Here is a 259,203-nt window from a genome sequence, read left to right as displayed (position 1 = left end):
GCCTGCTAATACGGAGGATCTCACTTCTACATTAATTTTTTCCAGATAAAGGCTTTGAGGCTGCCAAGGGGGTTACATAGCTATTCAAAGTTTCTTCTCAGTAGAAAGGCTAGTCAGGAGGCACCATTATAAATCACAGTAGCCTTCATAATGTGTAAACATACCAGCAATGAACAGACAGCAATGCTAAATGTATTTGTACAAGCAGATGCTACATGTAAACATACTGAAAGACAAAAAATGTTCTTTTTTAAATAAAACAAACATATTTTTGGAAACAGTAGTATGACCACGACAGCAGCTTAAAGGATTAAAATGATGAGCATAGTTCATGTGTGGTAAATACATTCTGACCACCATCAAAGCTTTTATTTCCAAGAGAAAATATATCTGAACCAATGGTTTTTTACTTTAATAGCTGACCACAACAGTGGTATGGATTACGTCTTCCACGTTACACACTTGCCTCGGTGATAAAAGGTCTAGAAGTTTAGCCAAAAATGGACCACAGGCCACAAGTACCAGAACACTGCTGATATAAACTGTGGATTAAGGTGTAGCATCTTTACATTTGTGGTACCACTACGTTATTTATAGCCAGGGTGTCTGAATGCGTGAGTAATACAGTAAATTGAAAGTGAAAGTAAGAACCCACACATTGTACTTTTTCTACACTTAACTGTGTTGTGGATTTGATTTTGAATGGATATGAATGGATATGGAATGAAGTAAGGCCTGACCTAATTCACGGCTGTGAAAATCACGTCATATGTAATTTTGCTGCAATTTGTTGTGAAATTCAAAATTTAAGGTTTGTGTTTAGCAATTTAAAATTTTTCATTCGTATTGCGTTCAAGTGCCTCACGTTTACTGGTTAATTTGCACTATGAGGCTGTCCTAACAATCCTACAGCAATTCAGTTTGCAATCGGTTAGTCAAAATCTCCAAGATGTCCAAGTGTAAAGCAGCTAAAAACACTATTCGGATAACTGAGTTTGGAAAAAAAAAACACTATTCGGATAACTGAGTTTGGAAAACTCCCAGTCAATACTGTGGACACAGAGGGGGCCGTGTTAAAACATGGACAAGCATTTTCGTCTTTGAGATAGAACATGGAGCCTAGCACTGTTGCTGGATGTTCTAGGTTTACATTATCATTAAGGTAGGCTGTGCTTTGTATTGTAGCTTCTATTTATTCTATTATTCAATTTATGAGTGTTATTTAATGACCAGTGAAATGTGGCACTTTTCTTTAAAAATCTATAAAATCTGTGATTTTTGAGAAACGAGGTACATGAAATGAAGCGTATTGTCCCATGAATTTTGTAGCACCCTAGATGTAAGTGATATTTTTTCCATTAATCTACACTTAAATACCTGGAATGACAAAGTAAAAAATGTTTTAAGAGTTTTAAGATAACTAATTTAAAAAACAAAGGTATTCAGACCCTTTGTTGTGGCTAGGACTGGCTCTGATCCGATACTCTGTATTGGTCCAATATTGGCCCAAATCACTGGATTGGATATCAGAAGGAAAAAAACGTGTAATCAGATCCAATACTGTTGCTTAATGTTAATAACACTTAATGTAAATAAGGCCATTGTTTGTATGTAAAGCAAATAACACATGAAGATACGTTCCAACAGAGTGCCGTTTATTGCCAGCTCACTCGGAAACTGCCATAACAAGGTGCTTTTTGATGACATCATTAACATGCGCCACTGATCTACAACTCATCTGCAACAGCCATTCAGAAATTAAAACACACTGATCTACTTAAGCTTTTAGCATTTAAAAAAATCATCTACTACTGCCACATCTAAAAACACTGTTTAAACACAATAAAAACCGCTTTATGAATGATAAATTGCTCACCTGATATAAAGAAAACTTGTCCCAGCTTGGAGATCTCTCACATCCTCAACGATTAATCCATTAGTGTTATGACAAAAAAACAAACTAGACCGTTTCCTATTGAGACATGTATTATTACTGCTTAGTTGATTGAGAGGAGAAATGATAATATCAGATAGGTATCGGCAGATACTCAATTTGCAGTATCGGTATCGGACATAAAAAAGTGGTACCGAGCCAGCTCTAGTTGTGGCTTTGACTATCCTTAACAAGTGTCAAAAAAAACAACTGGAGTCAAAGTTTGACAAGGCACACACCTGGTATATAAGGGCCCACAATTTACCATCTTAAACCTCATCAATATTCTATGAAGAGACCTGAATTCTGTAGTTCACAGGCATTAACCATCCAATACTATAAGCTTGGGAGGATATGCAATGAAGAATAGAATAAAATGCCCAAATCCAGGTGTGTAATGCTTGTAGAGACATATCCAAGAGCACTTGCAGCTGTTATAGAAGTTTCTACAAAGTATTAAATTGAGGGTCTGAATAGTTTCATTAGCGGTATGGATACAAAGATTGGTGGGTAAAATAGCAGTTATATCCATAACATATTTATATATAAAAAATAAACACTATATAACCATAAGCATGTGGATATCTGCTAGTAGGACATCCTACTAAAAAAAATTCAACATTTTGACAGTTTTAAAGTGTCTATGTGACCATATTTATTAATTCAGTCAAAAAAAGCATTAGGGACCACTGGCACCGATGTCAGACTAGACAACCTGGCTCAGAATTGACATAAGGTGGGGGTACATGCAGGTCACTGGAGTTCCTCCACATGTGTTATTCACTTTGTGATTGTGCAAAAAAAAAAAAAAATGTTATTGACATGAATGACTATACCAATTAAAAGATAGGAAAAAAGCTTAAGATGATAAACTATGGATGATAAGATGGTGTATAAGTGTGTCGGTGCTCAATATATGTACTTGGCTTAGTTCAATGATGAGCATGCAAGACCTGTGATTGTGTCTGAGTTTATTAGGTGGGGGATGGGGGGAGATGATCTCCTTGTCTGAAGGATTAGGTTCATTGGGGTTAGCAGGTCTATCTGTGCCAGCTATAATCAGACACACCAAAGCAGGAGACAGGAATTGAGGTTGAGAGAAAGCCCGAGAGATACAGAAAGAAATGTTTATTTCAATTTGATAGAAGACACATGACCTTTTCACATCAGCCCTATTTCTGTGCATTTGAACTCTTTTACCTTCAAGCTGGGCCAAACCATATCGGAACTGACACTATTTCTTAACATTTTCCCCTCAGGATAGTCATTTAGGCCTTCAAGCCCTTGTATATTTTCTTCTAAGGCATATTTTGTTTACATGATTATCAAGGGCTGTAAAATGTCATTATGTGACTCATGGGGTGGAGACGTGGATCTGAATAAGATATGGTTTGGCAAGACCTAAACCATGATCTTTGCTTTAATCCAAAAACAATCCCTACAATCAGATGCGACTTGTAGCACAGTTAGTTTCAAAGATTTAAAGAAATAGTTCATTTAGAACCTGGATTACAGCATGCAAAAATTGACCCTTGCCTGTACTAAGAAAACATCAGAAAACTTGTTTCAAGAGACAGTTTATGAGTTTGAGTTCGAATTTTAGCCCTGCCATTGGTCTGGTTGGGTGCTCAAAAGATACAACTGGCTTATTTAAGAGAGAGGAACATATAAGGATTCACCTCCTTGTTACAATAGTTAAATGTGTCAATGAAATTAAGGTGTCATTAAGCTGTATTGATTTAATGTTAGAAATTTGGATTAAAATATGTAAAAAGTTTGGTAAAGCATTATTGCATTTCATTTTAAGACTTAACTGTGAGAGGGTTTAAATGTTACAGTTATTAGTTCAAATGTTTATACACACCTGCAAAGAAGACATATTATTTGGCCAGAAGAATACTTAGTTTCTTCCAGTGTGTTTCAGCCAGATCACATACTAACATGTATTTCAAAACAATTACATCACATCAATTAAATGCTTTTAACTTTAAGTTTGAGATGGGTTGTTTGCTGTTCCACTATAACAGTGCCCCTGTGCACAAATCCATAAAAACATGGTTTAATGAGTATGGTGTGATGAACCAATAGTGGCCTGCACTAAGCCCTGAAGTCACACTTTTTGTGAAACGCCTTTCAAGTCAGTAGAGTGTACTGCAGCAGTGTTGTTGGGTTTTTAAACACCTCACTGTCAATGCTGGGAGAGGAACACTGCTTCAACTTCAGCGTCCACTGATAAAAGACCAGAGGAAGATTAACTAACAGGTTTATATACACTGATCAGCCATAACATTAAAACTGCCTCCTTGTTTCTACACACACTGTCCATTTTATCAGCTCCACTTACCATATAGAATCACTTTGTAGTTCTACAATTACTAACTATAGTCCATCTGTTTCTCTGCATGCTTTGTTAGCCCCCTTTCATGCTGGTCAGGACCACCACAGAGCAGGTATTATTTGGGTGGTGGATCATTCTCAGCACTGCAGTGACACTGACATGGTGGTGGTGTGTTAGTGTGTGTTGTGCTGGTATGAGTGGATAAGACACAGCAATGCTGATGGAGTTTTTAAACACCTCACAGTCACTGCTGGACTAAGAATAGTCCACCAACCAAAAAAATATCCAGCCAACAGTGCCCCGTGGGCAGTGTCCTATGACCACTGATGAAGGTCTAGAAGATGACCAACTCAAACAGCAGCAATATATGAGCAATCGTCTCTGACTTTACATCTACAAGGTGGACCAACTAGGTAGGAGTGTCTAATAGAGTGGACAGTAAGTGGACACGGTATTTAAAAACTGCAGCAATGCTGCTGTGTCTGATCCACTCATACCAGCACAACACACACTAACACACCACCACCATGTCATTGTCACTGCAGTGCTGAGAATCATTCGCCACCTAAATAATACCTGCTCTGTGGGGGTCCTGACCATTGAAGAACAGGGTGAAAGCAGGCTAAATGTATGTAGAGAAACAGATGGACTACAGTCAGTAATTGTAAAACTACAAAGTGCTTCTATATAATAAGTGGAGCTGATAAAATGGACAGTGAGTGTAGAAACAAGGAGGTGGTTTTAATGTTATGGCTGATCGGTGTACATTCCATACAGAGGCCAGTAAGTTTAAACAGCATGTAAAGACCTTGGTACAGTCATTGCAGTGCTGAGAATGGCCATTCAGAATGGACATAGTGAACAAATGGGCTACTGTCAGTGACTGTATTACCACAAAGTTTATCTGTATGGAGGGTGTAGCTTATTAAATAATAAATGAATGTATGTAACAGATAGGTGTTCTTAATAAAGTTAATATTGCCATTGATATTTAAGCAGTTTAAGTCCAGTGAGTAACCTGAAAACATGAAAAGCTAAAAACTGGCAGAGATAAAAAATAAAAAATAAAGATTACATTGCCAGAAACTGAAAATTTGTCAAAATAATGTCAGTTTAGAGTTACAACAAAAAGGATTTATCAGGAAACAAGTCATTAATTAACAACCTACAGCTGTTCTGCAGCAATAAAAGTAGCTTTAAATGTTGATTCCAAATATTGCTGAATAACCCCGTCTGTTTAAAATCATTGTTAGAACAGACTGTGTTGCTACACCCTTTAGGCTAGTACAGTACAGAGTAAACAGGACTGAGTACAGAGGACAAAAATGACTCTCCACTGCCTGGGAGAGCCACCAACTCATTTGAATGACAATGACAACAAAAGCAGAATGACATCAAGTGACCTACAAAAATGCCACATATCAGCTGGGGTAAAGGGCATGTTGTGTTCTTTAGAAATGAATATAAACTTGTTTTCTTAGCGTTATTTGTGGTCACTGCATCATTTTGTATTTGGACCAATTGTTATTTTCTGCAAACACATGATGTATATATAGGTGACAAGAGGTCAAATTCTCTTTTATTCTTCAACACAGGACAACAAGAGAACACAATTTGAATAATGGAAATGTGGGTTTACATTCATAAGTCAGTGATATTAAACAATATACACTGATCAGCCATAACATTAAAACCATTTTATCAGCTCCGCTTACAACTCCACCATATAGAAGCACTTTGTAGTTCTACAATTACTGATTGTAGTCCATCTGTTTCTCTGCATGCTTTGTTAGCCCCCTTTTATGTTGTTCTTCAATGGTCAGGACTCTCCCAGGACCACTACAGAGCAGGTATTATTTGGATGGTGGGTCATTCTCGGCACTGCAGTGACACTGACATGGTGGTGGTGTGTTAGTGTGTGTTGTGCTGGAGTTTTTAAACACCTCCCTGTCACTGCTGGACTGAGAATAGTCCACCAACCAACTATATCCAGCCAACAGCGCCCCATGGGCAGCGTCCTGTGACCACTGATGAAGGTCCAGAAGATGACCAACTCAAACAGCAGCAATAGATGAGCGATCGTCTCTGACTTTACATCTACAAGGTGGACCATCTAGGTAGGAGTGTCTAATAGAGTGGACAGTGAGTGGACACGGTATTTAAAAACATGCAGGATGCTGTGTCTGATCCACTCATACCAGCACAACACACACTAACACACCACCACCATGTCATTGTCACTGCAGTGCTGAGAATCATCCACCACCTAAATAATACCTGCTCTGTGGGGGTCCTGTGGGGGTCCTGACCATTGAAGAACGGCATGAAAGGGGGCTAACAAAGCATGCAGAGAAACAGATGGACTACCGTCAGTAATTATAAAACTTCAAAGTGCTTCTATATGGTAAGTGGAGCTGATAAAATGGACAGTGAGTGTAGAAACAAGGAGGTGGTTTTAATGTTATGGCTGATCGGTGTATATACTTGCCTATAAATACAAATATATACAGGGCAACGATTAAAATGTTTCAAATCAACTGGAATTGTGACAAAGTTGACTTGATGATGATCCAAATTTATTTTGCTCACACACACACATTGTGGAGGACAGTGAGAAAGAAACAATCTCAAGAAATCACTGTTAGGTGATTACAAATTATAGATAGGTCTCCAAAATCACCATTAAACATCACTGCCATGCCAAAAGATTATTTGGCCTTATGTGGAAGAAGAATTTGTTGGTCATTACATGGACTTTGACTGAGACCATATTCTATGGTCAAATTGTTCTATACCATTGTTTCTATTGTTGTTTGTTTTTCTTTTTTTCAGTGTAAGAATAAGCTAATTCAATAAAGGGGGAAATTCTTTGAAAGTGTACAGGAGTCAGCATGGGCACTTTATTTTTATTGGCTGTGTCAATCTAGGAATGTGATCTATTGTACGTACATACAAATTGCATTGGGTAAAGACAAGTGTTCAGGAATTCAGATGTTTTCTTCTCTAAAATACAGTATGCCTGAGAGATTTTATGGAACCTTTAATTCACAGTATCTCACTGCAATTTTTCTTTTTTTACTGTCCACAGACATAAAGGTAACAATCTCTTGTGGCAAAAACTGGTTGAAAATCCAGACAGCTGGAAACTGAGGTGCACCATAAGACACACAATGCTGACTCACTAATTAAACATAGGAGTTGGTCTGTAGATATGCTGTACATTGCTATTACAAGTGAATACGTGCAAAGAAGAAGAGGGAAAAAAAGAAACAAGAAGAAAATAAAAAGGAAGAGAAAATTTGCAGTTTTCATAAGTACATAGACCTAGGCAATAATATAGGTATTTCTCACTGGCTGAGGAAGACCAAGGTACTCTTTAGAGATAAAGGATGTACAGTACTTGACCAAAAGTATGTGGACAGCCCATGTAATTAATGGTTTTGGATATTTTAAGAATACAACCTTGCAATCTCCAAAGCAGTCACTGGCATTATAATGGTTGTAGAAAAGCAGCGACTTTCCCAGAGGCAGTCATGAAATTATAACTTTTAAACAAGTTGGTTCATCACAGTTCCATCAGGCTAGAGCTGGTAAGTCCTATTACTGATAGGTAAAACACCTTAACCAGAAAGTAGTTGACTACACAGTCACAATTATAAAATTTTATTTATGCAGAATGTGTCTGCTGCAGGCACTGCCAATTATGCCCGCTAGATGGCACCCAGCCAACCTGTGGCAACGCCGAATTTCAAACCGAGGAGTTCAGAATCTTAGCGCTGGTGCTAGCGGAATGTCCTGCTGTGCCACCTAGGCGCTAAATTTCACCTTTTTAATAACTTAGTCCATCATATTTTTACCAGCGTAAGCTTGTTTTAATGGAAGACCCATTGTTGTAAAATAGAAATATCTAGAGCTAAATAACTGTGTTTAAACTGCCTTTTATTGTTTGCAATTCCTACTTCTGCATTTCAAATTACCCAGAAAAAAATCTCAGTACACAACATTCATTGTTGTGACCTTCATAGTTTGGGTAACTATGGCTGAGCAACTGCATACAAGATAACCATGCACAATAAACAGTGTCAGCTAAAATGTTGTCAAGCATACTATCACTGTACTCTGAAGCAGTAGACACTTGTTATCTAAAGTGATGAATCATACTTCATCCGACAGGCTAACAAACAAATCTGGATTCAGTGGATGCCAGGATAACTACATGTACCTACCCAAATGCAAAGTGTCACCTGCAAAGGAAAATAATGGTCTGGAGACTTTGAGGGTGTCTTAACTAGTTCAAATTGTTATGAACAAGTAGTTGGCTTATCTCATGCTTACTACTACAGCCAAGGCCCTTGAACATCAGGGCCTAAAGAATCAAACCTGTAGCTTAGATAAGAGATAGCATACACTGATCAGCCATAATATTAAAACCACCTCCTTGTTTCTACACTCACTGTCCATTTTATCAGCTCCACTTACCATATAGACTTACCAAAGACTTTGTAGTTCTACAATTACTGACTGTAGTCCATCTGTTTCTCTACATACTTTTTTTTAGGCTGCTTTCACTCTGTTCTTCAATGGTCAGAACCCCCACAGAGTAGGTATTATTTAGGTGGTGGATCATTCTCAGCACTGCATTGACAATGACATGGTGGTGGTGTGTTAGTGTGTGTTGTGCTGGTATGAGTGGATCAGACACAGCAGCGCTGCTGGAGTTTTTAAGTACTGTGTCCACTCACTGTCCACTCTATTAGACACTCCTACCTAGTTGGTCCACCTTGTAGATGTTTATTGCTGCTGTTTGAGTTGGTCATCTTCTAGACCTTGATCAGATTCAGTGGTCACAGGATGCTGCCCACAGGACGCTGTTGGCTGGATATATTTGGTTGGTGGACTATTCTCAGTCCAGCAGTGACAGTGTGGTATTTAAAAACTCCATCGGCGCTGCTGTGTATGATCCACTCATACCAGCACAACACACACTAACACACCACCACCATGTCAGTGTCACTGCAGTGCTGAGAATGATCCACCTCCCAAACAATACCTGCTCTGTAGTGGTCCTGTGGGGGTCCTGACCATTGAAGAACAGCATAAAAGGGGGCTAACAAAGCATGCAGAGAAACAGGTGGACTACAGTCAGTAATTGTAGAACTACAAAGTGCTTCTATATGGTAAGTGGAGCTGATAACATTATCATGTTTTGCTGATCGCTGTACATAATACAGCAAAATGGAGCTTTTATCTAAAGTATCTAAAAAAAAAAAAATTACACAACCTTTGGATACACATTTTTACAACATTCTCATAATTCATTCTAAGTGGTCCAATGTTTCTCCCACTCGCCCTCCCTCTTTAAGTGTGGGTTAATTTATCAACCCACTTACATGTCCATTGTCCAGTTGTACTTACAATGCTCACAAATACTACTAACAGAATCTGCACTCATACTGAAATATGTGTTTACTCATGTATTTCTTTATATGTACAGTTACATCTATACTTTTATACTTTCTCAGACATTCTTTACCTTCCTCCCCCTCCCCCGCACATTTGTCTGTTGGAACATTGCTGTCTTTGATTTTTTCCAATAGTGTCTTCAAAAGATGAAAATAAAGGGGTTTCTCCTTTGTTCCCAGATCTTTAAAAGCAACATTTATGAGACAGAGGAAGGCACCCGCCCATCATCTTCCTAGTTAAGTCAGGTGGAAAGGGCGAGGTTATTCTGTATCTCAACTTGTTTACTGTCACTATTAGCACACACGCATTCATGTAGGAACACTTGCATATTCTTGGGTTACCAAGTCTCCAAAACTACCATTAAACATCACTGCCATGCCAAAACATTACTTGGCCTTATCTGGAAGAAGAATTTGTTAGTCGCTATTGGGATTTTGACTGATACCACATTCTATGGTCAAATTGTTCTATACCATTGTTTCTATTGTTGTTTGTTTTTCTATTTTTCAGTGTAAGAATTAGCTAATTCAATAAAGGAGGAAATTCTTTAATGAAAGTGTACAGGAGTTAGCTATCTACATACAAATTGCATTGGGCAAAGACAGATGTTCAGGAATTCAGATGTTTTCTTCTTTAAAATAAAGTACACCTGAGAGATTTTATGGAACCTTTAATTCACAGTGACTCACTGCAAATGTTCTTCTTTGACTAGTTAAGTCAGGTGGGAAGGGCGAGGTTATTTTGTATGTGCTGTCACTATTAGCACAGACATTAATGTAGGAACACTTACTTGCATATTAATGCTGTTGCTTGGACATCTGTTTACAAGTCTATATCAGATAAGGGTGTAGAGGTGACCATATCTGAAAAATGTATTTTTTTGGCTTCTGAACGATTAAGTCACTCTTTTCATAGCCAAAACATTTTATCCGCCCAGTTATCTTATTGTGAGGGTTCTGTTAGGGAAAAGCAATTTTCTTTACTTGTAGCTAGTAAGACTCTCGGGAGTTTTAAATCATTTGGTTCTAGCTCAGAGTTCATGTTGCCTAGAAAGAGAAACTCAAAGTTACTAGGAATATTAGTTTGTAGTATTTTGCTCAAGGTTTGGATTCTGATGCCATTCTGTTGTGGATTGAAACACATTTCCAGCTAAATTCTCTACAGTTTCAAGAATGTGCAATTCTGAGAGTACAATGCTAATTTTTCTCCCATTTTTTCTGTCTTGGGATTATTATTATTTTGGTTTCCAGATTATTAGCTAGCTGGATAACCTTAAGGACATTGGTGTCTTACTTTTTATTTTTGCTTCCTTAAAAGTTTGGTTTAAATAAGCCACACTTACAGGTTCCATACAGTTCCTGTTTTCCTGTTTGTACATACAACAATGCACAGAAGAACAATACATCACCACTCCTGGATAAACTGCTAAATCTTTCTCTGATGTCATGAGGATGTCTTTATTTGCATTTCTGGTCAGTATACGAGCCATTCTATACAAGTCTTCTAGATCTTCCTGATCTTGCCTTGTCTTTAACAGTTCCCCTTGTATCCAGAATCTTCCTTCTAAGATTATATCTTATCTTAGAAGACATCCTCTCCTCTATCATATCAGAGGACCACACAGGATTTATAAAAGGAAGGCAATTATTTTCCAATATTCATAAACTTATTAATGTATTAAACACTTTGGATAGCTCACAAGCTCCAAAAGCAGTTATTTCATCAGATGCTGAGGAGGCTTTTGATCGTATTGTATCTATTCTTAGTTCTTAAAATGATAATTTATTCTAATATTAAAATAATAATATTTCAAATATCAAATTATAATAATTCTCTTTTAAATTTCCTTTTAGAATAATGTAGTAGTTGTGTAACTGTAGTGTCAAACAAAAAAAGGTTTGACAGACGTCACACACACTAAAGTAAAGCTTTACAGTTCTTTGTTCTTAATACTTAAGCATGGCTGGGATGGGCTCATTGTTGTGAAGTGTTCCATGCCCTTTTTAACAGGTTGTTCTCCTCGTTAACCAACAATCCATTGTAATAGCATTTAGTAATCAGCTTTGTGTTCTCTAGGAGTGTCTGGAGTTGATCTGATTTTAGCCATGCCTTTGTGTACTTGACAATGAATGATTCAATCATCTACAAACCACAGTAACCACAAACCACAATTTTAAAATGACTTTGGCTTATTTAGATTTCAGATTGTAAAGGTGGCAAGTAGATAAAGTAGATACGTCATAAAGTCACCTTTTTGTCATTACCTCCAGATAGTAGCAACATCTGTCCTACTTTATTAGGTTGTGGGCCATTATAGCATAGTTGTTTTATTGATGTTATTAGGAGAAATGAGGTACTAAGGTTTAAGCTGTCATCATTAAAATGGAACATAAACTATATAGCTAAAAGTTTTCCTACCTACTTCACCATCTACATTTTTTAAAACATGAACAGTTTTTCCCCCCAGTTATTCTAAAGTGCTTTTTACAATAGTCATTGTCTTAAAGCAACTTTGCAGAGGCCAAGAGCAACAGTAGCAAAGCAAACCCTCCCAAATATTAGGAAGAAACCTTGAGAGGAACAAGAATCAACTGGGACCCATCCTCCTTGGGTGACCTAGAGGATGATTTAAATGAATAAGAATTTGATTAAACAAACCTTATATATAAAATAAAACAATTATTATACAAAGTTATAAACAAAGTTATAAAAGTAAGAAGCATAAGGAAATTAAGTTTATCATCTTTTTGTTCAGGTCTGTTGGTGAGTTCTAGTCTGTTGGTGAGTTCTAGACATTCTGAGTGCAGACATGGCAGATTACCATCAGGATTATCCAGCAAGAGAGACATTGTTGGCATGCCAGCCTTAAACTTGCAGGCTTCAGTCTCAGGTGATTAAAAAAGTTTAGGTCCGAAACCAGAAAATGTAGTTAAATATAATAATAACAAAATAATTAATAGTAAGATGGAAGAATTAGAAGGTACCACAGGCATGAGGGCTCACACAGGACATCAGCGCCCACCAACAGCAAAGCAGAAATACAGCAACCCAACATCCCTGATCACCACAAATCTCTATGACTTTAAACCCCAAGCTCTGCGTCTTTGTCTATATAGTCAGGGTGGACAACCCCAGTCCCACGGGGCTGAACCAAGTGCAGCCAGATGCCCAGCATATCATAACCGGACAGCAATTCTGACAAAGCATGAGAGCACCAGACTGTCCAGATGCCAGACCCCCAGGACCGGACCCATGCATAGCAGGTTTGGAATGGCTAGTCAAAAGCCTGAGTAAATAAGTATGTTTTTAATCTGGACTTGAACATTGAGACTGTGTCTAAATCCCAAACAAAGCTGTGGGGCTATGTAAGAGATGCCCTTCCCCATGCTGTGATTCTTTAATCTAGGAACTTCAAAATCTACAATACACTGTATTGTTGTGTCTAGTTAGGTTTCAACCTAGGAATTTAACCAGGCTGCATAATTAAAGTGATGTTATTAAGTCTGGAACAAAGTGTGTTTCTCCACCTTTAAAAATACATTCCAGACAGGTTTGTGGTGCTTTATAGTTGACAAACTAGATTTAATCTACAGTAATTTAGTTGCTCAAACAGACATGGCAACAAAGTTAGTATAAAATTTTTTGCTCTTTCTCTTATGTTTTTTAGCAGTTAAGTCAAATAGGTAAAATGCCATGCCATAGTCCATTTTATTCCAGAGATTGTAAGATTTTTTGTTTCCATTTTTTATAAAATGTACAGAAAATAAAAAAAGTACAGCTGATGCTTTTGAATAAGTAAATATAAATATAGCTATTAAGTGTGTATTTATTGTAGATGCATTGATTGTAGATAGACAATTAAAACCTTATTACTTTTTGGGGCAGAATGGCAGTCAGTGTTTGACTGGGGCACAGATACAGTCATATTCTCAATATTATTACAACAGCAATCTGTATTATTTTTCTTGGTTGCATGTTTTTGTGTGCATGAGTGTGTAGGTGAGTTTTTTTTGTGTGCACACAAGTATCAGTGTGTGCCCACAAGTATAGTTGTGTGGGGGGCGTTGCAGCAGGAAAAAGGCAGGAGTGCTTAGTATCCGTCTTATCCTAACACATACAGCTGATAAGCAAAAAGTGCTGTTTTTATATTTCTGTTTGAGTTTGGTTTTCAATGGCGTTTCTGGCACAGAAAGCCTGGTGGGGTACAATAAACAGATGTAGATGTATGAGCACTGTCTTATTGGGCAGTATCCGACTCGTCAGTGAAACTACACACAAACCTACAGTACAGCACCATATCAATGAAGTCACAAAGGCAAACATTAACACTAAGATGGAGTTAGCAGTTAGGACCGGAATATGAGTGGTATATTACCTTTCTATAGAGAATCACATTACAAATTATACGTTTTCAAGTTGTCAAGTTGTGGTTTGCAACTGTAATGTCACATCCAAAGCAACATTTCATTGCAGGGAAACCTAAAGGTTTCCTTAACCTGCCTTAACCTACAGCAAAAATAACACGCCTGTACTAATGCAAAACAAACTCACCAGTGACGTTCATTGCTTGACAAGAAAACACGCACAACAATCTTTCATCTGGCCAAACTTGTTGATAACTTTTCAGTCGAAGTCCACTATTCATGAATGAGTTCATTTTTAACTTTCAATCTTTTTTAATTAAAATGGAGTTTTTAAGTACTGTGTCCACTCACTGTCCACTCTATTAGACACTCCTACCTAGTTGGTCCACCTTGTAGATGTTTATTGCTGCTGTTTGAGTCATCTTCTAGACCTTGATCAGATTCAGTGGTCACAGGATGCTGCCCACAGGACGCTGTTGGCTGGATATATTTGGTTGGTGGACTATTCTCAGTCCAGCAGTGACAGTGTGGTATTTAAAAACTCCATCGGTGCTGCTGTGTCTGATCCACTCATACCAGCACAACACACACTAACACACCACCACAATGTCAGTGTCACTGCAGTGCTGAGAATGATCCACCTCCCAAACAATACCTGCTCTGTAGTGGTCCTGTGGGGGTCCTGACCATTGAAGAACAGGGTGAAAGCAGGCTAAAAAGGTATGTAGAGAAACAGATGGACTACAGTCAGTAATTGTAGAACTACAAAGTACTTGAGCTGATAAAATGGACAGTGAGTGTAGAAACAAGAAGGTGGTTTTAATGTTATGGCTGATCGGTGTATATATAAACACAATCAACAATTCCACTGTATTGTTTTAATGTAACAGCCCAGGGTTTTTACATTATAAAACTAGAGAGCATTTCAAGTATGTTAGTATATCCTGTACCATGTACTGTATATACTAATGAGAGGACGTTGTAAATGTGAGTGCAGTTTTAAGTCTTAAGGAAGAGAGAGTGGCCAAAGGTTGAGTGCAGACCTCCTTATTAATGCTTCTGTAGTAATTGGCTCTGGCTTCCCCTTCCTGAAAAAGGAAGGCAGGCTAATGAGGATTAGAGGCAAGAGACACTGACCCAATACTTTAGGCTTAGCATCCTGAGAAGAACCCAGAGTGCCATCAACTGGTCAGCACCAACACAGAATCTTAATTTTGATCTATTTGCAATACTATGCAAGAACCTTGCAGCTTTCTAATCCATCACTGTTTTACAGATAACGTACAAATCTACAAAATGCTTAAAATATTAACAAGCCCTGAACATCATCATTTACGAGTACAACAACTCTGAAGTCACATTTATTTGTCATAGTTATTTTTTTAATCCTTATAATCTCTCAGTATAACAACTCAATTTACAAACAAACCTGTTATGGGTGTTGGAGGGTGAGGACTAGTACAATCCTTCTATTATATACACACCTCATCCTTTCAATTAATACAAATACAGCTATTCACACATTGTACAGCTGAGATTTACACACTATTTAATCATGTGTACTGTACATATACGAGTAAAATTAAGCTTGACTTGACAAAAAGTGACAATCAAATGTTCCAGCACAGATTATCCACCGTCAGGGACCGGAACAGGTGGCACAGGAGAGTTGCTAAATGTCTGTAAATTAAGGCCACAAAGACAACAGGTTTGAGTGAGCATTATATTTCCCAGTCTGGACCCAGGACATTGAAAATATGTAATATGTTCTGATGAGTAAATTTTTATCTGGACAGGCTGAAGTATAGAGGATGATGTTGCAATACACACGTCCAAAACAAAATTATTCATTCATCCCTGAAGTAGGGTGGCACGATGGCTAAGTGGGTAGCACTGTCGCCTCACAGCAAGAAAGTCCTGGGTTCGATCCCCAGGTGGAGTGGTCCAGGACCTTTCTGTGTCGAGTTTGCATGTTCTCCATGTGTCTGCGTGGATTTCCTTCGGGTGCTCCGGTTTCCTCCCACAGTCCAAAGACATGCAAGTGAGATGAATTGGAGATACAAAATTGTCTATGACTGTGTTCGATATAACCTTGTGAATTGATGAATCTTGTGTAAGCTGTGTATAAATATATACTGTATATTTTATATTTGTTTTATTCAGTGTGAGGAACCTGGCTCTCTTAAACATAAATGGAATGGAACCCTAATTAATGTCATTGCTAACACTTGTAATTGTCCTATTATTTTATGTCTGACTGCTGTCAAAAATGTCTATTACACCAGGTTTGTGCAAGATATGCTTGATCATTGCATATACTTGTGGTATGTGTTTTTTTCATTAAAAGCTTGCTAATAGTAGAAGACTTTTAATCAGATCTTTCAATTCAAAATGCTCAAAGAGCAATTCAAAGATCACATAATTTGACAGACATAATTTTGCATCAGCAAGACCAAGCTTAAGGTGAAATCAGCAAACAAACTGGATACTTAAGATGTGGTATTCAATCTTTTATTAAGAAATTTGGAGAATCAGGAGAGATCTAGAACAAAAAATGACTGAAGGGCCAAGAAAACATTCCAAATCTGATGAGAAGTTTCTCAGAGCTGGCTCAGCATCTGGCAGCTTCACTGAGACGCCAAGTTGACCCCTCTACAGTCCGAAGACGCTAGATCAGGAATGGTCTTTTTGGAGAAGGCAGCCAAGAAACCACTTTTACAAAAGAGGAACAGGGTGAAAAAGCTAAGATTTGCTGACGCTCTCAAATGTTGGAATGAAGATTGGTGGAAAAGCGTATTATGGAGTGACTAATCCAAATTTAAAATTTTGGGGTCCAATTGTTGACAATACAGGAGAAGGAGAAATCTTCAGTATGTCCTGGTTTGGGGCTGCATTTCTGCCATTGGTGTTGGCGATATTGTCTGAATTGATGGGATCATGAATGCTGAAGTTAATTTGTTAGTTTGTGAATGTTTATATTTTTCAGCATGATAACGATCCCAAACACAATGCTAATGCAGTGAAATCATACTGGATAGAAGAACAGCTGATAAAACACTGATAGCCATGGACTGGTCTCCACAGAGTTCAGACCTGACTTTTATAAAGGCAGTGTGGAATCATGTGGACACAGAAAGAAATAAAAGACAGCCTAAATCTAAAAAAGAATTCTGGAAAAAGCTGAAAGAAGCCTGATAAAATACCAAAAGATTACTTACAATACAGTCTTCCCAAAAGAGTTGAAGATGTGCTTAGTGCCAAGAGAGGTCTCTTTTTGTTTAAAAATTAGGTTTTTTTTATTATTATTTCTGTACATAGTCCCTGTATTTTTGTTTGTATTTAAATAAAGAGACCAAAAAAGAAATATGAATGGCCATTAAAACAAACATTAAACCTAACATCAACATCTACATCTACATTTAAGATGTTAAAAGCATGAAAGGCCATATTTTATATACAAGCTGAATGTGTAGAGTAATATGTTTCTTAGTACAGTTAAACCACATATGCCTGGCTGTCTGTTGGGATCTGCTGTGGTTGATTGTGGTTATTGGAGGACTGCTGGGCTAACTAAAACCAGATGCTGTAGCTGATAAAAGTGTAGGTCATTTCAAATGAGACCATTAACTTGCAGCTCCTTTCATTAGCTGCTGCCACAAGGTACCCTGCTTACTTTTTAAAGAGCTTTTAACTTTGGTTTCATCAGCAAAACAGCAGCTACTAACATTTCTAACATGCAATTCGAACTATGTAGCTACTGTACTCAGGCTAACACATAGCAGTTATTGCTTAGTTCAGATACCTTAAACACTGCACTGCAGGATCTCAATCCATTACGGCGAAGTGTGTTACTAATGGTTTTCTTAGTGACTGTGCTCCCAGCTCCCTTGAGATCATTGACAAGCTCCTCCCGTGTAATTCTGGACTGACCTCACCTTTCTCAGAATCATTCTTACCCCACCAGGTGAGATCTTGCATGGAGCTCCAGAGTGAGGGCGATTGACTGTGATCTTGTATTTCTTCCATTTTCGAATTATCGCACCAACAGTGGTCTCTTTCTCACCAAGCTTCTTGCTGATGGTCTTGTAGCCCATTCCAGCCTTGTGCAGGTCTACAATCTTGTCCCTGACGTCCTTTGATAGCTCTTTGGTCTTGCCCATGGTGGTTGAGAGATTTGAACGGAAGAAACTGATTCTGTGACAGGTGTCTTTTATACAGGGACAGGACTAATTTGTGTGCCTTTTGTGCACATAACCGGTCTGTGGGGGTCAGAATTCTTGCTGGTTGGTAGGGGATCAAATACTTATTTCCCTTAATTAAATACAAATTAATTTATAACTTTTATTTAATGTTGTTTTTCTGGATTTTTTGTTGATATTCTGTCTCTCTCTGTTAAAATAAACCTTCCATAAAAATTATAGACTGTTCAAGTCTTTGTAAGGGGGTAAACTTACAAAATCAGCAGGGGATCAAATACTTATTTTCCCCACTGTATATACTGTATATATATATATATATATATACAGTATAAACATCAACATAATAGTGAATACAATCACAAATAACTTATACCATTCATCCATGAATCAACCAACTTATGCTGATACAGTGTTTGATAAATGTGCAGAACTATTAGTCTGTTCAGCCCTCCGGGGCACTGAATGTCTCCTACATGTTTTTTATCACCCAGTTTAGGAGCAGCTGCACATGGGCAGCTGTAAAACAGCATGAAAGCAGCCAGGCTCTGTTCACACCGCAGGACAGCACAGATGGGGACGACCATAGATGGTTTGTGTGTGCAGTTAAAAGATTAAGAAGTATACAAAAAAGGTAATCAGGATTAATGATGATAAATAATGCAAATACTTTAATTTAACAAATAAAGGTGAGCAAATTTGCTTGTATGTTCAAGTCAAAAAACACTCAAAAAATGAGAGATTTACTTATCGAAACCCAGCATGACCTGAAGTAATTTGGTGGACTAGAGTTCACCAAAAACAGTATAGTTTACAAAAGGGCAGAGCAATACTTTCTCAAAGTGTAGAAAACTAGAAAATTCATATTTTTTTGGGTTTTTTTTAAATGGTCAACTGACAAATATATCTCTAAATTCTTCATAAATCTTATTTATAGTTTATTATTTATAATTTATAACAAATTAGTGTTTTCATTTCTAACACACACAAGTTTCCATGACCTATATGCTATATTCTGTCACCAAAATATAAAGGAAATATGTCATTAGCAGAGTTGATTCAGATTTGACATCCTTTTTATTCAGATTCACTGACATGAGTATGCCTATTTAGGGTACTTCAATTCAGAGTACACGAATGGGGGTTCCTGTCCAAGTAAATGTACTTCTATTCTTTTATATTTTACAGCTTTTTCTTATAATATTCAATGCTGCTCCATTGGCTGGGCAGTAAAGTATATCTTCATGTTATTAGTTATGTTAAACCCTGTGTATTTAACTATAAATTGATAGATAAATAAAAATGCATTTAGAGATTTATGATGAGAATATAGTTTTGAATAACAGGTTTCATATATTAAACATTAAACGGAAGTGACAGACCATCTCTGTAACACAAACTGCTGACTGGATTTTTCATAAGATACTATCTTAATACTAGTTACCTTCTTTCACTTGAGTATTTTCTTAATGTCACTGTAATTTAACTTTAACTAAACAAAAAATGTTTTGCTACTCCCCACTTTCCATTACACCTAAGACACTGCAGATAACCTGCTGTGCTAAAAGATAACTCAGTATTACATCAATTTCAGATATTGGCTAATACTTAATATTCTAATGTGAGAATACTACCAAAAACCACATGTTTTAAATATACAGCTTAGTATTGGACACTTAGGTGGAGCAAGAATTTAATGCTGAGATCTCAAGCTCTCAGATTTTAATCTCAATAGTGCTATTGACCTGGCCGGGCATCCAACAGTCTAGACAGATGGTGGAATTGGTTTATCATTGCTGCTGCAATTGCGGTCTCAGCTTTCTGGTCAAAGGCGCCTGTATGATAGAGCACTGGCATATGAAGCAGCATAGCATGTCTCCCCGAACAAGGTACAGCTCTCTGTGAGACTTCTGCAGCTCTCCTCGTACAAAGCAGGGGTGTGCAGTGGTGAAGAAAGTTAGAATCAGGGAATCTGAAACAACTACATAAGATATGATTAATTGAAACCCTTCTGAGATAATTCACTGGGCTTCCCTTGTACAACCTACTTTTGGAAAACTGTGTGATTTACATTTTTAGCATTTAGCAGATACCTTTATCCAAAGCGAATTACATTTACATTTGCATTTTCGGCATTTAGCAGACGCTTTTATCAAAAGCGACTTACAATTATGACTGAACACAATTTTTGAGCAATTGAGGGTGAAGGGCCTTGCTCAGGGGCCCAACAGTGGCAACTTGGCGGTGGTGGAGCTTGAACCGGCAACCTTCTGATTCCTAGTCCAGTACCTTAACCACTGAATTACAATTGATATTATACATTGCAAGCAATTGAGGATTAATGATCAATCAAAGTATCGCTGGCCAATTTTAGGCATTTGTGAGCTTATTTGTAAGGAACAGAGCTGCTAAAACATCCCTTTAAGTGCTGCTTTCTTCTGCCCAGAGAGGTTGCATGAGTCGCAGTAAAAAAGAAGTGTCATGGCCGTAGCGGGTGGCGCAGCGGTAAAATACACTAGCATACCAGAGCTGGGATCCCAAATACATCGTATCAATTCTCAGCTTTACCGGCAGGGCTGGGAGGCTACATGAACAACGATTGGCTGTTGTTCACAGGGTGGGATGAGCCGGACCAGGGTTCCTCATTACTGGTGCAATTACGACCTCTGCTGGCTGATTGATGGTGCCTGTGCAGAGTTGAGGAATAATGCTGATCAGGATGTGGCTCTCCATGCACAAGGCCGATCCACATATGAACTCGCCTCGTGCAGGTGAAAATATGTGGTTGGTACTGCACACGTGTCAGAGGAGGTGTGTGTCAGTTGCGAAGCTCCTTAGTCAGCAGTGAAGGGTTGTATCGGTACAAGTGAAGCAGGGTATTTGGATACGACTAGATTAGGGGAGAAATTTGGGGGGGGAAATCGTAGAAAAAGAGAGAGAGAAAAAAGAAGTGTCGTTGGCTACACATGTCTCCAAGGAAAGCACATGTGAGCCCTCACCTTCTAGTGATGGCAGTTATTGTATAAACAGGAAGATGAAGATTGATGGTTAGAAAATGGTAATTATTAAATAATGATGAGGCAAAGTTTATATAACAATTGACTGGATTGGAGTATCTATAATAGAAACATGCTTAGGAACACAATAAGCAGAGTCTAAAACGTGTACATGACCCCTCACATCAGTGCTACAAACTATTTAATGAATTCTGAAGTTTACAAAAATGTTAAAACAGAAATTCATTATATAAATAAAAAAAAATAGTCCCAAGTACAGTGGGGGAAATCAAAAAGTATTTGATCCCCTGCTTATTTTGTAAGTTTACCCCCTTACAAAGACTTGAACAGTCTATAATTTTTATGGAAGGTTTATTTTAACAGAGAGAGACAGAATATCAACAAAAAATCCAGAAAAACAACATTAAATAAAAGTTATAAATTAATTTGTATTTAATTAAGGGAAATAAGTATTTGATCCCCTACCAACCAGCAAGAATTCTGACCCCCACAGACCGGTTATGTGCACAAAAGGCACACAAATTAGTCCTGTCCCTGTATAAAAGACACCTGTCACAGAATCAGTTTCTTCCGTTCAAATCTCTCGACCACCATGGGCAAGACCAAAGAGCTATCAAAGGACGTCAGGGACAAGATTGTAGACCTGCACAAGGCTGGAATGGGCTACAAGACCATCAGCAAGAAGCTTGGTGAGAAAGAGACCACTGTTGGTGCGATAATTCGAAAATGGAAGAAATACAAGATCACAGTCAATCACCCTCACTCTGGAGCTCCATGCAAGATCTCACCTGGTGGGGTAAGAATGATTCTGAGAAAGGTGAGGTCAGCCCAGAATTACACGGGAGGAGCTTGTCAATGATCTCAAGGGAGCTGGGAGCACAGTCACCAAGAAAACCATTAGTAACACACTTCGCCGTAATGGATTGAGATCCTGCAGTGCCCGCAAAGTCCCTTTGCTCAAGAAGGCTCATGTACAGGCCCGTCTGAAGTTTGCCAATGAACACCTGAATGATTCAGAGAAAGCTTGGGAGAATGTGATATGGTCAGATGAGACCAAAATTGAGCTCTTTGGCATCAACTCCACTCGCCGTGTTTGGAGGCAAAGAAATGCCCAGTGGGGATGGTGTTCTTGGGGTCATATCCAGCATTTCTCTGCTCCCAGCTCCCTTGAGATCATTGACAAGCTCCTCCCGTGTAATTCTGGACTGACCTCACCTTTCTCAGAATCATTCTTACCCCACCAGGTGAGATCTTGCATGGAGCTCCAGAGTGAGGGCGATTGACTGTGATCTTGTATTTCTTCCATTTTCGAATTATCGCACCAACAGTGGTCTCTTTCTCACCAAGCTTCTTGCTGATGGTCTTGTAGCCCATTCCAGCCTTGTGCAGGTCTACAATCTTGTCCCTGACGTCCTTTGATAGCTCTTTGGTCTTGCCCATGGTGGTAGAGAGATTTGAACGGAAGAAACTGATTCTGTGACAGGAGTCTTTTATACAGGGACAGGACTAATTTGTGTGCCTCATGGTCACATAACCGGTCTGTGGGGGTCAGAATTCTTGCTGGTTGGTAGGGGATCAAATCTTAATTAAATACAAATTCATTTATAACTTTTATTTAATGGTTTTTTTTCTGGATTTTTTGTTGATATTCTGTCTCTCTCTGTTAAAATAAACCTTCCATAAAAATTATAGACTGTTCAAGTCTTTGTAAGGGGGTAAACTTACAAAATCAGCAGGTGATCAAATACTTATTTCCCCCACTGTAAACATCTGACTTAAAGTAAAGGCTTTACATCATCCGAGCAAAATACCACTTTCTGATTTATAGTGCTATGTATTTATAAAGGATTGACTAAACATTAAAAATTTTTATTCAGTAGCCTGTCTTCCAGCAGCATGCCTATCAGTAGGGGTATATGTGTAAACTGGCTTTTTTTTTTTTTTTTTTTTTATGTGATTGCTCCCTGGTATGTGCCATACAGTACTTCACTAGCTGACAGCTGTTTTCTTTTGTCTCACCCTCCCGCACAGTCAGACAAGTATGTAATTCCTCCCATGGGAACAGCTGGACTGGTTTACAAATAAAAACACCAACGCCAAAGAGACAGTTTTTTCAAAATCTAGTGCATCTGGTTTTGTATAGGACTTGTACACCATTAATATTTACAATGCCGTTCTGAGCTGTTTTATGGTGCATATACAGTACAGTGGGAGCCAAATATTTAAGACATCTAAAAATGATTTTTTTTTTTTTTTTTTTTTTGCATTAAGCACTACTGACGAGCAAGAAAGCAAATCAGAAACAGTAGGGACAGCATGGAAATGCAAAAAAAGACTGTTTCTTACATGTATTTGACTTTTATTTCATTGCAGACAGTATGAACCCAAAATATTTGATGTTTGTCTGGTCAACTTCATTTCATTTGTTAATACACATCTATTCCTGCATTTCAGGCCTGCAACACCTTCCAAAAATTTGGGATTGGGGCAATCTAAGGTTAGTAATAAGGTACAAAAAATTAAATATTAAATTAATTTCAAACAGGTGATGTCTAGAGGGGATTTTAATTATGATTTGGTACAAAAGCAGCATCCACAAGAGACTTTTTTTTAAAAAGACTGGAAGGTATTTGCAGATTTTACCCTCTACAATGCATAATATCATTACATTTCAGTGCATGGTCTCAGCACTGCATCAAAAACCGTCATTCAACAATAGCTGATATAACCACATTTGCAAGGGATTACTTTGGCAAACCTTTGTCAAGCACTACAATACAGAGTTACATGCACAAATGCCACTTACAACTTTACTGTGCAAAAAAGAAGTCTTATGTTAACCATGTTCAGAAGCAGCGTCAACTTCTCTGGACTCGGAGGCATCTAGGATGGACCATCACACAGTGGAAACGTGTATTGTGGTCAGATGAATCAGCATTCCAGGTCTTTTTTGGAAAAAATGGACGCCGTGTGCTCCGAACCAAAGACGAAAAGGGCCATCCAGACTGTTATCAGCAACAAGTCTAAAAGCCAGGGTGTGTCATGGTATGGGGCTGTGTCATTGCCCTTGGCAAAGGTAATTTACACTTCTGTGATGGCAGCATTAATGCAGAAAGTACATTGAGATCTTAGAGATCTTAGAGTGTAAATTAATAATTTCCTTCGGGATTAATAAAGTACCTACCTACCTACCTACCTACCTACCTACCTACTGTGCTGATATTCATGATAACAGCACGGTCTTTTCACACCACAATGGTATTGTGCTTGCCAGTAACAACAAGCTTCATGCACACAAACGCGCATGCAGGCGACACAGCCTTTTTTTCCCGATCACGTTTTAAATCCGTTATCTGATATACAATCTAGCGCACTGTGTAGGGAACATAAATCAATTGTCTAATTAACTATCTAGTGCACTATGTAGTGAACATGAATGCGTTATCTGATATACAGTCTAGCGCACTGTGTAGGGAACATAAATCAATTGTCTGATATATTGTCTAGTGCACTATGTAGTGAACATGAATGCGTTATCCGATACACAATCTAGTGCACTATGTAGGGAACATGAATGTGTTTGTAACGCGAACAGTTAGCTTAATAGCCCATTTAGCAGCTCCTAAGAGTTCTGTTCTCACCTATATCCTTTGGTGTGTGCAAGATCTTTTTTTTCTCTTCGTAGGTTCTTGACTTTTTCTTCTTGTTGTTCTTACCTCCCTGAAATGAGTTTTTGCACCTTGGGATGTCTGCTTTGTAGTGTTAAACTTTATATTCGTTGTGGAACTACTTTTTGGCGGAAGGTATTGTCAATATTAAAGCATATTTATTATGAAATTCAGGGCTTCTTTGATTTATTTTCTTTCTTTATTTTGTAAAAACTGTTGTATAAAAGCAATAGAACACTTGAGGTTGTGTGTTATCGCAAATAACATCACGGCTGTGATTCGGTCACAGGCACGAGCCGAAGGCGAGTGCCGTAGATCATCACAGCCGTGATGTTATTCGCGATAACACACAACCTCAAGTGTTCTATTGCTTAAATCTATCTATCTATCCTGCCTTCAAGGCGTCATCTTTTCCAGGGACGTCCATGCATTTTTCAACAAGACAATGCAAAACCACATGCTACACACATTACAGAGGCATGGCTGCAATCCTGACCTGTCCCCAACTGAGAATGTGTAAACACCTTAAGACGTGTTTGTAGGAAGTATGGGACAAAACAGCACCTAAACACTTAATTGCTTGGTATTTTGGTGTCAATTGTCTTTTAAGTGTGGTGAGAAGGAATGGCAACATAACAATGTGGTAAATGCTTTACCTTGCCAACTTTGGAATGTATTGCAGATATGAAATGCAGGAATAGATGTACAGTACATTAAAAATAAAATGAAGTTTGTGGGTTTATTCTGCAATAAAGCCAATCTAAGTAAATCTAAGTAACACTGCATTTTTGTAAAGTGGATTTTCTACACTGTACCAACTTCTTCTGATTTGGGGTTGTACTTATATATTCCATGTGAGCAACTTTAAACACTTTCCACCAAAAATATAAAGTTAGTGGAAAAGAAACTGTTATTTTTCCTTAAAACACACAGCTGCAGTATAATAACAATGTATGTGTGCACATGCTCCACATACTACATGTACACACACGGCCATAGATCACAGCCTATAGTTACGCTTAAGCCCCGGATCTCCTTGTGGTTCAGGGCAAGAGTTCTATTGGCCTAATGGCCAATTTTGTGAATCATTTCCTTTGTTGGATGACCAAAAAGCATGACATGTTGCTGGCATCACTGCTTGGCAAAGAAAGAAGTGTCAGGATATATGATCCTGTGCAAAATGCTCCCAAATGAGCGATCATGGTCTGAATGGGATTTTACACAAATGCTGTAATAAAAACTGAGTTCAGCCTGGATTACCATCTTACTGTGACCTCACTTCCATCATTCTGTATGTTCTGCAGAGGAAGAAAGCTCTTGGATAACTTGCGGCCACTATTTGTAAAGCATGCCTGAAGGTTAGGAATAAAAGATATTATGAGCCAGTATTATTGCAAGACACACTGACTAATCACGCTACAAAATCAGAATATGTGACAGAATAAAAAGCAAGCCTGTAATACACATACATATGTAAAATATTTGGACTGATAAGATCCATTTCAACATTCCAAAAATAAATGACAGCAAAAAGAGAATAAATTAGACATAAAAAGTGCAAATGTAATGCTTTCAAAGAGCTTGACCTGTTTTTACATTGCCAAGTGGCACTTGATATGGCTATTATAATATTTTACTGGCACTAAGCACAATCTTCAACATGCCTCTCTCTACGTGAGTGCTCATTTTGGTTTTAATTACACTGGCTAGAGGCTTATGAAGCCTCATTGACGGCTTTTGGGGTGAAAGCACAACTTGCAGCCTTCATTACAACCTTCCAGCATGTGCTTTTTTTCCAACCTCAGCCTGTTGGATTGCAACCAGGACCACACAGCCACAGCTATACTTAACTCAGAAGTGATAATAATAATTATCGTCGTATCATTATCATAAGCATGCAGATGGAATTCGGAGAGACACACACCTGCGGACAGGTAAGTATAACTCATTCGATGACAGATGCCTCCATAAAAATAATGGGCAGTTAAGGATACCTTTTGAGGAAAATCATTTATTTTTTACACCACTTGACGGATTGTTGCCTGAAAGATATGCAGTGAGGCAATCATTATTTCATTACATACACATCATTGGAAAAACAGCTTTTACATAAAGTGGTAAAATAATTGTGTCTTTAAGTCTTTAAAACCTATGTAATAATAACTTTATGTTAAGTAAAAGGTATGTAAATAATGTTGGCGAATACCAATGAGGGTAGCAGCTAGTGGATAGTTAGCAAAGCAGGTTTAGCAGATATTATTACCAAGTAAAACTGTCCACATGAAAGTTGATTTAAATAATTAAGTTCTCAGTTATTCATTCATTGGTTGCCAACCACTGCCAAAATATACAGTCAAGCCGGAAAGTCTGCACATTACAGATTCATTCTATAATAGATCGAGTTCATTTTTTGTCACAAAATTCTACACAAAATAGCCCACAATGACAAAGTGAAAGCAGGTTTTTAGGCATTTGTGGTAATTTATTCAAAATCAAAATGTAAAATATCATATGTACACAAGTGTGCACACCCTTTGATATGACACCTAACAGTGAGTTGAGGTGCATTTTGTTTTTACTGATACTGCTTGAGATGTTTCTGCAATTTAACTGGAGTTCACCTGTGGTAAATTCAATTGATTGGACATGATTGGGGATTGCCAACACCTGTCTATATAAGGTCCCACAGTTGACAGTGCATATCAGAGCAAACTCCAAGCCATGAGGTCAAAGAAATTATCTGCAGGCCTCAGAAACAGGATTGTGTCAAGGCATAGATCTGGAGAAGTGTAAAGAAAAGTTGCTGCAGCTTTACAGGTCCCAAAGAGCACAGCGGCCCCCATCAATCATAAATGTAAGTAGTTTGGAACCACCAAAAATCTTCCTAGACCTGGCCGCCCGGCCAAACTGAGTCATCAGGGAAGACGGGCCTTGGCCAGGGAGGTGAGCAGGAACCTGAGGGTCATTCTGACAGAGCTCCAGCATATCCTTGTGGAGATGGGAGAACCTATCAGAAGATCAACCATCCAGGCAGCACTACACAAATTACGCCTTTATGGTAGAGTGGCCAGACGGAAGCCACTCCTTAGTAAAAGGCACATGAAAGCCCGCTTGGAGTTTGCCAAAAGGCACCTAGAGGACTCTCAAACCATGAGAAACAAGATTCTCTGGTCTTATGAAACCAAAATTGAACTTTTTGGCCTGAACACCAAGTGTCACGTTGGAGGAAACCAGACACCGCTCATCACCTGGCTAATGCCATCCCTACAGTGAAGGGAAAGATGAATGCAGGTAAGTACACCGAGAACCTTGAAAAAAACCCAGACCTAAATCCAATCAAACATTTGTGGAAGGAGCTGAAAATGGCCCTAGCTCTTCCGCCATCCCCTTTCCTTTGCCCTACCATTTTTGTTCATTATAAAAACCTTCTAATAATCACCATATAAAACAAAAAAGGTTAAACCAGCTAGAAGTGAGACTCAGTGTCCATATAAGTGAGTACTGTTTCTATTCTGCTTTTCAGCTAAACAGTCAAAAACATTGGTTCTGATGCTTTTTATTACTAAATAAACTTTGATTACCCTAAACTATGAATCCTGCTTAGAACTGTCAATTTGAATAAGTTTAAATACACACAACTCATGCAGGATAAATCCACTATTTTTTTGTTAAAGAAAAACAAAGATGTCTGGAATATATTTTTCTCTGATTTGTTGGTAAATCTTAAGCAGAATAAGCAGCACAAGGGAGTCTGAGAAATGTAGCCAGTAAAACATTTTATACAACAGGTAGTTTCAACTACGCAATCATATAAACAAAACATTCCATGCAAGCTGTCATTTCTGACATCCAACAGTTAACCTGACCCGGACAATACACTGATAGGCACAAAGCCAAAAAGCCCTGCCCTGTTTAAACACAACACTCGTCTAACAGCATCTATAGCTTATATTAATAAAAAGATTAGAGAGAGGAAGAAACAATTAAAAGAAAAGGAGTCTGTTAATCCACCACTATAAATGCTTTTGCATTATTTCCTTGTAGCAACAAGCAACTTGTGAAACTAAAGTTAGTCTTCTGGCCAACGAAATTGTTTATATTAATTTCTGGTATTTTAAACAACATTGTGAGGTATTTGTTCATACTTTTCTTTGCCAAAATATTGTAAACTTAAGGTTATGCATTATCACAGCTGTAATGACCAACTTTACTTGCACTTAATATCCCAGCTACAATTTAATTGCAGTAACAACCATCTTCTCATAATGGCATTTAATAAAATCAGAGCAGAATGTCTACCACAAACTGTTGTGTTTGTTTATTGAACTTTATCTTATGGCCTCCTTATTCCTCATTATGATTTACTATAACTGGTGACCAATTTAACCCCATAAAGACAGGGCTAGTCTGACTCCACCTATTACACATTACAGTACCAGTGGTCCCTTACCAAGGTTGGATAGAAAACCCAAACTGTTACCTTAGGCAGGAAATGTACTCTGGTCTGTGTTTGATTCACATCATGATACAGACAATGCCTAAACTAACAACCAAGCAATTTTACTATTTGTCTTTACTTAATACATTAATTAATCAACCAAACATACACCAATCAGCCATAACATTAAAACCACCTCCTTGTTTCTACACTCACTGTCCATTTTATCAGCTCCACTTACCACCTCACTGTCACTGCTGGACTGAGAATAGTCCACCAACCAAAAACATCCAGCCAACAGCTGTGACCACTGATGATCTAGAAGATGACCAACTCAAACAGCAGCAATAGATGAGCGATCGTCTCTGACTTTATATCTACAAGGTGAACCAACTAGGTAGGAGTGTCTAATAGAGTGGACAGTGAGTGGACACAGTATTAAAAACTCCAGCGGTGCTGCTGGGTACTCATACCAGCACAACACACACTAACACACCACCACCATGTCATTGTCACTGTAGTGCTGAGAATGATCCACCATCTAAATAATACCTGCTCTGTGGTTGTCCTGTGGGGGTCCTGACCACTGAAGAACAGAGTGAAAGCAGACTAAAAAAGCATGCAGAGAAACAGATGGACTACAGTCAGTAATTGTAGAACTACAAAGTGCTTCTATATGGTAAGTGGAGCCGATAAAATTGACAGTCTGTGCCACCACGACTTTGCTATTGGTCTGTGAATAGATAAGACAGAAGTTTAAATTAGTGGTAGAAATGCATAATATGTTTGAAGGAAAAAACACATAGCAACAGGAAAATACAAACGTAGGCCGCTCAGGTGGTGCAGTGGTAAAATACTCTAGCACACCAGAGCTGGGATTTCGAATACATTGTTTTGAATCTTAGCTCTGCCATCTGGCTGAAAAAAACAAACGTATGTTTAGAAGGTTTACAGGGGAACCTGTACAAGTGGAAATGTCTTATCATGTTTTTGAACTGTGAGTAAAATCCAAGTAATCAGTGGCTATTATATTCTTTCTGCATTATTATTGTTACATGTTATATACATTTATATATAAACCAATAAGCAAGGGAGTGAATTGAGATTATAGAGAAATGAGAGAGAGAGAGAGAGAGAGAGAGAGAGAGAGAGAGAGAGAGTGAAAGAGGATAGAAAGTTAAATGTTGAGAAGACCTTAGCACTCTGCAAGGTCATTTCAAAAAGCATCAAGAGAACAGATGATGTTTGTTGCTATGTGTTCCATGTAATCATGGAGGCCGTAAGGATCATCAACGTGGTAACAATCTCACAGCTGAGACAATAAGGAAGCACCATGCTGACACTGGACCTGCTTCGTCCTTTCCCTGCCCATTTTCCTTTCTTATTTTGCCTCTATGTGTTTGGGTTTATAACAAGTGAAGTAACTAATTCTGTTTCTTTAAGCATTACTGGCTAGTCCTGCTTCTGATCTCAGCTATACGATTAAACCAAGCCAAAGCAGGACCTGTGGTCAGCCAAATTATCCATCTGCTCACCAGCCAGATAACATCTGGATACCAGGCAGATGAATGACCAACAATTTAAAATAAAATTTAATGGAGAATAGACTGTTATATGTAATGCTATTTGGCTCTTGGGAATTGGCCCAGTCTCAGTTACCCAAATGGATACAAACGTTTGTTATTGTGTTCTGATCTATTGTCCAGGTTACAATAATCTTTACTTAATGTTTTCCACTGTTAGATGGTATGCTGTATTACCCTGTGTTCAAACAAGATTTGCCCTCTGCGGGGTGTAGAGACTGGTACTGTTTTCACCTGTGGATAGCACTATCACCTCAAGAAGAAAGAAGGTTCTGGGTTCGACTTCCAGGTGGAGTGGTCCGGGTCCTTTCTGTGTGGAGTTTGCATGTTCTCCCAGTGTCTGTGTGGGTTTCCTCCGGTTTCCTCCCACAGTCCAAAGACATACAAGTGAGGTGAATTGGATATACAAAATTGTCCATGACTGTGTTTGACATTGAACTTGTGTTTGACTGAATTGATGAACCTTGAGTAACGAGTAACTACCCGTCATGAATGTAACCAAAGAGTGTAAAACATGACGTTAAAATCCTAATAAATAATAATAATAATAATAATAAACTGTTGTCAATATAAGTGTATATGATGTATACATATTATTGCATGTGACATGTTACATTTTATAATTCAGGTATTTAAATTACAGTCACTATAAAAAGATCCATAATTGGTACCAATGGTTATACAAACACAACAGACAAATATTGGCCGCAGATAACACTGTGTCAGAATGCCAATGCCAACCAAGTCAGTTTATTACATTTCTACCCTGCTTGAGCGTCTCAGTTTGTAAAGTAACATTTCTAGAAGGAACAACAGCTCAGTTGTTAAACATCACATTTCTACAAAGGGAAGGTTTGCTTCACTGACGGGAAAATCTAATGCCATAGCATACAATGACATTCCAGAGAAAAGCATGCTTTCAGAGACCCCGTGCACAAAGACAGGTTCATAAATAAATAGTCTGTCAAGTTTGGTGTGTTAGAACTTTGGCCTGCCTAAAGCCTAAAACATCTTCGTGAGTAACCGGGCAGCTGACCACAAGGCATTACTGTCCAACATCAGTTCGTGAGCTTGTTCTTGTGGAAACAATCTTTATATTAATGTTTTAAAATCAAGAGGTAAGATTTTCCAAACTGAGGCAGCGCTTATGAAAATGGAGTGGGTCCCTGCTTTGCTATAATAACAATGATTATAAATGAAATGTTTGGATATCAGATGTTTCCGTGTGATTGTATTGGTCTTGATGCACAGGAAACACTTCTGTTTTGTGGGCTGTGAGATTGTAAGTGAATTACAAGTTAATGTGTTGATTTGCAATAAAAAGGTAAATCCATGATCGTTTCTTTTGTTTTTGTTGTTAAAAACGTGAATAGGAACTGAAAAACTGTAACAAAAGAATGCAGCTGTGGACAATCTGTGTCATAGTTTTGATTAAAGGAATCAGCTGAAATCGTTTTTGGTTTCAGCATCTGATTTCTGCTTGCGGCTCTGCCTCATGAAGCTGAAACTGACGCCGTATTAGACACACATGCATTGTAAAATGATAGCTTATTGCTTGGTGGCATGCTAGTGTGAATGCTGTGTAACTTACTGCACATACACTCAGCACAGACTGCACACAGAACAAACCTAGTCATAAACCATAAACATGAAATTTATTTCAGCCCTGATCTAGGTCAGGGATATTGAATACACATATTAATAGTCTGGAAACACAAAAAGGCAGTTTGAACTCATAAAAATAGATAAATGCTAGTAAAACTGATAGGTATGTGGGTGGTTTGAGCTTTTGTGTGTAAAATCCATTTCCTTTTATTAAAATGCTGCTAAAGAAATGTAGCTGATGACAATTCACAATGAAAGCTTTCCATATACACCATTCAGCCTTTAGGGCTTAAAGCATACCTTCAACAGGATTAAAAGCTTTTGCCAGAATAAAGAATAATGAGCCATGTTGAAGGAACATTGTTATAAGTGTAAAGTTATCATATAAAATCTAGGTTAAAGTAAGGCATAGAAAATTACCCCCAAAAGAATTACAGAAAGAAATGAATTGCGCCTTTTCTTTGTAAGCAACACAGAGCTACAGCTGGACCTTCATGTGGGATGACTTTTATTTACTCTAGTTCTTGTCTCTAGTCAACATTTGCTTTGGCAGCCTGTAGTGTGTGAGTGTGATGAAGCACACATGTACATGTCCCATAATAGGCAACTTCTTTCCCTTTATTATTCCAAGAGATTGAGAGCATTTAAGTGTTACCATTACCAGTAGTAACTTCAAAAACAGTAACAACAAAGATTGTTTAAAGTAAAGTTAGCAAGATATGTAGCACTGAAGCTGGCAGAAATGTAAAAACATGTCGACCAATAAGTGGTGGTCACCCCCTCACAATATGCAGCTACAGCATCTGCCACTTTTTGACGGAAGGCTTTCTTTTGTGAGACTTTCTCTGTAAAATATTATCCCATTCATTCAAAAGAGCGTATGTGAGCGCCCAGGTGGCGCAGTGGGATATTCCGCTAGCACACCAGTGCAGAGATTCTGAACTCCTCAGTTCGAAACTCGGCATTGCCACCAGTCGGCTGGGCGCCATCTAGCAGGCATAATTGGCAGTGCCTGCAGCAGATGGCAGGTGGGGTCTTCAAACGTTGTGTAAGGACCCTGATTGGCAGATAGAGAGGCGCCTTGGCAGAGTGAGTAGGTGAAAAAGGGTTTCGCTAAGGGCTGCGCGTGGGTCGGAGGAGGCGTGATCAACAATATACCAACCTTGACTGCAATCGGGAATCCCCCAGCAGCAAAAGACACATTGACTATGCTAAACTGGGAGAAAATGTAAGAAAATGCATAAATAAAATATTTTAAAAAAGAGTGAATGTGAGGTCAGGCACTAAGGTCGAAGGTTGAATGAGAAGGCCTGGCTTGCAATCAGTATTGAAAATCATTCCTAAGGTTTTGAATCAGGTTAAGGTCAGGGCTTTGTGCAGGTCACTGAAGCTCCTCCATACCCGGCTCATCGAACCATGGCTTTATGGGCCTCACTTCGTACACAGGAACAGTTGGAAGTTTGTGTTTTTATTGAAATAATTCATAAGTACTTTTTTCAAGTGCTATGAATGTGCACATGTATAATACAGTACCATCTAATCATTGTCTCCTGTGGGCAGCTGCTCAAACTTCTTTTTTTCCATGCTGGCTTCATCTTTCCATAGCATGTGTGTGTTTTAGATCTTACATCTGCATGCATCAGCATGCCTTTTGACATTTACATAGCTTGAGCAATTACATCAATGTTATTGAACACTGTAAATTAAAGTGCATGCTTGCTGGCTGTCAGCAGCTTCAGGAAGGGTGTGTCCAAAGGTGAAAAAGCCACTGCTTACACCAAGTTGCATGCAGCCTGAGGTTATCAATTCCAGCTGCATTTCTGTTTTCTGCTTTCTCACGCTTTTTGTTCCTAGGAATTGAGGTGTGCACCATGTGAAGGTAGAATCCAGCTTGGGAGGGTAAAACCAGGTTAACATTTCAGGATCATATACTCTAGCTAAACACAACAGAACAGTGGTCGGTTCTCATAGAGGTGTGTGCATATTGTATTTTTTAATCTAAATAAAGAGTATTTTTTTATTATGCATTTAGTAAGGGTAGGAATGTAATCCTGGATCCATCCAGAACCCTAAAACCACTGGAATCTAAACATAACTGGACTGCCATGTAAATTTAATGGAGAAATGAATTTTATAGATAACTGAAAATGTTTTAAAGATTTACTATGAAATAACTTTCCTGACTGGAACATCTTTTTTCCTTATCCTGGTGAGAGAGAGAAAGAGAGAGAGAGAGAGAGAGAGAGAGAGAGAGAGTTTGCAATTACTTACTTTATGCTGGGAGAAACTTTAGAAGAACTGCACTCTGAGATCTGAGGAAATACATTTAGAAAACAATAAATTGTCTTGCATTAGGAGTGACAGAGAAAAGCAGCTTTGAAGGGTTTCATAAGGAAGAAATTACTTTTGTCAGATAATAGAAGGACCACATAACTCAAATGACACATGTGAAGTTGATTATTGTTATTATTCCTCTACCTGTATAATGATATGTACTAGGCAGGAATTGGTGCATTTTTTTTACTTATACGGGGGATGTTTCACACAGCCGTTTAAATACATCTACCAGTTAAACTCTAATACAATCGATACTTATAGAAGTATATAAAATAATGATTATAATTAATGAATCTACTCATTAATTCTTTTTAGTAATCACTCTGGAAAACACTGGTGAACCCAAAACACCCCAGACAGGGCGTCAATTCAACAAGTCATTACATACTAACCCATGTATGCACAATTTAAGGACAATTTATAGTAGTCAAAGTACATTTACATTTTCAGCATTTAGCAGACGAGTTTTATCCAAAGCGACTTACAGCACTGTGACAGTATAAGCAATTGAGGGTTAAGGACCTTGCTCAAGGGCCCAACAGTGGCAACCTGGCAGTGTTGGGGCTTGAACCAGCGACCTTTTGATTACTAGTACAGTACTTTAACCACTGGGATACAACTGCCCTATACAGTGTATCACAAAAGTGAGTACACCCCTAACATTTCTGCAGATATTCAAGTATATCTTTTCATGGGACAACACTGACAAAATGACACTTTGACACAATGAAAAGTAGTCTGTGTGCAGCTTATATAACAGTGTAAATTAATTCTTCCCTCAAAATAACTCAATATACAGCCATTAATGTCTAAACCACCAGCAACAAAAGTGAGTACACCCCTTAGTGAAAGTTCCTGAAGTGTCAATATTTTGTGTGGCCACCATTATTTCCCAGAACTGCCTTAACTCTCCTGGGCATGGAGTTTACCAGAGCTTCACAGGTTGCCACTGGAATGCTTTTCCACTCCTCCATGACGACATCACGGAGCTGGCGGATATTCAAGACTTTGCGCTCCTCCACCTTCCGCTTGAGGATGCCCCAAAGATGTTCTATTGGGTTTAGGTCTGGAGACATGCTTGGCCAGTCCATCACCTTTACCCTCAGCCTCTTCAATAAAGCAGTGGTCGTCTTAGAGGTGTGTTTGGGGTCATTATCATGCTGGAACACTGCCCTGCGACCCAGTTTCCGGAGGGAGGGGATCATGCTCTGCTTCAGTATTTCACAGTACATATTGGAGTTCATGTGTCCCTCAATGAAATGTAACTCCCCAACACCTGCTGCACTCATGCAGCCCCAGACCATGGCATTCCCACCACCATGCTTGACTGTAGGCATGACACACTTATCTTTGTACTCCTCACCTGATTGCCGCCACACATGCTTGAGACCATCTGAACCAATCAAATTAATCTTGGTCTCATCAGACCATAGGACATGGTTCCAGTAATCCATGTCCTTTGTTGACATGTCTTCAGCAAACTGTTTGCGGGCTTTCTTGTGTAGAGACTTCAGAAGAGGCTTCCTTCTGGGGTGACAGCCATGCAGACCAATTTGATGTAGTGTGCGGCATATGGTCTGAGCACTGACAGGCTGACCCCCCACCTTTTCAATCTCTGCAGCAATGCTGACAGCACTCCTGCGCCTATCTTTCAAAGACAGCAGTTGAATGTGACGCTGAGCACGTGCACTCGGCTTCTTTGGACGACCAACGCGAGGTCTGTTCTGAGTGGACCCTGCTCTTTTAAAACGCTGGATGATCTTGGCCACTGTGCTGCAGCTCAGTTTCAGGGTGTTGGCAATCTTCTTGTAGCCTTGGCCATCTTCATGTAGCGCAACAATTCGTCTTTTAAGATCCTCAGAGAGTTCTTTGCCATGAGGTGCCATGTTGGAACTTTCAGTAACCAGTATGAGAGAGTGTGAGAGCTGTACTACTAAATTGAACACACCTGCTCCCTATGCACACCCGAGACCTAGTGACACTAGCGAGTCACATGACATTTTGGAGGGAAAATGACAAGCAGTGCTCAATTTGGACATTTAGGGGTGTAGTCTCTTAGGGGTGTACTCACTTTTGTTGCCGGTGGTTTAGACATTAATGGCTGTATATTGAGTTATTTTGAGGGAAGAATACATTTACACTGTTATATAAGCTGCACACAGACTACTTTTCATTGTGTCAAAGTGTCATTTTTTCAGTGTTGTCCCATGAAAAGATATACTTAAATATCTGCAGAAATGTGAGGGGTGTACTCACTTTTGTGATACACTGTATGCCCTATAAGTACCTTCTATTATATGTTTGTATGGTGGGAATAAACCTAGAGAAACCCCAATACAGACATGGGGAAAAATACATACAATATCTAGAATTAGGGATCAAACCCCAGGACACTGGAGCTGTGCAAAGACTTTTTTGCAACCACAAATTGCTTATCATTAGCATTAATTAACAGCCACCAGTTTCCTGCAACAAATTACCATGTAATGAGTATGTTAATCAATTAACTGCAAATTCTTTTCTGTTGGAACAAGTGAACATCCTGATTTTCTAAGTGACTGACAGATGGTGTTACCAGACTGGTTAAAGTACATGATCCCCAAATGGGGATTATGGCAGTTAATGGGTTAATATTTCATCAGCAGATGTTAACTAATTTTATAAAATAAATTTTTAAGATGTTAAAATTTAAAAAGACCAAAGCATAAAACTGAAAGTCATTTTTAATGTGTAAAAATTTAAAAAGGAGTGTGAAACTGGCGCCCAGGTGGCGCAGCAAGATATTCCGCTAGTACACCAGCGCCAAGATTCTGAACTCCTTGGTTCGAAACTTGGCGTTGCCATTGGTCCGCTGGATGCCATCTAGCAGGCATATTTGGCAGTGCCTGCAGCAGACACGGTTCTGCTAGGGCGGGATGACTAGACTATGTGGCTGGGGTCTTCAAACGCTGTGTAAGGACCCTGATTGGCAGATAGAGAGGTGTCTGTGCCGAGTGCATAGGTGAAAAAGGGTTCCACTAAGGGCTGCACGCTGTGTCAGAGGAGGCGTGAGCAGCAATATACCCACCTCGACTGCAATCAGGGATCCCCCAGCAGTGGAAGACAAATTGACTACACTAAATTGGGAGAAAATGGGAGAAAATGCATAAATAAAATAGATGTTAGTTTGCAATCAACCGATATCATTTCACTTTACACTGCAATGAATTGCAGCCTTACATACTGCACACTAACATACTACTAACCCTATGCTTAAAATCTTTCTCAAACAACAGTTACAACATTACAAAATGTTTTTAGTTCCAGTTTACAAAGTTCTCCCAAAAACAAAATAAAAACAACCCTGCTTGATAAACTGCTAGCCCAATCTCATATTTAGGGTTATTGGTAATTTTCTTGTGATAAATTAACTCCAAAGACTTTGCAAGCTGCTGGTATGCAAAAACTGTGTAGCGCAATAATTCACAGTCAAACAGTGTCCTCTCTGGTTCATTTGACATGCAAATAAAATCAATTAAGTCACATTTATTTGTATTGTGCTTTTACAATAACCATGGAATGCAGCAGGTTTATACACCCCTTATGGGTGTAGTAGCAACAAAAAACTTTCAAAATATTATACAGAAGACAATGTTCAACAGAATATGCCATAATAATGGATTGTTGTAATAATAATGCAGTGTTTTCTACTGTCAACACACAAGAGCAGGGAGAAATATTACAGAGCACCTGTTTACACTGCACTTTATCACAAAGGCCTGCCAGATGCAATTGATCTATATCATTTGTGTGTTCAAAATTTATTTACTGAAGTGGATGTGTAGCTGGCTATTTTACTATTGATTTAACTTAACTTGATATTCATGGGGTGTCACATGACCCCTCCAGATACATTTTGGCTGCAAATATAAACAGTGTTTGTGAGAAACTGACTTTTTATGTATCCAAAATGTGTTTTAAATACCAGTCTGGTCTATTAAATGTTACTAAATACATTTCAGGATTAAGACATGAACATAGTAGATCATAATAAAAAACTAGGAAGGTACCCATCTGTGACCAAATAAGTAAAGCACAAACATGGACAGATGCAAATGCATTGTGCTGCGTCAACAGGCACCAAATTTAGAGAGGGTCATTCTATCTCTATAACGTGGGGCCAAAGGACTGTTAAGAAATGGGCTGGCACTGGTGGGTGTCACTAGTTAAGACCACGGACTGCCCAAGGCCTGAGGCAGGGTCAGAAATGGTGTCCAGAACTAAATATAAATGCATAAAATAAGGGAAAGTAAAGAGTATACAAGTATACTTGTACAGCCAACGCTGAAAAGAGAAGATTTAGGGACAGAAACAGTGAGAATAGGAAGCTGTGGTCAAGAAATAACATTTAAAAACATACCAGACAGGGTCACTGGGGCAAAATTCAGAGTGGATGTGACAACAGCAAAGTGGAAATTCTCACTATCTTTAGGCTCATCTTACATATAAGTGTGAAGAATTCCATCACATCCTCCTCATCAGACAAATCTGTGCTCTTGTAAGACACAGAAGTAGCTCTGTCTTACAATCAGTTTACCATGTTGGTATGGTGGTTCATAAACAGGTTACTGTTCCACTTTTTAAAAGCATGTCAGTAGATGCTTTTTTTGCACCAGATTGTTGCAAGATGTTAGCTAACCAGCAAAACAAGTAAATAAAAAACAAGTGATGAAATATAGCTATAGTGACCCCAACTAGAATACAGCAGTTACTTAAATGAAGTAAATGAATAGTCTTTTATGCTAGCCTGCTTGGCACTCAGCCAGTAAATATCTATAGAAGAAAAGATTCACATAAATAACTGACAACTGACTTGTTCTGACTGGCCACTGTAATATAAAGATGTATCTTTAGGCAAAAATATAAAATAACATGTGTGTATGCTGAATTCTCAAAAGTGAGATTCTTGAAAGTGATTAAGAACACAAAAAAAAGTTTTAAAAAGGGGAAATGATTATTACAATGCCTAGGGTAAAAAGTGTAAAGATATGTGTCAAGAAAATTAAAGACACACACACACACACAGGTTCAATCCCAATATAGTGCTATTTTGAGGGTAAGCACTACAACAGTGATTTTAATATACAAGCCACCAACTTAATTGGTAAATTAATTTAGCTAATTTAACACATTTACTTCTGATTTATCCAGCCCTATGGAATATAAATCCCACTTATTTTAAACCTACCATTGCTCCTAAATAAATTTACATCATCTAAGAGACATCATCTGGGAAGTCACATATAGATCCAGAATTTTTTTTATTAATTGTTTACATCTCTAGCCTCAGCTACTGTCAATATTTATCACAATACAAAGAAAAGAAAATATAAAACGAAAGTGGGGTGCATGGGTGGAACAGCTGTTAAATATGCTAGCCCTCCAGTGCTGACATTTCTAACTCCTGAGTTTGAATCTCATCTCTGCTATCGGCCAGCCTGATGCCTATACAGACAATAATTGACTTGTCTAAGGGAGGGATGGGCCTCTGCTGGTTGGTTGATGGCATTTGCACAAAAATGGGGGATAACAGAGATCGGTGCGTGACTGTGCGTAATGCACATTTCCATATGAACCCATCTGGTGCAGATGAAAAAAAGGGGTCAACTACCGTACATGTTGGAGGGTGCAAGCATTAGTCACGGCCCTCCTCAGGAATGGAGGTCAGCAGCAGTAGAGGTGAAAAAACGTTCGTGTAATTGGATATGACTAGATTAGGAGAAAAAGGGGGGGGGGGGGGGGGGGGGGGGGGGGACGGTAGCTCAGTGGATAGCTCTGTTGCCTCACAGCAAGAGGGTCCTGGCTTGGTTCAATTCCCAGGTGGAGTGGTCCGGGTCCTTTCTGTGTGCAGATTGCATGTTCTCCCCATGTCTGTGTGGGTTTGCTCCTTGGGGGTTTCTTCCCACAGTCTAAAAGACATATAAGTAATGCCAAGTTCACACTACATGACTTTCAAGTTGTTCAGATCACTGTACAGTTCACACTACACAACTGGATCGCTTGCAGTCGGGAGTCTTTTAAGTCAACTGATCAGCGATAGGGGGTCACGTCACGAAAACACACGCAAGAAATGACGAGGGGTTTAATGATACCACGTTCAAAAATGCATGTCAACAATAAGTGAGCGATCAAAGTTGTTTGTGTGCTGATGTGCAGCGTAAAATCAAGTAGAAAAAAATTCATGAATCCGTGTGGATTGGGCTGCGCGACCAGAAGGGATTGTCTGCTCTGTAGAGAGAGTTGGAGGTAAATAAATTTTTTTTGCAATGCATTGTTGGTATTATGGTTTGGCGTGGACGATAAGTGTGTGCCGATGTATTTTTTTTTCTTTATGCATTTTCTCCCCTTTTTCTCCCTTTTAGCGCATCCAATTGCCCCATTGCATCATGCTTCCTCTCCACCAATGCCAATCTCAGCTCTGATTGAGGAGAACAAAGCTAACCCACACCCCCTCTGACATGTGGGCAGCATGCTGTATGCATCTTATCACCTACACTTTTGACGAGTGCAGTGAGGCTTAGCTGTGTGTTAAGTGGGACACACTCTAAGAGCACTCTTTTCTCATCTCTGTGCAGGCGCAATCAATCAGCCAGCAGAGGTCGTAATTGATGTATTCGAGACCCCAGCTCTGGTTTCAGAGTGTGTTTTTACCGCTGTGCCACCTGAGCGGCGTGACAATGTATTCTGAGAAAAAGCATATCATGCCCCTGTCCCAAGGACTTTTACATCTTCTTCCCTGGGTTTCCCCTCACCTCGTATCCTGCATTCTCATTGGCTGTAGCTCCACATAGCACTCACTGCCACTTTTAACCTGCCCGCAATGCCCTTCATACAACACGATTTTGAGTCGTCAACTGGTTCAGATACTTAACATGCTAGATATTTTTCATGAGTCGCTGCAAAAATCGTGTAGTGTGAACTAGGCATAAGGTGTATTGGAGATTAATTAATCCAAGGTGTATTGGATGATAAATCATATATAACCTGTAACTACCTGTCATGTCATAGTTAAACCAAAGTGTAAAACATGACATGAAAATCCTAATAAAAATACAAAATTGTGACACTGAATTATTTTAGTTTATTAAACAAAACAAGCAATACAAACCTGAGAGCAATTTAAATAAAAAAACAAGGAATTTTGTTGAACTAAATATGTATCTTTTTTTTGCCAAAAACTTATCCCACACACTTTTCTGAAAAAGTTCCCCACTAGTTACTTAAATCAGTTACCCCAAATGAAATGGTAATTTTGCTCATTAAACAAATTTAGAATTTTATCCAGTCGTATACGAATACATTTATCTAATCTTGAACTTTACCATCAAAGTCAAGCAGTCTAAAGAAAATCTCAGAAGGCAAATATAGGCGGTTGTAGCCTAGTGGCTAAGGTACTGGACTAGTAATCCAAAGGTCACTGGTTCAAGCCCCACCACTGCCAGGTTGCCAATGTTGGGCCCTTGAGCAAGGAATTAACCCTCAATTGCTTAGACAGTACACTGTCACAATAATGTAAGTCGCTTTGGATAAAACGCGTCTGATAAATGCCAAAAAATGTCAATGTCAAATTAAATATATCAGTCTAAACAGGGCTGTTTCTTACGCTCTAGGACTGCATCAAACCCCAATGAGGGCCACATTATCTCCAAATAGAGAAAATGCAAATGTTTGTAGCCTCAGCTAGGATCAAATAACTGAACAATACATAAGAGAACACAAAAATGACAAGGATTTCATGTATGTCTTATAAAAAGAATAAAAAAAACATAGAAAGAACATCATACTATCTGATGTTTTATTGTTATGCATATTTTACACCAGTCTTAGAACGGAATTCTCTTTTCAAGAAATTCAAAACCCCATTCCTAAAAGTAAGCTTCAGTGACAGGATCATGACCTTTTAAGCGAACACTGGTACCACAGACTTAAAGAAAATCAATATACCCCAAGGTAGCATATGTGAGGCAAGATCAGCAATGAAATCTTTAACAGATTCTGGCTTGTTTGAAGTCAGGGGAAAGACTAAAGTTTAACACATGCTCATGAAGGGGTTAGGGAGGAAGACAGCTGCTCCTGAACCAACCAAATATTTATGTGTTGCTGAAATGCTACCAGCACTCAGAGCAGTCTGCTCTTGCTGGAAAACATTGGTTCCTCTCTCACACCAGTACAGCATTCCTGCAACTCATGGCTGTGTCACATCATGCATGATGAACTCTGAGACATTTCACACCATGATAAACAAAGATTTGACGTCAGCAGCTAAATCAGAGCCTCCTGCTGCTAAGGAGCACTCACCGTTCCTTTATTATACCATTGGGTTTTGCCTTAATAAGACCCACTGCGACACTCTAATAGTGCTGCACAATAATGGCTAAAAAATCATCACAATTATTATTATCTAATGGCTGCTCCAGAGGTGTCATACAATGGCTGTCCCTGCGCTCTGACCCAGCTTCCACACAAGCTGAGATATGAGGGAAAAGAATTGTACTCTACACGTATATATACTGATCAGCTATAACATAAAAAACACCTCCTTGTTTCTACACTCACTGTCCATTTTATCTGCTCCACTTACCATATAGAAGCACTTTGTAGTTCTACAATTACTGACTGTAGTCCATCTGTTTCTCTACATACTTTTAGCCTGCTTTCACCCTGTTCTTCAATGGTCAGGACCCCCACAGGACCACCACAGAGTAGGTATTATTTGGGTGGTGGATCATTCTCAGCACTGCAGTGACACTGACATGGTGGTGGTGTGTTAGTGTGTGTTGTGCTGGTATAAGTGGATCAGACACAGCAGCGCTGCTGGAGTTTTTAAATACCGTGTCCACTCACTGTCCACTCTATTAGACACTCCTACCTAGTTGGTCCACCTTGTAGATGTAAAGTCAGAGAAGATTGCTCATCTATTGCTGCTGTTTGAGTTGGTCATCTTCTAGACCTTCATCATTGGTCACAGGACGCTACCCACGGGGTGCTGTTGGCTGGATATTTTTGGTTGGTGAACTATTCTCAGTCCAGCAGTGACAGTGAGGTGTTTAAAAACTCCAGCAGTGCTGCTGTGTCTGATCCACTCATACCAGCACAACACACACTAACACACCACCACCATGTCAGTGTTACTGCAGTGCTGAGAATGATCCACCACCTAAACAATACCTACTCTGTGGTGGTCCTGTGGGGGTCCTGACCACTGAAGAACAGCATGCTTCTGTATGGTAAGTGGAGCTGATAAAATGGACAGTAAGTGTAGAAACAAGCAGGTGGTTTTAATATTATGGCTGATAAGTGTATAACCAATAAGGCATTCTACTTTTTTACAGTAGACAGGGGAATCCATTGCAGGGCAACACAAGAACAATTTAAAGTAATCAGACCAGTTTCTACATGTGTTTGGAAAATTGGAAGAAACTGAAGTATCAAGAGGTAAGGTTTGAACTGATTATAAATTTGTTTTTAGTATTAATAAACCTCATATCTAGTCCTTTACTCTTATTCATTTCCATCCTGGTCAAAACCTAGCCATTGGGGGTGCATGTATCAGTGCATTTTTAGTGCTGGTCCCAAGCCCAGGTAAATAAAGAGGGTTGCATCAGGAAGGGATTCTGGAGTAAAATTTGTGCCAAAGCAAATCAAAAGTCATATTTACATATGACTCCAGAGTAGTTGATCAGCAGGGTACTAGTGGAAACTATGCTACTGTTGGACCAAAGAGAAGAAGGAGGAGGAAAGAAGAAAAAGAATGTTCTTCAGCAGGAGGTGGAGGTGGGGGGTTGGGTTAAGATGAAGGCTCTGGGCAGTGACAATACAAATTTTGAATCTTAAATGATGGAGAGGAGAAGGTTGACATATTATGTGTGCAAGAGACCAAGTGAAAGAGGAGTAAGGCTGAAACTTTGAAGGTGGGTTTAAACTGTTCAACCTTGGTGTAGATGGGAGGAGAAATCCGCAGAGGTAATCTTGAAAGAAGAGTGTAGTGGAGACGTCTGACAGTGATTAGTGTAAAGCTGATGTCCCACAAGTGGGTTGTGAGATGGAGGAGAAAAAAGATTTCAGGAGTGAGTTAGATGAAGTGGTGAAGTGGCTACACAATAAAGAGAGAGATGTGATTAGAGCTGACTTCTCTGACCATGTTGGTGAAAGGAATAGAGGTGAAAAGGAGGTGCTGGGTAGATCTGGTCTTAAGGACTGAAAGGTCAGATGGTGGTATATTTTGCAAACACACATTTTAAGAAGAAGGAGGAACACAGGGTGACATCTAACAGTTGGGGAAGGTGCACCAAGGTGGACTTTATCCTATGCAGGAGACTTAAACTGAAAAAGATTAAGGACTGTGAGGTGGTGGCAGGGGAGAGTGTAGTTAGCTGGCATCGGATGATGGTCTGTAGGATGTCTTTGGGGGTAAAGAAGAGAAATAGAGTAAGGTCGGAACCAAGAACTAGATGGTGGAGGTTAAAGGAAGAAGACGTGTGGTGTGGAATTTAGAGAAGAGGTGGGCCAGGTGCTGGATGCAGGTGAAGAGGAGCAAGACAACTATGCAACAACTGGAAAAGTGGTGAGGGAATCAGCTAGGAAGGTACTTGGTGTGACATCTGAACAGAGGAACGGAAAAAGACTTGAAAAGATGAAAAGGACTTTTTGATAGGTACTGAAAAGGTACCGATTGGCCAGAAAGAAGAACAGAGGTGGGAAGAGTATATAGCAGATTAGAATGATGCAGAATGTCCAGACAAATAAAGACATTGTAATAAGAAGGTGGAACAAGTATCAAGTATTTTCAGAAGCTAATGAATGAAGCAAAATTGAAGAGGAGGTTGGATGACATAGAGGTAGTGAGCCAGGACATGCCTCGGATTAGTAAGGAGGAAGTGAAGGCAGCAATGAAGAGAATGAAGAGTGGAAAGGCAGCTGGCCCAGACGACATACCAGTGGAGGCTTGGAAATGTTTAGGAGAGATGGCACTGGATTTTTCAACCTGAATATTTTACACAATTCTTGGAATGCGAGAGGATTCTTAAGGAGTGGAACAGTACTTAAGTTTTAAGCATAACAGTACCGATCTTTAAGAAAAAGATTGATGTCAATGTACAATCACTGACTGTAGTCCATCTGTTTTTCTACATACCTTATTAACCTGCTTTTAGCCTGTTCTTCAATGGTCAGGTCCCGAACAGGACCACCACAGAGCAGGTATTATTTAGGTGGTGGATCATTCTCAGCACTACAGTGACAATGACATGGTGGTGGTGTGTTAGTGTGTGTTGTGCTGGTATGTGTGGATCAGACACAGCAGTGCTGCTGGAGTTTTTAAATACCGCGTCCACTCACTGTCCACTCTATTAGACACTCCTACCTAGTTGGTCCACCTTGTAGATGTAAAGTCAGAGAAGATCGCTCATCTATTGCTGCTGTTTGAGTTGGTCATCTTCTAGACCGTCATCAGTGGTCACAGGACACTGCCCACAGGGCGCCATTGGCTGGATATTTTTGGTTGGTGGACTATTCTCAGTCCAGCAGTGACAGTGAGGTGTTTAAAAACTCTATCAGCATTGCTGTGTCTTATCCACTCATACCAGCACAACACACACTAACACACCACCACCATGTCATTGTCACTGCAGTGCTGAGAATGATCCATCACCCAAATAATACCTGCTCTGTGGTGGTCCTGTGGGGGTCCTGAACACTGAAGAACAGCATAAAAGGGGGTGAAAAACAGGGTGAAAGTAGACTAAAAAGTATGTAGAGAAACAGATGGACTACAGTCATTAATTGTAGAACTACAAAGTGCTTCTATATGGTAAGTGGAGCTGATAAAATGAACAGTGAGTGTAGAATCAAGGAGGTGGTTTTAATGTTGTGGCTGATCAGTGTATGACAAATAAAGGCATTCTATTCTATTCTTTGTGCAGAGGATGAAGGAGGTTACACTGGGAGAAGGGTGCTGAGAATGGAGCCGCCAGGCAGGAGGAGGAGAGGAAAGCCAAAGAGGAGGTTTATGGATGCAGTAAGGGAGAACATGCAGGTGGTTGGGGTGACAGAGGAAAATGCTCAGGAAAGGGCAAGATGGAGACAAATGATCCACTGTGGCGACCCCTAACGGTAAAAGCTGAAAGAAAACGCTTTTCATCCTGGAGCACCCACGTGTCCACCAAATACTGGAAGAAATATTACTTAATGAAGTGGACAATGTCGGCCATGTTGTGTTGTGTAAGTCTGTAAATCAGATGCTGTTCTGTGTCATGTAAAATCTTTCATGATTATGGTGAACTGTCAGTTTCTGACATCATTTATTGTTCTGCCTGAAAAATAATCAACAGATGAGACTTATTTTCCTGACATACTTCACGTATAAGGGTGGTAAGGGAAAAAATGTTGTATGGGGAAAATCTATTGTCAAGCACATTAAATGCCAGACATTTTAGCATGTACATGTTGTCTTAATGTATCCAATCAATTGTCAAGCACATTTGTAAGTTCACAGCTTTCAAAGCTTTCAATGTTGTTGGACATATGCCCACTTATGTGGAGCACGTTACTTTTGTGCATTTGGACAATCTGGACATCTGTGTTGTTGCACTGGCCAGTGCCTGTGTTATGACAGTGTGTGGTGGCATTTTTCTTTCTTTGTTTTTTCATTGGACATGGTGCAAAACTCCATCAGAGCTGCTGTGTCTTATTCACTCATACCAGCACAACACACACTAACACACCACCACCATGTCATTGTCACTGCAGTGCCGAGAATGATCCACCACCCAAATAATACCTGCTCTGTGGCGGTCCTGTGAGGGTCCTGACCATTGAAGAACAGCATAAAAGGGGGCTAACAAAGCATGCAGAGAAACAGATGGACTACAGTCAGTAATTGTAGAACTACAAAGTGCTTCTGTATGGTAAGTGGAGCTGATAAAATGAAAGTGTAGAAACAAGGAGGTGGTTTTAATGTTATGGCTGATCAGTGTATAAAGATGAGTCGCTGTTGCAGTGGTAAGGAGGTGAGTTGCTTTTGCAGCGGCAAGGAGGCGATTTCCTATCCAGCCTTCTCTTATATGACACTGCCACTTGTGTCTGAATAGTGCCCAATCAGCCCAATGGCAGCACTGGAATTCAAACTCAGTTCTCTTTAGTGGGCTAAATTATATAAATCAGGCATCAGGAAGTAAAACAAGAACAAGCACCATCTTTTGCTTTTCACAAAATATTTGAATTCAGTGTAATTGTGTCATATGTTTTTTTGTGCTGATAATGCCAGGAAAGCAAAGCTACTCGGATTCAGTAAGGATTTAGTAAGGAAAGGCCTATTTGTTTAAGTAACATTTTGTTTCTTTAAAGCGTATAGCATTTTATGTCAAATTCATTGTTTTTATCCTTTCATTTAGGTCCACCTGATACTTTGCTATCTAACGTCATGTGATCAATGAGATGCTTTGTAAAATCAGACCTTTTTAAAGACTTTCATAGGCATATAAGAAGTGGCCCACTCTTTGCAGCTATAATAGCCTCGATTAGACAACGATTAGCTGTTGTTCATATAGGGTGGGAGCCAAATAGGGATTCCTCATAACTGAGGCAATTATTACCTGTGCTGGCTGATTGATGGCGTTGATCAGGGTGTGGCTCTATGTACACAAAGCTGATCCGCATATGAGCTCGCCTCGTGCAGGTGAAAAGATGCAGTCGGCGCTGCACACGTGTTGGAGGGCGCGTGTGTCAGTCTCACTCTCCTCAATCAGGGCAGGGATAGGTATCAGTAGAGAGAAAGCATAATGCAATTGGGTAATTGGATGCACTAAAAGTCGGGAGGAAAAAAGGGAGAAAATGCATAAACAAAAAAAGGTGTCCACATACTTTTGGCAATAACTTGTAAGTTCAATTTATTAATTTGTCCTAATAACTGGTGTGCATGAGTAAGTAAAGAGCATGGTGCCATGTGACGCATTACATTCCAATAACAATGAATTAAATGATAAATTAATTGTCAAATGTGATTCAATATGAAAATTGCATTTTAGGCCAGTATTGGTATCAGTACCCATACTCATTTCATTAAAACATCTCTTTTAACAGTCATATAATAAAGCAAGAGTTAGTGAAAAAAGGTAAAATAATACTTCGAAGGCAAAACATTATCTGTTATTTCTTCAACTAATCTAAAAGCTTTTTATGGTTAAATGAGCCACTCATTTAGATCACAACTGTACTTCTCTTGGTAAAAAAAAAAACATGGAAGTTTGTCAAGACTTTGGTCATTTTGTATATCTCTCTTGCATCTTGTTTTCCATCTGTTTTCTGTTTTGTGGTGAGGCAGGCCTTCGTTCTTGTGTTGCGATAAGGGTCCATTTGAGTTTCTCTTACAAAATTGTCCATAAATTACGAGGCTGTAAAGGCTGTCTTAAGTTAAAAGATGAAAAGTCTGTGCAACATCTGTACACTCTAAGCTTTAGATCATTTACAAAACTTGATGAGTGATTGACAAACAGTCCGTTTGAAACACCTTAATTGAAACTTTGAATGAATCTAAGCACTGCTGCAAGCAATTTTTGGCTTCTCATTTTCATCTAAGGTTTACTGTTTATACATAAATCAGCTTGGCTAATACTGTTTAGAACATACACAAACCCTTAAAAGTTACCAAAATGTGTGTCTTCTGTTAATAATAAGAAACAGACATGTTTTTAAACTCCAGGACCACCTGCCAATATGTCCTCAGTATTGTGACTGAATGACAGATCTTCAGTGGTAAACCAAAACCGGGTCAACTGCACAGATGTCCAGCTCAGCATCTGCATGGCATCAGTGTTCTCTAACCTATCATGCTTTGTCTATATTCCACTATACCCAGATAAACACAGTTATAGAAAGTGATTGTGTTGTCTTTAGCTTTATTGGAAGTTAGTCTGAAGCAGTAATAAGCAGGTAATGAGGTGTAACTCTTGAAATGAACGAGGAGCATTTAAATAGCTTAGTGTTATTATAATCTGGCATTGACAGGACCACCTTGCTATTCAATTTAAGGTCTGTTTTGAATAAGTAAAACTGTTGAACTTTTTGCAATGCAATACAGATGTTCTGGGAAAAATCATTAAGTTATGGTACATAAACAGTTCTGGTTAGAAAACCTATAAAAAGCCCAAACATTTGCAAAATGGTTGTTAGAATAAAAACTTACTTGTTCTGTCTTATGACATTCTGAGATGTCACTGTAATCCTGCCACTGAGACTGTAAACCGAGACTGCAATACAGTGGTCAACCACTGGAGACACATGGCTAATTCAGACAGACCATCTTTTCTTTTCATTTCCTTTATGGCAGATGAAGTGCTCTGTGGGGTACTTTTAAACCACATCAAGCCACAGACACAGAAGGGAAAAGGATGCCATCCCACATGACTACACTCTGGCCTTTTATGGCACCACTCAACTATTTTAGTTTAAGCTAAAAACATAAATACAACAAACGATTATAACAATTTATAGTCCCTTTCCCTATTCAAGCTTAAAAGAGTAATTCAACAGAGTAATCAGTTAGAAACACACTATTATAGTTGTAATATGCACAAAGGTCATTCACCGCTTTTTGAAAGTGGAGCCTGTTATTTTTGTTCTTTATTTATCACTTCATGCATAATTATAATACAAATATAAAACAATTTAAACACAATTATCAGTCTACTACTAATTAAATTCTATCACCTCTATTTTGGTAATAAATATACAGTGTAAGTACAGTAAATAGAGTAAATAAAATAGAGTAGAATAAAAAAAATTAAAAAAAGATATATAAAAAATATTAACTATGAAATACAATGACTATTGTACAGCAGTGTGACAGTTACAACTGTATAATAAAACACTATATATTCTATATGTAATATATATACATATCAGTGGCGGCTTACATCATAAAATTTGTCAATTTATTTATACCTAAATTCTGTCCTCCGTTCCTTTTCAAGAAAATGGCCTGAAATGGGTTGCAGTTTGTCTTTCAACTTCACTCGCAAAATCCGCGATGGGACTGAAGCTCCCAGTGATTAAGTGATGGTGTAGAGATCAAAATAGCTGTCAATCAAAACGGGATTCAGCCTTTCGACTGATCCTCCAATCTTCTTGCAGAAGCTCAGCGTCCAGACCCGCCCACAGCTCCATTCACCCCCAGAGACGCTCAGCGTCCGGGGGCGGGACAAAATCGTGGCATTTATCCAATGACCGACGAGTTTCGAAGCAATGAAAAAAATTCTTCCATGCAGTCCCATTGAAGTGAATAGACACTCAGCTTCTGCGGGCAAATGCATTGACGCTAAGGGAATGTATGAGAAGTTCAAGTCAGTCGATTTGTGATAAGTAGCTGATTCTGAACGAACTCGTCTTCGAGATGAACGTGTTCTAACGCATTTGTAGTCAATGAAATGTTAACACAACTGTACATATTTGACCATTTAATTTTTGACATTTTAGGGGAAGCTGAGCTTCCCTTGCAGTCTTAGAGAAATCGCCACTGATACATATGTGTGTAGAATGAAATGTACACTACATTGAAATGAGTCCAGTGCTGGAAAAAGGGTGGGGGGGTTGAGTTATTGTATGGGGGGCTGGCTTGTCAATAGCCTTTATATAGAAAAAAGCCTTTATATAGAAAAAAAAGCCTTTATACATCGATCAGCCATAACATTAAAACCACCTCCTTGTTTCTACACTCACTGTCTATTTTATCAGCTCCACTTACCATATAGAAGCACTTTGTAGTTCTACAATTACTGACTGTAGTCCATCTGTTTCTCTACATACCTTTTTAGCCTGCTTTCACCCCGTTCTTCAATGGTCAGGTCCCAAACAGGACCACCACAGAGCAGGTATTATTTAGGTGGTGGATCATTCACAGCACTGCAGTGATACTGACATGGTGGTGGTGTGTTAGTGTGTGTTGTGCTGGTATGAGTGGATCAGACACAGCAGCGCTGCTGGAGTTTTTAAATACCGTGTCCACTTACTGTCCACTCTATTAGACACTCCTACCTAGATGGTCCACCTTGTAGATGTAAAGTCAAAGACGGTCGCTCATCTATTGCTGCTGTTTGAGAGTTGGTCATCTTCTAGACCTTCATCAGTGGTCACAGGACGCTGCCCACAGGGCACTGTTGACTGGAAATTTTTGGTTGGTGTACTAATCTCAGTCCAGCAGTGAGGTGTTTAAAAACTCCATCAGCATTGCTGTGTCTAATCCACTCATACCAGGACAACACACACTAACACACCACCACCATGTTAGCGTCACTGCAGTGCTGAGAATGACCAACAGTCAGTATTTGTAGAACTACAAAGTGCTTCTATATGGTAAGTGGAGCTGATAAAATAGACAGTGAGTGTAAAAACAAGAAGGTGGTCATAATGTTGTGCCTAATCATTGTATAGGAAAAAGCAATGTTGATTGTCAGACATGTTAGCGGCTGACTTTTACTGATACCAAGCTGTGATTAATTATACTAAAAACACTAGTCTTTTAGGGGCTACTGTCAAAACATCTGTATCTAAAGAACAGCCTTATTTAAGTTCTTATTTTTGGGCTCAGTGGTGATTATTTTGCAAGTGGATTCCCCATGACTCTGTTGACAAAGTGCAACACAGTGTACTAAATTGTTGTGTCTGAGTTGTACACACATTATATTTTGAATCTAGCCTATGATCACTGTTTGGCAGGACATCTTAGCATACATATAAGTGCATATTTCAGTATTTCTTTTGGCCCTGAAAGAAAATCTGATGTGGTTAGGTTCTGTCAGATTTGTATTATGCATCAGTTTATGGAAAAGTCAAACCAGATTATACCTTCTGGGCCTCTACAACCAATACCAGTGATGAAGGAACTGAGTGAAAAAAAATCTTAATATATCAGAAAATCCATTCTTACTAGCCATTAAGTTCTGCCATTCAACTCCATGAAGCTATTTCAGTTAATGATCAGAAGGCTTAAAGTCATCATCAAGTTATTGATAATTATCGAGTTTTGTTTTAGTTTGTGTTATGTAGGAAAGACGTTGCACAAAATATTCATTGAGATCCTAAGCAGCTTTACAGTCTCGAGTAGTTTGTGGGGTATGCTGGAACATGCTTCAAGGCAAAAATCTTCTAGTTTGTTGAGGGATTAGAAAGATCCAAACTTCCAGAAAAGGTTCACTGATAATGTAAGGTGACGGAAGGTGTCTGTGGTAATGTAATTATTTTAGATAAGACTTTAATGATTCCCTTAAGGAAATTATTAATTCATTCATTTTCTTATCCGCTTATCCAATTAGGGTCGCTGGGGGGTGCTGGAGCCTATCCCAGCTTTACAATGGGTGCAAGGCACACAGTAACACCCTGGATGGGATGCCAGTCCATTGCAGGGCAGACACACATACACACACCCATTCACTTATAGGGCAATTCAGTGTCTCCAATTAACCTGACTACATGTTTTTGGACCGTGGGAGGAAACCGGAGCTCCCGGAGGAAACCCACGCAGACACGGGAAGAACATACAAACTCCGCACAGACAGGACCCGGACCGTCCCACCTGGGGATCGAACCCAGGACCTTCTTGCTGTGAGTCATTATGTGAGGCAACAGTGCTACCCACTAAGCCTAAATTTTATTAAGTATGAAAGCATTATGCTGTAATATAGGAACATTATCAAAAAAAGTGATAGCATTATAGGGTTCATTTGTTTCTTTCAAATTCATACACAGTTGTTATCATTCTTTTTTTACTTGTAATCTAAAGGCTTTAGGCCTGCTGAACTTATGTTAGGTCAAGCCGTGAATGGGAGACATTTAAATATGTAGATGACCAAAGAGTCCAAGCCAAAAATGCATTTTCTTAACTACTTCAGTCGGTTCAAACAACATCCACATATTTGTGCAGTGGTTAAATTATTATCATCGACTTTGAGTCAAGTATATATACAGTACAATCCACTTTTTTTTTACCACATTTAATTTCTACTTAGGCATCAGTAGACTTTATTTATGTTGCCATGCTTGCACTGTATTAACTGAAAATGTATTTATTTATTAGGAATTTAATTTTATGTTTTACACACTTTGCTTACATTCGTGACAGAACAGGTAGTTACTCGTTACACAATATTCATCAGTTCACAAGTTCAAGACAAACACAGTCTTGGGCAATTTTGTATCTCCAATTCACCTCACTTGCATGTCTTTGGACTGTGAGAGGAAACCGGGGCTCCCTGAGAAAACCCACACAGAAAACATGCAAACTACACACAGAAAGGACCCAGACCGCCCTACCTGGGGATCGAACCCAGGACCTTCTAGCTGTGAGGCAACAGTGCTACCCATCGAGCCTGTATTAACTAAAAATACTACCCACCTCAAGTGCCTGAAGTTTACACCATGATTTCACTTTTAAGACTGGTGGAACCAACTGTTAAACTAATTCAGACAAAGAAAAGGTTCACCTGTTACAGGGATTGTCAACCCTCTCCATATTATGGAAAACCTATTTAACTACAATACACAAAAGCATTGTCTTGGTGGGGGATTTACAAATAACTTCATTCTTCTTTTGCTTCATAATATTTACAATTGTATTAGACCTTGTTTTGAGTTTTAGAACTTCGTTTGGTAGTGAAACTATATATGAAGAGGAAAAGTCTGGAGAGGTTTACCTTGGAGAAGACATACATTTTCTCAATACAGCATTATTGTTTTATGTGCTGTCACCACCACAGTATACTCACTCCACTGGTGTGACGTGCTATGCTTTATAATTTTACACTGCCATGTCAAGTATAATAACAGATTAGCCTGTTGGCCTGTATCTGACATCTGTGGCTTGAGGATGTAACTAAAATGCTACTCTAAAATGCAAGAAATAACCCTTTTCCAACATCTACATTGCACTTACAGAAATGTACAGTATAGTATTTGTTTTGATGAGCTGTGGTGATGAGCTCATTTAAACCAACAACTAAAGAGTTGTACCTTAGCATTGCTTTGAAAAAATTCATGGAAAATGAGTAATTGCAGATTGTAGCCGCATCTGAATATGTACATTTACAATAATATTTTTAGCATTTATTGGACGCTTTTATCCAAAGCAACTTACAGACCTGTGACAGTGTACAATCTAAGCAACTGAGTCTTAAGGGCCCAACAGTGGCAACCTGGCAGTGAAACCAGCAAACTTCCGATTACTATTCCAGTACCTTAACCGCTAGGCTACAACCGCCTCATTTATTTACACAGGTCATGAAAACCAACTTTCCATGTAACCTGCACAAGTTTTGTACTTTTTTTTACCCCAGTCTTATCCTTGAATTTATGTTTAAGTTGATTCCCTGCTTCTCCCTAAGCGGAGTTTAGGTTATAGATGTGGCCTTCAGCCATTCAGATGTGATAGAGGACAAGGATATAGGGGAGAGAAGAGACAGCTTGTGACATACTGTGTTCAGACCTGTTCTCAACTACACCTAATACCAAGTTGTAGTCAGCGGAAATTACTGAATGTACCTTGCATCATGTCATCCTGTCCCAGCCTTGAACAAATCCTAACTGTGAGAAAAAAATGCCAAAAAAATGTAACAATATCCAGGAAAAAAATCCTTCTACAACATGCTCAAGGTCACATACATGTGCAATGCACTCAGAATGTTCAAGGTTGACATTTTCATTTGTGTGTTAACAGCTAATAACCAAGGCTACTCCAACAGCACCTGCTAAAGGTGACAAAAAGGAGGCTTGTTTTTGCCTGAATGATATTAATAAAGAAAGAAAGCAAACCAATGAAGGCAACATGTTGTGAGCAATATATCCAGAATCCTTTATTAAAGTATGTCATTTTAAAACCCCATTTTATGTCAGGATATTTTGTAAAATGCACACAAATCTGTGACCGGTTCATTCTCTTAAACAATTATTTGAATGACAAAAGTACAAAGAAAAGATTTTGACTCGTATGCATCCATTGACATTTTCATGTAGACTAAGGCAGTTTTAAATTTTTTGCATATTTACTTGATTTGGTGGTTAGAAAAATTCTATAATAAATGTTGCTAGTGTATACCCACTACTGTTTTATTTTAATGTTGTACAAATAGTGTTAAATAAGTTTTCTTTCTTGTGTCTGCATTAACACTGGTTGAAAGAAAAACTGTATTTAATTTTTTTCTTTTCTGTTCGTCAAATCTCATCTCAAGCGTAAGGATTTGAGTGAGTTTGACAAGGGCCAGATTGCAATGGCTAGACGACTGGGTCAGAGCAACTCCAAAACTGCAGCTGTTGTGGGGTGTTTCTGGTCTGCAGTGGTCAGTATCTATCAAAAGTTGTCCATGGGCAGCCAAGGCTCATTGATGCACGTGGGGAGCGAAGGCTGTCCTACTGAAGCTACGAGCTACTGTAGCTCAAATTGCTGAAAAAGTTAATGCTGGTTCTAATAGAAAGGTGTCAGAATACACAGTGCATCACAGTTTGTTGTGTATGGGGCAGCAAAAGGGGGACAAACACAATATTAGAAAGGTGGTCATAATGTTATGCTTAATCGGTGTACATTACAATTGTAATAGAATTGAGATGTTTGTAATATACTTTCAATGTTTTAATCAGCTTGCTGAACATATAAGTAATAAATAATGTAAATTGACAGCATTTTACGGTGGCTGAGAAGTGCAAAACAAATTTACATTTCAGAAAACAAAATTACAAAAAAACAAAAACAAATTTACAACGAAAGCAAAAACAAATTTACAAGTGCTTGGGTACCCAGTGTTTGTAAATTTGTTTTGGCATATGTAAAAGTGTTTCAGCACTTGTAAATTTGTTTTCGGCATATGTAATTTTGTTTTCTAAAATGTAAATTTGTTTTGCACTTCTCGGCCGCACATTTCTGACGGAAAGAGTAGGTACAATAAACCGGAAGTGCGTGTTGCTTACCTGCTGTCAATCAAACTGTTTCTCAGCGGTAAAGTGAACGGAGTTTGTGATGGTAACGATAAACAAGGTTTTGTCTAGTTTGTGGAAATCATTTTATCCAGTTGACCCGCTATTGTTTTTCTTGTGGAAAGGTATTAGATAGTTTGTGCAGATGTTTAGACGTGGTGTGTGCATCTCTATCTACCGTCCGCTCTTCTAAACATCTAAGGAATTCCACAAGAACAACAAAAGCAAAATAATGAAAATAATTAACAAAAAATGGACAAAACATTGTTCATTAGAGACGGAACATTTGATACCGAGGCTTTGAAGCTTGTTTCACTTTTGTAACACTGGACTCAAGTGTATCGGAGCTTATATTAAAGCAGCATGTGCGGGACTGATGAAGCTTTGGCGCTGTGTTTTATCTCACTCACTATATAAGAGACAATCAAACCAGGGTTACCCACCGTCCTGTAACATACACAATCCTTCTTTATTTGGAAACTAAACGCCGCGTTCAGTATTGAACTGATACAGGACGCGCTTTGTTCCGTATTTTTATCAATGGGAGACAGTGTGATGTGTATAAAACAGAAGGAAACTGCGGCTACTGTGGGAATTAAGTAGTGTTCACTTTTATTCTTAGTAACGCGGTGTGTGTGTGTGTAATACACCGCTGTATGAGTAGCGCAGTGGGCAGAGTGCGTTGTTTTGCCTAAAATATGGTTCTGACTTATTATTATAAAGAATGAAAATAATAAATGTTAAACACCATAAATAAAACCTTTGTTCTCATGACTGTTCACAAAAGTGAAACAAGCTTCAAAGCCTCGGTATCAAATGTTCCGTCTCTAATGAACAATGTTTTGTCCATTTTTTGTTAATTATTTTCATTATTTCGCTTTTGTTGTTCTTGTGGAATTCCTTAGATGTTTAGAAGAGCGGACGGTAGATAGAGATGCACACACCACGTCTAAACATCTGCACAAACTATCTAATACCTTTCCACAAGAAAAACAATAGTGGGTCAACTGGATAAAATGATTTCCACAAACTAGACAAAACCTTGTTTATCATTACCATCACAAACTCCGTTCACTTTACCGCTGAGAAACAGTTTGATTGACAGCAGGTAAGCAACACGCACTTCCGGTTTATTGTACCTACTCTTTCCGTCAGAAATGTGCGGCCGAGAAGTGCAAAACAAATTTACATTTTAGAAAACAAAATTACATATGCCAAAACAAATTTACAAACACTGGGTACCCAAGCACTTGTAAATTTGTTTTTGCTTTCGTTGTAAATTTGTTTTTGTTTTTTTGTAATTTTGTTTTCTGAAATGTAAATTTGTTTTGCACTTCTCGGCCACCGTAGCATTTAGCAGAGGCTCTTGTCCAAAACATTTTACAGAAGCATTTTGTGTTTTCCAAATAGACAGCAGTTTAAGAACACAAATCTGCTACAACACTGTTAAAAGAGAAGAACATGAGAAAAGAGCATCTTTGTTGTTACTGCCAAATGACAGTGACATCCAAGTCACGCTTATGGGCTGGCTTTTTCCAATACTGAAACAAACATGCACTGCTGCCAAGTGCCCAGCTAAGTGCATGAATTCAAGATGTGTCTGACTAAAAGCATATTGGGTTTAGGCAAGCAAAGTCATATGTTAGTGCTTGCCTTTGAAGACCAGCTGAGAAACAGCTTCTGGCAAACAGAGGTGAGGTTTGTTCACTCACGTCAAGGCCAGTGATATGATAAAAGCAAAAGATATAGTGTCAGACAAGATGATGCCAGGAGCAATGTATGGTTGATAAAAAGGTTTATTTACAGTAAAGTTCATCTGCAATTTTACAGTAACACAAGATTGTGTAATGAATTTGAAATAAAATAACGACTGTGGGTAAAGTGTAGACTGTCTACTATTAGTATAGGGTATATATAGCTCTACCTATTTTAGGAGAAACTACACCGATCAGCCATAACATTAAAACCACCTCCTTGTTTCTACACTCACTGTCCATTTTATCAGCTCTACTTACCATATAGAAGTACATTGTAGTTCCAAGATTACTGACTGTAGTCCATCTGTTTCTCTGCATGCTTAGTTAGCCACCTTTCACCCTGTCCTTTAATGGTCAGGACTCTCCCAGGACCACTACAGAGTAGATATTATTTGGGTGGTAGATCATTCTCAGCACTGCAGTGACACTGACATGGTGGTGGTGTGTTAGTGTGTGTTGTGCTGGTATAAGTGGATCAGACACAGCAATGCTGATAAAGTTTTAAAACACCTCACTGTCACTGCTGAGACTGAGAATAGTTCACCAAACAAAAACATCCAGCCAACAGCGCCCCGTGGGCAGCGTCCTACGACCAACTTAAACAGCAGCAATAGATGAGCAATCGTCTCTGACTTTACATCTGCAAGGTGGTGGACCAACTAGGTAGGAGTGTCTAATAGAGTGGACACGGTATTTAAAAACTCCAGCAGCGCTGCTGTGTCTGATCCACTCATACCAGCACAACACACACTAACACACCACCACCATGTCATTGTCACTGCAGTGCTGAGAATGACCCACCACCCAAATAATACCTGCACTGTGGTGGTCCTGTGGGGTCCTGACCATTGAAGAACAGGGTGAAAACAGGCTAAAAAGATATGTAGAGAAACAGATGGACTACAGTCAGTAATTGTAGAACTTCAAAGTGCTTCTATATGGTAAGTGGAGCTGATAAAATGGACAGTGAGTGTAGAAACAAGGAGGTGGTTTTAATGTTGTGGCTGATCGGTGTATATTAGGATATTATTGTAACATCCAATGTGATTAGTTAAAATTGTGAAAAGTAGATAGTAAAAAGTCACTCTGCAAAAAGATTACAAATCTGGAAAATGTCTTATCACAAGTTGGCAATGAACAGCTATGTCAACTAGAAATGCTGTCACCACATAACAGCTAAACCAGCGTCTGTTCATAATGAGTTTAATCTTTAACATGATACAATTTTCAAGGGTGGACAGGAGTTAGCATGGGCACTTTTTATTGTATTGTAAAGTGTCCTTGGGTTATACATTATACATTATTACATTATTATCATTATTATTATTATTATTATTATTAAAACAACCCCCTAAAACAAGCTTTTTACATAAATGATCTGCTGTTACCCATGACATACACTATATGGCCAAAAGTATTTGGACACCTTTCTGCCAAACCAAAGAGTGTGAGTGTGTGTGTGTGTGTGTGTGTGTGTGTGCTCTGTATCTTTCACCCAATGAATCGAACCCACCACAACCATGACCAGGATAAAGCAGTGGTAAAACAGTCAATTAATAAATACATGAATAAATGATGTCTTGATAATATTTATTTTCCTTGAGTGTAAAGTGTTCTCCGCACTAGCTACACACAAGTTCACAAGTTTGCTTTTCTGATGTATGGTAAGTTTATTAGCCAGACAAGATTACATCCATAATTAATAAAAGATGGTCGATGTTTAAACAGCCCTCAACTGATTCTCTGATCTCAAACCACAATCTACGCGGTGTGTAACAATATCGTTGGTAGTGTACTAATTCAATTTTACAGACTGTCTAGTGTAATTTAATTCAAGTTTGTTCCAACTCTAATAAGACTTCATTTCGTCTACCTTCAGGGCCAAATTCTCTCATGTTTTCCCCCGACGTTTCTCAAGAAATCATGTATGGGCCCGAGAGACCAGAATAAAAGAAGAATACTAAACCAGCATAACATGCTCCTTATTGCTTGTAGCAAACTACTTGCAAGTCTCAAGAACAAAAATATGAAGTTACATTTTGTAAAACATATCTGTAGCATTTTAGGACAAAAACATGTGAACGATTAACCTGCAATTATGTAACAGACTGAGAAAAGTAAAGCGTGGAGAATCTGACTATTTTCCAAATCCTGATATGTCAAAAAAGTGGCTTAATCGCAAAAGCACACAAAGCCAAAACATACAACAGAGCAAATTTTTAAGGCAACAAAGTCAATCTTATCTAAACCTACCTCAACACCATTGAGAATTGTACTTTCTTAAATGTTTATTTGTTTATTAGGATTTTAATGTCATGTTTTACACTTTGGTTACATTCATGACAGGAACGGTAGTTACTCATTACACAAGGTTCATCAGTTCACACGAGGTTATATCGAACACAGTCTTGGACAATTTAGTGTCTCCAATTCACCTCACTTGCATGTCTTTGGACTGTAGGAGGAAGCCAGCGCACCCGGAGAAAACCCCCGCAGACACGGGGAGAACATGCAAACTCCACACAGAAAGGACCCGGGCCGCCCCACCTGGGAATCGAACCCAGGACCTTCTTGCTGTGAGGTAACAGTGCTACCCACTGAGCCACTGTACCACCCATTTTCTTAAATGAAGACAAAAAAATTAAGACCCAAGTGTGTGCTTTATGAGCATGGCAAAGCAAAACATAACCAGTTATTTAAGAATTGTATTCAAATGATAAAAACTTCAGTGGTTTTATGTGCATATGACTAACTAATGATCTAACTAGCAAACACAGTCAGGGAAGACCTGACCTGTTAATGCAAAAACAGCCTTTTCATCAGATTCTTTCATCCCCTCACTTTAGTCAAACAAGTACTTACAGCAGTGATGAAGGTCTCTAATGAGAGAAATATGCCAGCAATCTGAGCAGCAGGGTAGGGCTTGTCTCAGCTGCCTGTTTCATATGAACATGTCAGCCAGCTTGTATATCCTTTAGTTAAGTAAATGAATGTTTTTGTCTCTTTGTAAATCACCCGGACCTAAGCACACTTAAAATTTTCATATTTTGGAATGCTGTCTTTCATTCATCCATTTATTCTCATGTTTAACCACCGCTATAACCTTTATCCATTTTACCTGGAATCAATGAGCACAATGCAGTAACTCACCCCGAGCAGGACACCAATTCTTGACGCTTCTCCTCCCCCCTACGACATAGTAGACACTGATTAGCCATAACATTAAAACTACCTCCTTGTTTCTACACTCACTGTCCATTTTATCAGCTCCACTTACCATATAGAAGCACTTTGTAGTTCTACAATTACTGACTGTAGTCCATCTGTTTCTCTACATACTTTTAGCCTGCTTTCACCCGGTTCTTTAATGGTCAGGACCCCCACAGGACCACCACAGAGCAGGTATTATTTGGGTGGTGGATGATGGTGGTGGTGTGTTAGTGTGTGTTGTGCTGGTATGAGTGGATCAGACACAGCAGTGCTGCTGGAGTTTTTAAATACCATGTCCACTCACTGTCCACTCTATTAGGCACTTCTACCAAGTTGGTCCACCTTGCAGATGTAAAGTTAGAGATGATCACTCATCTATTGCTGCTGTTTGAGTTGGTCATCTTCTAGACCTTCATCAGTGGTCACAGGACGCTGCCCACGGGGCTCTGTTGGCTGGATATTTTTGGTTGGTGGACTATTTTCAGTCCAGCAGTGACAACTCCATCAGCATTGCTGTGTCTTATCCACTCATGATCCGTATACAAATGTTTTAGCATGACTGTGTCATGGTGAACAAAATAAAATCCAAAGAGACATCATCTGACACGTTTGATGTGGTGTATAAGTAGTATAAATAGTTTTCCAAATTTCCTTCATACTTCATTAGTAATGGGTAATAATGGGTTCATTAGTAATGTATTAATAACCAGTAACAATTGACTATACTTAGTAATAGGTGAGATTTACTACTTTTCTGTTAGCTATTGTGTGCAGTTCTGTACCATGCTGCACAAAGCACCACAAAATAATTTCACTTAAGTTACACTTATTTCAGAGTAACCAACATAGTGCTAGGACTATAGATACAGCTTATTTTCACTAGAACAGACTTTAAACATCCAAAATTACAACAATGCAACAATATGGTTCATGTCTCTCCAGAACATACTGTTTGGGTCTTCAGGCTTATTAATAGCTCATTAATTATTTCTCTACTCATATCTATCTATCTTCTTCTTCTTAAAATGTGTCCAAAATAAGTGAGATTTAGTTTGGTATTCTGGGTGTCAAATGAGAGGTTAGGTTTGATTTGGCTAAGGATCAGTTTGTTTGTATTCTTTGCCAGCCAAGCTAATTGGCATTGATGTTCATCCTGACCCACTTTTTTATTGTCCAGCTTTCACATCAATAAAAGACCACAGAGATGATCTTAATCTGGACAAGTCTCATCTTTGTTTGGAGAAACAAATCGTTACATCTGAAAATATTTTCCAGTTCCTTCATTCTTGCTCTGCCAAGTGTAAGTCTGTATCGTATTTCCTGACTGCTGGATCGTTTGCTGTTAAAAAAGTATCTTGGGTTCATAATGTCTGCAATGCAATAAAAGTCAAAATAAATGTAAGAAACAATGCTGGACTTTTAGTTGTATTTTCTATACTGTCCCAACTTTTTCTGGGTTATAATCAAAAGCTGTCCACCACTTCGACATCTTCAGGTTCTGCTTCTCTCAACTCTATACAGTATGTTCATTGAAAATTCAGCCTTGACTAACTCATTCCCCAATGTAGAACCATTTTCTTTCATGACTGTGGCTTGTTGATCAGTGTACAGTTTCCACATTAGAAGGATGAGATGCTATTCTCATTTTGGTGAGGACATTTAATTATTCTTTGTGGTCAACACAGGTCTAATTAGTATACTAGTCATTTCTATTTCAACCACAATGAGACACATTTGATTTGAGATGCACCCTCAAATACAGTATCTGGGAACACAAATGGCACCAAGAGTTAAAGGAAGAGCAAGTATAATAAAACTAGGCAAAGTGCAGGGCAATCAATGGCGATTCACACAAACAGCATTGAAACAAAATCAGCTCAGCACACAGAGCTAATTGGTAGCCATTCATATTAAGCAAAATGATAAAGTGCTCAGTTATTATTATGTAATTTTAAAAATTGTAATTTATTCTTATAATGGTAGTCATAGTAAGTATATTTGAAAATATGCTACAGTACTTAATAGTATGCCTAATCAGTACATACATTTTTAGGACACTAACTATTTAGTGTATGGCATACAAACTGGGATTTGTACTAGGATTTTGGGACTTTGTATTGTGATTTGTGTTGGGAAGAGGCTGCAGAACTTATTTGAGAAGACATTAATTGGGGAATGTTCTGCCCTCTTTCAGTGTGCACTTTTTTCATAACTAGACCTGAAATAATAGGCCCTAGGGGAGAAAAGAGCCAACTTCCACACCCCAGTGAAGAGTTTTATAGATAGATGCTGCAGAAGGCCAAGTCACATTTGCTGTGGGCTAATTTATGCCTGCTTAGACAGCAAACATTTTATGATGACGTTCTGAAGCAGGTCTGAGCTTATTGAACTTTAATTACACAGTGTCTGAAATCCAATAAGGGCATAGGGCACCAAATCAGGCATCTTTATAAGGTGTGGATTAAATGAAGAGCCAGGTGGCAAAACCATGCTTATTCATCTACATTCTAGAAACTGTGGAAAAGTTCCTTGAAAGATTTAAAACACTGCATTTGAGCTGCACACTGCACATTTGAGCTGGAAACTGCACATTTGAGCATGGTGTGTTTTAAATTGTACTTCTAAATACAAGCAATATATTTTATAAGTATAATATGATTTTTTACATAAAAACATTGATATTTTAAATTTATATTAAATAGATAAAAGGACACCACAAGTCAGTGATACTTTTTTAAACTGACTTAAATTCTCCAATGTTACCAGGGTCCTTCTGATGAACTAATAATTTTGTAAAGTGTCCATAAATAGGGGATTTCTCCAGTCCTGCAAGTACCTTTACTTTATTTTTAAATATTTGTTTTCTTAAGAAATTTTGGCTTGAAGTTTGGACTTTATATATGTCTTTTTAGATGACGACGTGTAATACTGTGTAATGTATTGTTTGCATAAAATCAACCTTGTGACCTTACTGTAGGTATGGCATAAGAGAATCATATGTGCAACTTTTTCTTTTACTAAAATACAAAGCTGGATTATTGCTGAAGAGTTCAATTTTTTTAGCTGACTATTGTTTTGATTTATGAAGTGTTTGTGTTCAAATTTCAGATGTGCATCTATGTGCTTTTTTTTAGCAGATGAGTGAGGTGGGGTTAAGGCAAGGCCAGATTTTCTTTAATAGATTCCTAATACAAAGACATACACATTTTTATCTGCTATGCCACATAAATCCTCTTTGCATGATGTTTATTGTAACTGATGTTTTAAACATCACCAATCACCACAACTGTTCAACTATTCTGCTCAACACTTACTTCAAATTATTGCACATATGGAAAGTAGCCTACAAGCCTAGAGGAAGTAAAAAAGTGAGGATGAACTTTTGGCTTGAAAAGAGCATCAAAGAGTTCTTGTTTTTTCAAAATGAAATATTTGCCCCTTAACTGTATTATTGTTCACACGCAGCAAAAGAGAGCTACTGTATCCTAAATATGACACCATTAACTCAACCTTGTGCTAACAGATTTCTTTATCTGTGGTAAGAATTCCATTTCGAGCACACTGTAGAGTCGTAGATTAAGGCGCAGCCATCCAGCTGTATTTGCGCAACTTGTTGATACAAGTTTTAAATATATTACCTAAATTATTCATTTCAAATATGTTTTAATGAATACTTTTGCACTTTTACGGTTATTATATTTGATTTTTTTCTGCTACTCAAAACATCTTCTTGCTCACTCGGGCAACAGTGACTGAGATTAGAATTGTCAACAATGCCTCAGGCCTGTTTTGCACTGCCCAATATCTGGCCCTTGGCGTATAAACTCTTTTCCAGTGTATGCTGGCTCCTCTCTTATATTACTTATCATTAGTCTGGGGTTCTGAAATTCTTTTATGGCACATCTGTCTGGAGACTATGTGTGGTTCTGTAAACTGTCCTCTTGTGATTAATCTTAAATTGTACTGGAAGGAATATTTTTGATGTTTGATAGTGCTATATGGTTGACCATTAGGTAGCTCCTACACTTTTTCTTGGTTGCTACTTACTGTGTTAAATTATCTTAACCAGTAGCAACAACTTTTATAAAACCAGTTACAATTAGCATTTATTTTTAGCATTTTAGATTGATGTTACCTTCACCTATATCTGAGGTTTTACAGACAAAGTTAGGAACACGGGGCCGCTCAGGTGGCACATCGGTAAAAACACACGCTAGTGTGCCAGAGCTGGGATTTCAAATACATCGTATCGAATCTCAGCTCTGCCATCGGAGTATTAAGCCGGATAGGGACTCCTCATAACTGATGCACCTCGACCTCTGCTGATTGATGCCGCCTGCACAAAGGCGGGAAAAGAGTGCGTTGATCAGGGTGTGTCTCTCTGTACACAAGGCTGATTCGCATATATGCCCTCGCCTAGTGTGGGTGACAAAATGTATACGGCTGCTGCCCGCATGTCGGAGGGGGCGTGGGTTAGCTTCGTTCTCCTTAAATCAGAGCGGGGGTCGGCATTAGTGGAGAGGAAGTGATGCAATCGGGCAATTGGACGCACTAAAAAGTCGGGAGAAAAAGGGGAGAAAATGCATAAACAAAATATAAAAAAAGAAATTGAGATGGTTTGGGCATGTGCAGAGGAGAAATGAGAGTTCTATCAGGAGAAGGATGCTGAGGATGAAGCTGTCAGGTAGGAGGAGGAGAAGAAGAAGGCCAAATAAAGGGTTTATGGATGCAACGAGCGTGACATAGAAAGGTGTTCAGGACTAGGCAAAATGGAGACATGTGATCCACTGCGGCAACCCCTAACGAATGTAGTCGAAAGAAAAAGACCTTCACCAATATAAAGGTTTGATTTAATATAAATACTTTTTACGCCAATTTAAACCAATTGAGTTTTTTAAAACTAAGATGTGTTTTGTATAGACTTATAAAGACATACTTTTGTGTTTATATTTGTAAGTGCAAAATCAAAAGTCAATTTCTATGCCAAGTCACTAATGTTCTGTAAATGCAATGGCATGTTGTCTTTTTGAGGTGCAAGGTCAATTTGTGTCAATTGAATTCCAATTACCACAGTACTGAAAGATTATGTATGATTTTTATGTTCTCTTGAAGACTTATGGCGGCAATTTTATTTTGCCCTGTGGGATTTTAAAGTATGTAACATCTGTTGTGCAATCCAATACATTCTGATTTATTCCACTCTGGTTTGCTGAAGGAGAATTTGGTGGCAGTGCTGGCTTAGCAGTTACCGTACTGGACTAATGACTAGAGGTTGCTGGTTCAAGTCCCATCATTGCCAAGTTGGCACCGCTGGGCCCCATGAGCAAGGCCTCTAACCCTCAATTGCTTCGGATAAATGCCGTAAATATAAGAAGTAAAAGACTTTGTCACTGGGCCAACACTGTGTAAACACTAAAAATGCATTTCAGCCAAATAATCAATGGACAAATTTACATGCCAAAAGCTGTAAAAATATATAAAACATTACAGAGAGGTTTGCAAAACTCAGAAAACACAGAAATAAGACCAAAGTTGAGGTTTGAACCTCAGCATGTCTGTGAGATATCTCAAAGTGGGTATTAGCTCATCACCTAAAAGTTAATCCCAGCAAGACAGAGCTGTTACTTATTCCTGGAGATCAATCTCCAACCCAGGACCTAGTTATCTCTCTTGATGACTCCCAGATCAGACCATCTGATAATGTAAGAAACCTTGGTGTTGTCCTGGATAACCAGCTGACCTTCTCTTCTCATGTAGCCAACATGACAAGATCGTGCCGGTTTATCCGCTACAACTTCAGGAAGATTTAGCCATTTCTTCCCATGGAAGCCACACAGATTCTTGTGCAGTCACTTGTAATCTCATGGTTGGACTACTGCAACTCCCTCCTGGCAGGTGTTCCTATGTCCACTATTAAACCCTTGCAACTCACCCCACTGCTTCGTTCTCTTCACTGGCTTCCTGTAGCTTCCGGCATTCAGTTTAAAACACTGATTCTCACCTACAAAGCCAAAAATGGGCCAGTCCCAAGTTACTATCGAGGTCTAATAAAACCCCGCTCCGTACCACCCAACCTCTGAGCCACTAGTCTCGCTCGACTTGATCCTCCACCCAGAACTCAAGGAAGACAAGCATCAAGGCTCTTCTCTGTACTTGCACCCAAGTGGTGGAACGAGCTTCCCTTGCTGTCTTCAAAAGACAATTGAAAACCGTAATCCCCTTTTTACTAAGCACTTAAGCTGACATGTACTTGCTTACTAACACTCTTATTCATTTCTTGCAAAAAAATTGTTTTAACATTGTTTCAGCAGCACCATTGTCTACTTAAACTAGAGTAAGGTGATGTCTACTGTGGAAGCACTTCTGTAAGTTGCTCTGGATAAGAGCGTCTGCTAAATGCCAAAAATGTAAATGTAAATAAACCCTGAAGCTGTGTCACAGCAATATTTCCCACTGTGCCATATCATCCTCATGGTAATTTAAAGCCTATTATATACATACTGGTCACAAATTAAAGTAAAAATTGGGTGTTTTACTAAGATGTTGAGCCACCAAATGCTTACTTTTAATTTGCTAGCTTAAATTCACAGTGACAGTTCTCTAGAAGATCTCTAGAACTGTACTAGAGGAATGTAGGCTTATATGGACAATATTCATACAGTGAGTGTTTTAGTTTCGCACACATAGTTTTGCCTGTGAATGGAGACATTGTTATTATTAAAGTGACTACTTCCATCAGAATAAAAATGTTATATTGCTCAGCTCAGTCAGAAAGAAAACAAGTTCTCTTGTTGTACCCCTCACATTCACTTACCTAATCTTGACAATATGACGAAGGATTTTTTTCTTTTCTTTTTTTTTAAAGCTTTTACTTGGTTTTACACGCCTAATCTTTTAAACGGGCTTTCATCTTTGTAATGAGGGGTTTATGCACAGCAATCCTGGTATATCTCTATCTATGTAGTTGTTGACAGACTGAATCTCTAAGCAGTCTTGGTGACTGAAGCTCCTGCAATTTATGCTCTGAATGCGAACCCTCTTTTAAAGTCACTTTTGCCATCATCTTCCAAATCTTGGTTAAATGGGCCTGTTGAGCATTTTCCCCATATAATACTCAACAGTACAGAGCATTTTTACATTTACATTTTCATTTACATTTTCGGCATTTAGCAAACACCTTTATCCAAAGCGACTTAAAGGATAGTGACAGTATACAGTCAATTGAAGGTTAAGAGCCTTGCTCAAGGGCCTAACAGCAGCAAACTGGCAGTGGTGGGGCTTTAACCAGTGACCTTCTGATTGCTAGTCCAGTACCTTAAACACTAGGCTACAACTGCCTATAAACCATGAGTTGGCAGCAGTGGGATTTTGTCTTTTCCATCTCATTGTATGCGTATTCATTATTGTTCATCAATCACTAGTTCATTTTGATCAGGGTAGCAGTGAGTCCAGAGCCTACCCCAGAAACACTGAAGGCAAAACCTGAACAGGACATCAGCCATTTACACTCATACAATGTGCAATTAAAATTAGCCAGTCCACCTACTGGCAATTTTTTGAGGGATTGGGGAGGGAGAATCATACAGACTCAGTAATTATACTCACAGATCAAACCCAGCTGGCCAGGACCATACTGTCCAATTTTATTTAATTTACACAAAAACATAAAAGCAATTCTTTATACCTCTAGATATAATCACGTCTACCATTGCTTCAAATACTAGAAAAATCTAACTGCTTATTATATAAGAACAAGAGAATAAATAAAAAAATAATAAAAGAGAAACATTCCATGGTATTTCATCACAGAATGCAAAATGTTCTGTACTGTATCAATACCTTCAGTATTATATTAGTTTTGACAGTACTAATTTGTGCCAATAACAAAATTTGTGCCATAGCAATCATTATCTAGGTGCTTATTTTACTCTGTGAGGTTTTCTGTGTATGTCTGTGGATGGAGAGAGAAACAGCAAAGATGAAAAAGAGCGAGTGAGAAAGAGAGAGAGAGAGAGAGAGAGAGAGGGAGCGGTGAGAATCCAAGAGACATGGATAGTGATACTTTTTCATTACGTGGATGGCATATACAATAATCAGCAGTGGAATGTTTGGCATGCTGAAAGATTGTAATTATCCAGACCACAGTCCTGAGAGCTGCCGACTGCCGTCCCTTTAATGCTACTCTTCACCTAATCTTTACTTTAGCTACACTCAGCACTCAGACCATCCAGCAGTTTTACATCTGCAGCATAAAACTAAAGACTAAAGAGAAGACAGTGCAACTTCAAGGATGCCAAAAATATCGTAGGTAGAAACCATAAACGTTAACTACACATTACATAAAAGAACACATCAAAGCACAGAGGTATAAATATCAGTATCAGTCTTATTGCAGGGCATGTCTTCTATGTCTGTGCAGAATTATTCACATGAGCTTGCCATGTGTTTTCAGTCCACTCCATAGAAATTTTGTCTTTTCCATTGTGTCAATAAGAAGGCATTCATACATTTTTTAGAAACAATATCTTGATCCAACACCAAATAGTCCTTAAATGCCATAATATAATGCTAATTTAATCCACCGACATGTTTCCTGATCTAAATGCATGGGATTTTTATCACACGACACAGATCATCTATATGAAAGTAGAAACCCAGATGTCTTTAAAAAAATAACATATTTATGTTTACCTTCTGATGTTAAAAAGCAAGTCAGCTTTTTTTTTATAGAAAAGATATTTTGCATTTGGATTGGATGATCCCCAGATATTCATACCTGAAAATATATATTTTAGGGTCAAATTACATAATCAGAATTTGATGGTAGATGGGGAAAAATGAGCTCCAGACATTCAAATTTTTAGTGACAAATCTCATCCAACATAGATGACGATTATTTGTAACATACATAAAAACATATTTAGAATACAGTGGTACCTTGTAACTTAACGTCCCCTAAACTCAAAATCTTTGAAACTCAACGCCCTTCGTCGAGAAATTTGTACCCTTATACATTTTCCTTAAACGCAACGTGTTCAGTTTGTTTTTGAAAAATGTATTTATTTAATTTAAAATGAACAATGAACAGTCGCTTTGTTCAGCGCTCAGCTTGAGCAGTGCATAAATACGTCATCTAAGTGTGCATATGGGACAAAACTGCATTTGTTTGGAATAACCATAAAATTCACTCTGAAAGCTCCACATGTATCTGTGTTTATCTAGATTTTCCTCACTGTTTCACTTTTAAACTTGTGTTACAGCTCGGAATGCAGAAAAAAATTGTACAAATCAGCTTTTTATTTCAGTGTTCTTTATATTATGTTTGTGTTTTTTTCAGTGTTTAACTGTCAAAAACAACCCCATCATTGTACATTAGTCTAAAATATATGCAGTTTCACCGGACCATGGGACGCATTAACAGGTTTCCCATATATCCTTATGGGAAAAAATACCTTGAAACTCAACGCCTTTTAAACTCAACGCCAGTCCCAGAACCAATTGATGTTGAGTTTCAGGGAACCACTGTATTGAACTAGTTGTACTTATTGTGTTTACATTAATGTCTGTTCTACATTACTGCCATACTTGATAAATTATATAAAGCATAAATACTTCATATGAAACTCAATGATTTGTTTAATATTTTGCTGGGACGCTATATGGTTGGTGCAACTGCAATTGAGCACCACAACTTTTGTATTTTCCAAAGCCACTGCTGACAATTACAGGTTGGTTGTATTTTGGCCCTTTCTTTTGGCAAACAATTACAAAAATCAATCTAATAAATAAAAAAATGTATGGAGAATTTTGAGATTAATTAGGAAAGCACATTCTTAAAAAAAAAGAAACTCGAGTTATTCTGGCAGTACATATAGGGGGTACACTGTCTGGTTTACAGACGAAACCAGTCTTATTTAAATATGCTGTTTTATTTAAGTGTATGTCACTTTAAGAAGTCAAATTTAAGTTTCACATTGTCTGTAAGAAACTGTTACTTGCACTCATGATCAGTGGTATTGTTGCATGTTCTAAAAGTGCGTATGAAATCCTATCAAATGCTTTACACTTGTTTAATCAGGCTTGCTTTTACAGTTTGCTTTTCTTACCTTATAATTTGTTCTTTTTTTTCTTTGTTGCTTTAGAGAGTTGCTATTTATCCTTTACAGCCATTAACATATACAATTCATTAAAAGCTTTAAAAAATAATGTCAATACCTATTTTTTTATATGGGGTTCTGAAATCAATATATGCTGTAAATCAAATATAGTTTCACAGGTACAGAAAAACCAGTTAATTTTTAAAATGCAAAGAACAAATAGAATAGAAAATTTGTTTTTTAAGTTTTTATCACTGCTTTATGCTGAACAGGGTCACGGTGGGTCCGGTTTTCCCGGAATCACTGGGCACAATGCAATAACACACCCAGACGCCAGTCCTAATATTTAAAACATACCTAATATTCGTCATTAGAAAATTCAGGGGATAATCTCATGTTCATGACCCCCAACCTTGAATATTTTTTTGTAATCTGGCCTCCATACTTAACTAACTGAACAGCCTGGCCTATTAACAACTGAGACTCCTTGTGACTTCCACTACCACTGTGACTCTTGTTATTTAGCTGTAGCTCAACACCCCTGATGTATTATGTGACACGTCTTCCATAACCAGAACAAGATTTGCTCTTATTTCTGCATGTCTTGTTAAAAAAAGCTAAGCAGGATCCTACTGTGTGCATTTAACCACTATGTATACAACCATGCATCTCGAACCTTTACTAAATAGCTAAACCCTTCCACTCCAAAGTTAATCATTAGATGTGGTTAAATATACAAATAGTTTTACTGAACTGTGTGCCAGTCAGTCACAAATACTTTAAAGCTAGATTACCTACAAACCCCATGCTCAGCAGTCTGTGGTTGCCTGATTCTCCTCCTCATGATGCACCATACATTTTCAACAGAAAACAGATATGGACTGTAGGCAGGCCAGTCAAGCACTTGCCTCCTGTGTCTATAAAGCCATGCAGTTGTTCTCATGCAGGATAAGGCCTGATATTGTCTTGCTGGAATAACCATGGAATTTCCTGGAAAATAATTTGCCTTGATGACAGTATGTGTCTCTCTAAAATTCCAATATACGCCTCCACGTTGGTACCTCAACACATATGCAATTCACCCATACTGCCAGAATGCATAGCACCAATTGTAAAGATTGATGGAGGAGGGATAATAGTCTGGTTCTTTTAATGGATTCTGACTTTGTGCTGACAGCTTAAGCATTTTTGCCATTACAGTGATCATATGCACAAAGCAAAGTCATTTATTCATAGCTTTTACACATCTTGGCATGCTATCTGCTAGCCTTTCACAGTGCTGCTGGGTGACTTTTTGTCTGATGGCTTGTGCCCATCCATTTGCTGCTTGATCACATTCCAGAGGATCTTATTTCAGGTCAGGTCTGGCAATTTGGCTGGCCATGACAGGATTGTGATCTGGTGATCCTCAACACACACCTTGATTGACCTGACTGGGTGGCATGGAACATTGTCCTGTTTAAAAAACATTTTTGATGTCATCATACAATTGTGCCATTTGAATTGGTGGTCGTCCTGGTTAGCAGAGTTGTTTTGTCCACTAATAATTGTGTAACTATGTTGTCCCCAATGTCTGATGCGTGACCTTGTACTTTTGAACTGCAGTCTTTGAAATTTTAAAGGATGGAAGCAACCTGACACTTACTATGTCTCTCTGCCAGTAAAGTCAGAATTGAACCATTTTTTCCACTCTTTTGGCATGGTCAGTGGTTATGTTCACCCATACTGGTTGGATGTGATGTTGAATCACAAGATGAAAAAGATAAAAAGATCTTTATTACTTCGTTACTTTACTTTGTTATTTTGTACTTTGTTAAATGTGTGACTCATTTTAAATCTCATTAACAGTTTCTCACCCAAGCCCCAAAAAGATGTATGTTTTACAGAATATTAGTTATAACATGGAAAAACTGAGAAAACCTGTTAGTCATCTTCACCATACGTCTCTGCTTGCTGAGCTGGCTAAAATGAATAAAGAACAAAAAATGGTAAACAACAGAATAATTACCATATGATCCGAGGCTTTGTCTGGCTGTATGACCAAGTTATTTACAGAGGTGATTGAACACAGTCTGTTGTCGACATAGAGTCAGTTTAGCAGAACGAGCATGCTTTAGATCTCTCCAAAAATATTTTTTAAGACCACAGGAAATGTGAAGATGATTTGGCATTTAAATGTCTGGTACTGGTCCACTCACAGCAGACTTTCATGGGGTCAGCAAGCAGTTCTCACAATGAGTTCATTTTAATACTACCAATACATACTAATACTACTACACACACAAAACACTACACATATGCAATACTTGTATGCTCCACCAAAGTGATAAATAAACACCCTAAACCTTTTGAAATTATGTTCTGTGGACTGTTAAAAGTGGAACCTTTTAGGAAACATATGTCTTTTAACATCTAGCATTATGTCATTTTGCCAGAAGTTTCACAAAAGGGTTATGTAATGAAACTGATTTAAAGCACAATAGCAGGTCATCTAAAAAAGGATTTGCTAGGGCCTAGTCAAAATCCGCTTGAATCCCATTAAGATGCTTTGAAGACTATTAAAACCATAGGACTCTGATCAAATGTTTTTAGAAAGCCATTTCCTTTTTCTTCATTCAGCTGCTCCATATTTGACAGGTCGCCATAGTGGATCTGGTCCACATACTTGGCAGAGTTTTAATGCCGGATGCCGATCTTGATGCAGGCCTTGGGACCGGCAATAAGTGTGCACTGAAAAGTGCACCTCCCAATGGCTAGGCTCTCCTCAGACTTAAGAAAATCTAACACATTTAGTATTTTAGCATAGCTTTACAATTTAATCATAAATTCAACTTTTTGCAGCCTTGACTATTAAGAACATCATGTAAAATATCTCCTAAAATATAGTGTTTAGTAAAACTGCTTGGATTTACACTGATCAGCCATAACATTAAAACCACCTCCTTGTTTCTACACACATTGTCCATTTTAATAGCTCCACTTACCATATAGAAACACTTTGAAGTGCTACAATTACTGACTGTAGTCCATCTGTTTCTCTGCATGCTTTTCATGCTGTTCTTCAATACTCAGGACCTCACAGGACCACTACAGAGTAGGTATTATTTGGGTGGTGGATCATTCTCAGCACTGCAGTGACACCGACATGGTGGTGGCCTGTGGGCAGCGTCCTGTGACCGCTGATGAAGGTCTAGAAGATGACCAACTCAAACAGCAGCAACAGATGAGCGATCGTCTCTGGCTTTACATCTACAAGGTGGATTAACTAAGTAGGAGTGTCTAATGGAGTGGACAGTAAGTGGACACGGTATTTAAAAACTCCAGCAGCGCTACTGTGTCTTATCCACTCATACCAGCACAACATACATTAAACATTTAAACACAGAGTACAGAGTAAATAGATTTTAATACAGCAACTCACAGTGTTATACCTTTGTAAACTGAATATCATATAAAGTAATTTTGTTTATATTGCACAGCAGATCTCTTCACTTTATCACTTGTCAATAATTGCTGAGTAAAATTAGATAGAAATATAAGAATATAAGAACTATTAAAAAAACAAATACAGCAATATAGAAAGCTTTGTTGCTGGAAGCTGGGCATAACAGCATACATTTTCTGTTACTAATGAAAGGGAAGCTAAAAACTTTCCTTCCCTCTGGCCATTGATTTTTGGTATATTAATTTTTATAAAAGCTATGTCCATTAGAGAAAACAGTAACTGACTGCTGTTATGCAACAACAGCTAGAACACCAGAGCTGCAATTTGAAGCCCACTTTACGACCAAATCCATTTGAACATTTTTTACTGGCTCAGGTGATTCAGCCACACCCATGACTAACAGATGTGTAACATGAATTACAAACCCCATTGCCAGAAAAGTTGGGAGAGTTTGTAAAATGATAAAATTATGAATATGTGATTTGTTTACTCTTTTAAACCTTTATTATTTTTTTTTTAATGCATTTTCTCCCCATTTTCCTCCCGATTTAGCACACTCAATCTTTGTCTTCCGCTGCTGAGAGAAACCAGATTGCATCCGAGGAGAGCACGTCGCTGTGCACGCCTCTTCCGACACGTGCACAGCCCTCCTCTTCTCGCCCATGCACTCTGCACAGGCGTCTCTTCCGCCAATCAGAGTCCTTACATAGCGTATGAAGACCCACCCACCAACACATAGTCCGGTCCCTGCCCTGCAGATATGGTGGCCAGTTAGTATCTGCTGCAGGCACTGACAATTATGCCCACCAGATGGCGCCCAGTCGACCGGTGGCAACACCTATTTTTGAACCGAGGAGTTCAAAAACTCTGTGCTGGTGTGCAAGCGGAATTTCACGCTGCACCACCTGGGCGCCCTTAAACCCTTATTTAACTGTCAGAAGTACAAACAAAAGATTTTTTATGTTTTGGCTGACCAAAGTGATTGTATATTATAAATATAAACAAATGTAAAATCTGATGTCTGCAACACACACAAAGTAAGTTGTAACTGAAGCATAAAAGTAAAAGGGTGCCCAGGTGGGGCAGCAGGATATTCTGCTAGCATAACAGAGCTGAACAAACTGAAGTTTGAAGCTCAACTCTGATACCGATCGGCTGGACACGATCTAGCAGGCACATTTGGCAAAGTCTGTAGTAGACAAAATTGGCTACTAGTTTGCTGGGTTGGAAAAGACCAGACTAAACAGGAGTTGGGGTCTTTGACGCTGTAAGGTAAGTAGCTGGTTAAGAGATCAGTAGGTGACTCTCCGTTTGAGGAAGGCACAAAGAAAGTCCATAAAGACATGGTTTGACAAATTTGGTGTGAAAGAATTCCAGTGGCCTACACAAAGCCCAGATCACAACCTCACTGAACACTCCTGGAATTAATTGGAACCTTCATGTCCAATATCAGTGTCTGGCCTCACAAATGCTCTTTTGACAGAATTGGCACAAATTCCCACTATGTTCCAAAACTATTTGGCAAATATTCTGAAACGAGTGGAAGCCGCTGTCATTAATGTTGGGGTGTATGGGGGGGGTTCTTATTTAGGTCTCCACATATTCTTGACCACATCATATGAAATCCAGTAGAAACAATGGGTTCCATCCAGTCCAAGAAACTAGGAACATCATTGTGTGTCCATACATACAGTTGTATGCAAAGAAATGTGGGCTAATATACACCGATCAGGCATAACATTATAAGCACCTTGTTTCTACACTCACTGTCCATTTTATCAGCTCCACTTACCATATAGAATCACTTTGTAGTTCTACAATTACTGACCATCTGTTTCTCTACATACTCTTTAATGGTCAGGACTCTCTCAGGACCACTACAGAGCAGGTATTATTTGGGTGGTAGATCACTCTCAGCACTGCAGTGACACTGACATGGTGGTGGTGTGTTAGTGTGTGTTGTGCTGGTATGAGTGGATCAGACACAGCAGCGCTGCTGGAGTTTTTAAACACCTCACTGTCACTTCTGGACTGAGAATAGTCCACCAACCAAAAATATCCAGCCAACAGCGCCCCGTGGGCAGCGTCCTGTGACCACTGATGAAGGTCTCGAAGATGACCAACTCAAACAGCAGCAATAGATGTGCGATCGTCTCTGACTTTACATCTACAAGGTGGACCAACTAGGTAGGAGTGTCTAATAGAGTGGACAGTGAGTGGACACGGTATTTAAAATCTCCAGCAGCGCTGCTGTGTCTGATCCATACCAGCACAACACACACTAACACCACCACCATGTCAGCGTCACTGCAGTGCTGAGAATGACCCACCACCTAAATAATACCTGCTCTGTGGTGGTCCTGACAGGCTAAAAAGGTATGTAGAGAAACAGATGGACTACAGTCAGTAATTGTAGAACTACAAAGTGCTTCTATATGGTAAGTGGAGCTGATAAAATGGACAGTGTGTGTAAAAACAAGGAGGTGGTTTTAAAGTTATGGCTGATCGGTGTATACATATTGGTAAATCTTAAAATGAAAACAACTAAAACACCTTTTCAAATGTAAAGTCTAAGATTTTAACTTATTAGGCATGAATTGACTTGTTATGACTTGTCAGCGAGGTGAAGAATTGTCATTAGGAAATGTCAGCTAATAACAATTCCACCCTGTCTTTAAAAACTTGAGCTCCTCTAAGCAGCTGCAAATCTAATAAAAAGCTAACTGGTGCCTACAAAGTTTTTCCAGCTTGCAATTTCCACTCTTCAAAGCTTCATTAAGAAACAGCAGTTTCAAGTAACTGTGGCGGCCAAGGTGTAATCCGACACTGACCAGAAAGGCAAATAAAAAGAGCACCACCAAAAGGACCTGCAGAAAGGTTTAACTTCCAAAGGGGTGGTGGTGCTTAAACATGTTCTGAGTAGCAGAGCACCTAATAAGCATGGGGAGGGATGCTCTGGGGGGGGGGTGAAAGCCAATAGAACAAGAAACATTGGGTAAATAAACAGAGGAATGGATGTTACCAAGTATTAATACATTCTAAAATGTATTTGCACATGCCACAATTAGCATTTTATCATGTATACTTTTAGGCTTATTAAATATAATGTAACTACACGTTAACATTTACAGAAAATGATGTTAAATGTTTACAGCAGTGGTTGTGTGTACTTCTTTTCTCACTTAAAAATAAACAAAATATTACATTTGGGTTGCTACAGCCTTACGGTGCTGAGGATAGAGGAGTCTGAACTGGTCTTTTTGCCTGCTAGCACCCTAATGCCTAGTTCACACTACACGATTGGTCGCCCCTACATGTGGCAGATTGGAGGCAACTCAGCATTCGCTCAGTGCTTGAAACTCGGCTCTCGATTGCTATGTGTGAATGTTGATCGCTTGTCGATTCTCGCCGAGAACTCGGCGACTCGAGAAAAATATCTAGCATTTAAATATCTGAACCAGTCGGCGACTTAGAATCGTGTAGTGTGAAAGGTGAAAGGTGCTGCGAGCAGGTTGCAAGTGGCAGCAAGCGCTGTGTTGATCTACAGCCAATGAGAACACAGGATATGGGGTGAGGGGAAACCCAGGGGAGGAGTGTAAAAACGTGGGACAGGGGCATAATATAGTTTCTATCAGAATACATCAGCACAGACAAGCTTTACAGTATTTGTGACTTATCGTCTACGCCAAACCATAATACCAACACTGCATTGCAAAAAATATTTATTATCTTCCAACTCACTACAGAACAGATAATCCCTGCTGGTCGCGCAGCCCAATCCAATCGGATTCATTTATTTTTCCTACTTGCTTTTACGCTGAACATTGCTCACTTATTGCTGACGTGCATTTTCGGACATGGTATCATTAAACCCCTTGTCACTTCTTGCGTGTGTTTTTGTGTCAAAACTTAGTTTGGGAGACCAGACAGACTCGCCTGCGATTCCTCCCGGTGATAGATCGTGTAGTGTGTAATTCCCTATCAGCGATCAGTCGTGTAGTGTGAAATACACAACGACTTAAAAGACTCCTGATTGCAAGAGATCCAGTTGTGTAGTGTGAACTATACAGCGATCTGACGACTTGGAAAGTTGTGTAGTGTGAACTTGGTATAACCCTCACCAGAAAAAGTGGACAAAAGATGAGATAAGATCAAATTACCACCAAATATGTGGGGCCTTGGCCATGCACTACTCAGACATAGCCAATCATGTCTGTATGTAGATACCCGATTGGCCAATAGCACCGCTGGGAATTTGAACCTAGATTCCAGCAGGAAAGGGGGGAGTGTATTTTACCACTGCACCACACAAGCACCCTTGTACTGGTTTAATGATTATTTTAATTTGTGATTAAGATAAAGGTATCTTTACCACAAGTACAAACCTGAAGCTTAAGTTACAGACTATATTTGTAAATTTTAGGTATGCATTAGTTTTCCAATGCAGAAATAAATAAATACATAACACTTCCAAGTTTTACTGACCCTGATAAAACATCCATCATGAGTTCCACTGCTCTACTGATTTTATCAGTAAAGTTAACAGATCACCTGAAACATGCACTTGTCTCGTTTGACGCTAAAGCTACCATATGCCCTGCCACAACACAGTCTAAATATTTTCCATAAATGGTAGTAAAAATAAGTAATATGATTTGGGTGCTGTGTGCTAGGACTCTTTTTTTTTTAGCTAAGAAGACATCGAAGGGTAAAAAGAACTGCATGACTGAGAGGTGCTGTTAAGAAAGAACAAACAAAGCATGCACTACAAAATGAAACATGGACCAGCTGTATTTAGTGACCTGTCAAACATGGTTTTCTTTAGTGAAATAGTGCTTTCAGAGCTGGAAACACTTTTGTGCTAAATAAACACCTGTAATGCAAAGAAACACAAATGCAGCAGAAACTATGACAAGGCTACATGAGGTACATTTGTAGATGCATTTGTAGATTTATAACTTGTTCATAATGAAAAGTCATAAGATATTAATTTATATATGATGCTTAAAAATATCAAGTTTCAGGTTGGCCTGATACTGCAGACCACATTTGGACAGTGACATCTGCTTCACCTTTTCTCTCAACACAGCAAGCTAATCCTCATCATTCTCATTTTTTACCCCTCGGAACCCAGGCCAGGACTCTGACATGTTTAATCCTGTCTAGTCAGAGAGAACACACACAGGGTGAGAATCAACAGCCTCAATGACACAGAGGCAGGGCAAGTTTATTTATATAGCTCACCTTCACATTAAAATACAACCAACAACAAAAATGACAACAACCAACATGGTTGATTTAAAAAATTCACTTAATATTAATACTGTTCTGATTAAATGTGTTTGAAACATAAGTTCATACAGTCTGGTTAAAAGATCAGTTTCTTTACACCAACTGTTTGACCCAATCCAATTTGCAATTCAAATTAAACTTGATGGTTTATTTCTGCTTCACAGACTATTTTAATCAAGGATAAACTCCAGGAGCGCTGCTGTGTCTTATCCACTCATACCAGCACAACACACACTAACACACCACTGTGTCACTGCAGTGCAGAGAATGATCCACCACCCAAATAAGTAGTGGTCCTGGGGGGTTCCTAACCATTGAAGAACAGCATGAAAGGGGGCTAACAAAGCATGCAGAGAAACAGATGGACTACAGTCAGTAACTACAAAGTGCTTCTATATGGTAAGTGAAGCTGATAAAATGGACAGTGTGTGTAGAAACAAGAGGTGATTTTAATGTTATGGCTGATCAGTGTATCATTATTATTTCTCACATTTTACCACTGCTTTATCCTGTCCAGCAAGAGAAACCAACATGAGAAATATGCATTGTGCTTAATATACAAAAACATTTGAATACGGAAATACTAAATACAAGCTTATTTACTTTTCCAGTGGTTCTTAGACCTCTATTAATAAAACCCTTACATATAAAGTAAACAGGTTTTAGGTGCCCAGGTGGCGCAGCGGGATATTCCGCTAGCACACCAGCGCTGAGATTCTAAACTTCTCAGTTCGAAACTCGGCAATGCCACCAGTTGGATGGACCCCATCTAGCAGGCATAATTAGCAGTGCCTGGAGCAGACACGGTTCTGCTAGGGCGGGATGACCGGACTATGTGAGTGGGGTCTTCAAATGATGTGTAAGGACCCTGATTGGCAGCTAGAGAGGCTCCTGTGCAGAGTGCATAGGTGAAAAAGGGTTCTGCTAAGGACTGCGCGCGGGTCAGAGGAGGCGTGCAACCTCGACTGCAATCAGGGATCCTCCAGCAGCGGAAGACAAATTGACTACACTAAATTGGGAGAAAATGCATAAATAAAAAATAGGGGGAAAAAAGGAAACGGGTTTTGTGCTTATTTCTTAATGAGGGAAAACAGATCAAAAATTATTCAACGTGTTGGTAATAGCTCATGCTCAACATGTGGTAAAACTGATGACCAAATGCAGCTTTATCATAATTACTGCTATTTTTTATAACTATATAAGTCCCAAATATGATAACTATTACAAATTCTGTTGTATCTCCATTTATACTATACAAAATTCAGCCAACCTATAAAGACAGTTCTATAAGTCAGACACATTGTGTATTCCAAGCTAAAAAGCAGTCTAATGATAAGATACAAGCCTTTTCTTCTTTAAGGAATTGGTATAGTGTGCACTATATTATTTATGCTTAATATACTTTTCTGTAACAATTTAGAAGCTGCACAATCTTGCCCTCAAAGCAATGTAAAATTACGTAAATTAAAATGAGTAACCCTGTCCATCAAAGACTAGATAAAGTAACCCACATTTTAAATCATTTTATGTAACCACTGTCTGTGAGTGGAGACATCTATCCAAGGTAGCATTTAGCTTGGATGGGCAGCAAAGGAGCCAAGGGAAACGTCTGGATGGACTCACCCACACTTCCTGTGCAGGCTTGCCCTAACAGAAAGCAACAGACACTCCAAACAGCTATCAGATTCTAGATAGAGCCTCCACACATATCAACACCAAAGTCGTTGGTAGGGAAGTGATTCGACTTTAAAGTAGCATAGTTCAAAATGTGTCTCATAGATCAGAACTGTAAATGCTGATACAGTGTTTTAGGAAAAACTGTATTGTCTGTGGTCACCTGCTTACAGAAAGCAGCAGGATTCTCTACAGGTAACAACCTTCACATTTAATGTACATTCACTGTGTATTTGCTAAATTTCTCATGCAGGGAAAACAAAATGTGGCTTTTAAATGAACAAGACACAGAATTTAAAATCTACCTCAACTTTTTTATGTTTAAAGACATGCTTATGCATTTTCACAAACTATAGGCTAGTTTTTCACTCTGGGTAAAAAGCTTTCCACAAGTATTGTCTCCTTCATTGTCCCCTCTTGGCCTTAAATACAGAGTTTCCCAAAAGCCGCACAGAACTCTAAATATGTATTTCTGCTGTTTTAATTAGAGACTGCCTCTCCCGGTTGGGCATCAGAGCTCAACAGCAGGAAGAGCTAAATATAAGAAAACAAAACAAATGAAATTGACAAAAAGGGTATATAACAGACCGAATAGAGCTGGGCAAAGGCAAAACAGAATAAAAAGCAGTGTTTAACCTATAAACAACCTGAGGATATTTTGTTTCTTATATGGTTATGGCTTTGGAAAAGTACTTCTTTATTTTCCCAGGCTTCAAGTATAGATCCTGTGTATCCATTTCAATGCCACAAGGTTGGGGCTTTTAGCAAAGCAAAATCCGAGTGTAAATCTGACTTTTCATTTACCTAACTAAAACTAGGGACCAATTTTTGCTGCCTGCTTTTATGACTTAATTGTGAACATAAATAAGAAATTAAATATATTAGGTAAATTGCAAGTAAACTTGCAAGGGCACTTTCTAAAAATTAAATAAAAACAAACTAACTTGTTAATTCGCTTGAACTTTTATTCAACTGATAGTTGAATAAATAAGTACGAAGATGAAGTATGAAGATATGATAAGAACATTTTTTTTACTGACAAACCTAATTGCATTTTGTAAATATAAAATACAATAGAATGTGATGTCTGCAACACACTTAAAAAGTTGGGAAAGAGGCAAAATAAAACTAAAGTTGTACAACTAACACTGTTCTGGAACATTCCACAATTAGCAGTTTAAACTGGTGTGAGGTGAGGTCGTCATGACTGAGTATAAAAGGAGCATCCACCAAACGCTTTGTAAGCATTGATAAGTCGTGGTTCACCACTTTGTGCCAAACTTTGTGAGAAAATTGTCCATCAGTTTAAAGACAATGTTTTTCATGCAAGACTGCAAATAATTTAGATCTTTCACCATCTACAGTTCATAGTATCATGAAAAGATTAAGAGTCTGGGAAATCTTGGTGCATAAAGGCCAAGGGTGGAAACCACTGCTAAATGTGCATGAGCATTAAGCCCTCAGGTGGTACTCCAAAAGTACTGACATCAGTCTACAGAAAGAACACAAGCAGGATCTAATGTAAACTATTAATGTTCTTAATGTGACTGTGGAAAGACTCACCAGGTTAATGGTGGCAAGGCTGTTCTGATTATTTTCTGATGCACAAATGATGCTTTGCTAAACTGTTTGAGTAAGGATACATCATTCTCTTCTTTAGTAAAACGTCCTTTGTGATAAATTAATGTCTGAAAAAAGATCAGCACCAGTGTTAGAGTTCAGTATGTTAGTAAATGTACAGCAAAGATATAACATGAATAATTGTATTTATGTTGTGCAAGTAATGTATAATAAACAGCCAATGTATTTACTTACAGTAATACAAAGTTTGCTAAACTAAATAGGCTTGTTAAAGTGGGTTCAGTTGTAAAGAGAGTAGAATCATGAAGGCTGTTACTAAATGTTATTGTTTACATTGTTTACATAATGTGTTTTTGATGACCAAGCTAAAAAAACAACTGTTTGCAATGTTTTTTTTTAATGTTACAGACATGTATATTATTTATGTTACACAAACTGACAATAGTTTAACAGAGTGGAATAATAATAACAAGATGTACGGAACACCGTGATCTAATGGCATGCCAATCATGTAAGTTATTTGCACTCTGTGTCATTGTTTAGGCTGGTTTATTATAAGCTATGTTTTGTCATAAAGTTTACTAAAAGTACACATCTCAGCTTTTCTCAAACTAAAATCTTACCGGAATTTTTAAGTTTGTAGTAAAATGAAAGATGTATCAAATACCTACAACAAAATCTATTTTTTCTAAACTCCATTCATACGAGCCCAAACTTTAGGCAAATGAATTTTGAGCAACTTATAGAAACAAAAATAATACGTTTGTTTTGAGATTAACTCTTAGCCCTGTTATTTGGCACACCATTGAAATGTCCTTAAACTTGCACCAGCAAGCTTCAACCAATATAAAACTCTTTTTACAAAAGCCACAGTGGGTACAAGGGGCATGTATACATGCAGCCCCTGGATGTGTCTATATGTAGTTGTTTCAGTTAAAAAGACTGGTGACAAATGTAAGAAAAAACAATATACTGTCTTCACTATAGTCCACCACAAGCATACAGAACAGATCTGGTGTTACTTGACATTCTATACTCAATGAGAGCTTTTATCAAAAACATATTCCCATAACTGGTGTTTTGATTATTGGACAGGCATCTAGTTGTTTGAGTTTGGATTTGTTGAGTAAATTGGCCATATCATATGATTCAAATAATTTTCATATTCATAAAACTATTTATTATTTGTAACATTTTTAAAATGAATATCCTAATATGACTACTAATGTACAGCATAAGCATTCACAATCACAGAATGCGTCAATATTCATAGAGACTTTCCTAAAGACGGTACTTTAACCCAAATGGTTTCAATTTTCTATTTCAAACAGAAGTCAATATTCCAAAAAAAAAAACTATTTCTATATGTCATTAAATGTGTATCCAGCCAACACATGCATCGCTCCATATTCATCTGAATCACCAGCTCGTTTTAATAAAGTTCTTGGATCATCTACTGTAAATAACACCATTTATCTATCATTTCAAAGCAATTCATTGCTTGCCAGCATGTGAATAAGTATAAAAACCTGGTCAAACAGCAGATATACTTCATAATGAAATACAAGGATCTTAAGTGCAAAGCAATTGTGACTAAAGGATTCTGTGAGAATGGTTTTAATTACTACTACTACTATTTATATGTGTTTGAGTTAATAATATCATCCAGTATCTATTATTGCACTATACTGAGAATTAAAAAAATCTAAATGGAGTATCTTATTGTGATAAATTAACAATTTAAAATCATAATAAACATTTTATTTGTCTTTATAGTTGTTGTTGTATAGAACAAGTTATATACACTATATATGGGCAGTTGTAGCCTAGTGGTTAAGGTACTGGACTAGTAATCAAAAAGTCACTTGTTCAAGCCCCAAGTTGAGCAAGGCCCTTAACCCTCAATTGCTTAGACAGTATACTGTCTTGAACCAGCTATCACAGTACTGTAAGTCGCTTTGGATGAAAGCATCTGATAAATGCTGAAAATGTAATGTATATGGTTAAAAGTACGTGGACATCATAAATAAATATTGAGTTTAGGTGTTTGTCACACCCATGGCTAACACATTACAATCTCCATTTTCAGAAAAGTTGAAACATTTTGTAAAATGCAGTAAGAATATACACCAATCAGCCATAACATTAAAACCACCTCCTTGTTTCTACACACATTTAATCAGTTTTACTTACCATGTAGAAGCACTTTATAGTTCTACAATTACTGACTGTAGTCCATCTGTTTCTCTGCATGCTTTGTTAGCCCCCTTTCATGCTGTTCTTCAATGGTCAGGACTCTCCCAGGACCACCACAGTGCTGGTATGAGTGGATAAGACACAGCAGCACTGATGGAGTTTTTAAACACCTCACTGTCACTGCTGGACTGAGAATAGTCCACCAACCAAAAATATATCCGTAGTCCTGTGACCACTGATGAAGGTCTAGAAGATGACCAACTCAAACAGCAGCAATAGATGAGCGATCATCTCTGAGTGTACATCTACAAGGTGGACCAACTGGGTAGGAGTGCCTAATAGAGTGGACAGTGAGTGGGCACGGTATTTAAAAACTGCAGCAGCACTGCTGTGTCTGATCCACTCATACCAGCACAACACACACTAACACCACGTCAGTATCACTGCAGTGCTGAGAATGATCCACCACCTAAATAATACCAGCTCTGTGATGGTCCTGACCATTGAAAAACAAGGTGAAAGCAGTCTGTTGATGCATGCTCAATAATCCAGGTACACAAATCCACAAAGTTGAATCAGTTCATCTGGAGAAGAACTGAAGAACTGAAGAACTGAAGAAGTCATTCGGATTGAGTGACGAAACGTATCTCTACAACAAACTTGTGTCCAGATGAACTGATTCAACTTTGTGGATTTGTGTACCTGGATTATTGAGCATGCATCAACAGACTTATTTTTAAGGCTTTACTTTGACTGGAAAATAAGCACAATAACCACAGGGCACTTATACCTGGCCAATATCCAGCATTAATGCACTGCTCTCTAAGGTCATGGAAAAGTGACATGCCTTGTTTGCTATCAAGTTAAAGTGAGGGCTTCATTACATAAAAGGCTTCTCAAAGAGAAGGAAATGATTTTGTTGCCTACATGCAATCAGTGCCTCTGACGTCACACAAGACAAAGCTACCCTGTTTCCAACAGGATGGCATTTGTATATAAACAATCACTCTGTCCAGATGTCAAGCCAAATTACCTCTGCTGACCAGTGTTTTTTCAAACACCTCTTAGCAACCATTATTTAGCACCAGGGCCATGTCATACACAGACGTGATTCAGAAAGCAGCAGCGTTTAGGGCAGAACTTACAGCTCACATTGTTTAATCTCTGAAATCCATCTGGTAAAAAATGTTTTCAAGAACAAAAATCAAGTCAAATCTGTTATTTATCTTTTGCAAGAGTCGATGTGATGCTCTGCCTCGAAGGGAAAAAACTACAAAAATTTATTGATTAAAATTCCCCAACCACTTCATCTGTGTAAGTGGATCCATTTCCACCTGGTTGTGGTGAATCTGGTGAACCTCTGGGTGCTGGTCAGTCAAGGGCAATACACACTTATGTGCACTTCCTCACTCAAAATTAATTATGTAAAACTTATGTTATGTAAAATCACCTGACCACAGTCCATACCCTGATTTTGGAGGAAGGAAACAACTGGAATACCAAAAGAAAACTATATAGGAAAGACCTGCAAACAATTCTTACAGGCAGTGACAGGGGGTAATGGGGTGGCACGGTGGCTAAGTGGGTAGCACTTGATTTACAGCAAGAAGGTCCTGGGTTCAATCCCCAGGCGGGGGGTCCTTTCTGTGCGGAGTTTGCATTTTCTCCCCGTGTCTGCGTGGGTTTACTCCGGGTGCTCCGGTTTCCTCCCACAGTCCAAAAACATGCAGCCAGGCTAATTGGAGACACTGAATTGTCCTATAGGTACCTAGCCGCTAGGATGCGTAAACCAGTGCATTGTAGTGCCGGTCTCAAGCCCGGATAAATAGGGAGGGTTGTGTCAGGAAGGGCATCCGGCGTAAAAACTGTGCCTAATCAATAATGTGGATCACAATCCGCCGGTGACCCCTAACGGGAGCAGCCGAGGAAGTAGAGTGACGGGGGTAATGATCAACCCATTGTGTCACTTAAATACAACAGCTTACAAAAATAATAAGACACACAGTAATAAATGAACCTACACCGATTAGGCGTAATATTATGACCACCTCCTTGTTTCTACACTCACTGTCCATTTTATCAGCTCCACTTACCATATAGAAGCACTTTGTAGTTCTACAATTACTGACTGTATGCTTTCTCTGCATGCTTTGTTAGCCCCCTTTCATGCTGTTCTTAAATGGCCCCACAGGACCACTACAGAGTAGGTATTATTTAGGTGGTGGATCATTCTCAGCACTGCAGTGACACTGACATGGTGGTGGTGTGTTAGTGTGTGTTGTGCTGGTATGAGTGAATAAGACACAGCAGTGCTGCTGAAGTTTTTAAACACCTCACTGTTACTGCTGGACTGAGAATAGTCCACCAACCAAAAATATCCAGCCAACAGCACCCCAAGGGCAGCATCCTGTGACCACTGATGAAGGTCTAGGAGATGACCAACTCAAACAGCAGCAATAGATGAGCGAGCTGTGTGTCTGATCCACACATACCAGCACAACACACACTAACACACCACCACCATGTCAGTGTAACTGCAGTGCTGAGAATGATCCACCACCTAAATAATACCTACTCTGTGGTGGTCCTGACCATTGAAGAACAGGGTGAAAGCAGGCTAAAAAGGTATGTAGAGAAATAGATGGACTACAATCAGTAATTGTAGAACTACAAAGTGCTTCTATATGGTAAGTGGAGCTGATAAAATGGACAGTGTGGTGGTTTTAATGGTATGGCTGATCGGTGTATATTGTAACAAACAGCCCAGCTCTTTAGTACAACACTGATGGTCTTCAAAACACAAGACTTTAAAATCTGCTGCTTTTTTTAGGGGATTTCCTTTTAAATGCCTATTTGCATGTGTTATGTAAAATCTAAGAGGAAAGAAGAGGAAGGAATAAAACAGAATAGCACAAAGCTTCTTTTCAGGTGAATGTTTGTAATGGACAGTAAAGAGATGCGGAAACAGACGGCTAGATTCAGTCACTGTGACAATCATCAGCCTGTAATGATTTGAAAAAAGAATGTGTGGTAAATTAATGGCATTAAATTTGACATGTTGATTCATATGTAAGCAATATAAAGCCACTTTCCATTCAAAGGAAGTTCTATTTAAAACATCCAGTTCCAGGTTATTCTCTTTACTTCTTAGAAAAAAAAACCCCAGCGTTTTCTCTTCACGGGTCTGGAATTAATAGTACGTCTCTGGTCTGCAGATCCTTGCTGGTGTGGCGTGCTGTTAAACGCTTGCTGTGCTGTCAAGAATATCTATCAGATGTTCACAAAGAATGCAGGCTCCAAGTACAAAGCCATTTTCATTTTTCATCAAAGAAAAAAGCAACATTAAGTCAGAAAAGATGTGAAAAATTACAACTGGTTTACATTTATATCATTACTCTTTTTGAACCACAGGGAAACAAGGACTATAAAGAACTGGGGCAGGAGACTCAACTTTAAACATGCTTTCTAGCTTCCTTACTGCAGTAGGCTTACCATTCCTAACCTGGTGCTGTTGCTTGTCTAAGTATTGCACCACAGGTAATGATCCACAGAAATGTTGAGTGTATTCCGTTTTGGATTTGGTGCCCATATGAACTGGTGTAAGGTGATTTTAAAATGTCAGTTTTTAATGTATGGATCTCATGCTTTTTGTGTAGGTTTTACCAGTAGGTCTTTTACCAGTGGCATTGCTTCTTGCACAAAGTCAAACAAAAAAACTGCCAGGAAGACAAAAACCATGAATATTAATATTTTCTTCCAACATATCAATAATGTACGAAAACAGACTCTGTATGACTAAAATTACCCTGTCAAAAAACAAAGTGTTTACTGGGATTACAGAACTGTTTACTGCATGGCCAATACTATAAAATAATCCTACAGCTCTGACATAGTGTGTGTGTGTTTTACCCCGAGGTTAAAGACTGCACGTCGAGACTTCTGTGCCAACAATGCTGCTCCTGCTAGATGTGACGGTACCTGGCTTGTTTGCACCAAAAATGTCAAAAACTCACTACGGACTTTATCACAGACAAATAATTAAGAACTCCAATTATTTTTTGCTAGTTGTAACTTATTTCATTCTGTGTTTGTATGATGTCAATTTTATTTATTCAAATTATCCTCCAGGCCACCCAAGGAGGATGGGTCCCTGCTGAGTCTGGTTCCTCTCAAGGTTTCTTCCTGTAATTTTAAGGGAGTTTTTCCTTGCCACTGTTGCCCTCGGCTTGCTCAACAGGGGCTTTTGGTCTGTAGGTCCTGGATTCTGTAAAGTTGCTTTGAGACAATGTTCATTGTAAAAAGCGCTATACAAATCAAATTGACTTGACCATAACAAGAGGCGTTTTTCAGTGCAGGATTGCCCAGAATGTAGTGATTTTAAAATCTACAGTCCAGTCTACAGTCCATAACATTATTCCCCGGGGAAACACGACTGCATCTTTTCACCTGCGCGAAGCGAGTTCATATGCGGATCAGCTTTTGTGTACGGAGAGCCACACCCTGATCAACGCATTATCCCTCAACTGTAATTGCTTCAGTTATGAGGAGTCCCTATCCGGCTCACCACCCTGTATGAACAACAAGCCCGTCGTTGTTCACGTAGGCACCCAGCCCAGCTGGATGGCAGAGCTGAGTTTTAAACCAACGAGTTCGAAATGTCTACTAGCATGTTTTAACACTGCGCCACCTGAGCGCCCCAAATTAGGTTTAAAGAATTTAAAGCTTTTAAAGAACATTTAAGAATCTACTCTGCAAAGCACAAACCATTTATCCAAAAATGCAGCTGACTTCTTTAGCCTCACACTAACTTGAGCTGAACTGATGCAAAGCAGAAATGTGTTGTGATCCTATGAGTCCAGCTGACCAGCTTCATATTAAGAAAGCGAATGTGCTATAGTGGCATGCCTGAAGTCCAAGTTCTATATCAAGCAAATAATAGAAACTTTCCACAGTGGTGTCTACAACAACGGGTGCCCTCAGTAGCCACAAGATAAGTTTATTGGTTGGCAGTCATTGCTGCTGGGGCGCTCTAGTGGCACAGCAGGTTATTATGTTAGTCCACTATTGCTAAGATCCAGGTTCAAATCTCAACTGTGCTATCGGTTGGCCAGGCGTCTGTACAAACATGACTGATTATGTCTAAAGAAGAGGGATGACCCAAGCCCTGCAGTAGATTGGCACCCTGGCAACTGGACCCTTCATTGCTGCTAAATGGTACATCAAGGTCCTGACCAAAATGTCATCTTAAGCATAGGTCACCTCTGCTACTGTACCCGAGAGTGGGTCCTGTTCTACGCTGTGGGCACTGCCTGCACTTAGTTCAACCAAAATGACAGGTACTATTTTATCTTTACATTCTGTCCATAATTTGTGGTTAGGCCATCTCTCGTGTGCTTTGAAGAGGTCGTCTGATACTCGGTGATTAGTGGCATTGTCTCAGCAGTTCAACCTTTTCCGTTCTTTTTAAAACGGCTCGTCTGTTTATTTGCTTTTTATGTTTGATGCCAAAGCCACAACCTCCCACAAAAAAAACAACAATCCGAAAGCAGATAGATTATGTGCAGGATCGTAAATAAGGGTCTTACAGACGACAGTACCGTATACCATGAAAGCAAAGAAGGCTGGGATTCATGTTTCCACGTCAGGTTCTCGTCAGGTTGCATCAAAGCATTCTAGCAAAGGTGTGCACATGCAGGCGTAAAAAGTTCCTCTGAGTGCAGGCCAGTAGCAACAACTGCGCACCACATGCAGATCCGGACCAGCACATACCAGTTTGCTCACCATGCATGTGAAATTGCCTTGTGAATACTTTCCTTGTGATGTCCGATTCCTGCATCTGAGGTTTGGAGAGGTTCCATCGACCTCGATTTTCATGCAAGAACGAGATGTTCATCATGCAAGTGTCATGCATGGCTTACATGGTCGCAACAGATAAACACACATCCTGTTCGAAACAAACCGGTGGACTCCAAAGATGCTCATAAAGAAGCAGGAGCCAATAAAAATGCTTATGTATGAAAATTCCTGAAAATATGGTCAGAATTAATTGCCAATCAACCATAAATCTACACAGTGGACTGATCTATCTGTAAACATCTGCAGGACATCTGTAACACTGGAAAAAAAGATGACTGCAGGCCAGCAGTATTGTCAGAATTGTACTGGTCTTCACTTTACCATTCATACTGTTTTTGAGCTTTACCAATCATCAGTTGGATATACACCAATCAGGCATAACATTATGACCACCTTCCTAATATTGTGTTGGTCCCCCTTTTGTGTCGAGGCGTGGAGTCATGAAACCTTTTCAGCAATTTGAGCTACAGTAGCTCGTCTGTTGGATCGAACCACACGAGCCAGCCTTTCCTCCACACATGCAGCAATGAGCCTTGGTCGCCCATGACCCTGTCGCCGGTTTACCACTGTTCCTTCCTTGGACCACTTTTGATAGATACTGACCACTGCAGACCGGGAACACCCAACAAGAGCTGCAGTTCTGGAGATGCTCTGACTCAGTCATCTAGCCATCACAATGTGGCCCTTGTCAGACTCACTCAAATCCTTACGCTCGCCCATTTTTCCTGCTTCTAACACATCAACTTTGAGGATAAAATGTTCACCTGCTGCCTAATATATCCCACTCACTAACAGGTGCCATTATGAAGAGATCACTCCATTCACTTCACCTGTCAGTGGTCATAATGTTATGCCTGGTCGGTGTACCTACCCATACAGTACAGACCAAATCTGTCCTTGGCCTGACCATGTTGACTGGAGAAAACAGAATCTAATCTGGTTATAAGGCTGATTTATGCTTCTGTCTTCATCTGGAAACATGTGCAATCTTATGGGCAGACATTTGCACATGAGGTGAGAGTGCAGAAGGCAGAGTCACATTTAACACAGCAGAATGTACTGAGAGCAAAAACAAATTAACTTTATTTACTGTATATATCTTTTGTATATAGATATATCAGTACTTGTTTTTTCTTTACTAACTTTTCTTTTTGCTTTGTAATCATTCAGGACTCACTGTGTCTCATTATCAGTTGCTCTGTATTTGTGCTGCTGGCTTTCCCTACTTTTCTGCTGTGAGCTTTCTTCTCGTGGTTTTGCACCTTTGGCTGCTCCTTTGTTGGTTCACAGCATGCTCCCAGGCGTCTATGTTGTCCAGATCGAATAGTTTACTCATTGGTGGACATGGAGTTCTCTTCATGGGGGTGCGCTGGCTCCTGCTGTGGTTTGGAACCAGCCTGCTCATCTTGAGTGCAGTGGGATAATCTATATCCAGCTCAGGTCTGATTGAACTAATAAGGCATAGTGCCACCCTTTGCCTTCTTAACAGCTTTAACTCATTTATTCTACAAAACCTGAAAGATTAATGGTGGGATGTTAATGCCTTCGAGAAATCTATGAAAAACATCAAATAAAGATTCAATAATGACATCTAATGTTTTTTCCCCTCTAAGGGCGCATTTACATGAGAAGCAGCAAAACCACTTTTGCGCTGGCTGTGCTATTGTTTTCCATGGAGTAAGGCGGTGCCGCTTGCTGCTGCAATTGCTTCTGTGGTGCGCGCCGCACACTTTTGGCGTGTTGGGCTGGGGATTTTTGAAGTTCACCTGAATGAACTTTGACCCAGTTTGCCGCTGACCTTTTTAAAGCACCTACAATGAGACGAACTGTTTGAAATGACGTAGTAAAAGCGACTCAGGCAGTACGAACAACGCTTGAACATGAACAAAGCTTCATTTGACTTATTTATTAAAACAATGACTGAGGAATTTTATTAGTGGAAAGAACTTATGATCATTAATAATTAAGATAAGTTCAGTGTTCCTGTGATTTTCTTTTAGTACATTAAACCATGTTAAGCGTTGTAGACTCGGAAAAGCTGATTCTCAATTTCTTAGCACTCCGAGCTGTAACACAAGTTTAAAAGTGAAACAGTGAGGAAAATCCAGCTATTATTCCACACAAACATATATTAATCTTATATTCACACTTTGATGACATTTTTGAGGCCAAGCGTTGAGCAAAGCGGCAATTTGCGCAGAAGCTCAAGGAGAGAGCGAAACGCAAAACACTTCTCATGTGAATGCACCCTAACAGGGGAGCTACTGAAGGTGCTAGCTCTAAACTGTGCTACTGGCTGGCTGGATACCCACACAGACATGATTGGTTGTGTCTGCTGGCTACTCTCAGTTTAAACCTCTGCTATAAACATGAACTAGGTGCTGATATTGTAAAGTGGTACGATCTAGATCTGCTAGTGGTTTTGCCAAATCTGTGAGTGGCCTCTACAGACCTGACCTCAACCCCATCCAACACAGATGAGAAGAAGTAGGAAGCCAACTGGGGTGACCAATGCATGACCTCAGTAATGTTAATGTAGATTAATGGAAGTAAATAGAATTGAATTCCTTTGTTTCGATGAGTCTCTGTGTGGTAAACTTGTGGGATGTTGATGTCTTTGAGAAATCTATGAGGTAGAGAGCTTTGTCACTGTTTAGACTTAAGAACATCAAATAATGATTCAATAATTACATCTAATGTTTTTCTGCTCTAATAGGGCAGCTATTAAAGGTGGTAGCTCCAAACTGTGCTACTGGCTGGCCGGGTACCCACACAGACACGACTGGTTGTGTCTGCGACAGTTATGGCCTCTGCTGGCTGCTCTCTGTTTAAACCACTGCTATAAAAGTTAACTGTAAGTGCTAATATTGGAAAGTCGTATCATCTAGATCTGCTAATGGTTTTGCCAAATCTAAGTGGCCTCTACAGACCTGACTTCAACCCCAACCAACCCACCTCAACCCACAGTTAAGAAGAATTAGGATAACAACTGGGATGAGCATTCAGTAATGCTCTTGTATTTTAAAGAAAAGTAAGTAGAATTGATTTCCTTTTTTGGATGCCTCTCTGTGTGGGAACCAAACACTGGCAGGTGATAAGAAGTGGCCACAGATTGGACACGTGTCAGAGGGGGTGTGAGGTGATCCGGTTCTCTTTGATCAGATCAGGGCTTGTGCAATCAGCAACAGATTCACAACTGGGAATTGGAAATGACTAGACTAGACAATTTAAAGTGTGATGGGACTTTATGCTTCTTGGTTTATGGAAAAAAAATCCGATACACTTTTCTCAAAAAGAACAGTCTGCAGTAGCACTGTACATCTAGAAGTCCTTTAATTCTCTCAATAACCAAAACCTGGAAATAAAATGTGACAAATAGATCAGCAGAAACAGTCTATCACATTTGTAACAGTAAAATAAGACACATTTAATCATTAAACTACAACAGATGAGCCCCAATAGATATCTGCATATTAGTGTTTAAAATGTTGTTCCACTTGATTGAGCAAAATTCTGAAGTTCACCAATCCATGTTCATCAACCCCATCAGTAACGGTATTAAACACCACATCTGTGATGAGTTCATTTCCTGATTCTGGGGACAGAAAGCATAAAAGAAAAGGGTTTTATGTTGATGTGTCCAATGCAGAGGAATTAAAGGATTAAAAAAGAAAGCATTAAATGTGCTGATGCAAGCAGAAAGCCACATTTTAGCAATTGACAGCAAAGAATCGAGATCAAGTACCGAACAGAATAAAATACAGCAAGAAGTAGAACAAGACAGAGACACAAACACTTATTTTTAAACACCGAGATATGTGGATTATCTTACAACTTCATTAGCTGTAATGAATACAGCTGTAGTGTTATTTAGTTAACTGTATGACCTACAGATTCTGGTCAGTTTAATAGGAACACTACAGCTACACACGAGTTCTGCAAATGACTTGCTCTATAGTAATCCCAACGATGCTCAATCTGTTGAACTGGGAGGCAATTAAAGTGTACTGAATTAGAATGCACTCATGTCATGTACCTCAAAAAACTAGTATGAGGAGCCGCTCAGGTGGCTTTTGTTTGTTTGTTTATTAGGATTTTAACGTCATGTTTTACACTTTTGGTTACATTCATGACAGAAACGGTAGTTACTCATTACCCAAGATTCATCAGTTCACAAGGTTATTTCGAACAGTCATGGACAATTTAGTATCTCCAATTCACCTCACTTGCATGTATTTGGACTGTAGGAGGAAACCGGAGCACCCGGAGTAAACCCACGCAGGCACGGGGAGAACATGCAAACTCCACACAGAAAGGACCCGGACCGCCCCACCTGGGGATCGAACCCAGGACCTTCTCGCTGTGAGGCGACAGTGCTACCCACTTAGCCACCGTGCCGCCCGCTCAGGTGGCACAGTGGTAAAACACGCTACCACACCAGAGCTCAGCTCTGCTATCCGGCTGGGCGGCTACATGAAGAACAGTTGGCTGTTGTTTGTACTGGGTGGGAAGCCAGATAGGGACCTCATAACTGATGCAATTATGACCTCTGCTGGCTGGTTGATGGTCAAGGAATAATGTGTTGATCAGGGTGTGGCTCTCCGTACACAAAGCTGATCTGCATATGAACTCGCCTCGTGCAGGTGAAAAGATGTCAGTTACTGAACACGTGTCGGAGGGGGGGGGGGCGTGTGTCAGTCTCACTCTCCTCAATCAGAAGTGGAGATCAGCATCAGTAAAGAGGAAGTTTGAGGTAACTTTGTGACCGAGCACATCATGCTAGATGTGACCATTACAAGATAGATAGTTGTGGCTAGGTAGAGCTGCACATGGTCAGGATTGATGCTCTCTCTTAGGGTACTTTTACATTATGAGTGTTTCGCACTGTGAGGCTGGGGGCATGTTACTGCTTTCAGCTGGCCAACTGACAATATTGACAGTTTATTTACATGCAGTTCTGCATTAAATATATTTTAATAACTCTATTGCTTCAATTAAAGAGCACATTGAATCTTATTAAGGAGCTACAAAGCATCAACAAACAATTCAAAGACGAGGACACTTACTACCTTAAATGCAAAATGCAGTCCCCACATTTCACAGCTCACTAGTCACCAAGCTATATTTTTCTCACAATGCTGTGGGTCTGTTTTTTCTAGCAGGTAGCTAGATGGTCTTATCTGTACTAAAACTTGTAAAATATATAGCCAAAACCTTCTGTTCCATAATAATGCATATGATTTTAGAGCTTAATGCCCAACAAACATGTAGTCAAGTGTTTACATACTTTTGACAAACCTCAGTTGTATATACAATCTCACCTAGTAACTAGTAGTTGATCATTCGTTTGAGAGCCTCGAAACATTTCCATTTGTCCGGGATGTAGAAGGGTTCGAAAACGTGAGGGAAGGGCGTGTCGTATCCACAAACTCTGGTGATGGGAGCCTCCAGGTTTAGAAAACATTCCTCCTACAAACAGAACCGTAACATCAGACATTAAAACATGGATTATTTACCTCAAAATGCCAGAGAAAAACTAACCCAGTTATGTAATTCTCTCAGGAATTAATATGATGGCAAAACCAAGGAGGTAAATGACCACAAATGTTGTCCAAATGAGTAGACGTGCTCAGGTAAAAAATTCAAAAAGTATCCAGACCCCTTGACTTTTTACACATCTTGTGTACACACTTGATTGAAATGGATATAATGGCCAGTTTTACACAACAACCTACACAACAACAAAATATTGTTTTACACTTTGGTTACATTCATGACAGGAACGGTAGTTACTCATTACACAAGATTCATCACTTCACAAGGTTATATTAAACACGGTCATGGACAATTTAGTATCTCCAATTCACCTCACTTGCATGTCTTTGGACTGTGGGAGGAAACCGGAGCACCCGGAGTAAACCCACGCAGACACGGGGAGAACATGCAAACTCCACACAGAAAGGACCTAGACCGCCCCACCTGGGGATCGAACCCAGGACCTTCTTGCTGTGAGGCAACAGTGCTACCCACTTAGCCACCGTGCCACCCCATTTTCAGCTGTAACGTCTACAAATTTTGCATAGCTTGATTTGTGGAGTTTATCTATTTTCTCAGTGGCAGATCAGAAGTTTCAATAAAACAAGAGTCTTTAGGTCTAATCACAGATGTCTCATGATTTAAATGTGAGCTTTGGCTGAGCCACTTAAGACATTCAGAAAAGTATGCTTTAGAGGTTAGTCATGTTAAAAGGTAAACTGTTGCCCCAGTCTGAGTTTGTGTAAGGATGGGAGAGGGTTTTATTCAAGGATGTTCCTGTATTTGCCTACATTCGTCCCACAATTCTGCAGCTAAGACTGTTTCAGGAAAATGTGTTTCTTGTTTAAAGACCTAGAAATGTTTCTCAGTAAGAAAGCCACAAGTTCAGGATGGTTTACGCAGTTCAAGCAGCGGCACAGTCTTCATAACATCAAAGTCCAAGGCAGAAGTGTGTTGGCTGAAGAATTAACAGTATCCTTATTTCCTGCAACGCTGGTAAAGATTAGGCAGGCTGTAGCTGCAACAGAGTGACGACTACACACCTCCGTGCTGAAATTAAACGCTGCTCAAAATGAAGTTTTGAACACAGGTATGAATGACGTTTGTATGAAGCTGTGCCCACATTCTGCACAATATTTCAAGGGCTTTGATAATGTGGTCGGGAACAAAGTCTTGGCGACGTTGAGCAATGAGCTGCAAATGGACTGCAAATGGAAGAGGATGGAAGTTAGTCTCATTATTTGAGGCCCCTGATGAACGAGGAGTTGATGGAACTTCATTAACAGAAACGCCTAAAAGAGGAGCATGAAACAAAACCAGAACTGCAATGCTTCACCATCAGCAAAATGCAGCAGACTTTTATACACATTGACAAACTGCTTGCAATTTTGGAGGGAATGGATCTCAAACAATTTATTTGACTTAAGTCATTTTTTTCCCTACTCTATTTTATGGATTTTTTACAACAAATATACAATTTAAATATGAATTTGTACATACATATAAATATGCACTGGCACACATACTTACCTACGTACACTCACAACTGTATGTACATATGCACAGCAGATTTAAAATCGAGAACGACACAAGCACAACAATAGAACTGGGTAAAGTATTATGTACCGTCCTTTCACAATATGATTTAACATGACAATTACTATGTAACAGACAAGTAAACAAAAAGTCAAAATAAGGCTAAAATAAAAAACATAAACACAAAACCCCTCAGCCAGTAACAGTCCTTGTCAACAGCAGGCACTGACAGTCATCCACAGATACAATATTTATATTCCTCTGAGACACTTTAACTCTAAGTGAAGTTTTCATTTTCTTAACAAACTAAAACAGGACCCAATTTCCAACTGATTACATTAAGTCTTCTAGTTAGTGAAGTAACAAAAGCAATTATATATTTTATGGATGTAGATAGAGAAGGTAATGGAGGGACAACCCCAACCAATGCATAGAAAAAATTTACTTCAACCTGTTCACCAATTATCTCTGATCTAAGTAATAAATAAAGAGATGGGCAAAGTCAGAGCATGTGTATTAGGTATCTGTTGCATGATGGAGAAATGTTATCATGAAACATAACCAGTAAAGCCTTGGTGTTGTAAATTCAGTGAATCGCTGTACATTGAATAACACCATGTCTTGTTTAAAGAGAGGATTTGTGCCCACATTTAAAATTTCTGACCTGACCACTTCAGGTAGTACCTGCCCCAAATCCTCCTCCCAAAAACTCTTAATGGATTTTAGTGAATATGGATGCAGAAGGGTAATTAATTAATTATAAACACGTGAAACCAAGCCTGTCAATGTTCAAACTGGTATCAGAAAGCTGTTTAAAGTTGTATTGGTAGGCATGTTGTAAAGCAAATAGGAACTTGTCCTTAAAAGTGTTATTACAAAGATTAGCCCTCTCAGAAAAAAACTGTTGAGTAAAGAAGGAAGAAAAGTGTGATTGGCCACCAATAGAGCATACATAGAAAATTATTGTACACCAAAATGTCATTTAAACTGGATCTAAACTGTAAAAGTGGTTTTAACCATCACATACTACATGTAGGTGGAGGTGTGGATATGATGGTGTACTAGGGCCTTTAATGGCACATGGTGAAGTGAGTTTTTCTCTAAAGTAAGCCATGTTGGGGGTGTCAAACATCTCATAATCAAGTCAATTATTGCAGATCCTAATACTGGCAACCTAAAGTTTGGTAGTCGCAGCCCTTTGATTGATTTAGGCAATACTTAGCAAGTATTGTCTGGGAAAGAAAAGTGGTGTGCATTGAAAAAAGTAGAAGACAGATTAAGCACTGACCAGCTTTAAGTCACTGTGGATACAAGACAATAGAGGAGTGAGGTTAGCATTGTTAAGATCTTGACCTGTATTCCAAGATACCTAAAACTATGTGAAGCAGTTTTAAAAGTCAGCAGAGGATACTTCTCAACCACTAAATTAAATGGAAAGAATTCATGCTTATGTAAGTTCAGTTTCTATCCTGAGATTTGGTCGAAAGTTTGAAGAGTAGCTATAGCAGCAGGGACAGAGACAGGCAGGTTGGAAACATACCGCAAAAGGTCATCATCATAAAGGACGACATTCAACTCCATATCATTCCTAAGTTTACAAGTAACATGGGGACTGGATTGGAATGCTACATAAAGGGATTCAACTCGAATAACTCGACCTACAAGATTAAATTTGTCCCAAAGCCAAGATTTTCTACAGCATATCAGAAGTAACTCCACTCTTACCCTGTCAAAAGCCTTCTCAGCATCCAGTGATATCAAGGCTTTGTGAGTGTTAAAGAGGGCGAGGTTATAGATTGTGTTTAACAGGTATCCAACATTGGAAAAGGAATGTCTATTTTGAATGAACCCGGTCTGGTCTGGGGAAATAATGGACGGAATGGATTACAGGCAAAGTGCTAGCAGCTTGGATAATATTTTGAGATCAAAGTTCACCAGATAGGATGATAGAAGGAACAGGCAAGCGGGTCTTTGCCTTTTTTCCAAAGGAGGGAGGTAAAGGCTTGAGTAAATGTTTAAATTAGGTGTGTAAAGTTAAATAATAAATTAAATACATGATTCATTAAAAGTAATTTTTGCCAAAATGTATTTAAAAACTCTGGGTTCAGGACATTTCTCTCTATGTAATGCAAATGCTGCTGTTTTCAGTTATGCAAGTGAAATTGGTTTTGCTAGGTTCATTGCCACGGGCCATTCAATGGGAACATCCAGGTCACCAAAAACATCTTCAAATTGGGAGAAGTAGAGGTCTGCTCAGAAGAATAAAGATATATAGAATATATATATATATAGAATAAGTTTACCCCCTTACAAAGACTTGAACAGTCTATAATTTTTATGGAAGGTTTATTTTAACAGAGAGAGACAGAATATCAACAAAAAATCCAGAAAAAAAAACCATTAAATAAAAGTTATAAATGAATTTGTATTTAATTAAGGGAAATAAGTATTTGATCCCCTACCAACCAGCAAGAATTCTGACCCCCACAGACCGGTTATGTGCCCATGAGGCACACAAATTAGTCCTGTCCCTGTATAAAAGACTCCTGTCACAGAATCAGTTTCTTCCGTTCAAATCTCTCGACCACCATGGGCAAGACCAAAGAGCTATCAAAGGACGTCAGGGACAAGATTGTAGACCTGCACAAGGCTGGAATGGGCTACAAGACCATCAGCAAGAAGCTTGGTGAGAAAGAGACCACTGTTGGTGCGATAATTCGAAAATGGAAGAAATACAAGATCACAGTCAATCACCCTCACTCTGGAGCTCCATGCAAGATCTCACCTGGTGGGGTAAGAATGATTCTGAGAAAGGTGAGGTCAGCCCAGAATTACACGGGAGGAGCTTGTCAATGATCTCAAGGGAGCTGGGAGCACAGTCACAAAGAAAACCATTAGTAACACACTTCGCCGTAATGGATTGAGATCCTGCAGTGCCTGCAAAGTCCCTCTGCTCAAGAAGGCTCATGTACAGGCCCGTCTGAAGTTTGCCAATGAACACCTGAATGATTCAGAGAAAGCTTGGGAGAATGTGATATGGTCAGATGAGACCAAAATTTACCAATCCAACCAAACCAATCCATTTTATCAGCTCCACTTACCATATAGAAGCACTTTGTAGTTCTACAATTACTGACTGTAGTCCATCCGTTTCTCTACATATCTTTTTAACCTGCTTTCACCCTGTTCTTCAATGGTCAGGACCCCCACAGAGCTGGTATTATTTAGGTGGTGGATCATTCTCAGCACTGCAGTGACACTGACATGGTGGTGGTGTGTTAGTGTGTGTTGTGCTGGTATGAGTGGATAAGACACAGCAGTGCTGCTGGAGTTTTTAAATACCATGTCCACTCACTGTCCACTCTATTAGACACTCCTACCTAGTTGGTCCACCTTGTAGATGTTAAGTCAGAGACGATCGCTCATCTATTGCTGCTGTTTGAGTTGGTCATCTTCTAGACCTTCATCAGTGGTCACAGGATGCTGCCCATTGGACGCTGTTGGCTGGATATTTTTGGTTGGTGGACTATTCTCAGTCCAGCAGTGGCAGTGAGGTGTTTAAAAACTCCAGCAGCATTGCTGTGTCTTATCCACTCATACCAGCACAACACACACTAACACACCACCACCATGTCATTGTCACTGAAGTGCTGAGAATGACCCACCACCCAAATAATACCTACTCTGTAGTGGCCCTGGGAGAGTCCTGACCATTGAAGAACAGGGTGAAAGCAGGCTAAAAAGGTATGTAGAGAAATAGATGGACTACAGTCAGTAATTGTAGAACTTTAAAGTGCTTCTATAAGGTAAGTGGAGCTGATAAAATAGACAGTGAGTGTAGAAACAAGGAGGTGGTCATAATGTTATGACAGATCGGTGTATAGGCATGAGACCACGAATGGCATTGTAAGTAAGCAAGATAAGCTGGTGCTTGTTATTGGAGGATATTGTAAACCAGTGAAGTTGATGGAGGATGGGGCGATGTGAGCAGAATGCTTAGTAAATGTGAGGACTTCGGCGGCTGAATTTTGAATGAACTGTAGTGGGTTCAGTGGTTTAGCTGGGAGACCAGTAAAAAGGAGTTGCCAGCATTTTGGCATCATCATTACTGAGCAGTGTGATGACATGTAAAATGTTGTGCAAGTGATAAAATGCAGTCTTAGTGATCGACTCATTGTGTGGCTCAAATAAAAGGGTTAGGGTTAGGGGTAGGGTTAACCCTATAAGTTAATTTTTTAGTAATTTTTTGTACAGGTTTAACAGGAACACCATCCACATATACAGTGAGACTGAAGAAATGAGAAACCAGCACTTTAGCACTAACAAGACTTCAGTTTGATCCAAATTAAGTTGCAAGTAATAATTAGCAAACCTTTTCTTTTAAATCAATAATGCTTGCAGTTATTGACAGATGAAACTATGGGGGTGTGGTGCTAATGTAAAGCTGTATATCGTATGCTTAACGGGGAAACTTAAAGCTGTGATTACCAATGAGCTGTCCCAGTGGAGAGATGTAAAGTATATAAAAGGAAATGGGTCAGAGGACAGAACCTTGGGGCACTCCTTGGGCAGCTGGAGCAGTACATAAGGTGTGAGCAATTTATAACAGTGTAGTCTCTGTACTTCATACGATGCAGACCTGACTGAAAGGTTCATACAACTGAAGCTGAGAAGCCACAGTTTATTTATCATAGCGATGTTGGGCCAGGAGTTTGAAGTAGTGAGGTATTTAACCCAGGTGTCTCAAGAATGGGATTAACTACAACCATTTTAGGAGAGTTGGGGAAAGTTCCTGAGGAGGGACACTAAATAATCAAGAAGAGAGGGATCAGACTCGAGGAGGTGAATCAACCAGGCTGAAGGCAGACAAGAGTTTTAGCGCTATAAAGTTGGGTAGACTGGGAGAATAAAGACCATGCTACAGTAGGAAAATGCTGGTAGATGTTTATTTTATCCAGGACGAAACCCTGAAAAGCCTGGCACTGAGCAGAGGAGCTGGGAGTAGATGCCTAACGGAAAATAAAATAAATACAGAACAAAAGTTAAATGCTCGTTTGTTGGGAGGGTGGCAATGGGGATTCCATGTAGTGGGTGCAATTATGTCCTCTGCTGGCTGATCGATGGCGCCTGCACAGAGACGAGGGTTAAAGGGATCAGTACTTGACCCTCCGTGTGCGAATCTGATCCACATATGAACTCACATCGGGTGGGTGAAAAGATGCAGTCAGCTACTTCACACGTGTTGGAGGGGGACATACAATGTGGGTATATAATTACTGATAGTAGCCCATCTGTTAGACTGCATGCTTTATCACCACCCGTAAATAATAATCCCCAATTATTATTTAAAGGGGACCCGCATAGGACTCCCACTGACCAGATGACGTCTGGGTGGTGGACTACTCTTAGCACTACAATGACACTGACACAGTAATAACATGGTAGTGTATTGTATTATGGTAGGTATTATTGTATCAGGTGCAACAGTGTTGTTGTGATTTTTAAATACTTTTTAAATGACTAGACTCATTGTTAGGAACACATACCCTGTTACAGTAAGAGACTAGAGCTACATCACCACTGCATCTAAAACACTTATAAAACACACACCATCATTTAATTGTTATGTCAGTGTCATTGCAGTGCCGAGAATGGTCCACCACCCAAACAACATGCTTAGTGAAGGACTAATTAGGGTCCCTTTCGATTGACAAATAGGGCATAAAGTGGGATGGGGGCATATCTGTTGCTCTTACTTTACCTACATAGTTGTACAGGCAGGTTTGCTGCTGCCACCATAAGTGTTTATTTTATCCAGGACGAAACCCTGAAAAGCCTGGCACTGAGCAGAGGAGCTGGGAGTAGATGCCTAACGGAAAATAAAATAAATACAGAACAAAAGTTAAATGCTGCGGTCACTAGCAGCTCATCCGAACAACAAGACCGCGGTGAGTGAAAAGTACAGTACAGTCCTGAGATTAGCAGTGGCAGCCAACCAGCCTGCCAACACCTCAATAAACCGAGAGCTACAGTGTTTATATCTTTATATTCTTCTCAGTAATGTTGGATGACAGTGTCAGGTCGTCAAACATATGAATCTGTCTGACAGGCGAGATGATGCACAGTGTTGCAGGTTAAATAAGCCTGTTAAGTCCAAACTTAACAAGCTTGGAGATTAGCCAGCGTACTATTACGGTCACTAGCTGAGCGTTCGTGGTCCATGATGGTCACGCTGCAAGGTTATTCTTCAAAGGCAACTGGATTGCTATTATTTCTATTTAAATTTTTTTCTATTTTATTTATGCATTTTCTCCCAATTTAGTGTAGTCAATTTGTTCTGCTGCTGGGGGATCCCTGATTACAGTCAAGGTGGGTATATTGCTGCTTACACCTTCTCCTACCCGCGCACAACCCTTAGCAGAACCCTTTTTTACCTATGCCTCTCTATCTGCCAATCAGGGTCCTTACACAGAGATTGAGGACCCCACCCACATAGTCCGGTCATCCCGCCTTAGTACAAAAAGTAGCCAATCAGTGTCTGCTGCAGGCACTGCCAATTATGCCCGCTAGATGGCACCAAGCCAACCGGTGGCAACCCTGAGGTTTGAACCAAGGAGTTCAGAATCTTGGCGCTGGTGTGCTAGCGGAATATCCCGCTGCGCCACCTGGGCGCCTGTTATTTCTATTTTAACAGACAACGAATCCACATTTAGTGATAATGTCAGATTGTATTTTGTCCATCTGCTTCAGATTAAGCAGCAAAGCTTCTTCAGCAACTTGCTGTAGCTCTGGTTCAGGCAACATCAGAGGCTTGCTGTGGCCTGCCTTCAGAGCTTAGTTTTTCCCACAACCAGCTATTGAATAATGAATCTGACCAAGGGGTGACTAAGCAGACACAGTCAGATGCAAAAGTCAGGTTCAGATTGATCAGAAAAATTCAAAATTGTGCAAACAAAAATGACATTACAGGAGCTAATGACCCAGCCCCAAGCTACCTTACAGGTCTAATAAAACCCCGCTCTGTACTGCGCAACCTCCGAATCACTAGTCTCGCTCGACTTGATCCTCCACCCAAAACTCAAGGAAGACAAGCATCAAGCTCTTCATTGTACTTGCACCCAAGTGGTGGAACGAGCTTTCCCTGTCTGTCCAAACATCTAAGTCTCTCACCTTCAAAAGATGATTAAAATCTATATAGACGATCTCCATACTACTGTATAACTTAAGCTGACCTATACAGGGTGTCCCAAAATGAACTGACATTTTAATTTTTTAATAAAACACATTTTTTATTTGAACATTAATAATGTTTTTACTTCATTTGAAAGTAAAGACATGGAGGTTATGTATGAAACAGAACATCTGAAGAATGACTACCTCGACCGTGGCAGCACATGTTCACTCTTGATGAAATCTTCCATGACACGTTGACATAATTGCTGAGAAATTTCAGCAATGTTGTGTCGAATTTCTTCTTTGAGGTCCTCAATGGATTGTGGTTTGTTGGTGTACACTTTATCCTTAAGAGAATCCCAAAGAAAGAAGTCTAACGGCGTCAAGTCACATGATCTTGGCGGCCAATTCACATCACCATTTATAAAGTGAATTTTTACAATTTCTACGAGTTGTTCGATTGTGTACCTTTTCATGATTTAACCTCAACGTTTACTAAAGCAATTTAAAAATCTCTAACTCTGCTTTTGCCACGAAAAAATGGCAGCAAATGTAAAATGTCAGTTCATTTTGGGACACCCTGTATTTACTTACTAATGCTCTTATTTATTTCTTGCCAAAAAAAAAAATTGGTTCTAACAGGGTCTAAGCAGATTTGTATTCTTGGACTGTTGTTAACTTAAACTCGAGTAGGGTAATGTCTACTACGGAAGCACTTCTGTACGTCGCTCTGGATTAGCGCGCCTGCTAAATGCCGAAAATGTTAATGTACCGCAAAACACGACATCCGATATCTCTATTTCTGCGCCACGGACTTACATTGTCAATTAATTCCAAGACTTGAGACTCAGGTCAAAAAACAACTTAAGCCGAGATGTTACTGTATCTTTAAAACAATAAGCCTTTTTGCGGCCATTTCGACTGCAACTTTTACTTTTAATCTTTTCCTCTGGATGCAGAGGAAGTCATAAAAAGTTTTTCATAAGCTACTGGCAGAGATGTTAAAACCCACCGCCACCCGTGTCACTCTTCAGTCTCACTTTGCCATGGGAGATTTAGTCAGCACTCTGCACAGGAAAGCCAGAGAAAAACCTAAGCCAAACATTAAAACTCTCAGAGCTTTTTACACTAGACTATGTATGAAGCCAACATGTAGGAGACTTTCTTCCCTGTTTTCGGAATAAAGAACTGGTGAGACATGAGTATAGCGTGAATCATCACACAGCTCCTCAGACCAATGAGTCAAATGCAAAACATGTCAATGCTCAAGATTTCTAGTGTGCTAGCAAATAAGGGTCAAGCTTAACGCAAAGGCTTTACTGTATTCCTTTTTCCATGGTCTGCTTTTCCCATAATTTATCTTTAATAGAGACTTAATCCTAATCAGGGTCATGGTGGATCCAGAAAATACACACTCACCAGTTCACCGCAGGACAACCACACAGGCATTCATTCATTCAGCCTTATTATTATATAAAGCCAATTTAGTGTAGCCAGTAAACATACTGGACCCAAAGTGTAGCCAGAGAAACTGATTAGCTCATTAAAGTGTGTATAATTTTCAGATGTCCTTCAGTTATACACCGATCAGGCATAACATTAAAACCACTACCACTACACGGTCCATTTTATCAGCTCTACTTACCATATAGAAGCACTCTGTAGTTCTACAATAACTGACTGTAGTCCATCTGTTTCTCTGCATGCTTTATTTGCCCCCTTTTATGCTGTTTTTCAATAGTCAGGACTCTCCCACCACAGAGCAGGTATTATTTAGGTGTTGGATGATTCTCAGCACTGCAGTGACAATGACATGGTGGTGGTGTGTTAGTGTGTGTTGTGCTGGTATGAGTGGATAAGACACAGCAGCGCTGCTGGAGTTTTTAAATACCGTGTCCACTCATTGTCCACTCTATTAGACACTCCTACCTAGTTGATTCACCTTGTAGATGTAAAGTCAGAGACGATCGCTCATCTATTGCTGCTGCTTGAGTTGGTCATCTTCTAGATCATCAGTGGCTGCCCACGGGGCACTGTTGGCTGGATAGATTTTTGGTTGGTGGACTATTCTCAGTCCAGCAGTGACAGTGAGGTATTTAAAAACTCGAGCAGCGCTGCTGTGTCTTATCCACTCATACCAGCACAACACACACTAACACACCACCACCATGTCATTGTCACTGCAGTGCTGAGAATCATCCACCACCTAAATAATACCTGCTCTGTGGTGGTCCTGTGGGGGTCCTAACCATTGAAGAACAGGGTGAAAGCAGGCTAAAAAAGTATGTAGAAAAACAGATGGACTACAGTCAGTAATTGTAGAACTACAAAGTGCTTCTATATGGTAAGCGGAGCTGATAAAATGGACAGTGTGTGTAGAAACAAGGAGGTGGTTTTAATGTTATGGCTGATCGGTGTATAATGTTTGGATACAAAATCTGGACACATTTAGACATAAAAGTCCATGTTTTGTTGATTATTTAAATGAAAAGTTTCAAAATTTTTTCAATTGATATTCATTTTAACCTTTTATCCTGGTTGGAGTTTGTGGCGGGACAGGGTGCCATTTCACCACCATTTGAACTCAAGTTTTGATCTCAGCAGTAGTGCGCTAGCATAATCATAGTTTATATCATAGTGCATTGTTTCTATTTATTTTTGGATTTAACATAAAGCATAAAGTGCCATAACTTTGGCACAGACAACATTTTATAACTTTACATAATGGTACATTCAGCATTTGCGTAAACAGAGACAGAAAGGCGCTTAGGTGGTGCAGTGGTAAGACACGCTAGCGCACCAGAGCTGACATCTCGAACTTGCGAGTTCCAACCTCAGATCTGCTACCGGCAGGCTGGGTGGCTACATGAACAATGATTGGCTCGTTTGTTGGGAGGGTGGCAATGGGGATTCCACGTAGTGGGTGCAATTATGTCCTCTGCTGGCTGATCGATGGCGCCTGCACAGAGACGAGGGTTAAAGGGATCAGTACTTGACCCTCCGTGTGTGAATCTGATCTCACATCGGGTGGGTGAAAAGATGCAGTCAGCTACTTCACACGTGTTGGAGGGGGACATACAATGTGGGTATATAATTACTGATAGTAGCCCATCTGTTAGACTGCATGCTTTATCACCACCCGTAAATAATAATCCCCAATTATTATTTAAAGGGGACCCGCATAGGACTCCCACTGACCAGATGACGTCTGGGTGGTGGACTACTCTTAGCACTACAATGACACTGACACAGTAATAACATGGTAGTGTATTGTATTATGGTAGGTATTATTGTATCAGGTGCAACAGTGTTGTTGTGATTTTTTAATACTTTTTAAATGACTAGACTCATTGTTAGGAACACATACCCTGTTACAGTAAGAGACTAGAGCTACATCACCACTGCATCTAAAACACTTATAAAACACACACCATCATTTAATTGTTATGTCAGTGTCATTGCAGTGCCGAGAATGGTCCACCACCCAAACAACATGCTTAGTGAAGGACTAATTAGGGTCCCTTTCGATTGACAAATAGGGCATAAAGTGGGATGGGGGCATATCTGTTGCTCTTACTTTACCTACATAGTTGTACAGGCAGGTTTGCTGCTGCCACCATAAGTGTGTAACTGTAGCACAACACACCCACTGGTATCTCCAGAAATGTTCAAGGTCTTGGAAATCTTATGCCCATTGCCCTTTTGGTGCAATGAAATGATCTCCTCTCTCAGCCTTTGTGACAGCTCTTTAGATTTCCTCATGGTTGCAACACACCTAGAGAACATCTCTGAGTGATGGTTATAGAACACATCACAGCTGAAGCAAATTAAGGTTCGTTGTTGAGTTTCCAATAGTTTAATCAAGTTGTAACCCAACGTTAGGTCATACAGACTAGCAGTGAGTTTTAAGCATCAAACACAACTGCACAACAGTAGTATCGTACACCTATACACCCACACAGCTCTGATGTATGGGTCTTCTCATGATCTGCATGTAGCTTTCAGCTCTTCTCTTTCTTCTCTCCAAACACTTAGAAACCAGCTTCCTCATCCTGCTTGTGTAGCTATTAATAAGCGTAATGAATTTGGTGCATTTGGCTATCTTATTCTCTCTTTAATTACAGCACTTTACAAGCAACACTAGTTACTGATGGCTTCTGGCTTTCATTAGATATTAAACACTGAGTATTCATCAGTATGTTAAACAGAAAGCTCGTTCAAAGGAAATTATGCAAATAAACAGTCTTTGAAACATCAATCCTCTCAAATTTGATTAATGACACCTCCATGTTGGTCAAATCAGCACTTGAGAATAGCTGGCCACTTCATGCAGAGCAAAATGTGCTACTCGGATCTTTTTGTAACGATATCTAATTCATTATTAAACTATATTCACAGTCCAATAAATGATGCCAGGAGAAACACAGATTGCAAAGATGCATCTAAACTGAGTCATTGCTTTTGACATACCTACTGATGATGCCATGAATGTTATGAAAAGTACATTTTTAACTATTTTACCTTAGCGTCAATCCCACTGTAAGTCCATATGATAAGCAAAATTTGAGTCCATACTGTTACTTTTATTTTTTTCCATTTGCATGTACCTTATATAAGGGAGGTTGGGTGGCGCAGCGATAAATCATGCTGGCCCACTATCGCGAAGATCTGAGGTTTAAATTTCCTGTGGTGCTATCAACCAGCATTTACACAATCGTGTCCGAGAGGGGGATGGCCGAACAGCCAAGCCATTGTCACTTGGATAAAATAAAGACAGTTGCATTAGGAAGGAGGAGTAAAAACTGACAAAGTAGGTATGCAGACCAGAATGATCCTCTCAGGCAACCCCTAACACAGGATCACATTATAATGAATAAATCTCTCATTAATAACTACGTAAGCTGGTGGGGGTTGCGTTCTATGTTGGGTGCATGCTGGAAACATGTCCCTGGCATCACATCTCACTTTTTCACTCATAAGTGTGTTTATAAGGTGACAATAACCACATTACTAGGCTTACATGCACTTCAGTAATCTGCTTATAGAAAGCTTTACATGGGTCAGTGATCTGATTACTAAGTGTCACAACCTGTAGCAAATATGTTAAGTTCACATAATCAAACTATTTTATTGACCAATCAGTGCTGAAATGCTCTTTTTCAATTCATTTTAATAAAGCGTTAGTCCAATTTGATGACAGGCACAAGAAATATACACACAATGCACACATAATACACCATCATTTCAATAACACCTTAAGGAATCCATAAGAAAGGCCGTTCTGAGAACAACCACACAGTATTAATATGGTGTAAATACAGTAAGTGCACATTATAAATACACTATATAGCCATGTGGACAACAAGCAGTGGTAGCTCAGGATAAGGTTCTGGACTATTTATCAGAAGGTCAATGATTCAAGACCCAACACTAGTTGGTTGCCACTGTTGGGCCCCTGAGCAAGGCCCTTAACCCAGAAATGCTTGCACTGTGTTCGGCCACAATTGTAAGGCGCTATGAATAAGAGCGTATGCTTAATTCCATCAAAGTAAATGTGGATATCAAGTATGTGGACACACAGTGGACAGTGGTAGAAGTGGTTAAAGTACAGGACCAGTAATTGGAAGATCACTGGCTCAAGCCCCATGTCTGCCAGGTTGCCACTGTTGGGCCCTTGAACAAGGCCCTTAACCCTCAATTGCTTGCAATGTATACAGTCACAATTGTAAGACCCTTTGAATAAAAGCATCTGCTTAATGCCATGGATGTAAATGTGGATATCAAGTATGTGGCTACCCCTCCCACCATGTGTATACAGATCAAGTGCCTCTGCTACACCCATTCCTAACAGGTGTATTAGGTGTGTTTTAGGATTGTGTCCCTGTGCACAGAGCAATGGCACACATGTCTGTTTGAAAAGTAACTTCAGTGAACTTAAGAGTCCTAACCTCAACCCCACTTAACACATTTGGGATGAACCGGAACATTAATTGCATGGTTGTTTTTTGGACCAACATCATTCCAAGACCTCACAATATTTTGAATAAATGGGTGGAATATCTGGTGGAAAGCCTTTTCATAAAAGTGGAGACTGTTATAGCATCAATGACCTAGTATTGATGTAAACACACCATTAAAACCCACTCACACCTGAAGGCAATTTAGGGTAGTCAGTCAATGATGCCATATTGTTGGTAGGTTGGACGGGTACTTAGAAAACTTGCACATATGTAAACAAAGTGGGGTTAACCCTAGTCATTGTGGCTGTGGAGCATCATGGTAACATCATGTTTTACACACTTTGGTTAGATTCATGACAGGACAGGTAGATACTGGTTACACAAGATTCATCAGTTCAATATCAAACACCGTCAAGGACAATTTTGTATCTCCAATTCACCTGGGGACTGTGGGAGGAAACCAGAGCTCCTGGAGGAAACCCACACAGATACGGGGAGAAACTTCACACAGAAAGGACCTGGACTGCTCCACCTGGGAATCAAACCCAGGACCTTCTTGCTGTGAGGCGACAGTTCTACCCACCAAGCCACCCTATTTCTCTAATAAGCTTCGAGTTTGGATATGATGTCACAGACCAATGGTGATTGGTAAGTGCTTTGAAACTGCTCTTAACTTATTAAAGCACAAGTCAACATTTGTGTGTTAAAATCACCGAGATGTCTTGGGGAATTATCAGACCACCTTTAAGCGTAATTTTCAAAAAAGGGAAAAAAAACCCAACTAACATGGCTCAGCCAGATGGAAAACCAAACCACAGAGCAGTACCAGTAAAGGATAATATTACTGCAGGTTTATATGTAGCCTTAAATGAAAAAGCCTCAGAATCAGGTAACAGCCAATATTATGACCACATTTAATAAATGTAGGTCTTAACAGAGTCAATATTTTACTCCTATTCACTCAGTTAAGACCCTAGCATTTACAATATTCACTTAAATCATACACTTGATACAGTGCTGAGTATCAGCAGGATACTAGTATTAGAACATTCACAGTACAAAAATAAAGTAAAACCCCATTTCCAGAAAAGCCCATAGAGCCCTGTTGTGTTGAGTTGGTGTATGGTATCAGTTTAAAACATCACTCTAGATGTCATCAGCTCAGCTTGAAGTTCTTTGGATATGGTATGTGATTTCATGGCTACATGTGTAAACCATACTTCAGAGGGTTCTTCCATTAATTCTTTGAAATTTTTCAAAATAACCTTGTACCCTGCTTGTGCCTGGTGATAGCATTTCCAGTCTGCTCAGACAGCTCTCAACTGTGGCCTCAAAACTGGCCACCTTTCATAGGCTAATTAAAGTCATATAAGGACTGACAAGGTGGGGACAGGTGAGTCTAATTCAATTAATGACAGGTTAGTCCGATTTTGTCCTTTGTTTCAAACTGAACAAAGTGTAGCATTAATCATGTCCTGGAATTGTTCTCAATTCTGTATCCTTTCTTCCTTTTATATACATCCAAGTAGGCTCACTGAACACTTTATTTTAGGCAACCTTTCACATTGTGAACTTAAGAGTCCTAACCTCAACCCCACTTAACACATTTGGGATGAACCGGAACATTGTGTACTTAATATTCAGGAGTGTCAATTATTGACCACACCTGTATATAAAACAGTGGTTTCATTGCCAGGTGAGTAAGAAAACCCACAATGTCACCTCATACTGAAAGGAAATGGTATGATGGTATGGTATGAATGGTCAGATGTCATCCAAGAAACACCAAACACAGGTCTGCCATTAATTAGAAGCTACTGGAACATAGATGTCAAGCTCTCCATGAAAAAAGCAGCTGCTGACAGACAAAGACACAGACAAATAATTGTCCTCATTTTTTGCATCCAAACAGACTAAAGACAGTGGTAGTTCTAGTGGGTAGAGCTTTGGGCTATTAATCAAAAGATTGTCAGTTCAAATCCAGCCTCTGCTATGCTGCCACTGTTGGGCCTTTGAGCAAGGCTCTTAACTCTTATGCTCCAGGGGCGAAGTACAATGTGTATATGTATACAGTGGTACTCTGTAACTCGCCGTCCCCTAAACTTAAAATCTTTAAAACTTGACACCCTTTGTCGAGAAATTTGTACCCTTAAGCTCGACTTTTACCTTAAACTTGACGTGTGTGCGACTGTCACTTTTTTCTGCGCTCGGCTTGAGCGGTGTGTGAAACGTCATCAAGGTGCGAATATGAGACGAATCTGCATTTGTGTGGAATAACTGCCAAATCCACTTTGAAAGCATCCACATGTATCTGTGTTTAGCTGGATTTTCCTCCTGTTTCATTTTTAAACTTGTGTTACAGCTCTGGGTGCTGATAAATTGTGAGAATCAGCTTTTCCTAGAGAGAGTCTAAAATGCTTATTGTTCAAAAATTAATGTGAGTATGTATTAAAAGAACGACACAGGAGCACTAAACCTCTCTTAATTATTACTGCTCATAAGTTCTCTCCACTAATAAAATCCCTCACTTGTTTTAGTACAATAAGTCACGTTAAGCTTTGTGCACCGGCACACTCCTTAGGAAATAACGACACATTTTGCCACTTCTCATGTGAACGCGCCTTTACTAAACGGAATGCAGTATTCCAAGATCAAGCATCTTCACGATTAAGAAGCATAAAGAAACACAGAGGTAAAATGCAGGTTTTATTGTATTTAACTGTTTTTGAATTGCCTCTGTGTATGAAAGGTGCTATACAAATAAACTTGCCTTGCCTTTCAATTGTATTTCAGTGTTTTTATATTATATTTGTGTTATTTTCAGTTTACAAGGACCAAAAACAACCCCATTATTTTACATTAGTCTAAAATATATGCAGTTCGGCAATTGTTTTTAATGAAAACAAATTAAAATTATGCATTTTTTATGAATGCTAAAAAATTGTCCTTGTGAACACAGCCTTAGCCTATCTACCGATTGGCTGCTGTTGCCAATGTTGAGTCTGTAGATATCCCATAAACAATAACACGTATACACCGACAAGGCATAACATTATGACCACTGGCAGGTAAACTGGTGACAGGGTCATGGGCGGCCAAGGCTCATTGGTAGCTACTGTAGCTCAAATTGCTGAAGAAGTTAATGCTGGTTCTGATAGAAAGGTGTCAGACTTCATGCCTCAACGGGTCAGGGCTGTTTTGGCAGCAAAAGGAGGACGAACACAATATTAGTGGTCATAATGTTATGCCTTATCTGTATATAGCTTGAGGAAACATCTATTGCATCTAAACAGTCTCTTCCTTTTCTTTTCCAGCATACAGTGGAGCCAAAAAGTATTTAGTCAGCCACTGATTGTGCAAGTTCTCCTACTTAGAAAGATGAGAGAGGTCCACTTCAACTATGAGAGACAAAATGAGAAAAAAAAATCCAGGAAATCACATTTTTTGGATTTTTTAAGAATGTAAATTATGGTGGAAAATAAGTATTTGGTCAATAACAAAAGTTTAACTCAATACTTTGTAACATAACCTTTGTTGGCAATGACAGAGGTCAAACGTTTCCTGTAAGTCTTCACCAGGTTTGCACACACTGTAGCTGGTATTTTGGCCCATTCCTCCATGCAGATCTCCTCTAGAGCAGTGATGTTTTGGGGCTGTCGCTGGGCAACACAGACTTTCAACTCCCTCCACAAATTTTCTATGGGGTTGAGGTCTGGAGACTGGCTAGGCCACTCCAGGACCTTGAAATGCTTTTTACGGAGCCACTCCTTCGTTGCCCGAGCGGTGTGTTTGGGATCACTGTCATGCTGGAAGACCCAGCCACGTTCCATCTTCAATGCTCTCACTGATGGAAGGAGGTTTTGGCTTAAAATCTCACGATACATGGCCCCGTTCATTCTTCCCTTAACATGGATCAGTCGCCCTGTCCCCTTTGAAGAAAAACAGCCCCAAAGCATGATGTTTCCACCCCCATGCTTCACAGTAGGTATGGTGTTCTTGGGTTTTTCTTCTTCCTCCAAACACGACGAGTTGAGTTTTTACCAAAAAGTTCCATTTTGGTTTCATCTGACCACATGATATTCTCCCAATCCTCTTCTGGATCATCCATATGCTCTCTGGCAAACTTCAGACGGGCCTGGACATGTACTGGCTTAAGCAGGGGGACACGCCTGGCACTGCAGGATTTGAGTCCCTCTCGGCATAGTGTGTTACTGATAGTAGCCTTTGTTACTTTGGTCCCAACTCTCTGCAGGTCATTCATCAGGTCCCTCCGTGTAGTTCTGGGATTTTTGCTCACCGTTCTCATGATCATTTTGACCCCACGGGATGAGATCTTGACCCCAAGGGAGATTATCAATGGTCTTGTATGTCTTCCATTTTCTTACAATTGCTCCCACAGTTGATTTATACACACCAACCTGCTTGCCTATTGTAGATTCACTCTTCCCAGCCTGGTGCAGGTCTACAATTTTCTTCCTGGTGTCCTTCGACAGCTCTTTGGTCTTGGCCATGGTTGAGTTTGGAGTCTGACTGTTTGAGGCTGTGGACAGAGGTCTTTTATACAGATAACGAGGTCAAACAGGTGCCATTAATACAGGTAACGAGTGGAGGACAGAAGAGCTTCTTAAAGAAGAAGTTACAGGTCTGTGAGAGCCAGAAATCTTGCTTGTTTGTGGGTGACCAAATACTTATTTTCCACCATAATTTACAAATAAATTTTTTAAAAATCCTACAATGTGATTTCCTGGATTTTTTTTCTCGTTTTGTCTCTCATAGTTGAAGTGTACAGTGGGGAAAATAAGTATTTGATCCCCTGCTGATTTTGTAAGTTTACCCCCTTACAAAGACTTGAACAGTCTATAATTTTTATGGAAGGTTTATTTTAACAGAGAGAGACAGAATATCAACAAAAAATCCAGAAAAAAAACATTAAATAAAAGTTCTAAATTAATTTGTATTTAATTAAGGGAAATAAGTATTTGATCCCCTACCAACCAGCAAGAATTCTGACCCCCACAGACCGGTTATGTGCCCATGAAGCACACAAATTAGTCCTGTCCCTGTATAAAAGACTCCTGTCACAGAATCAGTTTCTTCCGTTCAAATCTCTCGACCACCATGGGCAAGACCAAAGAGCTATCAAAGGACGTCAGGGACAAGATTGTAGACCTGCACAAGGCTGGAATGGGCTACAAGACCATCAGCAAGACGCTTGGTGAGAAGGAGACCACTGTTGGCATGATAATTCGAAAATGGAAGAAATACAAGATCACAGTCAATCACCCTCACTCTGGAGCTCCATGCAAGATCTCACCTGGTGGGGTAAGAATGATTCTGAGAAAGGTGAGGTCAGCCCAGAATTACACGGGAGGAGCTTGTCAATGATCTCAAGGGAGCTGGGAGCAGAGAAATGCTGGATATGACCCCAAGAACACCATCCCCACTGGGCATTTCTTTGCCTCCAAACACGGCGAGTGGAGTTGATGCCAAAGAGCTCAATTTTGGTCTCATCTGACCATATCACATTCTCCCAAGCTTTCTCTGAATCATTCAGGTGTTCATTGGCAAACTTCAGACGGGCCTGTACATGAGCCTTCTTGAGCAGAGGGATTTTGCGGGCACTGCAGGATCTCAATCCATTACGGCGAAGTGTGTTACTAATGGTTTTCTTGGTGACTGTGCTCCCAGCTCCCTTGAGATCATTGACAAGCTCCTCCTGTGTAATTCTGGACTGACCTCACCTTTCTCAGAATCATTCTTACCCCACCAGGTGAGATCTTGCATGGAGCTCCAGAGTGAGGGCGATTGACTGTGATCTTGTATTTCTTCCATTTTCGAATGATCGCACCAACAGTGGTCTCCTTCTCACCAAGTGTCTTGCTGATGGTCTTGTAGCCCATTCCAGCCTTGTGCAGGTCTACAATCTTGTCCCTGACGTCCTTTGATAGCTCTTTGGTCTTGCCCATGGTGGTCGAGAGATTTGAACGGAAGAAACTGATTCTGTGACAGGAGTCTTTTATACAGGGACAGGACTAATTTGTGTGCTTCATGGGCACATAACCGGTCTGTGGGGGTCAGAATTCTTGCTGGTTGGTAGGGGATCAAATACTTATTTCCCTTAATTAAATACAAATTAATTTATAACCTTTATTTAATGTTTTTTTTTTCTGGATTTTTTGTTGATATTCTGTCTCTCTGTTAAAATAAATCTTCCATAAAAATTATAGACTGTTCAAGTCTTTGTAAGGGGGTAAACTTACAAAATCAGCAGGGGATCAAATACTTATTTTCCCCACTGTACCTATGATGACAATTAAAGACCTCTCTCATCTTTCTAAGTAGGAGAACTTGCACAATCAGTGGCTGACTAAATACTTTTTGGCCCCACTGTACATACCAAAAGAAGGCTGTCAACCATGGGCTTTTATAAACATATCTCACATATTTTTGGCCATACAGTGTACATATGGGCCTTAACTAAATATTAAGAGCAAGAAGATACCTCTTCTTCTTCTTGTTCCTCAGCCTTTGTACCGTTTTTCGATTACGGGGTCTGCATTTCCGGCTTCTTCCCGTTAGGGGTCGCCGGCGGGATTTGGCACAGTTTTTTTTTATGCTGGATGCCCTTCCTGACACAACCCTCCCTATTCATCCGGGCTTGGGACCGGCACTACAATGCACTGGTTTGTGCATCTAGTGGCTAGGTAGCTATAGGACAATTCAGTGTTTCCAATTAGCCTGGTGGCATGTTTTTGGACTGTGGGAGGAAACCGGAGCACCCGGAGGAAACCCACACGGACACGGGGAGAACATGCAAACTCCGCAGAGAAAGGACCCGGACCGCCCCACCTGGGGATCGAACCCAGGACCTAAGAGCAAGAAGATACCTGAACACTAATAAAATTTCAGCTTGTTGTTTTAATACAAGTAGTCACGTTAAGCATTGTTCGTACTGCCTGAGATCATATCAAACAGTTCATCTCACTGGAGGCGCATTAAAAAGGTCAGCATCAAACTGGGTCAAAGTTCAATCAGGTGAACTTTGAGCACAGAGGCAGTGCGCACAGCTCAGGGAACATCAACTGCATCTAAACAGTCTCTTCCTGTCCTTTTTCACCATACATACCAAAAGAAGGCTGTTAAATTGGCAAGGAATGGGGTGCAACTCTATAAAAGCCCACGGTTTTGGAACGGGTTTTAAAACATATTTCACATATTTTGGCCGTACAGTGTACATATGGGCTTTAACTAAAATATTACACTGCAGCTGAGGGCAAGAAACACAGAACAAGTACATAGATGTCTCCTGTCAAGTCTACCTAAAGAGAACTTAATGCTGACAATCAATGAAGAGTGCATTGAATTGATAAGAATCTTATGCAGCAGTAATTTAAAACAACTGCTTTCTTCAAACGCTTGGTAAGAGTCATTCTCTCGCTTGGGGGCCTGCATTTCTACAATACCAGCCCAGCAGCCACAGGCAGTCTTTGAACATTCGTAGGTCTGAGTAATTTTATGTAATTTACTGCTTTACTTAGCCTCAAGAGAGATGACTCGACCTGCCAAGCAAGTATACTTCTGGACAACAGCTAGTCCTAAGAGCTTTCACAGACTACCGCACTTCCCAAAAAACTCCCAAATACACTTACTGGAAAGCAGCTAGAGAAGTACAGTCTGGCAACACAGAGCACCACATCTGGACAGTAAGCTTCCACAAGAGTTCAGTTTCACTACAATCAGGGCTTGTGCATGATTACATGTAAGATATTTAAAATGCCAGCATAAAAAAAATATGATCACATGGCCAACCATCTGAAGATAAGTCTTACTCTTACAGTAAGACATGCCCTAAAATCACAAGCTTAGAAGCTTCGGTTCGGGCGCATTCACATGAGAAGCGTTTTGCGCTTTGCTCACCGCGAGCCTCGGCACAAACTGCCGCTTTGTCCAGTGCTTGGCTTAAGCGGTGCGGTAAAACATCATTAAAGTGCGAACATGAGAAGAACCTGCATTCTCTCTGAAAGCTCCACATGTATCTGTGTTTATCTGGATTTTTCTCACCGTTTCACTTTTAAACTTGTGTTATACACCAACCGGGCATAACATTATGACCACTGACAGGTGAAGTGAATGACACTGATTATCTCTTCATCACATCACCAGCTAGTGGGTGGGATATATTAGGCAGCAAGTGAACATTTTATCCTCAAAGTTGATGTGTTAGCTTACCTGGGGAACACATGGCACCAGGATGCACTATGGTAAGAAGGTAAGCCGACGGAGGCAGTGTGATGCTTTGGGCAATGTTCTGCTGGGAAACCTTGGGTCCTGCCATCCATGTGGATGTTACTTTGACATGTACCACCTACCTAAGCATCGTTGCAGACCATGTACACTCTTTCATGGAAACGGTATTCCCTGATGGCTGCGGCCTCTTTCAGCAGGATAATGCGCCCTGCCACAAAGCAAAAATTCTTCAGAAATGGTTTGAGGAGCACAACGACAAGTTTGAGGTATTGACTTGGCCTCCAAATTCCCCAGATCTCAATCCAATCGAGCATCTGTGGGATGTGCTTGACGAACAAGTCCGATCCATGGAGGCCGCACCTCGCAACTTACAGGAGTTAAAGGATCTGCTGCTAACATCTTGGTGCCAGATACCACAGCACACCTTCAGGGGTCTAGTGGAGTCCATGCCTCGACCAGTCAGGGCTGTTTTGGCAGCAAAAGGGGGACCAACACAATATTAGGAAGGTGATCATAATGTTATGCCTGATCTGTGTAGTTCGAAATTGTGAGAATCAGCTTTTCCGAGAGTCTACAACGCTGATCGTTAAAAAAAAAAGCACCTTAATGTATTAAAGGAACGACCTAGGAACACTAAACTTCTCTTAATTATTACTGTTCATAAGTTCTCTCCACTAATTAAATTCCTCGCTCGTTGTTTTAGTACAATAAGTCATATTAAGCATTGTTTGTACTGCGCGAGTCACTTTTACCACGTCATATTAAACACTTCATCTCATTGGAGGTGCTTTAAAAAGGTCAGCTGCAAACTGGGTCAAGTTCAATCAGATGACGCGCCCAGGTGGCACAGCTGGATAATTCGCTATCACACCAGCGCCGAGATTCTAAACTCCCGGGTTCGAACGTCGGCTGGGTGCCCTCTAGCAGGCATAATTGGCTACTTGGGGGTGGGAAATGACAGAATTAAAAGAGGAATGGGGCTGTGTAAGGACACTGGTTGCCCAGGGCGCCTGCACAGAAGTGGAGGAGCGCAGAGAGCGGGGCCTGGCTCACCGTGCGCAAAGCCCACCTTACACGCAATTTCACCCAATGAATCAGTAAGACCGCACACATCGGAGGGAGTGTGTGTCAGTTAAGACACCCCCTCCTTGGACACCGTTGGGGTCCCCAGCAGCGGATTGGTTACGCTAAATTAAGAGAAAAAGGGGGCAAAATGCAAAATAGATGACTTTGAGCCCAACAAAGCGGCAAAGGTGTTTAGTATGTGCTGCTCAGGGAAGTGCAGCAAAAAGCTAAGCCACCACAGTTCATAGGAAACAGCGGCACAACCGACGCAAAAGCTGTTTTGCCGCTTCTCATGCAAATTCGCCCTAAGAAATATATTTTGTTCTACTGTTAAAAAACTAAGGCACAGCTACAGATCAGAGATAACCAAACATTTCAGGCAGTGTAAAAATGCCTGACTTAAACTGCATTGATACTAAACCTCTATTTTACTATGTAGTGGTCGGTGCTGCTTGCCTTGCCGTTGTGCTTCCCGGACCGCAGATTTGCCGAACAGCCTTGAGGTTTGTTCTGCTTGGCGCTTTGTTCAATCTCATCAATCTGATCTTTTCATAGCACCGTCAATGAAATGAATTGTTTATATGATGAAGTCTGAAGCAAATCCCAGACATGGCGGTGATTGAGAAACCGCCAGAAACCGATTATGTTTTACAGAACCCTAAACTGTTTCATCAACATGACATTTCGAGAAAACATACAGCATGGTGACCAGTGAGCTGTGAAAAAGGGAGACTGGGCCTGCAGTTTAGATAGCAATCCTGCATTCACTAATCCAGGAATCACTTGTTGTGGCTTCTTAGCTCTTTAATGAGATTCAATGTGCCTAATGAAGTAATAAAGACTCATGTTTCCTTAATGACGAGCGTTCCTGTTTTAAACAAAAATTCATTAAATCCAAAACTGCATGTGAATAAACTGGCCATACTGTGTATTGTTTTCAAGCTCGCCGCTCAGTGGCACAGTCAGCAGAAGGTTATTTTGCTGCGTACCATTTCCATTGCATCTCACATTGAATAAGGCACAAAACGCTTATCATGTGAATGCAGCCTTACTAAATGTGAAATCTTATTTAAAGAAAAAGGACAGTCACAATCTAAAACCAAGTATACCTCTAGCATTATCTTTTTTATAAGATATGAAGGTAGTGATTTCATACATTCAGTGAAGCCAGACTTGCTGAGAGGACAGCACAATCAATCAGATAGATCCTTAAGATGCAATATTCCTAGTATTCAGTAAAAATGAAGTGTGACTAGAAAATATTAAGGAATAAAAATAACACATCCTTCATTTGGCTGCTCCTGTTATATTAGGGGTCGCCATCAGCAGATCATTCTGGTCTGCATATATTATCTGGTACAGTTTTACACTGGTACAGATGCCATTACTGACACAAACCTTTTATTTCTATCCGGGCTTGGGACCGGCACTGAGAGTGCCCTGACAAGTGGACCTTGCTAGGCTGCCCCCTTCTTTAAAAATAAGACAAACGCCCAGGTGGCACAGCGGAATATTCCGTTAGCACACCAGCGCTGAGACTCTGAACTCCTCGGTTCGAAACTCGGCGTTGCCACCGGTCGGCTGGCCGCCATCCAGCGGACATAATTGGCAGTGCCTGCAGCAGACTCTAATTGGCTACCGTGTCTGCTAGGGCAGGATGATCGGATTAGTGTCTGAGGGGGCGTGGGTTAGCTTCGTTCTCCTCAATCAGAGCAGGGCAGAGCAATCGGGCAATTGGACGTGCTAAAAAGGGGAGAAAATGCATAAAGAAAATATATTTTTTTTAAAAGAAGGACCAAGTGGCCACTGTTTTTGTGCAAAACTCTGACCCACTCAGAGCTGAATTGAGTCTCTTCGAATGATAAAAACATCTGCCAGATAAATACATGTAAATTCTATTAATGCTGATGTGGAAAACTGGCTTAACTGTACTTGGAAGCTTAAATCCACTGCACCATTGATCCAACTTAAAATGATCTGAAATGCATCGATTTGGAAGGTTAGTGCAGTACATCAAAAACCAAATCACTAAGCACCAAATCACAGTTATTACATGTTCCATTTTGTACTTACGTCTGGCAGCACTAAATGACTAAATGATCCGAGCTTTCCAGCCAGTGATGAAAACAAAGATGGATAATGCGATCTAACTCAAATGAATCTCCAGTGGTTCTGCTGTTTGCACAACACTAGCACTTTCACAATAATCATTAAGGAAACTTCATCAATGCTGGATCTGGGTTTAGCTCCTTCCTAAATGGTGCAAAACGTTTAATGATTATCCTTAAGAAAAGAACATCTGTCTTGATGGAGAACAATGGTGTGAGTACATCTTTGGAACATTCCAGGGGTGGGCATAAATACAACCTAGCAGATTTGTCCCACAGACTAGTGTAAAAGTCTGCTTGAATCAAAGAGAAAGCTTACAGCACCATATGGCATCAGCTTAGGTTAAAAAGAAAGTCAGTTGAAAAGAGAAAAGCCAGATCATAATTGTGTGCGGTACTACACTATATGGCCAAAAGTATTTGAACACCTGACAGTGAGCTTGTTGTACATACACTGATCAGCCATAACATTAAAACCACCTCCTTGTTTCTACACTCAATGTCCATTTTATCAGCTCCGCTTACCATATAGAAGCACTTTGTAGCTCTACAATTACTGACTGTAGTCCATCTGTTTTTCTGCATGCTTTGTTAGCCCCCTTTCATGCTGTTCTTCAATGGTCAGGACTCTCCCAGGACCACTACAGAGTAGGTATTATTTAGGTGGTGGATCATTCTCAGCACTGCAGCAGGGCTCTAGACTAACGTTTTGCACTGGTTGCACTGGTGCACCTAACTTTTTTTCTTAGGTGCACCAGCACAAAAGTTAGGTGCACCCAAATTTTCGACCGCATCGCATTTAACACCGCAGTTTTACAGGTTCACTTTTTTTTTTTTTTTTTTTAAATCACTGTCCATACAGGCAATATTGACTTGGAAATAACTAACAATCTGGTCAACATGGTTTCGTCTGATGATCTGTTTGCTGCTGCCTGCCGCTGAAAGGCAGTGGGGAGAGGGGACACTTGGGCAGTGCATTTATCGCGGCATGTAATGTGTTTTATAGATGCATTGGGCTTTTTTAGCCTTTCAATTCAAAATGTATTAGAACCAGTCACAAATATACTATTGCCGGCCACTGTCTTCTTTACAGTTAATTATAGTATTACAGACTAATTATAGCACACTTATAAAAATTATAAAAATAATAGAGTAAATGTGTATGTATGTGTGTATATCTATTTATATGTGTGTGTATATTTAAAATTATATGTATATGTTTGTGTGTGTGTTAGAGTGTAATCTTAAATGCAGTGCATTATATTATCGGCTTTACTGTATCTTTTACACAGATTCCCAAAATCGCTTGCAGTGCACTCACTGTGTATTTTGACTACATGTATTCTAATATATTTTGGTCTTTTAGTTATTTTATATTTTACTTAACGAAAATATTGTCGTGTTTTTACTTTCACTATCGCGGCACTTTACCGCTAGCATTAGCCCCTTGCTACTGTAGAGGGTCGGCTCACCTAGCCGCTGTCCGGTGGGGATGCTGCGGGTCTTTTGCTGTGCGGTGGTGGAGGTGTGGGAATAAAGGCACACGACAGGGTCGAGTCACTTTTACTGTTTAGTCAGGACTTAAGTGAGCGTTACAACACTTTACACCGCCGAGCTCCAGAACCCGAACTTCCATTCTGGGAACATCCGGCAAGTCTCATATACAAAACTAAACTTACAGCAGAACGTCCGAACGCACATGTATAAACCTGGTGCTGCATTCTGATTGGCTGAGCTGAATGTCGCTCACATATCACCGCTACAATATTGTCCCGCCCTTCACTATCTCTGATTGGTTTAGACCATGATATTGGCCTAATGTGTGTCTGTTGTTTATTTTTCCCTCGGATGCCTGGTCGCACCGGTGCGACCTGAGATTTTTTTTAGTCGCACCATTGAGAAATTAGGTCGCATGTGCGACCAAATTGGTCGCACTCTAGAGCCCTGCTGCAGTGACACTGACATGGTGGTGGTGTGTTAGTGTGTGTTGTGCTGGTATGAGTGGATCAGACACAGCAGCGCTGATGGAGTTTTTAAACACCTCACTGTCACTGCTGGACTGAGAATAGTCCACCTACATGGGCAGCGTCCTGTGACCACTGATGAAGGTCTAGAAGATGACCAACTCAAACAGCAGCAATAGATAAACAATCTAAGAGTTTTTTAAATACAGTGTACACTTACTGTCCAACCTATTAGACTCTCCTACCTAGTTGGTCCACCTTGTAGATGTAAAGACACAGACGATTGCTCATCTGTTGCTGCTGTTTGAGTTGGTCATCTTCTAGACCTTCATCAGTGGTCACAGGACGCTGCCCATGGGGCTCTGCTGGCTGGATATTTTTGGTTGGTGGACTATTCTCAGTCCAGCAGTGACAGTGAGGTGTTTAAAGGTGGTCCTGACCATTGAAGAACAGCATGAAAGGGGGCTAACAAAGCATGCAGAGAAACAGATGGACTACAGTCAGTAATTGTAGAACTACAAAGTGCATCGACATGGTAAGTGGAGCTGATAAAATGGACAGTGAGTGTAGAAACAAGGAGGTGGTTTTAATGTTATGGCTGATCAGTGTACTTCCTTCATACAATTGATTTATTACACCTGTTTGCATTACTTGTGGCTAAAACACATTCAAAAAATAATTAAATGGAGTGTCCCAATACTTTTGTCCATACATAGTATTTTAAAACAAACTCATTTCAACACCCTGATCATCAGTTATGTGCTTCAGAGCCATCTCTGCCCCAAGTTTACAAGTAATTTATGTGCATGATTCTGTTAAAACAGCACAACCCATCATTTTCAGCACTCTCATGCATGATGTGAGCGGTGCTGGCTAACTTCAAACTACCAGCACTCCCAACGTGCAGCTGTGGAAATGAGCAGCACATTAAACCTTCAATCCTATTCGCTCCAATAATAATCTGGTGGGATTGATTGAAGACCACACAGTCAAGTAACCATGCTCTTGTAAAATGTGGTGGGTCTCTGAAGTCAGTGTGGAACTATGTAGCACACATTGATAGGAACAGCTGATTATGGCAAAACCATAAAAACCATACAGGATGAGGTTCAACAACATGTGAAAGAATTTGGGAGGATTTTTTAGCTAAGAGCTTTATGTAGCACCCTTTGTGGGGGAAGGGGGGGTAGTGTTGCCAACTCTCCTGATCTGATAAACCTCTGTCTACATTTGCTCTGACAGGTGCTTGTGTGCATGTGCAAGTACATAGTTGGTGGTGGCCGTTTCAACCAATCATGAGCAACCTATGTGAATCTGTAACCATGCACAACAAAAGGCTAATTAACAGAGTAGGTATTATTTGGGTGGTGGATCACTCTCAGCACTGCAGTGACACTGACATAATGGTGGTGTGTTAGTGTGTGTTGTGCTGGTATGAGTGGATAAGACAGTGTCCAAGTAGGAGTGTCCAATACAGGGGTTTTCAACCTTTTTGGACATGCGCCCCCATTCGTGTGCCAACCGCAATCTCTCGCCCCCCCCGAACTTGCGCCTCAACCCCCCCCCTTCGTCAACCATCGCACAGAAACCATTGCGAAAGCTCTTGACAACCTAAAACAACATAATTACTGTTTTGCACATCATACATACAATGCAATCTTGCTGATTGAAAATATTAGTTCCAAAAGATAATACAGTCTGATCCCATCTGAGCCGATTCTATCAGCACATTATATAAATTTGTGGTTCACTTTTGTAAATCGTAAGCGGTTCTTGCTTTTGATGTAGATGAGAGCAGAAAACTTTACTTCACAGAGTCAAGCAGAGGCAAAAGTACATCAGTTACTAAATTGGTTAGTTCAGGATCATCTGCTTTGACTGACAGAAAACTTTTAGCTCCACAGGCAGAACGAGTCTGACTCGGTTACCGCTCTGTGGTAATAGCAGTTTAATTAAGCCCGAGCTTTTTAAAGTAAGCGAGTCACACAAAATGTTCTGTAGTAGTTGGTGTTTATTTAAAACCGCAGCATTCATTATAACAGTAAACACGGAGAGATGACTGAGAAAGAAACTTACGCTTCGCTTAAAATGAATCGACTCCTAAATCACTTATATCGATACTGTGAACAGAGCGTCTCTCTTAAAGACACACACACGTCCTATAACAGCAGTCGTTGTTCTTGTCACCGGTTTATCTTCACCGTTTTCCACGTTTTTTTCAAACTGAACTGGATAACATTAAACGTGCGTGTGTGCGTGGTCAGTTAGATTAATCAAATATGTCTCCTGTGGGTGAAACATGAATTACTTTAGTTTTAGAAGTAAAAAAAATCTCGTAATGTCACGCCCCCTGGTCAGGCACTCGCACTCCCCCAGACAAGTACTCCAGTTTGAAAACCCCTGGTCTAATAGAGTGGACAGTGAGTGGACACGGTATTTAAAAACTCCAGCAGCGCTGCTGTGTCTGATCCACTCATACTAGCACAACACACACTAACACACCACCATTATGTCAGTGTCACTGCAGTGCTGAGAATGACCCATTACCTAAATAATACCTGCTCTGTGGGGGTCCTGACAATTGAAGAACAGGGTGAAAGCAGGCTAAAAAAAAGTATGTAGAGAAATAGATGGACTACAGTCAGTAATTGTAGAACTACAAAGTGCTTCTATATGGTAAGTGGAGCTGATAAAATGGGCAGTGGGTGTAGAAACAAGGAGGTAGTTTTAATGTTATGGCTGATAAGTGCATGATAATTAAATGTATTCTATTCTATTCTATTTTATTTAAATCTAGTTAAATAACCCAGCTTGTAAGTAAAATGTGCTTTTACAGATGAGTGCTTTACCTTGATGGTTTATGATCCTATATAATTACGAAAGTGCAATTTTTTCCAGGTTTTTATTACTCGTATTTAAATATTTATTTAAACAAGGACTTCTTATTTGTTTATTTTGCTACTCCCGTTCTCCCTTTCAGTTTACAAATTCCTGCTGCCCGTCTGAATGTGTGTACAATTCAGTGCACACTAAACCTGTGGTAGGTACATGCTGAACTGCATGACTGCACTGTGATAATCACTGTACCGCCACCACATCAGAGCACATGATGTACGGTTTCAAAGGTTTTAATCTTACGGCTTGGCACAAAACGTATATACAATAGTAAACTGTTGTTACACTTATGTCAAACTTTCTTTTCCAACCCTATATTCAGTACAAGTGGCCGGCTTGTGTATTGCAAAAGCAATTTGCTTAAGAGTGCTATGCACTTTCATATTCTAGTCCTTCCTCCACTATGCTGTAAAGATGTTATCATAGTCATCTGGATTTTCTGCTAATTAGCGTGTAATGGAACGGATGAACTCCTATTTGAAAATTAACTTAAAACTTCATAAATCTTTGTAATGTGAAGACAGTTACTGAAGAGTGTCAGAGGATGATCTATCTGCACTGAATTCTGAGATTTGCATGCTTTGGCATGTAGTGCACCGCAGGCCAATTTTTAGCAGATGTGGGAAAGACATCCACAAACGTCTAACGTTGAGTGATCAGTGCTATTGGCTGGCATTAAAGAGCCAGCATAAATGTGGCAAATTTTTATTTAATGCAAACAACTGTCGATTCGTTACTAAACAATAACCTCACACAGTGTGACACACTGTCTGGAAGCCGTCTGGTATGTTTTTAAGAACTGTCAGAAAGACTTTTTACCATGTCTGTCTGGCTACCCCAAAAGTCCGTTCAAACAATCATGTGAGCAGAGCTTCCCTCCTTTCTCACACACGCTTGCACAAACCGTTACACACACCTCATCACGTCAAACAATGACACATGACATGACACAGCTCGAGTCAGGATAGGAAGCCTCTATCTTTCATGCAGTTCTAATTGCCTTTATGAGTAAAGAGAGAAACAATAACCTAACTATTCCACTGAGGTCTTCAGAAACGGTTAGATTGCTCTGAAAAATCCCTCCGTTCCAGCAACCAATCCAGAAATAACAGGACACAGCACTCCTATTATCGAGGAGTGTGTGAAACCTGCTAAAGGGAGTGGTGAGGGAATGTCAGTCTCCTATAAGGCCAGATACCTCCTTCCATTCTCTTCTACTTCTGTGCAGAGAGGAATGTGTATAAATATTTAAAAAAAAGGTTAAGATTATTTTAAAAGTGGTCATGATTATTATTTTCCAAAATTCAATACAAAGCAAGCAACAGTGACTATGTTTTCTTTAACTTAATCTAAAGAAAGTGAAACGTTTACATACACGTGAAGGGGACTTGGCATTTGGGACGATTTCTGGTCCTGTTCTTTTTCTGTGACTAAGTCTGAAGAAGTGTTTATAGGAAATTTTGCCCATGTAGTCAAAAGAGCCTTTGTGATTTCAGGCACAAATGTTGCATAAGATGGTTTGGCTGTCAATCTATTTTTCAGGGCGGCACGGTGGCTAAGTGGGTAGCACTGTCACCTCACAGCAAGAAGATCTCGGGTTCGATCCCCGGTTGGGGTGGTCGGGTCCTTTCTGTGTGGAGTTTGCATGTTCTCCCCTTGTCTGCCTGGGTTTACTCTGGGAGCTCCGGTTTCCTCCCACAGTCCAAAGACATGCAAGTGAGCTAAATTGGAGATACTAAATTGTCCATGACTGTGTTCAATATAATCTTGTGTAATGAGTAACTACCGTTCCTGTCATGAATGTAACCAAAGTGTAAAACGTCACGTTAAAATCCTAATAAATAAACAAACAATCTATTTTTCAATTTATCCTAAAGGTGTTCAGTGGAGTTTAGGTCAGACCACTTTGTGCAGGTCACTGGAGATTCATTCATTCATTCATTGTCTGTTTTCAGAGTCACAGTGAATACAATTCACCAAGCGAAAGTGTAGCCCACTTTTGTTCTAGCAGAACAATGCCCTTATGGACAAAGAAAGGTTAACAAATTTGGAAGCATAAGATTTTTTTTTTATGACTAATGTAATCCAGGTACCAAAAAATCTACAGCAATTGAAGACTAGTGATTAAGGTACCGGACTAGTAATCAAAAGGTCACTGCAAGGTTGCCATTGTTGGACCCTTGAGCAGGGCCCTTAACCCTCAATGACACGGTGGCTCAGTGGGTAGCACTCTCAAGAAGCAAGAAGGTCCTGGGTTCAATCCCCAGGTGGGGCAATCCACACTTAGTATCACACTCACAATTTTAGTATCTCCAATTAACCTGACTGCATGTCTTTTGACTGTGGGAGAAAACTGGAGCTCCTGAAGGAAACCCTGACAGACATGGGAGAACATGCACACTCCACACAGAACGGACCCTGGCCGTCCGACTGGGAAATCAAACCCAGGACATTCCTGCTGTGAGGTCAGAGTGCTACCCACTAAGCCACCATGTCACTGAAGTTTCCACACATCAGACTCGTAAAACTATCTTTTGCAACAGATTGGGAAGGACCTATTTTGCTCTTATGCACAAGGCATGGTTTATACGGATGGAAGCATAGGATGTAATCCAGGTATATAAAAAAGTAAAGTGCCATAAATTAATAGTTGCTGAGAAAAAAAACATTGCCCACATGGCTTAAAAATTCCAGAAAATGATACCATGGCTTTAGAGGCTTCTGATAGGCTGATTGACATCATTTGAGTCATCAGCTGAATGTGTACCTGTGTCAGCCTCTTTACTTGACATCATAAGAAAATCAAAGGAATTTAGCCAAGACATCAGAAAAAGAATCAAGTCATAAGACAGGAAGTTTGCCTAATGACGCTTGCGTGCAAATGGGTCTTCCAAACAGACAAGTAACCTCACGCATAGGGCTGTCGCGGTGAAAGAATTTCCCCTTGCGATATTCAACCTGTCTCAATATCGCGGTATGCGGTAATATCGCCATTTTTTTTTTTTTTTGAAAATTACTTAATTAATCTGCATTTTAGAGCTATATAAACAAGCTTTATTGTTAGGCTATGATTCGGTATATTATTGCTTTATAATGACAAAGATGAGACAGCTTTAAGACCAATGAAATGCGTGTTTAATGTTAAATACAGAACAGAGCAGGGATGCGCGTCTTTTCTCTATTAAAAAAAGGTTTAAATTTAGCTCCTAGGCTAGATATACAGTGTGAAACGAAAAAAAAAAAGTGTTTAGGCTAAATATTGTAAATACACATCTAATCAAAATATGGTAAAAAAAAAATATAATAAAGTCTGTAAGAGTTTAAACCTGCGTTATTATGCGCGCTAGAAGAACCAACACGTTCATCTGATGTGGTTTAGAGAGAATCTGAGTGGGGTAGCGATGTTCCCCTCGGTACTAAAACTCTCTCTGATGGGGCTCGTTACACTAATACACGTGTACTGTACCTGCATGCGACTTTACAATGCGACAAACTATCTATTTAGTAGGTATAATTAACATAACAATATATACTACATTTCAAGTTATTATTCGTTTCAATACATTTTTATTCAACGAAAAAATACATTTAAATCATTCCAGCAAGACCAGAAAGAGAATATTTGCAGGCTGCAATGCCATATTAACCGTCATTAAGTGTTTTAGTTCACCAAGGCTGTTTGAATATAGTCTAAATTACAAGTATTTATTGAGTGTGAACTCAATTTGATCATTAATAAACTTGCCTATAATTCCTGTTGCGATTGTTTACATTTTAAAACACAAAGCCTGACACTCAGCAGCAACGCATGAGAACAGGTTGCGGGAAAATGACGCTCCTAGCTCATTTTCATTATGAATTCATTTAACATTTATTACGCCCGAATGTAAGCGTAAAACAAGATGGACCCTGCAACAATATAAACAAAAAAAAATAGAAGAAAGAAAGAAAAAACGTGAACACCGCGGTGTTGCGGTTGCTTGGCATGCCCTGCGGTTGGCTGGTCTATACCGCGATATTTCAAAATTGCGGTTAGCGCGACAGCCCTACTCACGCATACATACAAAGTGGCTTAAGTTAAGGTAATGGCCATCACAAAGCCCTGACCTCAATCCCATAGAAAGTTTATTGGTAGAACTAAAAAAGCAAGTGTGAGCAAAAAGGCCTCCAAACCTGAAGAAGAATGGGCCAAAATTCCAGCAACTGTGTGAGAAGCTTGCGGTAAGCTACCCGAAACGTTTTACCCAAGTTAAACAATTTAAAGGCAAAGCTACCAAATTACCAACCACGTTTATTTAAACGTCTGAGCCACTGGAACTGTGATGAAAAAAGAAATAAAAGCTGAAATTAATCATTGTCTCTAGTATTATTCTGACATTTCACATTCAGAAAAAACAGTAGTGATCTTAACTGATCTCAGAGAGGGAGTGTGTACTGGGATTGAATGTCTGGAATTGTGACAAACTGAGTTTAAATGAATGTGGCTAAAGTGTATGTAAACTTAAAACTTTGACCCAGCAAGATTTTTAAAAACTCACAATAAGGTTATGAGGACTTTGTAAAGACTTTGTTTATAGCAAAAACGTGTGTGTGTGTGTGTGTGTGTGTGTGCCAATTGTTCAGTCACAAACAAAAAACCTGTTGCAGAAATAATTGAAACATTAAAACTCATGACAAACATGTCCCATATGAATGTACGACAATTTTTGGTAAATCTTTTTAATTGACTAATGCAATACTATTTTCACCTTTACCTCATTTATCATATCTTATATATTTATTCATTCATTGATTCATAATCTGTATATTTATTCAGGGTGGCTAGAACCGTGGGTAGCACTGTCGCCTCACAGCGAGAAGGTCCTGGGTTCGATATCCAGGTGGAGTGGTCCAGGTCCTTTCTGTGTGGAGTTTGCATGTTCTCCCCATGTCTGTGTGGGTTTCCTCTGGGAGCTCTGGTTTCCTCCAACAGTCCACAGACATGCAAGTGAGGTGAATTATAGATACAAAATTGTCTGTGACTGTATTTGACATTGAACTAGAACTGATGAATCTCGTGTAACGAGTAACTACCTGTCCTGTCATGAATGTAACCAAAATGTGTAAAGCACTGTGTAGGCACTTAATGTGACGTATGTATAGATTTAAAACAAAAACTTATTTTTAAACTAAATAACTCGTTTGTTAGCGGAACCCTTTTCCACCAATGCACTCCGCACAGGTGCCTCTCCATCTGCCAATCAGGGTCCTTACACAGCGTTGGAAGACCCCACCCATATAGTCCGGTCATCCCGCCCTAGCAGAAACGTGTCTGCTGCAGGCACTGCCAATTATGGCCACTAGATGGCACCCAGCCGACCGGTGGCAACACCGAGTTTTGAACTGAGAAGTTCAGAATCTCGGTGCTGGTGTGCTAGCGGAATATCCCGCTGCGCCACCTGGGCACCGTAATTTAGCTTTCATCCTGTAGCACTAGCATGCAAAGATTACACCTCGACACGAAACTGAACACTGGCAAAATCACTGATTTAAAAGCAAGTTTTTCAATTTAAAGCTCATGTAACGCAAAACTATTTCCCTGTTGACGGACTCAAATCTGTCATGCATTTAGTCACAAGTTAATATTTCATACAAATCACCTAAAATGTACATAGATGTGAAGAAGTTAAACAATGTAGGTGTTTTGATTGGTAAATAAATAAATATTTTTCTTTCTGACTGATGAACCATCATTGTGATGTCACTTTCACAATGTGAGTAAAAATACTGGACTGTAACTGTTCTGTTGTCTTTTGACTCTATGCTTAAAAACTAAAACTTTTTGAATTTGCAAACAATGTCGACAGTTACATATTTGAGGCGTCTACTGTCAACATAATCAGCTTTTAAAGCGCTGTGATGTCATTTTGACCAATTTCCCTTTGCAAACCATCTTTTACAATTTTACAAGGTTTCAGAGGTCTCTTTAATGGAATTCTTTTTACAATTTAGTTTAGTAGTTTGTTTATTAGAATTTTAACGTCATGTTTTACACTTTGGTTACATTCATTAAAGAAATGGTAGTTATTCATTACACAAGGTTTATCAGTTCACAAGATTATATCTAACACAGTTATGGACAATTTAGTATCTCCAATTCACCTCACTTGCATGTCTTTGGACTGTGGGAGGAAACCAGAGCACCCGGAGGAAACCCACACAGACACGGGAAGAACATGCAAAGTCCACACAGAAAGGACCTTGACCTGGACCTTGACCGCCCCGCCAATCAAAAGGTTGGCTGGGCCGTGCAAGCACCTTTACACAATTTAGTTGGTAACCTGTCTTGAGTTATCGTGACTTCATGTTTGTGTTAGTTCAGTGGCTGATAAGATTAAATTCTTCACCAGTTCAACTAAATCAGGAAAATACACCTCTACTACTAAGCTTTTCCATCAAGTAAAATGAAATCCTTCTAAAAGAACAAGAAGAAAACTATAAAGTTTGTTGTAAGCTGAATATTTACAACTGTAATGCAACTGAAGTGACATATTTACAGAGAATATTTTCAGAAAGGAAAAAGATGATTCACAGGCTATTAAAACATTCAAAACAAACCATAAAAAGGCATGACAGAAAAGAAAGAGCAGCTCTCTTAAGCCTACACAACCAAAAATAGGATTACCTCGTTGCATTAGAGATACTTTAACAGGCTGTAATGATTTGGCCCCTATTAAAGTCACTCGGGTCTTTATGCTGATCATATCTGCAGCATGTATAAACGTATGCATAGTCATGTGAGGAGCTATTTTTAGTGCTACATGTAATATATCTCGGATTGCTCAAATGTCATAAAACAAGCATTGCTGTGCACGTTTCTGGGGGGGGTGGTCCTAATGTTTTGGCTCGTCAGTGTATATATAAAAACAAATCATGCCTGATTTAGAAGAAACTTGTGTGTCAGATGTAGTGGATGATGTGGATAAGTGTGAATCTGACCTGCACAGTGGTGGCGATCTCTGCAGCAAAGCCTCCGGTCACTGGAGCCTCGTGACTGATGAGCAGTCGGCCCGTCTTCACCACTGACTAAAGAAGCAGAAAAAAAACACAAACAATGACATTAACCACCTGATGTCTCATTTTGACAAATTAATTAATATTTCAGTATATTTATCTGTACAGATACATTGTAAGAAAAATTATATTAACCATTGAGACGGTTTGAATAAAATTAATCAACCAATAAGAACAAACTACCTATCACTATAGTCCCATTACTAAGGCAGCACCTTTGCATTACCTTCAGGCAGTTATTTAATCTTACTGAAGACCATACTGCTACCTATTGTCAAGGGAAAATATATTTAAATTCAAAGCAGATAACCAAACTAACAGTTCAAGAAGGTCCTTTGTCCCCAGAGCCATAAGGCTCTAGATCTTCACCAGGCAGGGGAAGCAGGCGGTAGGTAAAGGCTGAGGATCATATATGTAGCCATAGGTGTATGTGAATGTACATATATGTATGCGCACACACACACACACACACACACACACACACACATATATATATATATATATACACAGTGTATCACAAAAGTGAGTACACCCCTCACATTTCTGCAGATATTTAAGTATATCTTTTCATGGGACAACACTGACAAAACGACACTTTGACACAATGAAAAGTAGTCTGTGTGCAGCTTATATAACAGTGTAAATTTATTCTTCCCTCAAAATAACTCAATATACAGCCATTAATGTCTAAACCACCGGCAACAAAAGTGAGTACACCCCTAAGAGACTACACCCCTAAATGTCCAAATTGAGCACTGCTTGTCATTTTCCCTCCAAAATGTCATGTGACTCGTTAGTGTTACTAGGTCTCAGGTGTGCATAGGGAGCAGGTGTGTTCAATTTAGTAGTACAGCTCTCACACTCTCTCATACTGGTCACTGAAAGTTCCAACATGGCACCTCAGGGCAAAGAACTCTCTGAGGATCTTAAAAGACGAATTGTTGCGCTACATGAAGATGGCCAAGGCTACAAGAAGATTGCCAACACCCTGAAACTGAGCTGCAGCACAGTGGCCAAGATCATCCAGCGTTTTAAAAGAGCAGGGTCCACTCAGAACAGACCTCGCGTTGGTCGTCCAAAGAAGCTGAGTGCACGTGCTCAGCGTCACATCCAACTGCTGTCTTTGAAAGATAGGCGCAGGAGTGCTGTCAGCATTGCTGCAGAGATTGAAAAGGTGGGGGGTCAGCCTGTCAGTGCTCAGACCATACGCCGCACACTACATCAAATTGGTCTGCATGGCTGTCACCCCAGAAGGAAGCCTCTTCTGAAGTCTCTACACAAGAAAGCCCGCAAACAGTTTGCTGAAGACATGTCAACAAAGGACATGGATTACTGGAACCATGTTCTATGGTCTGATGAGACCAAGATTAATTTGTTTGGTTCAGATGGTCTCAAGCATGTGTGGCGGCAATCAGGTAAGGAGTACAAAGATAAGTGTGTCATGCCTACAGTCAAGCATGGTGGTGGGAATGCCATGGTCTGGGGCTGCATGAGTGCAGCAGGTGTTGGGGAGTTACATTTCATTGAGGGACACATGAACTCCAATATGTACTGTGAAATACTGAAGCAGAGCATGATCCCCTCCCTCCGGAAACTGGGTCGCAGGGCACTGTTCCAGCATGATAATGACCCCAAACACACCTCTAAGACGACCACTGCTTTATTGAAGAGGCTGAGGGTAAAGGTGATGGACTGGCCAAGCATGTCTCCAGACCTAAACCCAATAGAACATCTTTGGGGCATCCTCAAGCGGAAGGTGGAGGAGTGCAAAGTCTCGAATATCCGCCAGCTCCGTGATGTCGTCATAGAGGAGTGGAAAAGCATTCCAGTGGCAACCTGTGAAGCTCTGGTAAACTCCATGCCCAGGAGAGTTATGGCAGTTCTGGGAAATAATGGTGGCCACACAAAATATTGACACTTCAGGAACTTTCACTAAGGGGTGTACTCACTTTTGTTGCCAGTGGTTTAGACATTAATGGCTGTATATTGAGTTATTTTGAGGGAAGAATAAATTTACACTGTTATATAAGCTGCACACAGACTACTTTTCGTTGTGTCAAAGTGTCATTTTGTCAGTGTTGTCCCATGAAAAGATATACTTAAAGATATACTTAAATATCTGCAGAAATGTGAGGGGTGTACTCACTTTTGTGATACACTGTATATGTATATATACACATACATGCATACATGCATACATATATACACACACATACATACAATGATCAGCCATAACATTAAAACCACCTCCTTGTTTCTACACTCACTGTCCATTTTATCAGCTCCACTGACCATATAGAAGCACTTTGTAGTTCTACAATTACTGACTGTAGTCCATCTATTTCTCTACATACTTTTTAAGCCTGCTTTCACCCTGTTCTTCAATAGTCAGGACCCCCACATGACCACCACAGAGCTGGTATTATTTAGGTGGTGGATAATTCTCAGCACTGCAGTGACACTGACATGGTGGTGGTGTGTTAGTGTGTGTTGTGCTGGTATAAGTGAATCAGACACAGCAGTGCTGCTGGAGTTTTTAAATACCATGTCCACTCACTGTCCACTCTGTTAAACACTCCTACCTAGTTGGTCCACCTTGTAGATGTAAAGTCAGAGACGATCGCTCATCTATTGCTGCTGTTTGAGTTGGTCATCTTTTAGACCTTCATCAGTGGTCACAGGACGCTGCTCACGGGGCGCTGTTGGCTGGATATTTTTGGTTGGTGGAATTGTAGAATTGTGAATTGTGTTTTTCACAGTGCAAACACAGCATGTTTAACCAGTGCTAAACCCCTTACATAAAAAATATCAAACCTTAAAAACAGACTACTGAAATTACAGCTTTTTTAGCTACTTGACGCAAGCCTTCTATTTACCCAGGCTTGGGACCGACACTAAGAGTGCACTGATGTGTCCCACAATGGCTAGGTTCACTTTCCGTATTTGTGAGCCCAGCCAGAGATATGAACTCCCAGAACTCCAAAACCTTTTTTTTTTTATTAATGAAACTATTCATGTATTGTAAAAGTCAGCTTTACCTTTAATATGAATTAAATCGATTTGAATACAATATTTTTCTCATGGTTTGGGGAAAAGCAAGCCGCTCTTGTATATACTTGGTACAGTCAATTAGAATATGCCTCAGTGTATCGTGTGACTGCAGCCTTAGTATGTAACCTGTATGTGGGACCAAAATGCGCTTTGAAGGATCTGCAAGAATTACAGTCCTGTTTAGGCTTAAACATTTAAAATGGCATTTATTGTACTTAATTAAGATTAAGTATTGGGTTCTGTCTTCTGTCTCGTCAGTGTCCGAGAATTATTATTATTATGCTCTGCCTATCACTCTGTGGGCTCCTTCAAGATCACGGTTTACTTCCTTTTACCTCCCGAAGGTTTAGTAAAAGAGTAAATGTGTGACGCCATGCAACAGATTGCCACCCTGTCCAGGTGAATTCTTGTCTCGTGTTCCTGGGTGGCACAGAAACCACACAGCCCTGACCAGGATGAAGCGGTTGGTAAAAATAATAAATAAAGAACAATGGAGAAAACCTTACATTTAGGTTATGAGTCAAAAAGGCGCTTTGAAAAATAAAGCTTGTGACAGGTTTACTCCACAACATCCTCCTGACTGTAGGTTCTAATAAGGACTTGAACACAAACAGCTCTGTCGTGCGTGTTTCTAGGACAACGACTGAATCAGCAGAGGGCAGTGGTCATGACTTATAATGACCATATGTCTTCATGTTTAAATACAGATGAGAAATTCTGTCAAACACAGCAGGCTTCTCTTGTTGTGTGTTAAAAACACACACACGGTCGCAGCTCCAGGCCTTGACAAAGCAGTGGCCGGATTAGTATGAGAGCTTGAGATCTAGGAAAAGGGTCACGTTGCCACCAGCGACACACGTGATCTGACGGTTTGCACACAGCCAGACAGGAGGTCAAATACCTCGAGCAGCAGGTGCTGTTTACCGGAAGGCTTGAGAGACAAAACAGGTAAGGTTTCAGCCTTCAGATGTGAATCTGGGAAATAAAAATCAGGACCTTCAATTTTCATTAAAAGGCAGCATTTAGAGTCGCAGCAGACAAGCCACAACAGTTACAAGGTAAAAAAAATACCAGTGACACACCCAAGCTTCATTTGATAAGAAGCTGAGCTACGTCTCTATGGTGTGTCCACCGAGGATAATGATGTGATGGAAACCTAAAGTGAAGACTGCACGCTGGTATCGTCTGATGAACACAGTGATCAAGGACGGCAAGCATCTCATCTGACTTGACTAAATCCCCACATTACTGCGAGAGGGAGACGCTCCACCCACAGCACACCAAAGACTAGCAGGCTCTGATCTCCCATATACTTTAGTGTCTTTCTCTCACCTCATTTCGCTCTTACACCTTCATCTATACTAGATGTCACCATAGTCAATATGACTATTGATTCCAATTTAATTACAAAAAAGCCATTAAGCATATTTTATTAATAACCTTAATTAACGAAATAGATAGAACTAGGGCTGCAGCTATCGATTATTTTTGTAATCGAGTATTCGATTGATTATTCCAGCGATTAATCGAGTAATCAGATAAGAAGTACTTTTGGTTTAATAAAGAGCAAAAATAAATACATAAAAGATTAAATAAGACACGTCTCTTAAAACAAACCACATTTTTATTCCTTGCATACAGGACAGTTTAAAGAGAAAGTTATATAAATATATATATATATATAATACACAAAAATACATAAACATAAGCCTCTAATTTGTGCAACTTTCAGAACTAAAAGTTTCAGCTACAGCTCACGCATAACATAAACCTTTAATATTTTGTTGGGAGGCTTTGTGGCATTTGTAAGAGGTTCCGTCAGGATTGTATCTCCTAGATGAGGTAGATCTGCCGTTTGTGTGCGTGTACATGTGTGATTGCCTTAGCCCTTAAAAAAGCTGTGGTGGTTGCAATGAAGTAAAGTCAGCGTATCAACAAGATGATCTGATGGTGTGGATGTTGTTCTGAGTTTTTGTTTTTTCCAGCTTTAAATAATCTCAAACTTTCTGTGGTTTTCTCTGTCCAGTCTCCTCTGTTCGCCCCTCGTTACTTTCTCTCTCGCTTGCTCCATTTTGCAGTCTGCGTTATCAAATCCCGGCTTCGTTTCAAATCGCTACTTTCATACTGAACAGCACGCAGGAGCGGCGAGCGTGTCCACTACGTATTCATTGAACTGTACGTGAAAAGTACCCGGATTAAGTCCTGTTAAGTATTGTTTAAGTATGAGATTTCGGAGGCAGCCCTCGGCTTCTTCATGTCACCTGCGCACAGCTTGAAACACCGTGAGCTGTGTATAGTTGTATGGATTACACGAAGCCTCGATGCGAAAAATTTGAATCGATGATTTTTAGTAATCGAATTACTCGAGTTTTTCGAGGAATCGTTTCAGCCCTAGATAGAACACATTTCTTAACTACATTAACTGTGTACATATTCAAAAAACAGTGACCTGTAGCCTTTACATACAGTACAATCAAGAAAACATTCCTCCAGGCACCCAGGTGGGGCAGTGGGATATTCCACTAGCACACCAGAGCTGAGATTCTGAACTCCCCGGTTCAAATCTCAGCTCTGCGGTCAGCGGTTGGCTGACTGCCCTCTAGCAGGCACAATTGGCAGTGCCTGCAGCAGACAAAATTGGCCATCAAGTCTGGACTAATAAATAGGTGGGGTTCTTTAAATGCTGTGTAAGCACACTGGTTAGCAGCCCGAGGCGCCTGTGCAGAAGTGGAGAAGCATGGAGATCGGTGCGTGTCTCTTTGTGCGCAATATCCGGCCTCGTGTGAATCCACCAACCACCTCCTTGTTTCTACACTCACTGTCCATTTTATCAGCTCCACTTACCATATAGAAGCACTTTGTAGTTCTACAATTAAAGACTGTAGTCCATCTATTTCTCTACATACTTTTTTAGCCCGCTTTCACCCTGTTCTTCAATGGTCAGGACCCCCACAGGACCACTACAGAGCAGGTATTATTTAGGTGGTGGATCATTCTCAGCACTGCAGTGACACTGACATGGTGGTGGTGTGTTAGTGTGTGTTGTGCTGGTATGAGTGGATCAGACACCGCAGCGCTGCTGGAGTTTTTAAATACCGTGTCCACTCACTGTCCACTCTATTAGACACTCCTACCTAGTTGGTCCACCTTGTAGATGTAAAGTCAGAGACGATCGCTCATCTATTGCTGCTGTTTGAGTTGGTCATCTTCTAGACCTTCATCAGTGGTCACAGGACACTGCCCACGGGGCTCTGTTGGCTGGATATTTTTGGTTGGTGGACTATTCTCAGTCCAGCAGTGACAGTGAGGTGTTTAAAAAAAACTCTATCAGAGCTGCTGTGTCTTATCCACTCATACCAGCACAACACACACTAACACACCACCACCATGTCATTGTTACTGCAGTGCTGAGAATGATCCACCACCCAAGAAATACATGCTCTGTAGTGGTCCTGACCATAGAAGAACAGCATGAAAGGGGGCTAACAAAGCATGCAGATAAACAAATGGACTACAGACAGTAATTGTAGAATTACAAAGTGCTTCTATATGGTAAGTGGAGCTGATAAAATGGACAGTGAGTGTAGAAACAAGGAGGTGGTTTTATTGTTATGGCTGATTGGTGTACAATGCAAGTCTACATAATTCAAAGATGCTTCCTTAAGAGAAGTATGGCTCCTTGCTGTGCATTAACAATCACAATAGGATTTATCTGATGTCGAAAATGGACAGTGACGGAGCCATTGTAGTCTAAAAAACAAAAAACAAAAGTAGACATGACATGTGTTTGCATTGCTGTTGCTGGGAGCACAGTGAGCAGATGCGGTATGTGACAGTTTCTCACGCAGGCTGTTTGCAAGCAGATGTGGTAGGAATTCATTAGAACTGATTTTTCCCCACACTTAGCTATAAACTTCCTATGATATACAGTGAATTAAATGGAGGGCAGGGTGGCAAGACAGAAGCTGCTCCCGGAAAAATGCCATGCTGTAAGATTCTAATGCCATGTGGCAAAAGGTTTTATAGTCAGATGAGACAAAGATTGATCTTTTGTAGTTAACTCCAAGTGGTATGTTTGAAGAAAACCAAACACAGCCGACCACCAAAAATACACCAAAACCAGATGTTTCTCTTTAGTAGGAACTTGGCAGCTGATCAGTATGGCAAATGAGAACATGGATCCTGCCATGTACATCTAAACACGCGGCCCTCTGCTAGACAACTGAAGAGGGCCTCCCAAAAGCAAGACAACGATCCTAAACACACTACCAAAAAAAACAAGAGGTGGCTTAAGGATAGGAAGGTGAATGTTCTTCAGTGACTAGGTCAGAGCCCTGACCTAAATCCAATAGACAATCACAAAGCTGACTGGATATCACAAAGCGTGAGTAAAGCTTAATTAAAAGTCCTTGTTGCTTTTACAGCTTAGCCAGCAAAGCTTCGGATGTCCGTGTCTGCTCTGCATCAGTCAGGGTCTTGTATTTCTCTTGACCACAATTCGAATTGCCAGTACAAAACTAAACACAGCGATCTGTTCTCCACAAACTAAACACATGACTTTACTTTTGACGTCAGTAAATAAATACTTACAAGTCCATGGGTCTTTCTGAAAATCTAGTGAGCTCTCTACATAGACAGCATTTTACATCATCCTACACACACTCCCGAGAAGAAGGCTGTCCGAATTCTTAGATACCTTAAAATGCTGTCTACTAAGGTGCCTTATTTCGAAGCGATAATCTGACTGAATAATGAGGGAGCATCCGATGCTTCCTGAGCAATAAAGGCAATCCCAGCATTCAGTGTGGCACACAAAGTTCTTTTCAAATGTAAATAAATTCTCTTTGTTTTAGTTTTTTTTATTTCTATAATGGCAAGTTCACACTACACGACTTTCCAAGTCGTCAGGTCGCTGTACAGTTCACACTACACAACTGGATCTCTTGTAATCGGGAGTCTTTCAGTCGGTGTGTATTTCACACTACACGACTGATCAGCGATAGGGGGTTTCGCACTACACCATCTATCACCAACTGGAATCGCAGACGAGCTTCTCTGGTCTCCCAAACTACGTTTTGTCACGAAAACAAACGCAAGTGACGAAAGGTTTAATGATACCACGTCCAAAAATGCACGTCAACAAGTAGCGAGCAATCAAAGTTTGTGCGCTGATGTGCAGCGTAAAAACAATTAGGAAAAATGGGAACAGCATGGATTGTTAGATGGAGATTAATAATTATTTTCTGCAATGCAACGTTGGTGTTATAGTTTATATCAGAATACATCGACACACACACAAGTTTTATACAGTATTTCTGACCTTATCGTTCTCTACAAAACATATTATGCCCCTGTCACACCTTTTTACAACTTCTCCCCTGCGTTTCCCCTCACCCCGTATCTTGCGTTCTTATTGGCTATTCGACATAGCACTCATTGCCAGTCGGGCAACTCGGATCCAGATTTTTGACAAGCTAGATATCTCTTGGCCGAGTTTCGATCGCCGAGCAAACGCCAAATCTAGCGCCGACCAGTCGGCGAGCGAAACTCGGGACAAAAATCGTGTAGTGCGAACTAGACATAAAGGTGCGCAAGCGTCATTTATTTGCAATCAGTGACAGTTGAACCATTTTTGGCACACAGAGGCAGATGTTAGCTGGCATGCTTGTGGGTTGTGCCACCTCAGCACATTGGTTTGAATGGCCTGAGCCTAACTGTGTTGGCTTAGTAAACAAAAACTGCGGTGACGTAGTCACTCTAAGCAGTGTCTGAATCTGAATCTGCCCTATTAGTTCGAGGTTAGTTAGAATCCTCTCTACTTAGACAGCTGCCTAGGTAGGTTGTAGGCAGCAAGGCAGCTTACTAGGTTTTTGAACAGACATAGGGTCTGCTCAAAAACCTAGTGAGCTGCCTTGCTGCCTACTGCCTACCTAGGCAGTTGCCTAAGTAGAGAGGATTCTAATAAGACATTGAACCAGGAGCAGCTTCTGTCTTGCCAACATCTCTCCTAAGTTCTGTTCACCACCACATTACAGTGAAGCCGCATACACTCACCTGAGGACAATACACCGGATCAGCCATAACATTAAAACCACCTCCTTGTTTCTATACTCACTGTCCATTTTATCAGCTCCACTTACCATATAGAAGCACTTTGTAGTTCTACAGTTACTGACTGTAGTCCATCTGTTTCTCTACAGAGCTTTTTAGCCTTTTTTTAGGTATTATTTAGGTGGTGGATCATTTTCAGCACTGCAGTGACACTGACATGGTGGTGGTGTGTTAGTGCGTGTTGTGCTGGTATGCACATGCACTGACTGTCCACTCTATTAGACACTCCTACCTAGTTGGTCCACCTTGTAGATGTAAAGTCAGAGACAATCACTCATCTATTGCTGCTGTTTGAGTTGGTCATCTATTAGACCTTCATCAGTGGTCACAGGACGCTACTGTTGGCTGGATATTTTTGGTTGGTGGACTATTCTCAGTCCAGCAGTGGCAGTGAGGTGTTCAAAAACTCCAGCAGCGCTGCTGTGTCTGATCTACTCATACCAGCACAACACACACTAACACACCACCACCATGTCAGTGTCACTGCAGTGCTGAGAATGACCCACCACCCAAATAATACCTGCTCTGTAGTGGTCCTGGGAGAGTCCTGACCATTGAAGAACAGCATGAAAGGGGGCTAACAAAGCATGCAGAGAAACAGATGGACTACAGTCAGTATTTGTAGAACTACAAAGTGCTTCTATATGGTAAGTGGAGCTGAAAAAAGACAGTGAATGTAGAAACAAGAAGGTGGTTTTAATGTTATCGGTGTATGTAAATAATCCCTATCTTACACTTCTGGTTGGATGCTACTGCATTTCATTGTCTCCGCACTTGTACTCTGAGAACGACAATAAAGTTGAATCTAATCTCATTAATGACGGCTGCAGATGGAGAAAAATCAGAAGCTGAAAAAATTCAGCTGGTCCCCTGTTACAAGCTGCTCAGCCAAATCCTTGAGCACATGAAGGCAATGAGCACAAATCACCCTGCAGGGTTCACTATTTGCAATCTGACGGAATATTTCACCACAATCCAGCACCCTACAGAGCGCCGTTCAAGTGTCAAAATAAAACTGATGGTGTTTTGAGAAGTGATACTCATGGCTACAATGCTACATAGTTTTACGTTGACATAACTGGGTGTGTTTGTGAGATGAGATGAGACTACATGGTAATTAAATGTGTCATCTCAACATTAAGACAACAGGAACATTTTAATGATGACTAAGTATTAGGTTTAATCACACAGAGGTTGATATAAACCAAGGCGTTGTTCACCTGTGTGTCTTATTAGGGGGGCGAATCACAATCACAACTCACAAACAAATTTAACAAGCCAGTGAGGTGTAAACTCAGACACGGGAAGCTAAATGTTGATATGGGTTATTTGTTTAAGTAATAAAAATACTGGAGAGCTAAATAAACCGTTATGTTTGATACTTGTTTGCTAATCCAGTTAGCTGAAGAATTCAGTAACAGCCTGACCTCCAATGACAAGATTTTTGGAAGGAGGTGGACACTTGTCTTTAATTCCCTCATTTATCCAAACTTCTATCCAACCGGGGGATAAAATCAAGTCCCTTTGCTGTTTTAACAGGGCAATGCAACCTTTTGAACAGTAAGGGCCATGAAATAGCAGGTTGCAAAGGTTGGTATAAAAGAATATACCTTGTCTGCAAAAGGCCTAGACCTCAAACTAAACTAACACATACATAATGCTGTGAGTTATGTATAACATCCAATTTTTTGCTCCAATTATTCTATTTTATTTATACATTTTCTCCCAATTTAGTGTAGTCAATTTGTCTTCCGTTGCGGCGGGATCACTGATTGCAGTCAGGATGGGTATATTGCTGCTCATGCCTCCTCCTACCCACACGCAGCCCTTTGCAGAACCCTTTTTCACCTATGCACTCTGCACAGGTGCCTCTTCATCTGCCAATCAGGGTCCTTACACAGCGTTTGAAGACCCCACCCACATAGTCCGGCCATCCCGCCCTAGCAGAACAGTGTCTGCTGCAGGCACTGCCAATTATGCCCGCTAGATGGCACCCAGCCGACCGGTGGCAACGTCGAGTTTTGAACTGAGGAGTTCAGAATCTCAGTGCTGGTGTGCTAGCGAAATATCCCGCTGCGCCACCTGGGCGCCCAATTATGCTTTTTAATCTGTGGGTTAGGATTAACCCTAACCCTTAGACCAGCCAGCAAAGGCTGCAATTAGAGCACAGTAATCTGTTTAACCATCCCTCCCAACAGACAATCAGGTCTGTGTAGGCACCCAGGTGGTCGATAGCACAGCTGAGAATCAAACTTAAATCTAAAACAGTGAATGTGGAGTACTGTAAATACCTGCTGTCTCTGTTGTTGACTGTAAAATATAAATGTAGCTATTTTCTGCATGTGATTTTCCTTTCTAAATCTGTATAATTTAAGAAAGGTTATATAAGCTTTTTTTGGTACACTGCGGAATCGAATGTGTTGCTATCAGCAGTCACATTATCAATAAAGTGAGACAGTTCCAGAAGCAGCTATACTTATCCATGTCACCATGATGATAAGGTGGTAGGGTAAAGATAATGAGAAGTTCCTTTTTCAATTCATTCTTTTCCCTTTTTGGCATTCGGGTACTGGTTTGTCCTCATCACGCCTGCCCAAGACTTTGAATAGCTTTTAAATACTTTATAGTAAACTGTAACCTGACATTTCTGTTCGTGAGGCTTACCAGAAATTTGTATCATGTGGTGAAAGGCTCTGAGGTCATGCTAGTGCTGTTTATAACCTTGACACATAAAAAGTGTCCTTACTGTACTTAGCAGTTCATTATGACTGAAACTTATCTTCTTTCATCCAGTATTGATGTACATTAGGGTTGTTTGCTATCCCTATTGGTATTTCCCAAATACTTGCTCCTAAACATCTGTTTACACCAATGAACCATAACATTAAAACCACCTCCTTGTTTCCACACTCACTGTGTATTTTATCAGCTCCACTTAACATATAGAAGCACTTTGTAGTTCTACAATTACTGACTGTAGTCCATCTGTTTCTCTGCATGCTTTGTTAGCCCCCTTTCATGTTGTTCTTCAATGGTCAGGACTCTCCCAGTACCACCACAGAGTAGGTATTATTTAGGTGGTGGATCATTCTCAGCACTGCAGTGACGATGACATGGTGGTGGTGTGTTAGTGTGTGTTGTGCTGGTATGAGTGAATAAGACACAGCAGCGCTGACGGAGTTTTTAAACACCTCACTGTCACTGCTGGACTGAGAATAGTCCACCAACCAAAATTATATCCAGCCAACAGCGCCCTGTGACCACTGATGAGGATCTAAAAGATGACCAACTCAAACAGCAGCAATAGATGAACGATCGTCTCTGACTTTACATCTACAAGGTGGACCAACTAGGTAGGAGTGTCTAATAGAGTGGACAATGAGTGGACACGGTATTTAAAAACTCCAGCAGTGCTGCTGTGTCTGATCCACTCATACCAGCACAACACACACTAACAGTAATCTATTGCTGCTGTGTTTGGGACAGTGGTAGTGGTAGCCTAGTTGGTAGAGCTTTGGGCTATCAACCGGAAGATTGGCGGTTCAAATCCAGGCTCTGCTATTCAGCCACTGTTGGGTCCTTGAGCAAGGCCCTTAACCCTGTCTGCTCCAGGGGCGCCGTAAGATGGCTGACCCTGCGCTCTGAACCCAGCTTCCAAACAAGCTGGGATATGCAAAGAAAGAATTTCATTGTACTCTACACCTGTATATGTATATATGACAAATAAAGTATATCTTCTATCTTCTTCTTCTAACACACCACCACTATGTCATTGTCACTGCAGTGCGGAATGACCCACCACCCAAATAATACCTGCTCTTTAGTGGTCCTGGGAGAGTCCTGACCATTATAGAACAGCATGAAAAAGGGCTAACAAAGAATGCAGAAAAACAGATGGACTACAGTCAGTAATTGTAGAACTACAAAGTGCTTCTATATGGTAAGTGGAGCTAATAAAATGAACAGTGAGTGTAGAAACAAGGAGGTGGTTTTAATGTTATGGCTAATCAGTGTATATCCAACTGTAAATAAATTGATTGTTCATTTGCAGATTAGCGTTTAGTTGTTAAACATACATTAAACTAAATCCATATGAGAAAGTATTCTCATATGTACACACACGTCTGTCTCTCCTGATCCAATTTTCATCATTACCTCATGTTACTGTATGTTTGTGTTTTATTAAATGTGTTGATTTACCTGTTTTTATAACCATTCTTTTAACACCAATAAAATGTAACCACTTTAAAGTATTTTTTAAATGTCTGAACGAGGATAATTTAAAGGCTAAGAAGCAATAGCTTTCTGCAAAGCTTCAAATCCATCTCTTAATTTGTTGAGTGATGCCTTATTTTTACTAAGCCCTGCCAAAATAGACACCCCTCAGGATGAGATAAAACCAGGAGGAAAATATTAAGTCTCCACATAAAAAAATGGAAACTCCATTCATTACAGTCATTAACTGTGTCTTACTGAAGATCAGATACAGATACTGATACATACTTGAATAGAATTAATTAGGCTCTACCTAATTCACGACAGTGAAAATCACGTCACAGGCTGTGAAATGAGCCTTTTATTGTGTAATATGCAATTTGCTGTGAAATTCTAAATTTAAGGTGTGTGTTTAGCGATTAAACATTTTATTCCTGTAGCGTTTAAGTGCCTCATGTTTACTGGTTAATTTGCAATATGAGGCGGTCCTAGCAATCCTACGGCAATTCAGTTAGCAATCGGTCAGTCAAAATGTCCAATATGTCAAAGTCTAAAGCAGCTTAAAACCATGCTTGGGGTAGTTATAGCTTAGCGGTTAAGGTACAGAACTAGTAATCAAAAGGTCACTGGTTGAAGCCCCACTGTTGCCACTATTGGGTCCTTATGCAAGGCCCTTAACTACCAATTGCTTAGACTGTATTCTGTCACACTATTGTTTGAAAAGTAAAAGTGTATTTGTACACAGCGAGAATTTGTAGATGTTTGTTTGTTTATTAGGATTTTAACTGAATGTTTTAAACTCTGGTTACATTCATGACAGAAACGGTAGTTACTGGTTACATAAGATTAATCAGTTCACAAGTTTAATGTCAAACAGTCATGGACAATTTTGTATCTCCGATTCACCTCTACATTTTCAGCATTTAGCAGATGCTTTGATCCGAAGCGACTTACAATTGAGAGTATACAGTGGTGTTAAAAAAAAAAATAGCAGTCCAACACTATTAACCTGATAAATCACTGTTTTTAGTAGAAGTGATATTTCTACATAGCAAAAAATTCACTTAAAAGTGTAGTAGAGTAATGAAAACAAAACAAACTCAACAATTAGGACGTGCATGCCGCTCACTCTGAGTAATCAAAGCATTGATTAAAAGGGGTTTGTTCAAAATAATAGCAGTGAGGAGTTCAATTGGTGAAGTCATTCATTCTGCAGAAGAACGGGTGTCAATTTTGGCCCTTATTTAATTTAGGACGGTGGCAAATGTTGCACAGGTTGGTCATAGCACGTTTCCTTTTGAAATACTGGGTTAAATGGGTTGTTCCAGACATTGTTCTGATGAACAGCGTACTTTGATTAAAAAGTTGATAGTAGAGGGAAAAAACATACAGAGAAGTGCAGCGAATTATAGGCTGCTCAGCTAAAATGCCTTGAAGTGACAACCAGAACCTGAAAGACGCAGAAGGAAGCATGGAACTACTGTTCGAAAGGATCGAAGAATAGCCAAAATAGCAAATACTCAGCCAATGGTCACCTCCAGAAAGATCAAGGAACATCTGAAGTTACCAGTGAGTACAGAAGATGATTCAGTGAAGCCAATTTACCAGCAAGAACTCCTTGCAAAGTCCCGTTGTTAAGAAAAAGACAAGTCCTGAATGGGTTCAAATCTGCCAAGGAACACATTGACTGGTCCAAAGAGAAATGGCTCAACATTTTGTGGACTGGTGAAAGCAAAATTGTTCTTTTTGGGTCTAGTGGCCGTAGACAGTATGTCAGACGTCCCCAGAGCACTGAATTCAAGCCAAAGTACACTGTGAAGACAGTAAAGCACGGTGGAACAAAATGATGATATGAGGATGTTTTTCATACCATGGTGTTACGCCTATTTATGGCATATGAGGGATCATGGATCAGTTTAAATATATCAGAACACTTGAGGAGATCATGTTGCCCTATGTTGAAGAAGAAATGTCCTTAAAATGGGTGTTTCAACATGACAATGACCCAAAACATCCTGGTTACAGACAAACAAGATTAAGGTAATAGTGGCCAGCCCAATCCCCTGACTTCAATCCCATAGAGAACTTGTGGGCTGATATCTGAAATGTGTTATTTTTTTTGAGGAAAAACCCAAAATTGCAGAAGAACTGTGGAATGTAGTTTAATCATCCTGGACTGGAATACCTGTTCAGAGGTGCCAGAAGTTGGTCGACTCCATGCAACACAGATCTCAGAAACAATTGTTATACCACTAAATATTAGTTCAGTAATTCAAAGTAAAGTGAAACCTCAAACATTTTTTCATGTTATAGATACATTTTTTGAGTTTTTAAAGAAAAATGCTGGCACTGCTATTTTTTTGAACAGCCTAATATTCATTTGTCTAAACTTTCTGTAAAGGATTAACACAAACTGGCTGTACCTTAACTGCTAAGCTACCACTGCCCTATTCACCTCACTTGCATGTCTTTGGACTGTGGGAGGAAACCAGAGCACCCGTTGTTTCCAAACCATTGCACCCATGTGTTTATAGCAACATGTGCTATGCATTATGGTAGGCATTTTACAGTGCGTCCAACTCTTTGTTACCCGAGACTCCATATTTGCCTCTGGTCTGTGTGCGCGTCTCGGTCTGAGTCTACTGAAGACTGTAGTGTTTATAGCAAGAGCAGCGTCAGCAGGCAGTTCTGTTAACCAACAGCTTATTTACTCCTGGCCTCTCAACACCACTGCTGCCCAACTTACTCACTTCAATGACTGACTGACCCAAGTGACTGCAGATGATGAATACGGAGAGATTTTTCTTGGACTCAGACTCACTCACCAGCTCACTCACTCTCTCTCTCCTGCTTCCGTTCTCTCCATCTCAAGGACGCACCATTCTGGTCTCTTACATTTTTATAAGGAGACGGTAGCATCGAGGAGCTCTAAACATATGAACTGTGGGCAGTTCTTTAACTTTGTTGGCAGTGCAGTGGGAGTGGTGTTCTGAGAAGCTGGGAACAGGGTGTAGTTTAGACGGCCTTTTTATACTCCTGAGAAGCTGCCTTTTAAGTGGGTATAATTTGGGCACCGCGTCTTTATGTAAATGGATTATGAGGACCGTGCGACGATCACATGTAAAGGCTTATTGGCACTAAGCACATAAGTGTTTTAAGTTAATATACGAGCGTTCTTCAAAAAGTTTATTTTAACTTAATTAAACTAAATTACATCACTTTTCTACATAGTCATTTTTCTCAGCGCCGTATCAACTTTTAAATGCCATCAGGATAGATAGATAGATAGATAGATAGATAGATAGATAGATAGATAGATAGATAGATAGATACTTTATTGATCCCGAAGTAAATTAAAGTTTTTGGTTGAATGTGTAGCCACTGATGCACCGCTGTTTTCACATCATCATCACATTAAAAACCTTCTTCCCCTTAAAGCTTCTTTGAGCATCTAAAAAGGTGGAAATCAGATGGCACTAAATCCAGACTATAAGCTCTCAGTCTCTCAGACACAACCAATTACTACTCCTCCCTCCCTTACCGTTTTCAACCAAATTATAAAAGTGTGGAAACTTTTTGAGTGCCCCCAGGTGGTGCAGCGGGATATTTACATTTACACATTCAGCATTTAGCAGAAGCCTTTATCCAAAGCGACTTACAGTATTGTGACAGTATACAGTCTGAGCAATTGAGGGTTAAGGGCCTTGCTTAAGGGTACTCATTTGTGAGTAGTACAATTATTCTATTTTAAATCCCCCCGCCGGTCCGTGAAATTATATCTTATATGAAACCGGTCCGTGGTGCAAAAAAGGTTGGGGACCGCTGACTTAACCGCTAGGCTACAACTGCACATATTCTGCAAGCACACCAGCACTGAGATTCTGAACTCCTGGGTTGGTTAGGCACCCTCCTTGGCATGCACAACTGGCAGTGCCTGCAGCAGACAAAATTAGCCTTCAAGTCTGCTGGGTGGAAAAAGACAGGACTAATAAGTGGGTGGGGTCTCCAAACACTGTTTAAAGACCTGGTTAGAAGGGGTTGAGGGACTGCACATGTGTCAGAGGGGGCGTGGGGCAGGCGAATATTCCCTCCTTGTACGCAATAGAGATCTCCAGCATCAGAGGACTAATTGGCTACGCTAAATCAGGGGGAATGAAGGGAGAAAATGCATAAATAAATATAAAAAAAATATATATGCTTTTTTGTAAATACATTCACACTGCAACAAGTCATTTTAGATTTGACATCACAGTTTTGCTTCCAAAAGCTACAGACTATCAGGTGATGGATGCTTCCATCAAACAGCATGTCAACAACTAAACAATAGATAAATCAGTACCAGGACACAGACACCATATAAAAAAAACTAAGGCTGCAAGCATGTTTGTTGGTCTGTCTGGACACAGTCACACACCCTAGTCTACACCTGACTTTAAGATGCATTCAGGTCAGTTACAAAGACATTGTCAATTGTGTCTTGGAAATCCATTCAGTATAAATCACATTGGAACAGGTCAGGAATGCATACGGCCACTTTGCAACTTTAGTGTCGAGTGTAATTTCCTAAACACATATCAATGCCGCCTCCTCACGAGTTCATCCAGATTCCCAATTTTCCCAGGAGCGACTTCTGAACTGCCCAGCATTGCTTTTTATTTTGTCTACAGGTTACATAGTCACTATGAATTTAATCTAAAACACACTAGCCACTAGAAGCTACAGTATTTGACAATTTCTCCTCCTATATGCTTGTATTGTGCTTCTAGTTTACAGATAAACATAAACCGACAGACAATTCTAATTTTCCTGACCAAGAAGGGTCTTCTATTTAGGACTTCCATTCCTGACCAAGGAAGGTCACAACCGTCACACGATTGTGCCTGCTAGAGGGCACCCAGCCGACTGGTTGCAGAGCCGAGATTCCCACCCGGGCACTCAGCATCTCGGTGCTGGTGCTTCGTATTGCATTTATTGCTCTGTGAGATTTTTTATTTGTACACTAAACCGTCTCTATTAGGGTTTTTAATACATATTGCTTGGGTATGATGGGAAATAGGGAGGGCTGGAATTGTTGAGGTCTTCTATTTAGGCCTTCTATTCTGAACCAAGGTACAGTAGGTCACAACCGTCACATGTCCCCTCCAAGTGAGGTGCAAAATCGATCCCTTTTTTTCACCTTATGAAGCTCCATAATCCAGTCAGCAGAAGACATAATTTCAGCAGTTTTAAGAAATACCTGTTCAGCCATATTGTCCCTCCTTTTACAGACACACAGCCAGCTGAATGTCTGAGTAAGCGCCTGGCCGGCTTTAGTGAATAAAATAGCTTAGAGGAATCAGATTGGTCATACCCAATATTATCTATGAAAAAAAGAACAATAGATTTTTCGCTGATAGATTTACATAATACATAATCACTGCATAAATAAATTAAATATACAGAGGAAGCTTTATGTAAGGTATTACTGCTTTAACAAAGTCCGATTGTTTAAAATTCCAGTGAGAAGCGCACCAAGACCAGTAGTTCAGTAATTGTTCGCTAGCCGGCACACATCTGTTTACATGAGTGATAGGCTTTTTTTTTTGCTCGCTTTGTTGTTGCCTTTTTCTAAGGCAAAAGTGAAATACACAGTCCTAAAGAAAAAGCTAAAGGAGTATGCAGCAAAATTTAGTGGTTTTACATCACGCATTAACATATCTATTTACGGGCAATCCCTTTTTACGACCCAGTGCTCCCCCCTTTAAGTCCGTTAAATCTTTTTTTCTTTTGGTTGCGCTGGGTGGCATGGTGGCTCATTGGGAAGCACTGTCTTCTCAAAGCAAGAAGGTCCTGGGTTCGATCCCCAGGTGGGGCGGTCCGGATCCTTTCTGTGTGGAGTTTGCATGTTCTCCCCATGTCTGTGTGGGTTTCCTCTGGGAGCTCCGGTTTCCTCCAACAGTACAAAGACATGCAAGTGAGGTGAAATGAAGATACAAACTTGTCCATGACTGTGTTCCATATAACCTTGTGAAGTGATGAATCTTGTGTATCGAGTAACTACCGTTTCTACCATGAATGTAACCAAAGATCCAAAACAAAAAAATCCTAATAAATAAATCCTTTTGGCTGCACTTGTTTTTAAGAGTTGCTGGTCTGCATACCTGATCTAGTACAGTGTTTCCAACGAATGCCCTTTCTGACACAATTCTCCTATTATTATTTTATTATGGCTAGGGTACCCCCTCAAACCCCAGCCCCCGACATAGCCTGTAATATGTCTGTAAAGGAGACACCAGACTGGTCGATAGCCTTGCTGTGATTCAAACCCCTGACCTCTAAAAGTATTCAGGCTGGGTGAGATATGAGCTGCCAAGAAAATAACAGACTCGCCTTGGGGCCCTGCAGGCAGAACGGTAAATGCTATACCAGGGTGTCTGGGAGATTCATAGTGTAAAGGACTGGTGATAGCTTAAGGTTTGGTTTTAGGTTTTGACTGTGGCAAACATTTAAATTAGCCTGACATCAGATTTGTTATTTCAATCTCAAATTTGTATTTTGAGGATGTTATAAAATCCTCTGTGTGTGTTTTTCACCCAACACCACTCCAGCAGGCTGAAACTGTGCAGCTGTTTGGAGTCAGCATTTCCATTTTGAAGTTTGTTTGGGTGAAAGATTAATTGGGGCAGTGAGGCTGCTTGGACACCTCATTTTTGACATATCGGAAAGTCATCTGGTTCTTTGATAGCTCAATGTGAGATATTTACTGTTAATAATTAGACAAGGCAGCATTTCAAACGGCAAATTAAACAAGTCTGGTGCAGCTCACCATAAGCTAATCAATCATTAGATATATTTAACTCCAGAAAATGAATAATGATAAATGAATAATGATCTCTCATTATACTGTCCCAGATGTTAAACAGGGACTGGAACTTTGTTTCATAAGCTGTAATCTTTCCCTGACCTGAAGGGATATTTGAAGGAAGTTCTAAATGTCATTTTAGAGATCACCAAAATGAATATACAGTGGTACCTTGTAACTCAACGTCCCCTACACTTAAAATCTTTGAAACTTAATGCTATTCATCGAGAAATTTGTATCCTTAAACTCAACAGTTCCAGTTTGTTTTGTCGGCTTAAGCGGTGCAGTAATACGTCATCAAATTGTGCATATGAGACGAAAGTGCATGTGTGTGGAATAACCGTCAGATTCACTCAGCTTTTTATTTCAGTGTTTTTATATTATATTTGTGTTATTTTCAGTGTATAAGTGTCAAAAACAACCCCATTATTTTACATAAGCCTAAAATATATGCAAGTCCACAGGACCATGGAACGCATTAACAGGTTTCCCATACATCCTTATGGGGAAAAATACCTTAAAACTCAACACCTTTTAAATTTAATGCCACTCCCAGAACCAACCGACTGAGTTTCAGGGTACCACCTTGCTAGGAGACGGATCTGTGTTACAAGAACAAAAAAGTAAACCTTAGCTTTATTAATCCTCTGAACACCCCCCCACCCCCAAAGCCTTTTTCAGTCTTTTCAAGGTCTCTTCCTACATCCCTCCTCAAAAAGGTGTTAATATACAGAAGAAACTCAATCTGGTGGGGAAATTTTGGGAAGATTTTTTATTAAAAGCATTTTCCCCCTTTTTTTATCGATTTAGCATAGCCAATCCACTGCTGGGGACCCTGAAAGTGTCCAAGGAGGGTGTATATTTCCTGACACACACTCACTCCGACGTGTGCGCAACTTTTTCTCCCATACTTCGATGGATTTACTCGTGAGGTCGGCTTCTTGTACGGAGAGCCACGCCCCGATCTCTGCGCTCCTCCACTTTCTGTACAGGCGCCCTAGGCAACCAAGGTCCTTACACAGCATTGATAACCCCACCTCTTATTAGTCCGGTCTTTAGTGCCTAGCCAATCTCAGTCGAGCTCCAAATCTCTGCACTGGTGTGCTAGTGGATTATCCCACTGCGCCACATGGGCACAATATTGGGGAGGTTTTATTTTATACTTAAAATCCTGGATATCCATTTGATATTTGATATTATCTATCGTTATAACTGCTTTGGATTGCATTTGTTGCTCTGTGTGATGTATTTATTTGTACACTAAACCTTCTCTATTTGGGGTTTTTGTTGTGTTTATACATATTGCTTAGGTATTTAATTTATTTTAAAGACAGCCCTTGGATACTCCATTCCGTTAGCACACCAGTGCAGGGATTCTGAACTCCCTCGGCTACCGGTCGGCTGGGCACTCTTTAGTGGGCACAATTGGTAGTGCCTGCGGCAGACAAAATTGGCCATCAGTCTGCTGGGTGGGAAAGACCGGACTAATAACTGGGTGCGGTCTTCAAAGCTGTGCAAAGTGCTTGTAAAGAGGTGGAGGAGCATGAAGATCGGAGTGTGTCTCATGTGCGAATCTCTCCGGCCTCATGTGCGATCTCTCCACTTTCTTTACAGGCGCCCTGAGCAACCCGAGATCCTTACACAGTGTTAATAACGCCATGTTATCCACCAAAATCTGGGCGAATAAGAAGGGGTTGAGGGACTGCAAATGTGTCGGAGGGGCCGTGGGGCAGGCGGGATCACCAGCAGCAAAAACTAATTGGCTACGCTAACATTGGGGAACAAAAATAGAGAAAATGAATTAAAATTATAACAACAGCCCTTGAAATTCTAAAAGGAATACTTTAAGAATGGGTTTGGCAGAAAGCCGAGGGCAGGGCAGCAAGGGTATGCGAGAGCGAGAAAGGATGAGGGTATAATAAAAAGAGAAAGGAGAGTGGTCAGCAGGGTTAGCGAGGGGGTTACTGAGGGGTTAACGTCCTCAGTGCCCTGTGCACTTTCCTGCGCCGGAGGCAGCGGTGGCTTCTCTTTACTGCTCACTGGGCCACAGGGCTGTGATTAGGCCAGGCCGCTTGCACAAGGGGAATGTCATGTTTACAGCCATTCCCACACACACCCAACATAATGAGAGTCACTCTCTGCCTACGCCTGCCACAGTACCATGCCAAGAGAGGAGGCCGATGCTTACTGTACGTGTACACACACCACAGTCTGAACTGTACCAGGTCACTAAAGGGGCAATGCTTTGGTCATTACCAGAGACCTACAGAAACACCCAATGTTGGCAAATTGTTCAATCAGGAGAACAATAAGCATCTAGCAAGTGGGTCAGTGGGAAGTAAACAACCACGTCATCCTGAGTTAAGCAGGATCCCAAAGACTGGTCCTTCTCCACAGTGCAATTCATCAAACTCATGACAGGAAGCGAGTACAAAGAAATCTTGCCACCAGCCACAGCTCATTGTCCATGCATGACGTGCACGTCTTTAATCGAGAATCCACCGCGTATCCATAACTCACATGACACTATGCCATCTTCATGACAAGCAAGGTCCCAGTGCCGCTGGACTTTTGATGCAGCCCTTTAAAGTGGGAGTGCAAGATTAGTGCGGAGAGCAAGAGGCTGAATAAATCAAAGCTCGGCACACACTGAGTCGTTCTCACCGTTCAGCGTGCACACACACACACACATATTATACTTTATTTGATTCCATATACAATATGTAACATCAGCAGGAAACAAAATATTTCTAAAAAACATCCAACATGGTATACAGTTCATTTCTCAATAAGATGTTTTCACATCCCCAAGTTTAAGGATAAAGAAAACATCGCCTTTTCCAAATGTGCAAACTTCCAATAATTGCTGAGACAGAGCAATATTTCACCACCTGTTTTGCTTTTGCTCTACTAAATCCCCCAAGACCAAGACCACACACTGCGAGTCTGTGCACATGTCCAAGACTTCCAAACACCAGGACTATCAGTTGACATCTAAATCCTAAATTTTCAATGATATTAACTAGTGTTTGGTACTTTATCATTTTTGAAGTATAAGACTCCTCCAGATACAAATCAAATGCACATGAAATTTCATACAGTACAACCCTCTTCTGACTCTGGGAAATACAAACAATATCTGGTGTATTGGCGATTCCTAAAAAGGTCCCAGACGTCGCATTGAACCACTCAGATCTAATTATAGAGTGCTTAAAGATTAATTCGTTCTTTACACATGGAAGCTGAGCTGTTATCAGGTCCACAAGTCTATCATGCCGTGCCGTGTACAGGCCTTTAAGAGAACTACAGCCGTTCAGAATGTGTGCTACAGACTCCAGCTGCTGAGTGGAGCCATGCAGCAGACAGAAAGGTAGATGAATGGATGGGTACCACAGTGAGAGGTTATATTTAGTTGGCAGAATCTGTAAGCGTGCTTTCACACAGAATATAAGAACCTCCTCACTGATTACAACATTTCTGAATATTGTGTGCGATACTGAATGATCAGCAGATGCCAGTTTAGCTAGCTTTCCCTGAAGCTTCAGACTAGACCAGTATTGCTGCTGCTTTGCTCTTTGAACCTCCAGCAGCATTTTTCTTGATGTTTTACACTGCAGTTGGTAGGATGTTCCGTTAACGTTAACACAAGCCTCAACAACAACTGACGGATCTTTCACTAGTATTTCCGAAACATTTACAAATTCCTGGCTTAATGTTGTCCATTTTAATTCTGTATTCGTTCTCCTACATAGATCATTTAGATCTGGCCAATCAGATGAAACACCAAATCCCTGAGCCTGTACATACAGTTTCCCATTATCCTTTCTTCTAAATCCTAAGAAACTATCCTCACCAGGCGATGCTAATGGGATTTTTCGTCGTCTAAAGTCCAAAAATAGTGAAGCTCTCGCCATTTCCCGCACAAATTTGTCATCACTATTCAGCATGTTAATAAGATGTGATTGTCGGGTAGCAGTATATAACCAAGTACAATTTGGAACACCCAAGCCTCCATCTTTTCGGCTTTGAAATATAAAGCACCTGGTTGACCGTGTGTTTAAATTAAGCCACTTTCTTACGACTTGCACGATCTTAGTATCCATTTCTTGAAGAACATTTTGAGGTAAATGAACATTAGCAAACAAATGCTGAATTTTTGCCACTACAATTTCTCTTATTGCTTCTAACTTCATCACAATTGGGAGAGGAGAAGTATCAATCATCTCCAATCTAAAATTGAACTGGTTTATCATTTGTTCCACCTGCTGACTCCAATCTCCTGCTATATTAAATTTGTGGCCCAGATAGCTGTAAGTCTCATGTCTGTTATAAACTCTAACTGGCTGGTCAAGAATTGAAAAGATAGGAGGCTTGTCTGTCTTAGATCTATACCAACGATTTCCTCCACTTCTCCTTTCATAAAAAACTGCACACTTAGTATGCTTTACCTCTAGACCAGACCATCTTAGAAATATATCAGTACATGAAAGCATGTTCTTAATTACAGTTTCATCTCTAGATGCAAGTACAACATCATCAGCATAACTTTGAACAGGGTTAGGAGATAGAACATGAGATGGTACATACATACATAACCACTTAATCCAGTAATTAATAGCCAGGATAAAATTTACAGCACTCCAGGGACACCCTGTTTTAATTCCTATTCCCAAGGGTATAGGTTTTGTAATGTCTTTACCACAAATAACCTGCAGGAAGGAATCAGTATATACATCTTTCACTATATCTACAAAAACTTTAGGGAGGTGTATTTCTTCCAATGCATTGAGCATGATGTTATGTGGCAATGTCCCAAATGCGTCTCTAAAATCCAGGAAGATTGTAAACAGCTTAGAGGATTCATGTTTGAAGTCATCAATGCCAGTCTTTAAGCAGAAAACATGCTCGTTCATTCCTTGGCGCTCAATATAGGCTTTTTGTTTGCTTGACAGTATTCCTGTATCCACAAGCCAGGGGAGTATTCTACAGAGCAAACATTTCATAAAGACTTTATACACGGTTGGTAAAAGAGAAATGTCCCTCCATGTGGATGGATCCTCTGGTATATTGTCTTTTTTTGGAATCCTATAGACTAATGCACCTTTCCATGATGTGGGCACTTTTCTGTTGCACAAACATGTGTTAAAAATATTTGCCAAAACTGAAGCAGTTTGTTGTTTTGTAGCTTTCAGATTTTCATATGTAACTCCATCGGCACCACTAGCTTTATTATTAGGTAAACTCATAATCACCTTTTCGATTTCATGAGGAGTAAATTGTGATATTGATGGTAAATAATCTGGATCATTTACTTTTATTTCATCGCTCCAGGGTGGCAGTTCAGTTATGATAGATGTTTTAGACTTGCATTTCTCCAAATAATAACTATACACCTGTTCAACATTACCAGAGCTAGATGGTAAACTCGGATACATGCTGTTATTTAAAATAATCTTGATTGCTCTTGTTCTGCGATGTTGCCACAGGTAGCTGAGTTTATTTCGTCCTACCTTCTGAGATGTTTTATGCCGCTGTATCCCACTTACAAGTGTTGGTTGAATAACATCCCGCACATACCGCAACTGTTTTTCAATCCATTCAGATAAACTCACAAATGTCGCTTCACTTGGTGGAGTTTGTACCATAGGGAGCGTTTTTAATATTCGGGCCACATACTTAAGCAGCGCTAATCCAAACTGCCGTCCGTCTACATGTGACACTAAGAATGTTCCATTCTTAAAGAAAACTCCGTTCAGAATCGCCACCAGCTGCATCCATTTCTGCGAACCACCAGTAAGTGTGAACGTTTGTTTCTCGTATAGCCGCTTTATGTCAAGGCTTTTCCTAAAAAGTCTTTCGTCCCGCTGAAAATCACGCCATTCACTTTCCTGCAGAGGTCTTTGGTACTTGGAGAAATCACTGAGTTCAGTATAACAGTCAGTCAGTCGTTGTAGTTCTGGATCATAGGTGAGCTGCCGTAGTTGTTGTTTACGGATCTTCCCGCTCTGTATAGCTTGTTTAAAAGCCACTTTTAGTGATGTAATAAGGCACATAGTGAGCGCGAACATGTAGAAACTCATGCTAGACGTTTTCTCTACTTTATCGACGGCAGTTACGACGGGTGTGTTATGATGTTTCCTAGTGTGAGCATGCTGCTACATGAGGGCAGCCATCTTTCACACACACACACACACACACACACACGAGCCCTAAGTGTAGAGACAGAGCTAAACGCTGAGGAGGTCATTTGGCAGTGAAGATCTCAGACAGAAACAACTTCAAACATTCCATAAAGTCCAGTTAAAGTCAATCTGGGCCAGTTAAAGTCTGACTTACACTACTATACTGCCACCCACCAGAGAGGAAAACAGATCCTTCAAACACACTTTAAACAGCATCATCTTTCTCGGTTTACGGCTGGAGCAATGATGGGAAGTTTCTCTGCTTGTTTTTCTTTTCCAGCAGCTACGCCGCAATGATCTCCCAACACTAATTGAAAGAGCGCTGAATTGCTGTTTTACTTTGTACTTGATCTGGCATACTGTTCAAAATTTTTTGGCTACTTCTGAAAAGTAGCCCCCAAAAATGAAAATAAAAATATACGTTTCACTATTATTTAATTTTGTCAAGGCTCTAGGCAAGCCCGGTTCTACCGGTGTACAAGGCAGTAATACTGTTGACAGGGCGCTGGGTTTATTCCAAGTGAAACAATAGGGTCAAGTATAAGGTGGAAGGTGAACCATTCGGCCAAGCAGTTCATCAGTATTTACAATGTGCGCTCATCCTTAACCCTTTGATGCACAACCTGGGTCAAAAGTGACCCAACTGAGTTTTTATTTTCTATATATTTGCAATAAATTAATTTCGTCATTCAAGCTTCCATGAATTTTTCAATTAACTTGTTTTTGATCATCACAAATCCTTATTTCAGTTTTATATTTTTTGCTTTTTTAATAAAAATCATTTTTGTATCACTACCCTTCTAATGCACAACATGGGTCAAAAATGACCCTTATGTATTTACTATGGAATTTGACAGAAACTACTGACATTTGTAAGTGTTTGTAGTCAAAAACATATTTACTGATCTTTTGAAAGACAACCAAAGATTAGGCTCTTGAATCTTGAATATGTCCAATACTATTTGCTTGCTAGCTGTTTACATATTCTAGTATAGATAGCTTTTATTAGCTAAGACAGCAAATACATGAATAACTGACAAATGTGCATATGAAAATATTCTTGAATGGATGAATATGGGTCATTTTTGACCCATGTTGTGCATTAGAAGGGGTTTGCTTAGCTTGTGCATCAAAGGGTTAAGAATACATCCATTTATTTATTATTAGGATTTTAACATCATGTTTTACATACATCTTTGGTTACATTCATAACAGGGCAGCCAGTTTCTAATTACACGAGATCCGTCAGTTCAAGTCTTTAATATTAAACACAGTCACGGAAAATTTTGTATCTCTAGTTCACCTCACTTGCATGTCTTTTGACTTTAAGAGGAAGCTGGAGCTCCTAGAGGGAACTCACACAGACACAGGGAGAACATGCAAACTCCACACAGAAAGGACCTCGACCGCTTCACCAGGGAATCGAACCCAGGACCTTTTTGGCTGTGAGGAGACAGTGCTACCCACCGAGCCACCATGTTAAATTAACTTACACAGTAAAGGCACAAAAACAAAAATACAGAGCTACAATGTGCATCGCATACACCACAGGACTAGCAAGGTGCACCTGAAAATAAACTTTATGCTAGACACTCCTAAAAAGACGCAGCTATAAATGGTGTTAAAAAGTAGTTAAGCAATGTTGATATAAAGCTGTTATCACACACCAATTAAATGAGAATGTGAAACATACACTGATCTGCCATAACATTAAAATCACCACACTCACTGTCCATTTTATCAGCTCCACTTACCATATAGAAGGATCAAAATCGCTCATCTATTGCTGCTGTTCGAGTTGGTAATCTTCTAGACCTTCATCAATGGTCACAGGACGCTGCCCATGGGGTGCTGTTGGCTGTATATTTTTGGTTGGTGGACTATTCTCAGTCCAGCAGTGACAGTGAGGTGTTTAAAAACTCCATCAGCATTGCTGTGTCTTATCCACTCATACCAGCACAACACACACTAACACACCACCACCATGTCAGTGTCACTGCAGTGCTGAGAATGACCCACCACCTAAATAATACCTGCTCTGTGGGGGTCCTGATCATTGAAGAACAGCGTGAAAGGGGGCTAACAAAGCATGCAGAGAAACAGATGGACTACAGTCAGTAATTGTAGAACTACAAAGTGCTCCTATAAAGTAAGTGGAGCTGATAAAATGGACAGTGTGTGTAGAAACAAGGAGGTGGTTTTAATGTTATGGCTTGGTGTATATGGGATGTTAACTAAGAAGCAGATGGAGCTTCAGCAACGTATAGTACATTTGGTTATTTAATAAAAGCACCAATCATTTTAAAGGGTTATGAAAAAGAAGTCTAGTTCCACTACAGTTTTCTTTATGCATCCTAGGAAGTTTTTGCTCCCTTTTTCAGCCCCGCAGCATGCTTATTATGAATAAGGCCCTACCTAATTCACGGCAGTGAACATCGCATCACGGACTGTGAAATGAGCGTTCCCTGTGTAACATGCAATTCACCCGGTGTTTAACGATTTAACAGTTTTCATTCACGTAGCACAATAGGCAATATTCAATGTATGTATGTTATTTAATGACTTGTGAAATGTGGCATGATTTTTGAACAACCAGGTCCATGAAATTAAGTAACATTTTTCGTGAATTTAGTAGGGCCCTAATTATAAGTGCAGTCCAATTTTTGGAAGCTGGTAGGTGAGTAAAACAGAATTATAGCAGAATAAATGTACTGTGATGGACTGCACGTGTGAATTTAATATATTCACTCATTCACTTGAATATTGTTTAGGTTAGTGTCAGCTCATGAAGCATAATGAAGTAAACCAATAATTGCGTAACACTAAGACTGTAGTCACATACACAGCAAGACTGTTTGGCGCTTGCAATGCCATTATTTATGGCTATGGATTTACCTTGAGCACTGTCCACAGTGCACATTTACCGCCTTGATGCTCGTTTTTTTAACGTTTGTCGCTGTGTTCTAAGTTCCATCTGATTGAACTTTGCCCCTGTTTGCCGCTGAACTTTCAAAGCGCCACAGAGACAAACTGTTTATATGACATTGACGTAAGTGAAGCACAGACATGGTGAGGAGAAAATGATTCACTGTTTCACAAAACCCTGACACGTTGTCTTCAACTTTAAATTAGAACCACGGCATTGTGAGAAAAATACAGCATGATGACTAGTGAGCTGTGAAATGTGGAGACCGGGTTTGCATTTTAGATAGTAAGTTTCCTTATTCTGGAGTCACTTGTCATGGCTTTGTAGCTATTCCATATGATTGAATTTACCCTTAAATTAACGAAACGTTTCATAAAGCTACTCCTTTCTTTGGCTGGGTTTTTTAATCTTCTAACATCTCCAAATGATGAGCACTAAAAATTTTCTAGTATAAACTAAAATACATTTCATAAAAAACTGCATGTGAATACACCAGTCAGTTATGTATATTGCTTTCAAGCATGGAGCTTGGTGGCACAGCCAGCTAAAAGCATGTGCAAACACCACAATACGCAGCATCATGCTCCCAGCCTCGCGGTGAACAAAGCATAAAACTCTCATCACATCAAAGTCACTAGTAAAAATTGTGTTTTAGTATATTGAATTGGAAAAGGATCATTTAGAAAGTTTTTCTTGCTCAGACAGCACTGTTCATTTCTAGTGCTTTTTTTTTTGGGTAATATCAGCATGAGACCTGCTACGTCTATGAGATTTGAATCCCGGACATTGATATGATATTGCTTATGATGTAGATCAAGGGTTTTCAACCTGGAATACATCGTATCGAATCTCAGCTCTGCCTGCCGGCTAGGCTGAGCAGCCACATGAACAACGATTGGCCTGTTGTTCAGATATGGGTGGGACTAAGCCGGATGGGGTCTCTCTCACATGACTGGTGCAATTACGACCTCTGCTGGCTGATTGATGGCGCCTGCACAGAAATGAGAAAAGAGTGCTCTTAGGGTGTGTCTCTCCATACACAGTGCTGAGTGAGCTGCACTGCACTCGTCAAAGTGTAGGTGATGAGATGCATACGGCATGCTGCCCACGTGTCGGAGGGGGCGTGGGTTAGCTTCGTTCTCCTCAATCAGAGCAGGGATCGGCATTGGTGGAGAGGAAGCATGACACAATCGGGCAATTGGACACGCTAAAAGGCAGAAAAAGGGGAGAAATGCATAAAGAAAATATTTGTAAAAAACACCCAAAAAAAACAGTTTGTGTATAACACACACTGTAACTCTAAGGCTGTCCAGCCACTCCGGACTGTGATCAAGAGAGACACTTTAGCTGTGTGTTCTAGTCACACAACTCTCTGTTCCATGTTGCTAAATAAAGCCCAGTGCTTGTCCCTCTCCAAATGGGACAAAAAAAACCAGAATGCGTAATGCACATAATTCAGCCAGGCTTACTCCAAACCTAACATCAGCCACACAAATATTAGACTCCAGGCTGTCCAGAGGGCCCTGCTATCTGCCTCGATGGTGACCTAGACGATTTCCATCTGTCCGGAGCACTGTCCAAAACTCTGACCGCCCCGAGCAGAAAACAGCGAAACGTTCAGCTCATCTATTCAACAGCCACACACAGCGAGACTGGATGCCGTGAGCCCAGGATTTGCCCGTCACTCTGCTGCACACGTGTGTGCAAATGCGCTGGTGTGTGAATCCAATATGAGGTGCTGAAATTTTATGGTGACTTTGATTTATGATCTTCTGCTATTGCTGGCTCGGGTAACGGCGGGTGAGGAAAAGGAAAGTCGCGTAAAGACGCACAGATGAACGGCTGAGCGTTCTGCAGCGTGCACATGCTGAAGTTTGTAAGATCTATAAACTTCCTAACAGAATAACACACAGCAGGCATACACATTAATTCTAAAGAATATAAGAAATCAGAGTGTTGGGAGGGGAAGAAATCACCACTTGTCCCTTTCCTTGCTTTTCTGAGTCAGTGAGGACCGCCTGCTCACATCCAGCTGGTGACACAGAGTCACAGAGAGGAATTTGAAAAATCTCAGCAGTGCTAACCGGAGGAATGTGAGCGCTGGCTGAAGCTGCAGGAGTGAACTAAAAAGCAGATCTGATGAGAGCAATGAGGTATGAAGAAAAATAAAAGTGAAAAGCTCCGAGTGTGCGTGAATGCAGGAAAAAATCGATCAGTATAACAAAATGAAACTGCATGCTAACAACTAGAGATGGACCGATCGGGGTTTTTGGCACCGATTCCGATCTCCGATCTCCTTTCAGGGACATCGGCCGATAGCCGATTCCGATCGGGAAGGGGGGGGTGTAATAAAAATAAATAAACTTAAAAAGAGCCTCACAGTGAAGATAAACCGGAGCAGTGTGTGTGTGCCTTTAGAAGATACGCTTTGTTCACAGTATCGCTATAAGTGATTCATTGATTCACGAGTCGATTCATTTTTCGCGAAGCGTAACTTTCTCTTCTCAGTTATCTCTCCGTGTTTACTGTTATTAATTAAATGTCATGGTTTTAAATAAACACCAACTACTACAGAACATTCTGTGTGACTCTCTTACATTAAAAAGCTTCATTAAACTGCTGTTACCACAGATCTGTAACCGACCGTCAGACTCGTTCCGTCTAAGGAGCTAAAAGTTCAGCAGATGATCCTGAACTAACGAATTTGCTAATGAATAAACTTTTGCCTCTGATTGGCTCTGTAACGTCTTCTGTTCTCATCTACATCACAAGTAAGAACCGCTCACGATTTACCAAATTGAACCAGGAGTTTATATAACGTGCTGATAGAATCGACTCAGATGTGACCGGGTTGAATTATCTTTTTAAAGTAAATATTACAATCAGCAAAATTACATCGTATGTATGATGCACAACGTTAATGATGTTATTTTAGGTCATGAAGAGCTTTCACTGTGGTTTCTGTACGATGGTTGATGAATGGTAATGTGATGGTTGGCACTTCGTAGCTCAAAGTCTGGATCAATCCACTGAGCTGTTAACTTAACATGATCTTTATATATCACACGATCGGATCGGCTACTCTTAGGAAATATCGGCCGATCGCCGATAGCATATTTTGATTAAAAATCGGCCGAAACCGATTCATAGCCGATCGATCGTCCCATCTCTATTAACAACTGAATTATTTTTTTCTTTCAGCTGCTCCCGTATTTACGGGTCATTAAAGCGGATCATTCTGGTTTGCTCATCAGATTCTGATTTCCCCCAATTTTTTCCCCTAATCTGGTCGTATCCAATGACTCTGATTGCGTTGAGCTTCACCTCTACCAACACAACCCTCCACTGCTGACTGACTCCGACAAGTGCAGTAGCCGACTGCATCTTCTCACCTGCACGAGGCGAGTTAATATGCGGATCAGCCTTGTGTATGGAGAGCCACGTCCTGTACACATTATTCCTCAACTCTGCGCAGACAGCATCAACCAGCCAGCAGAGATCGTAATTGCACCAGTTATGAGGAACCCTGGTCCGGCTCATCCCACCCTGTGAACAACAGCCAATCGTTGTATATGTAGCCGCCCAGCCCAGCCGGATGAGAGCCGAGAGAGCTGAGATGTGATACAATGTATTCGCAATCCCAGCTCTGGTGTGCAAGCGTATTTTACTGCTGTGCCACCTGAGCGGCATCAGAATCTGATTTGACAGAGTTTTTATGCCAGATGCCCTTCCTAATCCAATGCTCCTTATTTTATCTGGGCTTGGAACTGCCACTGATAGCGCACTAAAAAAGGGCACCCTGAGCACCCCTAAATGCAAATCATTTCACCAGACCCGTCCATAGCACCACTGAGATTTGAATCCCAGATATTGATATAATATGAAAATGCTTATTATTTCGAATACAATTATTATCAGCCAATAGGCTTATCAGACTTATCAGGTTTACTTTGAGTCCAAATACTTGGGTAAAGCACTCCGGTGGGACAGCGGTAAAATACACTAGCACACCAGAGCTGACATTTCAAACTTGTTGGTTGAAAACTCAGCTCTGCCATCTGTCAGGCTGGCAGAACATCGCGTACATAAACAAAGATTGGCTGTTGTTCGGGTGGGGGGTTGGGTGCCGGATATGACCTCATAACTGATGCAATTACGACCTCTGCTGGCTGATTGATGGGCCATCACAGAGTCGAGGAATAATGCGTTGATCAGGGTGTGGTTCTCCGTACACAAAGCTGATCCACATATGAACGCGCGTCGTGCAGGTGAAATGATGCAGTCGGCTACTGAACACGTGTCGGAGGTGGCGTGTGTTAGTCTCGCTCTCCTCAAACGGGGTGGAGATCAGCATCAGTAGAGAGGAAGCAAATTGCAATCAGGTACTGTAAATTGGATACGACTAGATTGGGGGAAAATGCAAAAAAATTACATTTAAATAATCAAATAATTACCTTGGTAAAAATAAGCTGTATTTTAAATAATCTTGTTTGGGCCGTATCTACTCCTTGGTTGCATGTTACACTTAACAATATTAATAGACAACACTGTGGTGAGACTATTAAAGGATTAAGTTGTGTGTCCTAAAATTCTATATACATACAGAATATATAATTATATATAAGCACTACACTAAGCACTTTATGAGGTACACCTATCTGGTATGTACATCTGTATATAATTACAATCACAGAGATGAACTTTGTGGATATACAATTACGGACAGTAGCCCACATCTCTTGTGCTGTACACTTTGGTCCTGGAGCAAAACCTGAAGCTCCTGAAGGAAACCCACACAGACATGGAGAGAACATGCCACACAGAAAGGAGTCAAACTGCACCACCTCAGAATCAAACCCAGGACCTTCTTGCTGTGAGGAGACAGTGCTACCCACCAAGCCACCATGCCTTCACAATCTTGATTAAGTGTCAAATCAAACGGAGAGCACTGAGCTGGCCAAGAATAGTGGACTTTCCAGCTAGGCTAGTAAAATTAATAAATACAGTCATCCCTTCCAGACTGCGGGAAAAATCTGGAAAATCAGCATCAAGTTTATGCAGTTTAAATATCACAAGCTATGAGAAACAAGGACTGAGATGCATGGATCACAGAGATCATCGTGAGATGTCACAAGATGTCACATGAGACGTCCTCAAGCCAGTGCATGGGAAAAAAGAACCAGGTTTCTTTTACTTTAAATTTGAATAGATAAATTGTGTACCTGCTCATTTATGTTATTATTTGTTTATTGGGATTTTAACTTCATGTTTTACACTTTGGTTACATTCATGACAGGAACGGTAGTCACTCATCACACAAGATTTATTAGTTCTAGTTTATTGTCACTCCCGGAGGAAACCCATGCAGACATGGGGAGAACATGCAAACTCCACACAGAAAGGACCCGGGCCGCTCCACCTGGGAACCAAACCCAGGACCTTGTTACTGTGAGGCGACAGTGCTACCCACTGAGCCAGCACACTGCCCGAAAGTCAGCATTAAGTTTATGCAGTTTTAATAACACAAGCGATGAGAAACAAGGTTTGAGATGCAGGGATCACTGAGAGATCACGATGAGATGTCACAAGATGTCACATGAGACGTCCCCAACCCAGTGTGTGAAAAAAAAAAAAAAAGATAAATAAATAAATTAAATTAAACAAATAATATTAATTATTTATTTATTAATACATTTATTAATTATTTATTAAATATTTAATAAATACAAAATTAAATAAATAAATTGTGCAGCTGCTCATTTGTTATTAAGCAGTAAAATACATACTGTATAATTAATATTGTACATAACAGTACATATTCATGCAATTCCAATTTTCTAAACTTCTTTCTGTAACGTCTGTGGCTTCCCATTTAATTTCTTATGCTGACCTGTACTATATTGAAACCACAATTGGAAAAGCCATGATGTGGAAGGAATAACTATCACTATTATTAAAAGCAATAGCATTATAAGGAATGGCAGTAATAAATCCTGGGTAGGTGAGTGCTGCACTAATTTTGTTTATTACCACAAAACATGCACATATGAGATAATGTTACAGATATTAAAGATACGCCGGAGGTGATAGTTCATCATCTTGCCGGTATTACCGATGGGGTCTGGAAACTTGGCTCAGTGTCAAGAATAACTTCTTGATTTATGATGTCCATTCTGGTTTTCGCAGACTCAGAGTCGAGATAAATGAGTGCAGCATTTTACTGTGTTTTTGTCCAGAACCAATGTTAAATATGTCACTCACAAAGACAGATATAGCTTTCAACGAGACAGCAGGGAGAGACGGAGAATCCAGCAACAATTGACAAATTGACTTCTGTGTATAAACTGTCAAAGTACTGACAGATAAGGCTTGTAGGTAGAACGTCTGGCACTAACCCATGTCGTGAGGCACTTCTCTGGTTTGTGGGCTTGTGACGAATCACATTTGAAGTTAGCTTGCTCACTTCTTCTTCTAAAGCACCAGGAGACTTTCCTTTCTTTGTTTTTCTTTGTTTTCATTTTTTTAGAAAGCTGCTACACACTTTAGGGATTACTCTGCAAGTCTTTAAAAGGGATACAGATTTAACTAGATTTAATTGTGTGAGCCACAATAAAGTAAAGCAGTACAGTACGTATTTGGACTACGCTTAAGATTGCCTCCAATTACATCCAAAAGGGAGCTGATGTCTGAATCAGTAAACCATGAGTAACCATGAGTAATAACTTTCCACTGATATAAGCACCAAAACAATACACGACAGCCTGACCAACTGGCACAGATTTCTAGCTTAGCACTCAGCCCAGAAAGAACGCTAACATGAGCTTTAATAAAACACAGTACAAAAAAAAACATACAGAGTACAAAATCAAGCCACCAGACTTTTAATATAGTTGGCATATCTGTTTGTGAATGTGCCTGGAAACAATCAGGGAAAAAATAGCAAAAATAAAAGTCCCACATAACAAAAACAGTCCGACCTTGTGAGTCAGTGCAATTTGCCATTCACAGAAAGAAGACTCCTAATCGATTTAAGCGGTTGCCGTTTTAAAAAGTGTGGCCCCTTGGGTGGCGCAGAAGTCAAATACGCTAGCTCGGCACTGCACGGTTTATGTTATTACAGTTGTTTGATATTAATTAGGGCGGCACAGTGGCTCGGTGGGTAGCACCGTCGCCTCACAGCAAGAGGATCCTGAGTTTGATTACCAGACGGAGCAATCTGGGTTCTTTCTGTACGGCGTGCATGTGTCTGCGTGGGTTTCCCCTGGAACTCGGTTTCCTCCTACATTCCAAAAACATGCAAGTGAGGTGAAGTGGAGATACAAAACTGTCCGTGACTGTTTAATTTCAAATGAATCTTGTGTAACCAGTAATTACCTGTTCTGTCATGAATGTTATCAAAGTGTGTAAAACATGACGTTAAAATCCTAATACAGTAATCCCTCCTCGATCGTGGGGGTTGCGTTACAGAACCCCCCGCAAAAGGTGAAAATCCACGAAGTAAAAACCATGTGTTTATATGGTTATTTTCATAACCCGATTCCATCGGCTTTAGCATTTAGCATCTTGTCATTAAAACCAATGGATTGAGGTAGCACAGCACGCTAACATGTCAATATAACATTTCCCTTCATGTACCGATTACAGTTACATTTCCTGACAAGCCCGAGAACTTGCAAATAAAAACACTCGGTACAAGTTTATACAAGTTAAAAATCAGTAATATTTTATTTACGTTTGAAAAGAACTCCATTCGTTTGTCCGCACCGTCAGCCATGTTTATTTTTCTGCGAGAGAAGAGCACCCGACCCGCAATGAATTCTGGGATTGCCTTGATCACTAAGGCAGCGTCGGATGCTCACTCGTTTTTGAGTGAAAATAACGTTGAAATGTTGAAGGATTTGGAACAGCCTCCTTATCGGAAGCGCACAGGATGACGTGAAATGCGTCTATGTAGAGAGCTCCCTAGCTTTTCGAACACACCCATTGTCTGTAGAAATCCGCGAACCAGCGAAAAATCCGCGATTTATATTTAGACATGCTTGTATATAAAATCCGCGATAGAGTGAAGCCGCAAAAGTCGAAGCGTGATATAGCGAGGGATTACTGTAAAATAGCCGCTCAGGTGGCGCAGAGGTAAAACACGCTGGCACACCGGAGCTGACATCTCGAACTCATCAGTTCAAAACTCAGCTCTGCCATCCGGCTGGGCTGGGCACCTACATGAACGACGATTGGCTGTTGTTCATACAGGGTGGAAGCCTGAGCAGGGACCTCATAACTGATGCATGACTGACGGCGCCTGCACAGATTATTATTCAGGAATAATGTGTTGATCAGGGTGTGGCTCTCCGTACACAAAGCTGATCCGCATATGAACTCGCCTCGTGCAGGTAAAAGATGCAGTCAATACTGCACGTGTCTCGCTCTCCTCGATCAGCAGTAGAAGTCAACATCAGTAGAGAGGAAGCGTAATGCAATTGGGTATTTGGATACGACTAGATTGGAAGGAAAATTTGAAAAAAAAAAATGCACCAAAAAAAATCCTAATAAAATAAAAAATTTACTATGTAAAAGTTAACAAGCTAAATAAATTTTCTGGGGAATTTGCCACATTTCAGGACATTATCTGGTTACTTTCACATCACTGGTAGATTTTAGCAAATATAAATGAAACATTAGTCCAACATAATCCTGCTTATACCGTTTGCTGCTCTCAGAGAATGAGCCAGCTGTCTTAACCCACAGGACACGTGATGACTGATGGATACATTTTACTGTAAACTTCCTGTGTAGTGAACCATTGCTCACTCCTCCCAAGCTCCCAACTAAACGCTTTCACTTTCTACGGTTTGGAATTTCATTTAAAATGGCAGAATTCCCACTGTAGTGCATTTCACAGGGAACTACTGGGGTGATTGGAATGCACCCACTGTCAATATCAGCACCTCAGCATGTTGAGGAGGCAGCCTCAAAATACCATGAGGCAGCATGTAACTAAATCAGTCTGGTACAGAGTCGACTTAGTCAAGGGATGTCCAAACAACAACACGTGGGACATTTGCATCCCGTTACCATTTTTGAAATGGTTCGTGAGGTATTTTAGAAATAAAAATAAAGTTGGCCCGCTATAATTTTTTTTTAACTGCTTGAACTGCTTGAATTCTGAGTGTCGCAACTGCATAAAACAAATCTAAAACGTTCTCCATCTTCTTTCCCCCAACTCAAAACATTAACGTTACACCTACATTAATGTTTTAGAGTTTTTGGATAAACGTGGCGGCTCCACAGAAATGAAAACTAGACAGCGAATGCAGAAGATTTCAGGTGCGCTGGGAAAATAAATATTTATTCACTGAGTTCAGAGGGAAGTGTGTATGTTTCATTTAAATAAGTACAATATTTTTATTAGGATAAACTGGTGAGTGAAATTGGCAAAATCTGCCAATGACACTGCACTGTCAAAGATAGCTAATTAGGGGCAGCCAGGTGGGGCAGCGGTAAGACGCGGTAAAACACTGGCCGCTCAGGTGGCACAGCGGTAAAAACACACACTGGAACCAGAGCTGGGATCTGGAATACATCGTATCGAATCTCAGCTCTGTCTACCGGCTAAGGCTGAGCGGCCACATGAACAACGATTGGCCTGTTGTTCAGATATGGGTGAAACTAAGCCGGATGGGGTCTCTCTCTCATGACTGGTGCAATTACGACCTCTGCTGGCTGATTGATGGCGCCTGCACAGAGATGAGAAAAGAGTGCTCTCAGGGTGTGTATCTCCGTACACAAGGCTGTGATAAGTGCAGGTGATAAGATGCATACGGCATGCTGCCCACGTGTCGAAGGGGGCGTGGGTTAGCTTCGTTCTCCTCAATCAGAGCAGGGATTGGCATTGGTGGAGAGGAAGCGTGACGCAATCGGGCAATTGGACACGCTAAAAGGGAGAAAATGCATAAAGAAAAAAAAAACACACTAGCACACCAGTGAACTAGTCAGTTCACAAACAATGATTGGCTGTTTTAAAAGGGGGGGGCCCTTAACTGATGCAATTATGACCTCTGCTGCCTGATTGATGGCGCCTGAACAGCGTCAGGGGATAATGGGATCAGGGTATGACTCAATACGCAAAGCTGATCCACATATAAACTCGCCTTGTGCAGGTGAAACACGCGTGTCTGAGGGGGAGTGTGTTAGTCATGTCTCTTCTCAGTCAGAGTGGAGGTCAACATCAGTAGAGAGAAAGCGTACTGCAATCGGGTAGTTGGATACGACTAGTTCGGGAATTGGCAAGTGTAATTGTTAGTAATCAGGTAGGCCTATTACATTTTTATTTGTTTTATTATAAAAAAAAGAGTCTGTGGCTCATGTTTGCATATTTTTAACTCCATCTGCCCCCCAACGACAAAAATTTGGACACCCCTTCACTTAGTAGTTTGGACACCCCATGACTTAGGAGTGTCCACACTGTTTGTTGGGGATGTGCATTTCACTTTGCTCCACTGAATCCCTGATACCGTATGTGAGATGTGTCACAAAGCATCTCATTTTGTACAATTATGCTTTCACAAAACTATTCAACCAAGTTATTTAAAACATTTATTGTTATGAATGTTTGTCTGGCAGGAGAAAGCAAAAAAAGACCCACCTATGTTATCACCAATAAATACTAATCCAAAAAGCTTTGCACAAACTATTTGTTCTTTTAATATGTTTTAAGACACGGCTAGCAGGTCAATATTGATCAAAATACAATGACGGATGTTTATTTAATGAGTTCTAATATTAGTGGATGGCAACTGTTTGCTTATGTGGGCACAATGGGTAAAATGTTTAACCTGACCTTCCTGAAGAGACAGCTGGGAGAAAACATTCCAACAAATATTGACATCTCTCTTTCTTGGTCCCTCTGCCACCCATACACAAACATGTGGACATGAACGCACACGTGGACATACAGTGGATTCAGAATGTTTTAGACCCAGTGTGTGTTGTGGATTTCATTTTCAATGGATAGGATTGCCATTTTAGATTTTAGTCATCTACACTAATATACACCAACCAGGCATAACATTATGACCACTGACAATGGAGTGAAGTGAATGACACTGATCTCTTCATCACGGCACCTGTTAGTGGGTGGGATATATTAGGCAGCAAGTGAACATTTTATCCTCAAAGTTGATGTTAGAAGCAGGAAAAATGGGCAAGCTGACAAGGGCTAAATTATGATGGCTAGAAGACTGGGTCAGAGCATCTCCAAAACTGCAGCTCTTGTGAGATGTTCCCAGTCTGCAGTGGTCAGTATCTATCAAAAGTAGTCCAAGGAAGGAACAGTGGTAAACCGGCGACAGTCACGGGCGGCCAAGGCTCATTGATGGAAACGGTATTCCCTGATGGCTGTGGCCTCTGTCAGCAGGATAATGCACCCTGCCACAAAGCAAAAATGCTTCAGGAATGGTCTGAGGAGCACAACAACGAGTTTGAGGTGTTGACTTGGCCTCCAAATTCCCCAGATCTCAATCCAATCGAGCATCTGTGGGATGTGCTGGACAAACAAGTCCGATCCATGGAGGCCCCACCTCACAACTTACAGGAGTTAAAGGATCTGCTGCTAACATCTTGGTGCCAGATACCACAGCACACCTTCAGGGGTCTAGAGGAGTCCATGCATCGATGGGTCAGGGCTGTTTTGGCAGCAAAAGTGCGTCACCTGAGTGGCATTTAGACACTTTATATCTTTTTTATTTTTTACGCGACACAGTTAACACAAACAACGCATCTTACTCTGGTACCACTGTGGTTTACAAGACGTAACAAAGCCTCCACAAGTGGGTGTTCGTAAACCATTTTTTTCGGCTCACGACCCACCTAAGGAACCCTGTTTGATATGATTCAAAACTTCTTGAAGCCACTTTATATATGGGTCTTCTTGGCTACACCTCTACAAGCCCTACATAACTGGATTTGGGCTGTTTATCCCATTTATCATAGCAGATCCTCTCATGCTCAGTCATCTGTGAACTGCTATCTTCTGGTTTCTCTACAGATGTTTAATTGGCTTTAAACCTGGTCCACGTAAGAACATTCAGAGACTCGCCCCTAAGCCACTCCAGTGTTATGTCTATATGCAGTCATCCCAGTCTGATCTTGTGTGCACTCTGTAGGAGGGTTTCTTCAAAGTTGTGCCTGTATTTGGCTGCATTCATTCATCTCTCAATTTAAGTGCTTACTTTTACATCCAAACAGTTTCTTTTTCACCTTATCACATCAAAGAATTTTGCTAGAGTCCTTTACAAGTCATTCATCTAACTCCAAGTGGGTTGTCATGTGCTTTACAGTCAACAGTTCCTTGAAGTTTTTTCCAGACAATGCAGTGTAATTGACTTATAGACTCAGATGTGCCTTTCCAAACTATGACCAAGCAAATTAAATTGTAACAGGTGGCACAGTAATAATTAAAATAATTGAGATGCACCTGACCACAGTTTTGAGCGATACAGCAAAAGGTCTCATTACTTTACATTACAACTAAGTGTACATTGATACATTGGTTGCAAATCAGTGGCGGCTCCTGCCAAATCTCTCAGATAATTAACATCTTAAGTCATGTCAGTTTTCCCTCACAGATAACTTTAAACATGGAGAGACAACAGCTTTACCATTAATCATAAAATGAAGTAAAGCCTTCACACTAACAATTTAATTCAGTCTTCATCAGATAGTATTTTATTTTAGGTGCAGCAGTTTCAGAATAAAGATTGGCATCGGGGCTGATGTGCGATGAATAAAGAAGTACAATTAAACAATTGGGGAGATACAATAAGTGCAATCACAATTCACAATTAAAAAATTACATTACTTACTTTTAATTTACGTGTAACTTATATGATCCCCCCCCCCCCCCCCTCCCTTTGTAGATACTTGATGTTTAAATTTGGTCTGGGTGGCCCTAATTCTTAAGTTGCTAATTTATCCCGATTACACGATGGAGTTGCTCCGAACTGAGGTGATGGTAGTCATGGTGACGAGATGGCGACACCAGGTTACGTGTGACGCAAGCACGTAAGTGCGAGCCCTCCCGGAACTCATTCAGATTGTATTGCAGCGTCTGCAGTTCGAAAAAAAGAGCCTTAACATGAGAGTCTATGAGAGCAATCTGACCAAAAGGGGCGGTACTGTACGGAACACAACTCGACGCTGATTGGACTACGATATTCAAAGGCAAGACAAACTGTCCAGAACAGTCACAGCTGTGATAGAAAAATTTCTTCCCTTTTGCCTTTTTACGGTGCGTCGCCCGATCGCACTAAGGAACGAGCCGCCCCTGATGCAAACTATAAAAAATGCAATTACATTTATTTAAAATCAAATCCATCACACAACAGAATGCACAAAAAGTTGAGGAGTCTAAATGCTGTATTCACTGTATGCAAAAGTGCATATACATGCACACACACACACACAGCTGCCAGCAAACGTACCAAAACAAACAGGACACTGGGATGAACCATATTTTTGGACTTTGTAACAAAGCTTTTGTTACAACATATTTCCACAGTCTTCCTTAGACTTGGACACCAAAGACAAGCAACATAGACTTGGTTTATTTGTGTTCTGCTACAAACACCGAGTTGAAGGAAGGGTACATAAAGCCTGAACTGGCACATTCAGACTCAGATCAAAAGAGCCTATGAGCTACGAACATTGCTTAGTGGGGGTGAGGGGAGGGCTCTATTTATATACACTTTACAAATGACAGGGTTCATTTTCCTTCATCCCAGCATCCTTATTGGGTTCAAAATAGGTCATTTTAAATATTTACACATTAATGGCTAAAAATAGTAATAAAATATCATTCTTTGCAAAAGTGAGGAATTCATTTTTTCCTCAATAACAGCAAGTCATCCAGGTACTGACTGCACTTTACATTACATACTGCACACATATGCACATAGATAGTATATACGTATATATATTTATTAGGGCTGTCGAAGTTAACGCGATAATAACGCATTAACGCATTCTCAATTTAACGCGATTAAAAAAAATAGTGCCATTAACGCAAATTCTAGTTCATGTTGAGACTTGACTGGTAGAACCAACGTTTTAATGTCGGACTTGCCACCGTTGTTCATTTGCGGTTTGTTAAAATAATATAACTGAGCGTCGTAGGGATGCACTTGCATAATAAAGAAATAAATACACGGTATATTCACAAGTTGTCGGGAGCAAAACACTTTATTAACTTAATCTGTTACGGCACTGAATACCGGAGTCAAGCACGCTAGTCCATGAACTATGGAAGCCCCAAAAGGGTCAAAACACACTCACTTCGTGTAGAAACGTCCACTTTTCACATTTCACTTAAAAAACCTTGTTTTCTATAACATTTACACAGATTTTATTTAATGCGATTAATCGCGATTAACTATATGAAATTCTGAGATTAATCGCGATTAAAAATTTTAATCGTTTGACAGCCCTAATATTTATACAACAGTTAGTTCCGACCTTACAATCTGATTGGTTGAGAAGCGTTCTAAACGTGCTGATATTCGTGATAACAGCACGGCCTTTTCACACCACAACTGTATTACTCTGCTGACGCGTTGCCAGTAACGACAAGCTTCATGCACACAAACGCGCACGCAGGCGACACAGACTTTTTTCCCGATCGCATATTAAATCCATTATCTGATATACAATCTAGCGCACTGTGTAGGAAACATAAATAAATTGTCTAATATATTGTCTAGTGCACTATGTAGGGAACATAAATCCGTGATCTGATACACAATCTAGTGCACTATGTAGGGAACATTAATGTGTTTGTAACGTGAACAGTTAGCTTAATAGCCCAGTTAGCAGCTCCTAAGAGTTCTGTTATCACCCATATCCTTTGGTGTGTGCGAGAGTTTTTTTATTTCTTTTTTCCCTGAAATGAGTTTTTGCAACTTGGGATGTCTGCTTTGTAGTGTTAAACGATATGCCTTTTTTAGCCTACTGTGTTAAGGCAGGGTAGGGAATTTTTACAGTTGCATAGCAGCAACTCATTCTTTGTGGAACTACTTTTTGGCGGAAGGTATTATCAATATTAAAGCATATTTATTATGAAATTCAGGGCTTCTTTGATTTATTTTCTTTCTTTATTTTGTAAAAACTGTTGTATAAAAGCCTTCGGCTCGTGCCTGCGACCAAATCACAGCCGTGATGTTATTCGCGATAACACACTCCCTCTCGTGTTCTATTGCTTAAATATATATAGTTTTCCTATATAGTTGTAATTTGTCATATTGCTGTATAATAATAATAATAGCATCTATATATATTTTTATTTTATTCTCCTCTATTTTATTCACTCTAACTGTATTTACTCTGTGCTGGAGCTGCTTTCCTGCTTGTGTTCAATTAGGTAAACTGGCTTATCAATTAAATTAGGTGGGCTGGTTGATTGCATAAACATTAAATATAGATCATACACTAATATGAATAATATTTCACCAAACCTCTATAAAACCAAAGCGTTTTATTTATGGAATTGCGTGTTCATTTAAAAGTTTCGATCAGAAGTGACAACGCCCTTCCAAACCACAAAGAAAGTGTTGTGTCAATATTAGCACAAGAGAAACGCCAATTTGTTTTTTAAAGAGGTGCTTTTGATGAGAAGTGCCAAACTTAAAGCTACACAAAAGGTTCCATTGTCCAAATTAGTCATTTCATTTGCTGAGCTGTGTGCGTCCTCGTTTGTTTTTCCATTGTAACATACACTGCTCAGCCAAAACATTAAAACCACCACCATGCTTCTACAATCACTGTCCATTTTATCAGCTCCACTTACCATATAGAAGCACTTTGTAATTATACAATTACTGACTGTAGTCCATCTGTTTCTCTTCATACTTTTGTAGCCTGTTTTCACCCTGTTCTTCAATGGTCAGGACCCCACAGGACCACTACAGAGCCGGTATTATTTGGGTGGTGGATCATTCTCAGCACTGCAGTGACAATGACATGGTGGTGGTGTGTTAGTGTGTGTTGTGCTGGTATGAGTGGATCAGACACAGCAGCGTTGCTGGAGTTTTTAAATACTGTGTCCACTCACTGTCCACTCTATTAGACACTTCTACCTAGTTGGTCCACCTTGTAGGTGTAAAGTGAGGTGTTTAAAAATTCCAGCAGCGCTGCTGTGTCTTATCCACTCATACCAGCACAACACACACTAACACACCACCACCATGCCATTGTCACTGCAGTGCTGAGAATGATCATCCACCCAAATAATACCTACTCTGTAGTGGTCCTGTGGGGGTCCTGACCATTGAAGAACAGGGTGAAAGCAGGATAAAAAGATATGTAGAGAAACAGATGGACTACAGTCTATCTAAGTATCGATTTCAGGTGTTTCAGCCAAACCCGTGCCATGACGCCAGTGTGCAAAGCAAGGTCCATTAAGACATGGTTTCAGTCCTACTGAACAATGATTGCAAGCCAGACTCTCACGTCTAAGAATCTGCCTGAACGTTCAAATGTGTCTTAACTCAACAGGCACAAGTTCTCAAGTTCTCACCCCAGTTCATATTAAGCTTTGCAATAGGATGTCCAAGAACTTTATGGTCAGGTGTCCATATACTTTTTCACCAAGGAAACTGGACCTTGATCTTGGTGCTATTAAAATGATGTGGCAATTTTACAACTGCTTAATAGAGGAACTTTGAAAAACAATATCACGAGGTTTCCACTCAGTCCAGCCAGAGTGGAGATTATATAAGGGCTAACAGATCTAATACCAGTGCGGTTTCTGACACCGTTTCGATGCTTCTTAGCAGCCATAAGGCTTTAGTTCAAGTGGAAAGGATGGATACGCCCCCTAAAATTATTAACCAGATGGTTGTGTGTGAATCTTCACCACCCAAGCGAAAATGGTCTTTTATTTAATACGGGTTTTTACTCGCTCCCCTGTGCAAGAGAACTCAGGCCTGTCATTAAAGTATAACTGTGCCTTTTTAAATGGTTTCGTATTACTGCCACCTGGCCTCCCGACAAATAAACAGGCCCGAACTCAGAGTTCTTTTCAATCAGATGGACATTATAGTAAACTCTTAGCAAATGAAGCGGACAGGTTGATAAGGTGAGCTTTGTGCAAACGGAGCACAGCAGGCTAAGTGATCCTGGCACGTAGTCAGCAGTCTCAGTTCTTAGAATCCCATTTCGAGAGGCTTGTGCGTACACACACACACACACACACACACACACACACACACACACACACACACACACACACACACACACAATCCATTAGTTCCAACATTTGACTCTTCTCTGCCTCTGTCACTGTTTGTTGAAGTGAAGATGCCACTGCGATCATACACCAAAGCGTGTACGTTCCAAAATATTTTATGATGCGATCCAGCAAGCTCAGAATAGATAATCCTACAGGTCCCAGCACGAGTTCTGCTTCTTTGTGGATGTTACAAAATAATAATAAAATCTTTATTGTTTGTTTGTTCCATTCAAGTGGACATTTATTTTGATGTAGTTGTTTATGAGAGGTTTGATATCCATTGGTGGAAGTGTGAGATCAATGATTTTATATACAGTTTTTCCTCTTGCTAACTGGTCAGTTGTTCATTCCCTGATATTCCGCAATGACCTGGTACCTAGCATTTATTTTTTTCCCAATTTTCCTATTTTTCCAATTTTTCTAGTCGTATCCAATTACCCGATTGCATTACACTTCCTCTCTACCGATGCTGATCTCCACCTCCTGATTGAGGAGAGCCATGACTAACACACGCCCCCTCCGACACATGTGCAGTAGCCGACTGGATCTTTTCACCTGCACGAGATGAGTTCATATGCGAATCAGCTTTGTGTACGGAGAGCCACAACCTGATCAACGCATTATTCCTTGACTCTGTGCAGGCACCATCAACCAGCCAGTAGAGGTTGTAATTGGATTAGTTATGAGGAATCCCTAACCGGCTCCCCACCCTGTATGAAGAACAAGCAATTGTTGTTCATGTAGCCACCCAGTCCAGCCGAATGGCAGAGCTGAGTTTCGAACCGCCGAGTGATTGATTGCGTAAACATTAAATACGAGGGATCTTCAAAAATTTTTTTCATTGGAAACGGTAAGGGAGGGAGGAGTAGTAATTGTTTGTGTCTGAGAGACTGAGAGCTTTTAGTCCGGATTTAGCGCCATCTGATTTTCACTTTTTTGGACGCTCAATGAAGCTTTAAGAGGAAGACGATTTTTTTATGTGATAATGATGAAAGCAGCAGTGCATCATTTGCTGATGGCATTAAAAAGTTGGTACGACGCTGGGAAAAATGCATTGCAAAGAAATGCATTGCATTTGTTTTTGCAATTCTTAATAAATAGAGATTAAACTTTTTTCCTCCCCCGATTTAGCATAGTCAATTTGCCTTCCGCTGCTGAGGGATACCCGATTGCATCCAAGGAGAGCACATCGCTGCTTACGCCTCTTCCGACACATGCACAGCCCTCCTCTTCTCGACCCTGCATTCTGCACAGGCGTCTCTTCCGCCAATCAGGGTCCATACACAGTGTATGAAGATCCCACCCACCCACACAGTCAGGTCGTCCTGCCCTAGCAGATACGATGGGCAATTACTATCTGCAGCAGACACTGCCAATTATGCCCGCCAGATGGTGCCCGGTCGACCGGTGGCAACGCAGAGTTTCGAACCGGGAAGTTCAGAATCTCAGCGCTGGTGTGCTAGCGGAATATCCTGGGTGCAAAGTGCAGAAACCTTTTGAAGAACCCTCATATACAGTAACTCATAGAATAATATAAATAATATTTTACCAAACCTCAATAAAACTAAAGCATTTTATTTATGGAGCTGCATGAATTATTTAAAAGTTTCGGTCAAAAATAACACAACCTTTATGGAAAAACAGCTTCATAAACAGAACTTACAGGCCACCGCTGAGCTAAAATCTCAAAATAGAAATCCGGAGCGCCACCAGGTCCGAACCATCACGTGCTGTATAGGTTCAGCAACACTGCAATTTACTGGCCCATATTACCATGCATTCAACATGGTATGAGGCAAGCGCAGAGGCAGCAAAACCTTTGGCTCCAGGCACATCTTGATCATGTTAACCAGAGGAGTTTGCTTTGGAAGAGCTTCTCTAATGTTGCAGCTTACAGAAAATGAAGCAGTCTAAAAAGATTTTTAAAAAGTGGTGTTGCTTTAAGATGGAAACAAAACTTCCACTGTAGCACATGCTGAACTTTTCCAAATAAGCCTCTATACTGTACGGGAAGTGCCACCCCCTGACAAAACGAAGGGACAGACAGTTTACTAAAGGACTACAGTTTCCTACTATTAAAATCAGACCTACATACACTTCATTAAACTAGAAACCAGACTCTGTAGCACAAGAAATTTAGCCCATTGGTGGTGCTATTTTGACACATGTATAATCTGGATCCTAGCCTAGCCTCTAATGCAAATCAGTAACCAAGTCCCAATTACTTCATCTAGTAGCGCTCCAGAAAATAAAGCAATGGCGAGTATGCTGATAAGTGAGCTCTAATTTATGCACATTTATAATTTAATCATGGTGTTTATCATTCATATGGCTACTACTTCAAAACAAGAAGGCTATTTGCTTAACAACAGTTCTTTTTTTTCTGAATTTCCCCCTTTATTTGCCAATCTAGTCATTTCCAGTTCCTGATTGTGAACCCACCCCCCTGTTTCCAATCTACAGCCGCTTCATATCACCTGCCAGTGTTGGGTTCCCACATAGAGCCATATCATGTACAGAGAGCCACACTATGCTTCATGTGACCCCCCCCCCCCCACACACACACACACACATGCTCTGGAGATCCCATATAGTAGCGGCAGCTGGAGGAGATCCCGTCCAACCATTGCTGCTTCATATAAATGGATTCCCAGCCAGGTCGGTGGCTCTACTGAGAGTTGAACTCGAACAGTCCGCAGTGATGTGTTAGTGTGTTAATGCTGCTGTGCCACGTAAACACCCAGCCTAACTACGTTACAAAATATTTTTACAGACCCAAAAGCAGAGTAACATTTATAAACACACATTATTTTCTTACGAGACAAATAAAAAGTTATTAAATTACTTCAGTCAGCTGGGCGCCCTCTAGCAGGCACAATTGACTAATGCCTGCAGCAGACAAAACTGGCTTCCAGTCTGCTGGGTGGGAAAGACTGAACTAAAAGGTGGTGCGTACAGAGAGCCACACCTCGATCTCTGCGCTCCTCTGTATGGGTGCCCTGGGCAACCGAGGTCACTACACAGCGTTGATAGCGAAGCCAACGTCATGCTCAAATCCACCAAAGTATGGGTCAATAAGAAGGTATCGGGGGACTGCGCACTGAAGTATGCCTGCAGGAATTTGTACCCATTTAGTTGAGAGAGCATTTGTATTGCTGGGCACTGATGTTGGTCAAGAAAGCTGTTTAGTGAAGCTGAGGTCAGGGCTCTGTGCAGGCCTCTGTTTCTTTAATCCAAACCTTTCTTCATTCAGGGGTACAGTCATGCTTGAAGAGAAAGGGCCTTTCCTAAACTGTTCCGGCAAAATTGGAAGCATTTAATTTATTCTATATAATTGATTTCATACACCTGATATCAACTGTTGTGGCTGAAACATGAATTCCTTATAGAATACTATATATACTGTACATAGGATGAGAGGGGAGGGAGAGGGAGGAAGAGAAAACCATGGTAGTCCCCTTGATCATCCAGAGAAAGCAACAGGAAACCAGAAACAGGTTCCAGTGCAGTCACGGTTTAATAAGCAGGATGCTGCTCCACGGACATGACCCACGCCTCCGTTTATGCAGCGGACACCAAACAGAACGTACGAGCAGCTTCTGACTCATGCTGAGCTTGTGCTCGGTTGGATCATGTTTTGTTTTAACATCTGCCTCAAGTTTAGAATGCAACAAGTAATGAACTCATTCCAGGTCATTAGATTTAGTTCCCCGTCTGCATGCAATTAGAAACTGGCACTCTAGGCTTGTTTTAATGTGAGGCTCGATGTGACCCTTCATTTTGAAGTTTGAAGATAGACAGATTTCAGGGCACGCAGTCAGAAAAAATTAGCACAGCATAAACCGTTCAGCGTTCTCGACACAGCTGTTGTGTGTGGACGAGCCCATGTCTGAGGAACAGCTTTAAACTGATAATGACACTCAGCTCGGTTTCATAAGAGAGCTGCTTTTACCAATCATTCATCCTTATTCAAACTCAAAACATTTGTAAATATAAATCTACAGACTAAATTGAATGTAGCGTTTTTCTTTTGTTTTTGGAAACTTTAGTGAATTTTGACATTTGTTTTCCCAACGGAAGAACCAAAATTGAGAAGAGTGTTTAGTAGTAGCTGCTTTATTTGTTAGCTGTGTTTACTGCCATACAAATCTCATCCAGAAAAGTTGGAACGTTTTGTAGAATGCAATATAAAAAAGAATCTGTGATTTGTTTATTCTTTTTAATATTTATTTAACTGACAAAAGTAGAAAGAAAAGATTTCCAATGATTTCACTAATCAACTTTGTTTTGTATTTCAAGAGAATGAACAAATCACACTCATTTTTTATTGCATTTTACTAAATGTCCTAACTTTTCTGGAAAAGGGGTTTGTATTTTAATCCTAGGAGGTATAGGCAGCATTGTTTATTTATTTATTTATTAGGATTTTAATATGTTTTACACACTTTGGTTACATTCATGACAGAGATGACAGTTATTCGTTACACAAGATTCATCAGTTCACAAGTTTAATGTCAAAAGTTCAAAAGTTTAACGTCAAAAGTCAAAAAGTTTAATCTTAAACACCGTCATGGACAGTTTTGTATCTCTAATTCACCTCACTTGCATGTCGTTTGACTGTAGGAGGGGAGATCATGCAAATTCCACACAGAAAGCACCTGGACCGCCCCACCTGGGGTTTTAACCCAGGACCTTCTTGCTGTGAAACCACAGCACTAGCCACTGTGCCACCCCGTGTCAGACCAGGATCGTTATGTCTGTACAGTGCATGATAAGACCGATGACACCACTGAGATTCGATCCCAGACCTTCACAGTGGTAGTCCAGTGCATTACACCCTTGATTTTTATGTTTAGAATCTATTTTGTGAGCAGTGGTCTCTTAGCAGTCAAGATACTTGAGGTTTCTGGCTCAATTCCTACCACCCACAAGGCCTTTAGCCATCGATTGCTTTTTTACTGCATTTTACTACATGTCCTAACTTTTCTGGAAATAGGGTTTGTATTGCAATCCTAAAAAGGTACAAGCAGCATGGTTCATACGTATCAACAGGTTCAGTTCAAAGGCGCATTCCTGATTTTGGGTGATGACCTCAGTCATAAATAAATATCAATATAGACAATGAAATACATGCTATATGTGCCAACTGGTTAATATCTCAACCTGACTTCTTGGTAAAGACTGCAATAAAAGAACACACAAGAAGTACGCAACATTGCTTTTAAACAAACCAGTGGGGGCAGTGGTAGCCTGGTACCTGACCAGACCGACAGTGCCACTGAATTTCGATCCCAGACCTCCACAGTGGTAGTCCAGCACATTAGACCATTGATTGTTATGTTTAGAATCTAAAATTTTTGTGAGCAGTGGTCTCTCAGTAGTCAAGATACTTAACTAGTAATTGGAAAGTTGCTGGCTCAACTCCCACCTTTAGCCCTCGATTGCTTGCCATGTATTCCATCAAGATTGTAAGTCGCTTCGGATATGTGTCTGCTAAATGCCATAAACGTGCATTTTATAAACTAGCAGAGCTTGCAATCTAATAAAAACAACAGATACTAACAATGCATAAAACATAAAGCTATGTTGTTGATCAGACTCCTTGTTACTAATAAAAGTAACATACATTAGGAAACAAGGATGAAAAAATACAATATTTTAATACAGAAATATTTTTAAAGCACTATAAAGATCTATGAGAAAGTGGGCTTTTTATAATATATTTGTTTATTAATTACAGCACTCTCTGTAATGCCAGCATCTCAATAGGTCAGGAGAGCCAAAGGACAGATTATCATAAACCTGCCATTCAGTTTCATAAAATCCGGTTAAAAGACTGACATTTGACTAGGCCTTTATGTGTATGTGTGTATGTGTGTATGTATGTGTGTGTGTGTGTGTGTGTGTGTGTGTGTGTGTGTGTGTGTGTGTGTGTGTGTGCTGCCATTATTCAGTTCATCCTTGAATAATAAATTATGGCATGCTAGATGACTTGCTAAGCATGCTTTAATTTTTAATTGTGGCACAACAGAATTGACAGTTTGACATACACTCCAAAAAAGACTGTTTGGTGAGGGCTGTCCACACACATTTAAACATCAGGCTACACGTGTGTGTGTGTGTGTGTTTTATGCCCTACCTTGCACACAGTCTCGATGTCCCAAGGCAAAATGGTCTGAAGATCGATGACCTCACAAGACACACCAAGCTTGTCCTGTGCCATGTTAGCCACCTCCTTCATTACATGAACCTGCACAACAGGGAAAGGAAAGATGTTTTCTTGCACACTTATTATTTGACCTCAACTTGTAGTTTTTGTAAGTGGCTGTTATTTAAATTAATCAAAAAACAGAGATATAGATTTATATATAAGTGTTATAATAACTAGTTCAGTCACCAGAAGCCACCAGAGTGCCTTTAGTTAGCATTTTGATGATGGTAATATAGGGCTGTCAGTCCAAAATCTACAATCAGTGCCTTATTATTTAATATAACATAATTGTGAAGCCCATTCCTCATGTCATGGCATGAAAGTATTATCATAAAAGGAATCAAGTCCAACTGGGTGAATATTAGGTACCATATTGATGAGATGAGAATATTTATAGATCAATTTGTATAACCCTTCTTCCTCATCTTCAAGGCACATGTACACCTTATATTTAATAATTTTTTAGGTTTAGTTTTCCTTTAATTCATCACCTAGGTACTTATACATTTCATCAGATGCCTGTTCGATCATCGTTTGCAAATAAATCTCATTTATTACAGCAATCTACACTGTGGTTTTGGCACTTGGACCTGGATTTTCCCGACTAATGAATTTTCCAGTTGTATATACTTGTGGGCTTGGAATGGATTTGGTTGGATGATTTAAATTTGAATGTTTTATTCAAAATGACAACTAAGACAGAATGTAATTTCCACAACTGAGGATTAAGAACCTTGCCCAAGGGTGCCAACTTGGGATAATGGCCAGGCTTGAACCCTTGACCTTCCAATTAAGTCTCTAAAAGTACCTTAACCATTAAAAACACAGTATTCATGATGGTTTATTAATCAGTTAAAAATAAAACAAAGTCTGCTAAACTGTGCCAGCATATAGGATTATTACTATGATTATTTAGGATTATTTAGGATTATTTAGGATTAGACCATAACAAGAAATAAGAACTGTGGCAAAAAATGTCATGGTAGGGGTCAGTACAATTCAAATAAACCATAAATATAATACAATAAAGTACAATAAAACAAAACTAAAGAAAATATTGGTGGAATAAAGTTCAGAAACAGACCTGACACATATTATTCACATAAATATAAAATGCAGATTTTTCAGATACACCATATGGACAAAAACACGCGTACATATTACTAGCCATGGATTTGGTAAGATAATATCCAACAAGCTTATTGGGAAGATAGAATGTATGTGCTCAGTCTTTATGTTAACAACAGCATCAACAAGACAGAAGTACTGGGGTGGAAATCTATACCCATCATCATGTCAAAAAATGGCATGGTCTGATGAGATACTAATATTTGACAAGAAGGCCTGCAACTGGTGTTCCAATTTATCCCAATGGTGTTTATTGGGGTTTAGATCCTAAATTTTAGTACTCTACTGGAGTTCCACCTCACAAAACCAAGATTGGTGACTTTATGGGCCTTAGTTGTGCCACAAAGGCAGTCATACTAGAATAGTGAAGAGTGTTTTTTCAAAACCTTGCCACAAAAATGTAGCATAAAATTGATGCCATGCACTTGATAGCATTGGGTGTGACTAAAACACCTAGACTTTAGAAGGGGGTCCAAATACCTGTAGCATTAGATCATATATGGTGATATTTAGATGGATAAGATTTAATACAAGATTTAATCCCTAAAAATATTGTTGAGGTCAGCAGGAAACATGTCGGTCACAATTATTTGTAGGACAATTAATCATCAGCTATCATTTATTTTAATAATTATGACTGACCTAACTGAAAAGCCAATATTTATAAACTAGGTCATAGGCAGTGAACTATCAAGCCTTCAAAAATTCTCTCTGCTTTATTCAGAAATAAAATCAGCACTGTTAACCTATCAGTCAAGTATTAACCTATCATCTCTCAGATCTCTAGAAATTGCAGTCTAATCAGCTAGTCCTGCCTAAGATGAAGAGCAAATATGAAGAAGCGGCATTTACCTACTATGCCACTGTTAAAAGGAACCAGCTGTAGTACAGCCTCAGTTTTAGACACTTGTAAATGCACATAACACTGCACACTGTATATTCTGTAATTGCCTTGCTTCGCATATATTATTTTTACAATCAGAAATTCACCCTTTAAGCATTTAAGCTGACCTCTACACTGTAAGCTGAAAGAAAAACATTCTGCTCTATTAATTTCTATACCATCCTGTTTTCATCCGGATTGTCCTTTAAACAGAGTTTACAGAGTGGTAACTGATAGTAGGTGTTGTGCAGATGAAAAGAACACATCATTGTCTTTTGATGACCCTTCATTTCAAATTCTCCTCAAAACACTGTGCTGAATAAAGGTAAGTCCATTCAATCTTTCTGACCCTTGACTCCCTCTGCTTTCCTGAACAAAGTGAATGATCTGGGATGCTGTATAAGACCATCTTATAGTAAAGCCGAGGCTCTGGACTCCCGGGGAGCTTTAGAAATTGAAATCTCATTCCCTCAGAGAGTAAAGCCAAAGACAGAAGATCAGCATGCTGTTTCCAGATCAGCAAAATAAGCTTTCTGATAAGAGCTCATTTTTAATCTGCAGTTCTTTAAACAAACGTTACCTGTGTTCCCCAGGCAATCAGTGTGACATCACTTCCCTCCTGTACAACCTCTGCCTGTGATAAAGGAAGCTGGTAGGGTTCGGTTGGTACTTGCTCCACTGCACAAAGCAAAATAAGTAGTTTAACCTTAAATACATTTGAAGGTTTTTAATTAAAACAGACAATAAAAGTAAAAAGAAAAAGAAAGAAAAAGAAAAAGATCTATACGAGGGATTTTCAAAAAGTTTCCGCACTTTTATATTTTTGTTGGTATGACGCTGGGGAAAATGCATCGAAAGGTGACTATGTAAAAAAGTGATGTTATTTATTTTTGAAATTCTAAATTAAATAGTTTTAAAAAAAAGTGCGGAAACTTTGAGGAACCCTCGACAATGTTTACAAATAAAAACTTAAAGCTTTTGTTCCATTTTTGTGGATTTTCTTTTGATTGGCTTCATTGCTTTTAAGAAGTCTATATTTTTACAAGTTTATATTTACTTTCTAAAATTCAAATTATATTTAAAAAAAATGTTAAGCTGGTCACACAATACCACCCCACCCTACCCCATATCTGCTGCATACAACACGTGTACAAGTAGTTATGACCATTTAATATAACACTGACCGGTATGGACACAAAAAAAGTTTCCATTTGCATTTTTTTGGGTGGTCATAAGAGTTTGGCTCATCAAAGTGTAAGCAAATTACACCTACTAAATAAGAATATATAAGACTTTTAGAATAATTAAAAATTTTCAGCTATGATAATTTTCAAATACTAAAAAATCGTAATGCATTGATAAATGTAAGAGCGATCGGGTGGCGCAGCTGTCTATTACACTGGCCAGGTTTGAATCCCAGCTATGACTACCAAGCTCCTACACAGAGATAACTGGCTATGTCTAAGAAAGGGACCGATTGGCGCCCTGGCCATGATATTCCTGCACTGTGTCCAGTATTTCGCAGGAAAACAGGACACGTCATGAACCTGACCAGGATGAAGCAGTTGATGAAAATGAAATTACCTGTAGTCATAAAAGAAGCAAATGCTATAACAAGTTACATTAAATTATAGGTATTGTCAGCTTTAGACTGTAAACTTTTGGACTAGTAAACAGAAGGTTGCCGGTTCAAGCCCCGCCACCACCAAGTTGCCACTGTTGGGTCCCTGAGTAAGGCCCTTAACCCTCAATTGCTCATCGTGTTCAGCTCACTGTGTAAGTCGCTTTGGATAAAAGCTAAATGCTGAAAATGTAATGTAAATGTACAGGGAACAATAGTAATAGGGTGTTGAAAGTTCTGCAGATAAACTAGATTGACATAAAAACATGGATTGCATTATTAGGGGCTATTCTGCTACAGGCAACAGAAGACCAAGACCTTTGTAGAACGCTGACCCATCTGTGCATACAACCATTCCAAAAGGTTATGATTGTATAGGGACGTGATATGCAATATACGTACCATTCCAAACAGTGTGAACAAATTATTAACAGTCTCAAAACCTCATTCGTACGGCCCTACCTAATTTACGGCTGTGAAAATCGCATCACGAAACGTGAAATGAGCCTTTTCCCAAGTAATATGCAATTTGTTGTAACCTTCAATATTTAAGGTTTGTGTTTAGTGATTTATGGTTTTTCATTTATGTAGCATTTAAGTGTCTCACGTTTACTGGTTAATTTGCACTATAAGGTGGTCCTAGTGTAACCGAGCGTCTTTAGAGTTTGCTTAGTTTATAAAGAAAGAAAGAAACTGTACATAGACAAACTATCAGGAGCCTGATACTTTACTGGTCTGTTCTTTTGAGGCACAGCATAGACTAGAGAGAGATGATCACGTGTGTAGAGAAGCACATTTTCAATTAATTATGGGACAAAATGCATTCAATACAGAAACACATACATCAAACATTGTCAGCACACTACAGCAGAAAGAAGTCACACTAGCAATCGTACGGCAGTTTAGTTAGTTTAGTTCCAAGATGTCAAAGTCGAAGTTTGGAAAACTCCCAACCAATTCTGTGGACGCAGGAAAAGACAGGGTGTCAAAACAAGGGCGAGTGTTAAGGTAGGCTGTGCTTTGTATTGTAGCTTCCATTTATTATATTATTCAATTTATGAGTGTTATTTAATGACTGCTGTGAAATGTGGCACTTTTCTTTAAAAATACGTAAAATCTGTGATTTTTTTAAAATGATACATGAAATTAAGCACATTTTCCCGTGAATTTAGTAGGGCCCTATTCATTCATCACTGGGAGTCAGGGGTCTAACTCCTTCCCATAAATCACTTCTGCCTGATATAAAGTCTCTAATCAATCAAGACAGCTAATGCATTTAAATAAACCACACAGCTGAGTTACAGTCCTGAGAGGCGTCGAACAAAAGCTGAAATGAATACTTTCTGCGGTCACTCTCAAATAACTGTTTGTATAATGATTAGAAATGCCTACTTAGTTATCCATCTAAAATACGCATAAATACACAATCTACACATGTTCTGTATACACACATTTATGGAAACGACCCTGAACGTTTTTCCAGCCCGTTAGCTCATAATAAAAAATGAACCTATACAAAAGACGGTTTAAAAAAACACTGCTGTCTGACCCAATTTTCTGCAGATATTTATCAAACCTCATAATAACCTCATAACCTCACTCAGGAAAACACAAATCTACAGCAATCAAGCAATGCATCAATAACAGTGTTTGCTGGCTACAAGTTACAGGCCTAGTGACCTATAGTCCTCCCATTCAGCCAACAGTCTGGTTGACTCTCACACTGTCTTGAGGCGGGAGATACTGAGCCAAGAGCAAGTTTCAGCATTTCCACTGACTCACAACAAACATCTTCAAATACCTTCAAAGTCGATTAGACTTTGACTCGCTGCTGTGATATTAAATCAATTTATGAGCTGACAAGAAGATATGCTAAGCCTATTTCTGTCTGCCAGACAGTTTGCGCTTTGTTACACTGTAAAAACAAATAACTCCAGTAAGGCCAGGACGTTAGAATGAACAAATTTGGCAGGGTGTCCAATAATCACAGCTGATTGGTTGGAAAAAAAAAGTTTGAAAAGATCGTCATCATTACTGAGCCGTATAAAAATCGTATTTCTACTTATTTTTGAATAAACTAATGACTTAATGTGTGAAGAGCCATTACTCGCACACTTAATTCAACATACAGCAGTCGTTTCTACAACCCCAAATCAGAGAAAGTTGGAACAGTATGGAAAATGCAACTAAAATAAAAATGCAATGTTCCTTACATTTACTTTTATTTGATTCATGTTCATTGAATTTGTTAACAAACCTTCATTCCTGCATTTCAGGCCTGCAACACATTCCAAAAAAAGTTGGGACAGGGGCAATTTAGGGCTAGTAATGAGGTGAAAAAACTAAATTCCAAAAAGGTGATGTCAACAGGTGATTGTAATCATGGTTTGGTACAAAAGCAGCATCCAGGAAAGGCGGAGTCTTTGATGAGCAAAGATGATAAGAGGATCTCCAGTTTGTCAAGAAATGAGTAAGAAAATTATTAAAATGTTTAAAAACAATGTACCTCAAAAAGATTGAAAGGGATTTACATATTTCTCCCTCTACAGTGCATAAAATCATTAAACCGTTCAAGGAATCAGGAGGAATTTCAGTGCGTAAAGGCCAAGGGCGCAAGCTTCAGCTGAACGCTCGTGATCTTCAATCCCTCAGAAGGCACTGCATCAAGAACCGCCACTCAACAATAGCTGATATAACCACATGGGTGAGGGATTACTTTGGCAAACCTTTGTCAAGCACTACAATACAGAGTTACATGCACAAATGCCACTTAAAACTTTACTGTGCAAAAAAGAAGTCTTATGTTAACCATTTCCAGAAGCAGCGTCGACTTCTCTGGGCTCAGAGGCATCTAGGATGGACCATCACACAGTGGAAACATGTATTGTGGTCAGATGAATCAGCATTCCAGGTCTTTTTTGGAAAAGATGGACGCCCTGTGCCCTGGACCAAAGACGAAAAGAACCATCCCGACTGTTATCAGCAACAAGTCCAAAAGCCAGGGTCTGTCATGGTATGTTGCTGTGTCAGTGCCCTTGGCAGTGCCTTCTGTGATGGCAGCATTAATGCAGAGAAGTACATTGAGATCTTAGAGTAACATCTTTTTCAGGGACGTTCCAAAAGTGTTGGCATGCCTCTTTATTTTATTGTAGCACTAACAAAATAATAAAGGCTCATGCATGGCTGCGAAAGAAAGAAAGAAAAGGGTACGAGTACTAGACTGGCCTGCCTGCAGTCCTGACCTGTCCCCAATAGAGAATGTGTGGAGAATTTTGAAAGGAAAAATGTGACAACGATGAGCCCGTACTGTTGTACATCTTAAGACGTGTTTGCAGGAAGAACGGGACAAAATAAAAGCTGAAACACTAAATCACTTGGTCTCCTCGGTGCCAAAACGTCTTTTAAGTGTGGTGAAAAGGAATAGCAACATTACAAAGTGGTAAATGCTTTACTGTCCCAACTTTATTTGGAATGTGTTGCAGGTCTGAAATGCTGGAATGAATGTTTATTAATAAATGAAATGAAGTTGAGCAGATAAAACATGAAATATCTCAGGTTCATCCTGTCTGCAAATCAAATAAAAGTCAAAGTAAACGTAAGAAACTCTGTGTTTTTTTATTATTTGCATTTTCTATGCTGTCCCACCTTTTTTTGATTTGGGGTTGTATAACTGCAACCGCTTGCAGCGACTATGAACCAGGCTACGTACCGCCACAAAAGCCAGCGAGGCGGCGAAAAACAAGGAATGGGGAAAACAGATCAAACGAGCCAATAAGTTGAAATGACGCCTTAACAAAGAAATGAAAAATGGCCTGTAATTACACATCATTTGACTGTGAAGATAATTTAGCATCAGAGATGAAGTACAAAATCCTTAACTGCTCATGATAGCTGTGATTAAGAAAATTGACGGCTGAAAAGCAGGAGTCGAGTACAGTTGACTGTTCTGGTTTAGGCAAGACGTGGGTCCACAACACTGTTTCTATTGTGTAAATGAAGAGCACTTCAAAATGCAGTTCTTCTCCTCCCTGTGCAACAGTTCCAGTAATTTATGTAGTGAAATCAGTACAACTTTGCAGTTCAATTTTGCTGGCAAAACTACAAAAGGACGCATCAAAAGCAGCTTCACAGACGTTTTCTTTTATTTCATGTAAGTAAAAGGTCTCTGACCAACAGAGCAACATTTTATTATAGAAATTAGGGTGATTCCTTTCAGCTGTTCCTATTAGGAGTCACCACTGCGGATCGCTCGTCTGCATGTTTGCTTTGGCACAGGTTTTACACCGGATGCCCTTCCTGATGCAACCCTCCTTTGTATTCTAGTGGTTAATGTACTGGACTAGTAATCAAAAGGTCAAAAAGCTGCTGGTACAAGCCCCATCACTATATCAGGTTGTCACTGTTGGGCCCTTGAGCAAGGCCCTTAACCCTTAATTGCTTAGGCTGTATACTGTCCCAATAATGATTGTTTGTTTATTAGGATTTTAACGTCATGTTTTACACTTTGGTTACATTCATGACAGGAACGGTAGTTACTCATTACCCAAGATTCATCAGTTCACAGGGTTATATCGAACACAGTCATGGACAATTTAGTGTCTCCAGTTTACCTCACTTGCATGTCTTTGGACTGTGGTAAAAAACCGAAGCACCCAGAGGAAACCAACGCTGACACAGGGAGAACATGCACACTACACAAGGTAGTTACACAAGGTTAATCAGTTCACAAGGTTATAAAGAACACAGTCATGGACAATTTTGTATCTCCAATTCACCTCACTTGCATGTCTTTGGACTGTTGGAGGAAACCAGAGCACCCGGAGGAAACCCACGCTGACACAGGGAGAACATGCACACTCCACACAGAAAGGACCCGGAACACCCCACCTGGGGATCGAACCCAGGACCTTCTTGCTGTGACGTGACAGTGCTGCCCATTTAGCCACCGTGCCACCTGTCACAGTACTGTAAGTCACTTTGGATAAAAAGCATCTACTAAATGCAGAAAAAGTTAACGTTCCCCCCCCAGTGGCTATACCGCCATGCACCTTCTGTATTTGTGTGCATAGCCTGGGATTTGAACCCCAGGAACTCTGGATGCGATCCTGTCCACAATATCTACTGACGTGTTTTTTTCTTAAAGGATTAGTCATTATTTGGTAATCTGCCACACCAGATGCAGCCCATCACAAGCCTAAAAACAAGCTCCTACATAGAACCTGGAGTGACAAATCTAAAAGAAGAGACCCGGGGTAATGAGACCAGGGGTAATGATCATTTCCAAAAAAATAAGCTAAATATCACGTGGTGGTTGCTGTTAGAAACCACATATCTGGTCTTTATCTGGCCAACTGCAGGTAATCTCAGCAAAACACTATTTTACTATCAGCTATTAAAGAGAACATGTCAACATTATGAAACAACAGATGATGTGGCCAGAAAGAAAATCATCTGTATGGCAATAAATCATTAAATAATAATTATCAACTGGAATTGAAGCAAAAATGCCTGGATGAGTTTAAAATGCTCCTACACACAGTGCAGAGGATGGCGAGAGAAACCACAAAAAAAAAAAAAAAATCCAAGCATCACTGTTGGAGAGTTACAGAAAATATTAGCATCTTGAAATCACAAAGTTTCAAAACTAACAGCAGATGCCACCTCCATTCCAACAAATTACAACAAGCCTTTAATGTCATCTACATTTACATTTAGCAGACACTTTTATCCAAAGCTACTTACAGAACTGTAACAGAATATTGTCTAAGCAACTGAGAATTAAAGGCCTTGCTCAAGCACCCAACAGTGGCAACCTGGCAGTGGTGGGGCTTGAACCAGCGACCTTTTGATTACTAGCCCAGTACTTTAACCGCTGGGCTACAACTGCCCGATCTAACCACAACTGTAAGTGTCTGGAGTTTGCTAGTGGTCGTTAGACATGGAACCATGTTCAGTTTTTTGCAACAAACATTAAAGGTGGGTTTGGCATAAAAAAAAGAATGAACACTTCAAAGAGGCTGATGGGATTGAGGTCAGGGCTCTGTGCTGGCCAGTCAAATTCTGTTACAACAAACTCACCCAACCATGCCTTTATGGACCTTACTTAGTGCACTGGGGCACAGTCATGCTGAAACAGAAAAGGGCCTTCCCCAAACTGTTTTACAAAATTATAAGCAAACAGTTGCCCAAAGGGGCCTAGGCCATACCCTAAAAAAAAACACCATAGCATTATCCCTCACCCACCAAACTTCACAGCTGGTTGCCACAATGCCATCAGGCAGGTAACACTGTTCTGGCATTTACCAAACCCAGACTTGTCCATCAGACGAGTTAGTGCCAGATAGTGAGGCATCATTCAGCACTTCACAGAACACTTCCAATGATTCAGGGTCCAGTGGCAGCATGCTTTACACCACTCCATACATTTCAATACGATGAACACGGGATCGCATACTTATGGAACAAGTGAATTAGTTAGTTTGTTTGTTTATTAGGATTTTAACATCATGTTTTACACTTTGGTTACATTCATGACAGGAACGGTAGTTACTTATTACACAAGATTCATCAGTTCACAAGGTTATATCGAACACAGTCAGGGACAATTTAGTGTCTCCAATTCACCTCATTTGCATGTCTTTGGACTGTGGGAGGAAACCGGAGCACCCGGAGTAAACCCACGCGGACACGGGGAAAACAGGCAAACTCCACACAGAAAGGACCCGGACCACCCAACCTGGGGATCGAACCGAGGACCTTCTTGCTGTGAGGCGACAGTGCTACCCACTTAGCCATCGTGCCGCCCGAAGAAGTGAATTAGAAAACTGCTCAGAATCTCATGGCAGGAGATGATGACAACTGAGCAGGTGTATAAGATGACCAAAACAGAAAAGAAGCTACTGAACCACATCAGGTCCCAAAGGTTGTGTTACTTTGGGGATGTGATAAGGCACCCACACGACAACACCAAAGGAAGTGTTATGACATTCTTGGTTTTCCTTCCACAGGTCATAGGGTGGATTGGCATCACAACATGGACTTGATTATCAGGGGCTAGTTTACTACCAGCGACATGAGACAGAGAGCATTGGAGAAAGCTGACCATACTGTGCAGCCAGTGATGCCGTAGTGACATGACTAAGGCCCTTCCTAATTCACATCCCTGAACAGCACATCACAGACCATGAAATGAGCCGTCATGTGTAAATTGCTTTAAAATTCAAAATTTAAGGTTTGTGTTTAGTGACTGAACATTTTTCATTCGCACAGCGTATGAAACATAAGGCGCAATATGCAACATGAGGCGGTCCTAGCAATCATACGGCATCATAATTATGTTAGTATAACAGACCTTTCTGTGGTGTAGTTTTGTCCCTTTTGGGAATTCTATAAAGTGTGCTTCTCTACACACATGATCATTTCTCTGTAGTAATGCCAGTTTGTGCTCAAAAGAGCAAGCCAGTAAAGTATTATGCTCCCGCTTGTTTGTCTACGTACAGTTTATTTCCTTCTTTATAAACTCAGCAAACTCTAAAGACGCTTGGATATATTAGCAATCAGTTAGACAAACAAAATGTCCAAGATGTCGAAGGCTAAAGCAGCTAAAAACACGACTTTGGAAAACTCCCAACCAATTCTGTGGATGCAGAGGAGTGTGTGTCAAAACACGGATGAGAATTTTGGTCTTTGAAAAGAACATAGGCTGTGCTGTGTATCGTAGCTTCCATTGATTCTATCGTTCAGTTTATGAGTGTTATTTAATGATTGCCGTGAATTTAGTAGCACCCTAGACATGACATACAAATATATAAAATGATGGACTATGGACTAATTTCTCACTCTAATATTCAAGTACTATTTGTTCAGCCAGTCTGATCCAACCAGACCATTTCACAGTGGTTTGAATTATATACTACTTCAATCGATATCAAACAGAAACACCTCAGTTACTAGTTTTCAGCAACTTTAGAATGTGATCACTGAGAGAAACGACTCGACAACACAGTCTGTATTTCTAATTCCCGCGAGGCAAAATAAGTGTGTAATTACGTTGGGCTGAGCTGAATCTAATGATAACCTGTCTGGATATTTACTGAGATATCCACCCATCTCACTCAAGAGACTCAAAGAGAGATTAGTTTCACTTTGCACCTTGTGAAAGTTAGAACGCCATGAAAAGGAGCATACTGATAACTGGGGCTTTGGCCACCCCCTTCCCCAAGATATGTCTGCGTGGACACTTGGCTAGCTAATAGCACTGCTGAGATTATACCAAGGAAGAAAAATCTATCAAGTAATACAAATTTTTACTAAAACCACAAGTGCCACAATTGTTGGCGCACCTGCATTTGGTAGCGCCGCCATCTGCCAGTAAAAATTTACTTAGTCTTTTATAACATCTTTTAAGGCCAGATAATACAGAACAGGGAAAATGAAACCGCCCTATTTACAAAATCTCTCCTGATCGTCCGGGAACTTTAGTCGTTTCTTGTGCGCTCTCCTCTTTAGCTCAGCCTACAGGTTTACTTTGGGGTTTACATCAGGAGAATGAAATTGATTGTGTGTTTAGTGAACCAGATGTGTGTTGATCTGGACCTTTGTTTTGGATCATTCTCCTGGTACTCTAACGAGGTTGCCAGGGACTTTAGAGGAAAAACAGGCCCACATCATCACAGATTCTCCACCATACATCATGAATCGGCTTCTTTTAGTTTAGACCTTTACAGTTGCCAAAAACTGAATTTTCATTTTATCTGAGCAAGGCTCTTAACCCTCTTGGCTCCAGGGGTGCCGTACAATGGCTGAAGTGGTATTTGTACATGTAACTGTATTGTAGTGCTTGACAAAGGTTTGCCAAAGTAATCCCTTGCCCATGTGGTTATATCAGCTATTGTTGAGTGGCGGTTCTTGACGCAGTGCCGTCTCTGAGGGATGGAATATCACGGGCATATCAAAGGGAATATCAAAGCTTGCGCCCTTGGCCCTTATGCAGTGAAATTCCTCCCGATTCCTTGAATGGTTTAATGATATTATGCACTGTAGAGGGAGAAATATGCAAATCCCTTCCAATCTTTCTTTGAGGTACATTGTTTGTAAACATTTCAATCATTTTCTCACACATTTGTGGACAAACCTCTGATCATCTTTGCTCATCAAAGACTCCGCCTTTCCTAGATGCTGCTTTTGTACCAAACCATGATTACAATCACCTGTTTGGAATCACATTATTATTTAGTTTTTTCGCATCATTACTAGATAGATAGATACTTTATTAATCCCAAAGGAAATTAAAGATAGTAGATAATAACGTAGTGGGTTTGGCTTGTGCCGGATTCAAACCGCTAACCTCTAACGTTGAAGCTCAATGTGTTATCAGTGCGCCACTGAGCGGGACTAGCCCAAAATTGTCCCCGTCCCAATTTTTTTTGGACTGTGTTGCAGGCCTGAAATGCAGGAATGGAGGTATATTAACAAATGAAATGAAGTTGAGCAGATAAAACATGAAATATCTTGGATTCAAACTGTCTGCAATCAAATAATAGTCGAAGTAAATGTAAGGAACACTGCATTTTTATTTTATTTGCATTTTCCATACTGTCCCAACCTTTTCTGATTTGGGGTTGTATTTTATTCTACCAAGTTAAACCTTAAAGGATTTAGAGTTGATAAAGACACTAATATCCAAACACATCCTTCGATACCTTTATCCTTTTCCCCATCACACAAAACACATCGCTGTAAGCAGCTGTACTGTTGTACTTTCTGTTCCTTTAAGCATTCCAAGAACCTATCCGCCAGTAGTAGAAAAAAAATCCCTAAAAACCACATCAGCATACGCCACAACCACTGATGTGCCACTGCAAATAACATGTTCTCCAAAAACTGTAACAGAATCTCCGTTCAAAGCCTTTGAAGCAAAATGATACAGGTCTGCCATGCTGCAAGTTATGATTTATAGCACAGCTGAAGCCGAGTGTCTGAGTTTTAATAATACATACACAATTCTGATTAAAGAAACACTTTACTGCAGCATGAGATACTGATAGAAGTTCACCATTGAAGCCTGAAAAGCTTCATTTTTTTAAGTACCAATATGTGACAATTTATCGCATGTGAAATTTCTGTCATCCTGGATTTAGTGGGATGTAGAAACATGCACCAGCTTGCTCATTAGCAATTCCCTGAACTGAACTCAAGTACTGCATCAACTAACACAACACTTATAACTCGAACATAAAGAATAAAGTGTGCTAAAGTGTAATCATGCATACAGATAAAATTTGTTCGACATAAAATGTGGTTTGGGACACAGCCAGAAAGTCACCTATAAACAATGTCCTCATAAATTTATACAAATTTTTATTTTACTTTATTAGGATTTTAACGTCATGTTTTGCACACTTTGATTACATTCATGACAGGACAGGTAAGATTCATCAGATCAAGACTTTAATGTCATACACACGATGAGAACATGCAAACTCCACACAGAAAGGACCCAGACCACTCCACCTGGGAATCGAACCCAGGACCTTCTACCGCATAAAGTAAAAAAATGATATACATTATATATACTATATACACTGCCTGGCCAAAAAAAAAGGTCACACACTCTAATATTTGGTTGGACCGGCTTTAGCTTTGATTACGGCACGCATTCGCTGTGGCATCATTTCCACAAGCTTCTGCAATGTCACAACATTTATTTCTGTCCAGAGTTGCATTAATTTTTCCCCAAGATCTTGTATTGATGGGAGATTTGGACCACTGCACAAGTCTTCTCCAGCACACCCCAAAGATTCTCAATGGGGTTCAGGTCTGGATTCTGTGGTGGCCAATCCATGTGTGAAAATGATGTCTCATGCTCCCTGAACCACTCTTTCGCAATTTGAGCCCGATGAATCCTGGCATTGTCATCTTGGAATATGCCCGTGCCATCAGGGAAAAAAAAATCCATTGATGGAATAACCTGGTCGTTCAGTATATTCAGGTAGTCAGCTGACCTCATTCTTTGGGTACATAACGTTGCTGAACCTAGACCTGACCAACTGCAGCAACCCCAGATCACAGCACTGCCCCCACAGGCTTGTACGGTAGGCACTGGGCATGATGGGTGCATCACTTCAGCCGCCTCTCTTCTTACCCTGATGCGCCCATCACTCTGGAACAGGGTAAATCTGGACTCATCAGACCACATGACCTTCTTCTATTGCTCCAGAGTCCAATCTTAATGCTCCCTAGCAAATTGAAGCCGTTTTTGCCGGTTAGCCTCACTGACAAGTGGTTTTCTTAAGGCTACACAGCTGTTTAGTCCCAATCCCTTGAGTTCCCTTCGCATTGTGCTTGTGGAAATGCTCTTACTTTCACTATTAAACATATCCCTGAGTTCTACTGTAGTTTTTCTATCATTTGATTTCACCAAACGTTTAAGTGATCGCGATCACGATCATTCAAGATTTTTTTCCAACCACATTCCTTCCTCGAAGATGATGTTTCCCCACCGTCCTTCCACTTTTTAATAATGCGTTGGACAGTTCTTAATCCGATTTTAGTAGTTTCAGCAATCTCCTTAGATGTTTTCTCTGCTTGATGCATGCCAATAATTTGACCCTTCTGAAACAGATTAACATCTTTTCCACGACCACAGGATGTGTTTGTTTGTTTGTTGTTTAACGCCATGTTTACCTATTGGTCATTCTCATGGCAAGATAGGTACCTAGCTTTGTTCGGGTTATTTATTCATGTTCTTTGTTTTGTGTCCTTTCTGTGTTTATTTCTATATGTGTATTATCAGTCCTGTATTTTTCAAATAATTGATCAGAGTTTCTGTTTTGGTTTTCACAGGATGTGTCTTTCGACATGGTTGTTTAACAAATGAGAAGCTACTCACTGCATCAGTTAGGGTTAAATAACTTGTTGCCAGCTGAAACAATCACCCATGCAATAATTATCCAATGGGAGGCTCTTACCTATTTGCTTAGTTAAATACAGGGTTTTTTTTGGCCAGGCAGTGTGTGTGTGTGTGTGTGTGTGTGTGTGTGTGTGTGTGTGTGTGTGTGTGTGTGTGTGTGTGTGTGTGTGTGTGTGTGTGTGTGTGTGTGTATGTGTGTATATATATATATATATATACAGTGTATCACAATAGTGAGTACACCCCTCACATTTCTGCAAATATTTCATTATATCTTTTCATGGGACAACACTATAGACATGAAACTTGGATATAACTTAGAGTAGTCAGTGTACAACTTGAATAGCAGTGTAGATTTACTGTCTTCTGAAAATAACTCAACACACAGCCATTAATGTCTAAATGGCTGGCAACATAAGTGAGTACACCCCACAGTGAACATGTCCAAATTGTGCCCAAAGTGTCAATATTTTGTGTGACCACCATTATTATCCAGCACTGCCTTAACCCTCCTGGGCATGGAATTCACCAGAGCTGCACAGGTTGCTACTGGAATCCTCTTCCACTCCTCCATGATGACATCACGGAGCTGGTGGATGTTAGACACCTTGAACTCCTCCACCTTCCACTTGAGGATGCGCCACAGGTGCTCAATTGGGTTTAGTCCATCACCTTTACCTTCAGCTTCCTCAGCAAGGCAGTTGTCATCTTGGAGGTTGTTTTTGGGGTCGTTATCCTGTTGGAAAACTGCCATGAGGCCCAGTTTTTGAAGGGAGGGGATCATGCTCTGTTTCAGAATGTCACAGTACATGTTGAAATTCATGTTTCCCTCACTGAACTGCAGCTCCCCAGTGCCAGCAACACTCATGCAGCCCAAGACCATGATGCTACCACCACCATGCTTGACTGTAGGCAAGATACAGTTGTCTTGGTACTTCTCACCAGGGCGCCGCCACACATGCTGGACACCATCTGAGCCAAACAAGTTTATCTTGGTCTCGTCAGACCACAGGGCATTCCAGTAATCCATGTTCTTGGACTGCTTGTTTTCAGCAAACTGTTTGCTGGCTTTCTTGTGCATCAGCTTCCTTCTGGGATGACGACCATGCAGACCGAGTTGATGCAGTGTGCAGCGTATGGTCTGAGCACTGACAGGCTGACCTCCCACGTCTTTAACCTCTGCAGCAATGCTGGCAGCACTCATGTGTCTATTTTTTAAAGCCAACCTCTGGATATGATGCCGAACACGTGGACTCAACTTCTTTGGTCGACCCTGGCGAAGCCTGTTCCGAGTGGAACCTGTCCTGGAAAACCGCTGTATGACCTTGGCCACCATGCTGTAGCTCAGTTTCAGGGTGTTAGCAATCTTCTTATAGCCCAGGCCATCTTTGTGGAGAGCAACAATTCTATTTCTCACATCCTCAGAGAGTTCTTTGCCATGAGGTGCCATGTTGAATATCCAGTGGCCAGTATGAGAGAATTGTACCCAAAACACCACATTTAACAGCCCTGCTCCCCATTTACACCTGGGACCTTGACACATGACACCAGGGAGGGACAACGACACATTTGGGCACAATTTGGACATGTTCACTGTGGGGTGTACTCACTTATGTTGCCAGCCATTTAGACATTAATGGCTGTGTGTTGAGTTATTTTCAGAAGACAGTAAATCTACACTGCTATACAAGCTGTACACTGACTACTCTAAGTTATATCCAAGTTTCATGTCTATAGTGTTGTCCCATGAAAAGATATAATGAAATATTTGCAGAAATGTGAGGGGTGTACTCACTTTTGTGATACACTGTATATATATATTAGGGCTGTCGAAGTTAACGCGATAATAACGCATTAACGCAATCTCAATTTAACGCGATTAAGATAAATAGTGCCATTAACGCAAATTCTAGTTCATGTTGAGACTTGACTGGTAGAACAAACGTTTTAATGTCGGACATGTCACCGTTTTTCATTTGCGGTTTGTTAACAAAATGTAAGAGCGTCGTAGCATCTGCACTTGCTTAATAAAGAAATAAATACACGCTATATTCACAAGTTGTCGGGAGCAGAACACTTTATTAACTTATTCTGTTACGGTAAAGAATACCGGACAGCTGAGTCAAGCACGTTAGTTCATGAGCTATGGAAGCCCCAAAGGGTCAAAACACACTCACTTCGTGTAGAAACGTCCATCAAACTATTGGATAGTATTACTACCTAGTATGTGAGTGAATAAAACTCCCTTACAGTTTTCTCTTGTCCCAGCAGTTTTTAACATCAGTACATTTAGCATAAAATGTGTTCACCATTTTAATTGTAACATTTCACTTAAAAATCCTTGTTTTCTATAACATTTACACAGATTTTTTTTTAATGCGATTAATCGCGATTAACTATATAAAATTCTGAGATTAATCGCGATTAAAAATTTTAATCGTTTGACAGCCCTAATATATATATATACACATACATATATATATATATATATACTGTATATACAGTATATATATATACAGGGGTTGGACAAAATAACTGAAACACCTGGTTTTAGACCACAATAATTTATTAGTATGGTGTAGGGCCTCCTTTTAGCGTCAATTCGTCTTGGAAATGACATATACAAGTCCTGCACAGTGGTCAGAGGGATTTTAAGCCATTCTTCTTGCAGGATAGTGGCCAGGTCACTACGTGATGCTGGTGGAGGAAAACGTTTCCTGACTCGCTTCTCCAAAACACCCCAAAGTGGCTCAATAATATTTAGATCTGGTGACTGTGCAGGCCATGGGAGATGTTCAACTTCACTTTCATGTTCATCAAACCAATCTTTCACCAGTCTTGCTGTGTGTATTGGTGCATTGTCATCCTGATACACGGCACCGCCATTGGATGCACATGGTCCTCCAGAATGGTTCGGTAGTCCTTGGCAGTGACGCGCCCATCTAGCACAAGTATTGGGCCAAGGGAATGCCATGATATCTGGGCATGCAACAGTCTGGGTGGTACGCTTCTTTGGGGCTTCTCCACACCGTAACTCTCCCGGATGTGGGGAAAACAGTAAAGGTGGACTCATCAGAGAACAATACATGTTTCACATTGTCCACAGCCCAAGATTTGCGCTCCTTGCACCATTGAAACCGACGTTTGGCATTGGCACGAGTGACCAAAGGTTTGGCTATAGCAGCCCGGCCGTGTATATTGACCCTGTGGAGCTCCCGACGGACAGTTCTGGTGGAAACAGGAGAGTTGAGGTGCACATTTAATTCTGCCGTGATTTGGGCAGCCGTGGTTTTATGTTTTTTGGATACAATCCGGGTTAGCACCCGAACATCCCTTTCAGACAGCTTCCTCTTGCGTCCACAGTTAATCCTGTTGGATGTGGTTTGTCCTTCTTGGTGGTATGCTGACATTACCCTGGATACCGCGGCTCTTGATACATCACAAAGACTTGCTGTCTTGGTCACAGATGCGCCAGCAAGACGTGCACCAACAATTTGTCCTCTTTTGAACTCTGGTATGTCACCCATAATGTTGTGTGCATTGCAATATTTTGAGCAAAACTGTGCTCTTACCCTGCTAATTGAACCTTCACACTCTGCTCTTACTGGTGCAATGTGCAATTAATGAAGATTGGCCACCAGACTGGTCCAATTTAGCCATGAAACCTCCCACACTAAAATGACAGGTGTTTCAGTTATTTTGTCCAACCCCTGTATATATATATATATATATATATATATATATATATATACTGTATATATATATATATATATATATATATATATATATATATATATATATATATATATATATATATATATATACACATATATATATACAGTGTATCACAAAAGTAAGTACACCCCTCACATTTCTGCAAATATTTTATTATATCTTTTCATGGGACAACACTATAGAAATAAAACTTGGATATAACTTAAAGTAGTCAGTGTACAACTTGTATAGCAGTGTAGATTTACTGTCTTCTGAAAATAACTCAACACACAGCCATTAATGTCTAAATGGCTGGCAACATAAGTGAGTACACCCCACAGTGAACATGTCCAAATTGTGCCCAAAGTGTCAATATTTTGTGTGACCACCATTATTATCCAGCACTGCCTTAACCCTCCTGGGCATGGAATTCACCAGAGCTGCACAGGTTGCTACTGGAATCCTCTTCCACTCCTCCATGATGACATCACGGAGCTGGTGGATGTTAGACACCTTGAACTCCTCCACCTTCCACTTGAGGATGTGCCACAGGTGCTCAATTGGGTTTAGTCCATCACCTTTACCTTCAGCTTCCTCAGCAAGGCAGTTGTCATCTTGGAGGTTGTGTTTGGGGTCGTTATCCTGTTGGAAAACTGCCATGAGGCCCAGTTTTCGAAGGGAGGGGATCATGCTCTGTTTCAGAATGTCACAGTACATGTTGGAATTCATGTTTCCCTCAATGAACTGCAGCTCCCCAGTGCAAGCAACACTCATGCAGCCCAAGACCATGATGCTACCACCACCATGCTTGACTGTAGGCAAGATACAGTTGTCTTGGTACTTCTCACCAGGGCGCCGCCACACATGCTGGACACCATCTGAGCCAAACAAGTTTATCTTGGTCTCGTCAGACCACAGGGCATTCCAGTAATCCATGTTCTTGGACTGCTTGTCTTCAGCAAACTGTTTGCGGGCTTTCTTGTGCGTCAGCTTCCTTCTGGGATGACGACCATGCAGACCGAGTTGATGCAGTGTGCGGCGTATGGTCTGAGCACTGACAGGCTGACCTCCCATGTCTTCAACCTCTGCAGCAATGCTGGCAGCACTCATGTGTCTATTTTTTAAAGCCAACCTCTGGATATGACGCCGAACACGTGGACTCAACTTCTTTGGTCGACCCTGGTGAAGCCTGTTCCGAGTGGAACCTGTCCTGGAAAACCGCTGTATGACCTTGGCCACCATGCTGTAGCTCAGTTTCAGGGTGTTAGCAATCTTCTTGTAGCCCAGGCCATCTTTGTGGAGAGCAACAATTCTATTTCTCACATCCTCAGAGAGTTCTTTGCCATGAGGTGCCATGTTGAATATCCAGTGGCCAGTATGAGAGAATTGTACCCAAAACACCAAATTTAACAGCCCTGCTCCCCATTTACACCTGGGACCTTGACACATGACACCAGGGAGGGACAACGACACATTTGGGCACAATTTGGACATGTTCACTGTGGGGTGTACTCACTTATGTTGCCAGCTATTTAGACATTAATGGCTGTGTGTTGAGTTATTTTCAGAAGACAGTAAATCTACACTGCTATACAAGTTGTACACTGACTACTCTAAGTTATATCCAAGTTTCATGTCTATAGTGTTGTCCCATGAAAAGATATAATGAAATATTTGCAGAAATGTGAGGGGTGTACTCACTTTTGTGATACACTGTGTATATATATATATATATATATATATATATATATATATATATATATATATATATATATATACAGTATATATATATATATATGTATGTATATATATATATATATATATATATATATATATATACACATATACACACACATACACACATACACATAGATGCATTTTTTCCCCAATTTTATCTCATGCTAGGCTGTAGTAGACTAGTGGTTAAGGTACTGGACTAGTAAACAGAAGGTCACTGGTTCAAGCCCCACCACTGCCAGGTTGCTGCTATTGGGCCCTTGAGCAAGGCCCTCAATTGCTCAGACTGCATACTGTCACTGTACTGTCAATTTGAATAAAGGTCTCTGCTAAATGCCAAAAATGTAAATGTGTAACACCACTTTATCCTGGTCAGAAGACGGTCGGGTCCAGCCTTCCTTAAACATCCCCTTAGCACACCAGCGCCGAGATTCTGAACTCCTCAATTCGAAACTCGGCGTTGCCACCGGTTGGCTGAGTGCCATCTAGCTGGCATAATTGGCAGTGCCTGCAGCAGACTCTAATTGGCTACCAATGTCTGCTAGGACGGAATGACCGGACTATGTGACATCCCCATTGACAAACCCAAAAAGCATAGCCAATCACATCTGTATGTTGATGCCAGATAGCACCACTAGGGATTCGAATCCTGGATCCCAATGTTAGTGTGTCAGCATGATTTATTGCTGTGTCACCCAAGCTCCTTGGAGAACAATACAGTAATATTTACAATAAATTATCTAATTATTTCATATTATTTTATAATCAAGTACAATTTCCCAGTGTTGTGTATTTCATTCTTGCGGTGTTGAGGCATGTTTAAAGAAATTTCAGCGCCAGTGTAAGCCGGATTTGACAAAGCCCAGACGTAAAACGTGTTAGTAGAATGACGTCTGGCCTTGCAAGCAATTTGGGTGCCGTTAAGCAAGATTTTTCCAAACTTTTTTTTCCAACTGACACACATTTTGTCCATGATTTTTACCACGGCCCAGGCAACACAACAAAACAGCAAATTCATCAAAACTAAACAAAAAAACAAAATATACTTCATTAATGAAAATGGTGGCAATCTGGTCCCACTGTGGTGTCCAGAGTGGTCTACAAGGGAGCGTTTGTGTACAACTTCATTTCTTTTTTTATGTCCCTGTTAAAATTTGTGTATTTGGGCGCCCAGGTGGCGCAACGGGTTATTCCGCTAGCACACCAGCACCGAGTTTCTGAACTCCTCGGTTTGAAACTCGGTGTTGCCACCAGTCGGCTGGGCGCCATCTGGAGGACATAATTGGCAGTGCCTGCAGCAGATACTAATTGGCCACAGTATCTGCAGGGTTGGGACCGGACTATGTGTGGGTGGGTTGGTCTCTATACGCTGTGTAAGGACCCTGATTGGCGGAAGAGACGCCTCTGGGGCGTGAAGAAGAGGGCTGTACACGTGTCGGAAGAGGCGTGTACAGTGACGTGATCTCCTTGGATGCAATCTGGTATCTTTCAGCAGCGGAAGACAAAAAAATTTAGTAAATCGGGAGGAAAATGGGGAGAAAAATGCATTAAAAAAAATGGTGTATTTAATTATTATTACTTTAGTCTGCCCTGCCATAAGAGGAGAGATATAATAATGAGAAATAATGCTGCTGATGTGAATACAGTGTAAAACAATGACACATTATGGAGTGATTTAATTTTCTGCATTCTTTAATTTATATAATGACACACAACATTCCATACACTGGTCTTTCACACTCGCTTTTCATTTCCTATTTATATATTTTTCTATATTGCACAAAAAAAAAAAAAACACTGCACCTTTTAACTCAGTGTGGATTGCACATGTGAATGTTTACAGGTATGAATGTGGGAATGTGTGTGAGAGAGAGAGTGAGTTGTGTGTGATTTTTATTGTATTTTTCATGCACTGCGAGCATCCGTGTAACCAACGTCAAATATCTTTGTATGTGTGAGCATACTTGGCCAGTAAAGCCTGATTCTATGTACAGTATTTAGGATTTTGCTGATCTAACAATAAGGCTTCTTACTAACCTGCAGCTCTGTACAGGATCTTGGGCTCAAAGAAGATGCATGGATTCTTATCAGCAATGCAGGACAAGAGCAGACCCTTAGCCTGGATTGGGCCTCTGGGCACGACCACCTGAAAAGAGCAACCAGAAAGTCAGCTTGATTACAACTGAACATGTTACAGACTGGTCAATGAAAAAGACATGCTGCAATGTGCAAAGATCATTAGAAGCCTGTAATTATTAAAGTATATTATGTATTGAAATCAGTGTGACAATGACAGTTTGGCAACAAGTACAGAGCTTTAGTCACTGAAGGTTTTGTTGTGTAGTAAAAGCATTAGACTGGCACAAACATTTAAGCACATTAGAAAGACCATTGCTCGTAATCACTTAAGCAGATAACAGTAATGTAAATTCAAAACATCCACACAAAAAACTGAAGTAGCATGCTAACTGTCATGGGTTCAAATAAAGTATTAACATGTATTTCCATTATCCAGATGTTAAACCCTTTAGCTGTGAACCATATCGTGATTAGTTGGGTAGGCTAAGAAGAAGAAGTCATCTTTAGTAACTGTATACATGGAATACTTGTTGGCTGTTTCATGCATGTCAAAAACTGCTGATTTTGTGGGACTTTAACACACAGCAGTCAGCGGATTTTACTTAAAACAGCATGAAAAAGAAACTAGGGATGCACCGATCCAACTTTTTCAGTTCCGATACCGATCCGATACCATTGTTGAATTAATAAACCGTATACTTTATTATGTGGGAAAGACTTAAGGCATCAGGATTGACTTAAACATTACTAAGTTTGCAAAACAAAATATAATTAACACAGATATAAATGTACTGAACTGCTATTTATTTGTCAATAAAATAATAAACAGGCATCTTAATATTTCAGTGTTATTTTCACTCAACGAGTAAGCATCCGACGCTGCCTTGGTGACCAAATCAATCCCAGCATTCATTGCAGAAAAATAAACATAGCTGAAAGGGGCAGAGAAACGAATGGAGTTATTATCAAACGTAAATAAAATATTACTGATTTTTAACTTGTATAAACTTGTACCAAGTGTTTTTATTTGCAAGTTCGAGCTTGTCAGGAAATGTAACGGTTATCGGTACATGAAGGGAAATGTTATATTGACGTTAGCGTTAGCGCTGTGCTACCTCAGTTCATTGTTTTTAATGGCAAGATGCTAAATGCTAAACCTGATGGAATCGCTGTGTAAGTAGCGCGTTCGAATAACCTGATTTATAAGTTGATGACTTATTAGAATCCTCTCTACTGAGGCAGCCGCTTATGTAGACAGTAAGACAGCGAGGCAGCTCCTTAGGTTTTCGAACACACCCAAAATGCGGTGCATCCCTAAAAGAAACCCAACAAAAAAAAACATTCAGAAAGGGTAGTGGAGTGGTATAGTGGTCTAACCTGCTAGCACACCACCATTTGAATCTCAACAAAGCCACCATTCTGGCCTGGAATGGGGTGGCTGTGTGGGAACCCAACACTGGCAGGTGATAGGCACAGATTGGACACAAGCCTGAGAGGGCATGTGGTGATCTGGGTCCCATTGATATGGCTGGGATTTAAGCAAGAGGCAAGAGAATTCGAAATCGGGAATTGGAAATGATTAAACTAAGAGATAAAGAAGATTAAGGGGGAAGGAAGGGAGTTCTCCAGAAAAAGAGACATCCAGAGTATTTATTTATTAGAATTTTAAGGTCATGTTTTACACTTTAGTTACATTCATGACAGGACAGGTAGTTACTGGTTACACAAGATTCATCAGTTCAAGTCACAGTGATGGACAATTTTGTATCTCCGATACACCTCACTTGCATGTCTTTAAACTGTAGAAGGAAAACCCGGAGCTTATGTAGAAAACCCATGCAGACACGGGGAGAACATGCAAACTCCACACAGAAAGGACCCAGAACGCGCCACCTGGGAATCGAATCAAGGACCTTCTTGCTGTGAGGAGACAGTGCTACCCACTGAGCCACCGTGCCGCAGTGATAGGTCTATGCTACAATGTCAAATAAATAACTTTTTTGGGAAGCATAAAAGAATCTCAGAAAGCACAACACATGAAAGCCTGAGACAGATTTACACCAACGGCAAAAGACATCAGGCATCAGGTTTCGGTCCTCTTAGCTGAGCAAACATTTCAACACCCTGTGGAACGCCACAAAGGATTGAGGCTCTGAGAGCTAAGTGAAGGTCTTCACAAGTATTAGCATGGTGTTTAAAGTAACTGGTGGGTGAGTGATTTCTAATCCATTTAGTAATGCATTTCTGATTGTAAGTACTGATCTCCCTCATTCAAAGAATTTGAGCTGTTTCTAGTGGAGTCAGTATTTTGGGATTGATTTCCATTACTGCAAAAGCATCAGCCACAAACTCTAAGCAATAATCTTTCACATCTTCAAAATGTGAACAAACAGAACCACCAAAGGGCCGCAGTGATTTTTTACATTAAAGCTTAACAACAGGGACTGCTGGTAACTTTGCAGGATAGACGCTATATATGTGTATGTATACGTGTGTAAATGATTCGCCTTATTAGCCAAATCTTTATATTTAAACATCAAAGCTTTATGGGAAGGTCTTAAATGCAGACTCGACTCTTCTCAAAGGAAACTAACATGCCGCATTAAATTGTTCAGTATTGCGCCCAGGTGGAGCAGCGGGATATTCCGCTAGCACACCAGCACAGAGTTTCTGAACTCCTCGGTTCGAAACTCGGTGTTGCCACCGGTCAGATGAGCACCATCTGGTGGGCATAATTGGCAGTGCCTGCAGCAGATACTAATTGGCCACCGTATCTGCAGGGTGGGGACCGGACTATGTGTGGGTGTGTGGGTGTGTGGGTGTGTGGGTGGGTGGGTGGGTCTTCATACGCTGTGTGAAAAGGAAGGGGTTGAAGGACTGTGCACGTATCGGATGGGGCATGGAGCAGGCAAATATACCCTCCTCAAACGCAATCGGGACCTCCAGCAGTAGAAGACTAAATGGCTACATGAAATCGGAGGGGGAAAGGGTGAAAATGCATAAATAAATAGAAAGAAAAAGTGCCTGGAACTGTTGTATCTGGATTTTTGGGATAGCTTTTTTTTTGTCAATTAGCCAGTTACATTTTTAACATACGGTTTCCTGTCCATCACAGCCAAGGTGATTTAGAATTATTATCACACTAAAATTTCCAGCAGCCTGAAAAACGTCAGAATTTTAACTGACAACTACTGGTGCCTGTTATAACCTGCCCTGTGTTCGATGAACTGCTAAGAACTTTGTTAATCGAATAAATTATGGAATAACCATTGAAGTTTATTTGTGTGGCTCTGCAAAGCAAATTTGATAAAGCATAAACCCAGTTTTATTGCTGATCCCAGAAATCCTAAAGATACAATTTTAAACTGAGATGCTACAAACGACTTTGGTGTGCATACAAGCCCAGTATAACATGGAACATTTTATACCATGTTATTACACTGACATTCATTGGAAAAGGGCAAAATTATGTCCCCACAAGTTGCCCTAGAATTACAGCCTTAATTTCCCAAGTTGTATTGTCTAAGCTCAGTCATATCCAATTTTCCTTTAGTTTCCACTTCCACTGCATCTAAAAAGACCTTTTAGATTTAGAAAAGCCAATATTGAAATGGTACACATAAAGCCTATATTACAGTTATTAGTAGTAGAAGTAGTAGTATTAAAAGCAGAGCTAGGAACTGTAAAGAGCAGCTTTGTCTCACACGTGGCTTTGGAAAGACGTACCTTAAGGCCAGGACAGTGGGCGAAAAAAGCTTCAGGACTCTGGGAGTGGTAGAGGGAGCCGTGGCCCACACAGCCCCATGGTGCCCGGATGGTCAGGTTCCCACAGTCGTAATGATTTCCCGAACGGTACCGGTACTTGGCAGCTTCATTTACAATCTTTAACAGACACACAAGTAAAGTACAGCATGCAGTCATTAAATCAAGTGCTAATAGCTTCAGAGATCCAAACAATCAAACTGTGGGTGCTTCAATTGCAAAAGCATTACCCACAAACTCTAAAAAAAAAAAAGATCTTTCAGGTCTTTAAAGCATACTTAAAATGTGAACAAACAGAACCACCAAAAAGCCACAGAGATTTTACATTAAAGCTTACCAACAGGGACTGATGGTCACTTTGCAGTAAAGAAAGAAAGAAAGAAAAAAAGAAAGAAAGAAAGAAAAAAAAGAAAGAAAGAAAGAAAGAAAGAAAGAAAGAAAGAGAGAAAGAAAGAAAGAAAGAAAGAAAGAAAGAAAGAAAGAAAGAAAGAAAGAGAGAGAAGAGAGAAAGAGAGAAAGAAAGAAAGAAAGAAAGAAAGAAAGAAAGAAAGAGAGAGAGAGAGAGAGAGAGAGAGAGAGAGAGAGAGAGAGAGAGAGAGGAGAGAGAGAAGAGAGAGAGGGAGGGAGGGAGAGAGAGAGAGAAGAGAGAGAGAGAAGAGAGAGAGGGAGGGAGGGAGAGAGAGAGAGAGAGAGAGAGAGAGAGAGAGAGAGAGAGAGAGAGAGAGAGAGAGAGAGAGAGAGAGAGAGAGAGAGAGAGAGAGAAAGAAAGAAAGAAAGAAAGAAAGAAAGAAAGAAAGAAAGAAAGAAAGAAAGAAAGAAAGAAAAGACAAGCTGTGACTCACATGGTGGCTTTTCCCTGAGGCAGCAAGACCCACTAAAGTAAAACATTCCCGAATTGTTACTGTTGGATATTCAGTTGTCTTAAGGAAGTGAAAAGCCATTTGTCTTTAGTAGGCTGAGGACACACAGGTTAATCTCAGCCAGCTAATGCTTCATTTGGTTTCGTAAAGTGAAACACAAACACTGTGTGAGAGGGAATGAGTCTCAGGTCCAGTCACTAACAAAAACAGGCCTACAGCAACATTAAATGAGCTGCAGGAATTTCTGGCGAGTACTGGTTGTGTACTACACGTGATGACAATCTCCCGTATTCTTCATTTATCTGGGTTGAGAGTCAGGGTGGCAAGAAAAACATCCAAGCCCGGCTACATTCTGCAAAAACCTACATCAAGTCTGCCAAAAGCATGTGGGAAAATGTGTTTTAGTCTGATGAGACCAAAACTGAACTTTCCTTGTCAACTTTTCCAATCTGACAGATCTGAAGTGCTTTTGTAAGGAAGAGTGGGCAAAGATTGCCAAGTCAAGATGTGACATGCTGTTAGGCTCATACTCAAAAAGACTAAAGCGTCAACAAAGTATTAGTTTAAGAGTGTCTATATTCATGCAACCACATTACTGTAAGTCTATATTTTTATTCCCCCCTAAAAGATTTCAGTTTGTTTTCAACTGAATTACAGAGATTATAGGTCACGTTAAAGGTGGAAAATTTTTTGAAATGGTTCATCTTCGTCTCATTTTCTACATCACAAAAACCCAGCACTGCAACAGGAGTGTGTACACTTTTTATACCCACAGTTTATTATCAAAATAATGAAAGAATATAATTTTCCTACAGTCTACTTAGATATTTCCCTTTTTTTGCATTTCATTTTTGCACAATATTTCTCCCGTGCAATTTATTCCAGTTGCACATCATCCTCAGGGGCCAAGGAGAACTGCAGGCTAGGCTAGCACACACCTCCTGCGAACAAGCGTGCAGCCACCAACCACTTCTTTACACCATTCATTGGGTGATTCTTACAGAGCACAGAACACTCTGTTCTTTCTGTATTCTTCTGTTGCAACCAGATAGTTTAAGTCACTGTTGTAACGGCAAGAAAGAGGTTCTCCATCTGGCCTTAAGTCCCCCAGTGGTTAAGGTACTGGACTAGTAATCATAAGGTTGCCAATTTAAGCCCCACCATCACCAGGTTGCCACTGTTAGGCCCCTGAGCAAAGGCCTTTACCCTCAATTGCTTGAAAAGTCAATTTGGATAAAAGCATCTGCTAAATGCCAGAAATGTAAATGTAAAAACGCACCACAGAAACTGTTTCCAATAGTTGAATTGTTAATGTAAACAATAATTTCTTATATAATATTTGTAAAGGTTTAACAAATATATATATATACTGTGTACCTCACTGAACAATTCAAGAACCTTTAATTTATCTCTTCAATCCACACCGAGTGCTGGGAACAGGACTACATCCTGGACACTGTGCCAATTCAAAGGCATTACACACCCATTTACTCATGCAATGTCAATCTATCTAGTGGCAGTTGTAGTACAGTGGTTAAGGTAAATGTAAATCTATCTACTGGCATGTGTATAAGGGGTAGGGTAGTTAGAAAACAGTCCAGCCAACAAGTTTATCAATTAAACATGCACGGGTAAATTTTTGATCCATCTTACTACTGTTAATAGAGTGGGAATATCTGTTGAAGTGTATCACATACCCAAGGGAAACAAAAATGAACATTTGCCCTAATAGATTTGGGCAGGCTTGTTTACATCCATTATTTTAGTCAGATTACAAATAATAATAATGAAGTCACATGGAGCCTAGCGTGGCTACTCAGAGGCTGTTGTTGATCAGACTTGGGGTTGTGCAAGTGGCAGCCGATTTACAATCCAAAATGCCACAATTTTAATTGATAACATTCTAAAATGTGAGTCAAGCTATTCCGCAGAGACGAGATGTCCTAAACATTATCCACAAAACCATAACACAGTAATCAAATAAAGTAACCAGAGTTTCCTTTATTTCAGTCAGAACTTGACTTGAACAAGGGTCAGATTACTTTATTTTATTTCATTGGGATTTTAACATCATGTTTTACACACTTTTGTTACAACCATGACAGCACAGGTAATTACTGGCTACACAAGATTTATCAGTTCAAGTTTTTAATGTCAAACACAGTCATGGACAATTTTGTATCTCCAGTTCACCTCACTTGTATGTCTTTGGAATGTGGGAGAAAACCAGAGATCCCAGAGGATACCCATGCAGGCACGGGGAGAACATGCAAACTCCACACATTAAAGGACCTAGACCGTTCCACTTGGGAATCGAACTCAGGACCTTCTTGCTGTGAGGCGACAGTGCTACCCACCAAGCCACTGTGCTGCCAGGGTCAGATGACTTATCCCTAACTTGACAAAACAAAAAAGAATTCCCCCAAAAAACCTTACTTGATCAAAAGCAGGAAAGATGTAGTCAGCAAACTGAATCTCTGCAATGGCTGTTGCTCCTGCAGCAGCTACTCCAATTCCAAATCCCACAATGCCCTGCTCACACAGTGGAGTGTTGAAAACACGATCTTTACCTAAGAAGGAATACGGGGGGAAATAAGCAAATAAGCTTTAGAATTTTATTCAGTTCTAATAACATACGGTACTATTATACACAAGATAACTAAGAACAAAAAAAAACATCTTAAATAAAACCAGACCCCGTAGAGGTCAGGTCATTTTTTAAGTGTGTTTAGAGACGAGAAAAGATCCGTAATCCTAAAGGACTCATTCACCACCACAAAAACATGAGTTGTTTTCCCCATCTAGCCCATAAATGCAGTAACAAACCACAAGAATAAGACTCTAGATATGGTCAGTGGTTCTATTTTTAACATGCCAATTGGCCAGCTGCTTGTCTATCTTTTGTTAGTGTTGGCCCACATACCCAATGATCCTGATCCAAAAACACTGAGTTGCATAATACTGCCCATATATTGCTTAAATTACCATTTAAAACCACATAGGAAAGTAGTTTAAAAAGCTCACAAGAAAAACCATTGAACATATTGACAGCTGACAAGAGAAAAAAATGATTTGATGAGAGAAAAGTACTAAAACTAAGACGGCGACTGATTCAAAAAATAATATTTCCTGGCTGGTTTGTGGAATAGATTTCACAGAGAGGCCATTTGTGTGGAATGGAAAGAGAAGAGATCACAGTTTTGAATGTGGAATGCAGGTGGACGTCAGTAGTCGTGTCTCTGTGCGTCTGTGTGTGTGTGCGTGCATGTGTGTGTCACTTGTGCAGGTAGCCATTCGTATGCCATCTCTCCCATCTAAAAAGACGACATGGAAAATAATGATCCCCTACAATAGGTCAACAACTCTGACGTCAATGACAACAAAAGGCGGAGAGCGAGTGAGAGAGGGCGAGAGAAGTAGAGCGAGCGAGGGTACCTAATTTATGTTTATTTCAACTTCAAGTTGCTAAGCAATCCATGAATCACCTTATGTTTGTCTGGCAATGCAAAACAAATGTTTAAAAAATAATTCATTAATTAATAGCCAAACATAACTGGCTATAAATACAGAACTGAACAAAACAATGTGGTGTTATACTACAATATAATTTCTTTTTTTTTTTTTTTACAAATGGGATGTTTTAAAAGCTCATTTAGGTGTACTGTGTTTGGTATCAATACTTATGTTCACATAGTAAGAGTATACACAGTGGATCAAAACAGTCTACACAATCCTGTTATAATGCCTTTGTGATGTAAAAAATAATTTTCAACTTGTTCCACCTTTAATGTGACAAGTCAACCACAAAACAAACTGAAATCTTTTTATCACCCTTAAGCTCATATCTTGTTGAAGCACCTTATGATTTTTAGCATTCAGCATTAGATCTTGATGGGTAAGAGTCCATCAGTGTGGCACATCTTTGCCAACTCTTCCTCGCAAAAACTAGTCCCGGACGGGATTTTCTTCTGACCTTTTAATCGGTTTTGGAGGGTAACATTCACTTCTTGGTAAAAAAAATAAATAAAAAAACACTGTTGTGCCATATTTTCTCACTTGATAAATGTCTTCACTGTGTTCCATGCTTTATGTAATCCCTTACAAATCCTTCACTTGACCCGTACCTTTGTAAGCTTTTTGTGGACCAAGACTTTTTCTACAAAATGCAACAAAGTAAATGTCAGGAAAATCCTACTAGAAGAGCTGAACTTTATATGGGGTTAATTAGGGAGACACGGTGGCTCGGTGGGTAACACTGTTGCCTCAATGCAAGAAGGTCCTGGATTCAATTCCCAGGTGGAGCAGTCTGGCTCCTTTCTGTGTGGAGTTTACATGTTCTCCCCGTGTCTGCATGGGTTTCACATGAAGAACTTAAACTGATAAATCTAGTGTAACTAATAACTACCTGATATGTCATGAATTTAACCAAGGTGTGTAAAACATCACATTAAATTCCAAATAAAATAAGTGAAAATAAATATATAGGGGTAATTGATGACAGGTGTCACTAACTACTATTCAACATAAGATTAATGTGAGTGGTTGCATAAGTGTGCACTTACTGTAGCTCACCAATGGATGTGGCTGTGTTCAGAATTAACTAAAGTATTTTAGGGGTTTTTTTTCCCTCTAAATGATTTCAGTTTGTTTTTCAATTGAATTTTAACAGATTATAGGTCACGTTAAATATGGAAAAAAATGTTTAATGATTTATCTTTGTCTGATTTTTTTACATCACAAGAAACTGGAAGTGTAACAGTGATGTATAGACTTTTTAGATCCACTATATACAGATACCACCAGTAATGGCTGGCCGTGCGTTTACACTGACATGATGGGCTACATCTGGGAAGGAGGGGTGGCTGAAAACCCTGCAAGAGTATCCCTACCTTAAGCCCAGTGTTTTCCAGAGGAACCAAACTAACCGCTATCCTGACCAGAATAAACCAGCAGATAAAAATTTAATGCAAACATCTGGCATCTAATCCTTATCCTACAATTTTACAATAGGACTCCTTCATTGTAGCTACAGCTCTAGACATCACACTTGATCTCTAAAGGTTCAAATCAAATATGATGTATAAAGGTGCTGCCATCTAGTGTCCAAATGCGGTTATGAACGTCAACAAACTAAAAAACAGTTCAGAAATAACTCGACACGAAAACTCACCATATTTGTCTCTAAGGCCAACCGTGCATCGAAACACTCCACCAAATGCCACGTCCTCTCCAAAAATAACTGTAAAACACACAAAATCAGATTATATATAACTCTAGTTTCACTGTAAATTATGTTAACACAGTAGACTGCAGCTTTAAATATATGATCTTTCAAAAAAGTAATAACACAAACAATTGGTGCTCGGGTTGTGCAGTGGTTTAACATGCTAGCATGCCGCAGTAAAGTGTATCTCAGCAGAGCCACTGATCTGGTCAGGCGTCCACACAAACATTGTGTCTGAGCAAGAAAGGGTCAGACAGGGTATTTTTCAGGTGCCAATGCAATATGCAATTTCTGGTCTGGTCCAGGCACCTGTGTAAGTGTGGGGCAATCACAGAGAGTCTAGTGTGGCTCTCTGTGGGAAAGCATTACTGGCAGGTGATAAAAAGCGGCCACAGACTGAACCCAAGGCATGTAGTGATCTGACTTTTCTTTATCATTCATGATAAAGGGGTTGGGCAAGTAGTAATGGAATCACAGTTGGGAATTTGAAATGACTAGCAATGGTAAAGTGGGTGCCTTAGAGGAACATGAATCCTGGGGACACGGGTTTAATCCTCTCTTTCATTCACTGCCTGTAAGTAGTTTTGTATGTTTTTCCCCTTGTCTATGTGGATGGACAGCATCAAAGCTCGTCTCTATACTCTATACTAGCGGAGAATACAAAATCAGATATGCAAGTGTTTCTAAATACAAACCCCATTTCCAAAAAAAAAAGGAAGAGTGGGCAAAAATTGCCCAGTCAAGATGTGACATGCTGATAGACTCCCACTCAAAAATACTGAATGCTGGCATAAATTTAAAAGTTTCAACAAAGTATGAATTTAAAAGTCAACCATATTATAGTACGTTTTTTTATTTTCATTGTATTTTAATTCAATTGCAGAGATTATAGGTCACATTGGAAGAGGGGTGCTCAGACTTTATATCCACTGTATATGCAGAGCAGTAAAGAAGAACATTTAATAGCATATTAAGCAATCAAAATAAGACATATTAATGTAAAAGAAAGTGTTATTCCACCTGCTGTGGGGTCACTGGCAAGGACGTTGTCCAAAGCACTGGTTACGGACTGGAACAGGTTCATCTTGGTGGTGGAACCTGGAGTAAAAACATGTGAACATGTCAACTTACAACAAAAGCATTTTCGATTTAGAACCACCTCCCTCAGTCTGTGGTGCAGTGTTCTTAAGCACAAAGAAAAACATGCTGGAGGCAAAACAAAGCTGACTGTGGCTGTAACTACAAAGTCATAGAACCATGCTGTGTCAAAGATAAACCTTTGTTTATACACACTTAAATGTTAACAGGAAATGATTTTTAAAAAATAATTTAAATAAATAAATAATCAGCAGAAAGAAAGCTAAATGGTAACCACACACCGTTTTAGCTGCTCTGGCTTTGAAAGTTATTTTTTACTATAATGTTTAATCCTTACATAAGAAATCACAATCCTAATTATTGTAAAGACAGAAACAAATGAGCCACTGGAAGGTGAACTTGTCAATGTGCTCTGTGTCAGTCCTGAGCCCAGATAAATAATCAGAGTTGTGTCATGAAGGGCATCTGGTGAAAAAAGCTGTACCAAGTCGGATTTGCACACCAGATCCACCGTGGCCACTCCTAAATCTATAGCAGCCAAAAGAAAATGAGTTTTGTTAGACTAGACCCAAGCTTGATCACTGCAAGCTCTCTTAAATCTAACTATGACTTAAACAAAAGAGCCTAAACAAGCAGCACATTATGCCATGATAAAAAAAAATAGAAATGACATTTCCTAATCTTTCAAACAAATATTTGAAAAGCTGTTGCCCTTATAAGAGGTCAATGTTCATAATCTTTCCTTTATAGTTCCTTCTTTATGGTTAAATACTGAAACCACTGCCCTCAATATAAAAATAATGTGTTCAGAATTAGGGTTGGGCGGTATGACGATATTACCGTATACCGCGGTATTTAAAAATGGTGACGGTATTCAAAAATGGTGACGGTATTTTTTTAAATGTGAAGCGCCAAATTTCTGCTTCAGGTTTGTTTACCTTGAAAACTGAGACTTTAGGACATGCGCGCATCCACAGTAAGGGAGGGGTGGGAGGGGTAGGCGGTTGGAGCTCGCTGATTGGCTGTGGGGTGCTCACTGGTGATAACACAGAGAGACGAGTGAAGAGCCACACTGGCTAGCGTTAACTGTGAGCTAACAAGCAGAAACTGAAAAACGGCTCGTCTTTTAATTTTTCAAAATCAACATTTTTTATCAGTTCAACCGGAAATGAACACAAGCGCGTGCATGCGCGGACATGCACTTATTTACTAAATATATCTTCAGTGTAAATCGAGCACAAGTGTTGAGAAAAAGGAGCAAACAGTAATAATAACGTTACGCCCAATCCGCTGTTCTGACTCTTGTCTGCCATAGATTTTCCTGCCTATGTAAGAACTATTTTTTCCTAAATAAAAGCGCTATATTAAGAAAAAAGAACGTCTCACCTGTCGTGTAATGTGAATTATAAAATAAATTGTCTGGCCCTTTAAGAAAGTGAAGCGCACTATAGGGCGTAGGGAGCGAGTGTGTAGGGAATAGATCGGATTTGTACCGTTTCCGTGCTCGTGTTTTGCACTGAGCTTGTGTAACATGTAAGGTAGCGTTCTCGTTAACCACTCAAATGTTTGGACTTTGAATTATTTTAACATTATTTTACATCACCGTCATCGCAACATGAACATTTACATTCATATTTTTTGTTACGGTATAGAACTTAATTCTGGATTACAGGCATAACTAATCGTACACGTTCATACACTTTTAAGAAATATCTGTAACTATAAACTAAGCAGTTAACTTTTGAAATATATTGAAGTGTTTAGCCTGCTATTATTCTGTTTTGTGTGGGCAGAGAGAGATTACAATGCCAAAATGTTATGTGTTAATGTTTGTGTTAAAGTGTAATTGATACACATGCATTTATACTTATTCGTATTTATTATAGATCAGATAAGATAAGCAATGTTTGACGTTCAGATTGTTAAATCTTTTTATAATAAAACATTGAAATATTGTAATTACACTCAAGTGCGTACACTGTACAGTTTGTCAAATAAGTAAATATGATAAGTTAATTACTTTACTGTCAAACTCTATGTACAGTAGAAGCTGTAAAGCCACTCATGTGTTTAATTCGTGAATTGTGGCACATATGATGTTAGTTGATCATTTTAGACTGCCAGACAACCCATCAGAAACACAGACATGTTTAAACGTAAAAATAAAAAGTAATGGCCCATCTGATATCTGGAATCAGAACCATACAGTCAAACCTTGTTAATGTAAAGACTTTGCTGAATGGTCCACCAAAGCAAAAATGTAAGGTTATTAATAACTGTATACATAATGTCAGACTGTATGATAATAAAATGCCCAATACGTTTATGGATAAGATAAGGGAACTCCATAAACTGTGAGGGTGGCACGGTGACTCAATGGGTAGCACTGTCGCCTCAGAGCAAGAAGGTCCTGGGTTCGATCCCCAGGTGGGCGGTCAGGGTCCTTTCTGTGCGAGTTTGCATGTTCTCCCCGTGTCCGCATAGGTTTCCTCCCACAGTCCAGACAAGCAAGTGAGGTGAATTGGAGATACAAAATTGTCCATGACTGTGTTTGACATTAAACTTGTGAACTGATGAATCTTGTATAACGAGTAACTAACTACATGTTCTGTCATGGATGTAACCAAAGTGTTTAAAACATGACGTTAAAATCCTAAATAAATAAATAAAAGTAAACTGTGTCATATATTATGTTATATAGGACAGTGGTAGCCTAGAGGTTAAGGTACTGGACTAGTAATGGAAAAGTCGCTGGTTCAAGCCCCACCACTGCCAGGTTGCCACTGTTGGGCTCTTGAAGAAGGCCCTCAACACTCAATTACTTGGACAATACACCGTCACAGTTCTGTATAAAAGCGTCTGCTAAATGTCGAAAATATAAATGTAAATATTATAATGAGTTGGAGTTGGTTGTACTATTAGCAGGCTTACCAGGCTGTATAAGAGTAACAACTTGTAAAAGGACTATTAGTGCTCATACCAGGTAAACTGACATTTATATTATTACTTGGCATAAAACAAACGCAAAAGTGGCGGCGTTCTAAACTAAGACAAAGTGCCATTTGCTTTTAATATTCTGCGTTTAACTTCAACATATGAACACGCAATTTAGAATACGGACGATTACAAACAGTGCACTTTGTGAGTTTACCTCACAAGACTGGTAAACGTTAGCTTGCTAGCTAGTAAACTCTAGACTTGTCAGTGGCTATCAAAAACAAAATCCCAAATAGCTTCTACCTGCTTAGTCAAGTGCACTACGCAGAGTAGATGGACCCAGTGTCATATTTACAATATAGTGCACTAGCAAGTCTGCTAGTAGGCATTTGGGATAAAGCCAGTCACCAAGAACATTTAGCTTACCGTATTGAGTAGGGACGGGGTCAGGCTGAAAGGTGAAGTGAGCAGCATGTCTCTTTAGCAGTTTCTGTGTGGCGCTGCAGCTCGGAGACACTCTGAGAAGTGATAATCCTACATTACTGTTCACTCCGGTCTGTACATCACTCACACCGGCTTTAAGAGCCGCACTCCTCAGTAACAACCGTGCTGCAGCCGCCATTGTAGAATACACGGAGCTGGGAACTGGATACTACGTCATCAGAAAAAGTTGAGCTGATTGGTTAACAATATGGGCGGCACTTAAAGTGTATACGGTGATAGGACTGTGGAGGGACCAATGAATGTGAGCGGGAGAATGTCATTCCTTTAGAATACTAATACAGACCATTCTGATCAACTGTATTTCATTACATTTTATAATCTCTAATTTTACAATTAGAACAAGTTATTTAATAATGAACTAAACATACACTATAGTGATCAAAAGTTTTAGATCACTCAGTTTTGGTGACATATAGTGCAATGGTGCAATAGAGCCAGTGGAAGCTCAGTGGAATAGGTCCAGGTTCAATCCCCACCACTGTCTGACACAATTGAGACCTTAAGCAAGGTCGTTAACCCTCTATCGAGTTCATTGTATTCAGTCACAACTTCAAAACGCTTTGAATAAAAGCCACTTAATGCCATAATTGTAAATAAAAAAAATCTTTTGAATTTAAACATTTTAGACTCTGCAAATTAGCCACCTTTTGTAGATATAACAGCTAAACACAATCAATTCATCCCTTTTTTATAAAAGAAAGTTCTTCTTGACACCATTGCAGATGTTCCCACAATTGTGATGTACTTGTGGGTTCATTTGCTTTCGTTCTTCTCTGTAGTTCATCCCAAACCCGCTTGATAAGGCGCGTCATGCTTCCTCTCCACCAATGCCGATCCCTGCTCTGATTGAGGAGAACAAAGCTAACCCACTCCCCCTCCGACACGTGGGCAACAGCCGTATGCATCTTATCACCTACACTTTGAGGAGTGCAGTGCAGCTCAGCGTTGTGTACGGAGAGACACACCCCGAGAGCACTCTTTTCTCATGTGCAGGCGCCATCAATCAGCCAGCAGAGGTCGTAAATGCACCAGTCATGAGAGAGAGAGACCCCATCCGGCTTAGTCCCACCCATATCTGAACAACAGGCCAATCGTTGTTCATGTGACCGCTCAGCCTTAGCCGGCAGGCAGAGCTGAGATCCGATACGATGTATTCAAGATCCAGCTCTGGTTCCAGCGTGTGTTTTTACCGCTGCACCACCTGAGCAGCCGATAAGAATTATTTTATTTATTTATTTATTTATTAGGACTTTAACGTCATGTTTTACACACCTTGGTTACATTCATGACAGAACAGGTAATAACTCGTTACACTAATTCATAGTTCAAGTCTTTAATGTCAAACACGGTCATGGACAATTTTGTATCTACAGTTCACCTCACTTGCATGTCTTCGGACTGTGGTAGGAAACCAGAGCTCCTGAAGGAAATCCACGCAAACATGGAGAGAACATGCAAACTCCAGACAGAAAGGACAAGGACCATTCCATCTGGGAATCAAACCCAGGACCTTCTTGCTGAGGCTACAGTGCTACCCACTGATCTATTTTAATACATTTTAAAATAGCTTATTTTACATTTATTTTAGAACTTACTAGAAAGTAGTTAGAATAAGTTATTTATTCAATAACTAAACATACATTACTGATCAAAAGTTTTAGTTCAGTTTTTTAGTGACATTTACTGAATGCAATAGAGCCAGTGGAAGCTCAGTGAAGAAGGTCCACCACTGTCTAGCCATTACAACTGGGACCTTGAGTTAGGTCATTAACTCTTTAGAGTTCATTGTATTCTGTCACAACTATAAAACGCTTTGGATAAAAGCATCCATTGAATGCCATAAATGTAGATTTTTAGATATAACAGCTAAACACATCCTTTTATATAAAAGAAAGTTCTGGTCTAGATGTAGACCAGAGTGTAGTGGACAAAGCTGCAAAATGCTGTGGTAGCCTCTTTGGGTGAGAAATCTAGTCGGTATGTACAAGGTGCCAACTTTAGATTCAGCGAAAGAGCCTCAGATAATCAGGCTTCCTTTTCTATACCATCTGTTTGGCTACTTGGTGGCATACAAAAAGCCTGCGTGATGAACCAAAGATTGAAGATTTGGATTTATGAGCCCATAGGACTTTTCAAACTGACAGTAGCACACTGCATGACCCATCCAAGCCAGTTTTTTTTTTTTTTTGCAATGTTAGCAATGGCTTTTTGCTGCTGTTTGACCTGTCAAATCTGTAGCTAAGTCTCCTCTTGACAGTTAATTGACAGGTGTTAAGCTTTTCCATAATAAAGACTTATTGCTATCTGACATTGTATTATTATTTTTTTGTTTTGTTTTTGGTAACCCAAAAAGTAGTAGACTAAAACAATCACACACAGACAAAGCAGCTAAATCTGCTTTATTTCAGTCAAAAGATGAACTATGATTCTGTGATATTCAGTTGAAATGTAAAGAAAGCAAACTCACAGTTTCAGGGAGCTTACTATCTTGTCTTCTACAGTTACAGTGAGTAAGGTTATTTATCACTCTTCAAACACAAATAACAGATGTGTAATACTATAGAAAAAGGCTTTACCTATACCGCAAGGGGTACGTTTATTTGTGCGAATGTTAAACATACAGAGATGGAGGGACAAGTCACAAAAAAGTAATGAAAAAATATTTCATACAGCTCTGTGTTTCTTAAAATAATAGTAACATAAAGGATATTCACAATGTTCATGAGAAAATAATGACCAAGAATTACAGGTAATCAAATTAACTAACTCCAATCTCATTCCCAAAGTACTGTTTTCTTAAGGTATCTATGAGAACACACTGGCTGCTGTGTCCTTACACCATGATCAGCTCTTCATGTAGCAGTCTTCTCACTTTAATGAGGACTCACTGGATCTCTTCACACATTCAGAAACATCCAATACCTTCCCACTGTTACACATTTTTGCCAGGTTCTGAAGAAACAAGACAGAAAAAAGGTTGTTAACTATGGGTGCAGGTAAATTAGACATACAAATAACAAATGTAATATAAAAATAAAATATAAAACATAAAACAATTGCAAAGTAATTTAGGAGGCGTTAAGTAAATAAGTACTTACACTAGCAGCTCTTGCAATGCTGTTGGGGGATTGTAAAGCAGCCAGCTCGTTCAGAATTCTCTTCAAGTCACTGTTACATGTAACTGCTGCAGAAATAAATGTTATAAGCATTAGAGTTCACTTATAGCACAGTGTGTGCTACATACCACTCAGTTTAACATACAGTTAAAAGCTATAAACCCTTTTTGAATGACCTACATTGCCTGTTCAAAGTAAATGATCTGATATAAATGATTATGTAATTTGACATTATTAAAGACAAAAAATTTCCACTTGACGAACATGCAAATGCAAAAAAAAAGTGACTGAAGATGCAGCATACAGATTATAATAAAAAAATGCTATAACCCCAATAAATAACTAAATTATATCTTTTTATTCTTAAAGAATATTAATTTTCAGTTTTTGTGTCCATTTTCCTTTCATCTTAGTTTATTTACACTTTGTATTTCAAACTAACGTTACTTTGTAGTGTTATATATAAGACCGTATGCTTTTGTAGGTTACTGTGTTAAGGCAAGCTTGACAATCATTACTGTTGCTAAGCAACAACTCATGATGGGACGGTGGAATTACTTTTTTGGCAGAAGGTATTGTCAGTATTAAATCATAATTAGTATGAAATTCAGGGCTTCTTTGATATAACAGTTTTTCACAAGGTTGTGTGTTATCGTGGATAATATACTTCATTTTCTTCATGTTTATTACCATCTGCTCAGGGTTGCAGTGGGTCAGGTTTTCCTGTAATCACTGGCCATAATGCCATAACACACCTGACAGGACCTCTCAGGCACCCACCTCTCAGACATAGCCTCTCAGACTGGCTGATAGCATCGCTAAGGATTTGAACCCTGGATCCCAGTGGTAGTGGGCTAGCGTAATTTACTGCTGCGCCAACTGAGCACCTTACATCATTATGCATTCTCTCATGCATCTGCTTGTGTGTAGTATAATCACAGTGGTTACCTGGCTCAGATGGTTGTTGGGGCTGCAGTTGTAAGTATGGATGTTCAAGTAGTTCTGCAATTGAGATCCGTTCTTTGGGATTCCGCACTAGGCAACGCTACGTACAGAAAAGGGATTCAGTTTAATTTTAAGTGTTTAAAACGTGGTCAGTCGTGTTAAAGTACATGGCAACGAAACACAGACCTTCAGGACATCTAGAAGATCCTTCTCAGCAATGTCAGGGAAGTCAATCTCATGGGACGGATCAATGATAGCATGTAGCTTGCTTATCTGATTGGTGATGTTTTGAAAAGGGGTTTTCCCAAAGGTCATACAATACAGGATACATCCAAGTGACCACACATCACCCTTCGGACTAATCTGTGTTTGAGAAAAAATAACAAGAAAGTTAATAAAATAGCTCTGCAACAATAGCTATAATAATAATCAGAACAATTTGGCCAACACTATCTTTTACATGGTACATTTTATAAATATACTATTTAAATGTGCAAAGCAAATTGGGACATTTAGTAAAATGCAATAAAACCAACAATTTGTACTTTTATCAGTTCAAAAGATTTCTATTGTTTTAATTGACCAAAATAATTGTAATTTGTAAATATAAATTGTGAATTTAATCAATTCCAGCTCCCAACTGTGAATCCACTGCCACTGGTACTGGTACAAACCGTGATCTGATCAAGGAGAGTCAGATCACCACACGCCCACTCTGACACGTGTCCAGTCTGGAGCCGCTTCTTATCACCTGCCAGTGTCGGCATCCCACACAAAGCATATTGCGTACAGAGAGCCGTTTCACTCCCTAATAGCCCCTCCAACCCCCTCTCGCACAGGTGCCTGGACCAGTCTTGGAGATCTCATATAACAGCAGCAGCAGGAAGAGAACCTGATCGATCTTCACTTCCTCAAACTCAGCCAATTGTGTTTGTGCGAAAGCCTGGTCAGGTCAGTGGCTCTGCTAAGATTCAAACTTGTGAGTTTAAACACTCCACAGTGGTGTGCTAGCACGGTAGACCATTGTGACACCCCAGCGCCCTGGGTAAAATATTATTTTAACACTTGTTACTTAATCTGTGATGCATTGGACTGGACTACAATCGAATCATCAACTTTTACCTTTGACCTTGGCTTTCCACCATTAGACGAGGTGTCTTTAATGGCCTCTGGTGGCATGTAGTTTAAAGTCCCCACCTAAAAACAGAATAGAATTAACCCAACACACAATGTCTATAAATGAAATTTACTAGATCAATCACATTACTGGACCAACCTGTGAATCCTTCATAACACTTGTCATGTCTGGCTGAATGTGATTGGCTATGCCAAAGTCGATTAGCTTCAGTGAGGCATTTACAATCACAAAATTAGCTGGCTTCAAATCACTGTGGACAATTCCTAAACAAAAAAACAGGGAGTTAGTTGTAATTCCAGCTAAGATATGAGCAGAAGTTTGGAAGGTTTTTAGATTGAATAGATTTGCCCATGCATATTTACCATGTTTGTGGATTGTCTGCACAGCCTCTAGCATGTTCCTCCAGTAGAACTTTCTTTCCAGCGAGTTGACAGTTTTGCGGTTGCGTAGCCATGTGTTGAGGTCCAGGTTGCCACACTCCATCAACATGTAGATGTAGCTATCTGTGATTTCACTGCAGTCAGATAAAAAGCACAATATAAGATTATGGCCCTAACATTTGTGCTAAAAATGGGCAATAAAGGAAAATGTTACAGTTAAAATAAAAAGTATACAAGCACTTGTAGGATAAATGTATTTGGATTTTACTATCTTCTACAACTGTTCTTTTTCTCTGACAATGATGGGAAAACACATTGCTGTTGATTTTCTGAAATTAAGTGAGGTCAAAATAGACACCCAATCCCTTTACTTACACCGCTTAGATTACATTATGAGCTACACCTAGCAGACAGATGAACTTTAGTGGTATACAAGTACTGACTGTAGGCTGTCTGTTCTGTACACCTTCTCACCCCCAGTACACCAATTTTCATTAGAAAGGGACCCACTCCGACCAGATGTCATTTGGGTGATGAACGATTCTCAGCCCTGCTGTGACACTAACATAGTAGTGTGCTGTACTGATATAAGCACACTAGGTGCAGCAGTGTTGTTGGGATTTGTATACACCTCAGTCTCAATGCTGGGAGGAGACCAGTACTGCAACCAAACATATAAAGCCAGCAGTGTTTGTAGTAATAAAGAGATATACTATACAGATAAACACACATTGAACATGAAAAAAGAAAATACTTATAAAGCATGTGTTCCTAATAAACAGACCAGTAAGTTTAATTAAGCAGTATTGTTAATCCACACTGCTACACCTGATACTCACACAAGAACACACACTGCCAGGTCATTACCACATGTCATTGCAGTGCTTAGAATGGTCTACCACCCAGATATTATTTGATCAGCCAAGACCCAGACTTAAACCCCATCAAACATCTATAGAGAGACCTGTTGATGGCAGTTCACACTCATCCTCCAATCTGATAAAGCTTGAGAGGATCTGACATAAAGAATGTGATAAACTGCCTAAATCCAGGCACAGCTTGAGACATTTTAAAGATGACTTGCATTTGATAACGTGGATTAATAGACTAAAGCTGCATTTATATTCTTTTAAAATTAAATCCACAACACAAATTGCACAAATCAGTCTCAATCTAAAACAAACCAGCAAGGTATATTAGCACGCTTTCTGTTGGGTGTCAAAAATAAGCTTCTAAAAGAAGCTTTAACTGTTTTGAGCCCCTCATCTTTGAACTTTCCTTTGCTTACAGGAAGCTGATAAAGCTTGTAATGATGGAAAAACTTACTAGTCATACAGCTTTATAATCTGGTCACTGTACTGCTGTAAGTGGTTCAGGTGTTCAATTTCGTTCTTGTAGCTTTCAACAGTCTGTGCATCTGCCTCCTCCAAGTTCACATATTTCACTGCATACAGCTGTTTCTTCTGGTCCAAAACTTGATACACCTAAAAATTGAGATGCATATTAGCCATTATCTTCCATCACTAAACAGTACAGTGTTTTAGACAAGCAACTGAAAATGGGTAAGCTTTATTATGCTACACAGTACCTTACTGGAACCACCTCTGCCTATCATCTTCAGAACAAAGAATTGTCTGCCTTTGATAGTGATGGATTCATTAGAAAAGTTACTGACAGAGCCCTGTAAAAAAAAATATATATATATATATATATATATATATATATATATATATAGTAAACCAACGAGCCAGTCACATCATTGTACTTTAGATGAGGAGTGTCTCCATTTTTACATAAAGCTTTGTTATTACAGCAGATTTGTACAACCTTAAAATTAACTGATATTTCTTTTTATAGTGAAATGTCAATGTAAAATGTTACTCAGTTTAACTTGACTACAGGGTTTGAGTTTTTGCTTCTTAATTTTTTAAGTTTTTACTGTAATATTAAGGTTAACTTTTATCAAAACAATCATTTAAACAGAGCCAGAGTTGAATACATTTACAAAAGTTAAATATTTATATGAGACAAAAGAAACTAAGAATGTCCCTCCTTACCTGTGATGTCTGTGGGACACAGGACACCTGACTCTGAGGAGTGCAAGGTAACTGTGCATAGCTGACTTTCGAAGCTGTGGATGGAACAGACACTACAGCTGGTCTCTGCTTCACCACAGGTGTGACAAAACTAGTAAGAAAGAACAAGAGCAGTTGCATTAAAAGCCAAAGTGGTGCAGCTACCTCGTATATCCTATAAAGTTATTTATTCAGATCCAGAACATGGTACCTAAACTGTAACCCTACCTGTTTGCTTGAAAGCCTTTGTAGTTGGGGGTCTGGCAGCTAATGGCTGGGTTTAGTCTGGGTGGTACTGCAGCAGAGGGAGTTCTCAGAGACTGCAAAGGGCGTGGTGTTGGAATGGGCTCTACAGCTCGCTTCTGTTCCTATGAACAATCAGAGTGGATTTTCAGAACGTAAGAAAAAAAAACAGAATTATAGTAAATGGAAAATAAAACACAATGATAAATAAAAACTAGGGAAAGTTAACTTACTAATAATTAACCAATAACAGACAAATCATTGTTCGGTTATTACTGTCTGTTAAAAACGTATTTTTTAATTCATTTTCAATAGTTAATGCTACGGATCTCTACACACAGAGTATTGTAAGAGCTTAGAGTGCTAAACTGAGACTTATTCACTCTTAGTGCATACGTACCAGTTCTGTTTTCTTTTTTAAATATTTCATAGCATTTTAAAAAGCTATCAATTTTAATACAAATCCATTACATGAAGTAGAAATGAACTGCTGAATTTGACTATGCTAAAATAGACACATAATATTATTCACAAGCCTCCAGCAACAGTGTCACCTCTGGAGAAGCCTGTCTGTTCATGCGTGTAGGAATCTTCCATTCTGAGTCTCTATCCAAAGTGCAAGGTTTGGGTTGTGCTTTATTTGTTGAATTCCATGGTGGATTGTCCTCCTCCTTTCTTCTTGCATCACTTTGTGGACCTGCTGCATCTGTGGAACAACAGGAGTCAGAAAAGGACTTCCATCACACACGCTCACACATTTACTCACTCACACATTTACTCTCTCACACATTTACCCGCTCCCACATTTACCCACTCACACATTTACCCGCTCACACACTCACTCACACACTCAGTGTAATGGTCTGTTTTGTTTACACAGGACAATTCCAAGTCAAAACTAACCTGTTATGTTCTCTTTATCCTCAGTGGGAAGCAGCTGGGTTTTTCCACTATTCAGATTCTTTATGGCTGTTTGGATATGTTCTACAGGTTTAGCATTCGATGTCAAGGCTTTCTGCAGAATGGAAAGACTTTTCCTTCTATTACCTGCAAATACAAAAAAACATTCTTATTGGGAGATGCATTTGTTAGAAATGGTTGGGTAATCTAGATGCAAATGGAAAACTACAAAAATAATCATGTCTAATCATGAACATGCCCACCTCGTGAGAGCTGAAACTGAGCATGGGCGATATGAACAAATGCATAAGCTTTGCTGTTGACTCTGGCAATATTGAAATTATCCTCAGCTTCATCAGGGTCTTCAATCCTACAAAAGAGAGGTTGACAATGATGCGACCAATGTCTTTCAAAAATGCATATATACACTAGGTCTGGAAGCAATTAACAAAGCCAAATAACATTTACTTACCCTTTCAACTCAGCATATCTGACCAGCATCCTAGCAAAGCTTTCAAGTTTGCTATGCTGTGCCAGGGGAAATCTAGAGAACGCTTTAGAGTAACAATCCAGCAGCCGGCCTAGAAAAGCTGCATCTGTTTCTGGATTGCTGGTCTTCTCCATGTTTGTGAGATACGTATGGCAGGCCTCAGGAGAGTTTGCACTCATTATCTGGTTAACAACATCAGTGGGGTCTAAAAACGAAAAAAGCCTTTGTTGTTACATACACATGTTAAAGTATGTTAACGCTTGATTGGAAGCTTGGGTCAGAGCACAGGGTCAAACATTATACAGTGCCTCTTTTAGCCAAGATGGTAGAGCAGAGCAGAGCCAGGATTCAAACCCAAAACCTTTTTTAATCGACAGCCCAGAGCCCTAAAACCTGAGCTACTACTGCCCTTAGTTAATGTTACCTTTTTGGCAACAAAAAATAGTTTGGCCCCAAAAATTTTACAATTAAAATACAATGTTAAATGATTAGTTTAAACATTTACTTTATTTACACACATAGAGTGTATTAATTAACAAAGGTAATTAAATACATTGATTTTCAAAACTGCTCATACCTTTCCTTTCTGGTCTGTGCAAAAGTGTTGTGGTGGAGTCCACTTCCCCAATGTCGTCTCCATGACGAGGTTCTGGACTAATAACAAGTGGCTATACAAAACATATATTTCAGTTACACATCGGTATACAGAACCAGAATGTAGGTATTCAAAATAAATCTGTGTAAATATTAATATTATATTTGATAAATCCTGTAATTCATTTAAAGTAGTTAGAAAATGAAAGTGATGGTGCTTAATTGTCATACCTTCAGATTAAGAAGGTTGTACGAGTCTCCATCTGCAGAGCTTTTCTTTGAATTGGACAGTGCAAATGTGGAGCAGGCATTTGGGCGATATGTTGGCCTAAGCGGGGGGGAGGGGGATATTTTAGATGTTGGCAACATGAAGTCGAAAACATTATGGACAGATTTTGAATTACACTGCCATTAAACAATTCTCACCTAGATAAACTACTGCAGAAGCTGGAAACCTCAGGTTTGTGAATGTCAATATTTTCATTTTCAGGTATTGACAGAGGTACCATGGGAATCCTTCCAGGCTGAGACAGAAATAAGAGTAATTGGCTTCTTTATCTGTATATACATATTTTTTTGAATAATATTAAAGTTAAATTACGACCTTACCATGGCAATCTGTCTTTTGCGTTGTGAGCCAGACATCAAGACAGAAAAATGGTCATCCTGTGGACTGGTCTTCTGAGTGCTAATTTTAAAGATTTTCATAAAAAAAGGTTTATGATTATACAATATGCAATGTGATTTTAAGTTAAGATCACAATATACATGATTTATGTGCTTTATGTATGTATTAACACTGCTGAGCCAAGTCATTTGGAATACTGACCAAAACAGCTCTGACCTGCAGAGACATGGACTCCACAAGGCATCTGAGAAATCGTGTGGTAACTTTTGCAAGGACATTACCAATAGTTGCTTCAACTTTGGTACACTGTGAGATGGTTCATTCTACACTGTCATGGTGCCATCACTTATGTAGGTAAATGATGCCCGACCATCCACATGATTTTGGAAAAGTTCCTGTGAAACTAATCCTGTCCTGTGAAAGCCTTCATGACTTTGTTACCTGCTCGCTCTCCCTGAAGTGGTTCTGACGGAACCCTGTTTACCCACCCGAGGTTGAATCCTGCAGGTCGAGACTGCTGTGCCAACAATGCTGCTCCTGCTAGATATAACGGAGACCTGGCGTGTTTGCACCAAAAATGTCAAGAACTCACTACAGACTGTATCGCAGACTGGACTGAATCATGAAGAACTGTTCACATTATTATTTTTTTGCTAGTTATAACTTTTAGTTTAATTTAAGTTTTTGTATTTATGATTTGTGTAAATCCTATTTATTCAAATTATCTTCCAGGCCACCCAAAGAGGATGGGGGTCCCTGCTGAGTCTGGTTTCTCTCAAGGTTTCTTCCTGTATTTTTAAGGGAGTTTTTCCTTGCCATTGTCACCCTCGGCTTGCTAAACAGGGGTTTTTGGTCTGTTGGTCCTGGACTCTGTAAAGTTGCTTTGAGACAATGTCCATTGTAAAAGCTCTATACAAATAAATTTGACTTGAATAGAATAATCAGTCGATCTTCTTTAATTACCCTTTTTTTTTTTTTTTTTTTATTGAGGTTGCCTTTGTTTTCTGTTGAATTCCTAAATAATTCCCAGATATTAGGAAGGGGTGATGACATTTTCACAGCACTGTAAGAATGTATAATCGTTATTTGATTCCTACCTTAAAGGAAAACCACTGGCAAGTTGAAAGTCTTCTGATCCATCAGCTTTAGCCACATGGTTGAGTTTCTGTGCCTTTTCAGTCACTAAAAATCAACACAACCCCCCAGTCATTCAAAAACACTCCAACAATTAACAAAAATATACAACAAAAATAAACACTTTACTATGTTGTGCACATTAAATATATACAACTAATTACTACACTTATACAGCTGATAAACCCACTACAGCTGAGATATGGGGTCTGAATCTCAGCAGTACTATTGACCAAATGGGCATTTACACAGACGTGTCTGGTTTGCATCAGTAAGGGCAAAATAACCTGCTATGTTCTCTTTATCCTCTTGAAGGAGTTGATATTTGCCCAATTTTAGATTCTGCATTGCTGCTTCCAAAATTTCCAGTGGTTCAGCACCCATTCCAAAAGCCTCCTGAAGTATCCTGGCACTTTTCTTTTCATTGCCTGGTGGGTAATAAGAGAAAGATGATTAATATTAGAATAACCTAAATATTTGCATATGCAAGTCTAAAACTTTGGACACCCTTTCTCTACTTTGTGGTGCCTGGGTTGCGCAGCAGTTTGATAACTAGCCTGTCCACTCATCTTCAAATAGAGTAAAATAAATCAGCACATGGCATTTGACCAGGATTGTCTATTACTATTTTATGATTTAAATATTCTGTGGGCATGCACATAAATGTTGGCCTTTTTATTGTTTACAACAATGAATATTTTAGCTCTCACTGGATTTCTGTCCTGCACAAACTAAAGCTATATGCTTAGCTCTAATCATGCCTAAAAACAAACAATTGTAATTATACACCGATAATAACATTATGATCACTGGCAGGTGAAGTGAAAAACACTGATTATCTTCATCATGGCACCTGTTAGTGGGTGGGATATATTAGGCAGCAGGTGAACATTTTATCCTCACAGTTGATGTGTTAGAAGCAGGAAAAATGGGCGAGCGTAAGGATTTGAGCGAGTTTGACAAGGGCCAAATTGTGATGGCTAGACGACTGGGTCAGAGCAACTCCAAAACTGCAGCTCTTGTGGGGTGTTCCCAGTCTGCAGTGGTCAGTATCTATCAAAAGTGGTCCAAGGAAGGAACGGTGGTAAACCAGTGACAGGTTCATGGGCGGCCAAGGCTCATTGATGCACGTGGGGAGCAAATGCTGGCCCGTGTGGTCCAATCCAACAGCCGAGCTACTGTAGCTCAAATTGCTAAAGAAGTTAATGCTGGTTCTGATAGAAAGGTGTCAGAATACACAGTGCATCACAGTTGCAGGGCTGTTTTGGCAGCAAAAAGGGGACCAACCCAATATTAGGAAGGTGGTCATAATGTTATGCCTTATCGGTGTATATACCAAGTTCTATTTATAATATTTATATAATAATTAAAGAATTCTAGAAATAAGAAATAAAAGACAGGAAATCACTGATGTTTATGTCAATAGGTTTTACTTTTAATGCAACAAGCATTTTCTTACCTTGCAAAATCTCAAACTGTGCATATGCTATGTGAACAAAGGCAAAATCTTTGCAATGGGATCTGGCTATGTCAAAACTGTCTCGTGCTTCACTGACATCTTGAATACTGCATAAAGAAAAGAGGCAGTCACTTCAGGTTCATTCTTAAGGCTATGTTTACATGAAAGGTCACATTCATGTCAGGACAGGTTAAGCTTCAGGTGCATTCAATGAATGAAATTTGCACTAGTTACTATTTAACATATGAAAGTAAATGAATAAAATTCTTTAATATTAAAAGATGACAAGCAGAGACTCACGCTTTTAGCTCTGCAAATCTGACCAGCATCTTTGCATAGCTCACATTCCTGCTGTGTTTTCCTAATGGCATGCTTGAGAAAACTCTAGTGTAACAATCCATTAGTTTGGTGAGAAGTGTCAGATCTGACTGAGGATTGCCTTTCTTTTCCAGGTTAGTCAGAAAAGTACGACAGGTGTCTGGAGAATTTGAACTGATGATCTGGTTTATGCTGTCTGTGTCATCTGTAAGAAAAAGAAAGAAATAATTACCAGAGTAGAAACGAACACCTCAATATTCACGTGCATAAAGGAAAAGGATTATTGTTGAAAAACAAACTCACCATCATTGTAGTATCTTTTGATCTTCTCCAGCTTTTGACACAGCATGGCAATCTGTAACCTTCTATCAGTATTTTCCTCCTCATCCATTTCTAGAAATACAAACAACATTCTAACATTTGTAAACACTGAAACTCCAAATGATCAAAACAATTCAAAGTGCTTTGATTTGTGCAATTTAACATTGTTGCCTGACATCTTGAACTCGCAAATCTCAGCTCTGCTACCAGCAGGCCGGGGCACCTATCTGGACAATAATTTGCTTGTCCAAGTGTGAGAATGCTGGAGGAGATTCCTCATAAATGCTGCCATTACAACCACTGCTGGCTGATGTATTGCACCTGAACAAAGACTGTGGATAATGGGGATCATGGCACGACATGGATTTCCATGTGAACTCACCTCAAGCAGGTGAAAAGAAGCAGTTAGCTACTGCAGACATGTAGAAGGGGGGATGTGTTAGTCACGACCCTCCTTGATCAGGAGTGAAGGTCTGCAGCAATAGAGGTAGCAAAATACAGACGGCTAATTGGACGACTAAATTGGAAGGTAAATTGGGAGAAAAAATTACTGACCTTTTTAATACTGTAAAATTTAACTAAAATTGCAAAGCCGCTTAGGTGGCGCAGCGCTAAAACACACCAGAGCTGACAGAGCTGACATTTCAAATTCGTCAGTTTGAAACTCAGCTCGGCCAACCGGCTGGGCCGGGTGGCTACATGAACAACGATTGGCTTGTTGTTCATACAGGTGGGAAGCCGGATAGGGACCTCATAACTGATGCAATTACAACCTCTGCTGGCTGGTTGATGGCGCTTGCACAGAGTCGAGGAATAATGTGTTGATAAGGGTGTGGCTCTCCATACAAAAAGCTGATCCGCATATGAACTCGCCATGTGCAGGTGAAAAGATGCAGTCGGCTACTGCACGTGTCGGAGGGGGCATGTGTCAGTCTCTCCTCAATCAGAAGTCACCATCAGTAGAGAGGAAGCGTATTGCAATCGGGTAATTGGATACGACTAGATTGGGAGGAAAATTAGGGAAAACGCAAAAAAATAAAAAAAATAATTGCAGATCTCACATTCAGATTTCAGATAACCTAGAAACAAAGGCTTAAAAGTTAACCACATTACTAAGCCAGTCCAATATCAGATTAGTATCTGATGATGATTAGTGCATGATGTATCTGATGATGATTAGTGCATGATGGGTGTCACACAGAATCAAGGGAATTAATACAATTAATGTAAAGTATTTTGTTCATGTTTAACTGTGAGAGAATTATAGATGTGTAAAAGAACCGTACAATTCTTTAATATAAAGACAACTGATGTGAGTTGTTAAGGTACTGGACTAGTAATCAGAAGGTCACTGGTTCAAGCTCCATCACTGCCAGGTTGCTGTTGTTGGGACCTTGAGCAAGACCCTTAATTGCTCAGACTGTATATTGTAACTGTAAAGTAAGTCGCTTTGGATAAATGCGTCTGCTAAATGCCAAAGACGTAAATGTAAACTGTAGTACAGACATAATAAGATACATCGCACAATCAAAATAACAGACAAAGCTTCCACAATAACATGTATCGAACTCACCAGTTAATATACTGTAATACATTGAAAGTCTGAGCGTAGCGACTTTATCGTTATGTTTTGTTGTTTATATTCTCATTACTGCTAAGCTAGTCACTGTGCAGGCTGCACCATTAACAGACTGCAGTTCATTGATGTGCTGCTAGCTGCCTACTGTCGGCTTTATATGATACCTAACGCCCCTGCAATCACTAACTACCACACTAATGATTCTATTGTCAGATCTGTCATTAACATTATAATTCACCGTTCAATCCGCATATAATAAATAAACAGCACATACTCAGTGACTGACAATTATTTACCAAGCGGTACAGTGGAATACGACTAGCTAAATTCATTAGCATGACATAACTAGCATACAGTCGTGATTAGCATTCCTGACGTCAAACTCGACATTTTACACAATTCAGTACATAATTCTACATATAAAACTTACCGTCAGTAGTGCAGGAGGACCCGCGCAGTAGACTGGTGTTGTGTGTGCTGTATATATTAAACCACAGGAGAAATAACTCCGCTTTATCCAGAGAGAGAAAATGTCTGTTTTGCCCACCAGAACTTTCAAAATTCGCCACCTCAAAAAAGCTCGCACTCTGATTGGTTAGTTTGTACTGCGGGACTCCGCCTTCGGACTAGCCGCGAACTGATTCTTTTAAGGATTCTAGTTGTTCGATTCAACGGGTAAAATGATTTGAATCATTACGTTTTTGATTCGTTGTGGGAGCAAACGACAGAATAGCTAAAGAATCGATTCATGAGATTTAAACGACTCGTACATTTCCTGGCGTCTGCACAGACATTTTTGATTCGTTGTGTGTTTAGTAAGCAATCGACAGAACAGCAAAAGAATCGATTTAAATGACTCGTAAATTTCCTGGCGTCTGCACAGACATTAGCTAGCTAGATAGATGTAAATGTTTATATATATATATAGATAAATAGATATATAGATATATATAGATATATAGATATAGATATGTATATATATATATATATATATATATATATAGTCCATCTCATCTTTTACCCCTGCTTTTTCCTGGTCAGGGTCTCGGTGGGTCCGGCCTCCACAGAATCATTGGGTGCAATGCAGTAACTCACCACATACAGAATGTCATTCCATTATAGGCCTCGAGCCCCTATACACAGTCACGTTGGTATGTAGACATGTGTCCAGCCGATAGCATCCAGGGGATTCGAACCCTGAACACCAGCGGTAGTGGACCAGCGTAATGTACCACAGCGCCGCTCAAGCACCCCTTCTCCATGCACAACAAACTGAATCAATATTGCAAGAGGTCTACTTTTGTTCTATCTGAACTTTGTTTTGTATGGATTTGCTTTGATTTGTGCAAATTGTAGTTACATATTTCTGTGCTACTTTTCTAGCAGAGAAGATGTGCATAAGTTGTAGATATAAAGATAACTGCAATGCAGTTAATTGCTTATTGTTTACCATACCACTGTTGTTCCTGCTGTTTCCAGGTCCTCCTGCAACGCATCAAGTGACTGCTGTCTTTTCTTTTATTAATACAAGCAATTGTAATAACATGACATAATTTTGATTTCACCTAGAAGCAGGACTGAACATTACAGGAAATCTTTCCTAACAGCTGCAATCAGACTCTATAATAATTCATAATAATTTAGAATAAATACCTACCATTATTGTATGCTATGCATACACCAACGTCTAATGTTTACATGTATATACATAGATATTACTGTGATTTTTTAGCTTGTTTTTATACTGTCAGTGAATGTTTTATGCTTTTGGGGTGGAACATCCTTTTGGCTTAACAAAGTCTTTTTTAGCCCAGTGCTTCAGACACCTCTCTTTTGGAATCTTTACCAATTCTTCTCATGCTAAAGCTTCCAGCTCATTGAGGCTTAAAGTCTTTCAAGCTGCAACTGCTTTATTAATCACACCAAAAAGTTTTTATGGGACTTAAACCTGGAGAATGAATAGGCCACTCCAGGAAATTCCACGACTAATTCCATAAACAAGCTTTGCTTGACTTGGAAGTGTGCTTGGAATCACTTGCTGGAAAATTAAATTACCACCAAGTTTTAACTTCCCTACAGAAGGCATAACTTTCCGCCTCAAAATGTTTTGGTATTTCTGTGAATCCATGATGCCAGTCACACAGTCAATACTGGCAGTTCCTGCAGCAGATTTACATTCCATCATCATCACTCTGATGCTTGACCTAAGGAAAGTGTTCTTCTGAGCCTTGACTTTCTTGCACCAGACAAGCCACTGATCCATATGGCCAAATACTCCCATTTGTAATTTGTCACTCCATAAAAGAGTGGCCCAGATCTCTGCAGGCCTAGCCAAACTTTTTCTACTATATTGCTGTCAACCCTTCCTGTGCTTTATGGTCGAAAGTGGGGTGCACTGTGGTACTGTGCATTGTGCCATGCAACTGATAAAGACTTTTAAATCTAGCTCTGCAGAAACGTTAAGTAATAAATCCTTATTTCCTTTAGTGGGGTTAAATATTTTAATTGCAACTGTAACTTTTACTTGACACATTTTTTCTATTTATTTATGCATTTTTCTCCCACTTTAATGTAGTCAATTTGTCTTCACTGCTGGGGATCCCTGATTGCATTCGAGGAAGGTATATTTTCTGCTCACGCCTCCTCCGACCCATGTGCAGTACTCAGCGGGCCTTTTCTTATTCACCCATGCTTCTGCACAGGCGCCTCTATCTGCCAATCAGGGTCCTTGCACAACCTTAGAACACCCCAACCTTAGTCCAGTTATCCCGCCCTAGCAGACACGGTAACCAATTAGAGTCTGCTGCAGGCACCATTCATTATGCCCGCTAGATGGCGCCCAGCCACATGATACATTTTTTATAGCATCTGAATACCTCCCATATATACTGTATACCTCCCATATATCACACCAAAAAGTTTTTATGGGACTTAAACCTGGAGAATAAATAGGCCACTCCAGGAAATTCCAATATATATATATATACAGATTTCTTTAAGTTTATAGATGTATATTTTTGTTTATATTTATAATTAAAAGTGTTGAAGGGCATTTCAGCTAACCAATATAAAGTGAGGCGAATTACAGCTGCACATCAATATAATAAAGCACACATACAGAGGGGACAACGGTATGTTACACATGGCATAAATTGTGGGGGGAAAACATGCAAAATATTTACTAAAGTTTTAGGAATTTTCCTAACGTTGCATAAGCCTTATGGTGCTGAACTCATATCTGAATTATGATTTCAACCAAACGCCAAACAGTATAACTAATAAATAAATTATAAAACAGTCGAAAAAACAATAAGACAAAAAGACATGTCTGGTCAAATATATGCCCATCACATCTTAAAATTAAAATATTACTTTATATTAAGTACGACTAGACTGCCCTATCATAATACATTGTATGGTTTGACTTAAATGCTTTAATATCAAGGTTCTGTAGAAAAAAAGCACTTTACATTAACATTTCAAAGTCATGAACTGACTTATTACACAGTAAAATGAAGCTTCAAATACATGAGACCTATAAAAGGGCATGTAAAATAAATGTGTAAACCTGGTATTTAAACACTTTCAAGTACACTGATTGAAAGGTAGTATTTGCTTTAGCATTATAGTGTGATAAACACAGTTTTAAGCAATAAACAGATGCATTGTCACAGTTAGGTGTAATATTTATACTTTATTACTCTCAGACTAACTGATCTGGCATTCTTTTTTGAAGACTATATTAAACAGCTGCAAATCATAAAACAAATATTATGAAACTTATATACAAACTTTAATGAAAAAGGAAAACATTAAGTTAGTGTGAAATTAGGCAACGCTCCATTACTCAATTATCTGGACTTGTTTGGGTGCTTCCAGTTTCCGCAGGGTTTCATCCCACTGAGTAAATTGTTTCGACAGCAGTAACATCTGAGCAAGAGTGAAGGAATCTGTTCTTTTATATTCACTGTATACAGCAAAGAGGTGTTAATAACCCTTATATGATCACAACCGTACTATGGGTGTGTTTGAAAACCTAGTGAGCTGCTACTGTTACTGTCTACATAGGCAGCTGTCTAAGTAGAGAGGATTCTAATAAGTCATCGACTTATAAGTCAGGTTATTCAAACGCACTACTCAGACAGCGATTCCATCAGTTTTCGCTAACTAAGCTAACACAGTTAGCCTCAAGCCATTCAAACCAATGTGATGAAGTGGCACATCGCGCTAGCATGTCATCTAACATCTCCCTCCGTGTACCGAAAACGGTTAAATTCGCTGACAAGCCCGAAATTGCAAATAAATGACACCTGTGCAAGTTTACACAAATTAAAAATCAGTAATAATTTATTTACATTTGAAAATAACTCGTTAGTTTTTCCACACTGTCCGCCATATTTATTATTTTTCTGTGAGAAAAGTTGTGCCGCATTGAATGCTGGGATTGCCTTTAACGCAAAGGCAGCATCGGATGCTCATTCGTTCTTGAGTCAAAATACAGTTGAAATTTTAAGATACCTTACTAGTGAGCATATTAAGGCATCTAGGATTTTGAACAGCCTACTTCTCGGCAGAGCGCATAGTATGACATAAAATGCCGTCTATGTAGAGAGCTCCCTAGGTTTTCAAACACACCATAAATGAGTACTTTTAAAAATCCTCAAAAATAAAGCCCCTTTTTCATCAACATTACCTCCCAACAGAGAAACCTTTGTGCAAAGGATACCATTTTGTTGTATTCTTCAAACAGCCTTTTCACTTCTGCAGATAACTCTTCATTTTTATCCTGTACATTAAAACCAGAATAAAAAAAACAGTGGTCATCTTTCTAATAAAACAAATCTATGCTGCTCATGCAGTAAATTAATACTGAAAGAATTGTACAGAGTATTTGCTGGCAAAGAAACACTACACTCATGTAAAAATGAAAATGTATTTAATACACTAAATTCAATATATTTAAACTGCATACAGACTCTTGGTCATGCAGTCTTACCTGCTGACTGATGTGAATTTGAGACAGACGTTGCACTTTGGTTGTGAGCTCTGGAACAGCTGTTGGTCAAGGCAAAATAAAAACGATTACATTTAGTGTATTTATTAAATTAACCAAATTCTTCTGACAACCAGTACTCATTGGTTAACCAGTAACCAACAAGCTTCTAACAACTTCATTAAATAAACATAAAACTAAACACAGCCTGTGGCATTAAAGCCATGAGCGGATCTAGTTTAGCTCTCAGAAATGCACAGTTCAAACGAAGAACATTTTATGGGACTAAATCATCATCATTATTTTCATGTTTTTTCCACCACTTTATCTCTTTCAAGGTCACGGTGGGTCAGGTTTTCCCGGAATCACTAGGCACAATGCAGTAACACTCCCCTGACAGGACACCAATACATTGCGGGGCCTCGGCCACCCCAGACATCGCCAATCATGTCTGTGTGTAGATGTGATTGTACAACAGATTTTATAGCATTTATATTTGATGTCTCCCTTAAGCAATACATAGCCAGCAGAGTGGCACAGCTAGAAAAATAGGTCCCACAAAGCAAAATGGGCTCCGAGTACTGGGTTTGAAGTCTGATTGGCTACTTTAAAATTCCACTATATGTAAATAAGTGAGTAAATATTTGAATGTGTATTGCCCTGAAATAAACAGGTGCTTTGTCAAGCATGTATTCCCGCCTCACACTGAGTGATTCTGGGTAATACACACCAGAATAGATCCGCTTTGCAAGGCAGCATAAAGTATTGCACTGCATAAAGGTTAATTATTTTATAGCCATTAGAATTATTTTTAAGAGAAAGGGATGTACAGAGCACTCACCCTTAATGTGTGGACTATCCAGCAAAGGCTGTAGGTTATGAACTTGCTCCAGTAATGCTGCCTGTTTGCGAAGGAAGTCCTCCTCTGTGGAGAAAACAATAGATGGAAACATGTATAAGGTAAAGGTATACTTTTGGAAGGCTAGGAATCCATTTCATTTACTTATTTTTTGAGGGGCAAGGAAACCATTTTAATTCTTCATTTTGTATTTAATTTAAATCTAAATCTCAATCCAATTACCCATTTGTTTCTCCCCTACAGCTGCAGACCTTTACCCTGAATAACCATTCCTAACACGCACTTTTCACAAGGATGGTTCACACAGGAATCAGTATCACACAGAAATTCACACATTGTTCCCCAGCTCTGTGCAGGCGCTTCAAGCAGCCAGCAGAGGCCGCAATTGCAGCAACAATGAGCAGTAAGACAGCGTTAATAATGTCTTCACATGTATACTGCTTTCACGTGATCACCGTCTTGAGCTTCGTTCAACGCGAGGCTGGGCTCGTACTCATGTTTACACCTTCTACATAATACATGGCAAAACTGTTTTCAACTGTTTGTGCCACTGAGCAGCGAGCTTGAAAATGATACACTGACAGTACTGATGATTTTTTTCACATGAAGCCTTAAATGTATTGAATGTATTTTAGTTTAAAACACATTGTCAATGCTCGTCATTTGGAGATGTGAGAAAATAAAAAAGAGAAATGGGTTCATGAAACTTTAATGTTGCTTTAATCAAAAAGCACAATGAATATTAAAAAGGAGCTATGAAGTTACAGCAAGCAATTCCAGGATGAGGAAACTTGCTAAAATGCAAACCTGTTTTCCACATCACAGCTCACCAGTCACCATGTGCTATTTTTCCTCACAATGCTGTGATTCTAATTTTAAGTGAAAAACAACACTTCAGGGTTTTGTGAGAGTAAGAATCAGGTTCTCTTCACAATGCTTGTGCTTCGCTCCTGGCTTGTACCGCAGATAACCAGTACCCCCCAGTTCAATAGGGAACAATGGCACATTCAGTGCAAAAGCAGTTTTGCCACAAATCATATAAATGCAGCCTTACTTACAGGCAGTGACAAGAAATATTTGACCCAAAAGGAATGCACAATTGTTAGTTTTGACCTATGGCAAAGAATACTTATGTGACCATTCTATCTGATTTTAACAGATTTTACCATTTACATATGAATTAATATTATGTTTGTGAATTGATGCTGCAGTATTATTACCATGTATGCCTGACAAGAATTAGCGCAAAACTGCGGTCACTGTATATTTACTGTGTACATTTACTTATGGTCATTGTATACTGACAAAATGTCTATTTAGCCAACAGAAAGCAGACTTGTTTTGTGATTTTAATAAGGGCCTTTTATGAAGATGAGAGACATATTACTAACCTGCTAGAATAAACTCCAGTTTTATTGCATCTGGCAATGCAATGTAGTCTGTAAACTGTGGATCTAAATACTTCAGCAGATCTTCAACTGGTAAAGCAGAAAAGGTAAACAGACAGATGTAACATGGTGCAAATGTTTAATTAGTTAATTGTTTGGCATGAGAAAGTCCACTCTTACTTTTTTTGTGAAGAATCTTGACACGTTCCCGCTTGTTTGCTGTGTTTGCAAGGGCAGCATTTATTCTTGTCAAGGATTCAGCACACTAAAATATGAAAGAAATGTGAGTATGACTAGTCTATGACAGTCCTCTTAAGTCAACAATACATAGTAATTGTGTGAAACAGTGGCTGGCACAAGCTGTAAAAACAACTGGACGCTATAATAGCAACATGTGTAGTAGTCTTGCATGCAGCTCCTTATGATATATAACCGGAAAAGGGGGGGGGGATAATGCATAATCAAATTTGACTTTCAGAAACTGAGTATTTCCGTAATTTTTCACAGTAAATCAATCTGGTCAGCACAGTTGATTTGGCACAGTTTTTGCACCTGACACAACATTCCATATCTGGGACCAGCACTGAGAGCGGACTGACATAGTGCACATCCCAATGGCTAGGCTGTTTGGCTCCTGCTAGACCAGACCTGTGTATTGTTTGGCCTTCGGAGCAGATCCGACACTCTTGTTTTCCCCCAATCGGCCGGCATAAGGTCAATCATAATTAGAAATCAAACTAAAACAAGTATGTAAATAATAAGTATGTGCATCATGTACACAATACAATTGCATTGTTTTATTGCATAATTTTAACATTAACTCTTACCAATAATGGCTTATTAAATCAAATTAATATTGAGATGAATTTCACCCTATTGGTTTGGCCCTACACAACAGTCTTAGTTTCTTATGCGGTCCCTTGGGAAACTTAATTGTCTACTCTTGCTTTAGACATAGCCACTCAAGTATGTGTTCACGACCAACTGGGCGACAGTGCCCCTGACAGCAGTTATTCAGTTAGATACTACATTGCTGCCATATCCAGTTAGTCACTACTTTAAAACAAGAATGTGTCTATACAGTGGATATAGAAAGTCTACACACCTCTGTTATAAAGTCAGGTTTATGTGATGTAAAAAAAAAAAAAAAAATCAGACCAGGATAAATAATTTCATATGCATTTTCAAACTACCGAGCTACCATCCAAGGTGCTTTGTAACTTCTACACCTGCACCACTGAATCCATCATAACGGGAAACATCACAACCTGGTTCGGAAACAGCACCAAGCAGGATAGGCAAGCTCCCCAGAGGGTGGTGCGTTCAGCTGAGCGCATAATCCGGACTGAGCTTCCTGACCTGCAGTCCATATACAGGAAACGGTGCTGGACAAAAGCCAGGAGGATAGTAAAGGACCCCCGTCATCCCAGTAATGGACTGTTTTCTTTGTTACGGTCTGGGAAGCGGTTTCATGCTCTAAAAGCCAAAACGGAGAGGATGAGAAGGAGCTTTTTTCCACAAGCTATTCGAGTCCTCAATGAAAATAGCATTCAGGACTAATTTACACAACTTGCACAATCTAATTTATATGTATATATAGGTGTATATATGTGGACATACAGGGGTTGGACAATGAAACTGAAACACCTGTCATTTTAGTGTGGGAGGTTTCATGGCTAAATTGGACCAGTCTGGTGGCCAATCTTCATTAATTGCACATTGCACCAGTAAGAGCAGAGTGTGAAGGTTCAATTAGCAGGGTAAGAGCACAGTTTTGCTCAAAATATTGCAATGCACACAACATTATGGGTGACATACCAGAGTTCAAAAGAGGACAAATTGTTGGTGCACGTCTTGCTGGCGCATCTGTGACCAAGACAGCAAGTCTTTGTGATGTATCAAGAGCCACGGTATCCAGGGTAATGTCAGCATACCACCAAGAAGGACAAACCACATCCAACAGGATTAACTGTGGACGCAAGAGGAAGCTGTCTGAAAGGGATGTTCGGGTGCTAACCCGGATTGTATCCAAAAAACATAAAACCACGGCTGCCCAAATCACGGCAGAATTAAATGTGCACCTCAACTCTCCTGTTTCCACCAGAACTGTCCGTCGGGAGCTCCACAGGGTCAATATACACGGCCGGGCTGCTATAGCCAAACCTTTGGTCACTCGTGCCAATGCCAAACGTCGGTTTCAATGGTGCAAGGAGCGCAAATCTTGGGCTGTGGACAATGTGAAACATGTATTGTTCTCTGATGAGTCCACCTTTACTGTTTTCCCCACATCCGGGAGAGTTACGGTGTGGAGAAGCCCCAAAGAAGCGTACCACCCAGACTGTTGCATGCCCAGAGTGAAGCATGGGGGTGGATCAGTGATGGTTTGGGCTGCCATATCATGGCATTCCCTTGGCCCAATACTTGTGCTAGATGGGCGCGTCACTGCCAAGGACTACCGAACCATTCTGGAGGACCATGTGCATCCAATGGTTCAAACATTGTATCCTGAAGGCGGTGCCGTGTATCAGGATGACAATGCACCAATACACACAGCAAGACTGGTGAAAGATTGGTTTGATGAACATGAAAGTGAAGTTGAACATCTCCCATGGCCTGCACAGTCACCAGATCTAAATATTATTGAGCCACTTTGGGGTGTTTTGGAGAAGTGAGTCAGGAAACGTTTTCCTCCACCAGCATCACGTAGTGACCTGGCCACTATCCTGCAAGAAGAATGGCTTAAAATCCCTCTGACCACTGTGCAGGACTTGTATATGTCATTTCCAAGACGAATTGACGCTGTATTGGCCGCAAAAGGAGGCCCTACACCATACTAATAAATTATATATATATATATATATATATATATATATATATGTATGTACATGTATATATGTATGTATATGTATAGATTGGTATTTGTGTATAGTAATCACATCTATATGGCATTATGTTGTCTCTGCACTACTTGTCACTTTACACACTTGTTCACTTTAAATTGCTCTTTTTTAATTATATTGTTAATTTTTCTAATGTTTCTACATTCTTACATTTAAAAACATTCTATATTTTTTTGTATAATATATATTTTAACTATTTTGTAGATTTTTTTTTAATTACTGTGGCGGAGCAGTCACAAAAGCATTTCACTGCCAGTTGTACTGTGTATGACTATGTATGTGACAAATAAACCTTGATTTGATTTTATTGCTTTCAAAACCTACTAGTGTGTGGTATTTATATTGCATGTATTGCCTACCAATATTCACTCACTATCTTGCTGTGTGGAACACTGGTACTTAGAAATCAAACTAAAATAAGTATGTAAATAATAAGTATGTACATCATATCAGACCAAAATAAAAATCAGACAAAGATAAATCATTTCAGATGCATTTCAAGCTACTAGTGTTCATGTTGCATGTATTGCCTGCCAATATTCACTGTCTATGTTGCTGTGTGGAACACTGGTACTTTTACTTGGAAAGTGTATAGCGACTGACGCGTCTTATTTTTGATTAAATTACACTGCCAGAATGGCACCGACGCATGTGTAAGTGGTAAACAGTTGAAGATGCATATTGTTGTGGCGTTGATTTGTTTTAACGACCTGCTATAATCATAATAAAATTCAGCGATAAGTGTCAAGTGCACAAAACACTACGGCGCTGGTAGCACTGTACGGAATACTGTGATATGAGTTGCCTGGTGTGTACTGCGCATGATTAGACTAAGACACAGAAATGATGTTAGCCATGCCACACCCGTTATAACTGCAGTCTGCCAAAGAATAGCCAGCAGCTAGCAGTGCGTTAGCTGTCATAGATAACCAGCTAGATAACAACATTTTAACCTACTGTCATTAAATAACATTACATGTAACCTGTAGTGCAGACAGACAGCAGGACTCGTTACTACAGCAGCTGTAATTACTAACGTTACATTACATTACATTACTGCACTGAAGTGACAAGCTGGTTAGCTAGCGCTGCTAATGTGGCAAGCTAATAGTTGCTAACACCATACGTTTGAAATAAAACATTTATATCCTTAAACAACATTACCTTCACTGGTTTATTAGTCTGCGCGCGTTCACCATACATTCGTTTCTCCAGCGTTTGAAGACGAGCGTCCAAATCATTCAAGTTTGCCTCATCCATTTTGCCTTCTTCACCGCTACAAACAGGAAATGACGTACTGTATTTTCTTCCCCTTCAGAAGATTTCGGCTGCGTTCCAATCGCATCCGACAGACCTAAATAGTGTGTCAAATAAGTGCACCATGTAACATAAGTTATACGGCCAAAAGTCTGTCTACAACCGTGCTTCTCATTGTGCTAATTATAGTTGTCATTTTAAACCCATAAACATTAAAGCACTTGTTAATAATGTATTGTTATCTTGCTTGATGAAACAATTACAATGCTGTAAGGTGGGGTGCATTAGACAGACAGACAGGCAGGCAGGCAGACAGACAGACAGACAGACAGACTCACTTTATTAATCCCAGAGGGAAAGTCAAGTATTACAACAGCTCAAGGTACAATAGAAAAAAGTATTAAGTAAATAAAAGACTCAGTTAAAAACTATTAATTAAATATGCTAAAGGTGTATAAGAAATAATAAGTAAGCATTGCAGTACAATGTTGATAGAAATAAATACAGTATATAGGCAATATGTAATATAATAAAAAAATAATAATAAAAAAAAAAATTACATAAGTGTCTTGTCATTAAATGTCCAGATGTGCAATGAAATAAACAGAGTGACAGATCATGTTCCATGAGTCTGGTATTAACTGGTAATTAAGTGAGCAATGTGGGGATGAGTTATACAGTGAGATTGCTGTTGGTACAAACGATTTCCTGTATCGCTCCTTCTTACAGCGGAGCTGAATGAGTCTGTAACTGAAGGTGCTCCGCTGTCTGATTAGGAGGTCATGGAGGGGGTGTAATGGATTGTCCAGTATGGAAATGAGTTTGTTTACAGACCTCTTTTCGACCACCAACTCGAAGCCATCCAGTGAGCAGCCCAAGACTGAGCCAGCCTTCCTGATCAGTTTATTAAGTTTTTTTGCATCTCCCGCTCTGATGCTGCTTCCCCAACACACTGCTGCAAAGAACACAGCTCCCACAACAACAGACTGGTAGAAAATGGTCAGCATCTTGCTGCACACATTAAAGTATCTGAGCTTTCTCAGAAAGTAAAGTCTGCTCATCCCCTTTCTGTACACAGCCTCTGTGTTGGCCTTCCAGTCCAGTCTGTTGTCAAGCCAGACACCCAAGTACTTGTACGTGTCCACCTGTTCAACATGCTGACCCATGATGGTAACAGGGGTGGTCTCAGTCCTCTTCCTCCTGAAGTCCACGGACATCTCCTTAGTTTTGGAGACATTCAGGAGAAGAAAGGAGTCAAGGTGAAACTGAAGCTTTATTGGGCACAATATTCTACTAATACGTATTGCTCTCTTTAGTAAAAAGAAGTGATTTCTCCAACTTATAGTTCAAGCTAGCCTTAGTACACACTCAACAACATTACTAGCTTAACCAAAACTAGCACAAGACACAACTGTAGGTTCACACAAACACCCATTTTCTAAACAACAGCACTTGCTGTGATGTCATCAGGATAATACTACATTGCTGCCATACCACCACCCCATCCCCATATATGGCTAGACAGAGTCCCTCCTCCCTGACCCAATAGACCACTGAAGTCGTGTCGTGATATTGTAGTCCACGCCATGTTGTTATGCCCATATTTGGTAACCCGGGTCTAAGAGACATTTTGAATGGGATAAATGAATAGAGATTTCGAAAATTGCCTTTCTCGCATCCTGTAGTCATAAAAAATGTTCCAAAGCTGTTACGTTTTGTTTTATGGAGTTTCTTCTGTTTATTATCACTGGATCCTCTGAATTACGAAGTCGTTAAAGAGTCAAAATATGAATATTGCTACATGTAAGCTAATGCTACTACGCACTGAATTGACGTCACTAGACTGGAAGCCTCTTAATTTTTTCTTTTATTTCTTTTTTAAGCCTCTTAAATAACCACACGAAGCAGCGCGATTCACCAGTATAACAGTGGAGTGATATTCACAAGTTTTAGTTTATATTTTCAGTAGCTAGCTTCATTAAAGTAGAAAGCAAGGATGGTTGGGTGTTACGCTTTTGGTTGTACTCAATAAACACGGGCTGCTCTTTCCGTCAATTCGATTGGTGTAGTTCAGTGACGTCTAATTATTGTGCAGTAACATTAGCTTTCGTGTAGCATTATTAGTGTTACGATCCTTTAAAAACCTCGTAATTCAGAGGATCCAGTGATGTACAGGAGAAAATTGTACACAGGACAAAACGTACAGGGTTCTGAACATGTTTAGCACAGGATGCGTTAGAGTCGATTTTTTGAAAACCCCATTAATTTTTCCTATAGGAAATCTGACTTAGACCCGGGTCTCCAAATATGGGCATAACAAGGACTACAGAGTGACGCACGACTTCAGTGGTCTATGACCATGCTTGAACTGTTCCCAAAGCATTACATAAAGAACAAGTGGTTCCTGGTCTGACAGGCTGCTTCTCTGGTGCTGGAGGACTGGGGTGGTCATTCTATTCATCTAAATACAGGACCAAGTAGTCTTGTGCAGCCCCATCTGACTCTGTCTTGGTGCTTAAAGATACAACTCATCAGAAGGTTTTTCCAAAACAGTGAATAGCCCCTGTTGGTAAATAGAGATTTTCCTGGAACAACCCTTGCAACAACAGGGCTTTAAGATCTAGACCATTTCCCCAATCTGGACCCTTTGTAGCTCTTCTGCTTCCTAAATCCCACAATCCCAGCATTTTCCTTAGTCAAATAATGCACCACCTCCATCTGCTGCTAAAGTGCCTCCATATAGCTTGAAGCCTCTGATTTTGGCAGCCACAGGTCTAGCATAGAGGCAGCATTGGGTGAGGTTGCTGTAGAGGACAGTGGTTGTACAACTCTTTTCCCTATGAATTGTATCAGGTCATCGATCTCCTCCACTAATCTATGTGTGTGGAAGAGAGGTTATGGCTAGGCTACTCAAAACTAACACAAGAAATCACAATTGCATGTCAATACAATTTTATCAAAGTTAAAAGACTAAGGGAACATTTAAAAAAAGAGGCAGGCTAGCTTGTTTATATTCCACCTGCAAGTAACAATACAGACACACCCTCAGTTTTGCCAAATGCCAACATTTTGTGATCCTATGGTTGAAAGAGAAAAACTCAACCCCCTACTGTTGTTCACTTTCTAATCACTAAAGCCAGAATTCTACAGTACTCTATGCACTTTTAAGAAAAGGTGAGGTCACAGTCTTAGTATTCTGTACAGCTAACATTTATCATTTAATTTTATTGTATTTATATGCTAGTTAGTCAAACTAATAAATGATTTGTATGATCAACCTATATTCATTTGGGTTAACATCATCATGCCAGTTTATTTTAAATCACCGTCAAAAGAGTTTGTAACTAAGGTAATAAATGGGTGTGTTCCTTGACACAGATGATATTACTAATTCATGAATAAATAAATAAATAAATAAATAAATAAATAAATAAATAAATAAATAAATGAATGAAAGAAAGAAATAACACTATTAACAGTGTCTTCTTTACCACTTAAGGTTTTGCACTGATTTGTTTATGTAATGTGTTGCATTATACAAAAGGCAGCGGGTACGATTTTAAGAGTGTTTGTCTACAGACACTCCAGACTGTGTTTAGTTTTACATACTTGTTGGCTAGTGGTCCAGCTGAAATAGCCAAGATCATTTAGTTGAAGATGGATGTGTTAAAAGCTGGCATGTGATGTTTAGTAAATAAGTGTTTGATGCTCTGAAATAAATTGCCATCCAGTGTTTCTGAAAGAGGCTCTGGCCCCATTTTAACCCTGATCAAGATGAACTTGTCATTAGATAAATTAATGTATTCATGACTCAAATGATAAATTAATCAAGTATACAATCCCCTATTTAGGCAGCTTCAACATGTCATGACTGTTGATCTAATATTACCTCTGACTAATAAAATCTGACTAGACACTGTAGTGACTTATTATATAAATAATGTAAAAGGATACAGAGCACCCATAATGCACATGTGTATGAAAAAGGGAGTAGAGGCCATTATAGACAATGGACCAGTGTCACATACAGTGTATCACAAAAGTGAGTACACCCCTCACATTTCTGCAAATATTTCATTACATCTTTTCATGGGACAACACTATAGACATGAAACTTGGATATAACTTAGAGTAGTCAGTGTACAGCTTGTATAGCAGTGTAGATTTACTGTCTTCTGAAAATAACTCAACACACAGCCATTAATGTCTAAATAGCTGGCAACATAAGTGAGTACACCCACAGTGAACATGTCCAAATTGTGCCCAAATGTGTCGTTGTCCCTCCCTGGTGTCATGTGTCAAGGTCCCAGGTGTAAATGGGGAGCAGGGCTGTTAAATTTGGTGTTTTGGGTACAATTCTCTCATACTGGCCACTGGATATTCAACATGGCACCTCATGGCAAAGAACTCTCTGAGGATGTGAGAAATAGAAATGTTACTCTCCACAAAGATGGCCTGGGCTATAAGAAGATTGCTAACACCCTGAAACTGAGCAACAGCATGGTGGCCAAGGTCATACAGCGGTTTTCCAGGACAGGTTCCACTCGAAACAGGCTTCGCCAGGGTCGACCAAAGAAGTCGAGTCCACGTGTTCGGCGTCATATCCAGAGGTTGGCTTTAAAAAATAGACACATGAGTGCTGCCAGCATTGCTGCAGAGGTTGAAGATGTGGGAGGTCAGCCTGTCAGTGCTCAGACCATACACCGCACACTGCATCAACTCGGTCTGCATGGTCGTCATCCCAGAAGGAAGCTGACGCACAAGAAAGCCCGCAAACAGTTTGCTAAAGACAAGCAGTCCAAGAACATGGATTACTGGAATGCCCTGTGGTCTGACGAGACCAAGATAAACTTGTTTGGCTCAGATGGTGTCCAGCATGTGTGGCGGTGCCCTGGTGAGAAGTACCAAGACAACTGTATCTTGCCTACAGTCAAGCATGGTGGTGGTAGCATCATGGTCTTGGGCTGCATGAGTGTTGCTGGCACTGGGGAGCTGCAGTTCATTGAGGGAAACATGAATTCCAACATGTACTGTAACATTCTGAAACAGAGCATGATCCCCTCCCTTCGAAAACTGGGCCTCATGGCAGTTTTCCAACAGGATAACGACCCCAAACACAACCTCCAAGATGACAACTGCCTTGCTGAGGAAGCTGAAGGTAAAGGTGATGGACTAAACCCAATTGAGCACCTGTGGCCCATCCTCAAGTGGAAGGTGGAGGAGTTCAAGGTGTCTAACATCCACCAGCTCCGTGATGTCATCATGGAGGAGTGGAAGAGGATTCCAGTAGCAACCTGTGCAGCTCTGGTGAATTCCATGCCCAGGAGGGTTAAGGCAGTGCTGGATAATAATGGTGGTCACACAAAATATTGACACTTTGGGCACAATTTGGACATGTTCACTGTGGGGTGTACTCACTTATGTTGCCAGCCATTTAGACATTAATGGCTGTGTGTTGAATTATTTTCAGAAGACAGTAAATCTACACTGCTATACAAGCTGTACACTGACTACTCTAAGTTATATCCAAGTTTTATTTCTATAGTGTTGTCCCATGAAAAGATATAATAAAATATTTGCAGAAATGTGAGGGGTGTACTCACTTTTGTGATACACTGTATGTTGTGTAGATAATTGCAGTCTAGGGGGATGGATGGATTGAACAGACTGGAATGGTGATTACCCTGAAAAAGTTTATGCTCCCCTGCCATCTGTCCTGCCAGAGGGGAACTGGAATTAGGAAAGCCAATGAAATCTGTTTGTTTTAACGCTCTTTAAATAAGTACCAGGTTATCTTTCTGTGTCTTTTCTTTGGAATATTTTAAACCAGTATGCACTCTCTATTCCACTGGGGGTTTTTTTGGAACATGTTATTTGACTAGTACTCTGAATGGGGTGTGTACCAGTTTCTAAAGGAGTTTACAATGCTATAAATAAACATGATGTCTTGCAGATTCAAAATAGTGTTTAGTCATAAATAAATAATATAAATTCACATTTTAAAACACAATGGTTTATTAATATACATTTCTAATTTCAAATAAAAGCTGCAATATATTTGTACATTTTTATGGACAGAAGTGTTGGGATGCCCCTTTTAAATTCTGAATTCAAGTGTTACAGCCACAGCATTTGCTAACAGGTGTAATCAACCAATTATATAAAGGAACAGTTTATGGAAGGCCCTTTCTTGTTCCAATATGACTGTGTCCCTGTGCACAAAGCAAGATCTATAAAGATATGAAACAAAGCTTGGTTTAGAGACACTCCAGTGGCCTGCACAGAGCCCTGACCCTCAGCCCCACTGAACAGCTTTGGGATGAACTGGAACACATTAGCTGAGGCTTTCCTGACCATCATCAGGGCCAAGCCATATAAAAATGCTATTTTGACTGAATGGGCACAAATTCCCACAAACATAATTCAAAGAATGTTTGTTGTGAGAACATTTTAGAAGATGTTGTTACAGCTGAATAGTTCACATAGATCTCATATTATTTTAATACCATTTTGTTTACCATCATGTTTTTGAAATGACATGTCCAACAAGTTCATGCTCAGGTGTCCAAATGCTTTTGGCCACATAGAGTATCTTTTACTAACTAATAAAAATGATCGCACACTTTATATCATTAGT

General features: G+C 39.8%; 3 protein-coding genes across 3 annotated transcripts; all 3 read right to left on the bottom strand.

The window, feature by feature from the left end:
- Positions 1-95,351: 95,351 nt before the first annotated feature.
- On the bottom strand, positions 95,352-225,967 carry bckdhb (branched chain keto acid dehydrogenase E1 subunit beta). The gene is made up of 11 exons (XM_062992111.1): positions 225,772-225,967; positions 222,331-222,408; positions 221,257-221,325; positions 218,523-218,656; positions 215,191-215,346; positions 211,423-211,531; positions 190,983-191,080; positions 188,320-188,430; positions 135,502-135,588; positions 97,362-97,509; positions 95,352-95,635 (listed from the first exon to the last, which is right to left on the bottom strand). The coding sequence occupies exons 1-10, from the start codon at positions 225,965-225,967 to the stop codon at positions 97,369-97,371; spliced, it is 1,179 nt and encodes a 392-aa protein (XP_062848181.1). The 3' UTR covers positions 95,352-95,635; positions 97,362-97,368.
- Positions 225,968-228,249: 2,282 nt separating this feature from the next.
- On the bottom strand, positions 228,250-241,650 carry ttk (ttk protein kinase). Its single transcript, XM_062992109.1, has 25 exons — positions 241,600-241,650; positions 239,573-239,662; positions 239,252-239,474; positions 238,952-239,058; positions 237,780-237,920; positions 237,456-237,540; positions 236,340-236,418; positions 236,157-236,254; positions 235,962-236,058; positions 235,714-235,804; positions 235,119-235,341; positions 234,910-235,016; positions 234,650-234,793; positions 234,301-234,452; positions 233,732-233,871; positions 233,486-233,615; positions 233,017-233,109; positions 232,755-232,912; positions 231,411-231,562; positions 231,187-231,311; positions 231,033-231,107; positions 230,097-230,273; positions 229,914-230,010; positions 228,948-229,033; positions 228,250-228,801 (listed from the first exon to the last, which is right to left on the bottom strand). The coding sequence occupies exons 2-25, from the start codon at positions 239,658-239,660 to the stop codon at positions 228,718-228,720; spliced, it is 2,952 nt and encodes a 983-aa protein (XP_062848179.1). The 5' UTR covers positions 239,661-239,662; positions 241,600-241,650; the 3' UTR covers positions 228,250-228,717.
- A 3,290-nt stretch (positions 241,651-244,940) lies between these two features.
- dctn3 (dynactin 3 (p22)) lies at positions 244,941-252,618 on the bottom strand. Its single transcript, XM_062991304.1, has 7 exons — positions 252,474-252,618; positions 248,590-248,674; positions 248,413-248,499; positions 247,004-247,087; positions 246,166-246,224; positions 245,896-245,955; positions 244,941-245,099 (listed from the first exon to the last, which is right to left on the bottom strand). The coding sequence occupies exons 1-7, from the start codon at positions 252,567-252,569 to the stop codon at positions 245,013-245,015; spliced, it is 558 nt and encodes a 185-aa protein (XP_062847374.1). The 5' UTR covers positions 252,570-252,618; the 3' UTR covers positions 244,941-245,012.
- Positions 252,619-259,203: the final 6,585 nt, after the last annotated feature.

This window comes from Trichomycterus rosablanca, chromosome 3, assembly GCF_030014385.1.
Source record: "Trichomycterus rosablanca isolate fTriRos1 chromosome 3, fTriRos1.hap1, whole genome shotgun sequence".
Classification (NCBI taxonomy): domain Eukaryota; kingdom Metazoa; phylum Chordata; class Actinopteri; order Siluriformes; family Trichomycteridae; genus Trichomycterus; species Trichomycterus rosablanca.
This window is presented reverse-complemented; position numbering and strand designations above follow the sequence as displayed.

Coding starts and splice junctions, on each gene's coding strand:
- dctn3 (XM_062991304.1), bottom strand. CDS start 252,569: ATGGATGAGGCAAACTTGAATGATTTGGACGCTCGTCTTCAAACGCTG. Junction 248,500..248,589: donor CAAGATTCTTCACAAAAAAA/GTAAGAGTGGAC, acceptor CTGCTTTACCAG/TTGAAGATCTGCTGAAGTAT. Junction 245,956..246,165: donor AAATTCACATCAGTCAGCAG/GTAAGACTGCAT, acceptor TTTAATGTACAG/GATAAAAATGAAGAGTTATC.
- ttk (XM_062992109.1), bottom strand. CDS start 239,660: ATGGATGAGGAGGAAAATACTGATAGAAGGTTACAGATTGCCATGCTG. Junction 231,563..232,754: donor ATTATAAAGCTGTATGACTA/GTAAGTTTTTCC, acceptor ATCTGACTGCAG/TGAAATCACAGATAGCTACA. Junction 230,274..231,032: donor GTGGAAAGCCAAGGTCAAAG/GTAAAAGTTGAT, acceptor TCTCAAACACAG/ATTAGTCCGAAGGGTGATGT.
- bckdhb (XM_062992111.1), bottom strand. CDS start 225,967: ATGGCGGCTGCAGCACGGTTGTTACTGAGGAGTGCGGCTCTTAAAGCC. Junction 221,326..222,330: donor TGCCAGTGACCCCACAGCAG/GTGGAATAACAC, acceptor TGTGTTTTACAG/TTATTTTTGGAGAGGACGTG. Junction 215,347..218,522: donor TCTTTCCTGCTTTTGATCAA/GTAAGGTTTTTT, acceptor TGTCTGTTAAAG/ATTGTAAATGAAGCTGCCAA.